Consider the following 288,358-nt stretch of genomic DNA (forward strand, 5'->3'; position numbering starts at 1 on the left):
CTATTATTAAAACCCTCCCTTTCACGTCGCCAATCATCAAATGCAATTAGCTGCCAAAAATCTAAGCCACGCTTGAATCAATTATTCACCATATAGACGTTATGATGGATATTTAAAAGCTCCCTTATCATGATTGACAGGTGAAGCGGCCAATTAATGAAGCAATTATGCCGAGATTTTCCACTTAGATTCTATCTGCAGCAATTTCACTATGATCTTTGTTTACTCGCTAATAGATATAACTCTTTCATATTGGCTCATGTTATCTATTTCTCTGTATCACGCTGGTTTCCTTCCTTGTGCAGAATTCCGTCGAAGTATCAAGTTTTAAGCAAATGGGAAAGAAATCTAAGAGATCCACTGCGGCAGCGGCCCCTGCAGTAACAGTCCAGCCCACCACTGACCCAGGACCCAGCAAAAAGGGCCTAATTTCAGACACTACATGTCTCGGCCTTGGAAATACAAGCTGGCAAAGCATTTATAATTTAATTGAGGCAGAAGAACCAGAGGAAGTGTCGGAAGAAGCTACTGCAGGCTCAACTAATAAATCAGACGCCTCCCTGAAAGATTTGGCCGACTCATTTTTGCATAGGATAGCAGCTCGGGAGAAAATTCTTCCTTATACTGATGTGGTCAGATGGGTGGTCGAACAAATTCCTGTTTCTAATAGGACGTTTTGCACAGTTGATGGAAGAGTTTTCGGTTCATTTCAGCCTGACGACTTGAGGAAAATGTATCATTTGCCCGAACCTGAAAAGAAATACAACAAAGCCTTTCTGGAGAAATTCGCAGAGGAGAATGAGACGGAATCAACCCCGATTAGACAATGGAGACAGAATCCTGCAAAGCACAAACATGAATCATCGGGTAAGTACTCTGTGGATTCCTTAGCATCTCCTTACTGTTACGTTGGGGCAATGATGTGTAGGATATGGGGAATGCATGATTCAGCAAAATTTACTATCGAAATGGTTCCTTTAATGGAAGCGGCTGTTAGTAGTTATGTCATGGATTGGGCGAATATATTGTTTGATAAATTAGCCTCTGCAATTCTTGATTTTAGATTCAATTCACACAAAACCACCAGGACTATTCCCCCCTTCTATTACAGTGTTTATGTTATGGTTATGCTTTGCTTTAATTCCGAATACCCGATACTTGGGTGGAGGTGGACGCCACAGGACCCTAAGCCAATCCACATCTATCATCAGATGTTATGGAAGGCACATTGTAAAGACCACTTTATCAAATCTGTAATGGTTTCATGTTGCCTATCTATTATGCCATTTTTGATAACCCTGCCCCAAGGATTTCCGAGGAGGGAGAAGTTGACTTGACTGCTGTGGGAAATTGGTTCGGGGAAGATAAATTCACATATGTAAGGGTGTTTGGTAGTGCCACAAGACCCCATGTCCTCCCATTATATGTACCTGATAAACTGTTGGCACGAGAATTAGCTTACCAAATAACAACCGCTGGAACGTCCAAAACTCTTAGGACTTCCAAAAAGCAGCTATGGCCCATATTCCCTTTGAGATGCGGTGTTTATACCATACTTGATTGGAAACATGCTGAGAAGGAGACAGGAAAAATAAATATGCTCAATCTTGCAACCATTCCTAATAGGCAATTCGATCCCCGGAAGGTTTCCTATAATGTGCTTGAACAAGCCAAACTTACTAAGTTTGACCATGAGAAAGATGAATTTGATGATCTATTTTCTTCAGCAGAATCATTGTCTCAGGTTAAAACATTGGCCAAGATGAAATATAATGATGAAGGACTGGTAGAATTCAATAGGCTCAGAGAACAGAGGTTGCAAACTCTGCCTCTGGACTTGTTGGCTACTACACCAACAACTAAGTCAAGCGAGCCTGAACAGAAGAGTATTGACGAGCCTCCTGCTACAGAGAAAATTCTCGAAAAGGGAAAAGAGTCAGAAAAAGGAAAAGAGAAGGAAACAGAGCGGGAGAAAGAAAAGAAGCAGGACAGTGAAGTTATTGATTTAGAGACTCAAATTGATCCCAAACTCCTCCAAGAGTGGCAACAATTTGACTCTATTATAAACAATCCCGAGATTTCACAAGGATTCGGCACACCCCAAGTGACAGTCAGTCAAGAAACGACCACGACTATGGTTCCAATTGAAGGCACCAGCGGCCTACCCAGTAGCAAAGATGCGGAAATAATTCCCAAAGATCCATCTGATCAGATTGTTTTACAGATAGAAGAAATACCACCATTAGATGTCTTTTACAATCCTAAACACAGGGCTGTGGTGAAAAGACAGAGGAAAAGGAGGAGACTTGATCAATCTTCCATTTTTCCAGATCAAACAGAGATGGCTAATGTGGTGTGGAAGGAGGAATTGAACCCTTCCGATGACCTTACGAAACTCTCCCAGTATGCTGGAGCATATTCGGCGGCCACCATGGATAAAGCCTCGGAAGTAAACAGCCTCCTTAAGGAAAAAGATCAAATGATTGGTTCATTGCAGTCGCAGATGTCTGAAGCACAGCGGAAAATAGAACAATTGGAACAACAACTATCAACACACCAGCAGACAAACAGCCAATTAAATGAGTAATTGCTCAAAGAGAAACAGAGGATAGATTCGAGTGCAGTGCAGAAACAGAAGGAATTGTCCGAAGCATTGGCCAGATTAAAGGCGATGAATGAACAAATGAGCAAGACTAAGGATGAGCAAATCGCTCAACTGTCACAAGAAGTAGAAAAGTTCAGGAGCCTTCCTCAAGTATCAGAGTTCAGAACAGAAGCTCTACAAATCAATAAGGCATTGATTACACAGCTAAAATTGCTATGTCATAACATTTCTCTGGCTGAACCTCTTTGTGAGATTATTGTTGAGTCTTGAAAATGTCATTCATTTCCATTACACTTTCACTATTATGTCCATTATATCACCTCCATTTCACCTCCATTTCACTACTATGTCACCACATTCATCCCACTTTCATTATCATTGGGCTACCTTTATGTTTTTCCAATATTTATTATTTCTAAGCCTTTTAAGTGAATTTGTGGTTAAACATTAGAAAATAATGTGCATATGCTTATACCTAACAAATGGGTTGAGTTTGTTAACATGTGTAGGTTGAAAGGAGACTTCTAGAAGACCCTTATGTGGCACTCTAAGGCCAAATTCGAATTTGGTTGGAAAGAATCATGGGATCATGAGGATATGTGTCACATCTCCTAATTGTATTGTAACTCTAAAAGACATGTGTCTTATCAGTTCCTATTTTGATTAGGACTCTAGAGGTAGAGGGAGAGATTCATGGATTATCATTAATGAGATGGCTCTCATCTTTTTGTATAAATAGGAGGTCTCTCTCCTTCATTAGTTAGTCTCTCTTTAGTCTTTTCTTAGTCCTTTTAGCTTGTTAGTCCCATGGCTTTTGAAAGCTATTGTACTTTGTACTTTTGAAGAAATTGAATAAAGCTTTGATGTTCTCAACATGGAAGGAGATGTGAAGTAGATGTCATGGAGCATATTAGGATGTAAGTAGATTAGATTTCATTTTGTAAATATTGCTTTGTAGAATGTAAGGTAGATTAGATTTTCATTCATGCAATTTTAATTTATGCAAGTGTGTTTAATTTTGCTTTGATTTCATAGGTAGTAGGGGGCCCCTGCCTTGTACAGTTTGAATTACTGCATTTTATTTTCTCCCGGGATTGTGTGTGTTGTATTTGCTTTAATATCTAATGGTAGTTGCAGTTGTCTTATTCATAGTGCTGCCCTTTTTATTCTGTTTTCTAGATTAGCTTTTAGTTTAGTTTTACAAGTTGTATGCTAACTAATTTATGGTCTCTTTATCATGAATTATTTATCTTTAAGAGAACCGAATACTAATGAATTGCAACTTGTTTTGAAGTAGTCTTGGCTTGTAGCACTAATTCTTTTTCCACTTGTTACACATAATCATGTATGTAGGAAGCAGTATGATGGAAAAGGCATAGTAGTGTTATAATTTGTCATTTAGAGTTTTTATCATTTCTTGGATTTGTCTTTAGCTACTTCCTAATCGTGTTTTACACAGTACTATGTGATAGAAGCAGGGAGTTAGGAAGAGATAACCATTATCATCAGTCCTTGAAGTGATTTTCTTATTTCTTTTATTTGCAGCAATATGAGTAGTGACTAATGCCATTAGAATGTGGTCATTTACTTTCAAGTCATTTCAAGTTCTTTGCTTTCAGTTTCATTTCAAGTTATTTCTTTCAAGCTCTTTCTTTGCAAGTTTAAAGTTTGATTACTTTCTAGACTTATTTCTAACTACTTCTTAATCGTGTTTAACATAGTACTATATGTTGAAGCAGGGAGTTAGGAAGAGTTGAACATTATAACTAGTCTTTAAAGTGGTTTTTCTTACTTGTCACCTTAGAGCTTGATTACTTTTTGGACTTATTTCTGACTACTTCTTAATCGTGCTTAACATAGTACTATATGTTGAAAGCAGAAGGTTAGGAAGAGTTGAACATTATAACTTTATAAAACAACGAAGTAAGAAAGAGGTTAACTAAGCACATATAGTGCACCACACTTCATCAGTTTACGATGCCCGGATTGATAATTTATGTAGAGCAATTTAAGACATTAAATTGACTAAACAATTACTACATCAATAGTTGATAAATCAGTTGAAGCTAGACAAGATTTAGAACAGGCCGATGAGACCTTAACCAGTTTTCTTGCTTGGAAAGACTCCCTTGAAGGACAGGCTTTGGATCTACCCAAAATTCTAGAATCACACAAAGACATCCTGTTCTTAGAATGGCAGACGCAACTAATGAAGGCAGAAAGAGAAACCTCAAGATGTCGGTTATCTACTAGCAATTTAATTGAATTTGTCAATGACACTCTTTATCTGTCTAACATGATTTCACAGTGTAATCTAGGTAAATTGACATCGACCAAAGCCTTGGAACAAACATGCAATCAGGAATTGGAAAAGAAAGGAAGACTAATCGCTGGCATCCAAAGTTTAACTTGGGATACCTTTTGGTTTTTCTTAATCAAGCCATACAGTCAGAGGGCCGCACTCAAATGTTTAACTGATGCCATCAGTTGCATGATCCCCGAGATCCAAGATGCCACATATTCAGCTCAACTGAATTCTCGCCTAAGTCGCCCTCCAGAGTTGCAACCGATGCTAGATATCTGCCAGCTCAAGCCGAAGGGAGATCATCCGAAACAATGAATCATGCTGCTGACTGAGAAAAAGCCGATTTTGAGGAGATATTCATAATATAGTTGTACCAATTAAATAGCACTTTTATTTCGTAATTAGTTAGTTTAATTAGTATTTATAGGCCCTTTCATGCATTTGGAAAGGGTCCTCAGTTTTTGTATAAACTCAAATTAGGAAGTCACACTATTGTGCTTCTGATCTATTTTTTATAAAGACTGGGCCAATATTCTGAATTTTGACGAAGAAAGCTTTGATGATATGTGCACTATTGCATTATGTGGAAGTGTTTCTAAGATGGAAAAAGGAATTTGAATGCGATTGATATCGAGAGTGATTCAAATAACATATGGTACTATTATCTATGCTCTTGTGTAATTTTTATGTGAATCAGCATTCGTTTAAATTTTGCTATCATTGAATATATGTATGTGTTTTAACTGCAATCCTTGTACTTTTCACTATTGAATGTCTAAGGATTGTTATTCTTTCAATCATATCTATGTCTATGATATATATGAGGAATAGTGTAATAATGTTTGCTTGATTGCTTTGTTTAACTATTTGGGCTTAGTAATTATCATGTGAATAAACATCTTTGCTTACCAACAAGAGTCATCTATATGCCTGTTTGTGAATGAAGACCATCCAAAGTTATGCTAAAAGTAGAAATTTCCCGAGATAGGATAGTTGTTTATAATTTTACTTTTAGATTAAATCATTCATCCATTATCATTAGATATCAGAGAATCAATCATTTATCCATCCTATTTACCAATCATTGGGAAACTGGTCCCATTATATCCAGTTGGAGCCACCACACCAAACGGAAAAGGAGCTGCCTTTAAGGTCCGGACCGGGTGGTTATCCCCGATGTTGATGCAGCGATTTTCGAGGCATCAACATTTACTTGTAATTGTTAAAATGATGGATGCAAGACCTAATTGACATTATAACAGTTCAAGGGAGAAGGTATTGATCCTTCTTTTCATGTATCAAAAGATTTTTTTTGTCGTTCATGTTCTGTCTGGTATCCTAGACCTGTATATTGCATTGATGCCAAGTGTTTGACAGAATTTCAGTTCCGTTTGGGGATGGTCAGACCTAATCCTGAAGTTGATTTTTGGTTTATTAGTCTTTTAATCATGTCTTTGATGGATTATGGAAGTTACAACAATTTTTGGGCAGTGGCCAAAATTCTAGGCTAGAAAAGTGCCTTAAATTTTGCAGACGCTGGCACATCTATGCTAGGAAAAGTCCCTGGATGCAGGCATGTGGTGTTGAAGGAAATGTAACTAGGTTTAGTCTTCATAAATGTACTTTTTCTATTTGTATTTATTCAAAAAAAGAAATATTATTTTTATAATATATGTCAATTCGTTTCTTGCTCATTGAAATAGGTCTAGCACAAGTTAAAGTGCTATAGGTGAGTCAAATAGTCATAAGAAAATATTGAAGACCTTAAGTGCATATTGCATCATGTATATGTTTGTATAGAATTCAAAGAAATCTCCTCCAAGCAAAGTCAAGTCTCCTCCAAAGAAAAGGAACCATCAAAGAGTCTTCTCCAAGCATGTGACACCACCAAAGAAGCCATCTGAAGTAAGACAACAAGTCGACCTACAAACAATCTTCTATTCGGCCTTATGGTCGGCCTAAAGGGAGGGAAAGTCTTCTATATATAGAGGTTGTCCACTCCACAATAACGCAATCCATCTCTTTGAAATCAACTAAGGTAGGAAGCCAAGAAAAGGGTGAAGAAGGACGAAGAAATGGTCTCCAAGTGTGGCGAAGAAGGAGGAATAAATACCGAAGCCTTGGAAGTTTGTTCTAGGGCCAAAAGACAGTCACATGTATGAAGAAGGAGAGGGTATCTCTACTATCATAACATCCCTCTATCACAGTCACACAAACTTCATTATTTTGGATAAGAACATAGGCCTAAAGGGCCTCCCACTCAAGGGAAGAAGCAAGGAAGAAGAGTGAAGGTAATATGGTTGTTTTAAAGCCTATTACAATCACACGTGAAAAGAGAAGGAGGTTGTCTTTGATGTTACAACCCTCACATTACAGTCATACAAGTTCATTGGTTGGTGAAGAGAAGGAATGGATCATCATAAGGAAAGGGTCTCATCAAAGGTACCTCTTATATAGCAAGTGCAACAAGGTTTACCAACAGTTGAAAGTAGAACAAAGTGCTGAAAGGAGGAGGACGAAGTGTTGCGGAACGAAGTGTCGGAAGAAGGAAGTGTTGGAGAACAAAGTTTCAAAAGCAAAAAGGACTTGACTTGTGCTTGGAGGATATTCTAGTCAATGGATCTAGGTTTTGGCGTTGATCAATAGGAATCTTCAATAAGATAAATTTACCAAAGGGTTTTCCTCTCAAGAGAAGAGAGGTTTTGGCCCTGGAAGGTTGCCAACATCTTGTGTTCTTGTTCTTATGTTTTTTGTAACAGTTTGATGAAATAACACACATGCATTAATAAGAAGAAGACAATTAAGCTAACAAGAAAAGTGAAAAGACTCCACAAATTGTTATCAAGTTAAGAAGAATCATACTAAACCTAATTTCCCTAGATTCTTCAACATGGTATCAAAGCTAAGGTGACACTTCAAGGAAAGGGCAACTCAAGAACACTCATCAAGGAGAAACATCTAAAAGGTTGAAGCATCAAGCCAAATCTACTCAAGGAAAAGAAGGCCTACCATCTATCATTCATCAAGGAAGACTACAAATAAAGAAGAAGAACCTTACACAAAGGCACCTACAAAGAAGACCAGATCAAAGAGGGACCTACATCATCTACAAGTTACCAAGCAAATCTCTTCATAAAGCATGTCCACTGGAGAAGGCAACTTGAAGAACATCAAGATCCTAGGAAGGCAAGCCATCAAGTCTTCAAGGAGAAAGAAAATCCACTACATCTAAAAATCTATCAAGTAAGTATATGTCCCCTTTTGAATATACATCAATGTCTTTTTGCAAGGAAAGCAACAAATTGGTAGGTACCAATAACTTTCTTGCATGGAAGAAGAGGATTGATTTACTTCTCAAGGAGAATGAACTCCTAGAACACATCAAAGGGAATATTATTATTCCTGCTAAGGAACAAACTCAAGCCTTGGCCAATTATAATAAGGATGAGACAAGAGCTCAAAGGATTATAACAGAATCCATCAAAGACTCTCTCATTCCTTATGTCTCCAAATTTGAGACATCAAAAGAAATTTATGATAAGCCAGTAGATTTATTCTCGGTATCCACAACCGGAGAGTGATATCTCTAAGGAATGAATTGTACAAGATGAAGATATCAAAGGAAGGAATAGCTCCCTACTTCATGAGGACCTCTGAGATGAGAGATCAACTTAAAGAGCTTTGGGAAGTCACGTCTGACAGAGAAATGACAACTATAGTACTCAATGCTCTTTAGAAAATCCTGTAGATTCACAAGCTAATGTAGTTTGCTAAAGCAAGAGACAAGAATCTACTTCTACTCTTTATAGGGGAAGCCCATAAACATCTATCAAACAATAATCAATAGAGGAAGAGAATCAAAGGCACATAACACAATAAATATATAGGGAAAGCCACAACTCAAAACCCCACTACTATATTGTATTAATCCAGAAAATCAAGACGAAATTACAATGCTTGTTCTCTCTATAACAATCCCAAAACTCATCAAATTCAATTTCCAACTCACAAGAAAGCTGAAGGCCAAAGCTTAGCCAATTCACAAGCTCTCCAAGTCTCTATTCCAATGTGTAATTCCTATGAATGATTGCTTGTATTTAAAGGGAAATAAAGTCTCTAAAAGTAGTGCAATCCATCAAGGATCAGTTCCTAAATACACTTTTAGTGCAACTTAGAAAAATCTAAAACAAATAGTGCATTGTCCCTACACTCTAGTCTCAACTGGGTCTTTCTCAGAATCGACATGCATGAGTTTCTGATGAGTAAATATTCATTTAACTAGAGTAGCACTGATGGAGTTCATTAGTGTCACCACTGACTGTTAACTCACAATTAGTTCTCTCAATCAGTTTGATAACTAATTTAACTGAACTCACTCATGAAACTGAGTCTTCTATTTTACAACTGACAATTAACTCACACTAGACTCCTACAAAGTAGGGAGAACATACACATGACTTCCAAAAGACTTCCAACTCGAATTTCCTAAGTTAAGTAAGTTTAATAAACTTAATTTAACTATTTTAAGTTTCTATGAGAATAGAATTCGAGTTTAATTCAAGGACAAATTAAACTGGAATTTCTTGTTGCCATTTCTCAACACTCCCTCTCAACAAGAAAGGGATTATCAACTACCTCGATCATGTCTCTATGAAACTAGAATTTACATCTTGACAATTCCTTTGTCAATATGTCAACATCTTGCTCCTTCATGGGAATGTAATATAACAACATGATTCGCCTCAATACACAATCCCTGAGATGATGATACCAGATATCAATATGCTTAGACTGCTCATGAAATACTAGATTTTTAGAGAGTTTGATACAACTCTTATTATCACAATAAATCATTGTTAGATCCATCTGCTGACCAAACAAACCAACCAGGATATTCCTCAACCAGATAGCCTCACATGCTGCCTGACTTGCAACCATGTACTCTGCCTCTCTCAAACTAAGTGCAACTGATATCTATTTCCTGTTGCACCAAGAAACTATCGTTGACCCAATACTAAAGATCCCTCCTGATGTGTTCTTCCTATCAGATGGACTCCCTACCTAATCTGCATCGGTGAAGCCTTGAAGCTTCACTCCCTCTATCCATCTGTACCATAACCCAAACTGAGTAGTGCCTCTGAGGTATCTCAATACATGCTTTGCTGCCTTCCAATACATCTTGGTAGGCCTAACCATCACTTGACTAAGTTGGTTAACTGCATAGCACATATCCGGTCGTGTGTTCACCAAGTACATGAGTGAACCCACAAGCTGCCTGTAAATAGTAGCTTCCACTACTTCCCCTGAAGTAGCATCCTCCTTCCTCCAGTTACCAACTAGAGGAGTCTCCATGGGTTTATTGCTCTCCATGTGGAAACTCCAGAGTTTCTCATTGGCATACTTGCCCTGAGATACAAACAACTCCCCATCTCCCTACCATACCTCCATGCAAAGAAAGTAATGCATGAGCCCCATGTCCTTCATCTCAAACTCTCTTGCAAGGTCCTCCTTGCAAGATTTGATGAGCTTCTCATCACCTGTTAGTATAAGATCATCTAAAAGTACAATGATCAACAACTTACCTTCCACCACTATGTGATACAAGTTTGCATCCGCTTCATTCTTCGTGTCGCCAACCCAGTGAAGTAGCTATCTATCCTGGTGTACCAAGAACAAGGTGCTTACTTAAGCCCATACAACGCTCTCTTGAGTTCGCACACATGTGACTCGTGGTCCAAGGTTTCAAAACCTTCATGTTGCTCTATGTACACCTTTTCCTTAATCATTCCATTGAGGAAGGCAGTCTTCACATCCATCTGATGATTCTTCCAACCCATCTATGTTGATAGTGCCAAAATAGATATGATTGATGAGTACCTTGCAACAGGAGCAAAGGTCTCATCATAGTCAATCCCCTCTACCTGTGAAAAGCCACGGGCCACAGATCTAGCCTTATGCTTCTCCACACTACCATCTGCAGCTTGCTTTATCTTGTAAAGCCAACGAGAGCTCACAACTGACTTGTCCTTAGGTCTCGGGATCACATCCCAAACATTGTTTCGAACTATGGAGTCATACTCATCCACCATCGCATTAACCCAAACTGGATGTTGCAATGCTTCCTGAAAGGAAGATGGCTCTGTCACAACACATGCACCCATAAGTGCGATGCATCCAGTGTATCTCTCTGGTGACCTCCTGTATTTGTGTTGAGAAGAGGGTGCTCCCACATTCTCCCATGCATCATCCAATGATATGTCAGCCTCTCTAGTGCACTTTCTTCCCTCTCTGGAAGATTCTGCCTGAGTTGATGTCTCCACTCTCTGAACCTCTGCATGTGGTTGCTCCAGAAGAAGAATAATCAATTTCACAATACACATGAAAATACTTTGGGGAAAACCTCAGCTAAAAACCCCACTATCTGTATTATCATACAAGGTGGAAATACATAGGAATTATACAAAGCCTTAGCTCTCACAACTAGCCAACTCTCAGTACAATCCTCACAGATGCTCATAGACAATCTTGGCCTCTCACAAGCCTTCCTCTTTGCCCTCCAAGCTCCTATTTCCTTGCAATGTTCCTCTGGGATGATCTCCTTCAACCAAGTGGAAAAACTCAATTTACCAAGTGGATGATCTCCTGATCTCACACACTGTCAGAACTGTGCAATCCTCAAGGAATTATTCCCTATTGCATGCATGATTTTTCTTTATAGGAAAACACATGCAACTGATAGTACACTGTCATTGAATTTAATCTCAACTGGGTCTTTCTCATAATAGACATGCATGAGTTTCTGATGAGGGAATCTTCAGGTAACTCGAGTACACTAGTTGAGTGCATGCATGCATCAACTGAATGTTAACTCTCTATTAGTTCCTCAAACAGTTTGGAACTAATTTAACTGGACTTAACTCAGTGAACTGAGTTAACTAATTACAACTCAAACATAAATCAATCTTATCTCCTAAATTTTAGGGATAATTCTTGCATGAGTTCAGAAAGACTTCTAACTTGAATTTCTCCAACTAATTAATTTGAAACAAATTAATTAATTGTTTCCAAGTAGCTGTTAAGACTAAATTCGATTTTAATTCACAATTTAATTCAAGGACAAATTAAATTGGAATATTCTTGTTGCCACATTTCAACACTCGCTCTCAACAAGAAAGGGATTATATGCCACCCCGATCCTGTCTCTATGGAACTCGAATTTACACTTTGACAATGCCTTTGTCAAAATGTTAGCATCTTGCTCCTTTGTCGAAATATACACTACAGAAACATGATCCTCCCCGATATATGAAAAGCCATGGGCAACAAATCTTGCCTTATGCTTCTCCACACTAACATTAACAGCTTTCTTTACCTTGTAAAGCCAACGGGAACTCACAATTGACTTGTTCTCCGGTCTTGGAACCACGTCGCAAACACTGTTACGAACTATGGAGTCATACTCCTCCACCATAGCATCAACCCAAATCGACTGCTCCACTACTTCCTCAAAGGAAGATGGTTCGGTCTCAACACATTCCCCAACAAGGGCCATGTATCCAGTGTACCTCTCTGGTGACCTCCTCTTTCTGCACTGAGAAGATGGTGCTCCCACATTCTCTCTCGCATCCTTCAACAATCTGTCAGCTTCTCTTGTGCGCTTCCGTCCATCTCTGGAAGACTCTGCTTGAGTGGATGTCTCAACTCCTGAAACCTCTGCATGCGGCTGATTCACATTATTCTGAAGCTACTCCTCCTTAGGAACCAACAGTTCCTCCACAACCTATAGTTGGAGCTCCCTCTCAAGGGAAACCCACATGGCCTTCTGCTCATCAAACTTGAGATCTTTGTGAACCACTGTCCTCCGACTGGTAGTCAAGTACACCCCATAGTTGTGAGGTGTATCAGTGTACCCCACAAGTATCCCCAACTCTGTTATCGGCTCAAGCTTCTTCTGTGCATCCTTTGTCACATGGCAATATACCAATGAGCCAAAGATCCTGAAGTGAGCCACATCTGGTCTCTTACCAGAGAAAGCTTCCTCTGGTGTCTTCATCCCAAGTATGTTATGCGGCCTTCTATTCTGCAAATAAACTGTTGTGTTGCATGCCTCAGCCCACAAGTGAAGTGGTAGGCCTTGGTTATGTAACATTTCCCGTGCTGCCCCTACAATAGTTCTATTCTTCCTCTTGGCCACCCCATTTTGCTGTGGGTTATGAGCTGCCGTTGACTCTCGTTTAATTCCTTCCGCTGCATAGAAGTCCTTAAACTCTTGAGAGACATATTCTCCACCGTTGTCACTTCTCAAGGCCTTGATCTTCTTCCCTGACTCTTTCTCGACCAAAGCTTTGAACTCACAAAACTTTGTGAAGGTTTGGTCCTTCTTCTGCATGAAATAAATCCAGCATTTACGAGAATAATCATCAATGAAAATCACATAATACCTTTTCTTCGCTATGGATGCCGTCGAGAATGGTCCACACACATCAATATGAACTCGCTCTAAGATAGCCTCTGCTTGACTGTCTCGATCATGAAAGGAAGACTTGGTGTACTTTCCCAAGGTAAAACCTTTGCATGTGTCAACTTGCTCAAGTTTACCTTTGGGAAGTCCTGTAGATATCTGCTGCATTATCTTCAAAGCCCCATGATGCAAATGACCCAACCGCCTGTGCCACAACTCGCCAATGTCTTGGCTTTGCACCAATTCTGCTTTCATACTCAATGCTACACAATCATCTACCTCTAGTTTATAGAGATTCTTCACCCGAATCCCTATCCTCTTGGTCTGACCCGTGGCTATGTGTCTTAGGAACTCCTTTCCTTTACTGGAGACAACATCGTAGCCTTTGTCCTCCAACATAACGACCGATACCAAGTTCTTCTTCAGTCCAAGCACATATTTCACATCTGTCAAGGTGATAGGAGCTCCATGCTCCCTCTGAAAAGCAACCATGCCCACTCATGAAACACTATACTTTTCATCGTCATCCATCTCTATGCGCATCTTGAGGTCTTTCTCCTCCAAGGTACTGAATAAACTTTTATCTCCGGTCATGTGGAATGAGGCTCCACTGTCAAGATACCAAACATAACCCATCATCAATGACACCATGCATGCGATGAGGGTAAAGTCCATTTTGAACTGAGAGGCTAATGCTTCACCTTCCGATCCTTTCGAGGATCCCTTCTTGGACTTATTTGATGGGAAATTAGTCACATAATGTCCCATCTTGTGACAATTAAAGCATCTTACTTTAGAGTTGTCACCCTTCTTCCCTCCATGAGAAGAATTCGATTTGGAATGAGAAGCCTTCCCCTTCCCTTTCCTTGCCTTACTTGCTAAGGCCAGATTTTCTTCATCATCATCCTTGGATGAAGAACCATCTCGTGTGCTCCTCCTGATCTCCTCATGCATGAGATCTGACCATAGTCGTTCCCAATCTGGAAGTTTCTCCCTTCCATTCACAGAGTCTTGAAAGTTATTCCAACTCTATGGAAGGCCAAGGAGATTGAGACTCACCATATCATCATCGGCAGTAGTTATTCCCACACTGCCAATCTCATCTCTGCATGTGGTGAGCTTGTTCAGATATGTGGAAATAGTATCACCCTTCTCCATCTTGATTCTTCGAAGCTTATCCTTAAGTGCCAATTTCCTCTGGTCGCTACTATTTTGGTAGAGGTCCTTCAATGTCTTCCACATTGAAAATGGAGTATCCTTCCCATGGAGACTCGAGACAATATGGTCTCGAACTCCCTCAAGGATGATCTGTCTCGCCTTCGCCACACACTTCTTCCACTCAGCCAACTCTTGTGCATTAGTTGAAGCTGGCTTTGGGATTTCTTGATCAATGAAATCCTTCAAGTCGTTGTCTTCTAATACAACCTCCATTCTATCTTTCCATGCTATGTAATTCTAGCTACCTTCCAAGGCATGCTCGAGTCTCAAGCCATAGAACGCCATTGGCCAACCTTGAAGTATGATACGAATTTGATTTGCACCTGCAACCCCGAACTTCAAACTTTGAATTCTCTTCTCAGTATACTGTTCACAGCTCTGATAAACTTGGCTCTGATACCATGTAGAAATTCTACAAATTCTATACAAATCTCGCTCTGAGACCTATGTAGAAAATCTGACTGCAGGTTAACCCGATAATGTAATATAACCAAAGCAAAATACTATAACCTACTTCTAATATCAATTTCTGGAAGCTTAAAGATCGAGTTTAACACATATAACCATAATAAGAATAATCAATCACACAATACACATGAAAATACTTTGGGGAAAGCCTCAGCTAAAAACCCCACTATCTGTATTATCATACAAGGTGGAAATACATAGGAATTATACGAAGCCTTAGCTCTCACAGCTAGCCAACTCTCAGTACAATCCTCACAGATGCTCACAGGCAATCTTGGCCTCTCACAATCCTTCCTCTCTACCCTCCAAGCTCCTATTTCATTGTGATGTTCCTCTGGGATGATCTCCTTCAAACAAGTGAAAAAACTCGAATTACCAAGTGGATGATCTCCTGATCTCACACACTATCAGAATTGCGCAATCCTAAAGGAATTATTCCCTGCTGCATGCATGAGTTTTCTGTATAGGAAAACACATGCAAATGATAGTACATTGTCCTTGACTTTAATCTCAACTGGGTCTTTCTCAGAATAGACATGCATGAGTTTTTGATGAGGGAATCTTCAGTTAACTGGAGTACACTAGTTGAGTGCATGCATGCATCAATTGACTGTTAACTCTCTATTAGTTCCTCAAACAATTTGGAACTAATTTAACTGGACTTAACTCGGTAAACTGAGTTAACTAATTATAACTCAATCTTATCTCCTAAATTTTAGGGATAACTCTTGCATGTCTTCAGAAAGAATTCTAACTTGAATTTCTCCAACTAATTAGTTTGAAAAAAATTAATTAATTGTTTCCAAGTAGCTGTTAAGACTAAATTCAATTTTAATTCACAATTTAATTCAAGAACAAATTAAATTGGAATATTCTTGTTGCCATATTTCAACAACACATGCGAAGAAGGAGAGGGTCTCTCTGCTGTCATAGTAACCCTCGATCACAGTCACACAAACTTCATTATTTTGGCTAAGAACATAGGCCTAAAGGGCCTCCCAGTCAAGCGAAGAGGCAAGGAAGAAGAGCGGAGGTAATAGGGGTGTTCTAAAGACTATTATAGTCACACATACGAAGAGAAGGAGGTTGTCTCTGCTATTACAACCCTCACATTATAGTCATACAAGTTCGTTGGTTGGTGAAAAGAAGGAAGGGATTATCATAAGGAAAGGGTCTCATCAAAGGTACCTCTTCTAAAGCAAGTGCAATAAGGTTTACCGACAGTTGAAAGTAGAATGAACTGTCAGAAGGAGGAGGATGAAGTGTTGGGGAACGAAGTGTCGGAAGAAGGAAGTGCTGGAGAACAATGTTGATCTAAAATGATCATATTTTAAAACTGAAGGAGAATTGATTATGCCATTAAAGAATAGAATGTTAACTGAAAGTGCTGAAATCGTGAGAACTGCTTGAGAAGAAGACTTTACGACAGATGATAAAACATAAGAAAGATTCATAACAGAAGTGAACAACAAAAACACAGCGATACCAGACAGAAATATTTATTACAGAGTTCGTCCCTAGTCTCCGGGTCTGCTTTCAAGATGGGCGACTACTTTATTAGGATTGAAACTAAGGAGGTCGATTACACAAAGAATTGACCAAACTAAATATGCACGCAGGCACTTCTGGTCACTGTCATAAGAAATCTCTTTGAGCTAGCTTTCCAACGCTTGTCATGGTTCCCAATTCCGACGCAGCCATCCAGTTGACAAGACCATGACAATGATAAAGGTATGGTCGCAGCCATCCATGAAGACTCAGGCATGGTCGCAGCCATCCATCAAAGAGTCATATATGTAATCATGAACCAATCCACGCAGCCTGAACATATGTAATCTTAGTTCAGGGTCTTGAAACCCAACCATTCATAGTACAAATTCTAGCATGCGAACAGATGTGCTGAGGTCAAGCATGATAGAAAGTCACTTGATTACCAATCAATGATGAAAACCGTTAACAAGCGCGAGAGAAACCACCAATAATGCCAATGGCTCTCAAGGTACTGTCTAGTACAATCCACTAAGTGTGAAAAATGAGCTGAAGTCGAACACTCGTGGAATCACCCAATCGAAGACCAATGATGAAAGTCTATCGTCAGGCATGAAGAACTTGCCATTGAGGCATGCAAGCTCCAAGGTACCGAAGGGGATCTCTAGATCAATCTCCTGGATAATGTGTTGGCATTGACAGGAGATGACCCGTCGCAGGAGGGCCATAATGCTTCCCCCATCAATGACGCGAGATAAGGAACAAGTGGTAGATGGCAAAACAGAGTATCAGAGGAGGAGGTAAGGGTGTGAACTGCAGAAGGATTATACTCTTGAACATATCGGCGACACGACTCTAGAATGTGGCAGCATTTTGATACCAAGGTATCAGAGGCTTGAAACGCGGATTAGATGGAATGAGGAAAAATGACAACCCAAAACCCCAGATGGCCAAATTACGATGTGTGGATGTCCCAACCTGGCAAGACGCAAAAGTGTCGATGTTCAAGAGTGACTAGCTGCCACAGGTAACCAATGATGACTTCCAAATTTTCCCCCACCATTGCTGGCGAGTACCCCAATTATTTTTTAAAACAAGCTTGAAGGGGATAGCATGTGCTTGTAATATAAGTTCGACCTTCGGACGAATCCAACCTAGTGATAGTTTAATGAGCCCTAGGGAGGAGAAGCTTGAGTCTCGTCATGGCGATGGGTCCAATGTCGTCAGGGTTTAACGAGTCCGACATAGGGAAAACTCGAAGTCTTTTTCATGTTTAGAGAGTTTGAAAAAGATACGAAAAAGAAAACTCTAGGGGGGATCCTTTTTCATAAATTTGTGTCCCTCAAGCCCGAAAAAGTATAAAATAATACCCGAGAGAACCACTTGACCATTATGATCAAGGAGTACTTTTCGTAATTAGTAGCCTCGATCTGAAAAAGTAGAAAAGCGATTGGTGAGATGACGTTTCGTAACCAATATCGAACTTGAAACGATAAAAGTCCGGCAATCTTTTCACGTTTATACGGTCAGAAAAGAGCTCAAAGTAGACCGCCTTTTATTCCGTTTAATGAGTTAAAAGGGAAAAACTTGGCAATCTTTTCATATTTTACGAGTTAGAAAAGAGCTTAAAAAGAGACTCGTCCTGGAGGAACAAGTGGTATAAAGGGTAGCAACAGGTTCTGACAATGGTGGAACTGCTCAAAACATATAATTGTCAAGAGGCTGGCTAATAAAACAACTCATCACTATGGTTCCTCAGGAAAGGAAAAACAACCAAGTGAAAGCATATGATCGGCCAAAGAGATGGTGGCGATGGAATGAAACAACCAAGGCTCATCTAGCAGAAATCAGTGGATAAAAACGGCAATCATGAGATGTAAATCGGGTATGGGTTCATTTTTACACAAGCTTGAACCATGGAGAACTTTGCTTGCATTTGGTTTCATGTTTACACAAGCTTGAAATGAAAAACTACGCTTGTTATAAGTTCGCATGCCCCTATCATAATGATACAAATCGAGGTACATGCCCCCCAAGCTTCATTGCATTCAATGAGGTGGATGGAATGAAGGTTCACTTTCGAGATCTTGGAAAGACTCAACTTGGATTTTACGAGATCTTAATCAAAGACTCGATTCAGAAAAGGGAGTTGTTTCATTTTTTAATGAGGTTGACACAGTAAAAGAACTATCCTCGTAACCCTTGTTTCATTTTTTAACGAGGTTGACACAAGATCAAACTATCCTTGGGACATCTGTTCATGGGTCATACGAAAACATGACTCCCAAGAGATCTCCACTGGATGGAAGAACCACACTCTGGGAGGAATACATGTCATGAGACACCAATGACAGATCAGGTTCCAATGCCCCTAGTACATGATGTACGAGACCATCTACATGATCATCAGCAGATGCGGAGACAGAACGAGTAGCCACATAATTGACGTGCGGCTGGGAAGGTATTGCTTACAAGCAAGAACCGATAGGGGATGGCGGCTGCATAAGAGGCACCGGGGGACTAAAGAACGATAATTGATCAATGGTCACCATTCTTCCATCATGTGGAAAACAGACCACACAGAAAAGTGAAGAGACAAGGACCCCCATGGCATAAACATAGTCACGGCCAAGGAGAAGACTGAAATCTAAAGCACCTTGGACAACCATTACGTCGATATAGACAATTTTTCCTCCCAAAGTAACAGGAAACTTCGGAAGGATCCCCAAAGGTCGGTTGGTTCCTCTGTCAAACGCCAAAATATTTTGCGTAACCAGCACAAGCTACGGGGAGCCCAAAGCTTGCCAAGTAGTGAAAGGCATGAGGCTAATCGATGCACCCTCATCCAAGATAGTGCCAAGTACTACCTTATCATAGGCATGTATGGTAATCTAGAAAGGCACATAGGATGGAAGGCGAAATGCAGTCAAATGAATCCAGTTGAAGGAAACGACTGAACTAGTTGGTGGGGTATCATATGATTGCCCTCATGCTCTATAGGAACCAAAGAAGGATGCTCCTGATCAGTGGGGATAGGAGGGTCATTCTCGGACTCAGGAGAATCTGACGAGATGAGAATAACATGAGCAGTACGATCATGATGCTCTTCCAAAACAGAGTGATCAACGGGAAGTAAGTCCAAGTCGACACTCTCTCCAACCAATGGTCAGTCTGGAATGGGCTTAGCACAGCCAGGTTCGGAAAGAGGAGGACAGACAAGAGAAGAATCTAAGTCAATCTCTTTGTCAACGGGGAGAGGGTCTAAAGAGAGCCTCTGATAACCAACAGGAAGTCAAGGTGAAGAAGCTGTAAGACTTTCCAAAATGGCGGAAGCTTTATCCATGAGTGGACAAAGGTGAAGGGGATGGTTGCCTTCACACAGTCTACAAGGGAATCGAATCTTCCCTTCCTTCTTACTGCTGCCAGTTGATAGGGTAGCATCGTCATGAGCTTCAGAGGACGATGAGGGATGAGCTGGATCATGAGACCATACTTCTAATATCCTTAGAATAGTAGGACAGTCACGAAGAAGATGGTCATCCTTGCACAATTTACAAGGAAACTTAACCTTCCGCAGAGGAGCGGAGGGTGGTACGACCTGAGATGTACTCAAAGCAATAGATGCACAGGTGGCCTTGCATTTATCAGACTTCTTCTTCTTCATCATCTTCTTCTTCTTCTTCTTAGTCTCCTGGTTACTAGATGTGAAACTTTCACCAGGCGAAGGAGGAGATGAAGGTGAGGAAACATGGGAAGAAGGTGCAGGCTCAACCTTGGAATCAATGTGTCATGCTTTAGATGAAGGAGACAGTGGAATAGGAGTCATGATGCTTGGGACCACTGAGGTTGAAAATAACCAAACAGGTGAACCGATGGTTAACCCAGGCAAAGACAATGTTGCCACATATGGAGCCCCAGCATTTCCAAATGGAGGAAACGGGCCAGGAGTTCCATCTGGGGGAGGACCTTGGCCCATAGACTTAAGGGATGTTGCCATCAGGAACGAGCCTGAAAAACACTCTTATCACAACCAAGAACTCAAACTGTTACCAGGAATATTTCGTGGGCAGTAAATTTTATGACGCAAGAACAAAACTTGACCTTTTCATGTTTCAAGAGTCGAGAAAAGGAAAAAAATGTGACTCTATCTCTTTCGAGGTTTAATGAGCCTAAAAGGACAAGTGCTCAGATGATCCTTTTCTTTTAAGGAGTTTGAAAAGGAACGAAAGTGACTACTCTGGAGAACTGGGCAAAAGGTTTACGAAACAACCCGTAAAACTGCATATACACCTTGGCGATCATATGAAAACCAAGGACTTTCCGCACGACAGTCAATCTTCCCGAATGTTGTGTTCGGTGCATTATGGTTTGCAAGGCGGAAGACACGACTTCCTAAGGATATAGGATGATAACCTAGTGGGGTCTCCCCATATACTCGACGGTACTGGGAGAGCAAGTCCGTACTAGCAGCTATTGAGTCACAGAAGGAGGAATCACCCAACCTTAAGTGAAAGCAATAGTGACTAGGTTTAACAATGCCGGAACACGTCTCTAGCCTAGACCTCTAAATAATGTGCGTTAAGTTCCAATGCGTTGTTAGGTTCATTCAGTTCATTTTAGAGTTGATCTTGAATTAGGTTTCAATTTCTAGGCCCTATCGTATGTATATTGAAAAACCTAGGATGCAACTAGAATGAGTAAGGCATCTTTCATTTCGATGAACACCTACTTAAAGGAGGGTAGAAAGTTCATTCCCAAGCAAATACAAGTGAATGCAAACACTAAGAAACACAATGCATCAATACACTAATCCCACAATGCATCGATACTACTAATGAAAGATTTAGAGTTCGCTTTTCAATCTCTCAAACATGAAAATTTGAAATGCACATATACTTTCACTTTCGTATATCAAATCAATGCAATCCTTAATTTTTTTTTTCTGTTTTGAATTTAAAGAGACAAACAAGCAAGTGTGATATGATCGACCCAAACAATTGTGATCTATGATTGGTAGTGAAGAAATCGAATCAACATAAAAAAATCGGTTCAATAATCGACACTAAAAATCAATTAGCAAGCAAACAAGTAGCAGAAAAGCCTCAAGCAAATCAATAAGATGGTTGTGGATGAACCTTGGATAGACAAGCAACCCAAGCAAACGATTTCTCGATGAAACCTCTAAAGAGCTAGGTCACACGGTCTAAAAAACACAAGAGTCACTCAAATGAAATCAGCGAGACAGTACCTTAACCAAAAGCAATCAAAACAAGCTAATGAGAGACAAGAAACAACAAGGGATAAACAAGATTGATGGATCCAGGAGGTAAAGTTGTAAAAACAACTCTACAGGAATCGTCGCGGGTGTTACACTGACAACTAGAGACTAGTCGCTAAAGTACACCTGTTTTCAGCGACGGTCTAATTTCAAGAGTCGTCGCAGGAATTAAACTAGAAACCCGAGACAAAAGCCAAATAATCGCGGGTACAAAGCCAAAACATTAGCGACTTCGTCGTGACTGTTAGGCTATCTTCAGCAATGATCTTACTTAAGCAAAAAACAAAGTAAAATCACCTAAATGACACCAAATTATTCTTCCAAACAGTAAGGGGACTCCCCAGATTGACCCAAGTACCCCAAAAACTGATGGTTTAACCCCAAAATTCAAGAGACACCAAATCAAAACCAAACAAAAGAAAACAAGAGAGAAACATACAAAGGACTTCCCAGTGGAGTCGCCAACTTGTGATGCAGGAAAGTGTTCCCTCCGCGAACAGAGGCAACCCCTCTAGTCCTAGAGTGGGTCTAGTCACAACAAATACAAATCAACAATTATTTTCCTTAAACAACCATCGTTGGAGGCCTACCTCAAACCGGTGGTTGATGGAGTTCCATTGCACTGCTCCAGCTTCCGTTTCCTTCTCTCTAACGAGCAATTAACCTGAAACAACACAAGGAAAACAACAAAGCACGTAACCGGGAAACAACAATGATCTATTTACTCACAAAGTCAAGAAGTCATGAGCTATCAAGTAAATTACATACAAGACATAGGAAAACACCATTGATTGTATTAATAATGAATCAAGAGCAAGCTTACAACCAAGTCTTGACGTCGCAAGCCTTCTCAGAGGGTCCAGCTAGTATGTTTCTCAAGCATTCACTCTTCAAGGATGAATCTCCCAACATACAATGTCTCTCTCTCACTCATAAGCTTTAACACAAAGTTAAGGGCACTCCACAACCTTCCACAAGCTATCAACAATCCCACACTTGTCACACCCACACCAGCTATCTATCAAACTCAAAAGCACTAGCAGCACTGCCCAACCAAAAGAACTACTAACTAGTTAAAAAAGCTAGCAGATCATAGCAATGGTGAGTGATTTTATAGGAGGAGGAGCCTCCATGAAATGAGGGAGAGGGAGCTTATCCTCAAGGAAGGTAGCACAAGGGGCGGAACCACCATCCCAGAGGCGGAAAGGCGACCCAAACTGACCCAACAACCAGCTCTACAAACATAAAAAATCCGACTGTTTGAACAAATTCGCCAAAACTGGATCGTCGCAGGTCATGAACTGGGTACTAGCGATGACGTCACAACGATATAGTGCATGACAGAGAACCGTCGCATATTTTAAGGGTTTACTAGCGACAATGCAAAAAGTTAGGAAAAAAGGGTCAGTCTTCAGCATTAGAAAGCATTTACTAATATCCTTACATTGGTAGGAAGACATGAACATGTTTATTTGACACATGACATAGCAGAGGGACTGAGATGAGGACAGTGACAAATTACTGTGTAACAGTTCCTCCTTCAAATTCTTCTCCATCTCCTACAACTTCAGTTCTGCTACGTACAAGCTTTTCTTTTTCTCTTCCTCCACTCTATTGTTGTTGTCCCCTACTTCCTTTTTCTTCCGCTGCCAAATCTACCTGCATGAAGATGCAATACACTTTTACTCTGCAACCTTTTTCTCCCTGTATTATGTCAGCAACTTCCTCTTTCTGTAATCTTGTAATGGATTGTTGCTTTCTGCTACTGTTGCTAGACTTGCTTCCATGTTAATGTTGACTCCTCTTCTATGGATAGTTGAGTTCCTGCATATATTGGCAAGTTAACTCATACTTTCTCAAATAGTACCCCAGTACTGCTTCCAATGTTCTTTCCTGAAGAAGATTTCTTTGGTGCCATGGTACAATTACTGCTGGAGAGAAATGCTTCACGAGTGTGGTACTACGGGATAGAAAGGACACTCATGGCAAGCAAACAGTAGCTCTTATAAATCTAACTTCATAGCATGATCAAGCAGCAATCAGGGAATCTAATGAGAGGAATTACACAATTTTGACCAAAACGGGTGATTGAATGACTGTGGGAACTGTGCATTTCTAGTCCCAGCAGTCACTATGAAAGATTGATGAGTGGAACTTCGCAATGGAAAGTTCAGTCTGGGGGAGAGCTTGGGAGAGACTGCGCATTGCGTAGTCTCAGTGACCAAGATACGAGGATGGCTCCTAGAACTGCGTAGTGCGCAGTTGGAGCTAGGCCAGGATAGGATTTGCGTAATTCCAAAAGCCAAGGCAGAGGCATTGAGCTCCCAAATTTAGCAGTGCATGCAGTGAAGTGTGAGATCTGTGCAAGGGGAGCCCATATTTTCCCAAGGGGAGTGTGCAATCAAGCATATATGAAGGATGTTGTGATGTTGAGTGCATATATGATTGAGTGATGATGCATGCAAGTAAAACAAGTGTGGGGATCAATCAAATAGAAGGAGAATGAAGCATGTGGAGAGAGTTGCCACAACGACGAACGTTAGTGAAAAACAAAGTAATGCATGGGACACTTAGGAAAGGCAATGAAAAACTTGAAACAACGCTTCTAGAAGCTAAAAAAAGTTAAAACGGCAAAAGTCACTCAAAAAAACAAGTAAAACAACACTCTCACAAGCTAAACAGGCAAAAAGCAACAGAAAAGGCAGTAAAAGACGATAAAAGCAAACTCACCTGGAAAAGTGACAACGATGCTTCGAAGGTTCCTTGATCTCCTTAGGCATGCTAGAGCTTGATGATCGAGTATACAAATGATATCTAGAGGCATCTATTACATCAAATAGAGAAAAATTGGAATTCTTGATGTGCATGCCTGAGATCAAGGACAAAAGCAATACCTAGTGGAAACTTCTAAAGATAGAATCATGTCACCATCGAAAAACTAATAACAGATCCCTACTTTCTATGGATGCTTTTTTCTTTTCCAAGAAAAGATGCCATGCATTTCCCGAAGAGATTATACAGCTCTAGGAAGGAATGTGCAACCCTATGGCTTATGCACTGAGCAACTTTTGATCTGGGTTGAGTAACTCTGGGCTACCTCTCATGCTCTATGCAGCTTCCCAAATGAAGGTTGGCTATCAATTGGCTCTGCGCAATTTTGGAGCTGAAAGCTCACTACTGACTTGGACTATGCAATTAATGAGAGCAAGTTTGGTTGCCCTCAAGGATTGTGAAGTTCACTAAGGCAAGCCCGGAATCGTGTTGAAACCAAGTCAAGAGATTGGCTTGTGGGCTAGACAACAAAGCAAGTAAGAAAACACAAACCAACATGCAAAAGATAAATCTCAATGAAAGGAAAATTACCCGGGTCAGTGCGAGATGAGTTGTTGTTCTTGAGGAGGGAGGCTCCAAAACAATGTATAGGAAAAATTATGGAGGGTGGTTGCAGCCACTACAACATTGGCGACACGTTGGTAGAACTCCAACTCTCTGTTTGGACCTTGTCTCATGTAAAGCAAGTATAACTCTTCCAAAAGTATTGTTCGATTATTTGATTCTCATGTCTTCTTCACTAGCTTGAGTTAAAGATGTAGTCCTTACCATTCTCTTCATCAGTAGCATACATACCAAGCCAAGTCAACTGAGTTGTTTTGATTGGGGATGAGGGGTATATCGATGCACAAGTAGTATAGACCGTCATAGTTTTAGTTTCATCTCTGGTGTTGCTCTGCTGCTAGCAGGCTTGGATAGTACCCTGATGGGGTCACTTCAGGAACACAAGCATTTCTCTGCTACTAGCAAGCCTGGAGAGTACCCTGATAGAGTTACTTGCTTCACCTCCCTACGCAAGAAGCCTTTCTATTCTTTCACCTTTATTTTATTTGTTCATTTTTCATTTTTCAAAGAATTGTGCATAGGGACTTATTTATTTCATGAGGTTGAAGAGGGATCTCGACTTATTGAGAGTAAAAGAGGTAGTCCCTTCAGATAAGGATGTTTTTATATACCTCTGACATACTTTTTAAGGTTTTCCCCCACCTTACTCTACTTGACTGAGTTGACAACGGTTAACCGAATATAGAAAACCTATTAGAGTAGGAAATACTAGTTAAAGGTGAAAGTGTTGTGATTTCACCAAGATTCACTCTGAAAGGGATGTATTTTCCATCAGCGTATCATCGACTGAAAAAATGTAAGAGATTCATAAGGATATTGAATAAAAAAATAACCAAATATTCATAGTTGTACAAGTCCTCTTGTATTTCACCCTGCTTGTCTCAAGAAGCCAAACACGGTTTCATGGGGAAACTAAGCCTACAGGTGCATAAAACAAACAAATAAGCAAATGAAAGAAGAAAAATAGAGTAAGCAAACAAAACAGAAAGCAAACACTACTCTTACTCCAAGGCTAAGTAGAACATGGGCAACTCATGTGAAGTGATATTTCCAATTCATCCACCAACGCATTGGTTGACCCATGTAAGTTATGGTGTGACTCATAAGAAAAGAAAACCAATAAACAAGAAATGAAAACCAAAACGTTCGAAGTTTGGATGCGTCTACATAAATGAAAAGATTGAAAGCACATGAAAGGCACCCTACAGATGTATCATGGTGTTGTGTCACACAGCGAGCAAACGACAAGGATGTACACTCTTTCGAATGCGAAAAAGAGAAAACATGAAAAAGGAAGAAATTTCTCGTTTAGCAACAGTGCTCGCTACGTACGACTCCTCCAATGCATGAGCAATAGGATCGTGTGATTCGGGTGGAGAATGCTAAATTAGATAAGTTTTCAATGTGAACAAGAGAGTGATGAGGATCTTGGGGTGATTCAACATGTTTATGATCAGAAGTGTAATTGACCTGACATAACCATCAGCTCAGGTTGAAGTGCCTTGGCAGCTTGAGGGGTTTCCACTTCATCATAAGATGGATCATCAAAGACGATGGCTTAGAAATATCAATAGTAGGTGGATCATAATTGTGATAAAATGAATGAGTGAAAATATCACGACAGCCACAATCAGAAAATTCAAGATGGACATCGGCATCCTCATGATCTGACGAATCATATAGAGGGGTTGATGAGAAACAAAAATTTTCACCCTTTGAATTTATGGAAATGAAAGATGATAGACCAAGTGGATTCGGGAAGAAATATTTTCCCTCTCTGTAATCAAATGACAAACTGGCAACCCACATGTTCTGTGAATGATTGGAAGTGGAAACTTCCGGGGATAAATTTTGACAAGAAAAATTAGAAATGGCAGAATCACGGAAGGTGTCAGGATAAAGCGGATGAGGTGCAGACAAAAGGAGGTCATCCTTCACCACAACTTCTTGTTCATATTCCCACACATACTCATCAAAAAAGATAGCGTAGGTTGGTTTCCCAACATCAATTCCATCCATAACTTGATCCTCGTGAACACCGCATGTGAAGTCCGGAACAAATGAACACAACACACCAAAATATTGAGGACCAAAGTAACCAGTGGACGAAGGTCGAGGGGATGAAACCATGTGACAACCATCAAGCTTGCAGTCCACTTCTGTGCAAAAATCAAGAGTAGGTGGGGTGGGAGGAGGTGACAATTCAACATGTAGGTTCGCAACTTCACCCACCTCGTCGTGCAGAGCCAGAGTTGTTTGATGAGAAGGGGACGAAGGCTCATTTGGGACAGCAACCTTGTTCGTCCCATATTTAGAAGCTATAACACCGAGGTATGCTGGGAAGGACTTGAAAGATTCTAACTCATGTATATTTTTCGAGATGTGAAGAAGATACTGAAATATTTTAGTCAGAAATTTCCAATCAACTTCATCTTCTGGAAGTTCAAAACAGAGATGATGAAAGCATTCATAAAAGTGCAACAGATTTGTCAGGTGATTTTCACAATTTTAAGATTTTTCGATCAAGTGCTTTACGGTCGTCAAAGAAAAAAAGCACTGCCTAACTCCCTGAACATATGTTTGAAAGAGTATATATAGGTTGGGGGCAATGTGAGACACCATTGCTTAACATGCCTTTCGAACATGTAAATGAACAATGCACAGGCAATGTTGTTCGAGGGGACTTCATTCTTGTCACAGAAATCCAAAAGGGAGATTCTGTGAGTTAACGGGGATGTTCCATTTTCACCATCATATTTAAAACGTGACAAGTCATCTATGACATCCTCCGACACTTCGAAATCATGAGTGTGAAAAGAAACATGCCAGGGTTGAGATTATAATGTAAGTCATGAATGTTGTGCAGAGATTCGAAACAGAATTTGAGGGCTCATCCTGTCATCTGGACCTCCTTCTAGCGATAAAAGCGTTGACGGTGTTGGACCTGCCAATATTCAGGGGGATCTCCCAAGTAAGAAGTCCCAACTAGACCTCACACCGTTTGGAGTAGGATTCCTGGCGGTGGGTGGTAATATAGTGCCTTGACTGTGGTAGAGTGCAGAGATAAGCATGATGACTTTAGCTCGAAGCAAGTGTGTGACCATGCAGGAAGTCAAGTCAGATGCATGGGGGTTCTAACACACAAAGGGGAAAATGAAGTGTGTCCCTTAGAAGCATGTAATAGTATGCAACCTGAAAGGAACACACAAGCGAAATGACATCACAAGATGTAATGCGGAATAGTCCACAAAATAAAGTGGCGGGTTAATCCAACAACTCAACTTCAACAAGATCCTTACAATTGCATACAAAATATTTCATAAGAAAATGTGTAATTTAAACATCATACATTGCTAAAGCAACCAAAATAGTCCAACTACAATAACAACATATGCATGAAAACGTGTTGGATTGGTTACATTATTATTAAATGAAAGTTCCAATTATACATACACCATCGACGACCACTAGCTTCAATAGTGTAACATTACAATCATGAACACCTACTACTCCAAAGAATTATACTCGCTCTACATTGTGGAGAAGCCAAGGCTTGTCACAATACTCCCAAGCCTTCTCTAATCCTAAGCCTAGCCAAAAGATTGGTTCCCAAAAGCCTATTTTATGAGTTATGAGGTTCTATTTATAATAAATATTGGGGTGACCCTTGACCTTCCCCTTTGTGACTCTTTGACTACCCTCATGGCTTTTCAGCTTCCTTACAAGTAACTCATTACATTACATAGTGATTGTTCACATTCCACTAGTGACACTTGGAATTTCACTTACAACATATTTACAAATAATATACATTTTCCACTTGTAACCATGTGAGAAAAAATAGGTTAGAGACAGCTTAACAAAACAAAACACTATGACTCCAAAGTTTGGGGAAAGACTAACTCGAAAACCTCCACTTAGCACTTCTCCATCATGTACTGATGCCAAGCTTGGTACTGGATGATGATGTCCCCAAACTTCTTGATGGTGTCTTTATGATAAAGGACTCTTGCCTCCATAGCTTCTGCATATATGGTCTTGGAACCTGTGTCCAACTGATCCTAAATCATATGCAACATGGTGTTGACCATGACAGGACCACCAATGTAGTTCCGCATGTTATGTGCGCTCAGCTCCAAGGCATCCCTGGTGGCCTCTTGCCTTAGCTGTAAAAATTTTGTAGAATTTTTCTACAAATCAGCTAGCTCTGATACCATGTAGAACTTTTCTACAGATCAACTAGCTCTGATAACATGTAGAAATTTCCCACCTGTAGATCACTTGGTAATGCAATGTAATAAAGCAAAACACTTGATCTACTTCTACAAACAATTTAGTGGAAGCTTAATCAACCATGAGAAACATCAAGCATGAACACATATAACTGATAAGAAGGTATCAATCACACATAACATAGAAGAATTTACCCAGGGAAACCACCTGCCTAAAACCCCATCTTTGTATTATCATACAAGTGGAAATATAGTCCAGATTACACAAAGCCTTAGCTCGGAAGCTATCCAGCTCTCAGTACAATCCCTTTGCTGCTCATAGACAGTCAAAGGCTTCTCACAAACCTTCTTTTTTTCCCTCCAAGCCTCCTATTTCCTTGTGCAGTTTCCTTGGGGTCCAGTGATGTCACATCTGTGAATTGGCCTCTTCACACACTCACTAACCTCTGAGCTAACTGCATAAACCTGAAAGAGATAAATCCTCATCATGGATGAGATTCCTTTATAGGATAAATATTCATCCAAATGATAGTACATTGTCCCTTTTGTGATCTCAACTGGGTCTGTGTCTGAACTGACATGCATGAGTTATCCATGAGTGAATACTCAGTTATTTGAAATACAACAGTTACATGCATGCAAGCATTAACTAACTGAACTCTCATTAATTTAACAACCTGTTAAATTAATATAACTAGACTTGACTAAGTTAAACTAAGTCAACTGATTACAACTCAATATTACAACTCACTCTTATCTCTTTAACTGATGGATGAATTCCTCAATTAATAGATAAATTGTTGCATTTCCTCACATAGACTTCAAGTTTGATTTTCCTTAACTAATTAACTCAAGATGAATTAATTAATTAATTTTCAAACTACTCTTAATATCAAATTCGAATTTTATTTCCTATTTCTAGTCCAGGGAAAGAATAAAATAGGAATCCACACTGAACTTCTAAAAATAGACCTTTTATTTTTAGCACTTCCATTTTTCATTCCTTGTTGCCCAATCCAGCACTAGTACCCAAACTGCTATTTTTATCACTTCTATTTTTAGCAATTTCTTGTTGCCACTTTTCAACACTCCCTCTCAACAAGAAAGGCTTCCTCTCGAACCCGATCATGTACCTCTTGAATGTTCTGAATGCAACATATCTACTAAGTGTGGTTTCTCCAGTAACTCTTGGAACAAAAAAACTCCCAACTGACCTCTCTGTTGGGCTAGAAACATACTCTGATGTTGAAGCTCTACCTGCCGCTGAAAAGTTCTCCCTCTCTGACCTCTGCGCTACTGCAACATCTCCATGTGTCTCGCACCTTTGCACACCTCTCTATGCTACCCTGCACTGTGCAACACACTTGTGCCTCTCGCATTGCTGCAGCCTGCATGCTCCGTGCTGTCCTAGGATTCCCTGCACTATCTCTCTCTCTACCACTCCATCCACATTTGTCTCTACCCAATCAGTCAGTTCCTACTACTCCACATCGGGGTTCCCGTAGCAAGGTCTCATCCAAGAGGTTGGGTACCTCAAGGATCCTGCCCTCCTCCTTGGGACGATCACTCTATATCACCCCACCTCATACCTAGAGGTATGGCTGCATGTGATCCCGCTACCCACCTGGCTTGAAGTTTCCCCCTACTGGAGGTCTTTGCACGAGTAGATGTCTCTACTCGATCTCCACTCAGCTTCCCTATTGTGGCTGCTCCACAACCTCCTGAAGCTGCTACACCAGTCGTGGCTCCTCCACAATCGTCAGAGACTTCTTTTGGCTCTGCATGTTGAGAGGTAATATACCCTCCCTCTCAACCACCAAGTCTCCATCAGTTTCCTTGCTGCTCAAGGCTTTGCATGCATCTTGAACCTCAAGAGCATACAGGTTCTTGATCTGTGAACCAATCTGCTTCACATGTCTAGTGATGATGTGTCTAAGGAAAACCTTTCCCTTACTAAAGACTACATCATAGCCTCTGTCTTCCAGCATCGTAGTCGACACCAAGTTTCTCTTCAATCCTGGTACATACTTGACATTGGTCAAGGTAAGGCGAGATCCATGCTCCCTCTGAAAAATAACCGTGCCTACACCTGAGACACTATATTTCTCATCATTACCCATTGCTATGAGTATCTGGATATCTTTCTCCTCCAAAGTACTGAACAAACTCTTGTCGTCGGTCATGTGGAAAGAAGCTCCACTGTCAAGAAACCAACCACTTCCCACCATGGATGAAACCATGCATGCGAAGAGTGTGAAATCCAACTCAAACTGTGAAGCAAGTGCCTCACCTTCAGATCCTTCCCCGAATCCCTTCTTAGATTTCCTCTGTGGACAATTTGCAGCATAATGGCCCACCTCATGACAACGAAAGCATCGCACTTTCTATTTGTCAACCTTCTTCCCATCATTGGAAGAACTGGATTCGGAAAGAGAAACCTTCTCCTTCCCTTTCTTCGTCTTACTCGCTAAGGCGCAGTTCTCCTCATCATGCATGGATGAAGAACTGTCTCTGGTGCTCCGTCTGATCTCCTCCTGCATCAAATCCGACCATAGTCGTTCCCAATATGGCAGTTTCTCCCTTCCATTCACCGAGTCCTGGTAGCTATGCCAGCTCTTAGGAAGGCCAAGGAGTGCTAGACTCACCATATCCTCATCCGATGTCATGACCCCTACACTTGCAAGCTCATCCCTACATGTGATGAGCTTGGTTAGATACATAGAGATCGTCTCATCCCTTTCACACTTGATCTTTTGAAGTTTGTCCTTCAATGCCAGCTTCCTCTGATCACTGTTATTCTGATATAAATCTTTCAATGTTTTCCACATTGCATGCAGAGTCTCCTTCCCATGGAGGCTCAAGACAATGTGATCTCGCACTCCCTCCAAGAGAATTCTCCTAGCTCTAGCCACACACTTCCTCCATTCCACCTACTCAGTCTTGCCAGTAGGCTTAGGAATTTCTTGATCAATGAAATCCTTAAGGCCATTATCTTCCAAAACTGCCTCCATGTGATCCTTCCAAGCTATATAGTTTGAGTTTCCAACAAGGGCATGCTCAAGCCTCAGACCATAGAACGCCATCGATGAAATAGATGTGATCAGAACTTGAGATCTATATCCCGAATAATAAACTTCGAATTTCTCCTGCTAGTATATTGTTCTTGCTTGATCACCTGTGCTCTGATACCATGTAGAAATTTTGTAGAATTTTTCTACAAATCAGCTAGCTCTGATACCATGTAGAAATTTCCCACCTGTAGATCACCTGGTAATGTAATGTACTAAAGCAAAACACTTGATCTACTTCTGCAAACAATTTAGTGGAAGCTTAATCAACCATGAGCAACATCAAGCATGAACACATATAACTAATAAGAAGGAATCAATCACACATAACATAGAAGAATTTACCCGGGGAAACCACCTGCCTAAAACCTCATCTTTGTATTATCATACAAGTGGAAATAAAGTCCGGATTACACAAAGCCTTAGCTCGGAAGCTTTCCATCTCTCAGTACAATCCCTCTGTTGCTCATAGACAATCAAAGGCTTCTCACAAACCTTCTCCTTTGCCCTCCAAGCCTCCTATTTCCTTGTGCAGTTTCCTTGGGGTCCAGTGATGTCACATGTGTGAATTGGCCTCTTCACACACTCACTAACCTCTGAGCTAACTGCACAAACCTGAAGGAGATAAATCATCATCATGGATGAGCTTCCTTTATAGGAAAAATATTCATCCAACTGATAGTACATTGTCCCTTCTCTGAGCTCAACTGGGTCTCTGTCTGAACTGACATGCATGAGTTATCCATGAGTGAATACTCAGTTATCTGAAATACAGCAGTTACATGCATGTAAGCATTAACTAACTGAACTCTCATTAATTTAACAACCTGTTAAATTAATATAACTGGACTTGACTAAGTTAAACTAAGTCAATTGATTACAACTTAATATTACAACTCACTCTTATCTCTTTAACTGATGGATAAATTCCTCAATTAACAGATAAATTGTTGCATGTCCTCACATAGACTTCAAGTTTTATTTTCCTTAACTAATTAACTCAAGTTGAATTAATTAATTAATTTTCAAACTACTATTAATATCAAATTCGAATTTTACTTCTTATTTCTAGTCCAGGGACTGACTAAAATAGGAATCCACACTGAACTTCTAAAAATAGACCTTTTATTTTTAGCACTTCCATTTTTCATTCCCTGTTGCCCAATCCAGCACTGGTACCCAAACTGCTATTTTTAGCAGTGCTATTTTTAGCACTTCTATTTTCAGCAATTTCTTATTGCCACTTTTCAACATTAGCTTCTCCATATACTCATCGATCTCTAGTCAGACTTGGTTCTTGTGTTTAGCTTCACTAAGGGAATCGATTGACGAAATCTTGTGCGTTCTCACCATGACATCCAAGCTCTTATACAACTGTGCATATGAAGCCTGTATGTTGTTAACGAACAGGGCGAGCTGCTCATAATTCTGGATCAACATTCAAATCCATGCTTTGTCTAGCTCTGCCTACTACCTCATCATCTTATGCAAGTAAAGCGGGGCTCCCTTGTACCTCATTGTCTACTCTTGCACATGGGTGATAACAACATGTATGTCCCTAAGAATTTGGACAAACCTTTTTCTCCTCTGCTGAAATCCATGTAGATTGACAACCGCCTTATGCATGGCGACAACTCCATCATAGATCTTCCGCATGGTTTCCTCAAAATTTGATACTTCAACAAGTATCACTTTCCTCGTCTTTTCCATTGCGGAACCTGCAGATTGTTCTACCTTCTACCTGGACGCTTGTAATTTCTTTGCCATATGTTCATTCTCTGCTAACAATAACTTGACATTCAAGTTCGTGACTCCTGCATAAGCTGTAGTGGCATCGACCATGGTGATTAGATGCTTTCTAACATATGACATTATCACCCTTTCGTTCATAAATGCAGGTGACGTGTGATCATTCAGGAAATGCTTTCTCTGCCCATGTACAATCTTCTGTTGCAATCAAATGATATATTATACACATCCATCATTGGATCATCATCAAGGAGTACAACCTCTCCTTGCTCGCTCAAGACTGGTTCTGACACTGGAGGTGGCAGAGACTAAGAGGTGGCCTCAGGTGCTCTTGGCATGAGGTCAGTGTCTTCATTCTATGGCTCCTGCTCTAACTCCATGTTTGTCTACTCAATCAACTGCTCAATCTACTGAGACATTTCTTGATCCTGCATCTATTCATTATCTACCTCAGCTGCTAGTTGTTCTGACTCCTCAACCTGTATGGGCATTGTTTTCTCTGTCATTACGCCTTGCCTTTATTTTTCCTCCTATTTATGCTTTTATTCTCTTTCTCTACTTCTCAACTCTTGTTCCTCCTTCAAATTCAGTTTTGCTACCTGGAAGCTCTACTTTTTCTCTTCCTCCGCTTTGTTGTCAATGTCCCCTACTTCCTTTTGCTTCCACTGCCAAAGCTGCCTACATCAATATTGAATACACTTTTACTCTGCAGCTTTGTTCTCCTTGTATTGTGTCAACAACTTCCCATTTCTATGATCTTGTACTAGATTGTTGCCTTCTGCTACTATTTTTGGACTTGCTACCAAGTTAGTGTTGACTCCTTTACTATATATAGTTCAATGTCTACATATATTGGCAAGTTGACTACACTTGCTCAACTGCTTCCCCAGTACTACTTCCAGTGTTCTTTCTTGAAGAATATCTCTTTGGTGCCATGGTACAATTATTGCTGGAGAGAATTGTTTCATGAGTGTGGTACCTGTGGGACAGAAAGGAGACTCATGGAAAGCAAACATTAGCTCTTACAAATCTAACTTCACAGCATAATCAAGCAGCAATCAGGGCATCTAATAAGAGGGATTATGCAATTTTGACCAACATGGGTGATTGAATGACTATAGAAAATGTGCACTACGCAGTCCTAATAGTTAGTGTGAAATCTTGATGACTAGAACTGTGCAATGCGCAATTCAGTCTGGGGCAGAGCTTGGGAGAGATTGCGCATTACGCAATCTCAGTGACCAAGCTGGGAGGCTAGATCCTAAAACTGCGTATTGTGCAGTTGGAACCAAGATAGGATAGGCTCTGTGCAATTCCAGAAGCCAAGGTAGAGACCTCGAGCTCCCAGATTGCATAGTGCATGTAGTGAAGTGTGAGATCCAGGCAAGGGGAGTTCATATCTGCCCAAGGGGAGTGTACAATCAAGCAAATCCAAAGGATGGTGTGATGGTGAGTGCATATTTTATCGATTGATGATACATGCTAGTAAACCAAGTGTAGGGATCAATCAAATAAAAGGAGAACAAAGCATGTGGAGAGAGTTGTCGTAACGACAACGTTAGTGCAAAACATGGTAATGCATGCGACACTTGGGCAAGAAAATGAAAAACTTGAAACAACACTTCTAAAAGATAAAACAAGTTAAAAAACAGCAGTATCTCAACAAAACAAGTGAAACAACACTCTCACAAGCTAAATAGGCGAAAAGTGACATAAAAGGCAGAAAAAGATGATAACAGCAAAAATCACCCGAAAAAGTGACAATGATGCTCTAAGGGTTCCTTGATCTCCTCAGGGATGCTAGATATTGATGATCGAGTATCAAAATGAACTATAGAGGCATATATTACATCAAATTGAGAAAAATTAGAATTCATGACACATATTCTTGAGATCAAGGACAAAAGCGACACCTGGTGGAAACTTCTAAAGATAGCATTGTGCCACCTTTGCAAAACTAATAATAGATAACTACTTCCTAGGGATGCTTTTTTCTTTTCCAGGAAAAGATGGCATGCATTTCCTGGAGAGATTGCGCAGTTCTAGGAAGGATTGTGCAACCCTTTGGCTTATACACTGAGCAACTTCTAAGCAGAAGGACTTCTGCACAATTTTTGGGCTAAGTGACTCTGGGCTGCCTCTCATGCTTTGCTCAATTTCCTAGATGAAGTTTGGTTGTCAATTGGTTCTGTGTAATTCTAGAGCTGAAAGCTCACTACTGGCTTGGACTGTGGAATTCCTTAGAGAAAGGTTGATTTCCCTCAAGGATTGCGTAGTTCACTAAGGCAAGCCTAGAACTAGGTTGAACCAAAGTCAAGGGATCGACTTGTGGCTTAGACAGTAAAGCAAGTAAGAAAACACAAGCCAACATGCAAAAGATAAAGCTTAATGAAAGCATAATTACCTAGGTTAGTGCAAGATGAGCTACTGTGCTTGAGGAGGGAGGATCCAAAATGAAGCAAAGGCAAAATTTTGGAGGGTGGTTGTAGCCGCTACAACATGGCGACACACTAGTAGAACTCCAGCTCTTTGTATGGACCTTGTCTCGTGTAAAGCAAGTCTAATTCTTCCAAAAGTATTGTTTGATTCTTTAATTGGTATGGCTTCTCCACTGACTTGAGTTAAAGATTAAGTCCCTACCATTCTCTTCTTCAGTAGGACACACACCAATCTAAGTCAACTGAGTTGTTTCGATTAGGGATGAGGGGTATATTGATGCACACGTAGTATAGACTGTCAGAGTTTTAGTTTCATCTATAGTGTTGTTACGCCGCTAGCAAGCCTAGACAGTACCCCGACAAAGTCACTTCAGGAACACAAGCATTGCTCCACTACTAGAGAGCCTGGATAGTATCCGGGCGAAGTTACTTGCTTCACCTCCCTACGTAGGAATCCTTTCTCTTCTTTCGCCTTTATTTTATTTTTTCATTTTTCACTTTTCAAAGAACTGTGCATAGGCACTTATTTATTTCATTAGGTGGAAGAGGGATCTCGACTTATTGAGATTAGAAGAGGTTGTCCCTTTAAAGAAGGATGTTTACATATGCCTCTGACATACTTGTTAAGTTTTTCCCCCTCACCTTACTCTACTTGACTGAGTTGACAAGGGTTAACCATTTAGAGTAGGTAGTACTAGTTAAAAGTGAAAGTGTTGTGATTCCACCAAGACTCACTCTGAAAGGAACGTATTTTCCATCAGGGTATCATCGACTAAAAGAATGCGAGATCTTAATAAGGAGAGGGAATAGACATATAATCAAATGTTGATAGTTGTACAAGTCATCTTGTATTTCACACTACTTGTCTCATGAAGCCAAACACGGTTTTGTGGGGAAACTAATCCTAAGGGTGCATAAAACAAACAAACAAGCAAAGGAAAGAAGAAAAATAGAGTAGGCAAACAAAACAAAAAGCAAATACTACTCTTACTCCTAGGCTAAGCAGAACATGGGCCAACTCACGTGAAGTGATGATTCGAAATTGAACAATGGATGATCAAGGATCTAGATAAAGCCTAAAAGTCAAAGTTATTGGATTCAAGTGGAAGCAACGTCATTTCTTAGAGCTTGCAAAAATGACTCCAGCACAACTTCTACGAGTGCATTTGGCCTCCGGATGAATGAGAAACTGCTTGTTGAAGTTTGTGGTGAATTAGTGCACGTCACATTTTTACTACTCGACACATGGCATTTACAGTTACAGGTACAACATCTTCAGTTTGAGTGCAGGGCTTCATTAAGGTATCATTTCTCATAGCACAAACATGGTTTATGAAATATATAACATGTGGTGTAAAGAAAACATATATTAGAATATGTTATGGTATTAAAGTTTAAGCCACATGCTGTATATTAAACATGTATAGTGCACATTGATTTATTAACCAAAAACCTATGTTATGGAATGGCGCAAATAGATATGGGTCATCAACCTAAGTTTAAACACAGCAATGGATAATGTTATCACTATGTAATAAACATAGTTTAAGGTATAACATGGTGCGGAGTTAACAATCTGAAACTGTTGGATTTGTGGTTACAAAACATGCTACAGTTTCAGTCTCGACAACACCGTCGCTCCAAGACACGAGATCCACCGCTCCACCGTGTTCACATGGCACAAGCCTATGGCTCTATTGACCACCTGTTGCATATGAGATTTGTTATGCGCCGATATGGTTATGAGATTTGTATGCATTGTGGATATGGTTAGCAACCATATAATGTATATATGGTATATGTAGTTAAAACAAACCTTTCGAATTTGTTAATTTTAGAGTGGATTTGTAACCATAGAACCATATTGTTATATGGTTATAACAATGCAATATGTAATTTAATTCATTTGCTATATTTGGGTTAGCCACAAACAGTATATATACATGTAATGTTATACCATGAAGGGGGAGAGAGATATAGGAGAAGAGGTGAGCTTGGTTCCTTGAGAGGTATTGTGACCTTCTATGCAGCAGAAGAGTTGTAAAGCAACTTTGAAGACTTGGAGGAAAAACTTTGTAGGCTTATTCCGGAGTTGTAAGAGGTATTTTTCTGAGCCGTCAGTTGCGTCAGAATTTTGAGGTCGAGTAGAACACAGCTGGACCAACCAGGGATCTTGTTGATGTAACTTTGATGTATTTTATTGGCTTTGAAGTTTTAATATAAAAGTCTCCTCATTGAAGACTAGGCCTGGAGATGTAGGCTTTGAGATAGCCGAACTTCGTTATCAATTTCTTGTGTCATTTTCTTTTGCACATGTTTGTTGTTCTATTATTTTGCTGCAACATTATTATTCAGTTCTCCATGCTTTATAGTTTATGTGATTAAGTGGTGTTCTAATAATTCATGCATTAACTTGTTTTTGAAACATAAGCAAATCACAATTTCAATTAAAGATCTTTTTGGGATCATTTGGTATTAGAGCGAGTTGTTGATAACTGTGATTTGAAGTGTGCATGATCACCAGGAGAAAATCAAAGCTTGGTGAAGGAGAACTTGTTGAAGGAGATCTAGAAGTTGGCTCGAGAAGAAGGACAACTCGAGGAGAAGAGATGGCTGAAGAAGGAAGCGGTGATCATCCGTTTGGATCTGATGCAGGCTTCATGGATGCTTTCATGACCTTGCGAGCCATGGTCGAAGAAATGTATCGAGAGTTTAAGACAGAAAAATCTAAAGATGAAGAAGGACAACCATCACAATCTGGAAAAGAAGATGAAAGCGATCAAAAATACCCTATCACTTCTCTCTTGACTCCATCTGAAACTTCGAAACCATTGTTGAAACTCGATGTTAAGTTCGAGTTACCCATGTACAATGGAGAAGTTGATGCCAAGAAGCTTGACAATTGGGTTAGGAAAATGGAGGTATATTGTAGCATGCAACAAATCACTGAAGATGAAGTCAAAATTAGACTAACATCGCTTTGTTTAGTAGGCACAACATTGATCTAGTGGCAGAGTAAGTTACAGAAAGGTACTCAGCATATCGGTAAGATTTTTCCATCATGGTTTGATTTTATTACTGCACTTAGAAAGCAATTTTATCCATTGGGATATAAGGAAAAAATTTAATAGAATGGCAAGGACTAAAAGTTAAGAAAGGTCATTCAGTGCAGGAATATACATATGAGTTTCGTAAGAAGGTGTTGATGTTAGATATTCCTTTGTATACTCAAGAAACTCTAATGAAATACATAGGAGGATTACCTGAGTATGTTCGCAATATTGTATTTATGTTCAGTCCTACTAACTTGGATGAAGTGGAAATATAAGCAACTTACATTGAAGTAGGTAAGTTGGGAGTTGGGGTATCATCAAAATCGACAGCTAGAATGGAGAGCAAGGGAAAATGGAAAGTGAAGAAAGTAAACTTTGGCAAGAAGGAGGTTGAAAATATCTCTTGTAAGCATTGCAAGAAAGAGGGCCATGACGAGGACCATTGTTGGCAATTGCATCCCAAAATGAAACCGAAGTGGATCAGAAAAGGGAAGCAAAAGGCTGCAACAACAGTGAAACCGATGGACCTAGGGTCAGATTCAAGCGACGAGACATAGATTGCAACATTGGTTATGACTGGTAAACCTAATGAAGGTAGTGATTCTAATTGTTCCAGACACAATTTATTTCATATAAGGGTTGTTATGAAACATGCAAAGATCGACACCTTGTTATATAATGGATCTCAAGCTAACCTAATTTTGAAAAAGTGGTTAAGAAACTGGGATTGAAAACCCTAAAGCATCGTAAACCGAATACTTTAATTTGGATGAGAAGAAATCATAAATTACGAGTAACTGAGCAATGCATGTTACCGTTTGCAATAACTTCTCAATTTAAGGATAAGGTGATGTGTGATGTGGTAAAACTAGATACATGTGGGATGGTCTTGGGTAGCCCGTATTTATATGATAGAAAATAAATCTTTTACAGGGAACAAAATCAATACCACTTGTTCAAAAAATGAATTGAATATGTTGTACACTCTCATCACACGAAAGAAAATGAATCTCTCTTTAAGTTGAACAGTTAAAACAAGCAACTTATGCCAGTAAAGATGTTATTTTACAATCTAAAGAACCTAAGCAAGGGATCATTAAAGTTAATCACAAACAGATAGCTCTGCTTAAGGAATCCAAAATTGTACATCAACAAGAGTTGCAACAAGTTGAGTTTTGTTCAGCTATGAAAGGAAAGCAGGGTATGGTTACAGCTATGTCAATACTTTCAATATTGTTAATGCGTTTATTACTTTTTAGTGGTGCCTAGATATTAGCAGCAAATATGAATGTAGATGTGGGTGAAAAAGGACTTGATATATTCTACAATTTGTGTGTTTTTCTGACAATTGTATGGATGAGTAAAGTGTACAGGTTCAGAAAAGGGTGGAAAGATACCGGCCAAGTGGGAAAATGGAACCCACATTTGTTTTATGGAACTTAAGCCTTTTGGTGGTCCAAAAGGTCTCAACGGGGAGGAAATGATCCGAAATTGATCAATGGATGATCAAGGATCTAGATAAAGCCTAAAATTCAAAGTTACTAGATTCAAGTGGAAGCAGCACCATTGCGTAGAGCTCATAGAAACGACTCCAATGCAACTTGAACGGGTGCATTTTGCCTCCGGATGAATGAGAAACTTCTTGTTGAAGTTTGTCGCGAATCAATGCACGTCGCATTTTTACTGCTCAACACATGGCATTTACAGTTATAGTTGCAACATCTTTAGTCTGGGTGCAGGTATTCATTAAGGTATCATCTCTCATAGCACAGACATGGTTTATGAAATATATAACATGTGGTGTAAAGAAAACATATATTAAAATATGTTATGGTATTAAAGTTTAAGCCACACACCATATATTAAACATGTATAGTGCGCATTTGATTTATTAACCAAAAACCTATGTTATGGAATGGCGCAAATAGATATGGGTCATCAACCTAAGTTTAAACACGACAATGGATAATGTTAACACTATGTAATAAACATAGTTTAAGGTATAACATGGTGCAGAGTTAACAATCTGAAACTCTCAGATTTTTGGTTACAAAACATGCTATAGTTTCGGTCTCGACAACACCGCCTTTCCAAGCCATGGGATCCACTGCCCCACTGTGTTCACATGCCACGGGTCTATGGCTCTATCGACCGCCTATTACATATGAGATTTTTTATGCGCCGATATGGTTATGAGATTTGTATGTGTTGTGGATATGTTTAGCAACCATATAATGTATATATGGTATATGTAATTAAAACAAACCTTTCGAATATGTTAATTTTAGAGTGGATTTGTAACCATAGAACCATATTGCTATATTGTTATAACAATGCGATATGTAATTTAATTCATTTTCTATATTTGGGTTAGCCACAAACACTATATATACATGTAACGTTATGCCATGAAGGGGGAGAGAGATATAGGAGAAGAGGTGAGCTTGGTTCCTTGAGAGGTATTGTGACCTTCTATGCAGAATAAGAGTTGTAGAGCAGCTTTGAAGACTTGGTGGTGAAATTTTGCAGGTTTATTCCGCGAGTTGTAAGAGGTCTTTTTCTAAGCCGTCAGTTGCATTAGAATTTTTAGGTTGAGCAAAACAAAACTGGGCTAGATAGGGATCTTGTTGATGTAACTTTGATGTATTTTATTAGCTTTGAAGTTTTAATATAAAATCCCTCCTCGTTGAAGACTGGGCCCGGAGATGTAGGCTTTGATATAGCCAAAATCCGTTATCAATTTCTTGTGTCATTTTCTTTCACACATGATTGTTGTTCTATTATCTTGTTGCAACATTATTATTCAGTTCTCCATGCTTTATAGTTTATGTGATTAATTTGTGTTCTAATGATTCATGCATTAACTTGTTTTTTGAAACATAAGCAAATCACGATTTCAATTAAAGATCTTTTTCGGGATCAAGTGATATTTCCAATGCAGCCACCGGCGCATTGGTTGACCCATGTAAGTGATGGCGTGACTCACAAGAAATATATCCAAGCAAACCAATAAACAAGAAAGATAAAGTGATTCAAACCAAAGCATTCAAAGTTTAAATGCATCTACAGAAAAGAAAAGATTAAAAGCACATGAAAGGTACCCTGCAGATGTATCATGGTGTTGTGTCACATTGTGTGCAGACAACAAGGATGTACACTTTTTCGAACATGACAAATGAGCAAACATGAAACAAGAAGAATTTTTTTATTTAGCAATAGTTATCACTACGTACGACTCCTCCAATGCATGAGCGATAGGATTGTGTTATTCCAGTGGTGGATGTGAAAATTGTAAATTAGATTGATTTTCAATGTGAACAAGAGAGTGATGAGGAGCCTGGGGTGATTCAACAAGTTTTTGATCAAAAGTGGAACTAACCTCAAGGCTACGAGAACCTGACATAACCATCAGGTTGGGCTGAACTGCCTCGACAACTTGAGGGGTTTCCACTTCATCAGGAAATGGATCATCAAAGACCAATGTCCTAGAAAGATCAATAGTATGCGGATCAGAATCATGATCAAATGAATTAGTGAAAAGACCACAACATCCACGATCATAAAATTCAATATGGACATCGACATCCTCATGATCTGACGAATCATATAGAGGGGTGGATGAGAAATGAGTATTTTCACCCTGTGAATTTCTGGAAATGAAAGATGATAGATCTAGTGGATTCAGGAAGAAATATTTGTCCTCTCCACAATCAAATGACAGACTAGCATCTCGCGTCTTTTGTGAATAATCGGAAGTGGAAACATCCAGGGATAAATTTTCACAAGAAAAAACAGAAATGGAAGAATCGAGGAAGATGTCAGTATAAAGCGAACGAGGTGCAGACAGAAGGAGGTCATCCTTCACCGCAACTTATTGTTCAAATTCCCACACATACTCATAAAAAATGATATTGCATGGTGGTTACCAAACATCATATCTATCCATTACTTGATCCTCGTGAACATCACATGTGAAGCCCGGAATGGATGAACACAACACACCAAAATCCGGAGGACCAAAGGAACTAGTGGATGGAGGTCGAGGGGATGAGGCCACATGAAAACCATCAGGCTTGCAGTCCACATCTATGCAGAAATCTAGAGCAGGTTCGCAACTTCTCCCACCTCATCTTGTGGAGCTAGAGTTGTTTGATGACAAGGGGATGGAGGGTCACTTGAGACAACAACCTTGTTCGTCCAAGATTTAGAAGCTATAAAACCAAGGTATGCTGGGAAGGGCTCAAAATATTTTAACTCGTGTGGATTTTTCAATATGTGAAGAAGATACTGAAATATTTCAGCCAGAAATTTCCAATCAACTTCATCTTCCGGAAATTCAAAATAGAGATGATGAAAGCATTCATAAAAGTGTGCAATAGATTATGTTAGGTGATTTTTGTAATTTTAAGATTTTGCGATTAAGTGCTTTATAGTCATAAAAGAAAAAAGCACGACCCAACTCTCTGAACATATGGTTGAAAGAGTGTATAGAGGTTGGGGGCAGTGTGAAACACCATTACTTAATGCGCCTTTCAAACGTGTAAGTGAACAACCCACAGGTAATGTCGTTTGAGGGGACTTCATTCCTGTCACAAAACTCAAAAAGGAGATTTTGTGAGTTAATGGGGATGTTTCATTTTCACCATCATATTTAAAACGTGACAAGTCATCTATGACATCCTTTGACACTTCGAAATCATGAACATGAGAAAAATATGTCGGGGTTGAGATTGTGATGTAAGTCATGAATGATGCGTAGAGACTCAAAGCAAACTTTGAAGGCTCAACTTGTCATCTAGCAATCCTTCTAGCGCCATAAATGTTGAAAGTGTTGGACACGCCAACATTTAAGGGGATCTCCCCAGTAAGAATTCCCAACTAGACCTCAGACCATTTGGAGTAGGAGTCCCAGGAGTGGGTGGTAATATAGTGCCTTGATCACGGTAGCACACAAAGATAAGTATGATGACTTTGGTCAGAAACAAGTGTGTGACCTTTCAATGAGTCAAGTGAGATGCATGGGGGTTCCAACACACGAAAGGGAAAAGGAAGTGTGTCCCTTAGAAGCCTGTAATAGTACGCAGCCTGAAAGGAACACATGAGCAAAATGACATCACAAGCTGCAATGTGAAATAGTCCACCAAACAAAGTGACAGGTTAATCCAACAACACCCCTTCAACAAAATTCATATAATTACATACAAAATAGTTCATAAGCAAATGCATAATTTAAACAACATACATTGCTAATGCAACTAGAATAGTCCAACTACAATAACAACATATGCATGAAAACATGTTGGCTCAGTTATATTATTATTAAGTGAAAGTTCCATCCATACATACACCATTGACATCCACTAGCCCCAATAGTGGAACATTACAGTCATGAACACCTGCTCCTCCAAAGAAGTATACTCGCTCTACATTGTGGAGAAGCCAAGGCTCATCACAATACTCCCAAGCCTTCTCTAAGCCTAAGCCTAGCCAAAATCTTGGCTCCCAAAAGCCTATTCTATGAGTTATGAGGTTCTATTTATAACAAAGGGTGGGGTGACCCTTGACATTCCCCTTTGTGACTCTTTGACTACCCTCATGAATCTTCAAATTCTTTACAAGTAACTCATTACATTACATAGTGACTAGTTACATTCCACTAGTGACACTTGGAATTTCACTTATGACACTTAGAATTTCACTTACAACATATTTACAAATAATATACATTTCCCGCATGTACCCATGTGAGACAAAATAGGTTAGAGACAGCCTAACAAGGAAAAACACTTTGACTCTTAAGTTTGGGGAAAGACCAACTAGGCAACCTCCACTTGATGCTTCTCGGTCACGTACTAATGTCAAGCTTGGCACTGCATGATGATGTCCCCAAACTGCTAGATGGTGTCTTTCTAATAGTAGACTGTTGCCTTGATAGATTTTGGGTATATGGTCTTGGAACCTGTGTCTAACTCAATCTGAAGCATATGCAGCATGGCGTTGACCATGACAAGACCACCAATGTACTTCTGCATGTTATGTGCACTCAGCTCCAAGTCATCCCTGGTGGCCTCTCGCCTTAGATGGTCCATGTACTCATCGATCTCTAGTCAGAGTTGGTTCTTGTGTTTAGCTTCGTTGGGGGAATCGATATGAAGTTTGTATGCTGCTAATGAATGGTGCGAGTTTCTCATAATTCTGGATCAACATCCGGATTCGTGCTTTGTCTAGCTCTGTCTGCAACTTCATCATCTTATGAAAGTAAATCGGGGCTTCCTTGTACCTCATTGTCCACTCTTGCACATGGGAGATAGCAATATGTATGTCCCTGAGAATTTTGACAACCCTTTTGATCCTTTGCTAAAAGCCATGTAGATGGACAACCACCTTATGCATGGTGACAAATCCATCATAGAGCTTCCGCATTGTGTCCTCAATATTTGATACTTCAGCAAGTATCGCTTTCCTCATCTCTGCCATTTCAGAACCTGTGGATTGTTCTACCTTCTGCCTAGCTACTTGCAAGTTCTTTGTCATCTATTCATTCTCTATTAGTAGGTGCTTGACGTTCGAGCTCGTGGCTCCTGCGTAAGCCATAGTGACATCGACCATGGCAACTGGATGCTTTCTAACATATGACACTATCACCCTTTCCTTCATAAATGAAAGTGATGCATGATCATCCTAGAAATGATTTCTCCGTGCATGTACAATCTCCTGCTGCAATTCATCAAATGATAGATTGTACATATCCATCATCGGATCATCATCAAGGAGTACAACCTCTCCTTGCTCACTCGGGACTGGTTCTGACATTGGAGGTGGCAAAGGCTGAGAGGTGGCCTCGGGTGCTCTCGACGTGAGGTAAGTGTCTTCATTCCATGGCTCCTACTTTAACTCCATGTATGTCTGCTCAATCAACTACTCAATGTGCTGAGCCATTTCCCGATTCTACATCTCTTCACTGTCTACCTTAGCTACTGGCTGTTCTGACTCCTCAACCATTATGGGTGTTGTTTGCTCTGTCATTGAACCTTGCCTATCTTCTTCCTCCTGTTTATGCTTTTCTTCTCTTTCTCTTCTTCTCAGTTCTTGTTCCTCCTTAAACTTCTTCTCTATCTCCTGTAACTTCAATTCTACTACCTACAAGCTCTAATTTTTCTCTTCCTCCACTTTGTTTTCAGTGTCCCCTACTTCCTTTTTCTTCTGCTTCCAAAGTTGCCTGCATGAAGATTGAATACACTTTTACTCTACAGCTTTGTTCTCCCTGTATTATGTCAACAACTTCCTCTTTCTGTGATCCTGTACTGGATTGTTGCCTTCTGCTACTGTTGTTGGACTTACTACCATGTTAGTGTCAACTCCCTTTCTATGGACAACTAATTGTATGCATATATTGGCAATTTAACTGACATTTGCTCAACTTCTTCCCCATTACTTCTTCCAGTTTTCTTTCTTGAAGTAGATCTCTTTGGTTCCATGGTACAATTACTGTTGGAGGGAAGTGCTTGATGAGAGTCGTACCTGTGGGACAGAAATGACACTCATGGCAAGAAAACATTAGCTCTTACAAATCTAACTTCACAGCATGATCAAGGAACAATCAGGGCATCTATTGAGAGGACTAACTGACTGTGGGAACTGCGCACTGTGTAGTCCCAATTGTTAGTGTGAAAGCTTGATGACTGAAACTACGCAATGCACAATTCAGTCTGGGGTAGAGCCTGGGAGAGACTGTGCATTTCACAGTCTAAGTGACCAAGCTAGGACGCTAGCTCCTTGAACTGCGTAGTTGGAGCCAAGCTAGGATAGGCTCTAAGCAATTCCAAAAGCCAAGGCAAAGGCCTTAAGCTTGCATGCAGTGAAGTGTGAGATGTGGGCAAGGGGAGCCAAAATCTACCCAAGGGGAGTGTGCAATCAAGAAGATCTGAAGGATGGTGTGATGTTGAGTGGAGATCTGATTGATTGATGATGCATGTAAGTAAAACAAGTGCAGGGATCAATCAAACAAAAGGAGAATGAAGCATGTGGGGAGAGTCGCTACAATGACAACCTTTAGTGAAAAATAGGGTAATGCCAGTGACACTTGGGAAATGCAATGCAAAACTTGAAACAACACTTCTACAAGCTAAAACAAGTTAAAATACTAGTAGTCAATCAAAAAAACAAGTGAAACAAAACTCTCACAAGCTAAACAGGAAAAAAGCGACAAAAAAGCAACAAAAGACGATAAAAGAAAAACTCACCCGTAAAAGTGAAAACGATGCTCCAAAGGTTCCTTGATCTCCTCAAGCACACTAGAACTTGGTAATCGAGTATACAAATGAGCTCTAGAGGCATCTATTACATCGAATTGAGAAAAAATGGAATTTACGACACGCATGCTTGAGATCAAGGACAAAAGCGACACCTGGTGGAAACTTCTAAAGATAACATTGTGCCACCTTCAAAAAATTGATAATAGATCCCTACTTCCTAGGGATGCTTTTATATTTTCGGTAAAAGTTGCCATGCATTTCCCGGAGAGATTGTGTAGTTTTGGGAAGGACTGTCTAACCCTCTGGATTATGCACTGAGCAGCTTCTGAGCATAAGTACTTCTGCACAATTTCTAGGTTAAGTGACTCTAGGCTGCCTCTCATGCTTTGGGAAATTTCCTAGTTGAAGGCTAGTTGTCAACTGGCTCTGCATAATTCTGAAGCTAAAAGCTCACTACTGGCTTGGACTGCGCAATTCCCAAGAGCAAGGCTAGTTGCCCTCAAGGATTGTGCAGTTCACTAAGGCAATCCCGGAACTAGTTTGAAACCAAGTTAAGAGATTAGCTTGTGGGTTAGAAAGTAAAGAAAGTAAGAAAACATAAGCCAGCTGGCAAAAGATAAAGCTCAATCAAAGCACAAGTACCTAGGTTAGTGTGAGATGAGTTGTTGTGCTTGAGGAGGGAGGCTCCAAAACGAAGTATAGGCAAATTTTTGGAGGGTCGCTGTAGCCGCTACAAAAAAGTGGTATTGTGTACATGTTGTGCATGCGATACGGGTGTACATGCGGTATTATGTGCATGTTATACATGTTGTGTTGTCTACATGCGGTATTATGTGCATGTCATACATGTTGTGTTGTGTACATGAATTATTATGTATGTGCATGGTATAGTCATGGTATCATGACATGTGTATTCGTTTTGTTGTACTTTGTGTACGTATATGTATTGTGTTTTACATGGGGTGTAGGTGTATGTATTGTATGGTGTTGTACATCGGGTGTAGGTGTATGTATTTTGTTGTGGTGTACACCGGATGTAGATGTATGTATGAGTTGTGCTGTACACTAGGTGTAGGCATATGTGTGGTACATCAGGTGTAGGTGCATGTATTGCATTGTGTTGTATGTCGTGTGTGGTTGTATCTGTGTGATGTACACTATGTGTATGTGTGCATGGTTGAGGAGAAGGCACTAGGTGTTTTTCGAGTGTGGCAACCGATCCGGAGTGCATACAAAATAAAGACAAAGGTAGAAGCTAAGGATTGATTAAATGATAAGTATCATTATTTTATTTCAGTTTTACTATGCATGTGAATTATGATTCTGGTTTATGATGTTCACAAGTGATTGATGATTTTCATTTATGATGGCTGTGTTTTGAGCTAACCTAATGTGATATATTTATACATGATGATCTGGTCAAAGATGCTAGTTTGACTTGTTGTGACAGGAAGTAAATAGGATTGAAAGTGTACCTTATTAACGAGCTACCAATGAGGTATGATTCGAAGTTATTTCAATTTATTTTAATCTAATGGAAGTTACGTGCTTGGTACATGAAGCATGAAAATGCCTGGTTGGGTGGTTGAAATTGACTACAAGCATTAGCAGCAACGACAAAGGGAATTAGAACATGTAGCAGTATGCTGGTAAAGCACTTAAGGAGCAGGGCCATTATGGTCACTGGTACTCAATAGTGTCCATTGATTGCCATGAGAATGTTATGACTGGTATGATGGTTTTGAGGCAGGTATATGCCTTGGTTGTTCAATCTTCCGATGAGAGGAAGCCTTGCTAAGGGATGGATTGCCCAGGATAGGGGATGTCATGGAAGTTGGAAGGTGAATGAATGCATGGAAGGGGTGACCAGATTGCCCGAGGGACTGTGTAGTAGATAAGGGAAGGTCGAGGATGGATTTGTTTTGGTCATTAGCATTGCCAAATGGAATAAGAGGCACATTGGTACTGCGCCCTGGAACAATGATTCGGTAATTGTTCACTGATAGGACAAGTGGCGCAGGATTGTAGTGCTGGACATTGGATGCAGCTTTGACTGTGACAGTGGATTTTGGACTTCTTGGGAAGGAGGTGAACCTTGGTATTACTTTGAGGGCAGAGGTGTGAGCTTCTAGATTCCCTCGTTACGAATGTAGGCATTCTATCATTTAATTTGCAGATTTAGCAAATGGGCATATGTGTATATGTGGTTATTGTAAATACCATAATGAGATATGTTATAAAGCTCCAATAAACGGTATGTTTGTCATGTTGTCATGATGTTTTTCTTTTGAGCAGGTCATTCATTGTAAATACTGAAACGAACTAAGTTATAAAGCTCCATGGGCAATATGTTTATTTTTTAGCAACTGAGGTCATGGTGTGGTTTAACATCGAGGATGATGTTCCCCAAGGGGGAGGGTTTTGTAACAACCCTCGTGAAAATTCCATGTAACAAAAGAAAACAAAGGCAATAATAAGACCACGGATAAGGGACACATATTCCAAGCTGAATGTTGGATAGGTCATCTTGGTGTGGGTGTTCATTTCGGTTTATTATGGTTAAGGAGATTAGAAAAGACAATGGAAAAGGCATTAAAAGGAAAAAAAAGGCAAATTTTGGCACATTTATTTACGAAAATAAAGGAAATTAGGAGAAAAAGAAGGTGAAAGGTCACTGGTAGCATGTGAGGAGGAAAATGAATGAAAATAATGGAAATTGAAGAAAATAGAGGCCTCATTGATAAAAAGGATTATGAGGATCAGTGGGCAGGCTTGGTCAGTTCAGTTTTGGAGCTCTCTCATTATTATTTCTCTCTCTCTCACTCTTGGACACTTAGAATTTTCTTGGAGCACTCTAGATTTGGAGCAAGGAAGGAAAAACAAGCAAAGGGAAAGGAGGGAAATCAAGGATCAAGCAAGGAAGAGCATGATCAAGCAGCTTTAGTGGGAATACTTGCAGGTAACATATTGCATGTGTGATTTGCTAGCTAGTTTTGACATGCATGGCTTTGCATGTTGGTGTATGGTTCTCTTACTACTAGTGGCATGGTTTTGTCGAGTTATGATTATGGTTTTCATCCTAGCCTTGCCTTTTTTGGATGCCATAGTGTGTTGGGATGTTTATCTCCGTTTTGAGCTTTAAAATTGCTGGATGGATTTCGGAATCCGAGGCAAAGGTGGTCTCAAAGTTCATTCCCAAAGGCCTAGGAATCCCTTTACTGATTATGGTGGGATACACTGTAAAGCCCAAGGGAGGAGTCTCGGTTTAGGGTCTAATGATTCGGTGTGGATTGTAGTAAAGGCTTAGAGGCTAGTGTCTCAGTTTAGGGCCTAATGATCTGGGATTGGATTGCAGTAAAGCTTGAGAGACAAAGAGATGGAAAATTCCTCAAGGATAGTGATGGATTTTGGATGGCATTCCAAGTTCGGTTTGGTTTTGTGATCGGGGCACCGGTTTTTGTGTGATTACGGTTTGGTGACGGTGGTAGTGGCTTAACCTCTGGATTCCCTTGGTTGTTTTTGGATTGGTTTATGCATGAGACCCCACATTCATGCTTGGAATATGGCACAGGGGTGACTGGCTGAAAGAAAGATTTGGTTTAGCCATGTCTATGGTCGGGTGGTATGTGGAAGTCCTGAACCTAGTCGAATTTTCCTATGATTAATGAAAGATAATTTCTCTTTCTTTTGTACTTATTTATATGTGGATTTAATGGTTTTTATATCTCTGTTATTTTCATGGTTCAATGCTGGTTATAAGCATGGTTAAATGATTGGCTCATCTCATGGTTATTTCATGTATTTACTATTGTGTTGTACAACAACCCCCCATTTCATAAAAATTTTCTTTAAAAATCATAATATGAAATGGGTCCCTTTTAAACATAGATGTGTGAATAAATTGGTATTAACCCATTATTAGAAAAAACCCTCTTCAAAAGGTCTGACTGAAATATGATATCCCTTTTAAACAATGATAAAATAGGTCTTTTAAACAAATCATAAAGCTTTTTATTATTACGATAAAGCGATCGCAAGATCGCATATCGCAATAATAAGAGGAACATAAATAAAGGCCCATTGAATTACTCCGATCCGAAAAGGGAAATTGATATCGGATATCGGGAAAAGGCAAAGCGCATCATATATAAGGCACCCTCTGTTCCTCCGATGCAATAAAAGGTATCGCTATCGGCAATCGGCTGTGGTAATCAATTCATTAACCATGACACCTTCAAATCTTCCGATGCGATAAGGCGTATCACTATCGGTGATCGGTGATTTCGCAATAGCATAAGTAAAGTGACCCAAGCTTTGTCCCAATTGCCATGCATTAAATCAAGGCACGTGTTTCTAAGCATATTAAAGATTGGCATGCATTATATCACCTTTGGTGATTGAACGATATTTTGGACTATTATTAAAACCCTCCCTTTCACGTCGCCAATCATCAAATGCAATTAGCTGCCAAAAATCTAAGCCACGCTTGAATCAATTATTCACCATATAGACGTTATGATGGATATTTAAAAGCTCCCTTATCATGATTGACAGGTGAAGAGGCCAATTAATGAAGCAGTTATGCCGAGATTTTCCACTTGGATTCTATCTGCGGCAATTTCACTATGATCTTTGTTTACTCGGTAATAGATATAACTCTTTCATATTGGATCATGTTATATATTTCTCTGTATCACGCTGGTTTCCTTCCTTGTGTAGAATTCCGTCGAAGTATCAAGTTTTAAGGAAATGGGAAAGAAATCTAAGAGATTCGCTGCGGCAGCGGCCCCTGTAGTAACAGTCCAGCCCACCACTAACCCAGGACCCAGAAAAAAGGGCCTAATTTCAGACACTACATGTCTCGGCCTTGGAAATACAAGCTGGCAAAGCATTTATAATTTAATTGAGACAGAAGAACCAGAGGAAGTGTCGGAAGAAGCTACAGTAGGCTCAACTAATAAATCAGACGCCTCCCTGAAAGATTTGGCCGACTCATTTTTGCATAGGATAGCAGCTCGGGAGAAAATTCTTCCTTATACTGATGTGGTCAGATGGGTGGTCGAACAAATTCCTGTTTCTAATAGGACGTTTTGCACAGTTGATGGAAGAGTTTTCGGTTCATTTCAGCCTGACGACTTGAGGAAAATGTATCATTTGCCCGAACCTGAAAAGAAATACAACAAAGCCTTTCTGGAGAAATTCGCAGAGGAGAATGAGACGGAATCAACCCCGATTAGACAATGGAGACAGAATCCCGCAAAGCACAAACATGAATCATCGGGTAAGTACTCCGTGGATTCCTTAGCATCTCCTTACTGTTACGTTGGGGCAATGATGTGTAGGATATGGGGAATGCATGATTCAGCAAAATTTACTATCGAAATGGTTCCTTTAATGGAAGCGGCTATTAGTAGTTATGTCATGGATTGGGCCAATATATTGTTTGATAAATTAGCCTCTGCAATTCTTGATTTTAGATTCAATTCACGCAAAACCACCAGGACTATTCCCCCCTTCTATTACAGTGCTTATGTTATGGATATGCTTTGCTTTAATTCCGAATACCCGATACTTGGGTGGAGGTGGACGCCACAGGACCCTAAGCCAATCCACATCTATCATCAGATGTTATGGAAGGCACATTGTAAAGACCACTTTATCAAATCTGTAATGGTTTCATGTTGCCTATCTATTATGCCATTTTTGATAACCCTGCCCCAAGGATTTCCGAGGAGGGAGAAGTTGACTTGACTACTGTGGGAAATTGGTTCGGGGAAGATAAATTCACATATGTAAGGGTGTTTGGTAGTGCCACAAGACCCCATGTCCTCCCATTATATGTACCTGATAAACTGTTGGCACGAGAATTAGCTTACCAAATAACAACCGCTGGAACGTCCAAAACTCTTAGGACTTCCAAAAAGCAGCTATGGCCCATATTCCCTTTGAGATGCGGTGTTTATACCATACTTGATTGGAAACATGCTGAGAAGGAGACAGGAAAAATAAATATGCTCAATCTTTCGACCATTCCTAATAGGCAATTCGAACCCCGAAAGGTTTCCTATAATGTGCTTGAACAAGCCAAACTTACTAAGTTTGACCATGAGAAAGATGAATTTGATTATCTATTTTCTTCAGCAGAATCATTGTCTCAGGTTAAAACATTGGCCAAAATGAAATATAATGATGAAGGACTGGTAGAATTCAATAGGCTCATAGAACAGAGGTTGCAAACTCTGTCTCTGGACTTGTTGGCTACTACACCAACAACTAAGTCAAGCGAGCCTGAACAGAAGAGTATTGACGAGCCTCCTGCTACAGAGAAAATTCCCGAAAAGGGAAAAGAGTCAGAAAAAGGAAAAGAGAAGGAAATAGAGCGGGAGAAAGAAAAGAAGCAGGACAGTGAAGTTATTGATTTAGAGACTCAAATTGATCCCAAACTCCTCCAAGACTGGAAACAATTTGAATCTATTATAAACAATCCCGAGATTTCACAAGGATTCGGCACACCCCAAGTGACAGTCAGTCAAGAAACGACCACGACTATGGTTCCAATTGAAGGAACCAGCGGCCTACCCAGTAGCAAAGATGCGGAAATAATTCCCAAAGATCCATCTGATCAGATTGTTTTACAGATAGAAGACATACCACCATTAGATGTCTTTTACAGTCCTAAACACAGGGTTGTGGTGAAAAGACAGAGGAAAAGGAGGAGACTTGATCAATCTTCCCTTTTTCCAGATCAAACAGAGATGGCTAATGTGGTGTGGAAGGAGGAATTGAACCCTTCCGATGACCTTACGAAACTCTCCCAGTATGCTGGAGCATATTCGGCAGCCACCATGGATAAAGCCTCGGAAGTAAGCAGTCTCCTTAAGGAAAAAGATCAAATGATTGGTTCATTGCAGTCGCAGATGTCTGAAGCACAACGGAAAATAGAACAATTGGAACAACAACTATCAACACAGCGGCAGACAAACAGCCAATTAAATGAGCAATTGCTCAAAGAGAAACAGAGGATAGATTCGAGTGCAGTGCAGAAACAGAAGGAATTGTCCGAAGCATTGGCCAGATTAAAGGCGATGAATGAACAAATGAGCAAGACTAAGGATGAGCAAATCGCTCAACTGTCACAAGAAGTAGAAAAGTTCAGGAGCCTTCCTCAAGTAGCAGAGTTCAGAACAGAAGCTCTACAAATCAATAAGGCATTGATTACACAGCTAAAACTGCTATGTCATAACATTTCTCTGGCTGAACCTCTTTGTGAGATTACTACATCAATAGTTGATAAATCAGTTGAAGCTAGACAAGATTTAGAACAGGCCGATGAGACCTTAACCAGTTTTCTTGCTTGGAAAGACTCCCTTGAAGGACAGGCTTCAGATCTACCCAAAATTCTAGAGTCACACAAAGACATCCTGTTCCTAGAATGGCAGACGCAACTAATGAAGGCAGAAAGAGAAACCTCAAGATGTCGGTTATCTACTAGCAATTTAATTGAATTTGTCAATGACACTCTTTATCTGTCTAACATGATTTCACAGTGTAATCTAGGTAAATTGACATCGACCAAAGCATTGGAACAAACATGTAATCAGGAATTGGAAAAGAAAGGAAGACTAATCGCTGGCATCCAAAGTTTAACTTGGGATACCTTTGGTTTTTCTTAATCAAGCCATACAGTCAGAGGGCCGCACTCAAATGTTTAACTGATGCCATCAGTTGCATGATCCCCGAGATCCAAGATGCCACATATTCAGCTCAACTGAATTCTCGCCTAAGTCGCCCTCCAGAGTTGCAACCGATGCTAGATATCTGCCAGCTCAAGCCGAAGGGAGATCATCCGAAACAATGAATCATGCTGCCGACTGAGAACAAGCCGATTTTGAGGAGATATTCATAATATAGTTGTACCAATTAAATAGCACTTTTATTTTGTAATTAGTTAGTTTAATTAGTATTTATAGGCCCTTTCATGCATTTGGAAAGGGTCCTCAGTTTTTGTATAAACTCAAATTAGGAAGTCACACTATTGTGCTTCTGATCTATTTTTTATAAAGACTGGGCCAGTATTCTGAATTTTGACGAAGAAAGCTTTGATGATATGTGCACTATTGCCTTTTGTGGAAGTGTTTCTAAGATGGAAAAAGGAATTTGAATGTGATTGATATCGGGAGTGATTCAAATAACATATGGTACTATTATCTATGCTCTTGTGTCATTTTTATGTGAATCAGCATTCGTTTAAATTTTGCTATCATTGAATATATGTATGTGTTTTAACAGCAATCCTTGTACTTTTCACTATTGAATGTCTAAGGATTGTTATTCTTTCAATCATATCTATGTCTATGATATATATGAGGAATAGTGTAATAATGTTTGCTTGATTGCTTTGTTCAACTATTTGGGCTTAGTAATTATCATGTGAATAAACATCTTTGCTTACCAACAAGAGTCATCTATATGCCTGTTTGTGAATGAAGACCATCCAAAGTTACGCTAAAAGTAGAAATTTCCCGGGATAGGATAGTTGTTTATAATTTTACTTTTAGATTAAATCATTCATCCATTATCATTAGATATCAGAGAATCAACCATTTATCCATCCTATTTACCAATCATTGGGAAACTGGTCCCATTATATCCAGTTGGAGCCACCACACCAAACGGAAAAGGAGCTGCCTTTAAGGTCCGGACCGGGTGGTTATCCCCGATGTTGATGCAGCGATTTTTGAGGCATCAACATTTACTTGTAATTGTTAAAATGATGGATGCAAGACCTAATTGACGTTATAACAGTTCAAGGGAGAAGGTATTGATCCTTCTTTTCATGTATCAAAAGATTTTTTTTGTCGTTCATGTTCTGTCTGGTATCCTAGACCTGTATATTGCATTGATGCCAAGTGTTTGACAGAATGTCAGTTCCGTTTGGGGATGGTCAGACCTAATCCTGAAGTTGATTTTTGGTTTATTAGTCTTTTAATCATGTCTTTGATGGATTATGGAAGTTACAACAATTTTTGGGCAATGGCCAAAATTCTAGGCTAGAAAAGTGCCTTAAATTTTGTAGACGCTGGCACATCTATGCTAGGAAAAGTCCCTGGATGCAGGCATGTGGTGTTGAAGGAAATGTAACTAGGTTTAGTCTTCATAAATGTACTTTTTCTATTTGTATTTATTCAAAAAAAGAAATATTATTTTTATAATATATGTCAATTCGTTTCTTGCTCATTGAAATAGGTCTAGCACAAGTTAAAGTGCTATAGGTGAGTCAAATAGTCATAAGAAAATATTGAAGACCTTAAGTGCATATTGCATCATGTATATGTTTGTATAGAATTCAAAGAAATATCCTCCAAGCAAAGTCAAGTCTCCTCCAAAGAAAAGGAACCATCAAAGAGTCTTCTCCAAGCATGTGACACCACCAAAGAAGCCATCTGAAGTAAGACAACAAGTCGACCTACAAACAGTCTTCTATTCGGCCTTATGGTTGGCCTAAAGGGAGGGAAAGTCTTCTATATATAGAGGTTGTCCACTCCACAATAACGCAATCCATCTCTTTGAAATCAACTAAGGTAGGAAGCCAAGAAAAGGGTGAAGAAGGACGAAGAAATGGTCTCCAAGTGTGGCGAAGAAGGAGGAATAAATACCGAAGCCTTGGAAGTTTGTTCTAGGGCCAAAAGACAGTCACATGTATGAAGAAGGAGAGGGTATCTCTACTATCATAACATCCCTCTATCACAGTCACACAAACTTCATTATTTTGGATAAGAACATAGGCCTAAAGGGCCTCCCACTCAAGGGAAGAAGCAAGGAAGAAGAGTGAAGGTAATATGGTTGTTTTAAAGCCTATTACAATCACACGTGCAAAGAGAAGGAGGTTGTCTTTGATGTTACAACCCTCACATTACAGTCATACAAGTTCGTTGGTTGGTGAAGAGAAGGAATGGATCATCATAAGGAAAGGGTCTCATCAAAGGTACCTCTTATATAGCAAGTGCAACAAGGTTTACCAACAGTTGAAAGTAGAACAAAGTGTGGAAGGAGGAGGACGAAGTGTTGCGGAACGAAGTGTCGGAAGAAGGAAGTGTTGGAGAACAAAGTGTCAAAAGGAAAAAGGACTTGACTTGTGCTTGGAGGATATTCTAGTCAATGGATCTAGGGTTTGGCGTTGATCAATAGGAATCTTCAATAAGATAAATTTACCAAAGGGTTTTCCTCTCAAGAGAAGAGAGGTTTTGGCCCTGGAAGGTTGCCAACATCTTGTGTTCTTGTTCTTATGTTTTTTGTAACAGTTTGATGAAATAACACACATGCATTAATAAGAAGAAGACAATTAAGCTAACAAGAAAAGTGAAAAGACTCCACAAATTGTTATCAAGTTAAGAAGAATCATACTAAACCTAATTTCCCTAGATTCTTCAACATGGTATCAAAGCTAAGGTGACACTTCAAGGAAAGGGCAACTCAAGAACACTCATCAAGGAGAAACATCTAAAAGGTTGAAGCATCAAGCCAAATCTACTCAAGGAAAAGAAGGCCTACCATCTATCATTCATCAAGGAAGACTACAAATAAAGAAGAAGAACCTTACACAAAGGCACCTACAAAGAAGACCAGATCAAAGAGGGACCTACATCATCTACAAGTTACCAAGCAAATCTCTTCATAAAGCAAGTCCACTGGAGAAGGCAACTTGAAGAACATCAAGATCCTAGGAAGGCAAGCCATCAAGTCTTCAAGGAGAAAGAAAATCCACTACATCTAAAAATCTATCAAGTAAGTATATGTCCCCTTTTGAATATACATCAATGTCTTTTTGCAAGGAAAGCAACAAATTGGTAGGTACCAATAACTTTCTTGCATGGAAGAAGAGGATTGATTTACTTCTCAAGGAGAATGAACTCCTAGAACACATCAAAGGGAATATTATTATTCCTGCTAAGGAACAAACTCAAGCCTTGGCCAATTATAATAAGGACGAGACAAGAGCTCAAAGGATTATAACAGAATCCATCAAAGACTCTCTCATTCCTTATGTCTCCAAATTTGAGACATCAAAAGAAATTTATGATAAGCCAGTAGATTTATTCTCGGTATCCACAACCGGAGAGTGATATCTCTAAGGAATGAATTGTACAAGATGAAGATATCAAAGGAAGGAATAGCTCCCTACTTCATGAGGACCTCTGAGATAGAGATCAACTTAAAGAGCTTGGGGAAGTCACGTCTGACAGAGAAATGACAACTATAGTACTCAATGCTCTTTAGAAAATCCTGTAGATTCACAAGCTAATGTAGTTTGCTAAAGCAAGAGACAAGAATCTACTTCTACTCTTTATAGGGGAAGCCCATAAACATCTATCAAACAATAATCAATAGAGGAAGAGAATCAAAGGCACATAACACAATAAATATATAGGGAAAGCCACAACTCAAAACCCCACTACTATATTGTATTAATCCAGAAAATCAAGACGAAATTACAATGCTTGTTCTCTCTATAACAATCCCAAAACTCATCAAATTCAATTTCCAACTCACAAGAAAGCTGAAGGCCAAAGCTTAGCCAATTCACAAGCTCTCCAAGTCTCTATTCCAATGTGTAATTCCTATGAATGATTGCTTGTATTTAAAGGGAAATAAAGTCTCTAAAAGTAGTGCAATCCCCCAAGGATCAGTTCCTAAATACACTTTTAGTGCAACTTAGAAAAATCTAAAACAAATAGTGCATTGTCCCTACACTCTAGTCTCAACTGGGTCTTTCTCAGAATCGACATGCATGAGTTTCTGATGAGTAAATATTCATTTAACTAGAGTAGCACTGATGGAGTTCATTAGTGTCACCACTGACTGTTAACTCACAATTAGTTCTCTCAATCAGTTTGATAACTAATTTAACTGAACTCACTCATGAAACTGAGTCTTCTATTTTACAACTGACAATTAACTCACACTGGACTCCTACAAAGTAGGGAGAACATACACATGACTTCCAAAAGACTTCCAACTCGAATTTCCTAAGTTAAGTAAGTTTAATAAACTTAATTTAACTATTTTAAGTTTCTATGAGAATAGAATTCGAGTTTAATTCAAGGACAAATTAAACTGGAATTTCTTGTTGCCATTTCTCAACACTCCCTCTCAACAAGAAAGGGATTATCAACTACCTCGATCATGTCTCTATGAAACTAGAATTTACATCTTGACAATTCCTTTGTCATATATCAACATCTTGCTCCTTCATGGGAATGTAATATAACAACATGATTCGCCTCAATACACAATCCCTGAGATGATGATACCAGATATCAATATGCTTAGATGCTCATGAAATACTGGATTTTTAGAGAGTTTGATACAACTCTTATTATCACAATAAATCATTGTTAGATCCATCTGCTGACCAAACAAACCAACCAGGATATTCCTCACCCAGATAGCCTCACATGCTGCCTGACTTGCAACCATGTACTCTGCCTCTCTCAAACTAAGTGCAACTGATGTCTATTTCCTGTTGTACCAAGAAACTATCGTTGACCAAATACTAAAGATCCCTCCTGATGTGTTCTTCCTATCAGATGGACTCCCTACCTAATCTGCATCGGTGAAGCCTTGAAGCCTCACTCCCTCTATCCTTCTGTACCATAACCCAAACTGAGTAGTGCCTCTGAGGTATCTCAATACATGCTTTGCTGCCTTCCAATACATCTTGGTAGGCCTAACCATCACTTGACTAAGATGGTTAACTGCATAGCACATATCCGGTCGTGTGTTCACCAAGTACATGAGTGAACCCACAAGCTGCCTGTAAATAGTAGCTTCCACTACTTCCCCTGAAGTAGCATCCTCATTCCTCCAGTTACCAACTAGAGGAGTCTCCATGGGTTTATTGCTCTCCATGTGGAAACTCCAGAGTTTCTCATGGCATACTTGCCCTGAGATACAAACAACTCCCCATCTCCCTACCATACCTCCATGCAAAGAAAGTAATGCATGAGCCCCATGTCCTTCACCTCAAACTCTCTTGCAAGGTCCTCCTTGCAGGATTTGATGAGATTCTCATCACATGTTAGTATAAGATCATCTAGAAGTACAATGATCAACAACTTACCTTCCACCACTATGTGATACAAGTTTGCATCCGCTTCATTCTTCGTGTCGCCAACCCAGTGAAGTAGCTATCTATCCTGGTGTACCAAGAACAAGGTGCTTACTTAAGCCCATACAACGCTCTCTTGAGTTGGCACACATGTGACTCGTGGTCCAAGGTTTCAAAACCTTCAGGCTGCTCTATGTACACCTTTTCCTTAATCATTCCATTGAGGAAGGCAGTCTTCACATCCATCTGATGATTCTTCCAACCCATCTGTGTTGATAGTGCCAAAATAGATATGATTGATGAGTACCTTGCAACAGGAGCAAAGGTCTCATCATAGTCAATCCCCTCTACCTGTGAAAAGCCACGGGCCACAGATCTAGCCTTATGCTTCTCCACACTACCATCTGCAGCTTGCTTTATCTTGTAAAGCCAACGAGAGCTCACAACTGACTTGTCCTTCGGTCTCGGGATCACATCCCAAACATTGTTTCGAACTATGGAGTCATACTCCTCCACCATCGCATTAACCCAAACTGGATGTTGCAATGCTTCCTGAAAGGAAGATGGCTCTGTCACAACACATGCACCCATAAGTGCGATGCATCCAGTGTATCTCTCTAGTGACCTCCTGTATTTGTGTTGAGAAGAGGGTGCTCCCACATTCTCCCATGCATCATCCAATGATATGTCAGCCTCTCTAGTGCACTTTCTTCCCTCTCTGGAAGATTCTGCCTGAGTTGATGTCTCCACTCTCTGAACCTCTGCATGTGGTTGCTCCAGAAGAAGAATAATCAATTTCACAATACACATGAAAATACTTTGGGGAAAGCCTCAGCTAAAAACCCCACTATCTGTATTATCATACAAGGTGGAAATACATAGGAATTATACAAAGCCTTAGCTCTCACAACTAGCCAACTCTCAGTACAATCCTCACAGATGCTCATAGACAATCTTGGCCTCTCACAAGCCTTCCTCTTTGCCCTCCAAGCTCCTATTTCCTTGCACTGTTCCTCTGGGATGATCTCCTTCAACCAAGTGGAAAAACTCAATTTACCAAGTGGATGATCTCCTGATCTCACACACTGTCAGAACTGTGCAATCCTCAAGGAATTATTCCCTATTGCATGCATGATTTTTCTTTATAGGAAAACACATGCAACTGATAGTACACTGTCATTGACTTTAATCTCAACTGGGTCTTTCTCATAATAGACATGCATGAGTTTCTGATGAGGGAATCTTCAGTTAACTGGAGTACACTAGTTGAGTGCATGCATGCATCAACTGACTGTTAACTCTCTATTAGTTCCTCAAACAGTTTGGAACTAATTTAATTGGACTTAACTCAGTGAACTGAGTTAACTAATTACAACTCAAACATAACTCAATCTTATCTCCTAAATTTTAGGGATAACTCTTGCATGAGTTCAGAAAGACTTCTAACTTGAATTTCTCCAACTAATTAATTTGAAACAAATTAATTAATTGTTTCCAAGTAGCTGTTAAGACTAAATTCGATTTTAATTCACAATTTAATTCAAGGACAAATTAAATTGGAATATTCTTGTTGCCACATTTCAACACTCGCTCTCAACAAGAAAGGGATTATATGCCACCCCGATCCTGTCTCTATGGAACTCGAATTTACACTTTGACAATGCCTTTGTCAAAATGTTAGCATCTTGCTCCTTTGTCGAAATATACACTACAGAAACATGATCCTCCCCGATCTATGAAAAGCCATGGGCAACAAATCTTGCCTTATGCTTCTCCACACTAACATTAACAGCTTTCTTTACCTTGTAAAGCCAACGTGAACTCACAATTGACTTGTTCTCCGGTCTTGGAACCACGTCGCAAACACTGTTACGAACTATGGAGTCATACTCCTCCACCATAGCATCAACCCAAATCGACTGCTCCACTACTTCCTCAAAGGAAGATGGTTCGGTCTCAACACATTCCCCAACAAGGGCCATGTATCCAGTGTACCTCTCAGGTGACCTCCTCTTTCTGCACTGAGAAGATGGTGCTCCCACATTCTCTCTCGCATCCTTCAACAATCTATCAGCTTCTCTTGTGCACTTCCGTCCATCTCTGGAAGACTCTGCTTGAGTGGATGTCTCAACTCCTGAAACCTCTGCATGCGGCTGATTCACATTATTCTGAAGCTACTCCTCCTTAGGAACCAACAGTTCCTCCACAACCTATAGTTGGAGCTCCCTCTCAAGGGAAACCCACATGGCCTTCTGCTCATCAAACTTGAGATCTTTGCGAACCACTGTCCTCCGACTGGTAGTCAAGTACACCCCATAGTTGTGAGGTGTATCAGTGTACCCCACAAGTATCCCCAACTCTGCTATCGGCTCAAGCTTCTTCTGTGCATCCTTTGTCACATGGCAATATACCAATGAGCCAAAGATCCTGAAGTGAGCCACATCTGGTCTCTTACCAGAGAAAGCTTCCTCTGGTGTCTTCATCCCAAGTATGTTATGCGGCCTTCTATTCTGCAAATAAACTGTTGTGTTGCATGCCTCAGCCCACAAGTGAAGTGGTAGGCCTTGGTTATGTAACATTTCCCGTGCTGCCCCTACAATAGTTCTATTCTTCCTCTTGGCCACCCCATTTTGCTGTGGGTTATGAGCTGTCGTTGACTCTCGTTTAATTCCTTCCCCTGCATAGAAGTCCTTAAACTCTTGAGAGACATATTCTCCACCGTTGTCACTTCTCAAGGCCTTGATCTTCTTCCCTGACTCTTTCTCGACCAAAGCTTTGAACTCACAAAACTTTGTGAAGGTTTGGTCCTTCTTTTGCATGAAATAAATCCAGCATTTACGAGAATAATCATCAATGAAAATCACATAATACCTTTTCTTCGCTATGGATGCCGTCGAGAATGGTCCACACACATCAATATGAACTCGCTCTAAGATAGCCTCTGCTTGACTGTCTCGATCATGAAAGGAAGACTTGGTGTACTTTCCCAAGGTAAAACCTTTGCATGTGTCAACTTGCTCAAGTTTACCTTTGGGAAGTCCTGTAGATATCTGCTGCATTATCTTCAAAGCCCCATGATGCAAATGGCCCAACCGCCTGTGCCACAACTCGCCAATGTCTTGGCTTTGCACCAATTCTGCTTTCATACTCAATGCTACACAATCATCTACCTCTAGTTTATAGAGATTCTTCACCTGAATCCCTATCCTCTTGGTCTGACCCGTGGCTATGTGTCTTAGGAACGCCTTTCCTTTACTGAAGACAACATCGTAGCCTTTGTCCTCCAACATCACGACCGATACCAAGTTCTTCTTCAGTCCAAGCACATATTTCACATCTGTCAAGGTGATAGGAGCTCCATGCTCCCTCTGAAAAGCAACCATGCCCACTCCTGAAACACTATACTTTTCATCGTCATCCATCTCTATGCGCATCTTGAGGTCTTTCTCCTCCAAGGTACTGAATAAACTTTTATCACCGGTCATGTGGAATGAGGCTCCACTGTCAAGATACCAAACATAACCCATCATCAATGACACCATGCATGCGATGAGGGTAAAGTCCATTTTGAACTGAGAGGCTAATGCCTCACCTTCCGATCCTTTCGAGGATCCCTTCTTGGACTTATTTGATGGGAAATTAGTCACATAATGTCCCATCTTGTGACAATTAAAGCATCTTACTTTAGAGTTGTCACCCTTCTTCCCTCCATGAGAAGAATTCGATTTGGAATGAGAAGCCTTCCCCTTCCCTTTCCTTGCCTTACTTGCTAAGGCCAGATTTTCTTCATCATCATCCTTGGATGAAGAACCATCTCGTGTGCTCCTCCTGATCTCCTCCTGCATGAGATCTGACCATAGTCGTTCCCAATCTGGAAGTTTCTCCCTTCCATTCACAGAGTCTTGATAGTTATTCCAACTGTGGAAGGCCAAGGAGTGAGATTCACCATATCATCATCGGCAGTAGTTATTCCCACACTGCCAAGCTCATCTCTGCAGGTGGTGAGCTTGTTCAGATATGTGGAAATAGTATCACCCTTCTCCATCTTGATTCTTCGAAGCTTATCCTTAAGCGCCAATTTCCTCTGGTCGCTACTATTTTGGTAGAGGTCCTTCAATGTCTTCCACATTGAAAATGGAGTATCCTTCCCATGGAGACTCGAGACAATATGGTCTCGAACTCCCTCAAGGATGATCTGTCTCGCCTTCGCCACACACTTCTTCCACTCAGCCAACTCTTGTGCATTAGTTGAAGCTGGCTTTGGGATTTCTTGATCAATGAAATCCTTCAAGTCGTTGTCTTCTAATACAACCTCCATTCTATCTTTCCATGCTATGTAATTCGAGCTACCTTCCAAGGCATACTCGAGTCTCAAGCCATAGAACGCCATTGGCCAACCTTGAAGTATGATATGAATTTGATTTGCACCTGCAACCCCGAACTTCAAACTTTGAATTCTCTTCTCAGTATACTGTTCACAGCTCTGATAAACTTGGCTCTGATACCATGTAGAAATTCTGCAAATTCTCTACAAATCTCGCTCTGAGACCTATGTAGAAAATCTGACTGTAGGTTAACCCGATAATGCAATATAACCAAAGCAAAATACTATAACCTACTTCTACTATCAATTTGTGGAAGCTTAAAGATCGAGTTGAACACATATAACCATAAGAAGAATAATCAATCACACAATACACATGAAAATACTTTGGGGAAAGCCTCAGCTAAAAACCCCACTATCTGTATTATCATACAAGGTGGAAATACATAGGAATTATACAAAGCCTTAGCTCTCACAGCTAGCCAACTCTCAGTACAATCCTCACAGATGCTCACAGGCAATCTTGGCCTCTCACAAGCCTTCCTCTCTACCCTCCAAGCTCCTATTTCCTTGCGATGTTCCTCTGGGATGATCTCCTTCAAACAAGTGGAAAAACTCGAATTACCAAGTGGATGATCTCCTGATCTCACACACTATCAGAATTGCGCAATCCTAAAGGAATTATTCCCTGCTGCATGCATGAGTTTTCTGTATAGGAAAACACATGCAAATGATAGTACATTGTCCTTGACTTTAATCTCAACTGGGTCTTTCTCAGAATAGACATGCATGAGTTTTTGATGAGGGAATCTTCAGTTAACTGGAGTACACTAGTTGAGTGCATGCATGCATCAATTGACTGTTAACTCTCTATTAGTTCCTCAAACAATTTGGAACTAATTTAACTGGACTTAACTCAGTAAACTGAGTTAACTAATTATAACTCAAATATAACTCAATCTTATCTCCTAAATTTTAGGGATAACTCTTGCATGTCTTCAGAAAGAATTCTAACTTGAATTTCTCCAACTAATTAGTTTGAAAAAAATTAATTAATTGTTTCCAAGTAGCTGTTAAGACTAAATTCAATTTTAATTCACAATTTAATTCAAGAACAAATTAAATTGGAATATTCTTGTTGCCATATTTCAACAACACATGCGAAGAAGGAGAGGGTCTCTCTGCTGTCATAGTAACCCTCGATCACAGTCACACAAACTTCATTATTTTGGCTAAGAACATAGGCCTAAAGGGCCTCCCAGTCAAGTGAAGAGGCAAGGAAGAAGAGCGGAGGTAATAGGGGTGTTCTAAAGACTATTATAGTCACACATACGAAAAGAGAAGAGGTTGTCTCTGCTATTACAACCCTCACATTATAGTCATACAAGTTCGTTGGTTGGTGAAAAGAAGGAAGGGATTATCATAAGGAAAGGGTCTCATCAAAGGTACCTCTTCTAAAGCAAGTGCAATAAGGTTTACCGACAGTTGAAAGTAGAATGAAGTGTTGAAGGAGGAGGATGAAGTGTTGGGGAACGAAGTGTCGGAAGAAGGAAGTGCTGGAGAACAATGTTGAACTAAAATGATCATATTTTAAAACTGAAGGAGAATTGATTATGCCATTAAAGAATAGAATGTTAACTGAAAGTGTTGAAATCGTGAGAACTGCTTGAGAAGAAGACTTTATGACAGATGATAAAACATAAGAAAGATTCATAACAGAAGTGAACAACAAAAACACAGCGATACCAGACAGAAATATTATTACAGAGTTTGTCCCTAGTCTCCGGGTCCGCTTTCAAGATGGGCGACTGCTTTATTAGGATTGAAACTAAGGAGGTCAATTACACAAAGAATTGACCAAACTAAATATGCACGCAGGCACTTCTGGTCACTGTCATAAGAAATCTCTTTGAACTAGCTTTCCAACGCTTGTCACGGTTCCCAATTCCGACTCCCGATGCTCCTGTTACACTGAAAACAAAAACAACCTCTAACCTCCAGAATCTGCATACAAAACTTCAAAACCACTCTATTCCACTTCAATGAGCAAAACTGCTTTTTTAAAACCTACCAGGTGCATTTGAACTCCCTCAACCGAGTTTAGGAATGAATTTTCTCTAATTTTGTTTCTTGGAGTTAAGGTCTTATCATGTTTGAACACCTGCATGGTGGTTGAATTAATATATCCAAAAACTTAATTAAGAAAACCCAAATTCTACCATATATTAAACAGAAACCGTGGCGGCTTATTGACCGGGTGGAGGAGGTGACTGCCCGCATGTGAACAGGGTGGTATAACCATTGTGATACACCTATTGGCTTATCCGCCCAGCAGTTACGGTCTATAGTCAGCCACATGCAATGTGAACGTGGCTTCCTCCCGACGGTTTCGACAATGGTCATGATTCCTGGTGCTAACTCCGACGGCTAATCCCATCCACTCACATGACATGGTTATGACTTTCCTACCCGTTGTGGTTAATGCTAACCCCGACGGCTATCAAAACTCCGCTGATGCTTTGCCTATTCACATGGCCGTTGCCATGGTCTCCTTACCCGTGCGGTTAGGCCCGTGGTTATGACTGTTATAAAGTTTTATAATGTTTATTGATGTTTATAAAGGCCGAGGGTTGTATAATCATAAGTTTTATGTATTTTTAATACATTTAGAGTTGTAATATGGTCCAATAGGTTAGAACATAGGTTTATGTATGTTTGAATGCATGGATTTAGGTGTAGGACTTAGGTTAATGTATTAGGGTTTTAGGTCTTTAGGTTAGGATTTGTCATTCATCATTTTGTATGACCATTTACATCAAACTGTCACAAAGTGACATTTGCGACATTCGTCTCATGATGATGACAACCAAACCTATACGACGATAAACCCAAGTCGACACCAAATACTGCAAGGCAGACAAAAAGCACATGTCGATGACCAAATCCTGGTAGAACTGATGACAACCTCATGTCGACAGCCAGGTACAAAACCACATCAAATGAACACCATGAAAAACCATACATCACCTGAACAACCTGAACCATAAACAACATTGTCTGACAATGACACTGAAACTGTGTAACTGATCTGACGAGATCCTCCTCGATCAAATGTACAGAAAGGAGAAAGGACTTGACTTGTGCTTGGAGGACATTCTAGTCAAGGGTCTAGGGTTTGGCATTGATTACTAAGAAGCTTCAATAAGAGAATTTTTCCGAAGGGTTTTCCTCTCAAGAGAAGAGAGGTTTTGGCCCTGGCAGAGAGACAACATCTTGTGTTCTTGTTCTTATGTTTTTGATAGCAGTTTGATGAATTACACACACATGCATTAATAAGAAGAAGAAGATTAAGCTAACAAGAAAAGTGAAAAGACTCCACAAATTGCTATAAAGTCAGGAAGAATCATACTAAACCTAATTGCCCTAGATTCTTCAACATGCGGGACTGTGGGAGAGTTAGGTGGTCCCTGAATGCTGGCATGCCCATAGCATGAGAGCATCTGAAGGTCAGAGGTCAAAAAACTTAGTGGGACCCCGGGGTAGGATGCCAGTGTGGTCGGGATTCCTCCTAGGAGTGTTGTTGCTGATGTGGAAGGTATGGTTGATGTGTTTCCGTCGATTCCATTTCCTTAAGGTCACCAAGGAGGTTGAATCATATCATAGTAGCCTCTCGTCACATGTTTACCCCGGTTGGTTGGTTACTTGGGTAGATGTGGGAGGAGGGTGGTTACAATGGCTCTCATCATGTTTTTGCTTGTAAATGAATGAATGATGTATCTATGACCTAATGGATGAAATTACAACTAATGTGTTGAGACATCAATGCTTCTTAGCGATTTTTAGATGAGTATGAGATCCCTATGCTTAGATATGTTATTTATACATGTAGATTACATATTCGTGATATGTTTGATGAAATTCCTATCATGGCTAGTAGGGGTCGAGTCAAGGTCTTATTCAAGTAATTGCATTTGTATTGTCATCTCTTGGTTATTTTGTTGTTATAAGAATTTCATTCAATTTTGGCAAGTGACCTGGGTTTTGGGCCTGAAAAAGTGGCTCAAATCCCGGGGATGCTGGCACAACACTGTGCAATTTAGTCCCTGGACACTAGCATGCCTTGTTATGAGAGCGTCCAGAGCCTCTTGGACGCTGTCATGCCCATATCATGGGAACGTCTGTGGGTCAAGCGATCTAAAATCTCAGTGAGACCCAGGTGCTGGTTGGCAGAAAGGTTGGGATGATTCCTGAAGTTCCTAATGCTGATGTTGCAGGTCTGTATGGTGTGTTTCCATCGATTACATTTCTTTAACATGACTTAGGAGGTCAAATCATATCATAGTGGCCTCTCGTTGCATGTTTACCCTGGTTGGCCTGTTACTTGGGTAGATGTGGGAGGAGGGTGTTACATAATAGATGGAAATTAGTTGTAAACAAAGAATTAAATTAATTTTATTATTATTATTATTTTAATCAAAACGAAGGTGAGTAATAATAAGGTCAAACTTAATTATTCTAAACAATAAAATTGAAAAATAGTAATAAGAAAATGAATAAAATAAAATAAAAAATAAATAAACAAACAAAATAAAAATAATAAGGTCAAATTTAACTATTCTAAACAATAAAACTAAAAATGGTAATAAGAAAATGGAAAAAAACAAAATAAATAAAATATAAATCAAAATAATGAATTAACTCAATTTTATTATTTAAATCCAAAAAATAAAATGATATGGTAAAAAAATAAAATAATAAAAATAAATAAGAAATAAAGGAATACCAACATGATTAAAATAAATAAATAAAACAAATAAATAATTAAGTAAATATTATAAAATCTTAGAATACAAGGTAGGGGTCCAACGAGTGTTAATACTTCAACCATCATCTCTATTGAGATTGAAAGACGTCTTTTCAATTTTCAAGGCCTCCCTTAAACTTACCATGATGAAAATGATCAATCCTTGCAATGACCCTCGCCTCTTCAATGCATATGTGATGTTTTGTCTTTTTTCGCATGTTCTGCCAATGTAGAGGAGTAAGACCTTAAATGTTTGATGTTAGTTGCGTGCTCAAGGATCCTCTCATTAATTGAGCGACTAGTTTCACAAATGTATGGAGTCCCACAAGAGCAAGGGATGACATAAACACCTTTCTCATCTTTAGGGTTCAAAGGGTCCTTCGCTGATCTTGGCCTAATAAGATTTAAAATAACGAGATTTTAATTTATTTGGCTGAGAGGCGCTCTCGACATATGTGTAACATAATGTAATGTAAACATTTTGACTTGGTCTAAACAAAATTAAAATAAAATAAAAATAAAAATAACACTATGTGAAAATATTTTTATTTAGTCAAAATAAAATAAAAATAATAAAAAAACAATGTTAAAAAAAAGATTTTCATAATAATAATTATAAAAAATCAAATAATAATAATATTATTGAATAGATCTATTAAAATGATGAAACCAAATTTTTGTAAGTAGAAATTAATATTTAATCAGGGATAGAATAACAATTGAATTTTTTAAGGGGAGTTTAAGAAACATTTAGCATAAAAAATTTAGGAATAAAGAACAAAACATTTGAATTTTTAAGAGGAGTTTAATGAACATTTAGCATAAAAAATTTAAGGAATGAAGAACAAAACATTTGAATTTTTTAAAGGGAGTTTAAGAAACATTTAGGATAAAATTTTAAAAAATAAAGAACAAAACAATAAAAAAAATAAATTTCTTGAAATACAAACCTTTTTTTAAAACTAGTGAATCTAGAATTAAGATAAATTTAAATTGATTTATTAAATTTTTGCCAGCGAAAAAAATATTTTATTTTATATATTTTTAAAATATAAGATAATTTTTGTTTTTTTAATTATCAATTAAATTATATATATATATTTTTCAATTTATCACTTAAACTATAACTATTTTAAATCGAAAACTTTTCAATATTGAGGTTTTAGCTCAAGCCACTATTTGGAATTTGACCGAATCTAAACAGGTGTCCCACCCACGTGCATGTCCTGGGCGTTTCTTTGCAGATCCGTGCATATACTAGTTTAACTTTTTCTGAGTCGTCAACATCCGCTCTACAGGTCTATAGTTAAGTTTGACCATTCATATAAAAGGCAATCATTGCTTCCCAAGCAGACTCGTTCACCATATTTTCTTATAAAAAAATTATACCGAAGCAATGGATTCTCCTCAGACGGGCACAATGCAAGCATTAATCTGCAGAAAATTAGGAGACCCTACTGCTCCCATCTCAGAAACCTCCCCCATATTTGTCTCGTCTTATCACCCTGTTCCTCAATTGAATTCACCCACCTCGGTTCGGATCAGAATCAAGGCCATTAGCATAAACTATGGAACTGCTTTGCAGGTCATGGGCAAGTACCAGGAGAAGCCTCCTCTTCCCTTTGTCCTGGGCTCTGATTTCTCCGGGATCGTGGAAGCTGTGGGGAAGGGAGTTACCAGGGTTAAAGTTGGGGACAGAGTCTGTGCAATTACTGGGCAGGATAGTTATGCAGAGAAAGTTGTTTTGGACGAGAAAGAACTGTAAGTGTGCAATCTCTGATCTCGGAAAAACATATATAGGAGAGGAAGCTGTTAGTTTTTATTCAAATCGCAGTTGATGGCCAGTCTTAATTCTGACTGATAGAAAACAATTTTCATCAATAGAACGCCTACCCTCCCATTTGACATGCTGTATATACTAAATGAATAGACACCTAAATGCATCAAAGATATATAACAAAAGAGTGTGTATATATCAAATGGGTACACCTTTTTTGTGGGGGACAAAATGACTTTTATATTATTCTGGCAAAAGCCATGCATTTTTACATGGACAACAACCACCATTCTTCTATACCAGAGTTATAATGTCTAAATATCAAGCTTTAAAGCTTCTGACTCCAACTAAAAGATTGTTAGGGTTCAAGAGAAATAAATATAACAATCAAAAAATACACATTTAAACCATGTAAATCATGATTATCTGGAAAACCTCAATTGGGGGAAAACCAACCAACAATAGATCTATTATCAACCTGAGCTTCCACCGCTCAACCATGGCTGCCTACAATGGAGAATACACAAGCCTTTTAAGGGCTTCAACTACATGTAATACCACGAGCTCAATACCATGAGTCACCAATACTAGGGGCCCAAAACCACAACTGTTAACCATAACTGTTGACATAACCTCAACTCCACCATAGGGTCAAGTTTATCTAACAATCCCCCTTAAACTTGACTTTGGGTTTTCCTTGGCCAAAACTAGCCAAATCTGCCAAGTGAGCCAGCCACCACTCACCCCCAGGCCCTACCCAGTCAATGTTAGGGTATTTGATAATCTCACATGCTGTCTTAGTTCAGCCTGCTTCATCATACCACCACATGCGTCCCCCTATCACCCAAGTGGACATTCAGAACTTACCAGTGATTCACCGGGGTCCCCATATCACCCAAGTGGACATTCAGACTTTACTAGTGATTTACTGGGGTACGCATGCCTTACCAAGGTTTACAATCGTATACCCATTTACATGAAAATTTCCACCTTCAACACAGATTTGGCAGACTCTTCACGCTCTGTTCGTGCAGCACTTCACGCAGAGATGGGGTTTGGCCTTCCTTCCTAGAATACACGGCACCTTCACGCAGCAAAGGGTACTCCTCAAATAGTCAACGCAGAGAAAAAGGAAAAACAATCTGCGTGCAGGCCCTGTTCATCCACGCTCCACATGAATGGTTGAGAGCGGACAGGTCATCTCGATCTTAATCCTCGTTTGCGAGGAGCCATAGGAAGCAGCAGCCCCGTATTGTATTTTTTATGTGTATGTAATGGCAATGCCAATTGGGGCAACTGCATCATCATGTTCAAATTCTCCGCACATTCAATAATAATTTAATTTCAATTCAGAGACCAAAAGTTTTTTTGCAGAGGGAAAAACCAACCAACAATAGATTTATTATTGTCTTTGGCTAAAACACAGCCACGCTGGCTAACAACCTGAGCTTTCACCGCTCAACCATGGCTGCTTACAATGGAGAAGCCTTTTAAGGGCTTCAACTACATGTAATACCATGACCTCAATACCATGAGTCACCAATACTAGGTGCCCAAAACCACAACTGTTAACCATAACTATTGACATAACCTCAACTCCACCATAAGATCAAATTTATCTAACAAAAATTGATAACCAGAGATTGGTACTCCTGTTTGCCCAGAGACATGGGCTGCTGCTAGGTAGCCTAACAAAGCTGACGGAGAATGAACTTTTCTAAGCCTTCGGGCTGATATGCTGCTTTTATAGACTTGACAGAAATTCTAATTCTGGCAAAAAGTCTTCCAGAGTTCATCAAAATCCACGGCATATATAAATTAATCAAAGTCAGAATTGGATTTACTGAGTCAGGGGCTGATTAGCTGAGGCTTGAAGCTCCATTGTGTCCTCTTCGATAGAGATGGGTTTGTCTGCGAAAACTTTTTTGAGCGGAGAGGCTTATGTATAGTATGATGTGTAATGTTGTCTCTATGTTGCTTGAAATTTTGGTTGATATTCTGCTTATGTCTGCCAAAATAAATATTTAAAAAAATCGGTTCATAAAAAAATCTGAAATGGCATAAAGAAATTAAGAAATTGAGAAATTAAATCTGACAAAGAAATTAAGAAATTGGATCGGCTCATGTTAGAACTCTATTTAAAATATATAGATCTCTATTTAAAATATATCTATGCGGGATATTTGCCTATATTTTGACTAAACTTACGATGTTCCCTTGAATCCGGATCAGTAACTTACTGACGGATAAACTCTTGTTTCTTCTGATTTGAGTTCAGAAGCTGTTTCCGAGCTTTCCGATCCTCATGGATCTTCCCACTGCCACCTCCATTAAATTGGCCCATTTCTTCCTTTCCTCTTTCGTCGTCTCCAAAATACTGCCTTGTTCCACCTGGACTTCTACCTTCTTGTCAATGGCCTCCTTTCTACTTTCCTCTTTCCTCACAGTCGAAGCAGGATATCACTAACTCCTGCGGGCAAGTGGTGAACCTCTTTTCTTATATAGGCCACTGACACGAAGGCAATCCTCCTGATTCTTGAATTTCTAGAATCAACCCATTCCTGGAGTGGTACTGTATCCCCTCTAGTTCACTCAACAAATTTCTAAAATTCCTCCTCTTCAACTGCAGAGACAGAAGGGCCTCTACCGGTCATACCAACCTGACTGATCTCCTGCAGAGTTGGTACTCCGCCCCTTCCACCTGTTCTCCCTTTCCTTCTTCCTATCACCTCGCCTGCACCAACGAAGTTTGGTTGACGATACAATCCACTCCCATTACAGAAAATTACATATATATTCTTTGCTTGTTAAATGATTCACATTTGCCAGCAGTTCTAAGGTGGCTACGCAGTCTAATTTCAATATGATTGTTTTTTTTTGGTGATGGAGGCTTCCGGTCAAGACAAGTAAGCAGCAATTTTCTCAGTAGGAGAATTGATTACAATGAAAAGAGCATGTCTCACATGGTACATCAGCTATCTTTCTGCCAAGCAGCCGTGAATGGGAGGTATCTATTCTGCCATAGTTGCCCAGGACTTGCATTGCTTATATGGGTGCACTGGACCATGAGGGGTGGGTATACCTTTGAAGTTATTTGAACCTTGGTAGGGGAATAACAACACCCTTTCTTTACCAGCCAACCAAGTCCCCACCAACAGCGAATATGATTTTGATTTTGAAAATAATATTCAGTTTTCCCACCGGAGTCCTTGGGATCCTCCTTTTCTTCCTTATCAAGTCTTTGTTATATTTCATTTGGTTCAATCAAAACCCAGTTAACCAGTTGCCCATTTTCTTGGTCTCTTCCAGGAACCAAACCTTCGTCGACTATTGCAGGTCCTCTGTTGCTAAGTTTGCTAGATGGTCTGCTACCTTGTTAGCTGTTCTCCTTACATTGACAAATTCTATTTGGTCAAAATTTCTGATCGCCTCTTTGGGCCATATTATCTGTTTCTTCGGCTCCAAAGAGGCCTCTGTCTTCCTGTTTCTTATCTGATCCATCGGAATTCAAAAAAATTTCGAGTCTCCATATTTGACTCACCCATTTGACATCCTGTATATACTAAATGAATACACGCCTAAGTGCATCAAAGATGTATGACAAAAAGGTGTTTGTATTTATCAAATGGGTACGCCTTTTTCGTGGGGACAAAAAGGCCTTTATATTATTGTGGCGAAAGCATGCATATTTACGTAGGGTACAAAACTTGAGGCGCTGGAGAACGACCACCATTCTTCTATACCAGATTTATAATTCCTAAAGTTCAAGCTTTGTAGCTTCCAACTTTCCTACTCCAACTAAAAGACTAATAACCAGAGAGAGCTACTCGTGTTTGCCCAGATATATAGGCCGCTGCTATGTAACATAACGGAGCTGACTGAGAATCAATTTTTCTAAGCCTTTTGGCTGATATACTTCTTCTATGGACTTGACAGACTTTCTAATTTTGACAAAAAAACCTTCCAGAATTCATCAAAACCCATGGCGCTCGCGCACATATATATATATATATATTAACTTAAACAAAATCAGAGTTGGATTTCCTTAGTCAGGTGCTGATTGGCTAAGGTTTGAAGCTCCATTAGATCATCCTCGACATAGATATCTTCCAACCTTTTGACTAAGCTTGATGATGTTGCCTTGAATCTGGAACACTTACTGACTGACAAACTCTTGTTCCTTCTGACTTGAGTTCAGAAGCTTTTGCTGAGCCTTCTGTTCCTCCTGGAGCTTCCAACTGTCAGCTCCATCACCTATTTCTTCATTTCCTCTTTTATATTCTCCAAATCGCTGCCTTGCTCCACCTGAACTTCTGCCAGCTCGTCAATGGCCTTCTTTCTACTTTCCTCACATTTGAATCAGGATATCACTAACTCCTGCCGGTGAGCGGTGAACCTCTTTCCTCATAGAGGCCACTGACATGAAGGCAATCCTCTTGATTTTTGAATTTCCAGAGTCAACCCATTCCTGGAGTAGTACTGTATCCCTCTAGCCCACTCTACAATTTTCTGACATTCCTCCCCTCCAACTGCAGAGACAGAAGGGCCTCTACCGGTTATACCAACCTGACTGATCTCCTGCAGAATTGGTACTCTGTCCGTCCCACTTCTTCTCCCTTTCCCTCTTCTTGTCACTGTTGCCTGCACGAACTAATTTTGCTCAGCGATAGAATCTACTTCTATGATAGAATAATTAGATATATGTTCTTTGCTGATTAAATGATTCCCAATTGCCAGAAGTTCTAAAGAGGTCGTGCAGTCTAACTTCAACATGACTGTCTTTCTGGTGATGGACTCTTACTGTTGACACAAGCAAGCAGCAATTTTCCCAGTAGGAGAATTTATTACAATGAAAAGAATATGTATCACATTATATGATTCCCAATTGCCAGCAGTTCTAAGGAGGTCGTGCAGTCTAACTTCAACAGGACTGTCTTTCTGGTGATGGACTCTTCCTGTTGACACAAGCAAGCAGCAATTTTCCCAGTAGGAGAATTTAGTCTAACTTCAACAGGACTGTCTTTCTGGCGATGGACTCTTCCTGTTGACACAAGCAAGCAACAATTTTCCCAGTAGGAGAATTTAGTCTAACTTCAACAGGACTGTCTTTCTGGTGATGGACTCTTCCTGTTGACACAAGCTAGCAGCAATTTTCCCAGTAGGAGAATTTATTACAATAAAAGGAGTATGTCTCACATTATACAGCAATTATCTCTCTGCTAAATGGCTGTGACCGAGAGTTATCTATTCTGCCAAAGTCACCCAGGAACATGGCCTCAACTGCAACTAACAGCCTGCGTAACCCTGCTTACGCAGGTGCACTGGGCCACGAGGGGTGGATATGCCTTTGAAGGGATTTTAACGTTGGTAGGGGGATAACAACGCCCTTCCTTTACCAACCAGCCAAGTCCCCATTGACGGTGAATATGATTTTAATTTTCAAAACAATATTTAATTTCGAACCATAGTTCTTTGGATCCTCCTTTTCTTCCTTTTTAGCTCTTTGTTATATTTCATTTGGTTCGATCAAAACCAAGTTAAAGGATTCCTCAATGTTACCTTTCCAATTGCCCATTTTCTCGGTCCCTTCCAGGAGCCAAACCTTCGTTGACTATTGCAAGTCCTCTGCTGCTAAGTTTGCTAGGAGGTCTGCTACCTGGTTAGTTGATCTCCTTACATTGATAAATTCTATTTGGTCAAAATTTCTGATTGCCTCTTTGGGCCTTATTATCTGTCTCTTCAGCTCCAAAGAGGCCTGTCTTCTTGTTTCTTATCTGATCTTGAAATATAAAAAGTTTTGGGTCTCCTGTTTGACTCACTCAATTGACATGCTATATATACCAAATGAATACATGCCTACATGCATCTAAGATGTATGACAAGGATGTGCGTATATATCAAATGGGTCCACCTTTTTCTTGGGAACAAAAAGGCTTTTATATTATTGTGGCAAAAGCCATGCATATTTACGTACAGTACAAAACTTGAGGCACTGGAGGACAGCCACCAGGCCCACCATTCTTCTATTATCTATACTAGATTTATAATTTCTAAAGATCAAGGTTTAAAGCTTCTGAGCCTCTGACTCAACTAAAAGACTAATAACCAGAGGTAGGTACTCCTGTTTGCCCAGAGATATGGGCTGCTGCTACATAACATAACACTGTAACAGAGCTGACTGAGAATGAATTTTTCTAAGCCTTTGGGCTTATATACTTCTTCTATAGACTTGACAGACTTTCTAATTCTGACAAAAAACCTTCCAGAATTTATCAAAAACTATGGCATATATATTAACTTAAATGAAATCACAGTTGGATACTTAGTCAGGGGCTGATTCGCTGAAGCTTGAAGCACCATTGGGTCCTCCTTGATATAGATTGTCTTGTCTACGAGAAGCTTTTCTAGATATCTGCTGGCCTTTTGACTAAGCTTGAGGATGTTACCTTGAATCTGGATTACTTAATGGCTGATGAACGCTTGTTCCTTCTGATTTGAGTTCAAAAGCTCTTTCTGAGCATTCTGATCCTCATGGATCTTCCAACTGCCACATCCATCAAATTGGCCCATTTATTCATTTCATCTTTTATCTTCTCCAAATCACTACCTTGCTCCACCTGAACTTCTGCCGCTCGTCAATGGCCTCCTTTCTACTTACCTCACATCTAAATCATGATATCACCAACTCCTGCTGGCAAGCGGAGAACCTATTTCCTCATAGAGGCCACTGACATGAAGGCAATCCTCCCGATTCTTGAATTTCCAGAATCAACCATTCCTGGAGTTGTACTTTATCCCCTCCAACTCACTCTTCAAAATTCTGAAATTCCTCCTCTCCAACTGCTGAGACAAAAGGGGCCCTTGTTAGATTTTGTGGGCACTAGACTCAGTGCACACACACACACCAGATCTGATAACAACTTCCAATTAACTTTACACAGCTGATGAACTGAAACACACTGATGTGTCTAACCAGAAACAAATTTAGCACAACAGAAGTTATAAAACCAGCAATTAGATCATGCACAGTAAACACAAAATTTCAGCCCAATCAATAGTTCTTCATTAAATTCTTTTCAAAACCCACTCCGATCTGATTTGGTGGATCAAGCCCTAGACATGTCCTCGATCTGTCTGATCTGAATCTCCTTTGCTTCTCCGTGCTCTTTCCTTGAACCCGCGCATCTGAGTATCTCACTTACAAAAACCTCGCAATACCCTCATGCAAATCTCTTGCCCCATAGAATCTCTCTCTCAATGTTTGTGCCCTTTATATCTTTGTGTTTGGTGTCTCCGGCAAGACACCTTAGACTCCTATATATAGAAAGGAGGTTTTGTCATTTGAATCATCCAAGAATTGTTCATTTATGTAATGTAAAGGAGGTTGCCCCCTCGAAGAGGCTGAATTCTAAGGCGTTGATCTATCTTTTCTATCTTTTCTTGAGCTGGTTTCATAACATTTGGTATCAGAGCTTTGGATTCTAGGGTTTCGCTGCTCCAAACAGGTCATCGTGGCATTTTCGCTATAACTTTTTTTCTGTGACGTTTCAGAAGTCGCAAAAAAAACCATTTGAGAAGAAATCGCGCTGAACCTTGGGTCCAAATTTCAGAGCTTTTCGCGCGATATTTGCGGAGATATGATCTGAGGAAGTTGGTCTTTTTGCAGACTCCTGAATTACATTCAAAACAGGTGACCTGGGGAAAATCGTCATAACTTTCTCTCTGGGGATCGGATTGAAATTTCGTAAGAAGGTACAGAAAGAGGACGGACTGTAGTTTCTTGTATGCATGTTTCAGATCCAAAGGTCGAAACAGTGACTCGTGGCACGTCGTACAAGTTCGCTCTACTGAACTAGTCTATAAGCAAGTCACTGTGGGAGATTTCACATAACTCTTCCTTGGAGAATCCAATTTGGGTCAGACTTGTGGCATTGGAAAGAGGACACAGAGGGCTACTACAGGTCACAAATTCAGAACTAGATGATCAGAAAGTACAGAGATACATCAGAGGCAATATCGAGCTCCTACAAAGTGAAAAAAGGTGTGTAGATTTTCTTAAATTTTTGCTTAAGCTTGGTTTGAAAATTTATTTTGAAGGAATTCAAAGGGCATAGTAGAACATTATTATCGGTAACTGATGCCCGAGGAAAGAAAATGCAAACACCTAGTAAGGAACCTGAAAGCTCTAGCATGACTCATGAAGAAGAGGAAGAAATGCTACATGATATATCAAAATTACAAGAACAAGTGCAACAAATGTCCTTGCACAAAAAGGAACAGAATCTAAGATGGATGGTTTAAAAGAAATGTGTAGAAGCTAAGATGGATGTTTAAAGAAGCGTAGAAGCTAAGATGATTGACGTGGAAACTAAGATGGATGATTTGAAGATAGATTTGAAGACAGACATGAACGAATTGAAGATAAATTGAATAAGTTGCTACAAGAAATGGTCCTAATGGTGAAAGGGTAGTAAAGGAAACTCATGATGAGAACAAAAGAAATGTTAATCATGATTCCATAGACGCTAATGTTGGATCGAAGACTCACCATATTCCAAAAATCGATATGAGGAAGTTTGATGGCAAGGATCCTGCCACATGGATATTACAGATGGAGCAATTCTTCGATCTCAATAATGTGCAAAACACACAAAAGGTACGTATGGAAACTTTATATTTGGAACCAAATCAGTTTGTATGGTATCAATGGCTTTGCTCTCGTAAACAATTTATCACTTGGGCAATTTTTACGGAAGAATTGATAGCACATTATGAGGATACAAAAAGCAACACTTTTTTTAGCCAATTGATAAGTCTCAAACAAAAGGGTTCAATAATGGAGCACATTGAGGAGTTCCAAAAATTGAACATAAGGGTAAAAGATATTCCAGAGGAGCATAGGATTGATGTGTTCATAGGGTCTTTAAAGGATAATATCCAACATGATGTTCGCCTTTGGGAACCTGATTCATTAGAGAAGGCATTCAGGTTAGCAAGAAAAATGGAAAGCAAAATTATGGCAACCAGGAAGCATACCACTCACAACTATAAAGACGGAAGTGTTGTTGCCCCTAGTCTTCCACAACCTATAAGGTTGACACCACAACAATTGGAAGAAAAAAGAGCAAAAGGGCTTTGTTACAGTTGTGATAGCAAATACACTAAAGGTCATAAGTGTGCTGAGAAGAAATTATTCTACATAGATTGTGAAGAGGAAGAAGAAAAGGAGCAAGAAAGGTCAAAAGAAGAGGATATACTCCAGGAACAAAGCCTAGATGAAGAACAAATAAATCCGACCATATCTTGTAATGCATTGGCGGGAATTACCACTCCTCAAACCATCAAGATAGAAGGACAAATCAAGAAGAAAAAGGTAATAGTGTTGATTGATTCAGGAAGCACCCACAATTTTATTCATTGTAAGGTAGCAAAAGAATTGAATTGCTTCCTATATCCAGCACCAGAGTGTCAAGTGATGATTGCAAATGGAGGAACAATAAATTGCTCTGGAAAGTGCCATAATATCAAGCTATCCATGGGAGAATATGTATTGACTAGCCCAATGCTTTCCATTCCAATGGGAGGTGCTGATGTTGTACTAGGAGTCCAATGGCTACAATCCTTGGGTACAATAGCTTTTAATTTTCAAGAACTTTTCATCAAATTTTCTACGGAAGGAAAGGAAGTTGAATTAAGGGGTATTGCAGGGAAACCAGGAAAGATAATCAGCTCTAATGGTATGACAAAGCTTCTAAAAAAGGAGCAAAGAGGTGTAATTGCACAATTATGTTCGCTAGATGTTTCCACATTGGAATCATCTATTTCTCCAGATCTCCAAAAAGTCTTGGACAATCATTCCAAGGTATTTGAGACTCCCAAAGGTCTCCCACCTATGCGTGATCATGATCATGCTATTCATCTGATTCCAGGAAGTGTTCCTCCAAACATCAGGCCGTACAGATATCCCTATGTCCAAAAGAGTGAAATTGAACGTATGGTTGCAGAAATGCTAGAGGCTGGTATAATTCAACCGAGTCAAAGTTCTTTCTCTGCTCCAGTAGTATTGGTGCACAAGAAGGATGGATCATGGCGCATGTGTCCGGATTATAGGGAGCTCAACAAGCTCACTATTAAAGATAAGTTCCCCATTCCTGTCATTGATGAATTACTGGATGAATTGCATGGATCAATTTACTTCACCAAGTTGGATCTTCGTTCAGGATATCATCAAATCAGAATGAAGATTGAAGACATTCCGAAAAAACATTTAGAACTCATGAGGGTCATTATGAATTTTTGGTCATGCCTTTTGGCCTTACCAATGCACCTTCAACATTTCAAGGTTTGATGAATTCAATTTTCAAACCATTCCTTAGAAAATTTGTGTTAGTATTTTTTGATGATATACTAATCTACAGCAAGTCTTGGAAGGATCATGTTGAACATGTTGACAGGGTGCTACAACTATTGGAGGAGAAACAATTATATGCAAAAAGATCCAAATGTTTCTTTGGAGTCCAGGAGGTGGAATATTTGGGTCATATTGTATCTCATGAAGGAGTTAAGGTAGACCCTAGCAAAATTAAAGCCATTAAGGAATGGAAAATCCCCACATCCATAAAGCATCTGCGAGGATTTCTTGGGTTGACAGGGTATTATCGCAAGTTTGTTAAGAATTATGGGAGAATAGCAGCACCTCTAACAACATTATTGAAGAAAGATGCATTTTCATGGACTCCGAAGCAACAAAGGCCTTTGAACATCTTAAAGAGGCAATGTGCCAAGCACCGGTCTTAGCTACACCGGACTTCACAAAAACCTTTATTGTGGAATGTGATGCTTCAGGAAATGGAATTGGTGCTGTTCTAATGCAAGATGAAAGACCCATTGCTTTTGAAAGTCGTCCAATCAAGGGAAAGTTTTTAAGCAAAGCTATTTATGAGAAGGAAATGTTGGCAATACTCCATGCACTTAAGAAATGGCGACCCTACCTAATGGGAAGACACTTCAAGGTAAAAACGGATCATGATAGCCTTAAATACTTTTTAGAACAAAGATTATCCTCTGAAGAGCAACAAAAGTGGGTCACAAAGATGTTGGGTTATGACTTTGAAATCATCTACAAAAAAGGGAAGCAAAATGTGGTGGCAGATGCACTCTCAAGAAAGGATGAGGATGTGGAAGCATTGTTGTGCGCCATTTCTATTATCCAACCAGATTGGATAAACGAAGCAAGGGAGGAATGGAAGAATGACGAAGAAGTGTGGGCACTTATTCGAAAGTTACAACAAGATTCCAGTACGTCTGATACATTTAGCTGGCAAAATGATTCGTTATGGTACAAAGATCGCTTATACCTCTGTAAGAATTCCCAGCTAAAACAAAAGATTCTTATGGAATTGCACACTTCTCCCTTAGGAGGGCACTCAGGATTTTTAAAAACTTACCACAGGGTTAAGAAGGAATTTTTTTGGGATGGCCTTAAATCAGATATTCAAAAGTTTGTGGCGGAATGTTTGGTTTGCCAACAAAATAAAGTTGAAACAATTAAGACACCGGGTCTATTACAACCTTTATCCATTCCAAGCCAACGTTGGGAGGAGGTTTCAATGGATTTTATCACAGGTTTACCCAAGTCTGAGGGAAAGAGTGTCATCATGGTGGTAGTTGACAGACTTACCAAGTATGCACACTTTTGTGCATTATCACATCCATTTAAAGCCAGTACAGTTTCTACTGCATTTATGGAAACAATTCAAAAGCTACATGGAAACCCAAAGATTATTGTAAGTGACAGAGATCCCATTTTCACTGGAAATTTTTGGACAAATTATTTTCTTGTCTTGGTACTCAGTTAGCTCATAGCTCATCTTATCATCCTCAATCTGATGGGCAAACTGAGATAGTAAACAAATGTTTGGAAGGATATCTTCGTTGCTTTGTATCTGATAAACAGACACAATGGGTCAAATGGTTGCCTCTGGCTGAATGGTGGTATAACACTTCCTTCCATACAGCAACAAAAATGACCCCATTTATGGCACTTTATGGGTATCAACCACCATCCATCACATCATATTTAAGAGAAAATTCTAAGGTTCAGGCAGTGGAACATCACATCGAACATCAACAACAAGTCCTCCAACTCTTAAAGGATAACCTCGTGTTGGCACAAAATAGAATGAAACAACAGGCAGATCAACATCGCAGTGAAAGAAGTTTTGATGTAGGTGATTGGGTATTCCTACGGCTACAACCATATAAGCAAATGTCCCTCAAGCAAGCTAAGAAGGATAATAAATTATCACCAAAGTATTATGGTCCGTACAAGGTGTTGCAAAAGATTGGTACTATGGCATACAAATTGGAGCTTCCTGCAGCTTCTCGATTGCACCCAGTTTTCCATGTTTCATGTTTAAGAAGGTTATAGGCGACAAGCTCCCAGTTCAAACAATATTGCCAGAACTTGACGAGGAAGGAAAAATTATATTGGAACCGGAAGCAGTCACAGAAACAAGAACTCGACAGCTACGAAATCGATCAATTTCAGAGTATCTTATCAAGTGGAAGAACTTATCCGCTGAAGATTCCACATGGGAGGATGAGAATTTTATGCAGAAGTATCCAGAACTACTCAAGCGTTGAGGACAACACTTTTTTGAAGGAGAGGGGCATGTTGGGTCCCTATAATACTAGTGATTACCCCATTACTATTGTAGTTATACCCCTTATTAATATTGTTGTGCCCCTATTCCCCATATTGTTATTACTGTGCCCCATAGAATCCCTCTATTGTTATTTTTGTGGCTTTATATTATTATTGTTAGGTCGGCTGGATTATATTGTGACTCCTTAGACTCCTATATATAGAAAGGAGGTTTTGTCATTTGAATCATCCAAGAATTGTTCATTTATGTAATGTAAAGGAGGTTGCCCCCTCGAAGAGGCTGAATTCTAAGGCGTTGAACTCTCTTTTCTATCTTTTCTTGAGCTGGTTTCATAGCAAGACATCACCTGAACAACCTGAACCATATAACACACTGGGAAGCTGACGATGACATTGAAACAAAAACATATAAAATGTGTAAGTGATCTGACGAGATCCTCCTCGACAAATGTGCTTAAAGGAGAAAGGGACTTGACTTGTGCTTGTTGCGGACATTCTAGAATCAAGGTCTTGGTTTGGCATGATTAATAAGAAGCTTCAAATAGAGAATTTTCGAAGGGTTTCCTCTCAAGAGAAGAGAGGTTTTGGCCCTGGCAGAGAGACAACATCTTGTGTTCTTGTTCTTATGTTTTGATAGCAGTTTGATGAAGTACACACACATGCATTAATAAGAAGAAAGATTAAGCTAACAAGAAAAGTGAAAAGACTCCACAAATTGGATTTCAGAGATCTGTGGTTTGAGGTTTTTGAATTTTTGACGGAGAACCCACAGTAATGGAATTTTTACACCAACGTTTCGAATCCCAAATGGGATCCATCATCAGGGCAAGAGAAAGATGATCGAATATGATAAAAAGAAGAGCCAGAAGGAAGAAATAAATACTAATGAGGGATCGATGTCCCGACAATATTTGAGGAACTGAAGATCTGAGGCTCTTCTTTTTATCCTTACTCTAACACTTTCTAGTGTAAGGATTTCACTCCAAGTATCCCCTCCGTACCGGGATAAGATATTGGATTTCAGAGATCTGTGGTTTGAGGTTTTTGAATTTTTGACCGGAGAACCCACAGTAATGGAATTTTTACACCAACGTTTCGAATCCCAAATGGGATCCATCATCAGGGCAAGAGAAAGATGATCGAATATGATAAAAAGAAGAGCCAGAAGGAAGAAATAAATACTAATGAGGGATCGATGTCCCGACAATATTTGAGGAACTGAAGATCTGAGGCTCTTCTTTTTATCCTTACTCTAACACTTTCTAGTGTAAGGATTTCACTCCAAGTATCCCCTCCGTACCGGGATAAGATATTGGATTTCAGAGATCTGTGGTTTGAGGTTTTTGAATTTTTGGATTTCACTCCACAAATTGTTATAAAGTCAGGAAGAATCATACTAAACCTAATTGCCCTAGATTCTTCAACATGCGGGCTTGTGGGAGAGTCAGGTGGTCCCTGAATGCTGGCATGCCCATAGCATGAGAGTATCCGGAGGTCAGAGGTCAAAAAACTCAGTGGGACCTAGGGGTAGGATGCCAGTGTGGTTGGGATTCCTCCTAGGAGTGTTGTTGCTGATGTGGAAGGTATGGTTGATGTGTTTCCGTCGATTCCATTTCCTTAAGGTGACCAAGGAGGTCGAATCATAACATAGTAGCCTCTCGTCACATGTTTACTCCGGTTGGTCGGTTACTTGGGTAGATGTGGGAGGAGGGTGGTTACAATGGCTCTCATCATGTTTTTGCTTGTAAGTGAATGAATAATGTATCTATGACCTAATGGATGAAATTACAACTAATGTGTTGAGACATCAATGCTTCTTAGCGATTCTTAGATGAGTATGAGACCCTATGCTTAGATATGTTATTTACACATGTAGATTACATATTCGTGATATGTTTGATGAAATGCTTGTCATGGCTAGTAGGGGTCGAGTCAAGGTCTTATTCAAGTAATTGCATTTGTATTATCATCTCTTGGTTATTTTGTTGTTCTAAGAATTTCATTCAATTTTGGCAAGTGACCTGGGCTTTGGGCCTGAAAAAGTGGCTCAAATCTCGGGGATGCTGGCACAACACTGTGCAATTTAGTCCCTGGACACTGGCATGCCTTGTTATGAGAGCATCCAGAGCCTCTTGGACGCTGTCATGCCCATATCATGGGAATGTCCGTGGGTCAAGCGATCTAAAATCTCAGTGAGACCCAGGGGCTGGTTGGCAGAAAGGTTGGGATGATTCATGAAGTTCCTAATGCTGATGTTGTAGGGCTGTATGGTATGTTTCTATTGGTTCCACTTCTTTAACATGACTTAGGAGGTCAAATCATATCATAGTGGCCTCTCGTTGCATGTTTACCCCGGTTGGCCAGTTATTTGGGTAGATGTGGGAGGAGGGTGTTACATAATAGATGGAAATTAGTTGTAAACAAAAAATTAAATTAATTTTATTATTATTATTATTTTAATCAAAATGAAGGTGAGTAATAATAAGGTCAGACTTAATTATTCTAAACAATAAAACTGAAAAATAGTAATAAGAAAATGAATAAAATAAAATAATAAATAATAAACAAACAAAATAAAAATAATAAGGCCAAATTTAACTATTCTAACAACAATAAAACTAAAAATGGTAATAAGAAAATGAAAAAACAAAATAAATAAAATATAAGTCAAAATAATGAATTAACTCAATTTTATTATTTAAATCAAAAAAATAAAATGATATGGTAAAAATAAAATAATAAAAATAAATAAGAAATAAAGGAATACCAACACGATTAAAATAAATAAATAAAACAAATAAATAATTAAGTAAATATTATAAAACTTAGAATACAAGGTAGGGATTCAACGAGTGTTAATACTTCAACCATCATCTCTATTGAGATTGATAGACGTCCTTTCAATTTTCAAGGCCTCCCTTAAACTTACCATGATGAAAATGATCAATCCTTGCAATGACTGTGGCCTCTTCAATGCAGATGTGATGTTTTGTCTTTTTTCGCATGTTCTGCCAATGCAGAGGAGCAAGACCTTAAATGTTTGATGTCAGTTGCGTGCTCAAGGATCCTCTGATTAATTGAGCGACCAATTTCACAAATGTACGGAGTCCCACAAGAGCAAGGGATGACATAAACACCTTTATCATCTTTAGGGTTCAAAGGGTCCTTCACTGATCTTAGGGAGCTTCAGATAGTGTTTTAGTGGCCTAATAAGATTTAAAATAATGAGATTTTAATTTATTGGGCTAAGAGGCGCTCTCGACATATGTGTAAGATAATGTAATGTAAACATCTAGACTTGGTCTAAACAAAATTAAAATAAAATAAAACTAAAAATAACACTATGTGAAAATATTTTTATTTAGTCAAAATAAAATAAAAATAATAAAAAAAACAATGTTAAAAAAAAGATTTTCATAATAATAATTAAAAAAATTCAAATAATAATAATATTATTGAATAGATCTATTAATGTGATGAAACCAAATTTTTATAAGTAGAAATTAATATTTAATGGGGGATAGAAGAACAATTGAATTTTTTAAGGGGAGTTTAAGAAACATTTAGCATAAAAAATTTAAGGAATAAAGAACAAAACATTTGAATTTTTTAACGGGAGTTTAATAAACATTTAGAATAAAAAATTTAAGACTTTAAGAAACATTTAGCATAAAAATTTTAAAAAAAAAGAACAAAACAGTAAAAAAAATAAAATTTCTTGAAATACAAACTCTTTTATTGAATTGAGACTTCTGTGATCCATATCAAATTTTTGAAGAATTCTTCGGCGAAAATCGCATGGAAAAATTTTTGTCTACGCGTTTCGAACCAACCAGTGTGGTTTATCGTCAGGACAAGTTGAATGAGCAGATCTGGCTATGCACTTTAAATAGATAGGGCAGAATATCCACATACTCAGATTACTCGATAAGGTAACAGCTAAAAAGACAACAGCTAGATTTGACCTCATAACCGCTAGTTTGACCAGGATAAGGGGTATTATATTAATTTATATCATTTATTTATTTTATTTACATAAAAGAAATTTCAGTTATTAATATAGAATAAATCATAAAATAAATTAATTACAAATCAATTAATTTTAAATATATTAATAAACCTAAATTAATGTAAAAATTGTTAGAAACGTATACTAGAATATATATATTTAGTAAATTATTAAATAATAATAAATAAATAATTCCAAATATATTAATTAACAAGAATAAGAATCAAATTAAATAAAACTATTAGTTAGTTATAACGGCTAGTTTGACCATGATAAGGGGTATTTATTTAATTTATTTACATATATTCCGTTATTAATATAGAATAAATTAATATAATAAGTAAAAACATAAAATAAATTAATTTCAAATATATTAATATATTAATAACGTGGAATTAATAATAATAATAATAATAATATAAATAAATACATAAATAATTTTAAATATATTAATTAATAAAATTAATGTTAAATAGTTGGATAAAAATATTGGTTAGTAAAAAAAAAAATAATTAAAGAACTCAAGGGTTGAAAATATAAAAATTAATTCAAGGTCTTTAAAAAAAAAAAAAAATAAAAATAAAAATAAAACTAAAAATTAGTATATTACAATAAATTAATTTTAAAATTTACCTTATGTAAATTAAGTATAAATTGATTAAAAAAATAAATAAAATAAAAATAAAAATAAAATAAAATACAAACGAATCTAGAATTAAGATAAATTTAAATTGATTATTAAAATAAATTTAAATTGATTTATTAAATTTTTGCAAGTCAAAAAAATATTTTATTTATTTTATATATTTTTAAAATATAAGATAAATTTTGTTTTTTAATTACCAATTAAATTATATATATTTTTTCGATTTATCAATTAAATTATAACTATTTTAAATCGAAAACTTTTCTATATTGAGGTTTTACCTCAAGCCACTATTTGGAATTTGACCGAATCTAAACCGGTGTCCCACCCACATGCATGTCCTGGGCGTTTCTTTGCAGATGCGTGCATATACTAGTTTAACTTTTTCTGAGTCATCAACATCCGCTCTACAGGTCTATAGTTAAGTTTGACCATTCATATAAAAGGCAATCATTGCTTCCGAAGCAGACTCGTTCACCATATTTTCTTATAAAAAATCTATACTGAAGCGATGGATTCTCCTCAGACGGGCACAATGCAAGCGTTAATCTGCAGAAAATTAGGAGACCCTACTGCTCCCATCTCAGAAACCTCCCCCATATTCGTCTCGTCTTATCACCCTGTTCCTCAATTGAATTCACCCACCTCGGTTCGGATCAGAGTCAAGGCCATTAGCATAAACTATGGAACTGTTTTGCAGGTTATGGGCAAGTACCAGGAGAAGCCTCCTCTTCCCTTTGTCCTGGGCTCTGATTTCTCCGGGGTCGTGGAAGCTGTGGGGAAGGGAGTTACCAGGGTTAAAGTTGGGGACAGAGTCTGTGCAATGACAGGGCAGGATAGTTATGCAGAGAAAGTTGTTTTGGACGAGAAAGAGCTGTAAGTGTGCAATCTCTGATCTCGGAAAAACATGTATAGGAGAGGAAGCTGTTAGTTTTTATTCAAATCGCAGTTGATGGCCAGTCTAAATTCTGACTGATAGAAAACAATTTTCATCAATAGAACAGTAAGTATGCCTACCATCCTATTTGACATGCTGTATATACTAAATGAATAGACACCTAAATGCATCAAAGATATATAACAAAAGAGTGTGTGTATATATCAAATGGGTACACCTTTTTTGTGGGGAACAAAATGACTTTTATATTATTCTGGCAAAAGCCATGCATATTTACATGGACAACAGCCACCATTCTTCTATACCAGAGTTATAATGTCTAAATATCAAGCTTTAAAGCTTCTGACTCCAACTAAAAGATTGTTAGGGTTCAAGAGAAATAAATATAACAATCAAAAAATACACATTTAAACTATGTACATTATGATTATTTGGAAAATCTTAATTGGAGAAAAACCAATCAACAATAGATCTATTATTGTCCTTGGCTAAAACACAGCCAAGCCGGCCAACAACCTGAGCTTCCACCGCTCAACCATGGCTGCCTACAATGGAGAATACACAAGCCTTTTAAGGGCTTCAACTAACTACATGCAATACCATGAGCTCAATACCATGAGTCACCAATACTAGGTGCCCAAAACCACAACTGTTAACCGTAACTGTTGACATAACCTCAACTCCACCATAGAGTCAAGTTTATCTAACAATCCCCCTTAAACTTGACTTTGGGTTATCGTTGGCCAAAACTAGCCGAATCTGCCAAGTGAGCTAGCCACCACTCACATCCAGGCCCTACCCAGTCAATGTTAGGGTATTTGATAATCTCACATGCTGTCTTAGTTCAGCGTGCTTCATCATACCACCACATGTGTCCCCATATCACCCAAGTGGACGTCATCATACCACCACATGCGTCCCCATATCACCCAAGTGGACATTATGACTTTACCAGTGATTTACTGGGATACGCATGCCTTACCAGGGTTTACATCCTTACCAGGGTTTACAGTCGTATACCCATGAAAATTTCCAACCAGCCAAGTCCCCATTGACGGTGAATATGATTTTAATTTTCAAAACAATATTTAATTTCGAACCATAGTTCTTTGGATCCTCCTTTTCTTCCTTTTTAGCTCTTTGTTATATTTCATTTGGTTCGATCAAAACCAAGTTAAAGGATTCCTCAATGTTACCTTTCCAATTGCCCATTTTCTTGGTCCCTTCCAGGAGCCAAACCTTCGTTGACTATTGCAAGTCCTCTGCTGCTAAGTTTGCTAGGAGGTCTGCTACCTGGTTAGTTGATCTCCTTACATTGATAAATTCTATTTGGTCAAAATTTCTGATTGCCTCTTTGGGCCTTATTATCTGTCTCTTCAGCTCCAAAGAGGCCTGTCTTCCTGTTTCTTATCTGATCTTGAAATATAAAAAGTTTTGGGTCTCCTGTTTGACTCACCCAATTGACATGCTATATATACCAAATGAATACATGCCTACATGCATCTAAGATGTATGACAAGGATGTGCGTATATATCAAATGGGTCCACCTTTTTCTTGGGAACAAAAAGGCCTTTATATTATTGTGGCAAAAGCCATGCATATTTACGTACAGTACAAAACTTGAGGCGCTGGAGGACAGCCACCAGGCCCACCATTCTTCTATTATCTATACTAGATTTATAATTTCTAAAGATCAAGGTTTAAAGCTTCTGAGCCTCTGACTCAACTAAAAGACTAATAACCAGAGGTAGGTACTCCTGTTTGCCCAGAGATATGGGCTGCTGCTACATAACATAACACTGTAACAGAGCTGACTGAGAATGAATTTTTCTAAGCCTTTGGGCTTATATACTTCTTCTATAGACTTGACAGACTTTCTAATTCTGACAAAAAACCTTCCAGAATTTATCAAAACCCATGGCATATATAAATTAACTTAAATGAAATCACAGTTGGATAATTAGTCAGGGGCTGATTGGCTGAAGCTTGAAGCACCATTGGGTCCTCCTTGATATAGATTGTCTTGTCTACGAGAAGCCTTTCTAGATATCTGCTGGCCTTTTGACTAAGCTTGAGGATATTACCTTGAATCTGGATTACTTAATGGCTGATGAACGCTTGTTCCTTCTGATTTGAGTTCAAAAGCTCTTTCTGAGCATTCTGATCCTCATGGATCTTCCAACTGCCACATCCATCAAATTGGCCCATTTATTCATTTCATCTTTTATCTTCTCCAAATCACTACCTTGCTCCACCTGAACTTCTGCAGCTCATCAATGGCCTCCTAACTACTTACTTCACATCTAAATCATGATATCACCAACTCCTGCTGGCAAGCGGAGAACCTATTTCCTCATAGAGGCCACTGACATGAAGGCAATCCTCCCGATTCTTGAATTTCCAGAATCAACCATTCCTGGAGTTGTACTTTATCCCCTCCAACTCACTCTTCAAAATTCTGAAATTCCTCCTCTCCAACTGCTGAGACAGAAGGGGCCCTTGTTAGATTTTGTGGGCACTAGACTCAGTGCACACACACACACCAGATCTGGTAACAACTTCCAATTAACTTTACACAGCTGATGAACTGAAACACACTGATGTGTCTAACCAGAAACAAATTTAGCACAACAGAAGTTATAAAACCAGCAATTAGATCATGCACAGTAAACGCAAAATTTCAGTCCAATCAACAGTTCTTCATTAAATTCATTTCAAAACCCACTCCGTCTCCCTTACTAGGATAATGGCCGTCGAGGAAATTACATATACAACAATTACCCTGGATCTGATTTGGCGGATCAAGCCCTAGACATTTCCTCGATCTGTCTGATCTGAATCTCCTTTGCTTCTCTGTGCTCTTTCCTTGAACCCGGCACATCTGAGTATCTCACTCACAAAAACCTCGCAATATCACTCATGCAAATCTCTTGCTTGAGAGAATCTCTCTCTCAATGTCTCGTGCCCCTGCACGTCTTTGTGTTTGGTGTCCTCCAGCAAGACACCTCTCTTGTTCTGTTTGCCACAATCCACAGGCCCTCTTGGCCCTGCTCAACCCTCTTGGCCCTCAACAGGCTCTCTCTGCCGTCTCGGCCCTCCACAGGCCAGCCCTCTCGGCCTCCACAGGATGCTCTCTTGTTGACCACCTTCCACAGGCTATCCCAATTCTCAACCCTCTCGGCCCTACTCGGCTTCATCAGGTCCTCTTGGCCCTATTTGGCTTCCTCAGGCTCTCTCGGCCTCCACAGACCCTCTCGGCCCTCTTGGCCCTCCTCAAGTCTGAGGCCTACTCAGCCTTCTCATCCACAAGATGCTCTCTTGCCAATCTGAGGTCTATTTGGCCTTCTCCACAAGATGCTCTCTTGCTGACCAGCATAGGCCCTCTTGGCCCTCCATAGGTCTAAGGCCTACGCTTCCTTCTCCTCCACAAGATGCTCTCTTGCTGACCACCATAGGCCCTCTCGGCCCTCCATAGGTCTAGGTCTAATCAGCTTTCTCCTCCACAAGATGCTCTCTTGCTGACCACACTCCACAACCCTCTCAGCCCTTGAGGAGTTTGAGGCCTACTCGGCCTTCTTCTCCACAAGATGCTCTCTTGCAAACCACAATAATGCATCAAGAATGAACCACTCACCCTTGTACTTATACTTTTCCAAAGGGTGCAATACCATGGGGCTATGGTTGCAAAGCCCCATGCCACCCAAAATGTCAACACCTCTACTGGTTATACAAAACTAACTGATCTCCTGCAGAGTTGATACTCTGCGCGCCCCCCCACCTGTTCTCCTTTCCCTCTTCCCGTCACCATTTCCTGCACAAACTAATTTTGCTTGACGATACAATCTACTTCCATGACAGAGGAATTACATATATGTTCTTTGCTCAGCAAATGATTCCCAATTGCCAGCAGTTCTAAGGTGGCCATGCAGTCTAATTTCAATATGATTGTTTTTTGGTGATGGAATCTTCTGGTCAAGACAAGCAAGCAGCAATTTTCCCAGTAAGAGAATTTATTACAATGAAAAGAGTATGTCTGACATTGCAAAGCAATTATCTTTCTGCTAAACAGCTGTGACTGGGAGGTATTTATTCTGCCAAAGTTGCCCAGGACTTGCACGTCGCCCCAACTAGAACAAACAGCCCTCCTTATGCAGGTGCACTGGGCTATGAGTAATGAATATGCTTTTGAAGGGATTTGAATGTTGGTAGGGGGAATAACAACACTCTTTCTTTACCGACCAGCCAAGCCCTCATGGACAGTGAATATGATTTTGATTTTCAAAATAATATTCAATTTTCCAACTGTAGTCCTTGGGATCCTCATTTTCTTTCTTATTAACTCTTTGTTATATTTCTTTTGGTTCAATCAAAACCAAGTTAAATGATTCCCAAATGCTACCATACCCATTGCCCATTTTTTGGGTCACTTCCAGGAGCCAAGCTTTTGTCGACTATTGCAAATGCTCTGCTGCTAAGTTTGCTAGGAGGTCTGCTACGTTATTAGCTTATCTTCTTGACAAATTTTACTTGGTCAAAATTTCTGATTGCCTATTTGGACCATATTATCTGTCTCTTCGGCTTAAAAGATGCATCTGTCTTCCTGTTCTTGTCTGATTTATTGGAATTTCAAGGATTATGAGTCTCCTATGTTTACTTTCTTAATGCCTCCCTGAATTCCTGCCTTTATCATCCTGCCACCTCTGCTTGGTTGTTTGAGCATTGTCCTAGATTCTGGATGAAGAGAGTATAAAGGAATTCTTATTGTCTCTAATCACCTCCCATCCCCTTCTTTGCCTGGATTCTGTTAAGACGTCCCACTAAAATTGTTTTTCATCCATCTCCCTTTGGGATGGAGTCCATTCTCTTGAGTCTTTGGTGACCTTGATGGTCCTTTATTGGCTTTCTTTAAAAGAAGTTACTCATTGTTTGTCCTAATAATTAAAGGGGTATACTATACAAACACTTATGATATATAGCAGTTGGTTGTGTATATGGCAGGAAAAAAGCAATATAATATGGCAAAGAAATAATCTTTAATGTTACGTAGAGATTTTTAAATTGTTTATGGGTTTGCAGGTTTGTAGTTCCTCCAGGATGTGATTTGATTGCTGCTGGTGGACTTCCAGTAGCTTTTGGTACTTCACATCTTGGGCTTGTTCACCGAGCAGGAATTTCTCGCGGTCAGGTTGGTCTAGCTAGCTATAGCAGCTTCTAAATTTTGGTTTATTACTCTTTTATCCTCAAAGGTTTGTTTATGGGTTGCTTGTAATGGTGTCAATTCTGCCATTTTGATGCATTTCAAATTAACTTGGTTGCGTGCCCACAATAGGAGTAAGGGGTCTTCTGTAATGAGGGTCCACAACCTTTGACAGGATTATGACTCTCTCTGCGACATACATTTTTAAAGTGAAATACATTATATAGAAGAAACCCTTTTTAATTCTAATAATCACTTGCCAAGTGGTTATCTCTCAATAGAGGAAGAAAGCAAAACTAGAGATTTTCGTCGGAGTTTGAACTAAAATGCTGAGCTTGAACTAAATTTCTTGTTTTTTTTAATGGATCATGCAGTTTTGTTGTTAGGGCCTCTGTTCTGAATGCAATTCACAAGCTGCTAGACAAAACTTGTCTCGTCTTGGTTACCTTGAAGCTTGAACCTGCATTAAGTTGTTGATTTTAATGTTCCATAGATCTCTTTTAAAGATGTTTTCAACTAGAAAGGAATTACTTAGAACTGTTGTCTACACAGGTTTTGCTTGTCCTTGGAGCAGCAGGTGGTGTAGGGTTGTCAGCTGTGCAGATAGGAAAGGTTTGCGGGGCAATTGTAATTGCTGTAGCAAGGTAAGAGGCTAACCTTCAATTATTACGTAAATTTGCTTCTTGATTTTGAAGAAGCTTCTTTTGTTGCTTTGTAATGCCAGTCTCCTTTTTAGTGGGCCGCTCTTAGGCTTTTCATTTAAAGTTTTGGTTTGTTCCAATATCATTTTAAGTCACTGGAAAATCTTCCTATTGAAAGTCTGTTTTTTATTTTTATTTTAAGAAAACTGTTACTTTTAAAATGCAATTAATGCATGTGTTACAAACAAAAGAGGAGCTTGGAGCACATGGTGTTGAGTTTTTCAAGTATGTGCAATTCAGGGGACCTGAAAAAGAACGTCTTCTCAAATCATTAGGAGCTGACCATGTGGTCGACTCTACAAGCAGCAATATAATACCTAATGTCAGGGAGTACTTGAAGTCAAGAAACCTCAAGGGAGTTGATATTCTCTATGATCCTGTAGGGGGAAAGCTCTTGAAAGACAGTTTGAAGCTTTTAAACTGGGGAGCTAAGATTTTGATCATAGGATTTGCAAGTGGAGAGATTCCTATCATCCCTGCAAATATTACCCTCGTAAAGGTAGAGCTGGCATTCTACACCTTGTCAAAATGTTAGACATATGACAGGACTTGTCTTGAAGTTTTCTATATAGTGTAACTGCAGTTTTTATTAATAGCTATTTTTTCTTGTTATGAAGTTGGTACATTCTGATTCTTTTACATTTATTAGTATTCAATTACACTCTCAGGACAATATCAAGAACATGTTTTGCATATTACTTGTGTTTTTAAGGAATAATCATGTGAATATTTAAACTCAAAAGTCGATCCTCATCAATATAGGTATTTCTACTATTTGAGATCTTTTGGAATCTGTGCTGACTCTGAATATTGCTTCAGAACTGGACGGTACATGGACTCTATTGGGGAAGCTACAAACTTCATCAACCAGACGTTTTGGTAGATTCCATGCAAGAGCTTCTATCATGGTTAGCAAAAGGCTTGATACATATTAACGTGTCTCATACATTCAGGCTGTCAGAGGTATTCTAATCAATCTTCTACTCATAATGCATGAGGTTTGGCAGTGCCTTTGAAAGAATTTCTTATCTATTACCCTCCCTTCTGTGCTCAATATTTGCTGCATAGTCTATTTACTTGTTAAGAGTTTCTCATTTCCTCTTCCAAAGGAGTCCTCTATTCTAGTATGGTTTTTCTACAGTTAGTTACATTGAAGTGAAATTTAGTAACAGTATTTCAAAGAAATATCTGTTGCACTCTTATATAAAATTTACTTGATCACACATACATCTTTGGGAATGTGTGTTAAAAATTGAAAATGCTATTTATTGATGGGTTAGGACTGTACTCAAAACTTCAAAGTGCCTAGAGGATAGGCCTTAAAGTCCACAGTTGGAAAATGTTGAAATTGACAGCTATGGGATGAATTTCCTTGAATAAAATTTCATTTCCGACCTTTCTAAAGTGACTTTCTAACAATAGAAAGTCATGTCTATCTTTGCAACCATGGCTTTCCAAAAATAGTAAATCACTTTCCATCAATTCGTAATCATATATATATGATGGAAAATCACTAAACTTGTCCTTAATCAATCTCAATTGTTTAATTTTTAACTTAATCATCAATATTATTATTATTATTACTATTATCCTCTTTATGATATTATTATATTATTATTAAAAATAAATTCAAGTCTCTCAATCATGTCATATGTAACCCCCCTCAATTAATGCATATGTTTCTCTCCCTCTCTCTCTCTCTTGATGGATTCATTCCTCTCTCTCTTTAATGCTCTTACGCACCTCTTACACTCTTTTACACAATTTAATGACTCGTCATAAAAAGATTCCTTTGACACCTCTTTAATGCATAAGTTACACTTCTCTCCTAAATGCGTAAGTTACACTCCTCTCCTTTATGGCATAAGTTACACTCCTATTTTGGCATATGTAACTCCTCCTCGAGACATAGAGCTACTCCCTCATGAATTGAACCTCCTTGCTCTTCTTATATATTTGTGCCTCTCATCCTCACTTGACACACTTACTTGTGCTTGTGAGAGGAGAATTTGAACTTGAGAAAGAGAGAGTTGGAGAGTCTAGAGGAAGATTGAGAGAGAGAGAGAAAGAGTCTTGAAGAGCAAGAGTAGATCTTGGAGAGCCAAAGTGATTCAGTGTTTGCATTAGTTACTGCTGTTAGAGATCTTCTTCAGATTTGGGTGAACTTCTTCATTCTCTCATTGTACTTGTACCTCTGCTAAATAATTGATTTCTAATAGAAGAAGAATCAAATTGGTTTTTCCCCTTGTGGGTTTTTCCCTGGTCATTGACCTAACTTTTCTGTGTCTCATTGAGTTCTTGGTTGTCTTCCATTGTGCATATGGTTTATATGGTTTATGTTCTATCTACAATTACTTAACTTATTTTGCAACATAAAGAAGTTATGGATTTAAGTGATTGTAACAGCATAGAGCATCAAAATTCAACATGGTATCGGAGCTTTGGTGAAGATCAGCTCAAGAAGACAAGCTCCATTTCTAGCTCTCTCTCTGTTGGAATATTTCTTGCTGTCAACTCCATTTCCAGCTCTCTTTTTGCTGGAATATCTTTTGTTGTCCGCTCCATTTGCAACTCCTTTTCTGCTGAAATATAGCTTGCTGTCCGCTCCATTTGCAGCTCTTTTTTTGCTGAAATATAGCTTACCGTCCGTTCCATTTGCAACTCATTTTCTGCTGAAATATAGCTTGCTGTCCGCTCCATTTGCAACTCTCTTTCTGCTAAAATATAGCTTTCCGTCTGCTTTATTTGCAACTCTCTTTTCGCTGAAATATCTCTTGCTGTTCCTTCTACTTATTGCTCATTTTCTACTGAAATTTCCCTCCCGTTTTGCTACTGAAATATCTCACGTACAGCTGAAATATTTCTTGCTGTCCGATGTATGGGAAGTGGTTCCAAGACCCCAAGGTAAATCTGTTGTATCTTTTAAATGGTTGTATAAAATTAAACATGGTGTTGATGGTAGTATTTAAAAATATAAAGGTAGATTTGTGGCTAGAGGTTTCTCTCAGAAAGAGGGAATAAATTATGATGAAATTTTTGCACTTGTTGCCCGTTACACCACCATCCGATCTATTATAGCTCTAGCTGTTAGCCAATGATGGGCTCTTCACCAAATGGATGTGAAGACTAATTTTTCGCATGGCTTCATTAAAGAAGAAGTATTTGTGGAGCAACCACAAGGCTTTGAAGTATAGCATCCAAAAACTCATGTGTGTAGGTTGAAGAAAGCCCTTTATGGTTTGAAGCAAGCTCCAAGAGCTTGGTATGCTCGCATAGATAACTTCTTGATGAAGCATGGTTTTACCAGAAGCAATGCAGATCCAAATCTTTACTTTAAGACAGTCCAATGTATGCCTTTGATTTTGGTCTTGTATGTTGATAAGTTATTTCTGACTGGTAGTGAACCTCTTATTCTCCAGTGTAAGAGGGAGTTAGCTTCTGAATTTGAAATGAAAGATCTTGGTTTGATGCACTACTTTCTAGGCTTGGAGGTAATGGCAGAAATCTAGTGAGATTTTCCTTTCTCAAGGAAAATATGCTGTCAAACTACTAGAAAGGTTTGGCATGACCGAGTGTAAGTTCATGAATACTCCAATGGAAATGAATTTCAAGTAGCTTTGTGGTAACGCTGCAGGACCTGATTTGGCTAATCCTTTTGATTACCGTCAACTGATTGGGGCACTGATGTTCTTAGTGAACACTAGACCAGATATATGCTTTGCAGTCAATACTCTGAGTCAATACATGATTAACCCTGCTCATGCACACTGGGTTTCTGCAAAGCATGTGTTGAGGTACTGCATGGGACCATCAATCTTGGATTGAGATATACTGCCGAAGATGTAAGGCTACATGGATACTCTGATGCTGATTGGGCTGGTAACTCTACTGACAGAAAGAGCACATCAGGGTGCTGCTTCAGCTTAGGATCTGCCATGATATCTTGGATGAGCAGAAAACAAAAGTCTGTTGCCCTTAGCACGGCTGAAGCAAAATACATTGCTGCTAGCATGGCTAGCTGTGAGGCAGTATGGCTAAGGAAGCTCTTTGGAGAGTTGTTTGAGCAAGTATTGGATACTACAATAATTTACTATGAAAATAAGAGTGGGATTCAACTTGCTGAAAATCCTATGTTCCATGACAAGTCCAAACACATTGAGATCAAATATCACTATATCTGGGATATGGTACAAAGAGGAGCAGTAAGACTTCATCATATATCGACTGATGACCAGATCGCTGACATTCTTACCAAGCCTTTGCCGAAAGGAAAGTTCTTGGTTTTTAGAGAGCAGCTTGGACTGACAGATGTGACCCTTCCTAGAGAGGGTGGTCATGGATGATAAGCCTTGGATGAGCGAGATCCTTGTAATGTGTTGACAAGTGGATCCCCCCAAGTAGTGATGAGCCTTGGATGAACGAGATCCTTGTCATGTGTTGACAAGTGGATCCCCCCAAGTAGTGATGAGCCTTGGATGAGCGAGATCCTTGTCATGTGTTGACAAGTGGATCCCCCCAAGTAGTGATGAGCCTTGGATGAGTGAGATCCTTGTCATGTGTTGACAAGTGGATCCCCCAAGTTGTGATGAGCCTTGGATGTGCGAGATCCTTGTCATGTGTTGACAAGTGGATCCCCCCAAGTGTGTATAGGGTGATGGATGTATCTCCCCTATGATGATTCTTCTTCATTAGATTGTAACATCATTGTTCCAAAGCAAAGATAGCAGAGATCCTTGTATCAGAAAGAAATTCCTCCCTAGCTGAGAGGGAGTGTTGAAAATTGACAACTATGGGATGAATTTCCTTGAATAAAATTTCATTTCCAACATTTTTAAAGTGACTTTCTAAAAATAGAAAGTCATGTCTATCTTTGCAACCATGACTTTCCAAAGATAATACTTTTCCATCATTCATAATCATATATATACGATGAAAATCACTTAACTTGTCCTTAATCAATCTCAATTGTTTAATTTTTAACTTAATCATCAATATTACTATTATTATTACTATTATCCTCTTATGATATTATTAATATTATTAATAAAAAGAAATTCATCAAGTCTCTCAATCATGAACTCAATCACATGTCATATGTAACCCCCCTCAATTAATGGCATATGTTACTCTCTCTTCTTTTTAGTTGATTCATTCCTCTCTCTCACTTTAATGCTCTTACGCACCTCTTACACCTCTCTTACACAATTTAATGACTCGTCATAAAAAGATTCCTCTTGCACCTCTTTAATGCATAAGTTACACTTCTCTCCTAAATGCGTAAGTTACACTCCTCTCCTTTATGGCATAAGTTACACTCCTATTTTGGCATATGTAACTCCTCCTCAAGACATAGGAGTTACTCCCTCATGAATTCGACCTCCTTGCTCTTCTTATATATTTGTGTTTGTCATCCTTACTTGACACACTTACTTGTGCTTGTGAGAGGAGAATTCGAACTTGAAAAAGAGAGAGTTGGAGAGTCTAGAGGAAGATTGAGAGAGAGCAAAAGTCTTGAAGAGCAAGAGCATGTCTTGGAGAGCCAAAGTGATTCAATGTTTGCATCAATTACTGTTGTTAGAGATCTTCTTCAGATTTGGGTGAATTTCTTCATTCTCTCATTGTACTTTGTATCTCTGCTAAACAATTGATTTCTAATTGAAGAAGAATCTGGTTGGGTTTTCCCCTTGTAGCTTTTGCCTTGGTCATGACCTAACTTCTCTGTGTCTCATTGAGTTCTTGGCTGTCTTCCACTGTGCATCTGGTTTATATGGTTTATGTTCTCTCTACAATTACTTAACTTATTTTGCAGCATAAAGAAGTTCTGGATTTAAGTGATTGTAATAACATAGAGCATCAAATTTTCAACAAGAAATATACACAAATATTTGGAACTGAAATTCCTATTTATTGTTGGGTTAGTATTTTGCTCAAATATACCTAGGCCTTAAGGTCCATAGCAATTGGTTAACAGAAAGATCCATATTGTGTGCTGAAATTCATTCCATATCCGGTTGGATATGCATTTTATATGCAATAGAACCTGATACAACAAAATCTAGCAGCCTCATATGATGTAAAGTCCCAACCATCGAGGGGTTAGCTGCCTCCAACTCATGAAGGCTACCCACTGTCACCACAATAACTCTTTCTCTCACTTTTGCTTCGCTCTTCTCCAACTCAATGGGGGCTTCCCTATGGATAGGATATCTAAGGCTATAGAGTGGAGGCATAGGGTGATATATTGAAGAATTAGCCTAACTAAAATGGGTGGTAGTAGTATAGTGGAAGAATGAATGGTGTGAGCCTGAAATATGAAGGAAAATCCGAAGACCAACCTAATCACACCTTGGGAAAATAGAATGAAGGAAGTATGGATCAAAGAGGGGTGTGGGCCTTTACACATAGGCGATTCTGCTCTAGTAGGTGACCAAGGTCCATCCACCCCCAGGGTTGGGCTAATAAACAGTGAAGGACATACCAACCCACAACAATGATGAATGTTGTGCCATTGTGTTGGCCATGAAAATGTAAGGCAATTAGAGATGCTATGCTAGCCACAAATCAACCTTAACTTTTGAAATTTGTAGTAGAAAATTACCCTGGAAGGCTATGGGTGCCATTCGTAAGAATTATTATGAAAGTGAGGTCATGTTAGATGCAAGGCTAACACAACCAAAATAACAATAAGAGGGATCAAATTCTCACATTACTCTATCCAAATGAAGCATAGTTCTTAACAAGGCATTCGTAACATGCTAGAAGTGTTTCTCACTACAAACAACAACATATGAAAATAAATTGCACACATGAAAGCCTCACATAAACAAGATATATTTCCTCCTCCAATCCTCCATCAAGGTCCAAGCATGTGATGTACAAGTGAAGTCCAAGGAGATCTCCTCTATCCCTAGAAGTTTAATCAACCATTACAATGATGAAAGAGCTCCTCTTTATAGAGGGAGTCTTTTCTATCATATAACAAACAAATATTATTTGCTAACTAACTCTATGACAAGTCAAATAAAGAACATAAATGTTGAAATTTGATGACTAAAAAGTTTCCTGCAATCCCAACCCAGTTTTAATTTGACCTTATCACTCCCATTCAGTTAAATGCCCTTTCCTATAAACATACATTCAACATATAGAATTCTGGAAATGAAATTTTCAGATTAAAACACATGGGACCGTCAACACATGCTGAAAATAAATATGGACAGAAACAGACCAGCAACACACATAAAAATACACACAAAATTTTGGTCAACTTAGACCCAAGCAAAACCCCTTCAATCTTCTCTGGGAAAAACTTGTTAGAGAGCTCTTCAAATTTATTTATCCTTCAAGTTTAGGAAAAATACATCTACAGAAAAACAAAAGAGCAAAATACAACTTATCTCTTCAGTGCAAAACTCCTTGAAAATTGTGCCCACTTTGCCTCGATTTCCATGCCCACTTGAAGTTGAAAATATGTATTGTACAGATATAGACTGTATAGATTGTACTGTACGGATTCCGTATGGAATGTACGGATTTCCATACCACTGTAAGGACTGTACAAAATTTTCAATTTTTTTTTTTCTTTCAAAAATTTCTCTCAATGAGCATGCAGGTCACAAGATTAAATTCTGTTTGTACTGTACCTTCTGTTGTCTTCTATGACTTGATTTCCGTGCCCAGTGTTGTCACTCACTACTTCATTAGTCACTAGTTGCTTCCAAAGCCAAACGACAGTGATGTTTGATGCCAAATCCTGAGACACAGAAGCTATCTGAGCTTGAGGGGACCCTCTCCATTGCCTAGTGCTCGAAAGAGCTTTCCAATAGTATATAGAAGTTTGAAGATGGACTTCCGGAGCAAAAGTTAGAGGCTATTGAACAATCCCTTTGGAAAGCTCAACAAACGAGAAAAAAATGGCTAAGTGTTGAAGAAAATCTCAATCGGGGCTCAGGATAGTTCATTGCAATCGCATATCGGCCATCGACGGGGTCAAGGTCTCACTCTTAAGGCTTATCGGCAGATGCAAAGGCCGATTGTGATTTATTGTTGCAATTGCCGGGGAGGGTTGATAAAGGCCTAACACAGGAAAGGCATGACAAAACAGGGTCGGACGAGCCCTTTTCTCTCTCCTCTAGGAGACCACGTGGCGGCCTTTGATTGGTCCGTTGAGCTGATATGGCAGCCGACGCCAGTGATGACGTGGCAGGTACAAAAGATGACGTGGCAGGCAGACATGTGGCACTCATTTTGGGCATTTTCAGGGGTCCTATGGCTATATTTCGCGTGCCATGTGGCACCACCCACATGGTGACATGTGGCAGTGATGACATCAATGTTGATTTGGGGTAGCATCAGATGTGCTCTAGCCACGAAATTTGGTGGAGAGGTTGGGGCACATGAGATCTCCAATACCCAGAAAGGGTTTGGGCAAATTCTAAACAATTCAGGAGATATTAAAATAATTAATATTTTTAATGGAGTCCCTAAGTCTAAACTTAGGGAAATTAAAATATTAATGTGAATTAATATGAAACTGTGTTAGAATGGTCCAAAAGACATGGATCAAACCAGATCTAATCTTAGTCGTTGATTAGGGACTTAATCTCGGCCGTTGATATGTCAACGAGAAAAGTATAAGAGGAGGCTCGAGGGTCACTTGCAGAGAAGACTAGAGTGATCAACCATTCTATTCTCTAGAGCGGGGTTTGCTAAGAGAGATAGAATCAGTGATCGGACTTGCAGCTGAGGGGAATTGAGTACAGAGAGATAGAGAGACAGAGATAGTGCCAGGAGAGCAACGCAAAGAGCCAGAGAGAGTGATGCAGTAGCAGGAAAGGCTCATGCAGGGCCACACAGAGGCAGCTGGGAGCTGCGCAGTGCTTCAGAGAGGCCAACGTAGCTGACGTAGAGGGCCAGAAGGCTGACGCAGGGCCTCCTGAGGCTGACGCAGACCCATTCAGGGTGACGCAGGGCCAACGCTGGGCAGAGAGAGGCTGACGCAGTCCAGAAAGGCAAACACTGGGGTTTCTGGGGCAGATTGGAGTTGAGGAGCTGCCGGAAGGTGTTTCTGGGGTTTCAGCCGGGATATTTGTCTCAAACTAAGAGGTATTACTGCCAAGGAAATTCTCTGTTGGGTAAGCCGGATTTGGCACCCAGATTGTACTCTGATATTGCTTAATAAGAAAACCCTTAGATAGCTGCACCGGTTTTCCCACATTGGGTTTTTCCGGGGACATTGGTCCAAAAATAACGGTGTCATTTGGTGTGATTTTTTCTGTTTCCTTTAGTTGTTGATTTGTAATATGTTGAGCATGCACTAGTGTTTATTTTCAATATTTACATTGTAAATAACTTGTTAAGTAACAGAACAAGTAGGTAGGAATAAATCAGATGATGTGCATGGAGGGTTTCTATTTGGTAAACATAAAAACTTCAACATGGTATCAGAGCGTGGTTGCAGATCACAGGAGAATTGAGGACATTAGTCGAGTGGAGCAATAGCAGCAGAAAATAGTTGTCTTGAGTGACATAAGTTGTTTCTAGCAGAGCAACAACAAGGGAAGGGTGACGCAGTGCCTGTGTCATCAAGGGTGAGCTAGGAAGAGGCAGCGCAGAGGCTAAGAGAGGAAAAGGGATCCTCATGCAGAGCCATGCAGAAGCTAGGAAGGCTAACAAAGTTGGCTGAGGAGGCCGGGTTGCTGGTGCCGGGATTGTGCAGAGCTTAGGAGCTCTCACCTTCAGATTGCTGGGGTTTAGAAGGTTGTGGGAACGTTACGGGTTGGAGCTGGTGAGGTACTGTAGTCAGAACAATACTTGACAGGGCAAGGCCAAGAGGAGGGAGTTGCTACCGAGGGTTTCTAGCCGAGAAACCCGGATCAGTGGTGCGGTTGCACAGACGATTAGAGTAGGGGGCATCTCGACATCGACAGAAGGATTTCCAAGAGGGAAATCGAGACTCAGGGTTGTAAAAATTTCTGTTTTCCCCACCCCGGTTTTCAGTTTCTCCTTATTTCTCCCATGTAGTTAAATGCCCATTCCCATAACCATACATTTAACAGACTGAAAAAAATAAATATTGCTGAAAACACAAATTCTGGAATTTTTTCAGAATGCTGGAAATTGCAGAATTAAAAATCAGCAATCAAAAACAGCCATTAAAACACATTAAAACACTGATATTTTTGGTCAACTTGACCCTGGAAAAACCCCCTACAACTCTTGGGGAAAACCAGTTTGAGAGCTTTTCTTTATTTCTGAAAATTGCCTTTTTATAGTGAGAATTATTCAGCAAAAAATCAGCAAGCAAATTTACAACTTATCTCCTTTCCCGTGCCTCACAGCAATCTGGAAATTACAGCAAACAAGACAGCAATAAATGCTGTACGACCTCCGTTTTGTGTGCAGAAAAAATCAGCAAACTGCTCCTCGATTTTTGTGCAAAAATATGCCTTTCACTATGTGCTGAATCAGCTGTACAAATCTGCTCAACTGCTGCCTTGGAATGTGTGCCAAGCTGCTGTCTCCTTCTCCTCCCTGCTCAGAAATCTCTCTTGCTCTCTTGCTCTCCTTCTCCCAATCTGCTCATGAAAGAATGAATGACTTTTCCTCCTTAAATAATAACTCCAAGTGACTTTTGGGTGATCCAAGTGACTTTTGGGTGATCTCTAAATCCAATGGCTGAAATAGATTTAGATCAATGGTTGAGATTAAATGCTCATTTAAATCTCACTTTCTATTTTTTAATTCACCCCACTTTAATAAAGACCCACTTAGTCATTTATTTCCAAAGTCACTTTTCCTTTCTAATTTTTCATTTACTTTAAAATTAGACTTAGTAACTTTATCACTTAAAGTCACTTTTAAATTAGATTTAACTTTATAAAATTATAAAGTCACTTTATGAGAAAAAATTAAATTCTTTTGGACACTTTTCCGTAGGCCAAAGATCAAAGCCTAAGGGAACCACCTGTCCTCCGGTACCAAATTTCAACACTCCCTCTTACCGAGGAAGGTGTTCCTCACCACACCCATCTTGTCTCCGAAGTAGACATGCTTGCCCCGTGGTAAGGCTTTGGTAAGAATATCTGCAACCTGCTCATCAGTGGAAATATACTCAAGCTTCACAACTCCCTTCTGAACATAGTCTCTGATGAAATGATATCTGATCCCGATATGCTTTGACCTGTCATGAAATACTGGATTCTCCGTGAGTTTAATGCAACTCTGATTATCACAGTAAATCACTGAAGGTCTCAACGGCTGACCAAATAAGCCAAACAACATCTTGCGAAGCCAGATAGCCTCACAACTAGCTAGACTGGCTGCCATATACTCTGCTTCCGCTGAACTCAGTGCTACTGACTGCTGCTTCCGGCTGAACATGACACTACTGCTGAACCCAACCCAAAACAACACCCTGAAGTGCTCTTCCTATCAGAAGCACAACCTGCCCAATCAGAATCAGTGTATCCTGCCAATCTCACTCCATCTCCCTGCCTGTAGTCCAGACCATAATCCACTGTCCCCTGCAAGTACCGCAAAATGTGTTTTGCAGCCACCCAGTGAACTTTCCTAGGCTCACACATAAACTGACTCATCGTGTTGACTGCAAAACAGATATCTGGTCTAGTGTTGACCAAATACATCAAGGAACCAATCAGCTGCCTGTACAATGTGGGATCCACCAACTCGGAATCCGAAGCATGAAGCTTCTTCCAGTTGGTGATCATCGGTGTCGACATGGGTCTACAATCCTCCATGTGGAATCTGCTAAGGATGTCCACAATATACTTCCCCTGCCCCAGGAAGAAATGCCCCTCCTCCTGCCACACCTCCAAACCCAAAAAGTAATGCATCAAGCCGATGTCCTTCATCTCAAACTCCGCCGCAAGATCTCTCTTGCAGTGCTCTATGAGTCTCTCTGCACCTGTAATGATCAAGTCATCCACATACAGCACCAGAATGAGAGGCTCCTCACCAATCACAATAAAGTAAAGGTTCGGATCTGCCTCACTCTTTGTGAAACCCATCCCCTGCAAGTATGCATCTATCCTGGAGTACCAAGCTCTGGGAGCTTGCTTCAGGCCATAAAGGGCCTTCTTCAATCTGCACACATGGGACTCCTTCCCATGCACCTCAAAGCCCTGTGGCTGCTCAATGTACACCTCCTCCTGTATGAAGCCATTGAGAAATGCGGTCTTCACATCCATCTGGTGGATCTTCCAACCCATCTCTGCTGCTATCGATATAATGGAGCGGATCGAAGTATATCGAGCCACGGGAGCGAAGGTCTCCTCATAATCAACTCCCTCTACCTGGGAGAACCCTCTAGCCACAAACCTCGCTTTGAATTTCTCAATGCTGCCATCTGCAGCATGCTTTACCTTGTAAAGCCATCTGGAAGTAACCACGGATTTGCCCTCAGGCCTCGGCACCACCTCCCAAACATCATTCTTCATGATAGAAGAATACTCCTCCTGCATGGCCTCTCTCCAGACCTGCTGGCTAGCTGCCTCCTCATAGCTAGAAGGCTCAGAGTCAAGGATGCTGGTAACCATCGCCATATAGCTACAAAACCTCTCAGGTGGTCTACTCTCTCTGACCGGCCTCTTCGGCTCAGCAACAGATGTGGCATCTCTCAAGGTGTCCTGAAGCCACTTGGGCTTCCTCTTCCCTGAGCGCACTTCTCCCATCGGAGAATGAAACTCCTCCTCCTCATCATCATCAGTAGCCTGAACTCCTGACTGTCTGTCTGCTGTCCTCCTGCCTGCACCTGAACCTGTAGAAGCTGAGGTACCGTGTGAACTGTCCATCAGTGGACTCCCTAGTGAACTGCTCTGCATGCTGCCCGGAGCACCACCCCTCTGGCTCGGCGAGCCACTGCTCACTGATGGACCTGACATCCTCATAGATGTACCTCCGGATCCTCCTGATCCCTGCCCATTGGATCCCTGCGACTGACTCAACTGCTGCTGAGGGTCTGGCTGATCCAGATACTCTAACTCCCGTGACCTCCTAAAGGCCCTGTCCTCCTCGAACTTCACATCCCGTCTGACAACAACTCTCCTCTGTGCAGGAATGTAAATCCGAAAGGCCTTTGAGGTCTCACTGTAGCCCACAAAGATACCCTTCTCTGCGGTGGGCTCTAGTTTGGTCCTCTTCTCCTTGGGTATATAGGAGTATGTAATGCATCCAAAGATATGAAGATGACCAATATCAGGCTTCTTCCCAGAGAAAGCCTCCTCCGGAGTCATGTGCCCCAAGGCACGATGCGGACTCCTGTTCTGCAAGTAAACAGCTGTGTTGCAGGCCTCTGCCCACAAGAACAATGGCAACCCCTGATCATGTAACATGGCTTTGGCAGCCCCTATGATGGATCTGTTCTTCCTCTCCGCAACCCATTCTGCTGGGGGTTGTAAGGAACAGTGAACTCCCTCCTAATGCCTGCCTCCGCACAATAGTCAACAAACTCTCCAAGGGTGTACTCTCCTCCATTGTCCGACCTCAAGGACTTGATCTTTCGACCTGTCTGAGTCTCCACAAGAGCTCTGAACTCCTGAAACCGCTTGAAGACCTCACTCTTGGTCTTCAAAAAATAAATCCAGGTCCTCCTGGAGTGATCATCAATGAATAAAACATAGTACTCATATCCACTCAAGGAAACATGAGACATCCGACCGCTCACATCGGAATGAATCAAATCAAGTATCCCCGTCGCTCTGCTGTCACTGCTGGGAAAAGGGGATTTGGCAAACTTGCCCATCGCACAACCTCTGCAAGTATCAAAGTGATCAGTACTGAAATCTGGCACACCTGTAGTGATCTCCCGCAATGTCCTCAAGGCTCCATGATACATATGTCCCATCCTGCGGTGCCAAATCTCACACAGCTCAGAACTGCTAGCTCTGCTGTCGGTACTACTGCTCAATGCCAAAAGGGGCTGAAATGCAAACTTGTACACCTTTGCATGGCGTACACCTATCACTCTAGCAGAATCAGCTGGAGTGCCCCTGGGATACATCAACACCTGTCCTCCCCTGAACAGTACCTCATATCCTCTGTCCTCCAAAGCTGAGACGGATATGAGGTTCTTCCTCATCCCTGGCACATAAAGAACCTCTGACACCTTCAAGGGAGGTTTGGACTCCCTCTGAAATGTCACTGTCCCCACCCCGACTGCTCTAACAACTCTGTCATCACCGAGTACTACCTCAATATCAGTGCCACTCTCTGAAAGCTCTGAGAAGTACTCACGGACTCCTGTCATGTGACGTGAAGCCCCACTGTCCACATACCAGATACCTGTAGATGCTCCGCTGATCGAGGGAAAAGCATGCTCCCTCTGAACCTGTGTGGCAGATGATCCTGCACTAGAGGACTCACACGTAGTGAACGCAAACTCTCGGTCAAAACGACCAGCAAAGTCCTCAATCTCTGCTGAAGCTGCCACGTCCTGGTTCTTCCCCTTCTTCTTCTTCTTCTCCGGACACACAACTGCATAGTGTCCCATCTTTTGACAATTCCAACACTTCACCTTGGAATAGTCCTTCTGTGTGTTCCCCTGTTTACCTTTACCTTTGCCTTTGCCCCCACCACTGCTTGTGGAAGCCTGCTTCTTCCCTTTGCCTTTCTTGCCTCCTGCCGCCAGTGCTACGTCCTCATCCTGCTCAACTGGCTTGGCTGCCCCAAGCTGTTTTTTCCTGATCTCTGTCTGAATACAATCATCCCAAAACCTCTCCCATGTGGGAAGGGTCTCACGTGCACAAACCCCATCAGCAAAGTTCAACCATGAACGAGGGAGGCCATTCACTGCAATACGCACCAACTCAGTGGATGGAATGGCCTCTCCAATGGCTGCCAACTCATCTCTCACATTGGTAATCTTTGTGAGATATCCAGCTGCACTATCATTCTCCATCTTAATGTTCTTCAGCTTCTCCTTCAGGACCATCTTCCGGTTCTGATTGGTACTCTGGTAGAGATTGGACAATGCTGTCCACATCTCATGGGCATTGCTCTTTCCTCTCACATGAGGAATGCAATGGACTTTGATTCCGTCTAGAATCAGCCTCTTACCCTTATTGTTCTTCTTTTTATAGTCAGCCAACTGAGTAACATCAGTGGGCACAACAACAGGGTTCTGTGCGGTATGCACCATGATATCCCAGACTTCTGTCTCCTCAAAGATACTCTGCATTCTCTCCTTCCAAACACTGTAATTTGTATGCCCATCCAACCTATCCTCCACCCTCAATCCCAATGACATCCTGTTGTCCTAAAACTGAAAAATAGCACTGCTGTAGTAAAGATAAAACTGCTGTTTATGAAAAAATCAGCTTGCTGGAATTTTCTGAGTGAAAAATCAGCAACTGTAATTTTTCCTTTTGCTGTCCCAAACTGCCCTTCAGCACTCAAGCTCTGATACCATGTAAAAATTTCTGTTTTCCCACCCGGTTTTCAGTTTCTCCTTATTTCTCCCATGTAGTTAAATGCCCATTCCCATAACCATACATTTAACAGACTGAAAAAAATAAATATTGCTGAAAACACAAATTCTGGAATTTTTTCAGAATGCTGGAAATTGCAAAATTAAAAATCAGCAATCAAAAACAGCCATTAAAACACATTAAAACACTGATATTTTTGGTCAACTTGACCCTGGAAAAACCCCCTACAACTCTTGGGGAAAACCAGTTTGAGAGCTCTTCTTTATTTCTGAAAATTGCCTTTTTATAGTGAGAATTATTCAGCAAAAAATCAGCAAGCAAATTTACAACTTATCTCCTTTCCCGTGCCTCACAGCAATCTGGAAATTACAGCAAACAGGACAGCAATAAATGCTGTACGACCTCCGTTTTGTGTGCAGAAAAAATCAGCAAACTGCTCCTCGATTTTTGTGCAAAAATCTGCCTTTCACTATGTGCTGAATTAGCTGTACAAATCTGCTCAACTGCTGCCTTGGAATGTGTGCCAAGCTGCTGTCTCCTTCTTCTCCCTGCTCAGAAATCTCTCTTGCTCTCCTTCTCCCAATCTGCTCATGAAAGAATGAATGACCTTTTCCTCCTTTAATATAACTCCAAGTGACTTTTGGGTGATCCAAGTGACTTTTGGGTGATCTCTAAATCCAATGGCTGAAATAGATTTAGATCAATGGTTGAGATTAAATGCTCATTTAAATCTCACTTTCTATTTTTTAATTCACCCCACTTTAATAAAGACCCACTTAGTCATTTATTTCCAAAGTCACTTTTCCTTTTAATTTTTCATTTACTTTAAAATTAGACTTAGTAACTTTATCACTTAAAGTCACTTTTAAATTAGATTTAACTTTATAAAATTATAAAGTCACTTTAGGAGAAAAAATTAAATTCTTTTGGACACTTTTCCCTAAGCCAAAGATCAAAGCCTAAGGGAACCACCTGTCCTCCGGTACCAAATTTCAACAAGGGTGAGTCAGATCGAGAACTTCCAGGAGGGAAGTAGCAGAGCATCATGGCACTACACGGAGTAAGAAACCAGGACAGGCTGGACGGAGCATCAAACTTTGCAGTCTAGAAGGCCAAAATCTTATCCGTACTTGATAGAAATTGTGTCAAGAATTTCCCCTTGAAGATTATAGATATCCCAGTCGACCCAAATGATAATGACAAGTACGAGGAGAAAATGGTGAGGGCTAAGAGCATCATCCTTGACGGGGTCAAGGACCATGTAGTACCACACATTGCGGAGAAGGAAATGACATATGAGATGTGGGAGGCCCTCAAGAAATTATACCAACATACTTCTGTGTAGAGAAGAAAAATCAGCTGAGGTCGTATCAGATGAAGAAGGGAGAACCGATTGACACCTTCCTTGGAGGACTGAATGAGATCCGAGATCAGTTGACTGCTATAGAAGCCATGCCGGATCAGGAATTGATGGTGAGGACAGCCTTGAATGCTGTCTCAGAAGACTGGGAGGTCTTTGTCCAGAGTATACTGAGCAGAGGGACACTTCCACCTTGGGATGAGATGTGGGCGACTCTTCACTAAGAAGAGATCAAACGGCAGTCAAAGGCGGGAAGCAACAGTAAGGGGATCAAAGTCAAGCAGGAGGAGGAAGATGTTGCCCTAGCATCTGCCGGAAAGTAGGAAAAGCGGAAGAGAAGGATCTCTCCAAGATCAAGTGCTTCCATTGTGGGGAGCTGGGTCATTATGCGACCTAGTGTCCAAGGAAGAAGAGTAAGGGAGAGTCTTCCGAGACTAAGGCAGCGCCAACAAGGGCAAAGAAGGAAGTGTTGACAGATGATGACTGTGCCATGAGTGCACACCCGCCACTTGAGAAGAAGTGGGGAGAAATCGAGCTATAGTCAGGCGGACTACTGGCGATGAGGGGCAGGATCCTCGAGGTACCCAGCCTCTTAGATTAGACCATGCTACGGGAGCCCCGAAGAGGAGTAGTAGGACTGGCGGATGTGGGTAGAGACGAATGTGGATGAAGCGGCAGAGAGAGCTGTACTGCGAAATTCCTAGGACAACGCGAGGCTAGTAGGCTGCAGCAGTGCAAGAGGCACGGGAGTGTTGCACCAGTGCAGGATGGGACAGAGAGGTGTGCAACGGTGCGAGATGTAGGGAGTTGTTGCAGCAACGCAGAGGTCGAAGAGTGAGCACTTGTCAGCAGCAGAGGGAGCTTCAGCATCAGGAGGGTCTCTAGCCCAACAAAGAGGTCAGAGTTGGGAGATCAGTTACTTACTTCTCAGTAACTGAGTTGCAGTGCAACAGTGGGTAGCATGATGCAGCATGATGAGAGGAGTTGCAGTGCGGATGCAGTGTTGGGAGAAAGAACCAGCAACAACACGGATGCGGAGGGAGTTATCGTACAAATGCAACAATGGCAGTGGCAGAACCATGGGCAGCAGTACAGGATACAACAGTGCATAGGATGGTGGGCAACAGGCCTAGCATCAGCACAGGGACCGATGCTGGATGATCAGAGTAATACTCAGTGAGGAGTATTGCTTGAGCACAATCCTCGCTAAGAGGGAGTGTTGATTTGGGGTAGCATCGGATGTGCCCTAGCCACGAAATTTGGTGGAGAGGTTGGGGCACATGAGATTTCCAATACCCAGAAAGGGTTTGGGCAGATTCTAAACAGTTAAGGAGATATTAAAATAATTAATATCTTTAATGGAGTCCCTAAGTCTAAACTTAGGGAAATTAAAATATTAATGTGAATTAATATGAAACTGTGCTAGAATGGTCCAAAAGACATGGATCAAGCCAGATCTAATCTTAGCCGTTGATTAGGGACTTAATCTCGGCCGTTGATATGTCAACGAGAAAAGTATAAGAGGAGGCTTGAGGGTCACTTGGAGAGAAGACCAGAGTGATCAATCATTCTATTCTCTAGAGCGGGGTTTTCTAAGAGAGATAGAATCAGTGATCGGGGTTGCAGCTGAGGGGCATTGAGTACAGAGAGACAGAGAGGCAGAGATAGTGTCGGGAGAGAAGTGCAGAGAGCCAGAGAGAGTGACGCAGTAGCAACCAGGGCTCACATAGGGCCACGCAGAGGCAGTCGGGAGCTGCGCAGTGCTTCAGAGAGGTTAGCGTAGCTGATGCAGAGGGCCAGAAGGCTAACGCAGGGCCTCCTGAAGCTGACGTAGACCCGTTCAGGGTGACGTAGGGCCAACGCTGGGTAGAGAGAGGCGGACGCAGTCCAGAAAGGCAGATGCTAGGGTTTCTGGGGCAGATTGGAGTTGAGGAGCTGCCGGAAGGTGTTTTTGAGGTTTCAGCCGGGATATTTATCTCAAACTGAGAGGTGTTATTGCCAAGGAAATTCTCTGTTGGGTAAGTCGGATTTGGCACCCAGATTGTACTCTGATATTGCTTAATAAGAAAACCCTCAAATAGCTGCACCGGTTTTCCCACGTTGGGTTTTTCCGGGGACATTGGTCTAAAAATAACGGTGTCATTTGGTGTGATTGTTTCTGTTTCCTTTAGTTGTTGATCTGTAATATGTTGAGCATGCACTAGTGTTTATTTTCAGTATTTACCTTGTAAATAGTTTGTTAAGTAACATAACAAGTAGGTAGGAATAAATCAGATAAAGTGCATGGAGGGTTTCGAACTAGTAGACTTAGAAACTTCAACAGTCAACAATGACGTCAGCAGGTTATCAACAATCGACAATCGCAAGTGTCAAGGGGATTTCTCTTGGACGCGATAAGAGTTTACAGTTTGATTTATAAGGGCCCCGCGTCTAGACTATCGACCTTCACCCAAGAATAAGGCCGCAATGCACTGCTGATTGTGATTTGCGGGATTTTCCTGCTGGTGCGATAAAAGATTAAAAGTTGGTTTTATAAAGACCCTGTTCGAACTATGGGCCCGCTCCGATGGAAAAGGGAAAAGTACAGTAAAGCATCGATATGTGGGAAAAAGGAAATACAAAGGAAAAGGTCGCCGAGACACATGACTGACGACCTTAGTGCCTAAGGGCTCAGCCCCCGGTCATATGAGGAAAGCCACAAAAAAGGGTATAGTAAAAGGGGCCAAGGGGAAAATCAAAATCGACCTGTTTCACTTGTTTTAGAGGAAAAAGCCCGCGACTGTGTGATTACACTGTTAAACAAAGAACATTGCTCAACCACCGTGCCGGGGCATTGGAGACATCGTACAGAGGTTTAAAGGCGAGATGGGTTGGCAGTTGGGTAGTTTAATGAAGGTATGGGGCACACTCAGGGAAGGACTCGGCCTGCAGCATGCCTCCACAAGTCGGTGCCATAAGCATTCAAAGTGGAAGAGACAGTCAGCCGGCCGAGCAGCATGGGCACACTCCGTGACACAGACAGGGCCTGTTCTAAGGCTCTCACAGGGACAACAAAGGACTCTTCCTCCATTCTTCCTCCCATCCCTCTTGACTTTCTATATTTCTTTGTTTTCAAGAAGGGATTTGATCCCTGTTGTAACAGGCATGTAGCAGAGCCTTACAGGGGGAACAACTAGTCTAGTATGGCAGCTGGAGCCCTAGCTCTTAGATATTTTTGTAAACTGTAACTCCATCAGCCCCCTCTTCTTATAAATAGGGGGATGAAACATAATACAGAGGTTCCAAAATTTCTGACCCGCGAGGGCTGAGTTCTGTGATACCAATTTGGCTCATAACTTTGTAAGTGAATGACTGTTATGTGAGATTGTATTACTTTACACAAGCATATCTTCAGACTATCACAAAAATGGTGGTGATTCCTCCTTCTTAGCATTACAATATGTTTTTCCTTCTGTTAATTCCATTATGTTCATATTCTTCTCTGTATGTGTGCTACAATAGCTGCTAGAAATTATTTCATGCTTCCTTACAGATCCATGTGTGTTGATTTATTAATTCATAATGCCTGTATGAAAGCCTGAAGTATATCTTTAAACTGCTCTATAAGAATCATAGCACCCATCCTCGCTTCAGTCCATTATTCATGCTTGTAACTAAAACAAGTGTAGAATTTCCCATTGCTTACGGCTCTATGTTTCAACATAGAATTCTGGATGTTTTGGGCTCTATATGGTGAGTTATGCTCTCTCCTAATCCTCTCTCATTTACTCAACAAAGCCTATTAAGCTGTAATCCCCTTTGAAGTAATCAACCTCCACTGTTCTATGTGATACTACTGGGAAGTGTGAGGAAATAATTGAAATGCAAAAATCATACCTTTGGAGGAATGAACCAACCCCCCTCATACCTTTTTTACATGACAATTGGAGTGCTGCGACCCCTCACATATAACCTTACAATGCACTCCTCTATTTAAGATGTCCTGGGCACTTGTCTACAATCAACCCATAAGCTGTCTCAAAGGGAACTTTCCTTGCCTCCTGTTGCACTTGTGCTGCAGCTGCAAGATTTAGCGACAACACCCATCTTTGCCCAGAAATCACTCCTTCAGCTTGTTGCAACAAATTTCTCCTTCAAAATTTTTCTCCAACTCTCAGCCTCCTTTCTCCAATTTGCTCATGAAGAATGAGTGCAGTCTTTCTTTTCTTTCCCCCTTTTGTTTCCCTAAATGACCTTTGGGCAACCCTAAGATCTAATGGCTTAGATTCATTTAGATCAAGGGATGAGAAGAAATGTGCATTTAATTCTCACTTTCTATTTTTTAACTTACCCATTAAATAAAGTACCCACATTGTACTTTATGTCTAAAGTCATTTTTCACTTTATAATTTGACATTGACTTTACCACTTATAAAGTCACTTTCACTTTATAAAGTCACACTTAGGAAAAGAATTATTTTGGACACTTTTCCCTAGGTAGAGACTAATCCATGGGAAACCACTTGTCCAAGGTACATTAAAAATCAATACTCCCTCTTACTGAGGAAAGTGTTTCTCACCACACCCATCTTGTCCCTGAAATGGACATGCTTGCCTCTTGGTAAGGACTTCATGAGAACATCGACTACGTGCTCATTTGTCAATATATACTCCAGCTTCACTGCCCCCTTCTGAAAATAGTCCCTGATGAAATGATATCTTATTTCAATGTGTTTTGCCCTGTCATGAAACACTGGATTCTCCGTGAGTTTAATGCAACTCTGATTATCACAGTGAATAATCATCGGTCTCAACTCCTGATCAAATAGGCCATACAACAACTTGCGAAGCCAAATGGCCTCACAACTAGCCTGGCTAGCAGCCATATACTCAGCCTCAGAAGAGCTCAAAGCAACTGACTTTTGATTTCGACTGAACCACGACACAATTGTTGAACCCAATCTGAAGCAACACCCTGAAGTGCTTTTCCTATCAGAAGCACACCCTGCCCAATCTGAATCTGTGTAACTTGCCAATCTCACTCCATCTCCCCGCCTATAGTCCAGACCATAATCAACAGTCCCCTGCACATAACGGAGAATGTGCTTTGCAACTACCCAGCGCACCCTGTTGGGCTCAACCATGAACTGGCTAAGTGTGTTCACTGCAAATCATATATCTGGCCTAGTGTTGACCACATACATCAAGGACCCAATAAGCTGCCTATACAATGTGGGATCCACCAAACTAGAATCTGAAGCATGAAGCTTCTTCTAGTTGGTGATCATAGGTGTAGACATGGGTCTACAGTCTGCCATGTGAAATCTGCTCAACACATCCACAACATACTACCCCTGCCCCAAAAAGATATGCCCCTCCTCCTACCACACCTCAAGCCCCAAAAAGTAATGCATCAACCCAATGTCCTTCATCTCGAACTCCATAGCAAGATCCTCCTTGCAACCACTAATCAGTCTCTCTGCCCCAGTAATGAACAAGTCATCAACATACAACACAAGAATGAGCAAATCATCCCCTACAACAATGTAGTATAGGTTGGATCTGCATCACTCTTTGTGAAACCCATCTGCTGCAAGTATCAATCCTCGAATACCAAGCTCTTAGAGCTTGCTTAAGTCTGTAGAGTGCTTGCCTCTACCGACATACATGGGTCTCCCGCCCAAGTGACTCAAAGTCCTGTGGCTGCTCAACATACACCTCCTCCTCTATAACTCCGTTCAGAAATGCAGTCTTCACATCCATCTGATGGATCTGCCAAACCATTTCTGCTGCAATAGAAAGAAGGGACAGGATAGAAGTGTACCGAGCCACGGGAGCGAAGGTCTCATCATAGTCAACTCCCTCTATCTATGAGAACCCTCTAGCCACAAACCTCGCCTTGAACTTCTCAATGCTGCCATCCGCAACATGCTTGATCTTGTAGAGCCACCTGGAAGTCATAATTGACTTGCCCTCAGGCCTAGGCACCACTTCCCAGACATTGTTCTTAATGATAGAGTCATACTCCTCCACCATAGCCTCTCTCCATACCTCCTAGTTGGCAGCCTCCTCATAGCTAGTAGGCTCAAAGTCAACAATGCTGGTAGCCTTAGCTACATAACTGCAAAACCGCTCAGGTGGCACACTCTCCTTGTTCACCCTCTTCGAAGGACCATCGGACTCCGCTTCCTTCAAGGTGTCTTGAAGCCACTTGGGCCTCCTCTTCCCTAAAGAAGCTTCCCCATAGGGAACCTCATCCTCTGCCCCCCAGTCTGGTGAACCTGAATGTCTGCCAACTGACCTCGGTGTACTTGTACCAGCACATGTCCTCGAAGAACCTGTATCGGCACCTGTGCCTGTGTCAGCTAAAGTGCCATGTAAACTCTATACCAGTGGGCTCCCTAAAGAACTGCTCGGTGAACTTGCCACTGGTGCCGCAAATGTTCCTGACACTAAAGTACCTCCTGTACCAGTCAATCTAGAACCCTTGAGGTCTTGCTTCCTGTTCCTGACCTCCCTACTGAGAAGAAGTTTAGACTTTCTCTCATCATACTCCTGTGATCTCCGATAGGCCCTCTCCTCCTCGAACTTCACATCCCTCCTAATCACCACTCTCCGTTTAGAAGGAATGAAGATCCGATAGGCCTTTGAAGTCTTGTTGTAACCCATAAAGATACCCTTCTCTGCCATGGGTTCCAGCTTCGTCCTTTGCTCCTTGGGGATATAAGAATATGTGAGACATCCAAAGATACGAAGATGTCGCACATGAGGCTTCTCTCCAGTGAAAGCCTCATCTGGAGTCATATTCCCCAATACTCTGTGAGGACTCCTGTTCTGAAGATAAACAACACTATTGCAGGCCTCATCCCACAAAAACAAAGGCAACCCCTAATCATGAATCATCGCTCTAGCAGCCTCAACAATAGCTCCATTCTTCCTTTCCAACCCCCCATTGTACTGGGGCTTGTAAGGAATCATGAACTCTCTCCTAATGCCCTCTTGTGCACAGAAGTCAGAAAACCCACCATCGGTGTACTCACCACCATTGTCTGACCTCAAGACCTGAATCTTCCTACTTGTCTGCTTTTTCACAAGAGCTTTGAACTCTTTAAAGTGATTGAAGACCTCACCCTTGGTCTTCAGGAAATATATCCAAGTCCTCCTAGAGTAGTCATCAATGAATATAACATAATACTCATAACCACCCAAAGACACATGAGACATACGACCACTAACATCAGTATGAATCAAGTCTAGTATACCTGTAGATCTGTTGTCGCTCACTGGGAATGGTAACTTGGTGTACTTGCCCAAAGCACACCCTTTGCAAACCTCATAATGCTCGACACTGAAATCAGGAACTCCAGTAGTGATCTCCCTCAGTACTCTCAAAGCTCCATGATGCATATGTGCCATCCTTCGGTGCCATAACTCGCACAAGTCTCTATTGCTAGTGGTACTAGTGTGAGTGCTACCAGATGTGCTACTCACCAATGCTCCTGTCGACTGAAAACTGAACTTGTATAGTTTCCCAGAGCGGACTCCAATCACTTTGGCCGAAGTGATGGAAGCTCCCCTGGGATGCATCAATACTCACCCTCCTGAGAAAGTGACGTCAAACCCCCTCCTCCATAACAGACGCTGAAATCAAGTTCTTCTTCATCCCCGGAACATACAAAACATCCATGACCTTCAAAGGAGGCAAAGACTCCCTCTCAAAGGTCACAGTCCCCACACCAATAGCTCTCACAGTGCGGTCATCTCCTAGTACAATCTCAATATCAAGTGCCCTCTCTGCAAGCTCTGAAAAGAAATCTCGTGCACCTGTCATATGGCGGTAAGCCCCGCTGTCTATGTACCACACACTAGATGATGTACTCCTACTAGATGTAGAAGTAATAAATGCAAAGTCCTTGTTAAACTGTGAAAATTGCTCCATCTCTGCTGAAGTTGCAGTACCCTTCTTCCCATTGTTCTTGCTCTCAGGACATGTAGCAGCATAGTGTCCCATCTTCTGACATGCCCAACATTTGACTTCGGACATATTCATATCTTTCTTCTTCTTCTTCTCCTTTCCCTTAGCCCCATCTGATGAGGCCCCTTTCTTGTCCTTCCCTTTGTTCTTCCCCTGGCTGTCAAGGCTACATCCTCCTCATCTGCTATCTTCACCCCACCACTGCCAGTCTTCTGTATCTCATGCCGCACACAATCATCCCAGAATTTGTCCCAATTGGGAAGATTCTCCTTAGAGGTAACAACATCTCCAAAGACCTCCCAAGACTTAGGAAGTCCCGCTACAACTATCCTGACTAACTCTGTGGGTGCAGCTGCCTCACCAATAGTAGTCAAATCATCACGTACCTGTTTGACCCTGCCAAGATAATGAACTACACATTCAGCCTTTGTCATCCTGATGTTCTTCAATTATTCTTTGAGTACCATCTTCCTGCTCTCATTGATACTCTGATAGAGAGTGGTTAGAGCTGTCCACATCTAATATGCATATGTGTTTCCTCTCACCTGAGGAACCACATGATCCTTCAGACTGTCCATCAAAATCCTTTTTGTCTTTGTATTATTTTTTGTGAATTCAGCGAGTTCATCTACAACAGTAGAAGGTACAACCACTTGCCACACTATGTCCCAAATTGCTACTTCCTCAAACACTGTCTGAAATTTGTCCTTCCAAACGACATAGTTGGATATCCCACCCAGTCTGTCCTCTATCCTTAAGAACATGGCCATGGCTGTTGTCCAAAATTTACAAAACCAAGAAAATGGAGGAATGAACTTTCCAGCACACCTTGCTGTCCCAAAAGTCTAGTCTGTGTGAAATTTCACCTTGCCGTCCCAAAATATCAATTTGCTGTCCAAAAATTCAGTTTGTTATCCAAACCATTGTTTGCTGTCCCAAACCATTGTCTGCTGTTGAAACTGCAATTTTCAGCTTGTCCCTCTGATACCATGTTGAAATTTGATGACTAAAGGGTTTCCTGCAATCCCAACCTGGTTTTAATTTGACCTTATCACTCCCATTCAGTTAAATGCCCTTACCCATAAACATACATTCAACATATAGAATTTTGGAAATGAAATTTTCAGATTAAAACACATTGGACTGTCAACACACACTGAAAATAAATATGGACATAAACAGACCAACAACATACATAAAAATACACAGATTTTTGGTCAACTTAAACCCAGGAAAAACCCCTTCAATCTTCTCCAAGGAAAACCTGTTAGAGAGCTCTTCAAATTTATTTATCTTTCAAGTTCAGGAAAAATACATTTGCATACAAAACAAAACAACAAAATACAACTTATCTATTCAGCCCAAAACTCCTTGAAAACCATGCCCACTTTGTATCGATTTCCATGCCCACTTGAAGCTGAAAATATTTATTGTACGAATACGGACTGTACTATACTGAAGTAGATCAATAGGTTATCCACAAACTGTCAACATGATCAAATAGTCATGTTTACAAAATAGGCCATCTCACCCTTAATACGTACCTAAAGGCAAGGAAATAGCTACCAATTCTAGTTTTTTGCAATCTTAACTAGCTACAACCTAGAGTGAGTACCATAAAAGAAATTGACCCTTGTATGCTTGGTGACACATTTGATGAGTTTCTTCCCTTTCTTGTACAAGTGATGAATCCATCCACAATCTTTATGCTTGACAATATCAACTATTTCCTTATGATTGCAAGATGACACTCTTGGAGATTGAAGTTGACCATTGCTGCAACCCCTAAAGGCTCACTAACAAACATATCAGACTCGAAAAAAACCAGATTTGCAGCCTACCCTAGGTGCAGATTTCCCATTTTAGGCCAATAACAACCTTCCAATCACTACAAGATCCTGGACATTTCACCTAACAACCTATTACAATTACAGATCTCCTTCACTCACTAAAACTAGAGCTTCAAACCCGTTCAAACTCTTCGACAGGTCAGGTCCTTCTCACAGGAAGCAACCCATTCCAGATCTGTAGGATTTCAATGAACATGCCTTTGTACCATGTTAAATTTCAGACCATGGTAAGCAGATTTTGTTTTCAGATAAATTAATGTAAACATAGGTAGCTTAAAAACTGAAAGCCTCAATCAGAACAACAACATCTGAATATGTTAATCGACAAACATAAATTGTTGAAGATTACAAACATCAAACACACAAATGTGGAACAATCAATATTGCATATGTTTTTTGCTTACGAAAAGAAGAAAAATTACACCCCTATAGCCCTATAGCTAAAGCTTGCCAACCAACACAGTCGTGTTGATTTGGGGTAGCATCGGATGTGCTCTAGCCATGAAAATTGGTGGAGAGGCTAAAGCACGTGAGATATCTAAGACCCAGAAATGGTTTGCGCAGATTCTACCCGGTTAAAGAGATACTAAAATAATTAATATTTTAATGGAGTTCCTAAGTCTAAACTTAAGAAAAATAAAATATTAATGGGTATTAATATAAAACTGCGTTATAAGGTTCTAAATGACATGGATCAAGCCAAATCTAATCTTAGCCGTTGATTAGAGATGTAATCTCGGCCGTTGAAGGATCAACATGAAAAGTATAAGATGAGGCTTGAGGGTCAGTTGGAGACACACCAAAGTGACCAATCATTCGATTTTCTAGAGCGGGGTTTGCTAAGTGAAATCGAATCAGTGATCAGTTTGTAGCGAGGGGCAGTGAGTACGAGGCAGAGACAGTGCCAGAAGACCAACGTAGAGGCAGACACAGATCTAGAGGGAGTCACACAGAGGCAGCAGAGACTGCGTAGATGCCAGAAGGGCCTGCGTCGTCCACGCAGAGGTTGCAAGAGTGACGCAGAGAGCCAGAGAGGCTGTGCAAAGCCTCAGAGGGCTGACGCGTAGGGTTTCAGGCTGACGCAGAGGCTAGGAGGGTTGATGCTGAGCTTCAAATTGTGCTGGAGAGGGATTTCGTGGAGTAGACTTTTCAAATATATGATTCTGAAGAAAGGTATTGTTGTCAGATTTTGTATCTCTGTCGGGTGAGCCAGTTTGGTACCCAGTGTACTCAGAAAAGCACTGCTTAATAATAAAACCATCAGAACTGTTGCATCGGTTTTCCCAAGTTGGTTTTTTCCGGGGACGATTGTCCAAAAATAACGGTGTCCCTTGTGTGTTTGTCTATTTCTTTCAGCTGTTGATCTGTAGATGGTTGAAACTATATTGTGTTTATTTTAGTGTTTATATGGTTAAATAACTTGTTAGTAATTAAACAAGTAGGCGAAATAAACCAGAGAATACAGATAAAATTTCTAACAAGTAATACTTAGAAATTTCAACAAGTGGTGCACCCTATCTCTTGTTGAGAATGGTGTGATCTTCACTCATGGCCAAGACCATCACGTATTGTGTCATTAATGCATTTTGTTAGGTATTAATTATGGATAATCCCATTATTTTTTGTAATATTGGGTTAAAGTTAAGGCTGACCTAGTAAAATTTGGTTTGTAGGCTCAGAAACCTACTTGGAGAGTGTGCCTTGCCTATGCAGGCTCATAAATCCTCTTTGGAGGATGTCCTACTTGAGTTGAGTTGTGCAATCACCTCATTCGCAAGATCATCTTGTGTGATCACATGATCATTATTTAGCCTATGGGCATCATCTGTTATACAAGCAATTATGCTTACAGGCACTATATTTTTAGCATTCTCTTGTTCTATCATTGTGTTTTTCTTTCTAGTGCATCTTTTGAACAGCTCTAGTGCACTTGTTTAGTGCTGTTTTCTCCCTTGCTTTAGCAATTTTTGGATTGGCTGGTTGGTTGCATTTAATCTCCTCATTCCCTAGTGATCTCAACATAGTATTGAAGTGGGTGTGAACCTTTTCTGTACATATTTCATTGCTAGGTAGGGTTTTCTTCATGGCTGTTCAGGCTGGTATACTTTGTGATCAGAGTTTGGGATACAAAAGATTCTCTATCTAGGAATTTTGGAGCTGTTTTTCATGGTTTTATTGTTGGCTTGAAAAAGGTTCTTTATTTGATGTTGTTTAGACTGTTTTGTGCATTAGGGTTTCTTTGCTGCTTTGCATTCCAGGTTTCAGATTACTCTTTTGCTGATATATTTGAATATTTCAAGTGATTTTTCACCCGCAGTTGTTGGATATTTTTGTCTACTAGCATAGTCGCATTGCCCTAAGGGCTGCACAACTAGTGTTTCTAGATTTGCTTTCTCTCTACAGGTGATACAAGGATTATTGTCTAAGGGAATTGCCCTCAGGGCTGCACAACTAGTGTTTCTACATTTGTTTTTTCTCTACAAGTGATCCATAGGTTATTGTCTAAAGGCATTTCCTTAAGTTCTGCAGATTTAGAATTTCTTGATTATTTCTTATGGATTCCTAGGATTTTAACCTTTCTTCATGGCTCACTTCAGTGATATGATTTGAAACTATTGGCTAGTCGCATCATAACTTATAGTGCGGAACTAGGTATCCTTTGGTAGTGATATTTTTCTTGGGTTGCTTTTTTTTTTTATAAGGCTTGTGTTACACTAATACAAAAAGAATACACAATAGTTTTTTGGAATAGTTGGTGCTATTTCCTTCTTTGGTCTAGACAAGAAATTTCTTGAAGACTTTACATAGCCTCATTTGTTGAACCTAATGACCTCAGATTGGCGCTTTGCCCTATTCAATAGGGCTACTTATATTTGGGTCAATCTGATACATAAGAACTCTATATAGTATATAGTATATACAATTGATTGTCATTGTCTCAAGTTTTGTTGACTTTTCTTCAAGAGATTGAAGAGCTTGCAAGAGTCAAGACCAACAATTTGTGATAGGGGTCTTCTGGATGATACTCCTGACATCATTTACAGTGAACATTTAGCTATGCACTGTTGTAATGTTTCTCAAAGGCAGTTCTTGGCTGCAAAACTGTGCTGAGAAACCAACTCAAGTGTTACACTAATACAAAAAGAATACACAATAGTTTTTTGGAATAGTTGGTGCTATTTCCTTCTTTGGTCTAGACAAGAAATTTCTTGAAGACTTTACATAGCCTCATTTGTTGAACCTAATGACCTCAGATTGGCGCTTTGCCCTATTCAATAGGGCTACTTATATTTGGGTCAATCTGATACATAAGAACTCTATATAGTATATACAATTGATTGTCATTGTCTCAAGTTTTGTTGACTTTTCTTCAAGAGATTGAAGAGCTTTCAAGGGTCAAGACCAACAATTTGTGATAGGGGTCTTCTGGATGATACTCCTGACATCATTTACAGTGAACATTTAGCTATGCACTGTTGTAATGTTTCTCAAAGGCAGTTCTTGGCTGCAAAACTGTGCTGAGAAACCAACTCAACCAACTTTAGGTTCAAGCTGGCCCTCGAACCAGAGGGGGCTCCCTCAAGTATTATGAGGCTTTTTGCTGTTCACTGTCACTGGACAACAACCTATGAAGCACAATGGCCAGATCTAGAGGCTATTGTGTAGGGTGGTTTCTTCAGGTTTCCAATCCCTGCTTAACAAATAAAGCCCTCTTGCAAAGGCCTTATCAAAGTGCCAACGTTCAATTATGACAGAATAACATAGCTTGAAAGATTTTGATGGAGGAATGGAGGAGAGATTAAACAATTAAATATCCTTCCTGGAGGTCTAGTTATCTAACTACGAACAGAAATGTGTAGAAGAATCTCTACAGTGAACAACAATACATTTAAGAATTTGTATAGAGGCAACAATTTATTAGTTTATTGATTTAGAGGGATCAATAGTGACACACTGTCACCATGATCTACTCAGTCAAGAAAATAACTCTGCGGTAGGCTGTCAGGGAGGTTGATACTCAACCTAGCCCTGCCCTGTGTCCTATACATATTACAACCTCAAACATATGCAGAAAGAGATATGAAATCACAAGAAAACACTCACAAATACACAAGTTCTGTCATAAACTAGAGCCATAAAACTTTGACTAAAAACTTTGTAATAGGAAACTTTGCAAAAATATGAGGGTTTCTTTGGGCTCAAAAGCCAACCCTTTTATATTACAAATTAAACAATATATAGGAGAAATCAATCCTAAAACTGTTACCTAACCTCTAGGAGTCAAATGCTTAAAAATAAACTAAATATAGAATAGTCACTGGCTGGTTACAGGAAATATGGAACTGTTTGCAATTCTTTTGCCTTGAAGTCTGGATCATGCCAATTCTCTGCCTTGGATATGTCCAACTTCTGCCTAATTGCTGATATTGTGCCACTTTTCTTTAACTGTTCGAGAATTGCCTGAAGATATTGGATTTAATCCTTCTGATTGATGATGCTCTGCCACGTATGTAACTGATACTCAACTAAGCCTGAGAATACTGAAAAAGATCGATCTATTTCCTTGCTAATTATCTTTGAACCCTACAAGTTTTACTTTTGACTTTCATCTCGTCACTAACCACTTTAAAATCTTATAATTGCAAAGTTCCCTGCCTTCAAATTTTGGATCTGGAAAAAATGACATGTGTTGGTTTATCCACTAATCATGGAATCTCGGATGTTCTGATTAGTAAAACCTAGAGGCTTACCAATGGAGTAAACTATGAAACGAATTTCTGCTAAGCCTCTCTCCATCAATTATATTCCAGCCATAAAATGAATGCAAGCTTCTGCATATTGTCATCAATTTTATTATAGTCCAAATATTGATGAGTGGATGATGTGAATTCCCATTTACAATGAGACAATGATCCACTGATAATTTGCCAAAACTGCTATGGTTGATATTTCTATCCCTGTCTGCCATGTGAGATTACCAATTGCTTCCTTGAATATGTTGCTCCCAATTTGCATTTTCATCTTGCCTTAAATTTGATTGCATGTAGTAAAGTCCTCAAAAACACTTTTTTTCCAGTTTGACTATGCGATATGTTCTCTAACTCTGTGATTGCCAGAAGAAAAACAATGTAACCCAAATCTGTAGCCCAAAAAGACAGTATCCCAGTTAAGTCAGAATTTGTGGTCAATGTGCAATCTTCAGTTTAGAATTTCAATGAATATAGCATAGCAGTAGGTGATTATTACCTTGCACAAACAAAAAGATCACTAACATGATCTGCAACAATTTTTGGACATGTCCTTCTACACAGAATTCTCTGACAGAGATGCCTCTTTTTTTTTTAATGTTTTCCTTGTATCCTGGAGTTGGTGTGGTTTGGATGTGCTCTCGGGCACTTGGAGATCTCAAGGACTATTGCCCATCTGCTGCAATATCCGCACTTGTAATCTTTCACAAGAATCAACCTTCACTTGTTTGTCAAATAACCCTGTCTGCGCACGTGGGCATTTGCCTTGATACCTCAGTGAATGCGAACTTTCAAGGCTTGAATAGGGTTTTTGTGTATAGCTGGTGGTTGATTATCAATGGCAAAATTTCCACCACTTTGAGAATTGGGCACTCTCCTTAAATCTTTCCAAACATTCTTCTGAGTGCATTTTCAATTTGAAACTTTCCAACCACAGTTCATGCTTCAGGAAACTCCAGCAATGACTTGAAATCTTTTGACAATTTCAACTTCTGCTGTGTCTCATCTATGAAGGATTTAACAATTTCACTCTGCCCTTTCACTAAGTTGATATCGATACCCAAGAATCTTACAACGAAACATAAACTCACTATCATTATCACTCTGTCATATCAGTTTGTTGCCTGGCAGTAAGAAATGGCAGCTTCAATCTCTCCCAAAGATTCATGGAATGCTGCTTGTAAGTGCAATAATTGAAAATTAGGCTTCAATGCTATTGCCTTTGAAACTTGGAATTGCATTTATGTACCATTTTATTCATCTTTTTTCAATGAGAATCTGAAAGAGATATATACTACGGCATTTTTTTTTGTAGATGATTGTCTCCAGGACTGTTGTAATGACTTTTCCAAACCCATAACATGAATACCATTTCTGGTAGGTGAAGTTGGTCCATTCTTGCAAATCTTTATGTTGTTCCTTTCCAATTTATTTAGGGACTGCACAATACCTCATAATGCTAGGTCTCAATACCCTATCCAACTCTCATCAATTATGCATGTTCATGATATTTCCAGATAGCTTACATCTGCAGCATCGACTTTATTGGCAGTGATATTTAGATTGCCACTGTTAACTTTGAGAACAGAGTCAAATTCTTTTGCAAACAATACCTCAAAGCTTCCTAAATGGTGTTTTCCTTTAATATACAAGCTTTTGAAATAAAATTCTGCATGTAAAACTAATTTTCCTTGAATTGAATCACACTGAGAGCATCCTCGAATTCCTCTTATAACCCAATTTTAAATAATTCTGCGATTTGGTTGAAATTGGAAGGCATTGTACCTTACAACCCAACTTCCTGGACCTGAAAATTCACAAACAGTGATAAAGTCTAGCACTTGCCCAAAAATCTTGAACATCTCTCCTCCATATATTCAATCTCGATCACCCACAATTTTCTTGTAGCTTTATCTGTGCCATTGATGTCATCCTTCCTCTCACACCAGGAGATACAAAGCATGAAGAGGCAATCTTTGCTTGACACTAGCTTTGGGAAATACTCTAGAAGACGAACTGGAGACTGGGTAATTTGAATCCCAATCCAACCTCCTTTTTCAAAATCATAAGCTGCAAGCTTATCGGACTCGAAATCAACATAGAATGTCCCATTACGAACTACACTTGTGCAGACAACCCCATGAGCAGCAAGCAATCTTGCTATTTCCCTTCACTTGTTGGTAATTGGGTCATAGATCTCTGATCAACACTAAATTTATGAGTGGCCCCAATGCAACCACTGTCACTTCTCAAGGGAATAATTCACTTTCTCACTGAGAAAATATGATACTAATTGTGCTTTGGGCAGGACACCATCCTTTCATTCCAAACATCATTAGCTAAGTCAGAAGATACCTTCCATCCCTTCTGGCATTTGGGTTTGAAACCATGACCCTTCCTTCGCTGTCTTTACCCAATAATCGTAAGAACAGGCAGATACCTCAAAGCATAGCAACGATGGTAAAGAGATGATGGGAGAAGAGTGAATGGGAAAATGAGTTGCAGGTGGGGCAGGGTGAGGTGATGTTGCCATTTATATGAACATCAAAGATGGCGTGTTGACCATCCTGGCATTGATCATGTAAAAAAAAATTCCAACTCAAAAGTACGATCCATTAGAAACCTGTCAAAGATAACCCACCATTTTGGCTTTGATGATTTCAAGCAAACAATGTGATGGGTGGGAAGTCCACCCAAACTTTTGAGCTAGTCAAAATCTGCAAAATCCAAAAAGTAACAGGAGGACGAGTTACACAAAAACTTAATTTGTTGTTATCAATTAAATTATAATTTTTTCAATTTATCAATTAAATTATAACTCTCTTTTTAAACTTTTTATAATAAGTGGAGTCAACGGTTTTAAAAAGAAGAATAATATCTTCTCTGCAGAGCTATAATTAGGTTTGACCATTAATATAAAAGACAATCATTGCTTCTTGTTGTTGCCACCTTACAAACATGAAATAAAAGATGCTCTCAATAATCAACACATAAATGAAAAACATTTAAACCAGTGCCTTTAAGATTGCTTCAAAATAATAAACACTTTGCTCGAAAAGGAAATACTTCAAAGTGAAACACCAAGTAATCCTGCAAATCAAATGAGTGTTAGAAAGATGATATCAATATGCAAGATATAAAATCTTAAAGAAATGCTTTTAAGTCAAAATATGATCATTCATGATTCTAAAAGCATGTTAAAGTAGCAATGTAAAATAACTTGCAATAAACTAAAGCTTTACTTGCAATACAAAAGATATGGTACTTGCCCAAAAGAAAATACTTCAACAATATATTCAATGGATGCTCATCATAACAAGTACATGATAAATTGCAAGTAAAATACTTTGAAAGTAAAGCGTGTTAAGATGGGATGCACTTAACTAAAGTTAGATGCAATTATCTTGATTTATTTTAAGCTAAATGCCTATTCTAAGTGAGAGATCTTCCTTTTGAACTCTTGCCAAAAGGTAAAATTTGGGGACTGTAAGGAAGAGGGGTTGAGGACATGTAGGTGTCGTTAACGATACCCTTCCCCTTAACCTTACGAGCCAGTGTGTGCTTTCTTTCTTACAAGGGGACAAGCCACCTCCATAAGTGCAGGGTCACACACCTTTACCTTACTTCGTACCAGTTGGAAGAATTCTCTAAGAAAATCTTTGCCCTATGATGTCTATCAACCAAGCTTATGCTAAGAGGTTAATTAAGTTAGAAATGCAAACTATGCTAAAATGCTTAAATGAAATGCAAGTATATTTATTAGTGTTTTGCAAAAAAGGAATTGCCTCAAGTAAATGGAAATATGCTCACAATGAGGTAACTTGAATAATTACTCTCAAAATTGTACAAGACATAAGAACATAAGTTTCATAAGCACATAATATTGTAAGTTGCTCAAAGTAATCACTTTAAACAAATGATATATCAATGGTCAACAAACTAAAACAATGAAATGAGATGAAGCTAAGAGTATAATATTGCTTGTAAAGTGAGCAAATGACTTTAATATAAATGAGGAAAATAACCAATGAGCCTATAGTGAGGCAAACATAAAGCAATTTTGTCAATTTAACTAAATCAAAACTTTGCCACATAAATTGAGATACTTGCATATAAGAAATGAGTTGCTCCAAAGTACAAATCCCAAGTTGTACTTCAAAGCAAAATTTAAATGCAAAGCATAAAATGGAAACTTGTAGCAAAACTCAACTTAGAAAATTAAACATGATGGTGAGATTGTGCTAATTCTTAAAGCATGCAAATGAGAGTGAGAATGAAACAATGCAAAATCAATCCACCCACATTTCCTCCTTTTAAATAAGGAGAAAGGATGCCATGGGTAAAACCCAAGCTCCCACAAGAAAAACTAAGCCTTTTATTAACTTGTTACAGAGATGAGAAACCTTCCAAAAGGTCTCAAGTGAAGCTTGAAGAGGAATCTTTACAACATATGAGGCTTTTTAAGCACTAGATTTCCTTCTTGAAAGTTGAAATAGTATAATAAAAATGCTTTCAAATTTGAAAATGTTAGAGGTCTTTTGGTATCCCAAAGATTAGCTTCCAATGATGGATGAACTCTTGCACAAGAAAAACATTCAAATTTTAAAGAAAAACATATACGTTCATGTGCACTTGTATGAATCTAAACCATTTATATACAAATATGCAAAAATTCTCATTTATATAGCATGTAAGGTTGCATATAACCAAAATAGAACAGAGTGCATCCATCTCTGAACCAAAAATACATTAACAAACAAGCTTTCAAAGCATATATGGTGCTTTATTTTGAAGGAATATTTTGCAAAGGTAGAGGATCCGACCTGTCCATTTTTTATATCCACTCCATGCTCCTTCAATCTGATTTTGAATGACCTACCTGTCTCTCCAATGTAACATTTTCCACAAGAGCAAACCGCGTTGTAAACCCCTTTTGAGCTGGAGGTGGTCAATCCTATCTTTGATAGATCTCATCTTTTGTCCAATGGTTTTGTTTCCACAAAATCTAGCAGGCCTTGGAGAGGGAAACCATACAAGACGAGCTAGACAAAGTGCTAACAATGGGGTAGAGGCCCAATGTCACCTCAGCGAAAACCCCTTGCTCTTTATGGAATTTCACCAATGGGAGGAGTCACGATAGGAAGGAGATCACTTAGAATAGGTATGCTAGGTATAGGGCACGAAGTGATCAAGCTAGAGCTCATTCGAAAGAGAGGCTCAATAAAGGTACATGGTTTAAAAGAAGCAAATTGCTATCTAAGAAAAACCCTAGAAAAGACGGCACAAGACCTAGGGTTTTGAGGTTTTTCGATGGGGATATGTATTCACAAGGTCAAGGCCTGAAAGAAAAGGCTTCTTGAGATATAATTCAACAATTACTAAGCTCATACCATGTTCAAGAAAGTCCTCAAGTTGAGTGAGAAGAAACTAGGGTTTCCTTATTGGAGTAACACCTAGGGCAAGAGATTTTATTGGCGAAATCTAAGTGGATTCCCACCAAACTCGAAGGTCAAGTAGCCAAGACCCTAGGCTTGATGTTTAGGCTCTCAGGTTTCCACAACACCTCCTCCCTAAAATTTCACTACAAGCCCTAGATTTTCGTCGTAGCCTTAAAAGGACCGATTTTAAGGGGAGAAAATTATGGAGAAAAGTTAGGATTGAAAACCAATGACTTGGACGAGTGCCTTGTCCTTTAGGCATATGGAGTCAAGGATGAGGGAAATAAGCTAGATCCTTTCTAAGGAGGCTAAAAAAATTGATGCCCTAGGTATCAAGTTTTAGCATTTTCCCACTTCAAAAGAAAATGGATTTTGATGGAGAGATTAGAGATTTCCCCCACTAGGAACATTCATTACATGTTGTAAAATGAATAACATAAGCAATACTCAACTAGATAGCCTTTTCAAAATTAATTTTCAACAATTAGGGCACAAAATAACATAACCTAGAAGCAACAATTCCATTCATTAGACAATTTTATGATAGAAAATCTTCAGCAATATGCACTTACAAGACAACATGTAATATATCCATCCTTTATCAAAAGAAGTAGGTCCAAAGACTAAAACGTAACTTCCACATATCGAAATGCACCCAATAGATCTCCAATAGCAAAAAAGGAACAAGTGCGGATTTATCTCAAGAAGACTAATCTCAAGTGTGATGATGATGAGAGACTAAATGAGGTCTGTCATATTTACACATGTCCAATCAAGTCTAATATTAGCCTAAAACCCCTCTTAGTTGTCAAATGGAGGGCAAAAACTAATGGTGATTACAAGCCAACCACATAGCCAATGTGAAATCATAAAAATTAATCCACAAAAGGGTCGAAATGTTGATGTCATCACTGTGTGGGCCTCTTGGAGGCATGCGTTGAGCTCTCTTGGTGCCAAATTGAGTCAAGAGGGATCCAAAAATCATCCTCTAGGGGTTGGCCCCTAGATTTCCATGCAAATCATTATGTGGACCCCAGTTTTGTGTTTGGGGCACAAACTGGGTCTCATGGGTCTCCTGGTTCTAGAATACCCTGAATCTGCTCCATCGTTGAGGGCTCGAAGAATGGTGCTATTCCTCCCATGTTTCAAAGGGCGAGAAAAACCTCATTTGGGCCTCAGATCAACTGCTAAACCATGTGTACATTGCTAAGCCGGTTGGTCCAAGTGCATCATATCGTGAATAATATGGGGAAAAGTGCAGACTACTATGGTGCTGTAGGTAACCATGGCATGGAATGATGATGCTCTGCAAGTAATAGGAGTTCCATGGCTCTCAACGCTTCTCCTAGAGGGTGTCCAATGCTCCTCTATTGGACTTTGGCTCCAGTTAAGTTGCCCAACCCATGATGAAACCACTTGCCAATCACACATAATGTCCAATGTTGCATCTTCACCATCAGGTACACTAATTCGTTACTGCATCTAAGTGAACCAAACTTGTTAAGCAAAGGCATATTGAGACTTCATATGGGGCTTCCCTTCCAAATTTGGGGTTTTGATCTCATAATAGTGTTGCCTCCCTAGGTAGGAGTGGCTAATAAGCGATCCTATTAAGTGTTCCCAGCCCCTAAAGGGAAAGACATGTCCCTGGTACATCCTTCAATTAATAGGTGGCATGTGAGAGATAATAAATGAATGGGGGGAAAGGGGTCTCAAGGCCAAATTCCATGGGTACAAGGATAACAATGATGAGGGAAGTCCACATATTGGGTATACAAATGTGAGGAGGGAGCATTCATGGTTACATGAGTTACCCTAGCCTTTGTTTTTCCACTCTTCTTTATTTTCCTTTGGTTTTGTCTTGATTTTTCTTTGTATTACTGCTTGAAGCTTCAGGAAATGAGAGCATGCTGTGAATGATGTAAAGCATTTATTACCCCCTTGAGGTGGGGAAGTTCATTGCCCACCAATGGTTGGGACATGCATGGGTTCCTTTGATGATGCGAGGGACACTCATGGGCCCTAGGAACCAGGTTGATGGCCATAATGAGAAGGGGTAGAGCTCATGTTTGGCTTTTGCCCACGTGCTATTATTAAATATCTCAACCATCTTTTGCATTTTATATTTTCTTTTTCGTTTGTTTCCTGCTTGTGGCCATGATATGCTTTTAACTTTCTTTAGCTACATCAACATTCGGGGCAACGTTTCAAGGCCCGAACCATATATGTGGACCAAGGGAGGGGGAGTGCCAATACCTTGTGTACCTAGTGGTCATGTGGACCTAGAGCAAGAAAATAATGAATTAGGGCTTGTAATGTGCAGAGCGGAGTGAAAAATGTGGAACGAGAAAATGAGACCATGCTACCAAAATCGGGGTTTCCCAAGTAGTTCCCTTCCTAAAGGCATAGGCCGATAGGGGAGATCCCATGGGACTAGGATTGAGGATTAATCCCCCCATTTAAGGTGAAGGAACAAAACCATAGTCAAAATCCTGCCTTCTTCTAAGTCACCCAATAATCCATGCCCAAAATGCTCAAATGAAAATTAAGCATAATCACTCGATTGCACAATGAAAAACATACCTCTTGGGTCGGATTTCCCACCTTCTAACATATGCTCTCGATAGATGCGTGAGGGAACATACAATTGATATAGGGAGCGGAGATAAAGTGGCACATAACATCAGCTATAAGGTGGCTCTCAGGGGTTGCTGATTGGAAGAAGATGAATAGGAGAAAAGCTTCTCCTAGGGGTACCCACTTTTGGTTGGCAACTTCTGGCTCCAACTGGGACATGAGCTCACTGTAGAGAGCATGATCCATGTACTCGAATGGGGAGGTCATGAGAACTCCAACAATCTCGTGGAATGTAGACCTGTGTCTTCCACACCACAAAACTACTATTGGAAGCATGTGCAATAGGCATACTGGTATCGTCCATGTGTTTCATCAAATAATAAATCCATACATAAAAGTAAATCTATCCTAAGATGCAAGTCTAATCTAAATGCATTCTAACATGGCATAACATGGTGATATTAGCTATGCAAAATGATATGCAATGCATCCTACATTACCATGCAATGCTAGCATAGTATGCACGAGCTAACTGTAGTATATAACCAATGTAACCAACATATTATTAGATCCATATCATTCCCCCTATCCTTACAATCAATCATGAGATAAATCCAAGAGCAAGTGTAACCGTGATCATATGTGTTATCTATAATAACCCTAAATAAAAAAATTTAGTTTGATTTGGTCATTATAGATAGGGTTTTATTGTTTAGGTTCATGTGACACCTGTTATAGGGTCCATTCATGTTTAATAGGGTCATCATAACAAAAAGGGTCACCACTCCATCCATTTTTGAAGTCATCATTTCATATTTTTGAGGTTTGACACTTTTATAGATTTCGTAGCAAACGCAGTTACGCAAACCCAAAATTTGCTACAAAAGTCCTTGACACTTCCGTAGCAAAATGGTCCTCTCCGACACTTGTCTCGCTATGAGAGTTTGTTGGTGTATAACGTTTTGTTGAAAATGATTATTCGTGATGCCGAGGTACTGAGTTGTTATGCCTCTTGATCCCCATGTGCTCCACTCTTTTTAAATCACTTCTACCTCTCCCTTTCCCTTTATACCATCTGCTCTCATCAAAAAGTGCACAAGTGTTGTCATAAATCAGGGTTTGTGTTGTCAAAAAAAGCTCAGTCCAACATGGTATTAGAAGTCATAAGGAGGCGTTAAAATCATGGAAACTTGAAAAAATCAAAATTTTGCAACTTTTGTAGCAACTGCCCATAGTGAAGCTGAGTTTTTGCTACCAAACTGTTGTAGCATTCCATAGCAGTTAAGGACGTGTAGGAATTTACAGGGTAAGTTCCTCAGAAAGAACACCAAAAGGACACCGCTCACAACCAGATCACAGATCAATACACCAGTATTTTTGACGTGGTTAAAACCCTCAAAGAGGGAAACAGTCCACGGCCTGCGCCAACGTGGCTACTACAGGCAATTTATTAATCAAAGAATGAAAATTTACATAAGCTTCTCTCATGCACGGATTACCCGAACAATGACCCTCCATGCGCTTTAAATAGAACTCATGGACCAATCGGGTGTCAAGCCACGGATCAAGTGTCAGTAATACCAAGGAGAGAATGAACCGTCGGATCACTACATATCGTGACCGTCGGATTGTAAGTTACAAAATGTACAACGGTAAAGAAACACACTTTACCTAACTCTAAATTAGACCAAGTAGTACTTAACTATTTCCTATGTGTCGGAATATCCTAACATCCCCCCTTAAGAACAACTTGGGATAGGATTGAAGGATTTACAAATATGACACAATAGGAGAAGGAAGGAGGCACTAGAGCCTATCCCCCCTTAGTGACAACTTCCTGAACTTCAAGCATATATCGAAGTTTAGTGAACTTCGCCTCTGTAAGAGCCTTTGTGAAGATGTCTGCAACCTGATCATCTGTTGAACAATATTGCACTTCAAGAACATGGTCATGAATGAGCTTTCTGATGAAGTGCATGTGTAGTTCAATGTGTTTGCTGCGCTGATGCTGGACTGGATCTTTGCATAGCTGAATGGCACTTTGATTATCACACCAAAGTGTGGTTGGATGCTGCTGCTCAAAGCCAAACTCTGATAGGATCTGACGAAGCCACAAGGCTTCCTACGATACTCTGCTTCTGCTGACGAAAGAGAAATGGCAGCCTGTTTCTTACAAGCCCATGTAATAGGTCCTGAACCAAGAGTGAAGACATAACCAACAGTAGACTTCTGATCATCAGGGTCACCAGCCCAATCAGAATCAGTGAAACCAACTAATAGAGGAGCTGCTTTGGCACTGTAATGAATCCCAAACTGTACTGTACCTCGAACATAACGAAGTATTCTTTTAGCTGCTTTCCAATGACTTTCACGGGGGTTTTGCATAAAACGAGCAACAAGGCCAACAACAAAGGAAAGGTCAGGACGAGTATGGGTTAAATACAAGAGTTTTCCTACAAGTTGATGGTATAAAGTAGCATCAACTTCAGGAGAAGTACAAGAGACTGAAAGTTTGACTCCAGACTGAAAGGGAGAAGGGGCTGGCTTACAGTCTTCCATGTGAAAATGACGAAGAATATCACAAGCATACTTGGACTGGGAAAGGAAAATACCCTCCTTGGATTGCAAGACTTGAAGATCGAGAAAATAGTGTAAGTGTCCTAAGTCTGTCATTTCAAATTTCTTTTTAAGGCTGGACTTCACATGGTTTATAAGGTTGGGATCACTACCAGTAAGAATAAGATCATCAACATAAAGAACAAGCCAGAATAACACCTAGAAAAGCCAGATTCTAAAAGAAAGCTATCCATTTTGGCATACCAAGCCCGAGGAGCTTGCTTGAGACCATAAAGGGATTTCTTAAGTCGACAAACAAGGCTGGAGTCTGTTTGTATGAAGCCAATGGGTTGTTCCATATAGATTTCTTCCTGCAAGTCCCCATGCAAGAAGGCAGATTTAACATCCATCTGATGGACTTCCCATTTTAAAGAGGCAGCAAGGGAAAGAACAAGGCGGATAGAGTTCATTTTGGCAACAGGGGAGAAGGTTTCAGTGTAGTCAATGCCTTCAACCTGTGAAAAGCCCTTAGCAACAAGACGAGCTTTATGTTTATCAACTTTCCCATCTGGTCCATACTTGGTTCTGTAAACCCATTTACATCTAACAAGTTTGCGTCCCTTTGGTAGAGGAACAAGATCCCATGTATCATTTGCCAACAATGAATGATATTCTTCATTCATAGCTGCTTCCCAATGTGGATGGCCTGAAGCTTCTGCAAAAGTGTCAGGATCATGATTTACTAGAGCTTGAGCCAGTAAAGAAGAGGCTCTTTCAAACTGAGAACGTGTACGTCGCTAATCTGTAGGATCACCGGCAAGATCACCTGCTGCATCCCGAGTAGCACGAACCCATCTTGGAAGTTGAGGATCCTGAGAAGGTGGGGGAGGATTATCATCCTCACTTTCATCATCTGAAGAAAAAATGTTTTCAAAAGTAGAAGAGATAGGAAGAGGTGGCACATCCGCCGGACTAGGCTCGCATGCCGATTTATTTTCATCAAATTTTACATCTCTTCTAATGATAACATTTTTGGACTTAAATGGAATAAGTCTATAACCTTTTACATCTTCAGAATATCCAACAAAAGTACATTTCTCACTCTTAAGTTCTAAAGCTTTATGCTTTTCATCTGGAATATGGGCCCATGCTTCACTTCCAAAAACACGAAAGTGACTTACATCTGGTTTAATGGAACTCCAAGCTTCTTCTGGAGTGATATTCTATAGAACCTTAGTAGGAGTGCGATTGATTATATAGTTTGCATAATTAATTGCTTCGGCCCAAAAACTAAGACTTGAGTCCTTTAGATTGTAGCATACAATTAGCCATTTCCTTTAAGGTGCGATTTTTCCTTTCAGCTACACCATTTTGTTGTGGAGTGTATGGAACAGTATGTTGCATTTGAATTCCATTTTCGGTGCAAAAGTTGATGAATGTGTTTTTAACATATTCTCCACCATTATCAGTTCTTAGCTTAAGAATTTGATGTCCAGATTGTTTTTCAACAAAGGCTTTGAAGGCAAAAATGTGTTAAATACTTCGCTCTTGAGTTTTAAGAAGTATACCCAAGTGCGTCTGGAGAAATCATCAATGAAAGTTAAGAAATACTTGCAGCCAGAGAATGAAGCAACAGGAAGTGGACCACATAAATCACTGTGCACAAGCTGTAAAGGGGCTGAGGCGTGCCAAGAGGCACGTTTGTCAAAACTGTCCCGATGATGTTTTCCGAGTACACATTCGGAACAAACACCATCTCTGCAAGATACCATAGGAAGACCTGTCACCATATTTTCTTTACATAGATGCTGAAGGGAGCGATAGTTTAAGTGACCAAATCGCTCATGCCAAAGTTTGCTCACTTCATCATTATGAGCAACAAATACTGAGGGAAGATTTGATGACCCAAAGTTGTGAAACTTATACAACCTTGTGGAATCATCAGCAACACCAGTAGCTAGAATCTGTTTAGGATCTCTTAGATCCTTGATTACAACATCATGAGGTGAAAATTCAACAATTTTACCTTCACCTGAATGAGTTATCTGATATACAGATAGAAGGTTGCAGGATAAGGTTGGAACACATAATACATCATTAAACTGACCATTGTCTAGATGAACAGTTCCAGTCCCGACAACATTAAGAGATCTATCATCACCAACATATATATTTTTGGTGTTACAATCATTTAAAGAAGAAAACATGGCTTGCTTTTTGGCCATGTGATAAGAGGCTCCAGAATCAATGAGCCACTCATGAGAAGGAGAAGAAGAAGATACATTTAATGCATAACCAGACTGAGATGATTGACAACCACATGCAGAAAGTGCCATTCCGGAAGTTGAAGTTGAAGTATGCTCCACATGGATGTTATGTTTCTTCATTGCGGCTTCCAAGGCTTCCATCTTCTTAAAGCATTTAGATTCTAAGTGGCCATCTCGATTACAAAAGTTACAATGTCTATCAGTCTTCTTCCATTTGTTTTTATTGGTCTTATCATTTTGCTGAAATGATCTTTCATTTTGAGGCTGAGTTGGTTTAGGACCATTCTTTTGAGGATATGACTTCTTAGGATTCTTTGAATTTGGTTGCTGCTGGGCGGCTAACGCTTTCGTGGAAGAGTTTCCAAGATTAAGAAGACCAAGGTGTAAGAGTTTTTCTTGTTCTCTTATTAAAGAATCACAAAAGAGTCAAAGGAAGGGGCCTTGTAGTCTTTTCCTTGACAAATGAAAGCTTCTCTTGTAGAATGGAAGGTGGAAACAAATACAGAGTAGGCTGGTCCCAACTTAGTAAGGATGGAATAAAAAAGGTTACTATCTTCTTTCTTAACCTTAACACCTTCCAAAAGATATCTAAGGGTCTTGAATTTGGACAAGAAATCTTCAATGTAAGAAAAATTATTAGGATCCAATGTAAGCAACTCATTTTCAAGTTGATGGGCTCTAATTTCATTTTTAATCCCAAAAACTTTAGTGAGTTTTTCCAATGCTTCATGAGGAGTCTCAAGTTCTGCAATATGGAATCTAAGATCAGGAGAAATAGACATCCCTATCAAACCACGTGCTTGATCTTGTCTATTTTCCCATTTTGTAGCTTTGTCTTCATCTTTTGGTTTCTTCTCTTGGTCTGTGGCTATTCTGTAGAGACCTTTACTTCTAAGTAAATCTTCCATGTAGGCTATCCATTGGAAGTAGTTAGTGCTGTCAAGAATGACTTGGCATGGACTTTCCATTTTTAAAAAAACTGAAGCTGAAGATGCTGAAAGTAAGTGTTCCAATGGATAGATCTCGAAAAATTAGGCTGTTTTAAAAAAACGGCTCTGAAAAAGGTTTCCGGATGAAGAAGTTATGGCTTTTTGAAAAAAATTTGTTGAAGTTGCCGGCAAAGTGCGCGAATGTGCGGAAATGAAAAAATCCGCCCCCACAAAATGGAGACTTGAACCCAAGACCTCTACTCTCTTAAAATAGCTTTGAACCAATTGATCTATACAAAAAATTTGAGAGAGAGAGAGAGAGAGAGAGAGAGAGAGGGGGGGCTTTGGTTTGCGTGCTTGCCTTGAGAAAGCTCTTTTTCCCTACAAAACACAAAACACAAAACCCAACACGAATATGCAAAGAAAAACGAACCTTGCGGCTCGAAGTTAGCTTTAGCCAAAAAACTAGATATAGTAAAAATGAACCTTGCGGCTCAAAGTTAGCTTTAGCCGAAAAACTAAATATTTTTCTCAATGTTTCTGATTTTCCGAGATCACACTAAGGTGTAGGGAAAAGAGCATACGCATGAGAAAAATCCTTCCTTTCTGTTTCTGATTTGCCCAGATCGCACAGAGTCGCAGGGCAAAGAGCATACGCAGAAATGAAAGGTATAGATCCGGTTAAAAAAAGGCTAAATAAACCGAAACCGAAATAAGCAGAGAGAAAAAAAACAGTAAACTGCAAAAACACTGTATACCTCCCGATCTGAAAAATGACGCAGCTAGGGCTACCGGAAACCTTTTCGCGTGAAACGAAAGGGGTTCCTCACTGGAACAGATGCTCCGAACGCAACAGAGCAGTCCTCTCGGCCCGAAAGCAGTCAGAAACAGCAGATCTAGGAAACGACAGCCGCATGCAGTTCTACCGGCTTCAGATTTGGATCACCAACGGACGCGGCCCTCAAATAGCTCTGATACCATGTAGGAATTTACAGGGTAAGTTCCTCAGAAAGAACACCAAAAGGACACCGCTCACAACCAGATCACAGATCAATACACCAGTATTTTTGACGTGGTTAAAACCCTCAAAGAGGGAAACAGTCCACGGCCTGCGCCAACGTGGCTACTACAGGCAATTTATTAATCAAAGAATGAAAATTTACATAAGCTTCTCTCATGCACGGATTACCCGAACAATGACCCTCCATGCGCTTTAATTAGAACTCATGGACCAATCGGGTGTCAAGCCACGGATCAAGTGTCGGTAATACCGAGGAGAGAATGAACCGTCGGATCACTACATAACGTGACCGTCGGATTGTAAGTTACAAAATGTACAACGGTAAAGAAACACACTTTACCTAACTCTATACCTAACTCTAAACTAGACCAAGTTGTACTTAACTATTTCCTATGTGTCGGAATATCCTAACAGGATGGTCTAGAGTTCAAAAAAGGATGTCTTGAAGGCTTATGTTTATGTTTAGCTCATGAACATCAACAAATACATCAAAACCAACAGATGGAGGAAAAAGGTAGCCTAGGAGTGTTTTTCAAAGTTGCTACCAAAGTTTTTGCTACGAAACTACTGTAGCTTTCCATGGAGGTTAAGGCTGGTCTAAAACACAACAAAGGGGAACTAAAGGCATGTATCTAGCTTACAAACATCAAGGAAGACCTCAGAACTTGTAGAGAGTTAGCAAAGAGGTGTTTTTTGAATTTGCTACAATTTTTTTGCTACGAAATTTCTGGAAATCACTGTTTTAATAGTCAACTTCAAGCTCACTTTCTGACCAAATGGTAAGGAATTTTGGAAATCTGAAGGAGGTATTTGTTCAGGACAGGCTCATCTACAAAAAACTCTCTCATTTTTTACACAGCTATTAGGGTTTGGATAATACGCACTTATTCTTTGAGGCCTATTTTATAGAAGTTTTCCTAGATAAAAATTTTGAAATTCGACTTGGTGGAGGTCCAGGTCAGCAAGTCAACCAAGTCAACATCCACATGGCATGAGTTTAATGAAAACACATTACTAAACACTTCAGAATTAGCAAAGGCATCAAAATGACAGCATAGGGGTGGTTTTTGAATTTGCTACAAAAATCTACTACTGAAATTGAAATAACTCTGTTTTCTATGCATTTTGACAGTTTTGGTCTTAACAGTTTGACAACAATGCCATCAAAGGGATTACTACACATCAGAGAGTATTTAATAATGTCCACTTCATCATGCAAAACTCCTATTTTTCAGAATGCCAAGTCAGCACATAGCCACATCAGCATAACAATCAGCTCATCAAAGAGGACAATCAACAAAAAGAAATCAGATCATCATCAACAAGTCGAAGGTGTAATGGCACTCCAGCGAATTCAACGAGTAGTTGGGCTCAATTATCCTCATCAACAGAAAGTGGTTAAAGTCTTAAAAGCTAGTAGAGTCCTATTTGAATTCAAACTGTATTAAAATAGAAATATCCCTGCAAAGGCTCAATGTTTTGTTAGTCAAATAGAATTAGGTCTCATAGATAGTGGATCGAATCTGGCCCAGGTGGTAGGTTGATGTAAAGAGATATTTTCTCTATAAATAGATATCTTTTTGGCTTTGGGTAGGAGGTGGATCAAGAATGTGAGAAAGACCACATTTTGTATGTTTGCAACATACTCTGTTTTTTCTACTTGAGATTTAGTTTTGGCTTTATGTTTTCTTACCATGTTTTTATATTGTTAACAATGTTCATAGCATATTGATTACTTGGAATTCATGTTAGAGTTGCTCCAACTTCCTTCATGTGCTCTGTTTTACTGTAAAAGTTTAATCCACTCCATTTCAAAGCCAAAAATGCCTCAGCTTCCTTTAAACAATGTTGCTTGTAATTGAATTTTCTCTTAACTGACTCCATGCTCAATGGTGGTTGTCCTCACATTCTTTCACCATGCAAAATCACATGAAAATCCAGAGTTAGCCATCTGAAATTGAGTTTTATTTAGAATATTATCTAGTTTTCCTTGAGAGAGCCTTCTCATGCTAGAAGGGCTAACTTCTAGCTACACGTAGTTTGAAATAGTTATGCTGGGTTGAAGGTTGACATAGCCCAACTCTATTAGCTCAGTGATAACATTTTGGTGTGTTTGCCATGAGCCGAAAAGCTCCATTTCCCGGATTTTCTTTGAGTATCTTCATTTTGATTCCTGAGGGTAACAAGAAATTAGAGTTTTTTGAAGGTTGTGATATTACCCTGGCGACTCCAATCTCAAAAGATCCAGAAGATCAAAGCTTCATGGTGACTCCACTGCTTGAAGATCAGTAGCTTGAAGAAGTTCCAAGATGAGTTCTACTGCAAGAAGAAATGCCAGGTATGCTCCTATGGATCGGTCTCACATCTATGGTTTTCCAAATCCTATGCCTTGTGTTGATTGGTCAACCCATCTTCCCATGTTCAAAGATGAAAAGAAAGATGATGCTGGTCTGCATTTGGTTAAATTCCATATACATGTATGTAGACTGAGGGTTGAGTTTCCTGAGGATTGTCTCATGAAGATGTTTATGGCTACCCTAGAAGATAAAGCTAGAGTATGGTATGAAGGGTTGCCATCAAGAAGCTTATGTTCTCTTAAAGATTTCCATAGAATATTTTTTGGACATTATGGGAAGTCTCATCCTTCATCACCACTATTTCAAGACTGTTGTAATTTTTGGAAAGGTTTCATTCAATATCTCAAAAGTATTAATGATGATGTAGAATGTATGGATGATGATGAGATATTAGAGGAACTTTATGAATTTTCTTCACAAGCTAGTTGTCATGATGATCAAGAAGTTTTCCAACAAGCAGATGTCTCTTCTTTAGTTGAAGATGAAATGGATCAACAATTTGACAGTCAAGTCATAGTACATGAAATCCATGAGAATTTACAGCTTTGTCAATCTAAGAAACTCCTCAAGATCAGGTTGTTGAAAATACATGCATGAAAATTTTGAATAGTGAGGTAACATGTGATGAAAGTTGTCTACCTAGACAAGAACTTTTTTCCATTGAAGATCATAATGATGTTGTCCCGGTTAAAGTGCATGAAAGTTCACTTTTAGGTAAACCTGAGCTACATGAAGAGCTGAATATACAGGTTTTACCTATTCTATTTGGGGATCATCAAAATGACATGGATGATATGCATAAAGTTGTTTGTATAGGAGCTGTTAGTGTTCAGACTCAAGATGACATTCCTCAAGCAAAACTACCAAAGGTTATATTTGATTTGTTTGTGTTAGCCCCGCTATACAGTGCTGACTTTCTAATGTCAGAGAAAAGCGTTTGGTGGTGTCCAAAGGGGCTCACATTTGGTCATTTTTCCCTTTCTTCCTCCACCTCGCCCGCTTTTAAACCCTTCCCATTTCCTGAATAAGCCTTCCGAAACCCGACAAAGTCCCTTTTAGCCCCAGCTCCAAGCGCAAAACCCTAAAGCATCCACAAAACCTTACCCATACGCCCTCACGCGCTCATAAACCCCTCATCGCATCCCCGCCGATCCAACGACTCCCGTCGCACCCGATAAAGGCGACCCGCTCTACCACTCTCCGCCGTCAGATCATCTCCGCCAAGATCTGACGGTCTTCGCATTCATCGCGTCGACAATCTGATTGAGCGATAGTGCACGATGAGAGCGATTTTTCTCTCTCATCCACTGCTACGTGTCGATCATTGAATGGAATCGCTCGGTCTCGGGCTTTTACCACTTAACACCCGAAAGCGGTGCGATGAAATCCGTTACCGCCCGACCAAACCACCCTCGCTCGTTAAATGCCCGTGCAACTCCGTTTCCCGATGACCGTCTGATCTGTCCGCTGAAGATCCAACGGCCCTAACACACCCCGCTCCCATCTCGACCGATAGCCTCCACCGAGCCATCTCTGCCGTTCATTTCCCTGATCCGACGGTCACCTTTCTCTCTCATCCCAACTGTCCGTGTACCCATGCACCCGACATCCTTGACCATTCTGTTTGCCCGAAGAAGGAGATGACCAACTATGCCAGTATCAGTCACAATCAGACCCCCAACAACCATATTTAACAGAAAGCATGGCCAAGGGAGAAAAGGACACAACACGACTCTGTAACTAAATTTATCAGTCATGGACTCCACTGGTACGAGCACTCCAACCGCCTAAAGGACAACACAGCACCTGAACAGATCGAATTCACCCACTAAAGCAAGCAACCTCGTTCAGAGACTCCATCAGGCGGTTAAATGCAGTTGGTGGTCAATTATGACCCCTCCATACCTAAACTGCCAAGTGCCATAGTATTGTAAACTTATAAATATCCAGAAGTAAGAGGTAATCAAGGTTGGCATTTGATGTAAGGTTCAACTTCTGGAGACTGTAGACATTTTGTCACTTGCAGCGTCTCATCTTCATTTTCAGCTAATACAAGCTTCTTTTGCTGTTAACTGCTCACTGTCCACTTTCTTCTTGTTCTAAGCTTGTGCCTGATATGCTGTGTTCTTGAGCTCTTGGTGTTTAACACTAGATAACTGTCATCTTATCTCTGTGTTAAAGTATTGATTGCATCACTGAATAGGTTAATCAGGTTTCTTTCTATCTAATGCAGGAGAGCTGTCATCCTGTCTTTGCATTAATAGATTAGATTTACAGGTTTCTTTACTAGTTGCAGCCGGCCATCACATGGTCTTGTGCATCTGCTGGTGTGGTTAGTATTCCTCATATTCACCTTATATCTAAACTGTGAGCATTGGTGGTCTAAAGCCTTGTAGTCTGAGGGTGTTCATGCATGTCTGGAGTGAAACAGAGTGAAAGTGGTTATCTGGCTTGAACCAAACCATCATTCCTTCCATTAAACCTGCAACAATAGTTGAATTTATATGTTACCAAGCATCTCCGAGCTACAATCTAGGAGAGTTTCTTGGAATCCTAACATAATTGGCGCCGCTGCCGGGGAGAAGAGATTGAAGCTCAACTTCCTTGGGAGAACGATACAGATCCAGCTTTGATGATAGACAAAGTCTGGACACATTTCCGGTTGTAATCATCTATCTGACGACTCTACTGAAGGCCAAACCTCTTGCCGACTCCACATTATAGTTCTGGCTCAGTTTGTGAGACACACTCGGAGAAATCCTTAGAAATCACCAGCTGACCCAGTGCCTAGCCCCGAGAAGATTATCAAGCAAAGCAAGATATCACAAAAAGGAGCATCAAGATCAGGTAAGCCTAAACAATCTTATGTATCTCTGCAAGAAAGGCTTGTAACTGAGCATGCACAGGTTGAAAATATAGAGCCTAGCATTATCAGTGAAGAAATATTCCCAGAGATTCATAAAGCTCCTTGTTCAATAAGTTCCCCTTTGGATCTCAGTCCAAAGAAAGCCTCCCTTCCAGTCCATCATATTCCTTTAGCCCTGTCAGTCATTTCTCAACTCCCTACCTTTCAAACTGCCAGTATCCTTCCCTCTACCCTAGTCATGGCAGGCCCACAAGCACCCACCAAAATGGAAAGAATCATAGCTGCTAGGTATGGACCCCTGGTCCTGCCTATTCCTTTGAATGCCATGCCTGCAGGAGAATATCAGAAATACATGCCTAAGTTCATTGGGACAGAGGGAGTAACAACTGAAGAACACCTTGAGTCTTTTTATAGCTATGCTGATAACCTAGATATCAGTGAAGATGATGTGTGGATGAGAGTATTTGTCCAAAGCCTAGATGGAGAAGCTAGAAAATGGTTCAGAGAATTAACCCCTAGGTCTATAGCAGACATTGAGGCCTTAGATGATGTGTTCCTAAAGCATTGGGGGGATAAGAAAGATCTGCTCTACTATCATACTGAGTTTGGGAACTTACAGAGGGAAAATGGTGAGTTGCTGTCTGATTTCAATAAGAGATTTAACCGCATGTACAACAAGATACCAGCTGAAGTGAAACCCACCCCTACCTTTGCTAAGCTCACCTATGCCAATGCCTTCGATTCTTATTTTTGTTTACTATTGAGGGAGAGAAGATGTGCTTCTTTGGTTGATATGCAAGATGCAGCCTTGGAAGTAGAATCAAACATCATGGCTGCAGAAAAGCTCAAAGGTAATGCTGATAGAAGAAGACAGAGGGGTGAGCCCTCATCATCTTCAAATCCTAAGATCGATAAAATGGCCAAGATGATTGAGTCATTAGCCTCTGAAGTTTCCAAATTAAAGGTTGAGCAACATTCTGGGAAAGCAAGGGTTCCTAATACCTTTGCTCTTCCAAATCCAAATCCATATAGAAGAGCAAATGAGCGGTGGCAGATTTTGCAAAGAAACAAAGATGCTAATGAAGACCAAAGGGTGAAGACTGTTGAACATTGGAAAAGGTATGTAATTACCACTTATTTCTCTATCTTTTCCTTTAAATCATAACTTCTTTACATTCTAAGATAGTCATATGATAAAGGATTATGATAGAATTAAGGGGCATTGTGATTGATGTAAAATGATTAATTATTGTCTTTTTCTATGCAGAAAGTGAAGAAAATCAAAAATCGCCACTCCAGAGGAAAAGACAAGGCAAAACCAATTGTGTCCCTTTGACAGGAAATCGCATCTAGACGAGGAAATCGAGATTGGAGCGCATGGACTAGGAAAAGGAAGGAGAAACGCGGTATTAGCGCAAGAGGACGAAAAGATAACTGAAGATCAAATATATGGCGAATCCCTCAGGATCCTTTGATCCTGAGGGATCGCTACCTCAAGGCTTATCTGTATTTTTGGTATTTCCGCCTGGCCATTATAAAAAGGGACAACGATGCTAGCCCAAGGGGCAGATTATTGTTGATTTATAGAATTTGTTGTTGCAATCTGAACTTTGATTATCGACTCTCTTTAAAGAGCGATAGCTGTAACTGTGTTTTTATGATTAATACATAAACTTCGTTGTTGTTCCGTTATATGATCTTGGAGTAACCGCAACAATGCGTCCCTGGTGGCTAAGGGCCCGGTCCTAGTGGATCACTTGCTTTCTGTATCATTATTTTCCGATTACAGTCGTGTGTGGTTTGATTTCCTTTACTTGCTTTATTCAGTAATCTTCCATTCCTAAACATTTCATTAACTCGCTCTGTTATGTCGAATTAGTAATTGAATAGTAAGATTATTATTTGCAACTGAAAATGTTATGCTGTTCATTCTGAAACAATATCGCATCGTCTAATACGGACATTGCTGTTCATTTACAGATTGACATTGCTATTCATTTACAAATTGACATTGTTGTTCATTTACAGATTGATATTGTTGTTCATTTAGCTACAGTTTACCCACAAATGTGATTGTTGTTCATTCGATTACTGTTCCATTACAACTGCAATTGTCGTTCCTTTATAACTGTGGTTAATACTCTTTATGTTAGAATAAGATTACTGATTCCATAGTCGTTGTGTGTTTACATTTGATTAGGTTTGCTGTTCAATATTTTGTAGACTTACTTAGGTTCGCCATTCCTGCCTTAGATTGCTGTTCAATTAATTTATTAGTTAAAGATTGTTGTTCAATTCCTTTCAGTTAAGATTGCTGCTTAATTCATTCCTGTAGATTAAGCTTTGCTGTTCGATCTTTTCAATAGATTAGTTGCTGTTCCTTTTCTGTTAATTGAATTGTCATTTCAAGTATTTGCTTTGGTGTGAACAGAAAGATCTACAACTGTAGCGAACATTGACTACCGCTGTCTAGTTCCCAGATTGGAGATCTTGTCTTTGATTGATTTTTCATCTGCATCAGTTTACAAAGGAAAGAGTTATCATTACTACATCCTTGACTGATGATTACTGTAGTTTCTTAAGTGAATGATTTAGTTACAAAGCATTTAAGTTTCTTGCCATTACAATTAGAGTTTGTTTCCAGCATTTATTTACTTTTGTAAAGCACTATACTGCTAGCATTACTCTTGAACAAGTGACCGCCTCAGACTGAGTACACTCTTGAGATAAAAAATCGTACCTGGATTGATAATTAATGTAGGGTAAATAGAGGTTAAAAAGACCCTTTTTACTGCTCAACATTTTGGCGCCGTTGTCGGGGAGAGTGTAGCCATTTGTTTCTTTTGAAAAGAGAGTAGTGTAAGTACCTGCTAGGAGAGAGTTGGGTTTTAAAAACGGAAGGTAAGAACCTGTAGGAGAGAGTTGGGTTTTAAAAACGGAAGGTAAGAACCTGCGTATGGAGCATGTAATAGCCCTGCTCCCCTGCCTGCTTTCCTGCAGATTTGTTGTTATTTTGGTAGAAATAAGTATTTGATTTGTGTGCATGACTAAGCAGAAAAAGCCTGAAAAGAATCTTAAACCACTACCCAAGCCTGATAAAGCTAAGGGGCCGGTGACCCTTGGCCGATCGACCTTTATAGACGAAATCCTTAAAAAAGCAGAATCTCAGCCTTTAGTAGGACCTAGAAAAGTTGCTTCTAGACAACCTACTAGTTCCCTTTGGGCCACAGAATCACCATCTGTAGCCTTTACTGAGGTGCACAGTCAAACAGAGGAGTAAGATTTTCAAGAAATTGAGAATTCTAGCCCAAAATTGTTACAAGAAGGGAACCTTAGTAATCTCTGCAAAGGAAGAGGAGAAACAGGGGAAACTGAAGAACCAAGATCTCCTCTTGGAATAGTTCAGCCATTAAGCAGCCCAGATAAGGGAAGTGCTGTCAAAATTATCCAAAACAAAGCTGAAGAACCTGAATCCCCCCAGACACTAGTTCAACAAGGAACTCTCATCATCCCAGATAAAGGAAGTGTTGTTAAGGCCATTCCTGCTCCTTCTAGCCAGCCTAGGAATACCCTCCTAGAAATCCCAGAAGGATATTGGCACATATTTGACCAAATGGCCTAGAATCAACAAACCCCCCAAACCTCCACACTACAATATCCCATTGTAGATACTGCAGTTAATGCACCTATGAAGGCCATTCCTCTCCAGCATATCCCTACATTCCATGGCCTAACATCGGAAGATCTAGACACATTTTTGTTTGAATTCGATGTGCTATGCAGGGGATACGACTATACCACCGATCCCCAAAAGCTGAAATTATTTCCCTCTACATTAAAAGGGGCTGCTTTACTATGGTTTATGGGGTTAGGTGGAGGTGTTATAAACGATTGGGATTAGATGAAAGGTGCTTTCCTGAAGAAATATCAGGATTATTGTAGGTCTAGAGAGTTAAAAGATGAAATATTTCAGATGGTAGCTAGACCTAATGAGACACTAGAAGAATATGTTGAACGTTTTCAGTATAATCTTCAAAGATCTCCTTATGCATCATTACCCTTACCTGACAATGTATTAAAAACAACATTAATTAAAGGCATGAAGGAACAATGGGTTGAAACATTAAATATTATGGGAAAAGGAGACATTTATCAAGAAAATTTTGCTGACATTATTGATTTATGTATCAGGAGTTCGCGAGGCAGCACAAGGCTAAAACCAGCGGAACATGACAGGTTCACAAGGGACAACAAGATCTCTGGAGAAGGAGTAACCCGCGCAAAAATCGGAAATTTACTGGAGAATTTCAAAACTGATATATTGGGGACTCTAACAATGCAACTCGATATTATGCAAGCGAAATAGAAACAAGCAGAAGCAGAGCAAAATCTGGCAATATTCTGCCCCAGATGCAGAAAGAAACACAGCCACAAAGAGTGCCCACTAGATGCAGTTCAAGTCTGCGCTATTTGTACAAAAGACCACTCTACGGAAAATTGCCCCTCACTTCCTGGTTTGAAAGCAGTATACAAAGAAGCGGAAGAAGAATTAGAACTGGTGTACCTACTTAATCAGTGCCGTCAATGGCAGCCGCGACAATCATGTATGTTCCCCGATTCGTCTTTTTCTTTCCAGCCTTCGCAATATCATGCTCAACAATATAATACAATGTGGCAAAATCAACCTCCCTTTTCAACTAGTCACAACAACCATTTCCTTCATCATCACTATAGCCGAATCAAACAAGCCAACCTAATTGGCCAAATTTTCCCTATGCTCCACCATATTGGAAAAACAATGCACATCGAACACAATGGTCCCCTCCCAAGTCGCAGAGTCAAGCCTGGCAGACAAATTGGCAAAGACCGATGAATCAACCAGCAGGAACCATTCCACTCCCTCAACCTACTCTGCCAGCACTACAACAAAATCCCCAATACAACTTAAGACCGCAACTCCCAGCCCAACCCAACCGGAACCCAAACAACAAGCCAGTTCAATCCGTTCAAATAATCGAAACACTAGAACTAGAAACTGATCTAAGGGAGTGCAACGACCTTCAATTAAGGTCTGGGCGCATTATAGAAACCGAGGGAGATAAAAATGTTCAAGTTGAAAATCAGTTACCCGCAGAACAACCATTACAAGAAGAAGATGTGGTTAGACAACAGACTCATGACGAAGCAACCACATCTTCTCCCCCATTCCCAGAACGATTAATCATACCACACCCTATAGAACATCCTGACTTTGATATTTTGGGAGAACTAAAGAATTTGTATATAAAGATCCCACTCCTCCAAGCTATCCAAGATATCCCAATATATGCAAAAACCATCAAAGAGCTATGTATAAAAAAACCAAGGAGGAGAATAACAAATAACCCAACAGTCCAAGTAGTTGGCACCCTATCTGATCTGTTATCAGGAAGAGAAGCACCTGTCAAATATGAAGACCCAGGGAATCCAATAGTGACAGTGCAAATCAATGGACAAACCTTTTCAAATGCCCTAGTTGATTTAGGGGCTGTAATTAATATTTTAACAACCACTACTTGTCAAAAATTGGGCATTACATCAGTAGAACCAACCTCCACCTTATTAGAACTGGCTGACCGATCAGTAGTCAGGCCAGAAGGTACACTACACTGTTGAAATTTGGTACCGGAGGACAGGTGGTTCCCTTAGGCTTTGATCTTTGGCCTAGGGAAAAGTGTCCAAAAGAATTTAATTTTTCTCCTAAAGTGACTTTATAATTTTATAAAGTTAAATCTAATTTAAAAGTGACTTTAAGTGATAAAGTTATTAAGTCTAATTTTAAAGTGACTTTTATAAAGTCAATGAAAAATTAGAAAGGAAAAGTGACTTTGGAAATAAATGACTAAGTGGGTCTTTATTAAAGTGGGGTGAATTAAAAAATAGAAAGTGAGATTTAAATGAGCATTTAATCTCAGCCATTGATTTAAATCTATTTCAGCCATTGGATTTAGAGATCACCCAAAAGTCACTTGGATCACCCAAAACTCACTTGGAGTTATATTAAAGGAGGAAAAGGAGGAAAATGTCATTCATTATTTCATGAGCAGATTGGGAGAAGGAGAGCAAGAGAGCAAGAGAGATTTCTGAGCAGGGAGGAGAAGGAGACAGCAGCTTGGCACACATTCCAAGGCAGCAGTTGAGCAGATTTGTACAACTGATTCAGCACATAGTGAAAGGCAGATTTTTGCACAAAAATCGAGGAGCAGTTTGCTGATTTTTCTGCACACAAAACGGAGGCCGTACAGCATTTATTGTTGTCCTGTTTGCTGTAATTTCCAGATTGTTGTGAGGCACGGGAAAGGAGATAAGTTGTAAATTTGTTTGCTGATTTTTTGCTGAATAATTCTCACTATAAAAAGACAATTTTCAGAAATAAAGAAGAGCTCTCAAACTGGTTTTCCCCAAGAGTTGTAGGGGGTTTTTCCAGGGTCAAGTTGATAAAAAATATCAGTGTTTTAATGGTTGTTTTTTATTGCTGATTTTTAATTCTGCAATTTCCAGCATTCTGAAAAATTTCCAGAATTTGTGTTTTCAGCAATATTTTTTTTTTTTATCTTTCAGTCTGTTAAATGTATGGTTATGGGAATGGGCATTTAACTACATGGGAGAAATAAGGAGAAACTAAAAACCGAGGTGGGAAAACAGAAATTTTTACATGGTATCAGAGCTTGAGTGTTGAAGGGCAGTTTGGGACAGCAAAAGGAAAAATTTCAGTTGTTGATTTTTCACTCAGAAAATTCCAGCAAGCTGATTTTTCATAAACAACAGTTTTATCTTTACTACAGCAGTGCTATTTTTCAGTTTTAGGACAGCAGGATGTCATTGGGATTGAGGGTGGAGGATAGGCTGGATGGGCATACAAATTACAGTGTTTGGAAGGAGAGAATGCAGAGTATCTTTGAGGAGGCAGAAGTCTGGGATATCATGGTGCATACCGCACAGAACCCTGTTGTTGTGCCCACTGATGTTACTCAGTTGACTGAGTATAAAAGGAAGAACAATAAGGGTAAGAGGCTGATTCTAGACGGAATCAAAGACCATTGCATTTCTCATGTGAGAGGAAAGAGCAATGCCCATGAGATGTGGACAACATTGTCCAATCTCTACCAGAGTACCAATGAGAACCGGAAGATGGTCCTGAAGGAGAAGCTGAAGAACATTAAGATGGGTAATGATAGTGCAGTTGGATATCTCACAAAGATTACCAATGTGAGAGATGAGTTGGCAGCGATTGGAGAGGCCATTCCATCCACTGAGTTGGTGCGTATTGCAGTGAATGGCCTCCCCCGTTCATGGTTGAACTTTGCTGATGGGGTTTGTGCACGTGAGACCCTTCCCACATGGGAGAGGTTTTGGGATGATTGCATTCAGACAGAGATCAGGAAATGACAGCTTGGGGTAGCCAAGCCAGTTGAGCAGGATGAGGACGTAGCACTGGTGGTAGGAGGCAAGAAAGGCAAAGGGAAGAAGCAGGCTTCCACAAGCAGTGGTGGGGGCAAAGGCAAAGGCAAAGGTAAACAGGGGAACACACAGAAGGACTATTCCAAGGTGAAGTGTTGGAATTGTCAAAAGATGGGACACTATGCAGTTGTGTGTCCGGAGAAGAAGAAGAAGAAGGGGAAGAACCAGGACGTGGCAGCTTCAACAGAGATTGAGGACTTTGCTGGTCGTTTTGACCGAGAGTTTGCGTACTATGTTTTATTCATTGATGATCACTCCAGGAGGACCTGGATTTATTTTTTGAAGACCAAGAGTGAGGTCTTCAAGCGGTTTCAGGAGTTCAAAGCTCTTGTGGAGACTCAGACAGGTCGAAAGATCAAGTCCCGGAGGTCGGACAATGGAGGAGAGTACACCCTTGGAGAGTTTGTTGATTATTGTGCGGAGGCAGGCATTAGGAGGGAGTTCACTGTTCCTTACAACCCCCAGCAGAACGGGGTTGCGGAGAGGAAGAACAGATCCATCATAGGGGCTGCCAAAGCCATGATACATGATCAGGGGTTGCCATTGTTCTTGTGGGCAGAGGCCTGCAACACAGTTGTTTACTTGCAGAACAGGAGTCCGCATCGTGCCTTGGGGCACATGACTCCGGAGGAGGCTTTCTCTGGGAAGAAGCCTGATCTTGGTCATCTTCATATCTTTGGATGCATTGCATACTCCTATATACCCAAGGAGAAGAGGACCAAACTAGAGCCCACCGCAGAGAAGGGTATCTTTGTGGGCTACAGTGAGACCTCAAAGGCCTTTCGGATTTACATTCCTGCACAGAGGAGAGTTGTTGTCAGACGGGATGTGAAGTTCGAGGAGGACAGGGCCTTTAGGAGGTCACGGGAGTTAGAGTATCTGGATCAGTTAGACCCTCAGCAGCAGTTGAGTCAGTCGCAGGGATCCAGTGGGCAGGGATCAGAAGGATCAGGAGGTACATCTATGAGGATGTCAGGTCCATCAGTGAGCAGTGGCTCGCCGAGCCAGAGGGGTGGTGCTCCAGGCAGCATGCAGAGCAGTTCACAGAGCAGTTCACTAGGGAGTCCACTGATGGACAGTTCACACGGTACCTCAGCTTCTACAGGTTCAAGTGTAGGCAGGAGGACAGCAGACAGATAGTCAGGAGTTCAGGCTACTGATGATGATGAGGAGGAGGAGTTTCATTCTCCGGTGGGAGAAGTGCGCTCAGGGAAGAGGAAGCCCAAGTGGCTTCAGGACACCTTGAGAGATGCCACATCTGTTGCTGAGCCGAAGAGGCCGGTCAGAGAGAGTAGACCACCTGAGAGGTTTTGTGGTTATATGGCGATGGTTACCAGCATCCTTGACTCTGAGCCTTCTAGCTATGAGGAGGCAGCTAGCTAGCAGGTCTGGAGAGAGGCCATGCAGGAGGAGTATTCTTCTATCATGAAGAATGATGTTTGGGAGGTGGTGCCGAGGCCTGAGGGCAAATCCGTGGTTACTTCCAGATGGCTTTACAAGGTAAAGCATGCTGCAGATGGCAGCATTGAGAAATTCAAAGCGAGGTTTGTGGCTAAAGGGTTCTCCCAGGTAGAGGGAGTTGATTATGAGGAGACCTTCGCTCCCGTGGCTCGATATACTTCGATCCGCTCCATTATATCGATAGCAGCAGAGATGGGTTGAAAGATCCACCAGATGGATGTGAAGACCGCATTTCTCAATGGCTTCATACAGGAGGAGGTGTACATTGAGCAGCCACATGGCTTTGAGGTGCATGGGAAGGAGTCCCATGTGTGCAGATTGAAGAAGACCCTTTATGGCCTGAAGCAAGCTCCCAGAGCTTGGTACTCCAGGATAGATGCATACTTGCAGGGGATGGGTTTCACAAAGAGTGAGGCAGATCCGAACCTTTACTTTATTGTGATTGGTGAGGAGCCTCTCATTCTGGTGCTGTATGTGGATGACTTGATCATTACAGGTGCAGAGAGACTCATAGAGCACTGCAAGAGAGATCTTGCGGCGGAGTTTGAGATGAAGGACATCGGCTTGATGCATTACTTTTTGGGTTTGGAGGTGTGGCAGGAGGAGGGGCATTTCTTCCTGGGGCAGGGGAAGTATATTGTGGACATCCTTAGCAGATTCCACATGGAGGATTGTAGACCCATGTCGACACCGATGATCACCAACTGGAAGAAGCTTCATGCTTCGGATTCCGAGTTGGTGGATCCCACATTGTACAGGCAGCGGATTGGTTCCTTGATGTATTTGGTCAACACTAGACCAGATATCTGTTTTGCAGTCAACACGATGAGTCAGTTTATGTGTGAGCCTAGGAATGTTCACTGGGTGGCTGCAAAACACATTTTGCGGTACTTGCAGGGGACAGTGGATTATGGTCTGGACTACAGGCAGGGAGATGGAGTGAGATTGGCAGGATACACTGATTCTGATTGGGCAGGTTGTGCTTCTGATAGGAAGAGCACTTCAGGGTGTTGTTTTGGGTTGGGTTCTGCAGTAGTGTCATGGTTCAGCCAGAAGCAGCAGTCAGTAGCACTGAGTTCAGCGGAAGCAGAGTATATGGCAGCCAGTCTAGCTAGTTGTGAGGCCATCTGGCTTCGCAAGATGTTGTTTGGCTTATTTGGTCAGCCGTTGAGACCTTCAGTGATTTACTGTGATAATCAGAGTTGCATTAAACTCACGGAGAATCCAGTATTTCATGACAGGTCAAAGCATATCGGGATCAGATATCATTTCATCAGAGACGATGTTCAGAAGGGAGTTGTGAAACTTGAGTATATTTCCACTGATGAGCAGGTTGCAGATATTCTTACCAAAGCCTTACCACTGGGCAAGCATGTCTACTTCAGAGACAAGATGGGTGTGGTGAGGAACACCTTCCTCGGTAAGAGGGAGTGTTGAAATTTGGTACCGGAGGACAGGTGGTTCCCTTAGGCTTTGATCTTTGACCTAGGGAAAAGTGTCCAAAAGAATTTAATTTTTCTCCTAAAGTGACTTTATAATTTTATAAAGCTAAATCTAATTTAAAAGTGACTTTAAGTGATAAAGTTATTAAGTCTAATTTTAAAGTGACTTTTATAAAGTCAATGAAAAATTAGAAAGGAAAAGTGACTTTGGAAATAAATGACTAAGTGGGTCTTTATTAAAGTGGGGTGAATTAAAAAATAGAAAGTGAGATTTAAATGAGCATTTAATCTCAGCCATTGATCTAAATCTATTTCAGCCATTGGATTTAGAGATCACCCAAAAGTCACTTGGATCACTCAAAACTCACTTGGAGTTATATTAAAGGAGGAAAAGGAGGAAAAGGTCATTCATTCTTTCATGAGCAGATTGGGAGAAGGAGAGCAAGAGAGCAAGAGAGATTTCTGAGCAGGGAGGAGAAGGAGACAGCAGCTTGGCACACATTCCAAGGCAGCAGTTGAGCAGATTTGTACAACTGATTCAGCACATAGTGAAAGGCAGATTTTTGCACAAAAATCGAGGAGCAGTTTGCTGATTTTTCTGCACACAAAACGGAGGCCGTACAACATTTATTGCTGTCCTGTTTGCTGTAATTTCCAGATTGTTGTGAGGCACGGGAAATGAGATAAGTTGTAAATTTGTTTGCTGATTTGTTTGCTAAATAATTCTCACTGTAAAAAGGCAATTTTCAGAAATAAAGAAGAGCTCTCAAACTGGTTTTCTACCAACACTGGAACGCTCAATGCAGTTCCCAGAACTCTTCCAAGTCTGGCATGAAGCTCAGGTCTTCTACTAGAGGAAGTGCTCCTGATGTTTTGAAGAGGGAAACCTTCAACCATGAAAGGGAGGTCTCACCCCGCATAAAAGGGAGAACCTCAACCTGAAAAGGGAGGTCTCAACCTGTGATGGTTTAAGGATTACCACCAACTCTAGAATGCTTAATGCAATTCCTGGAACTCTTCCAAAACTGGCAAGAAGATGAAGTCTTCTGCTAGAGGAAGTGTCCCTGATTCTTTGAAGAGGCATCACCAACTGAAGGCATGCTCAGGGGCATCTTTGTCTCTGGCTACAACTCTGAATCTGGTGTGGCAGGTTGTGGCTTAGGCTCGCTTGATGTGGCTTTGAAGCTTGTAGATGACCATCATTTCCCCCTTGTCAGATACAAGGTGAGATGATGGAGAAAACTCAACTGCAAGACTGTTCAATACTCTAAAACAAGTTCTGACATATGACTAGAATGTCTTCTTGGCTGTTGATGCGCATTGCAAAGAAGCGATCCATCCAAGATGAATCTTTGTTCTTGCAGGAGGTTTGTTTCTGAAGCATCTGTTTGAAGAATGACTGGTTTTATGACAGTGCTTACATGGATGAAGATCAAAACAGTGATCTTTAATATGGCCAACTCGGTCACAGTGTTGGCATTTCACAACTTCTTGTTGTTGCTATGGAAGAGGAGCAGAATCTGGAACAGCTGAAGATGAACTGCCATGAAGAAATCCAACACTCTAAAACTGAATGGGCTTTGAGTAATCTGGAATATGAAAGGACACGTCCTTGTCATATCCAAGACCAGTTCTGTGCTTGTTGTGGACAAGCTCTTCCCAAGGTCTGATGATGGGCTTGGGAAGTGCAAACTGAACTTCTACATCTGCATGTAACTCTGCTGCTTTATTGGGCACTGGATCTGAATCAACTGTAACATTATTGTCTTGTTGCTTATGGGAGTTTGTTTCAATCTTCTGAACAGAAACAGGTTCAGAATGATGACTCCATTGTTGTAATTCTTCTTGCTGTAGTTGAGATTCAAGCTGCAAAAACTCAATATTCTCATGTGCATTTTGGAGACAAATTTTAATATTGGAAAGAGAGGTTTTGTTGATCTTAAACATCTCATCAACAGTGGAATGTATTAAATTATTCAGTAGTTTCAATACATCATCTATTCGATCCATTTCAAACCAATATAATCAGAGAAGTGATGTTATCTTCAGCTACAAATTGACCTATAAAATGATAAATAGCTGCAACTATTAGATGAGTAGCAGGATACCAATATCACCAAGTCACTGTAGCAAACAACCCAGTACTAATTTCAATGCAGCAAATGATGCTTCAATGCACTTGGGAAGAGATCCTAATGCACTACAGGGTCTCAACGAATTTATTGGAAATGAAAACCAAGAACAAATGAGACCTCGAAAATGAGGCCATCGAGTGCCACACCAATGTAGAACGGTCAATCGACAATATCTGGAGGCCCGAACTCGGCTATACTGGGATGAAAGAGTGCCAATAATATGTGCATGTGCCCACTTACAACCTTATTCCTTCCCTACGTTCGCCTTGTTTTCTTTTCATTTTTGCATCAACAGTGCGTGATCCATTTCAATTTTTTCATGCGGATCGGAGCTGATGTTGATGAGTTAGTGTCTCGCTGATCTGTGCTGCAAGGATCGCTAGGGGCCCAACATTTACCAATAATTTGGATTAATCGGAGTCGAAGTCTTAGATCTCGGAATCATGACTGCCTTCATGACGGGAACGCGACTGAGGGATATGATTCGAGCCATTCGTACATGTAAAACTGCTGCTGAGGAGCGTGCTGTTGTTAGAAAGAAGTGTGCAGCTATACGTACTGCAATTAGTGAAGATGATCAGGATTATAGGCATCGCAATCTAGCCAAGCTCATGTTCATTCACATGCTTGGTTATCCAACGCATTTTGGGCAAATGGAATGCCTGAAGTCTATTGCATCTGCTGGCTTTCCTGAGAAACGCATAGGATATCTTGGCCTCATGTTGCTTCTTGATGAAAGACAGGAAGTGCTTATGCTGGTTACAAATTCTCTCAAACAGGACTTGAATCACATGAATCAATACATAGTCGGGCTTGCACTTTGTGCACTGGGAAACATATGCTCAGCTGAAATGGCTCGTGACCTTGCCCCTGAAGTTGAGAAACTTCTTCACAATAGCAATCCGAACATCCACAAGAAGGCAACTTTATGCTCTGTGCGGATTATATGGAAAGTGCCAGATCTTGCAGAGAATTTTATGAAACCTACTAGTTCTTTACTCAATGAAAAACATCATGGAGTTCTAATTGCAGGAATCCAGCTGTGTACGGAACTTTGCAAAGCAAGTGTTGAGGCCCTTGATCATATAAGAAAGGTCAAGAGTGTGTTTTGCATATCTATGTAAATTTCAAAAGGAGCTAGAGCTACAGATTATATCCATTATACAAAGGATTTAGTCTGTGTTCTGAAGAATATGGTCACTAGTGGGTACTCACCGGAGTTTGAATGTTGGTGAATATGAGGGAGACGGTTCATCCATAGTGCCCAACCCCATTCCCATGCCTTTTTTTGCTCCACTCCCTGAAGTGGTGTGGAATTGGAACCGAGGCAGAGATCTCACTGTGCTGTCTTTGCAAGGGATTATCACCTGTGGGTCCCGTGTACTGTTAGTCGCTGCCAAATGGATGACAGCTCAGGTTGATAGGGAGTTGGTGATTATTATATGGGATGAATCAATCTGATAAACAAGAATTTCACTGGAATTGCTGCACTGGAGTCGAAGACTACGTGTGTTTCGTACCATCAATCTATCGGCAGCCTGAGCGCTTAACCCAAAGAATCAGTAGAGTTGGTGGACAGAAAAATGCTAAATTAAGACGTGCAGATTTCAAAATACAAAGAAACCCTGAAAACTGTTAAGTGTGGCATTACTACAGAAGGACAGTTTTGACGGGCTGGAAAATGGCAGACCAACAGATATGTAAAATTAGGCTCACAGTAATTATGCAGGTCAGGAATACGCCTGCAACTCTGATACCATGTTAAACACACACATGGCAGAGACAAAATAGGAAAGATAAACATGAGATTGCATTTCTTATTCTCAATGACACATATTTATAATACATAGGAGTGACCCTTGGTTTCCTATTCCAAGTGGTCCTTTGGACTTCTTTTCGCTGTTTAGCTTCCATGCCAACCCTTAGAGGATTAGGTGTCCAACAGTTTCTTTCATTTATAAGTTCAGGTTATGGATCCAGTTTTTATTCGGAGTTGCCAATAGATGGTCCACTCAAGAACAGACAAGGAGCCTTGGCGTTGGATCAACTCGTTGACTGGTTATACTAGCAGTTTCATATTGCTTGAATTAAGTAGGTGGATTTTCAGATGTTAGAGTAGGGTTATTGGTACATAAATAAACTTGTTGGGCAAGCATTTCCTTCAACTTTAGGCTACATTTTGCAGTTATCAGTTTTAGTTTGTACAACAGCTTGATATTACATTGTAGCAGTAGTGTTTGGTTTCCAGTTGGTTTGCAGTGTGCTTTTCAGTTTTCAAAATGGGATCAGTCCAATGGTCAAGCAACTGATCAGTTGGTTCTTTGCTGCACCACAGGGGCGCAACATCCCCATTGGAGCCATTATTATCTATAATAACCCTAAATAAAAAAGTTTAGTTTGATTTGGTCATTATAGATAGGGTTTTATTGTTTAGGTTCATGTGACACCTGTTATAGGGTCCATTCATGTTTAATAGGGTCCATTCATGTTTAATAGGGTCATCATAACAAAAAGGGTCACCACTCCATCCATTTTTGAAGTCATCATTTCATATTTTTGAGGTCTGACACTTTTACAGACTTTTGTAGCAAACGCAGTTACGCAAACCCAAAATTTGCTACGAAAGTCCTTGAAACTTCCGTAGCAAAACAGTCCTCTTCAACACTTGTCTCGCTACGAGAGTTTGTTGGTGTATAACAGTTTTTTTGAAAATGATTATTCGTGATGCCGAAGGTACTGAGTTGTTATGCCTCTTGATCCTCGTGTCCTCCACTTTTTTTAAATCACTTTTACCTCTCCCTTTCCCTTTATACCATCTACTCTCATCAAAAAGTGCACAAGTGTTGTCATAGATCAAGGTTTGCGTTGTCAAAACAAGCTCAGTCCAGCGTGGTATTAGAAGTCATAAGGAGGCATTAAAATCATGGAAACTTGGAAAAATAAAAAATTTTCAACTTTCATAGCAACTGCCCATAGTGAAGCTGAGTTTTTGCTACAACACTGCTATAGCATTCCATAAGGGTTAAGGATGGTCTAGAGGCAAAGGATGTTCTGAAGGCTTATGTTTAGTTCATAAACATCAACAAAGACCTCAAAACCAACAGATGGAGGAAAAAGGTAGCCTAGGAGTGTTTTTCAAAGTTGCTACCAAAGTTTTTGCTACGAAACTACTGTAGCTTTCCATGGAGGTTAAGGCTGGTCTAAAACACAGCAAAGCGGGTTCTAAAGGCATGTATCTAGCTTATAAACATCAAGGAAGACCTCAGAACTTGCAAAACTTGCAGAGAGTTAGCAGAGAGGTGGTTTTTGAATTTGCTACAAAATTTTTGCTACGAAATTTAGAGAAATGACTGTTTTAATAGTCAACTTCAAGCTCACTTTCAGACCAGATGGTAAGGAATTTTGGAAATCTGAGGGAGGTTTTTGTTCAGCACAGGCTCATCTACAAAAACCTCTCTCAGTTTTTACACAACTATTAGGGTTTGGATAATACGTACTTATCTTTGAGACCTATTTACAGAAGTTTTCCTATTCAGAAATTTTGAAATTCGACTTGGTGGAGGTCCAGGTCAGCAAGTCAACTAAGTCAACATCCGCGTGGCATGAGTTTAATGAAAAAAACATTACTAAACACTTCAGAATTAACAAAAGCATCAAAATGACAGCATAGGGGTGGTTTTTGAATTTGCTACAAAAGTTTGCTACTGAATTTGAAAGAACTCTGTTTTCTCTGTGTTTTGACAGTTTTTGTCTTAATAGTTTGACAACAATGCCATCAAGGGATTAATACACATCAGAGAGTATTTAATAATGTCCACTTCATCATGCAAAAATCCTATTTTTTAGAATGCCAAGTCAGCACATAGCCACATCAGCGTAACAGCCAGCTCATCAAAGAGGACAGTCAACAAAAAGAAATCAGATCATCATCAACAAGTCGAAGGTGTAATGACACTCCAGCAAATTCAGCAAGCAGTTGGGCTCGATTATCCTCATGAACAGAAAGTGGTTAAAGTCTTAAAAGCTAGTATAGTCTTATTTGAATTCAAACTGTATTAAAATAGAATTATCCCTACAAAGGTTCAATGTTTTGTTAGTCAAATAGAATTAGGTCTCTTAGATAGTGGCTCAAATCTGGCCCAAGTGGCAGGTTGATGTACAGAGATATTTTCTCAATAAATAGATAGATTTTTGGTTTTGGGTAGGAGGTGGATCGAGAATGTGAGAAAGACCACATTTTGTATGTTTTTCAAGTTAACAAGAAGTACAGTTGCAGCATACTTTGTTTTTTCTACCTTTGGATTTATGTTTTCTTATCATGTTTTTATATTGTTATCAATGTTCATAGCATATTGATTACTTGGAATTCATGTCAGAGTTGCTCCAACTTCCTTCATGTGCTCTGTTTTACTGTAAAAGTTTAATTCACTCCATTTCAAAGCCAAAAATGCCTTAGCTTCCTTTAAACAGTGTTGTTTGTAATTGAATTTTCTCTTAACTAACTCCATGCCCAATGGTGGTTGTCCTCACACTCTTTCACCTGCAAAATCACATGAAAATCCAGAGTTAGCCATTTGAATTTGAGTTTTATTTAGAATATTATCTAGTTTTCCTTGAGAGAGCCCTCTCATGCTAGAAGGGCTAACTTCTAGCTACAAGTGGTTGAAATAGTTATGCTGGGTTGAAGGTTGACACAACACAACTCTATTAGCTCAGTGATAACAATATGAAGGGTAAGGATGTGAGGTGGGAAAATAAAAAATACCATACATCATGGATGGGAGTTATGGATGAAGGGAACAAATCCAACTTGCACCATCTAATCCTTTCTTGTAAATAGAGAATATAGGATCCAATGCTCAAGCGCATGAACTCGCTTTCAAGAGGTACCTTGGGCATATCATTCTCATCATTGTTCTTAGAAACATCCTGGGAGTGATATCATGAGGAAGATGAGGGAATGATAAGGTCATGACTCATCATCAATGTCGTATATTGGATCATTCTCAAAACGATGACCGATATCCCATTTTCCCTCTTCTATATGTAGGGAATTTAGAAATGTCAAAATCATGCGGATCCTAAGGAGCCATTTCCTCGAGTTTCGCATAACATCCAAAAGGGGAGTTGCCAGGGTGAATTCAAAATGCCTTGAGAGATGTTTGCTTCACCCTACAAGCATTGAATTTGAGGTTCAATGAAGAACAAGGGCTTCGTTCTTCCAATGGAGTTGCCAAATAATTATCTATATTGTCGTTAGAGAAGAAGGTAAAATATTTCATAAAGGTATACTCGCTTCCTCCCTGGCAACGACACCAAAAATGTTACCACATAATCTAGCAGGTCTTGGAGAGGGAAACCCTACAAGACAAGACCTAGAAAAAGTGCTAACTGCTAACAATGGGGTGGATGTTAGAAAATCAGAAAGGCAGAAAGGTTTTCTTTTATATAGATAATTACTTGTGACTTTATGTTTTCATATGTTTTTCATTTATCTTTAGTTCATCAAGCAACTATCAAAACAATAGCACAAAGATCATAGACACCAGATATAGGCGGGCAGCAAGGGAAAAAACCCTATCTAGGGGAAAACCCAGTAAACAACTCTTCCTTAATAACGTCCTTGAGATAATCCAAGACTCTTGACCTAGACACAAACTTCCTCCACACCAAGTCAACCCTTTCTTCCTTCTTGCAGATGATAACCCTTCAACAACAATTTTGACCTAGCAGCAACAATTTGCAGTAGCAATTTCGACCCAACAACTGGCGACAACAGTAGCAACAACTTCGACTTGACAAAAGAGACTTCGATCTCCTAGATGAATCCTCACGAGAGAGAGATAGATAGCCCAAAATTTTGATCTTGATCTTTTCTTCCTCCAACTTCGCACTCCTTTTAGCCTTATTTTCCTACTTTGCACTTTTCCAGCTCTTTCTTCTGGATATCGAACTTGAGTGAGTGAGTGTGTGTGCTCCAAATGAATTCGAACTGCTCCAATATATAGGCTTCTGGTGAGGTCGAATTACCCAGTTTGAGGCCAACTTGGTGTGGAGGTGACAAATAGCTTATTTGACTCAATATTAATTCTTTTTACATGATTCAAACGCTGAAGAAGAGTTGCATTAAATGTACAATGACTCTAATGACTCAATATAAATCCTAGAAGTCCTCAATGGGGACTTTGACCTAAAACATGATGACCCAAGCATGAAACCCATGCTTTAATAAGTCATAATAATAATAATAAAATTCTTTTTCATAAGTACATTTCATTGTGACTCAAATACAATTATGAAGACCGAACCTAGTTACATTCTTCAACACTCCCTCTTAACTAGGGAGGTATTCATAATAACAAGTACAAGGAAGATCTCAAACATATGAACTATGAAGAGTTTAGGCACCACAATGCCATGGACTAGATTCCTGACCAGGGCAATCTATCCAAGGTCCTCCAACAGTTTAGGCACTCACGGTGCCACAGACTAGATTCCTGACCAGTGCAATCTATCTGGGTGGGACTAAGATGGACTAAATCTTTTAGCCTCTCTAGGTACTATTAGGCTTACTTGCTAACCATCAACCCAGGGATCCAGGTGCATATCCGAGGTTAGAGCTCTATGACCACGCCACCCTCCCTACTTTGGGATCTAGACATCAACACATAGTGCCGACCTGATGTCCTCCCAGGCAATGTGTCTCACACACAAAGCCTCAACAAATCTCTTCCAAACTTTTATCATCATCAACAAGATCAACAATATCTACTAAACCAAGCATGTTTCTAAGATATTCAAATTTCTTATTAGGAAGAGACTTTGTTAGTATATCAACTACCTAATCGTCGATCGAGTCATTGATCGAGACATACTGTAGCTTCATGATCCCATCCTGCACCAAGTTCCTAATGTAGTGGAACTTATTGTTGATATGCTTCGTCCTAGCATGAAACACGAGATCTTCAGACATCTTGATGCAACTTTGATTATCACAGTTTATCACAGTAGGACCCAGAGGCTTCTCAAACAAATCTGTTAGAAGCTTCCTCAACCATACAACCTCCTTTCCTACTTCACATGCAACAACATATTCTACAACCAGATCCTGCTTTCCTTCTTTCAGCAGTACCTCAAAGTGCATTCTCCAATTTGTTCTTTCAAGGTATGACCATAATATGCCCTCCCTCTCAACTTGGGAAGATTTCTTCTATCTAGGCTCCCTCTTAACTTAGGGAGATCAACTTCTGTCTATAACATTAGAGAATCTTTCATGGCTTCCAACCTTCTTATCAAAGTCATCATGACCCTCATCATTCATATAACTTTCTTCGTCATGCTTATCAACTTTACTTACAAACATCTTCATTATCTTGAAGATTATGTACCTGCACAACTAAGATAGCAAGTACTACCAAATCCATAGAAGCATGAAGTTAACCATATCAGAATCATATAATAATGGAAGCATTAAAATTTAAAGTTTAGACAGATACCTAACCTTAGTTAGGTTCATAATCAACACGAGGCACATACTTCAACTTCTTGCCCGAATTTTGTTACAAACCCTAAATCACATCAGTAGCTTAGACAAGATATCAATCTCATTATATCTAGGGCCGCAATATCTTTTTCAATGATATGACAAATTCTTATATAACAAACCCTAGAAACAATTCAAACAAGTATAATTCAACAATGCATCTAACAACTTTCTGAATTCATATGTTAGATTTCTACTAGGATTTAGTGCAAGATCCTAGATTTCATACATGAGCCATTAAGCTTCAACAATCAAAACCAATCACAACTCAATTTCAGATTTCAACAATCTTTCATAAATCTCAAATTATCACACTATCATCATATATTAGAGAATTGAACTTCTACTAAGGTTTAGTTACAAAACCCTAGAATTCACAAACACTATCATCCTAGAGTATCAAACTTCGACTAGGGCTTAGTTCCAAACCCTAGGACTTATGACCATCAACAATTAGGTCAACACATATATCTAGGATTCCATCATCATGCACAAGCATATCATAACAACATATGTTAGTCAAACCCAATGACACAAACACATTCAAACATCTAACATATTTGATTAGATGGACAAACATATGCCTAGGGTTTCATTCCTAGGACATTATCTAAAATAAGGGTCTTGCTCATAAACCCTACCAAACCTTAAATATCTAGGGTTTCAATAGCAAACCCTAATTTATCAATACTTCAAAGGTTTGGGATTTCAGACATCACCATTCAACCCTAACAAGTTAGGGTTTTCATAACCATACCAAAACCCCAAACATGACATCATCAAAGCATCAAACATTTTCTTTAGACTTCATCAATAACCCTAAGTAGGCTAGGGTTTCACACATTATCATTGACATACCCTTAAGTATGGGTTTTACAAAGAACCTTTTTAGGGTTCCACAAGAATAATCAAATACATGAGGAGTGTAGATTTATCTAATGATGAATCACCCAATCAAGAACCTTTATGATTCAAGAGAAGCTAGACACAATAATGTTAGTAATGTAGAATAGTTTATGAAGAATGGATATCCTTTTATCATGAAGAGAGCAAAATTTATAGTCTAAGGCATACCTTTTGTTTCTTAACAAACCTTGTAATTCCAATGCTTTGTTTTGTGAGGCCTTCTTTCATAATCCTCAAGTATTCAACAAGCCTTTCCTAAACAAGGAAAATATGAAAAGAAATGTGATTAGTATATATACAAACAAACTTAGATAAGTAAGGGAAACCAAAAATGAAAAGTTTATACAAGGAGTAAGATACTTATCTTTGGAAGTTGGTGAGGGCTCCCTCCAAACTCGAGGGGTACCTATAACCTTATATTTGATTCTTCGGCTTTATTCTTCTTTGGAGATCCTTCTTCAACAACATTAGCTTGGTCCTTGTTCCTTTTCTTATTCTTTGGATTGTCAGGATAGTCACTTTTATAGTGACTATTTTATGACATTAGTAGCATTCTATTTTGGACATGTCTACCTTCCTTCTTGGCCCTTTTGACTTCTTGAAGTTTCCTTTCGTGTGATGAGCGGAGTAGGCATTTTAAACTTTCTCTTCTAAATTGTTGGTTACTAATGAGATTCTCATCTCTTCTTGGCTGCAAACATTCCATAATTCTTCGAATGAAAGAGTTTCTTTCCAACTGTTGATTCCTGAAGCAAAAACACTCCAAGTAGGTGGAAATCCTAATAATGCAGTAATCACTAGCTTTTTTTTCGGTACAATCTCATCTATGGCTTGAAGGTCATCTGTAATTCTAGCTATCCTTACAAAGAAGGAAGCCACAGTGTCATCTTTTGTCATTTTTGTAGTCCTTAGTTCATTCTTAAGACTTGCTACTTGACCAATGTTCTTGATAGTGAACAATTTTGATAAGGCTTCATACATTTCTTGAGCAGAGTCTGTGTTGGAAATTCATGGGACAAGATTGTCCTTTATACCTTCTAATATTTTTGACTCTCTAAAACTTCACTTTATCTGCATCACTAGATCCTTCGTTAGGCTTCTTCACTTTTCCTCTGAACAAATCCAAGACTTTGTTCTTTTCAAGAATGAGGTCAATTTTTTTCTTCCATGACCTGTAATTTGATGTTCCTTCTAATTTGTTCTCTCCCTTTATTGTGTTAGACATTGTCCTTGAAGGTAGTAAGCTTCTTTCCTTATAAGATCTCCTTATATGATCCCTTGCTCAACTTTTTGAGGTTTCTTAAACTCCTTTTAGTAGATCCTCAAACTGCCTTTTTACTTCTTCACCTTACTTTGAGGCCATGTTAGAAAATCAGAAAGGCAGAAAGATTTTATTTTATATAGATAATTACTTGTGACTTTATGTTTTTCTTATGTTTCTCTTTTATCTTTGGTTCATCAAGCAACTATAAAAACAATAGCACAATGATCATAGACACCAGATATAGGTGGACAGCCGGGGAAAAACCCTTATATAGGGGAAAACCCAGTGAACAACTCTTCCTTAATAATTTCTTTGAGATAATCCAAGACTCTTGACCTAGACACAAACTTCATCTACACCAAGTCAACCCTTTCTTCCTTCTTGCAAATGATAACCCTTCAACGACAATTTCGTCCTAGCAGCAACAATTTCGAATTAACAACTGGTAGCCAACAACAACAACAACTTTGACTTGACAAAAGAAACATCGATCTCCTAGAGGAATCCTCATGAGAGAGAGATAGATAGCGCAAAATTTTGATCTTGATCTTTTCTTCCTTCTTCTCCAACTTCACACTCCTTTTAACCTTCTTTTCCTACTTCACACTTTTCTAGCTCTTTCTTATGGATATCGAACTTGACTGAGTGAGTATGCGTTGAAGCGAACAAAGTTCCAACTAGAGATTAATTACTCCAAAAGACTTGGAATATTAAGATATCCATGAGGATATAAATATTATATTAAATATGTGAATAAGAATAAGAATGAGAACGAGAGGCTTGCTTATATATCAGGCAAGTGTCTCTTCATGAAGAGTCATGTCTTAATTAGACATGCCTGTTCAACCTAATTACTACTAAACTAATAATTATTTATGCTTATTATCATTTATATTATTTTACATTATTTATATATATTTTATTCGTTACATGGCCTCCTTCCTCAAAGAGCTTTGTCCTCAAAGCTTGTCGATGAAAAAGGCTTGATCTCTTTTTCGGCTTTGAACGTCTTTTTCTCTCGGAATAGTCATCCTCGTCGATACAAGTTGATATGATCTTCTTAGTGACAAACAAAATTGTTGCACTGAGAAGGGATCAGACCATCCGAGATTAATCTTCTGTATAGTATTTTGATCACTGGAATTTTGTAACGACTTGTTAGCATAAGACTTGAGTGAGATTACATCACTATTATCTGGAACATCAGTTTGTTGTTTCTAGTTTGAATGATACCAATACATAGCATGGTTGATTCGTTTGTTCTCATGATTCGGATGCCGATATGGAACTTTTTTGGTTTGCTTTCTCCTTACTGGGCATGTGCCAATTTTTATATTTTCTTCTGGCAAAGATGCTGTTGAGATGGTTATGGAACATTCACTTGGGATGTTCATTGTCTGAACTGCAGCATCTAAGTGTGTCGTTTCTTTAACTGACTTGTCTTCTTGAATTGTCATATTCACTGGATCGGTATTTGTTGTTTTGTCATCAACTTGAATTCCTACATTTGATACTTCTTTCTCGATAAATTGTTGTACCTTGTTTTTTAATGACTTCTTATCCTTCTTAAGTTTCTTAATTTGCGTCAATAATTTTTCACTATGGTTTTTAAGTTGAGAAACTTCTTCATTTTTGTCAATAGTGATTTTGTCAATTTCATTTTGCATATTTTGTAATAATTTTTTACCTTCTTGAGAAATTGCTTTTGAAATATCTGAGATATCTTCTGGCGTTACTGAATTTGGTTTCAGTGTAAAATCTTGGAGCATCATTTTTTTTTCTTGTAAGAAAATGTTTAAAACTTTTTCTTAGTATTTAGAATAAAGGAACCTAGAGTTTTCATCCATGGTGATCGCAAAACAATGTCACTATCGTTAAAACATAAGGTTTTCACGGTGAATTGTGAGGTAAAAGTATAATTTCCAATATTTAGGTGTAGATTGCTTATATCGTATTGTTTGCCAAAAATATTTGTTTCAACTATATTTGATTCAGGAATCACCAATTGATTAGTACATTTAGGACTAACATAATTACTTCTTTCAGTAGGACGATAGAGATTATGATGTCTCTTCCCGCGAGTGATCCTTTGATTTTAAATAGTGTGTAAACACATGTACTATGGGTTTCAGGAAACCTTTCTTTACTAGTCTCCATTTTTTCTTGATGTTTTTATGTAAACAATATGTCAACTGGAGCTATTTTTATTATAAAATATCACTTATTTCTTCTATATATATTTTTCAAATATTCTCCTTTAATGTGGATTGTTAAAACTTGAATACCCTTTTATTAAAAAAATACTCCTTTATATTGTTACCCTCTATATATATGTATGTATTTCTTTATACTAAGTCCCCTTTTCAAAATAACTTTATTATCTTATAATAATAATAGTTTAACTTTTTTTTTTAATAATAAATTGGTCCCTTTTTTTTATATACTTAATTGCTTCCTTGATAAATTTTTAATGCCACCCCACTTAATAAATATAAAGGTCATGTCTTTTCATATGACACGATCATGTTGTTAAAATACCATGGGTTGTTTTTATAACCTCCGTTAAAATGTTCTCCATGTAAAAATTAAAACGTATTCCTTTTGTTTTTTGTTTTTTGTTTTGTTTTTTTGTTTTTTTTTTTTTAACTTTTTAAAATACCATGGGCAATTACCATGGGTTGTTTTTAAAACCACGGGCGTCTCCACGTAAAAAGTTTTGAGATATTGTAACCGTTTTGTTTTTTCTTTTACTTTTTTTTTTCTTCTTCTTTTTTTAATTTATTTACATATATATATTTTTTTGCTTAATTTTTTTTTTAATGGCTAAAGGCCTAGAAAAACGGAGAAAAGGAGAAACTCCCAAATTTTGAGCAAAATGCTTCAATTGTACGGCAACAAGGTTGACAAATTTCGATAGCCAAGGACCTGGATCAGAGAACGAGCTCTCTGTGCACCAGTTAAGCAACCTAGAGGACCGAACTGCGCTGATACCAAATGAAGCAAACAAAGTTCCTTCTACAGATTAATTACTCCAAAAGACTTGGAATATCAAGATATCCATGAGGATATAAATATTATATTAAATATGTGAATAAGAATAAGAATGAGAATGATTTACAAATGAGAACGAGAGGCTTGCTTATATATCAGGCAAGTGTCTCTTCATGAAGAGTCATGTCTCAATTAGACATGCCTCTTCAACCTAATTACTACTTAACTAATAATTATTTATGCTTATTATCATTTATATTATTTTACTAGGCACTTATTTAGCAAATCACATAAAACAATTCATTAAATTCAAATGGGATGGACGGAAATATCAGTTGTTCGGCTTTCAGGCACCACCAACACAAGTCATCTCTGCTCAACAAATGAAGAAGCTCATTCGCAAGGGGGCACCAACATTTGTTGCGCAATGTCAGTACCTGGAATTATTATCAACAGAAGGGACTCATCAAACATCAGAGATTTCATCCTTGATCCAGAGATATGAGAAGGTTTTCCAAGATCTACCAATGAAGTTACCCCCAGAAAGGAAAATAGAACACATTATTGAAGTCAAAACTGATTCAACTCCAGTTAATGTCAAGCCATACCGTTATCCCCATCACCACAAGACAGAAATAGAGCGCTTAATTCAAGACCTACTGAAGCATGGAATCATTACGAAGAGTAGAAGTCCATACGCTGCACCCGTAGTATTGGTCAGGAAGGACGGATTCGTCCGATTATGTATATATTACAGAGGCTTAAATAAAATCACTATTAAGAATAAGTTTCCGATTCTGTTCATTGATGAAATGTTAGATGAGTTACATGGTGCAGAATATTTTTCCAAGTTAGATCTAAGATTAGGTTACTACCAAATACGAGTAAGGTTAGAAGATAACATCGAAAAGTCAGTTAATAAGCAGGATCAGATGGCCAACGAGATTTCCTTCATAAAGAGCATGATGAACCGGCACCCCAGAGAGATCGATCCACCTTCAGCTACACAAAGCCCCAAGACTCTAGAAGGGGAAACTTCCCTAGGGCAGGGCTTCATGGGACGTGAGAAGCAACAAATACCCCAAATTCACTTTGAAGGAAGCCAATATTATACGCATTCCCCTGGAAGGAACCATCTTAAAATCAAAAATGAATTACCAAGGTATGATGGAAAAAACTTTAAAGGCGCCGTAGTATGGGTAAATAAGATGGATGCAATTTTTTTAGCAAACCCTCCGCTCGATGAACAGGAAAAAGTCATCACTGCATCTACTTACTTAGAAGCAGAAGCATACGATTGGTTTTTGTGGTGGTCATCTAAATGCACAGGTTGCTCATTCAATTGGCAAAACCTTAAAAGCTCTCTGTTAAAAAGGTTTCATGATGAAGAGGAGGATGATGTCTATGAGAGATTTGTTCACCTGAAGCAAAAAGGATCAGTGAGTGAATACACCCACGAGTGGGAAGTATTAGCAGTAAGGCAGAGAGGGTTTTCAGATGAGGAGCTGCTAAAAATGTACCGTTGTGGCTTTAAAGATTATATCCACGAAGAATTAAAATTGCATAAACCTAAAACTATTGAGGAGGCTAGACATGCAGCGATAATTATTGAGCGAAAATATAAACTGCACAAAACACCATATGTTACTAACGACAGGACGAACAACCAATTCAAAGGAAAGGCGAGTAAAACCGCGTCAGAGAATACTAGTAAGTACGTTCCACCACCCTTACGAAGTGAAGGAAAACAACAAATTAATGTCGAAAGAAAAAAAGATGGCAAATGCTGGAAGTGCGGAGACAAGTATCATCCAGGACACAAATGCGCAACACAAAAATTGTACAATTGTGAAGCTAAGCAAGAAGAGGAATCCTCAGAAGATAGCTCTGATACCAAATGAAGCGAACAAAGTTCCTTCTACAGATTAATTACTCCAAAAGACTTGGAATATCAAGATATCCATGAGGATATAAATATTATATTAAATATGTGAATACGAATAAGAATGAGAATGATTTACAAATGAGAACGAGAGGCTTGCTTATATATCAGGCAAGTGTCTCTTCATGAAGAGTCATGTCTCGATTAGACATGCCTCTTCAACCTAATTACTGCTTAACTAATAATTATTTATGCTTATTATCATTTATATTATTTTACAATATTTATATATATTTTATTCGTTACATGTGTGCTCTAAATGAATTCGAACAACTTCAATATATAGGCTTCCGGTGAGGTCAAATTACCTAGTTTGAGGCCGGATTGATCTCCTTGAGGCCGACTTGGTGTGGAGGTGACAAATAGCTTATTTGATTCAATATTAATTCTTTTTACGTGATTCAAAAGCTAAAGAAGGGTCTCATTAAATGTACAATGACTCTAATGACTCATTATAAATCGTAGAAGTCCTCAATGGGGACTTCGACCTAAAACATGATGACCCAAGCATGAAAGTTTGAAACCCATGCTTTAATAAGTCATAATAATAATAATACAATTCTTTTTCATTACATTTCATTGTGACTCAAATACAATTATGAAGACCAAATCTAGTTACATTCTTGAACAATAGAGGCCCAATGTCACCTCAGCCAAAAACCCCTGCTCTTTATGGACTTTCACCAATGGGAGGAGTCCCGATAGGAAGGAGATCACTTACAATAGCTTATTTGATTCAATATTAATTCTTTTTACATGATTCAAATGCCCAAGAAGGGTCTCATTAAATGTACAATGACTCTAATGACTCAGTATAAATTGTAGAAGTCCTCAATGGGGACTTCGACCTAAAACATGATGATACAAGCGTGAAACCCATGCTTTAATAAGTCATAATAATAATAATAAAATTCTTTTTCATAAGTATATTTCATTGTGACTCAAATACAATTATGAAGACCGAACCTAGTTACATTCTTCAACAGTAGAGGCCCAATGTCACCTTAGCCAAAACCCCCTGCTCTTTATGGACTTTCACCGATGGGAGGAGTCCCAGTAGGAAGGAGATCACTTAGAATAGATATGTTAGGTATAGGGCACAAAGTGATCAAGCTAGAGCTCATTCGAAAGAGAGGCTCAATAAAGGTACAAGGCTTCAAAGAAGCAAATCACTCTCTAAGAAAAGCCCTAGAAAAGAAGGCACAAGACCTAGGGTTTTGAGGTATTTCGATGGTGATAGGTATTCACTAGGTCAAGGCCTGGAAGAAAACACTTCTTGAGTTATACTTCAACAAATATTAAGCTCATACCACGTTCAAGAAAGTCCTCAGGTCGAGGGAGAAGAAACTAGGGTTTCCTTCTTGGAGAAACACCTAGGGCAAGAGATTTATGGAAGAAATCTAAGTGGATGCCCACCAAACTTGGAGGTCAAGTACCCAAGACCCTAGGCTTGATGTTTAGGCTCTCATATTTCCACAACACCTTGTTGATTTTCCACAATACTAGAGAATCTAGGTTTGGGTCTTACAATCTTTGACACAACCAACTCGAATGCCACAACAACACTACTTTGCACAACAGAATAAACACAATAGTAAATCAACTAGTGCATAGTAGGAAACTTTTTAAATTTTTCATCCCAACTTCGTCATATTAATCAATCTTTAATACAAATATCTAGGGTTCCCGTACTAGGGATCATGGCCCTCATACAATCACTGGTACAAGAATACAACTAGGGTTTGGTGTTAGTCCTTTGACAACCAATCTACCCCAAACAAAGTACAATTGACCTACTTGCTGATGTAGATGGCTCCTCATCTCCTTTCGGTCCACGTACCCTGAACACAATTGTTGGTCCTTCAACTCCCAATCTGTAGCTCCACGATTCTGCCTCTATCAATCATCACAAGTCCTTTAGGTCACTGAACACGGCTCCAAACAGTATTGCCCTCTAGCTGTTCCTTAGTCCATCAAGTCATCAACACATAGGGTCTTCGATTAGTTGTTCACAACTATTTTTGTGAACATCTCTTTGGGTGCCCATTTTTTCCTTCCTCCACTGCTATAATGAAGACAAGTCTAGGGCTTGGAGGTTGCCCACTCTCCACTGTAGAAGTCCTTCTCAAACAGTGAACTAGGGCTTGATTTCACTAGCCCTCTTTGGCTGTCACTTTTTCACTTCAAGGGATCAACCACTAGGCCAATGTCACTGCCACTTCTAGCAAGCTTGAAGTCCTTCTCAAGTCTACACTTAGGGCTTCTCTTGACACCTACTATCAACTCTCCAAACTGCTCCTTAAGATGCCAAACAACAACGTCCAACCTGGAGTCCAATCTTGCACCCTTCCTCCTTGAATATGTCCTCTTCTTGCTCTCCAAAACACCTCAGATCTGAACAAGATTTTCCTGAGGTCCTCTGCCCTCACTAGGGTATTCTGTAGCAACTCTAAACCTCTTCAAAACCCTCACTGACAACCCTTATCTTCTACGTAGTTACCTCAGAGAATGCGACCTGTTCTTGGCAGCCTCCTAGGCTACTCGACCTCCGCAAACAAGGCTTTTTCCACCTGCAAACATAGAAAATTCTCAGAATTTTTACATAGAGAATCTAATTCTATCTATGCCCAGAATATGCCCTAAATAAACTTGGCCTTATCTCCTCTCCTTCGCTGACTGCACCTACCTAAATGTAATTGAAACAGTCACAAAAACAAAACCCCAACTTGTCCTATTCTCTCCTTCGCTTAGGCTTCTAGGGCTGTGGCTATCTCAGGATACTCGAATTCCTTGCTTGTCTTCACATGAGAAAAGGATGCCTTGGTGGAGGGTTCGAATGAGGTCTCCAATAGTTCTATCTATATGACTCCCATGGGTGCAACAAATAACGCTTTAGGGCACCTTTTCAAGCCAATTGACTTGAACTTGTTGTTACAAGCACACACACATAAAATTTATTTCTTTCATTCAAACCCTTCTTCCATGGTTGCCTTAGGATCCCTAGGCTCCTTTTAGGGTTCTCCACTTGCCACCATGTCAAGCCTTCAAAATAGAACTTAGTTTTGTGCCCATCACTTTGGGTACAAAACCCATCTCTTGGGCACTTAGCCCACAAATGACTTTTGTGGTGCCAAATTCCTCCACAATCCTGTACCCTAGGGTTTGGAGTACCTCCCAAGCTACCAATATCAACACACCGCCTCCCTAAAATTTCGCTGCAAGCCCTAGATTTTTGTCGTAGCCTCAGAAGGACCAATATTAAAGAGATAAAATTATAGAGAAAAGTTAGTATTGATCACCAATGACTTGGACTAGTGCCTTAGGCATATGGAGTCAAGGATGAGATAGATAAGCTAGATCCTTTCTATGGAGGCTAAAAAAATTGATGCCCTAGGTATCAACTTTTAGCGTTTACCCAATTCAAAAGAAAATGGAGTTTGATGGAGAGATTAGATATTTCCTCCACTAGGAACATTCATTGCATGTTGTACAATGAGTAACGTATGCAATACTCAACTAGATAGCCTTTGAAAAGTAATTTTCAACAGTTAGGGCACAAAATAACATAACCTAGAAGCAACAGTTCCATACATTAGACAATTTTAAGATATAAAATCTTAAACAATACGCACTTACAAGACAAAATGTAGTATATACATCTTTTACCCAAAAAAGTAGCTCCAAAGACAATAAAAAATAACTTCCAAATATCGAAATGCATCCAATAGATCTCCAATAGCCAAAAAGGAACATGTACAAATTTATCTCAAGAAGACTAATCTCAAGTGTGATGATGAGCTCTCTCATATTTATACATGTCCAATCAAGTCTAATATTAGCCTAAATCCCCTCTTAGTTGTCAAATGGAGGGAACAACTAATTGTGATTACAAGCCAACCACATAGCCAATGTGAAATCATAAAAATTAACCCACAAGAGGGCCAAAATGTTGGCGCCATCATTGCACGAGCCTCTTGGAGGCATGCGTTGAGCTCTCTTGGTGCCAAATTGAGTCAAGAGGGCTCCAAAATTCATCCTCTAGGGGTTGACCCTACATTTCCATACAAATCATCATGTGGACCCCAATTTTGTGTTTGGGGCACAAAATGGGTCTCATTGGTCTCCTGGTGATAGAATAGCTTGAATCTGCTCCATTGTTGAGGGCTCAGAGAATGGTGCTAGCCCTCCCATGTTTCAAAGGGTGAGACAAACCTCATTTGGGCCTCGGATCAACTACCAAACCATGTGTACACTGTTAAGCTGGTTGGGGCATGCTAGTCCAAGTGCATCATCTCGTGAATAATATGGGGCAAAGTGCAGACTGTTGTGGTATTGTAGCTGCTCATAGTGTGGAATGATGATTTTCTGTAAGTAATAGGATTTCCATGGTTCTCAACGCTTCACCTAGATGGTTCCATATCCTCCTCTAGTGGACTTAGGCCCCAGTTAAGTTGCCCAACCCATGATGAAACCACCTGCCAATCAATGTTTTAAGACTCCGACTCCGACTCCGACTCGGCCGAGGATCGACTCCGACTCCGACTCCGAAACAGTAATGACTCGGCCGGCTCGATTTCAATGACTTGGTCGTTGTAAAAAATACATTAAATATTTATTTTTTTTATTAAAAAACATAATTTTAAATATTTTAAACATAATTTTAAAGATTTTCATTCATGTTTCCAGAATCCAAACACACAACATTATAATATAGATGGAAGACAACATATGATCAAAGTAGGCTCATGAACCAATCCACTATATCGAAATGGTACCCAATGGCAATACATAGTCAACTGTCATACATGATCAAAGACTCAAAACAAAATACAAATAACCAAGGAGGCTAGAAATGGCCTCTACAACAAAAGTAAACTGTGATGGTGACCAGACTCCAATACTAGTACTACAATACTACTGCAGCACTGCTAGCAGCTACACTACTACTGGCTAGTAGCTACTGCCAGAGGAGCCAAGATCATCTCGACCAATCTCTGGATCATCATCATCAGAGTCAGACAAGGGGCCCCATGGCTCCTTCTCATCATCATCGTCTCCAACTGCAACTGTAGAAGTGGTACCAGTACCACTAGCAGGCTGTGCAGCAGATGCAAGCTGAGATAGAGTAGATATGCGGCTGCGCTTCTGTCGTGGCTGAGCAGAGGAAGCACCTACAACTGGAGTCCTTGCTGGCTGTGAGACTGAGGCTGGTGGATTGGGATTTGCATTCAACTGAACAGGCTGAAGTTGAACAACATGTTCAAGTTCAACTAATGTCTCCAAATCTATATCTACATCAAGATCCTCATCAGGATCAAACTCTGGTGGACGACTCTCCACTACCCAATCTGATGTTGGATCAATGTCTTCCAACACAATGGGATCTGAATCAGGTCTTTTGTTCAGCAATTGGTTTCATCTGAGCCGAAGGTTGTATTGGACATAAACTAGATCATTCAACTGTTTTTGATCCAAACGGTTTCTCTTCTTTGTGTGAATCCTCTCAAAGACAGACCAATTGCGCTCACACCCAGATGCACTGCAAGTTTGACTCAAAATACGAATTGCAAACCTTTGCAATTCAGGGCACTGGCCACCAAAGGCCTCCCACCGTTGTGCTGCAAAAAACATAGGAGTGTAAGGAATTATGAGTTAGATGAAGGCTGAAGCTCAACAAAATTACAAATTATATCTAACTTTCAAATTATAAATGATTTAACAAACTTTAATAAAAAAAGTAAAACCATTAAGAAATTGAAAATTGAAATTTTTGTTTACCTGGCTCATCTGCTTCTCTTGCAATCTTTGCTAGGTTCTTCCCAAAGGTACCTGATGCATTGCTGAAGGATGTGACCTGTCGATGTATCTCCAGCTGATCAGACTCCAATGGGATCATGCGTTCAATGCAATCAACCAGTCCATCTCTGACCTCCCCCCTCAAAGCTCCTGACTCCTTAGCTTTATAATGATACCGTGGGTTCAAAAAATACCCAGCTGCATGTATAGGGCGATGGAGTTGATTGTTCCATCTTTCATCAATGATTGCCCAAATGGGCCCATACTTTGCCACTCTATCCTTGTATGCTGTCTTTATTTGCTCCTTTGCTTGATCCATAGCCTCATAAATGAAGCCCATAGCCAACCTTTCCCCATCCACCAACCGCAACACCTTAACTAGTGGCTTAGCAAGCTTCACAATCTCTGCTGCCTTTCTCCAAAAAGTTTCTTCATGGACTTTCCTTTTCAATTCTTTGCCTTCTGGTTTGTTAGACCAATTGCTTTGATTCCATTCATCACTGGAAAACATCTTTTGCAAGTTGCTATGTTGGGAAAGCATAGATTGCAATGTCAAAAAATGTGTAGCAAATCTAGTGATGGCAGGCCTAATAATATCCTTGCCTCCAGTGTGTTTCCTCATGAGACTCAAAACCAGTGTATGATTGTAGATAAATTTTGTTATGCTTTTGGCATGATCTACAGTGTTTTTGACCCAATCTAATTTTCCAATATCCTCAAGCATGAGGTCTATGCAATGTGCAGCGCATGAGGTCCAAAAGATGGTCTTGTGTTTTTCCTCTAACAGTTTACCAGCAAGAACATAGTTAGAGGCATTATCTGTGATGATTTGAACAACATTAGCCACCCCCACCTCCTGAACAACCTGATCCAATAGCTGAAACAACAAGTGGCCATCTTTTACCTTATCAGATGCATCAACTGATTTTAAAAACATGGTTCCCTGTGGGCAGAAGACAAGAAAGTTTATGATGGTACGGTTTCTTTGATCAGTCCATCCATCTGACATGATGGTACACCCTGTTCTTGCTCATGAGTCCCTGAACTCTTGCAAATACTCATTAATGGATTGAATTTCTTTCTGCAAACGAAACCCCCTTAGCTCATGCATAGTAGGGCCTTTGAAGCCTTTTCCAGCAGCATGTATGGCATCAAACATAGGCTCATAATATGGTGAACGAGCAGCGTTAAAGGGGATATCAGCATCATACCACCATCTAGCTATGTACTCACAAGCAGTCTCCCTCAATTCTTTCTTCCAATGGTCATCTAAAGTGGGCTGAATTTGACCTTTACTAACTTCAGGACCATGTGCATCTGATGGAGAGGAGGGAGTGAAATAACTTTTGATAGTCACATCACCATTTCTCAAATTCATTCTACCCTTTCCCTTATCTTGAACAGAACCAAAAGAGGGAGGAACATATCGGAAAGGGTTGGATGCCTAAGTTTGAGAGATAGAGGAAGAACCCTCAAAATCATAGTGGGGGTTGGTAGCCATCATTTTTTGTATCTCCCTCTTCCTCCCAATTTCAGCCTGTATCTCTTTTTGCCTAGCCTTATCTTCTTTAAATTTCTCAAAGCTTGCCAAAAAATTCTTTCTAATCTCCCCAATTTCTGGTGAGGTACATGGGGTAATTTGGCCTCTAATCCCTGCCAAGTGTTGTTTCAGCCTATTAATGCCCCCAGGACCTTCCTTAATTTTCCTATGGCAAAATTTGCAATGCATTTGACTATCAACCATTTCAACATATGCCCAAGCAGGATCTCTTGCTCTAGGTGCCATTTTTTGACTAGGAAAACAATCTGAAAATGAAAAAAAAAAAAAAAAAACATTGATTCAATGTTCATTTATTTGACAAAAAACACTCTCCAAGCTTTCTTGATATGCACCTAAAATTTACTAAACAAAAACAGATTTATAGAGGTTGAAAAAAATACCTCCAGGCACAAACTGCCTCCTCAAGCTTGCTCCAAGAATCAGCTCCTCAATGCTGTTCCAAATGGCTGCCCAAGAAGCTCCTCACTCCAGCTACAATGCTCCTCCAAGACTCCTCACTGCTGCTCCAAAACAAGCTCAAGAACTGCTCACTAATTCTCAAAGAAGACTCTCACTCAAATGCATAAGACTGCTGTGAGTGAATGAGAGCATTTGGGTGTGTTAAATAGGGTTTGGGAGGGGGAAATGGACCCCAAAAAACATTTAGCATATTATTATAACAGTTTGGAATCCATAACAATCATTAAACAATTCAAAAATCCCAAAAAAATGAATATTTTAATGCGGTTTACGTGTGCCTGGCCGTTCCCTTGTGACTCGGCCGAGTCATATCGGAACCGGCCGGGTTGGCCGAGTCACCCATGACTCGGCCAACCGGACCGTTTCCAAGGCCGGGTCACTCCCTCCAGCTGCAACTCGGATCAACTCGGCCGTTTCGGTTTCGAAACGGCCGGTTTTTAAAACACTGCTGCCAATCACACATAATGTCCAGTGCTGCATCTTCACCATCAGGTACAATAATTCATTAGTGCATCTAAGTGAACCAAGCTTGTTAATCAAGGGCATATTGAGACTTCATATGGGGCTTGCCTTCCAAATTTGGGGTTTTGATCTTGTAATAGTGTTACCTCCCTAAGTAGGAGTGACTAATAATCGATCCTATTAGGTGTTCCCAACCCCTAAGGGGAAAGACGTGTCTTTGGTACATCCTTCAATTAATAGGTGGCATGTGAATGATGATAATGGATGGGGGGAGGGTCCTCAGGGCCAAATTCCATGGGTACAAGGATAACAATGATGAGGGAAGTCCACATATTGGGTATACAAATGTGAGGAGGGAGCATTCGTGGTTACATGAATTACCCCAGCCTTTGTTTTTCCACCCCTTATTTGCCTCTTGTTTTTTCTTGCTTTTTCTTTGTATTACTGCTCGAAGCTGCAGGAAATGAGAGCATGCTGTGAATGATGTAAAACATTTATTACCCCCTTAAGGTGGGGCAATTCATTGCCCACCAGCGGTTGGGACATGCTTGGGTTCCTTTGATGATGTGAGGGGCACTCATGGGCCCTAGGAACCAGGGTGATGGCCATAATGATAAGGGGTAGAGCTCATGTTTGGCTTTTGCCCTTGTGCTATTATTAAATATCTTGACCATCTTTTGCATTTTATGATTTTATTTTTCTTTTGTTTCTTGCTTGCGGCCATGATATGCTTTTAACTTTCTTTAACTGCATCAACCTCTCGAGCAATGTTTCCAGAGTCGACCCAGATATGTGGACCAGGGGATGGGGAGTGCTAGTGCCTTGTGGACCCAGTGGTCATGTGAACCCGAAGTAGGAAAATGATGAAATAGGGCTTGTAATGTGCAGAGGGGAGTGAAAAATGTGGAACGGGAAAACGAGACCACGCTACCAAAATCGGGGTTTCCCAAGTAGTGTCATTCCTAAATTCATAGGCCAATAGGGGAGATCCCACAGGACTATGATTGAGGATTAACCCCCCCATTTAAGGTGAGAGAACAAAACCATGGTCAAAGCCTTTCCTTCTTCCAAGTCACTTAATAATCCATGGCCTAAGTTGCACGAAGCATCGAAACGTTTCAAAGTTTCTGAAATGGGTACGTTTAGAAATGTCATCTCCCAAAAATGGAAATGTCGACCGAAACGTTAACCTAAATGTCATATCTATATATATATATATATATATATATATAAGCGAATAACACATTATCTTGCAAGAAAAAAAGGAATACGACCCATAGATGACAATTTAGAAGGAAAACCAAGTCTTCATTAACTCTCATAGATGATTACACGATGGTCAAGTTTTGGTTGAGTTTCAGCCGAGTTTTGGAGTTTCGGGTACGGGTACGAACTGAAATGTTGGGTTCCTAGAAGTTTCGTGTAACATAGTCCATGCCCAAAATTCCCAAATGAAGAACAAGGATAAGTACCCAATTGCACAATGAAAAACATATTTTTTTGGGACAGATTGCCCACCTTCTAACATATGCTCTAAATAGATGGGCGAGGGAACATACAACTGATGTAGGGAGCGGAGATAAAGTGGCACATCACATTAGCTATAAGGTGGCTCTTAGGGGCTGCTGGCTCAATGTTGCACAAAGCGGGGACGAAACGGGGACGTTTTTTGGAAGTGGGGACGCAGAAGCATCATTTCCCAAAAATCTAGGAAGGGAAGCGTCTGCGGAAGTGCCATTTTCCAAAAATCTAGGAAGCAAAGTGTCTACTATATATATATATGTATATTTATATTTTTTGCATTTATATTCAAAATAGACATCCCAAATACCAAATTAGTTGTAGAAGACATGAAAACATGCATATTTTTGCATAAATCAAGATAGATATGGCATCCATGATTCCATTGTAGTTACTAGTATGTACATCAATGATTAATTATTCGAGCATCAACCATCTATATTCTAGCAATTACAAACATACATCAAATTTTTAAGCATATTATAAAACATAAAACATTTAAGCATATTATAAAACATAAAACATGGAGCACATTATGATTTATCTGGCAAGTGAGCAACTGTCAACATTTGTCATGTTTAAAATTCAAATAATAATGTTTACAAAATAGGTCACTTGGTCATCGCCAAGACAAAAAGGTTCAAATTCACAAGCCTACAAGTCTAATGATTAATCTATGAAAAAAGTAGTAAATTGTGAATATATCTTCTAATATCTCCTCCTTCCACCACGAAGAGAATGTGGCGGCGGGCCTCCACGTGGTGGCAATGAAGAAGATGGTGCCTGTGGAAGTTGTGGCACTGAAACTGATGAAAACGAATCCCCTACTGTTGGTGTTGAACCATGGAACCTAGGAACCAAGGGACCAGATGGGGGTGGCATCTCAACTCGATCATCATCATCCTGGAATCGCTCAAAAAATTCATACAAAAAAAACCACTAGTTAACAAAAAAAATTAAAAACATGAATTAGAGAAATGCTTTATAAGCAAAATTCATACCACAATGGACATACCTGGATAAGAGCATCCTCTAATTGCTCTAATTGCAACACTCCATCCTCCAAATTGGGCTCCTCTGGATTCCTGTCCCAAATCTTAAGGTCTTTATTAGTCTTTGCATCATCACAGTAATGGGACAACAATCGCAAGTTGTAATGAACATAAACCAAGCTCTCTGCCCGGTCTAAACTCAACTTGTTCCTTTTAACACTGTGGATGAAAGAATAAGAGCCCCAACACCTCTTTGCATAAGACGTGTTTACCACTTGTGATAGCACCCGCAATGCCAAATTTTGTAGAAGTGGAGTAGCCCCTCCATGCATGTTCCGCCACTCAAGAGAAGAAAAAGTCTCTCGATCTCTAATTGCATGCATGCTCCCAAATGGACTAGTGTTAAGCGTATAGTTGCTCAATTGTAGCTGTACCATGGCAGCCTCCTCCTCATCACGGACTAATTTACTCAATGCAATCATATATTTTTTGTGAACTTCTTGATCTTGGTGTGGTTTTCTCATGCTTCCCCCCCAAGTGCTGGTGTTGAAAGCCATGATGGATGATAATATTTAGGTGTCAAAACATATGCTAATGCATGCAATGGAACATTTAGCATTTCCCATCGGTTTTCCACCTCTGCACGAATATAATTGTACAAGGTGATATCTCTAGGCTCAACAATGTCTTTAATCTACCCCAACATGCTATCCATTTGCTCATACACCTCCCCAATTATTGGTCAATCTCAATTTCCAAACTTGATCATGTAATAAATTGGTTTGGTGAATTGCAAAACATATTTACCCTGTGACCAAAAGTTCATGTCAAGAATAGTGTCCTTCGCTGCATTAGCACCATCTCTATTAGTGTTAATTCCATCCCATGTCTCAGCACACACCATATTAGTTAAAGCTTGTCTCACCTTCACTAGCCACCTAAAGGTGAGGTAATAACTGGCAAATCTTGTCTTTGCAAGTTTAAGCAACTGCAACTTGGAGTAAGTGCCATAGAAGTAGTTTACCCTTGTATGCCCTGTGATGAATTTAATGAGTTGCTTCCCTCTCCTGCAAAGCTCATTAATCCACCCACATTCTTTATGCTTCACAATATCATGCATCAAAAGGTTCAATGTGTGAACCAGGGACCCAAACCAAAAGATGTGTGGACGAGTACGCTCAATAATTTTTCCTGCTGCCTTACAATTTGTTGCATTATCTGTGATCACTTGAACTACATTATTCGGACCAACATCTTTGATTGATTGCAATAGGAGATCTGCAATGTTTTGGGAAGATGCACACATGGAGGAGGAGTCATGACATGTAATAAATACTGCACCACTAGCAGAAACACCAAGAACATTTATCAAATGTTGGTTTCTAATATTTGTCCACCCATCTGATACAATGGATACCCCACAATCTACCCGCTAATTTGTAAAACGTGTCAAAGCTCTTTGAAGTTTGAACCTTTTCTTTTTCTATTTCTAATAACAATGTTCTAGCTTTTTCATAGTTGGGGGACTTATATCCTTTTGGGGCCATCATTGATGGCCTTTACCATTTCATGCCAATAAGGAGAGTGAAGCACATTGAATGGTACACCCCAAGCACAAAGAAATCGGACTATCTTTCCATCCACATCATCCCTCCCAGCAACATTAAGGAAATCCCCTATTGTTCTTTTACCTCCAGAGCTTCCAGAAGTACCATGATGAGATGGGCTACCAAATCTAGAGGTTGCACCTGATTCATAATGAGTTTTTTGTTTCTTTCTTTTTTGTTGTGCAACTCCTCTATTTGGATGTATTTTCTTCTTTGTTACGCTGAAATGTTTGGGCAAATTTGTATCCCCACAACACCCTTTTTTTCATCACTGTCCATCACCCCACAAAGATGCCTTCTCACACAAGTATATGAACCACTAAATGGTTTTCCTCCACGACAACCATGAGGGCACAAAAATTTGTAGCTTCCACCACCCTTTCCCCCTTCAAGTTTGGTAACATAGTTCCACAAGGGTGTTAATGCAGCTTTACCCTCTAGTGTTTCAGTGTCCCCTTCAGGTTCAACTTCATCCCCTTCCTCTTCAAACCCTTCCTCGTCATCCTACATTGGGTCACTCATATTGGGACTACTATCCTCTTGTGCTTCTTCCCTTCTATTCCTACTCCCCCTTGCCATCATTAAAACCAAAAGTGGAATGATACATAGAAGCCAAAAGAACACCATCTTGGAATATGGATATAGGTGGTGGACAACCTGCAATTAAATGAGCTAGTAGAAAGAATGGGAAAGAGTATGAGAGGGAGGAGAAAAATACAAAAAAAATGTCAAAAAAAAAGGGAGTTTGGGGTTTACACTTACCTCTTTATCTCTTGTAGATGGAAGTCCTCCAAGCTCCTACTCCAAGATCCTCCTCCTTCTCTTAGCTCCTCTCCTTCACTCCTCTAAGCTCTCCTCTCTTCTCCAAGCTCTCACAAACTCAATGTGAGAAAATGAGAGATGAATGGGGAATTAAATCCCTTCATTCCTCACCCTAACCCAAGGTGGACCCACCCCAACCTTTAAAAAATAACAAAAAAAATGACGATTTTTTATGCGCGCAGCGGAACGGCGGAAGCTGTACGGAATAACTCGTGATTCGTATGCTTCGTACGGCCGAAGCACCGTACTAAGTGCGTTTCAGAAAAACCAAAATGCGTTTCGGTCACACGCTTCCGAAAATTCCAGGAAGCATGTTTATCAATCCGAAACGCGTTTCGGTTTTTCCGAATTGCGCTTCGTATGACGCTTCCCCCACGCATTCGTATGGATCGTGGATCGGGGTTTTGATCTAGGGGGGGGAGGACGTTTCCTGCAACACTGTGCTGGCTACTGGCCGGAAGAAGATGAATAGGAAAAAAAAAGTTCTCCTAGGGGTGCCCACTTTTGGTGGGCAACAAGTTTCAAGAGGATACAATGTCTTTTCTTCTTAGGACTTTGGCAATTCTATTAGTGACACTACGGATGTAAGGTATGTATGCTTTCCCTTTGCAAGGTTGCGAGTTGCGAGAGGAGGGTGGTCTTCTTCTTTGGGCTTTCTTGATGGTTCTGTTAATGTCCTTGTTCTTGTAGCCCATGCACTAGAAGATTTTGGTCAAGTGTTCTATCTCTTGTTTCAAATGTTCTTTGTCAGATATTCTAAAGGCTCTAGTTGTAAGAGTATTCAGGATCCCCATCTTTTGTGCTGGATTGTGGTGAGAATCAGCATGCAGATTGCTGTCTGTGTGTGTCTTCTTTTTGTATGCTTGGTACCCCAAGGTTCCATCTTCATTTTTGGTAAGAAGCACATCCAAGAATGGAACTCTTTTATTATTTTCAGTTTGCATGGTAAACTTTCTGTCTTCTGAGATTCCATTGAGGTGATTCAAGAACTTGTTTAGCTCATAACCCAATAGGGTTAGGTGTGCTTGTCTTTGGCAGAATCGTAGTATTATACAGATTTTTAATTATTATGTTTCTCACATAGGTTCTTTGTGTTTTTAGGATAATATATTTAATCATAATAAATCTTATTATATTTGATTATACATTAATGTCATTAACGACATAAACACATATTATATATGCTTTAATACATTAAAATTTATTAGAATTAAATATAATTATACTAAGATAAATAAATATTATAATAATGTAATAATAATAGTAATAATTATAGGTAATAATATTGTAATGAATATAATATAATTATTACTCTTTATTTATTTATTTATTATTTATCCTTATTAACTTAAAAATTTCCTATTAGATAAACCTTGGGACTTTATTATTCTATCCTTGATATTCTAGGTTTTCTCTTAGGTTTTTTGCTCTTCTTTGTCCCTTAACTAATTTGTTTTTGGTGTGCTGCCACAGTGCTCACTGCTCAGCATGTGTGCTTATTTTTACTCTTTAGCAGCTCTTCACTTGGCAGATGATCTTGAAGATGAATCTTGATTTAGATTCAAACATTAATTACAATAAGACGGACACTATGGATTATCATCCCGTTCTACATTCTAACAAAGGCTCCCTTCCTGAGATAATTGCCCATTGAGGAAAATACATATAACAGGAACTTGGAACTGCTCTAGCTGATCTAGCCCTCCGCAGATCTTGCTGGCTGATTTGGATCTCCCTTTGTTGCCCCTTGCACCTTCCTTGAACCTGGGACACTTGAGTGGAAGTCCTTCTCAAGTCTCTCTATGATCTCACTCTCACTATGTCTCGTGCTCAAGATGTGTTGTGTGTCTTTGACTCTTCTCCCTTAGCCTAGTCTTCCCTTTATGAGTTTAAATTATTGATCGAATCCACAACGCTAATATCAAAAGTGATTGATGGTTGAGATTTGATCTCAACATCACTTGAGAAGTTGAGATCAAAGGTTGAGATTCATCTAATTCACTAATGCAAATAACATTTGCATTTCATTAGATTAACTCACTATATCTTATAAAAAGAAATTACTTTAATCACTAAAGCAATTGCGAAGGTTGAGGGTCTATTAGGTGACTTTCACATGTTTAGACACTTAGGCCTGTGTAGAAGTACCTGCCTGAGCTACAAACATCAACACTTCTCCATTCAATCCCCTTATTCTCATGTGATCTTAATAGGATATTTTAAAGAACAAGAGACAGAGAAGATACAATGTTTCTAGTCACATGCATAAAGCACCTAAGGTGACTAGGTCAAACCCTAACCCTAATCTACTCGGCCAATGCATGCTCCTGCATGGATAGGAGCACCAGAGACAGTTATCCCCAATTGGGTGATAACTGTGGAATGCATGCACAATTGTCCTTGGGATCTGTGCTTTTGACTCCTCATGCAAGTGCCCTAGCAGTCCTAGGTTATCTACACTGTACTCTAACATCAGATAATGCATGCAGAAACAATTTCTGAAATAGCCAAATCAACTGAAGTGGATCAACAGTCTAAAACAAGAACAGGTCCAGCATGCATGTGCCCTCACCCCCTCTCTCCTACTTAGTTCTAGCTCTGCTCCCAAGAACACTAGTTCTGAGCCATCATACTGATCTGCAGCACTCTTGTATTGACTGCACAGGAATCAATGTAGCCTCTGTACAACTGCTGCACCATACAGGAGAACCAGCTACCGAGCTACAAGGTTGCCACTATCAGTAGAGTCTAGGTTGGCAGAATGGTTGCCACTATCAGTAGAGTCCAGAATTCCAGGTGGACTGTAGCTGGAAATGTGAACTGAGGTCTTTAGTGGGCTTAATGGTTAAGAGCATGTGTTTCTTTCTAAGAGGGCACAGGTTCAAAACCAGAGGGAGGAAGAGTATGTACACACCTCCGTAGACTTTAGCAGTCAAATCACTGCAAGGAGGTGGGTCTCTTGTCCCACAAACAAGGGGGTCTCATAAAGCAATTTGGTGTTTGGCTTGACTGTGACCTTAAAAATAGATTATTACTATCAATTGCTGATCAGGCCAGTGGTTCCTATCATGAGTTTTACTTTGAAGGGGTTGGCCTTATTCACACAATGGTCAATAAATCATGTGTATGATAGACATAATTTACCTTCATGTTTGTTCCATAAATTTTAATCGGCGAAACGGCGAGTTCATTGTACATTTACTCTTGACAACTTAACTTGGATGGTCTTTGAATTTGGTAGCTGAGAAACAGATAGTCCAGAAGATTGGAAAACTACATGAATAGGATATCATCATTCTTTTCAGTGGTAGTAACTCGTAACAAGAAGCATTTTATTCAGACACATTTTTAGAGAAATATTAGATAGTATTGATTTTTTTCCAAAGAAAGAATTAAAAGAGAGATGGTATACCTTTACATGTATATGGCAGGCAAACCTTGCATTTGCGGCAATTATGCAAAGAAACGTTATTGGAAAGGTCATGATCACCTTTGAAGATAATACATTCGTTGATGAAAAAGCAGCCAGATCAAAACTTTGATTTCCAGATTCCAAATCCAGTAGTAAGGAAGGAAGAATACGGGGGTTTCAATTGTCGAGTCTACTGCTAGTGGAATAAGACACAGAAATCACCTGGGTTTTAGATGTACACTTGTTCTGCATTTGAATACAATGGAGATATTGATTATTTAAGATTTCTTAGGCTGAAAATTTAGCTGTTTTCATATTATTTCAGGTTGAAAATTCAAATGAGTGCATGTAAATTCTTGAACAGGAGTCATAAAGGAATAAATGTGATTTGTTTTAGTTGACAGCTTAAAATTTTCAATGGAGTGGGCACTCTTTGGATAGTTTTTTCAATTCTCAATTTCCAAGACATGTACTTTCTAGCTTGTCTTTTCCTTGTGGCGACATTCTTCACATGTTTTTTCAATTTTGATGGTGGGCACTCTTGGATAGTCTTTTCAATTTTGATGGTGGACACTTTTTAGATTGTTTTTCCCATTTTGATGGTGGGCACTCTTTGGATAGTTTTTCCAATTTTGGATGGTGGACACTTTTTAGATTGTTTTTTCAATTTTGATGGTGGGCACTCTTTAGATAGTTTTTTTGATTTTATAGTGCGCACAAATTTCTTTCAGCTTTTTTTATTTTTATTTTTTTAATTGTTAGGTGGTGGGCACTCTTTGGATAGTTTTTTAATTTTGATGGTGGACACTCTTTATATAGTTTTTTCAATTTCGATTGATCTTGGGCACTCTTTAGATAGTATTTTTGATTTTATAGTGGGCACAATTTTTCTTTCAACTCTTTTTATTTTTATTTTTTTTAATTGTTAGGAATTTTTCTTTCAACTCTTTTTATTTTTATTTTTTTAATTGTTAGGATATACATTTTTATATCTTTGTCATTGCCTTGCATTTTCTAACTTGAACATTTGATGTATTATTGTTTCATTTAAATTGTTGTCTTGTTATGTATGGATTGTATCGTTTCATTTAAATTGGTGCCTTGTTATGTATTAATTGTTAGTGCTTGTGACAGGGCTAATATGATTCACTATTATTTGTGGGTTGTAAGTGCAGGTTTAAGAGTGAGTGTTTATGTATCTCTTATAATTATGTTGCACAAGTTTTAAGAATGTGGGATAAAGAAATGTGGATATGGTTGTTTAGAATAATTTAATGTTCTTGTTAAATTTATAGGGATTTGTTTTATGTGCACAATGAATATTTATATTATTTTTTTATCAAATGTATAGAAAATTCAAAAATAAAGAAAAATTAAAATTATAAAAAAATCAATTTAATTATGATATATATTATTAATTGGAAAGCAATAAAGTCAAATTTATTTTATTGGCAAATGCTTCACGTTCAATGATGAAAACTTTAGGTAGGTACCGTAAAGGGGGCAGAACAAAGGGAACATTAGTTCTAGTGTAAATATATTGCAAGTGAAAGATCAACACTATCCAATTTTGAGGCAAAGCCTTAGTGTACCACTTTAGGTAGGTACCGTGAAGAGGGCAGAACAAAGGGAACATTAGTTCTAGTGTAAATATATTGCAAGCGAAAGATCAACACTATCCAATTTTGAGGCAAAGCCTTAGTGCTGGTACACTGTTTGATACCTTAAGTTGTTCAAAGTGGGAAAATTTGCCCTCAAGCTTGACAATGTTGTTAGTGGTGTTTAAGAAAGATACAAAAACTCATTTGCAAGGTCTTTAAGATCAACGGAACAAATAACCCTCTTCCCACATATTGCTCATGGAAGAGAGTATCCTTTGGTTGATTGGGGTAAACAATTTTTCAAATTAATAAGTAGATATTGATTTTTCAATTTGTTGATAAGTATAAGTGGTGAATCATGTACTTGATGTATTGAAAGGGTCATTCACTTCAATTGATGTTAAGTTGTTAATGGAGGGTAGAGTATCAAAAATCCCTAAGAAAGTGCAAAAGCTAGCAAGTGCAATTTCCTATAATGCTTGAAGTAGAAAGCCTCATCATGCATGCATTATGAGCAAATGTGGGGATTAAGAAAAGTTTATTAGGGTTTAAAGGGTTGTGCATTTGATAATTTTATCTTTCAATCATATGCAAAGTTGGTCATACCATTTTGAAGGTTATTCCAAGTAAGTTCAAATTTCTTATTCTACGAAATTGAATTGTAGTTAAGGAAATTTAAAAAATGAAGAAGAAAAATAATCGATGTTGTGGCATCATGTTGTCTCTCAGTAAAGCTCCATGCCAAAATAGAAATCTAAAATCATTTCAAAACATTAAACATCATAAAAAGAAAGAGAACATATTTTCTTTGCTTGGTGAATTTTCTCTCTTTTTGACTAGCCTTGCTAGCACCTTTGCATTAGATAAGTATTCAATAGGATACCAACCTATTAGAAGCAGAGAGGCAACTTGATGGCACCTGATAAATTCAAAATTTTGACTTTTCTTTTTGGTTTTTTTACATCGAAACATAGGGAATTTTAATTATAAAAAGAGTAAACAATCATAATAAATCCATCTGAGGTCTTCCAAAATTATACACATGGAATAGATCTAAACCACAATACATATCTTAATTATATTTGTTGGCAAAACTTTTGTAGTAGCTACTATTATTGTAGATTCTATAAAAACTTCCTAAGATATATATATATATATATATATATATATATAAAATTTAAAAAGATAAATGATTATGTAGAAAAAGTTGCAGTGGGTGGCTTCTTCTAGTCCTTGATTAGGTGATCTTGGTTCATGTTCACTTATCTCCACAACTTCAAAAAAAATGTTGAATTGTCTCCTCTTTGTTTTCTCCTTGTTCAGAGTTCACTTATGCCATTTAATTCGAAATCCTTGAGTTAGCCTTCTTACTTAATTGAGCTATTAGGTCTCTCAACATGGTACATTTCGCTTTGAGATTGAAAACCTGTTGCTTTAATTGGGCAACATTGTCGTAATAAAGGAAATCCAAGTAATTACTTGTTCGTTGTCATGTACTTGGACTATGATAGAGCAAATAGACAACCTATTTCCTTGTATTGTTTCTTCATGAGATCATAAAATGCTCTTAGTTTTTGCTTCTCTCGATTGTCCATAGTTCCAAATGTATGAAATTAAGATAAATGAAAATATTTATAGGGAGATAAGGCTGAAAACTACAACGCTGGACTTACTTGGCAAAATGTAGAGAATTAGGGGTCAAATATTCACTTAGAATCACAATGTTCTATAAAGGAAACACCTAACCCCAAAAAGAGCCAAGATCACACGTAAAAACATACAAATAGAACCTACATGAAATCAAAACTGCAAACAACAAATAAAGTGAGAGTAAATGAATTCATGAACTAGGAAACAAAGCCTTGGTTTGAAGGAGATGGTTGGTTCCAGTGTTTGGCCACAAGAGGAGGATGAAATGACAAACTTGCTTGTGCTTCCCACTAAGATTCTCCATGATCCCATCTCCACTTGGATATGAAACCAAGACATTTAATACCAAAACTCCACACTAGGATGACCAAGCTTGGTAAAAAGAGCTGCCTTGTGATCGACATGTGTAACATTATGTGAATGATACTTGTCATTTGCTATGTGAATTTCCTAAGGTGTCGTTGGATTAGATAATGCTGCATTAACCTTTAGAACCCCAACTTTTAATCTTGTAACTTCATTTGACAAGTGTCAACATCATAATTGTACTTTATTAGAGCTTGGATTTATTTATATTTTATTTTGCAGCCCTGATACCTCCTTTGAAATCTTGTTCAAAATTGATGTTATTTTGTGATTGGTAGGAAGTTTAGTACATTGTGATCTCCTATCAAAATGATAAAGGAATATGTCATTTTGATGATAGTCTTAGGCCTTACAACAATGCATGATCTGGTAATGAGATCTAAGACAATTATTAAGGTATTACAGACTCATGTGCATGGATATGCCTATGTTACTTTGTGCAATGGATCGATAAGATTGTGAAATACATGGACACTGAAGCAGTAAAAGAATCATAATAGACAACACACATAAACACAACAAGTTTAATAAGGAGTTCACCCAACACTCTTGGGCTACATCTCCTGGTTCAACATTCAGTGGTGACCTCTCTATTATGTTTTCAAAACAGAGTTTTACAACGTGAGCTCAATTTGAGCCTCACACAACAGATACAAAACAATAAGGCTTTACTTGGATCTCCCAATCCTCTTCTAAGTACACAGACTCTCCTCACTGGCTCTGTCTCTGTTGCTCTGTCTCAGCACTGCCTGCCTGTTTTCTGTCAATCTGTGGCTTTAAAGCCAATCTGCGTTGTCTGTTCGTTTCCTCTTCTCGAGCTCTCTGGCTTCTCGACCTCTGTCCGCTCAGATCCCTCTCTGAGCGTTAGCAATCATTGCTAAACGCTTTCAGGGATGGTGGCCACCTGTACTGTAACGGAATAGGTCATCGGGCCTTTGAAATCCTTCGAAATCCAAAAAATAGTCATTTTCTGTTTACACAGAAAAACGATGCAAAACACAGGAAAATCCACCAAATCACTGTTCATCGAATTTGAAATATGATAAATTTGCCTTATAACTCCTATCAGGTCTGCCTTTGTAGTGATATTGCATCTCCACCGTTGATCTGGGAGATCCAGATCCAACGACTGTGGTTCATTTCGGGCGGCTCTTTCGTATGGACGTTAACCGCCCGATGAGGGTGGTTTTCTCTCTCGTTAGCTTAGACACGTGGCAGCTGGTGTGTGGGATCGGGCGGAGCCCGGCCCAAACCATTTACCGCCTTTGGCCTCCCGAAATCCGCTTGTTTCCTTTGTATTAAAAAATACATTAAACATTGAAATCCCGCTCATATCGGATTTGAAATAGTATTCAATAACATTAATAAACCTTTTCGGGTTTGTAATATCGCATCGGGCGCATTTCCTTCGTAATCCATTCATTTGGCGGAAATGCGAAATACATAGGAAATTGACGTTTCTCGAATTTCAAAATATATCAAACATCGTTTATAATCGTTATTGGGTCTGACCATCGTGTCGCATATATGTGTATGTATATAGCTCCTCTCCTCTGTGATTTGCCGACGTGATATTGCGATGCAACGTGGGCTGTCGATTTGTGCGCTTGATCGACGGTCCTCGTTGACCTCGCTGATCACTGTCGCGTATTCCTTGTGGGCTTCGCCGATAGCCTCCCTTTGCCACTGCCGATTGTGATTCGCTGATTGGATCTAGACCGTTGATCGGCCAGATCCGACGGCTCCGATTCAAAGTTGCTTTGACCGCCGATAAGCCTGCTTTTGATCATCTCTTCGTGTTTTTGGCTGCCGATAGTGTTTTCCGCCTGTTCTAAGGGTTTTTCCTCATGCGATAGTTTTGATATTTTAAACGATTTCGAAGACTTAGAGGGTATTTGGATCCATTTTGGATCACGCCTTCCCACTGAAAAAGCTTTTGGACCACCAAAAGTAGGTTTTTAAGCATCAATCAAGTGAGGATAAAATTTCCTCACTTGCCCCATCTCTATCCATCTTGCACTGCTTGGTTTTGAACCTTTGAGTCTAATTCTGAGGTATTCAACATCCCCTCTACGTGTAGTTCTCACCTTCCTATCCAGAACTGTATCTTCCTGTAACTCATTGAGATATTCAGGCAACAGATCATCAATAGAAGGCAATTGACTTTGCTCTTCAGGATCTTCAATCAATGAAAGTTCAAATAGTCTCAAGTTCTCTGCATTAACCACTGAATAAATGTGCATGTAAGCTGGCAAATCAAGGCGAAAAGCATTCTCACCAATTTTCTCAAGTATATTGAAAGGCCCATATCTTATTGGCTTCAGCTTTTTACCTTCACCTTGCATTCTGTCTTTGCTGATGTACAACCAGACTTGATTACTAACTTGGATGCTATGCTCAATTTGACGCTTATCATGCCTTGCCTTGTACTTGGCTTGGCTCTTTTCCAGCTGTTCCTGCATTGCCTGGTGAATTTCTTGGATTTGTTCAATGAACTTAGTTGCTTTGTCCACATCACTGTGTCCATCAATTGCTATGTCTTTACTAAAGACAAAATCCAAGGGAGACCTTGGTGTAAAACGAAAACAAGTTTCAAAAGGAGATCTCTGTGTAGAAGAATGTTTAGCACGGTTGTAAGCATGTTGCACATAACATAAATGTTCATCCCAGAGCTTGGGATGCTTGCTACAATAGCCCTTGAGCAACTAGATCACTGCCCTGTTGACCACCTCTATTTGGCCATCTGTTTGTGGATGAAAGGCTATGCTCTTCTTCAGTCTCGTGTCCCTCAATTCCCACAGACTTGACCAAAACTTCCCAACAAATCGAGAATCTCGATCAGATATTATGGAAGTGGGTAACCCAAAATGCACCTAGACATGCTGAAAGAATAAATTTGCTGTTTGTTCAGCTGTAATCTGCTTGTTACAGGGTATTAAAGTACACCTTTTGCTGAACCTATCCACAATAGCATACAAATAATCATGGCCTTTTCTAGATTTTGGCAGTCCCCCAACAAAGTCCATGGAAACACTTTCCCAAGGATGAGAAGGAACTGGAAGTGGAGTGTACAAGCCTAGTTTTCTATTGCTAGGCTTGCTTTTAGCACACATGGTACACCCTTTAATATATCTAGAAACTGTTTCATGCATTCTTGGCCAATAACAAAATCTTTGCAGCTGTGCAACTGTTTTACTTACACCAAAATGACCTGATATTAGAGAAGTGTGTGCTTCTTGGATTATGTTAACTCTTTCAGTTTGAAGAATGCATAACTTTCCCAAATGATACAAGAGTTGGTCCTTAACATGATAATCCAATTCTTCTACTTGTTTGCCATGACTTAAAGTTGCATATACATCTTTAAAATCTACATCTTGAGTATATTGTTCAATGTAGCTTTCATGCAATACTGAATTATGCTCAAGTATAGTAGATGCATTTATGATTGGCCTTGACAACATATCTGCAACTTTATTGTGTAAGCCTTTCTTATACCTGATGACTAGGTGAAACTATTGTAGAAAACCCATCCACCTATAGTGTCTTGATTGCTGCAATTTAGTTTGTGAGTGTAAATATTGAAGTGGTTGAAGATCAATATGTATAACTGTTTCTTTGCCCAATAGGTAATGTTTCCACTTTTTCACACTCTGCACTAATGCATACACTTCTTTATCATATGTGGGATAATTAACTAATGCAGAATTAAATGTCTCAGAATGATAACATATGGGTTTACCATGTTGAATCAACACTGCTCCCATGGCATAGTCACTGACATCTGTTTCAATCTCAAATTGTCTTTGAAGATGTGGCAATGCTAGTACTAGTGCTATACTAATATTTTCTTTCAAGGTGTCGAAAGCTTTCTGTTGTTTGCCTCCCCACTGAAACACCTTGTTCAATCCTGTTAAAGCATGTAAGGGAGCTGCAATCAAGGAAAAGTTAGCAATAAACTTTCTCCAATATTGTGCTGCTCCTAGGAAGCTTCTAACTTCTGTAGCAGATTTGGGTTTAGGCCAGTTCACAATGACTTCAACCTTAGAGGGATTTATCTTCAATTCACCACCCCTACAATATGACCCAAATAATTCAAAGATGTTTTACCAAATTCACATTTTGATAATTTAACATAGAGATTTTCTTTTTTCAAAACATCTAGAGTCTGCTTTACATGCTTCAAATGTTCTTCCCATGTTTTACTGAAAACAAGAATGTCATCTAAATATACAATTACAAAATCATCAATAAAAGGTCAGAGTACATCATTCCTAACGCTCATGAAAGTGGCAGGAGCATTAGTTAAGCCAAAAGGCATAACCAACCATTCATACATCCCTTGCTTTGTTTTTGAAAGCAGTCTTCCATGCATCTTGTTATGCAACTCTGACCTGATGGTAGCCACTACGTAAGTCCCACTTGGAAAAGTAAACAACTTCTTTCAACTGATCTAATAGATCATCTACGCGGAAGAGGATAACGATTCTTGATCGTTATTTTATTCAGTGCTCGGTAATCAATGCACATCCTCCACGAGCCATCTTTCTTTCTCACCAACATGATTGGAGATCTGCATGGTGATGTGCTTGGTCTTATGCGCCCTTTGTCGAGCAGCTCCTGTACCTGCTTCTTGATCTCTGCATTCTCTAAAGCGAATACCCTGTACATTCCGATGTTAGGCAATGGAGCATCTTGCTGAAAATGAATATCATGTATAATTTTCCTTTTGAGTGGCAGACCTTTAGGTTCTTGAAATAGGATATCATATTCTGAAACAACTTTTTCTAAATTAGTTTTCTGTTTAGCATCACAGCCTTCAAATACATTGGTTTTATCAGGGGTCTTTTCCTTTACAACCATTAGTAAAAATTGCTTGCATGAATTTACAATTCTTTTCATCTGCCCTGAGTTAATGAGAGTGTAGTTATTTTTGAGCTATGAGCTCTTACAATATATTCTATTCCATCTTTTGTGAGTTGATACTTATTTTCAGCTCTATAGAAAATGGCTTTTCTATCATACAAGTAAGGATTTCCTAAAACAATACCACATATGTTCAAGGGAACTATATCTAACTCAACCTCATCTACAAATGCTGACCCAAAATCAAACTTAAGTTTACATTGTCTAGTCACTTGTAGCTTTGCTTTATCACATACCCAACCTAATGGGTATGGCTTCTTGTGAGGTGTGGTTAGTAGTCCCAACTTATTTACAATTGCTTCAAAAATCAAGTTTACTTGTGAACCACTATCAAATAAAGTATCAACCTTTTGATGCTTGGAAATAACTCTAATATGAAAAAGCTCATGTCTTTCCCTCTCATTTTCTTCATTATCATTGGATTGTGTAGAATTACTAGTAGATGCTTCAGAATTTTTACCTTTTATACCTGTAGCTATGACTGTTGTTTCATCACCTAAGTTTGACCCTAAATCTTTCTGAATAGCAGCAATAGTCTTCTTCTTCTTGCCGTCGAACTTCTTGGGTTTCAGCTCCGGATGCAAAGACCAACAATGTTCATCATCATGTCCATCCTTCTTGCAGTGAGTGCATGAAGGTTTGTCTTTCTGTACAGCGTTTGCCTTCCTCTCTTTCCATTTCTGCTTCCTATTTTCCTCGTTCTTGCTTGCAGTGGGTTTTGATGATCCCCCAATTTCACATTCTTGCCTCTAGCCTCTCTACCCTGAATGGATACCTCATCTATGCTAGTAGGGTTTAACATGAGAATGGTGTGCCTCAAATAGCTATGTAGGCCACCTATATACTTCAGCAAAGTTTCAGGTGAGTCTAGAGAAATGCCTAGAATTAAAGCTCTTTTTCTAATTGCCTGGGTATAGCTTTGTACACTTTGCCCTTTTAATTGGTGAAGAGTTTTCCAACTCATCATAGCTTGCTGTATATAAGCTAGTGGAAAGAATTGTTTTTTAATGGCAGAAACAAATTCACTCCAAGTAGAAAGAATTTTACCATGCTTCTTCAGATTAGCTTGTGTCCTGCCTTCCCACCACACTAGGGCAGTTCCTCCAAGGCGAAGACTGGCCAGCTAAATCTTTCTCCTTTCTGAATCGATGTTCTGCACCCTGCAATATACATCAATCTGTCTAATCCAGTTATCTAGCTTTTTTGCATTTAATTCTCCATCATATATTGGCAAATCAAATTTTACATCTAATTTAATCAAAGGGCTAGAAGGAGGTGTTGTTAGAGGAGGCTCTTTTCCTTTCCCTTTGCCTTCAGAATGGCCATCTAGAAGAGGTTCCTCTGTTCCTTTGTCTTGTTTGGAGGTTGAAGAATCTTCACTTCGACCTTTCTTAAATTCTCGATACATCTCTTCTACCATGGCTCTCATGGTCATGAAACTGTCCATGAACTGAGAGTCTGATTCCAAGGGAATTTCTTCTGCCATTTTCCTCCTAGGATAGACTCTTCCTATTTCTGGGTTAGTCTCAACCAGTTCTCCTTCTCCTAATTTGAGCTTTGACCTAGTTATCATTCACCAATCTAGCACAAGCTTGTCTAACCTTAGCAACCTAAAGCTCTGATACCACTTGATCTGATAATGAGATCTAAGACAATTATTAAGGCATTACAAACTCATGTGCATGAATATGCCTATGTTACTTTGTGCAATGGATCGATAAGATTACGGAATATATAGAAAATGAAGCAGTAAAAGAAACATAATAGACAACACACATAAACACAACAAGTTTAATAAGGAGTTCACCCAACACTTCTGGGCTACATCTCCTGGTCCAAACTTCAGTGGTGACCTCTCTATTATGTTTTCAAAACAAAGTTTTACAACGTGAGCTCGATTTGAGCCTCACACAACATATACAAAACAATAGGGCTTTACTTGGATCCCCCAAGTCTCTTCTGAGTACACAGACTCTCCTCACTTACTCTCTGCCTCTGTTGCTCTGTCTCAGCATTGCCTGCCTGTTTTCTGTCAATTTGCAGCTTTAAATCCAATTTGCACTGTCTGTTCGTTTCCTCTTCTCGGGGTCTCTGGCTTCCCGACCTCTGTTCGCTCAGATCCCCCTCTGAGTGTTAGCAATCATTTCTAAACGCTTTCAGGGATGGTGGCCACCTGTACTGTAACAGAATAGGCCATTGGGCCTTTGAAATCCTTCAAAATCCCAAAAACGGTCATTTTCTGTTTACACAGAAAAATGCTATAAAACACACGGAAATCTACCAAATCACTGTTCATCAGATTTGAAATATTATAAATTTGCCTTATTACTCCTATCGGGCCCGCCTTTATAGCGATATCGCATCTCCACCGTTGATATGAGAGATCCAGATCCAACGGCTGTGGTTCATTTCGGGTGACTCTTTCGTACGAAGGTTAATTGCTCGATGAGGGTGGTTTTCTCTCTCCTTAGCCTGGACACGTGGCAGTCGGTGTGTGGGATCGGGCGGAGCCCGACCCAAACCATTTACTGCCTTTGGCCTCTCGAAATCCCGCTTGTTTCCTTTGTATAAAAAAATACATTAAACATTGAAATCCCGCTCATATCAGATCTGAAATAGTATTCAACAACATTAATAAACCCTTTCGGGTTTGTAATATGGCATCGGGCGCATTTCCTTCGTAATCCATTCATTTGGCAGAAATGCGAAATACATAGGAAATTGACGTTTCTCGGATTTCAAAATAAATCAAACATTGTTTATAATCGTTATCGGGTTTGGCCATTACGTCGCATATATGTATATGTATATAGCCCCGCTCCTCTGTGATTTGCCGATGCGATATTGCGATGCAACGTGGGCCGTCGATCTGCGCGCTTGATCGACGGTCCTCATTGACCCCGCTGATCGCTGTCGCGTATTCCTTGTGGTCTCCGCCGATATCCTCCCTTTGCCACCGCCGATTGCGATTCACTGATCGGATCTGGACCGTTGATCAGCTAGATCCGACGACTCCAATTCAAAGTTTCTTTGACTGCCGATAAGCTTGCTTTTGATCATTTCTTAGTGCTTTTGGCTACCGATAGTGTTTTCCGCTTGTTCTAAGGGGTTTTCCTCATGCAATAGTTTTGATCTTTTAAACGATTTCGAAGACTTATAGGGTATTTGGATCCATTTTGTATCAATGCATATGCTTCTGTTTGGTTGGTTGTTAGTGGAATTTGAGACCCCAAGCATATGAAAATTCCTTCCTTTCCTTGGGATCTGTTGTAGCAGATACAACTATCCTCCAAAATTTTGCCTTAGCTTTGTTTTAGAGTCTCCCTACCAACTATCCTTAGCAGCATGTCTTGCACTGCCCATGTACTTATGCTTCAATTGAGTTTCTTTGTCTTATCAGCTTGTGTTCGCTAACTTGTTTTCCTTTCACTCGCAAGCTGACTTCCCGTGACTTGGTTTTCAACTGGTTCTTGTGCTGACTTGGAGAATTGCGCAAAATTGGAGGGTAACCAGCCTTGCTCTCCAAAATTGCACAGAGTATCATGGTAGTCAATTTCTCTCCAGAATTGCGCCTAGCATGCATGCTACCTTCCCCTTGAAAATTGCGCAGAGCAACCCATCACTGGGCTTGCTCTCAAAATTTGCGCAGTTCTGGTTGGAAACCTTGGCTTCAGTCCAGAAATTGTGCAGAGCTTGAGGGGCAGCCAGAGCCACTCAACCCAAAAACTGTGCAGAAGTCACTCCAGGGCTTGGTGTCTATTGCATGGGCTCACAAGTTGACCGGTTCCCTCCAGGACTAAGAAATCTTGCTTTGCATGCATGGGCAACTTTTTCTCAAAAAAGCGAAAAGCAAAAAGCATCCATAGATTTTAGGGATCTAATTTTAGAAGTTGGGGGTTACATGCAAACGCTGTTTTAGAAACTTCCCGCCAAGTGGCGCTTTTTCCTAGATTTGTGGCATGCGCGTCAGAAGCCTTGATCTTGTCAAAACTATTTATTCAACGCTTCAGAGCTCATTCTTCACTTCGATTTTGGAGCTTTGACATTCCCAACACATCTAGGAACCTTCAGCACACTTATTGCAGCTTTTTCTGGGTAAGTCTGCTTTTCATGCCTTTTGCTCATTTTCTGCCGCTTTTTTTATTTCGGTTTGTGTGAGTGCTATTTGCTTGGTTTTGCTGAACATTTGCTGTTGTTTTAATGCATGTTAGCTTGTAGAAGCACTATTTCAAGTTTTCCATTGCATTTCCTTACTGTCGCATGCATAACACTATTTTTGCACTCACGGTCGCAGTTGCGGCGACTAGCTTCACACACTTAGTTGTTTTTCCATTTTACTGAATCCTGCACTCACTTATTACATGCATGTTCATTCACTCAAGTCTACACCCAACTTCACACATGCATTTAGTCCTTACTGTTTTCAGTCGCTCGTCGATGGGCCTGAGCTGCCTTGGCCCGAACCTTGCCTTGCCCGGCTTGCACTGCGCATTTCTAGGATGGAAAGCCTTGCCTTGCTCCCAGAAATTGCATAGAGCCTGCCTCACACTGTCCCCTCAGGATGTGCTCTGCGTAATTATGAGAGGTAGTGCCTCAGTTGGCCCCCAGGACTGCGGAGTGCAATTTCCTGGGTAACTGTCATGCTAACTGAAACTGCGCATTACGCAGTTCCTACCCTCAGCAGGACAAGCTGGACTATGCTCTGTGTAGTTTCAACAGTCAGTCAGCTCACTGGAAACCTGGACTATGCTCTACGTAGTCAGTCTCCCAGCCTCCCAGTGAAAATTGCACAAGTTTCCCAGTCAGGTACCCAGGTGTGTTGCATGTCAATTCTCAAGTTGCTTTTGGTTTTCAACTGACATTTTTCTTGCCATGAGTGTTGCCCTTTCTCTAGGTATCACAAGTGTTCATCAGTCTCTTAGCAGTGCAGGTATAATGGCTTCCAAGAGAGAAGGGTCAAAAGACACTATTGAGAGCACAACTGGAGATGTGGTCGAGCAAGTGTCAATGAGCTTGCCCATCTATGAAGACACTAAGTTGTTCACAAACAAGAAGATCAAGATCAAATGACAAGACATCAATGACATCTTTTCAAGCACCTTCGAGGAGAATCTGAAGGACCGCAAAGTCTATGTCAACATACACAAGTCTGGCTTGTACTAGGTTGCATGTAGGTATCCCACATTTCCATGCGTGGACATGATCCACTGGATTGTCTTGCATACTGATCCAGAGACAATTGTGTTGAGCAGTGTCAGTGGAACATAAATTGCTACCTTCAAGGCAAAGAACTTTTAGGAGATGTATCACTTGCCACAGCCGGTGATCACAATGGATGCAACCTTCACTAATCTCAGCAGCAGTGCAAACTCAAGAGACATCTTGAAGAGCTGGGTAAGAGAGCTGTTTAAGTTCAAGACAACACCCAACCAGGTATACAAGACAAAGATATTGCAGAAGGCTTATCAATTTTTGGTCATCTTCGCATGTCACTTATACGACCAAGAGAGTACAAAAAACTTCTTGCAGATTTGGGTGGTGTGTTGGATCAACTGACGAACGAAGGAAGACCTTTCAATTGGTTCGACATATTGGCTCTCTAGCTATAGGGGCAAGTAACAGATGCCCAACATCTGTCCAAGGGTCAACAAGCAAAGCTCTTCATGTATGCCTACATTCTTGATGCAATCTATGCCTGTCAACAATTCCCTGGCTTCGGTTGGGCATGAACACCTTCAGAAATCTCTGTGCACACCTATTACAGGTTGTTCTCCGAGTGCAGTTTCCGTGGAGTTATACTACAACTATCAGACCACTTCGTCACCTCGGTGTACATGATGATCTTTGAGTAGGATCTACCTTGCATGTCACATGCATCGATGGAGGCATTAGTTAACATAGCATATTGGTATGCCTCACCCCTTGGCACTTTCATCCGGATGTACAACGTGGAGAAGGCTTCACATGTGTTATCAAAGTTTGCCATGGACAAGCTGGTCATGCAAGAGGTTGCATACCACATCTCGACAGGGTTGTCAGCGAGACTGCACAAGAAGAAGAAGGCACCTTGGCCTACTCTTCCTTTGTGGATCAGGTTGTATGAGATCCAAAACCTCAAGCATGCTAAGGCTGAGAGGGAGGAATTGAAGAGGTTCACCTTCGACACCAGAATTTTCAATCCATATGACCTGCATTGCTTAGTGGAAGACCACTATGCGAGAGTATATCATCCTTGGATCCACGGGGCATGTCATTGGCTTGAGGAAGACCTATGGAGATACTGCTATAACTCCTCAAGGCTCAATGAACCAGTCAGAGTGGCTGTAGAGTGGTTAAAAACGCACAAGGCAACAACATCTCAGAGGTGGTTAGTAGCACACAAGGCAACAACATCTCAGAGAGCAGCAACATCAACAGCAACAGAGGGCAGCAGACCTACGCTTGACAAAGGCAAGAGGAAGGTTGCTGACAATGCAAAGGCGAAGAAAAACTACAAGTTCAAGGAAGATCCACTTGTATTAAGAGTAGCTTTGGCAGTTGAGGCAAAGAAGCGACAATGCAACAGAAGGATTGTGTAAAGAGAGAGGGAGAAGCAAAAGCTGGATGAGGAAAAAAATAAGTTGCAGGAGTTGAAGCAACAACTAAGGGAAGAACAAGAGCTATGCAGAAGAGATAAGGAAGCGCATCAGGAACAGTAAAAATAGGAGGCATAACATGCACACATTGATGAAATTGTGCCAATACAGGTTATTGATTCACCAAAACAACTGACATATATCAAATAGGGTGAGAAGTCACAGGAGCAGGACTTTGCTCAAGAGATTGAACAGATGGACACAGAAGTGGTGCAACTAGAGAAAGATCAGGATACAAACCTCATGCCCAAAGACCAACATGTCACTCCACCGACTTCACCAGATCTGGGAGCAGAGCAAGTCCCAAGTGATCAAGGAGACACCGAAATCCTTGAGGACAATTTGGAAACATATGTGCAAAAAATATCTTTCGACGAGTCACAACACAACGTTTTGATGCGAGTGCCCACTTCGGATGCCCATGTATCTCCTGCGCATTTTCAGGAACGAGTGATTGTGACCGATGTGCTCAAATATCTCGCTGCATTGGCCGATGCTACAAAGGCATTTGCCGAAGCAACCAACTCAAGTGTGAGATTCTTGATAGCTGAGAATGATGCACGATTAAGGAGTTACAAGCAGCCAAGCATAGAGAAGAGAAAGCCGCGACATCCACCAGAGCAGAGTTGAAGAAATCGATACTTGATGAAGTATCGTCTCTCGAGACAATCATGCAGAAGCTGTACTTTAGGTTCGTCACTGTGCATAAGTCATTTGTCCATCTTAACAGTTGGCACCAATGCTATGTGAGGAGAGCACACATCTTGACAGACATACACGCTGCCGTCGATCACATGCAGATATGGAAAATGAGGTACAAGGGAGCCTCATTGTACTTGCCAAAGATGATGAAGCCAAATGCAGTGGAGTTGAAGGCATGCATCCGACGTCAGATTTAGAACTATGAGGAACTCCCATAGCTCATCACTAGCTTACAGGGTTCACATGCACGAGCATTTAGGAGCATGGATGTCATTGTGCATAGGCATGCGATCCCATCCATTGGCACACTCACCGAGGCGAAAGAAAAGAACCAAGTCCGACTGGAGTTGGACATGTACTTCGAGCAGTTGATGCGCATAACCACCAACATAGATTTGCAGATGAGCACAGACACTATGCACCAATATGTTGCTGGTCCAACTGCACTCAAGACCATGATGCACATATTATCTAACGAGTTGGACAGAGGTGCCAATCATTGTACCTGGATGCAACAAAGACAAGAGTTCGTTTTCAGAAGGATGTCACCACGGAGTACACGGACACCATAACCGACTACCAATCTTGGCATCAATTTGCCACCATCGATCACTAAGAGGATGTCGACAAGTTAGTCTTCCCACAACTGTCTGAGTCTTAGTGATGTCTTGTATGGATTACTCAAGCCCATTTTTTGTCTCACATGGGTACATGTGTAGATTGCATTATAATCATGTTGTAAAGTGAAATACCAAGTGTCAATAGTAGAATGTAAACAATCATGTGTAAGTTGAAGAGTCATGAGGGTAGGCTAAGAGTCACAAAGGGGAATGTCAAGGGTCACCCCACCCTTTTCTATATATAGAACCTCTTAACTCATTGCAAAAGATTTTGGGAGCCAAGCTTTTGATAGGTATAACTTAGAGAAATCTTGGAGTGTATTGTAATGAGCCTTGGTTTCTCCACAGTGCAGAGTGAGTACATCTCTTTGGAGGAGCAGTCAACAGTGATTGTAACGTTCCGCTATCGAGGCTAGTGGCTGTCATGGTTTTATGTATGAAATGATCTTTCACTCTTTTAATATAACAAAGCCAACACGTTTCATGCATATGTTGTTATTATAGTTCGACTACCTTGGTTACTCTAACGATGTATGTAGTTTTAATTTACGCATGTATGTATGGACTATTTTGTATGTGTTTGTATGAATCTTATCGAAGCGTGTTGTTGGTATAACTCATCACTTTGGATCATTGTCTATCCTGCTTTCCATTTTGTGATGTCTTTCAGATCGTGTGTTCCCTTTCAAGCTGCGTGCTATCACAAGCTTCTAAGGGGAACACTTTTCCCCCTTCCATGTGTTAGAGCCTTTCATGCACCTTCCTTGACTTGTTGCAAGGTGACACCCTTGTTTCCAACAAGGAGATCTTACTTACCTCTGCGCGCAACCATAGTCAAGGTGATACCGTACTACCCACTGCCGGGACTCCTACTCCAAACTGTCTGAGGTCTAGTTGGGACTTCTTACCGGGGAGATCCCTTGACATGTTGGTGGGTCTTGTTATCACTCCAATATTTCTCTAGAGTTGTTAAGAAAGAAATGATTAGAGGTAACCACAAACCAACTTTGGAGATTAGGATCTAGCCTTCCTAATTCTCAGAGAGGACTCTCTCTTCATGATTTAACTTTGTTTAGTTAATTAATTTTAGGCTAGTTATGATTGTACTTGGTTTTTGATTTGGATTTGGTGGTGGGATAACTTACATAGATGGACAAAGGGGTGTCTTTTACCATTGGGCTATGGGGTCAAATGTCAAGCAAACAGGGCTGGATCAAGTTTTAAAAATATTGTCTACAGGGCAAGATAGTTAAATTACTTCAGATATCTAGGCTGGATGGTGAAGTGGTTTTCAATCGGATCCAAGGAGAAATTAAGGGTTCCTTAGGCTAGATTATGAAGAAAGTGAAAGAGGTCAACCGGTATGGAGAGCAATTAAGGATTTTCAGATCCAGATATCAGAAGAAAACATAAAAATGATCAACTGTTCAAAACAGAGTGTATTTAAACAAATTTTGAGATAAATTTCCAGTTAATTCATTCAACTTTAGATAACATTTAAGTTTGTGAAACACATAAGAAAATAACAAATTTTACAGAGAAAATATTTCACTGTAATAGCTCAACACATGCATCCTGTAATGCAATCTCTTTATTACTTGCTCCAGTATGATAACTTGAAAGATTGGTACAATAACTCTTAGGTTTATGAAAAAAATAATTCTACAAATGTATAGAAATCTACCCTCAATACTTCGAATTATGAAGTATTTATACAAAAATAATTTACAAAATATCCCAAACTGTCTTGGGAATTAATCTAGGAGAAAGAAATATCTTCATGCAAGAAGATAGAGATAAATATTGAACTGCTGTTTGCTGTCCCTGTTTATTAGGTTGTGCTGTCTTTAAGCTTTGATATTTTTCCTTTTAATCTCTGCTTTGTTGTTTGGTCTTCATGCTGGATGTTCTTTTCACTCTGACCTTTCAACTGATACACTTTCATCTGGCTGGCCTGTCATTATCCTTTTACTGTGCTTTTTAATCTTACTATACATTTTTACATTTTGATTGTGTGTTTCTACAGTAAGTCATTCAATTTCTCCCATGTTTCTGCATCTGGTAATTGGATATTTATCATTTTCCTATAAATCTCATCTGCCTCCATGTACTTGGTAAAAGTGGGCTTATTCACAAAAAGGTGTTTTACCTCATGCTAGAGGTAAAACAAGTTCTCAAAAGTTTGGTATAGGACCTTTCCAGTTGGGATCCCCTTCATAGATGAAGTATTTACTTGATCTCTGGCCACTTCTCTTATCTTTTTGTTGTAGTCCTCTTGTGGCATCAATTTGTCATTTATTACCAAGGGATTGGGCAGACCCTTTTGCCTTAAAACTTCAAAGTTAACCATGAATCTGTCTATGAATAGTTGCATGGTTTGGCACTTATCTTCAAGGTTTAGCATTAAATTCCTCTTGGTGAGTACCCTTTTTACTTCCAGTGTTGTACCTGTCTTGTCACGTATATCTAATTCCTGCAATTCATACTTATTTTTGGAGTTAAGGAAGTGAATGATCCTTGCAGCTTCCTCTGGCATGTCTCCCAGTTTTGTCTTCACTCTCTGTATGGCTTCTGTAGCCTCTTTTACTAAGTTAATCTGTTAAAAAATTACTTGGATGGATGGCCAAATATTATTGACAGAGTCAATGATATTGGCCCACAATTGTTCCTTGGCTTCACCAAGGGATTCCTTCAAAGTCAATTCCTTCTCCAAGCTTTTTATTCTTTCATTCATTCTGGTTGATTTTTGTATTTCCTCTTTATGCATAATATGGGTAAGCTTGTAGTCAATCTCTAGACTGGTTACCTTTTCCTTGAGCTTGTTCATTTCTGTGGTCTGAATGGACTTGTCTTCCATTGCTTTGACCAACTTACTTGCCTCATCACTTGGCTGAGTTGCTGCTGTAGACGCTGTGGAAGTTGGGAGGGATGTAGCCATTGGAGCTGTAGTAGCTAAGGATGCTACCAAAGTGGAAGGTACTGCAGTAGTAATTGTTGGGATAACAGTGGCCGGGGCAGTCTCAAGACTAGCTTGTTTTAAATGTATCAAGCTATCTAAATCCTTTTCCATTTCCTTCAATTGATCATTCAATTGTAAAACCAGGTCCATCATCTCTTCTTGATGTGTTTGGCTCTCTAGGACCTATTTTGCTTGTGGGTGCTTTGAATGAGGAGGTTTTAATTGTTTTTTGAGAGTTGCAATGTCCTCCTTCTTCTTCTTGATCAATTTCTCAGCAGCTTTGATGTCATTGGGATCATGTCCGAGCTCAATTACCAAGTCCTCCAATGACTTGATCCTGTTGTCCTTGGCCTGTGAGGAGGCCTTTTCCAATTTATATTGGGCTGTAATGTTATCCAAGGAGCTTTGCAGCTTATGTGCAACCATGGCCTTTCTTGTCAAAGTGGAGTAGATCATCTCTCCTACCTGCTTGTGGAATTCAATTTGGTCAATGGGATGAACATCCCTGGCCAACACCTCGAAGTCAGTTTTTCTGTAGTCAACTGATGTTTTTGGCTGCTGAACAGTAGGCTGCATGAATGACACTTGCATTTTTCTTGCTTTGATGTCAAAAGCTGACATCAACCTGCTCTGATTTGCTGGTGTGTGCTTGAAGTATTGGGCATATGTTTCAGCCTTCAACTTCTCATTTCTAAACTTGATCTCCTTGTACCTGTCCTTGATATCCTTTTCCTTATTTGCTGGCCTGGTGAAAGAAGAAACCTCAACACTGAGTTGTCTCTCAATCAGTTGAGTGTTAGATGTTGATGGCTGCTGTGTTTCTCCTGAAGCAGCTGTGCCTTTGCTTCTTTCCACCATTGTATCAATGACGGTGATTTCCACTGATTTAATGGTTTCTTCCTGTTCAGTTATAGGATTCAGCTTGGGCCTTTTCCTAAGCTCAAACTGCTCATCTGTGGTTTCCATAGTAGAACTAGAACCCTCCTCCTTGTTTCTCTTTGGGTTTCTCTCATTTGTTGGGGTCTATAAAACATGAGGAATATTCATTAGTTCCCCTAGTTCTGGAACCTGCAGGAAAGAACTTTCATCACTTTGTTTCTCTACATCAATCACTGTATTTTCTACATCGACTACAGTGCTATCCATTTCAATTAGAGTGTTTTCTAACCATTCTGATTGGTTGGCAAACCTCTCAATGTCTGGTCTAGGATGGTGGATGAATGGTCCCAATTTGACCTTGATTTTGAACTTATTTATGACATGAGGGTCATACTGCCACATATAGATGTTCCCGAATTTCATTTGTTGCAGAATCTTATCTGCCTCTACTCCAACTTCTCTGTTATTACAAATGAAGGGGCCCAATTGATTTTTCATTTTAAATTGGGTTTTCTTCCTAACTGCTAGGAAGTTGACTTAATCAGAATTGATGATCTGACTGAAATATTCCAGTGCAAATATCCTCATAGGGAGGTATTTGGGCAGCTGTTAGGCCCCTATACTACTAGTGTAACCCCTTATTTTATTAGTACAACCCACTTATTATATTGATTTACCCATGTAGTGCCCATATTGTTATTATTGTGCCCCATAGAATCCCACTATTGTTATTATTGTACCCTTACATTATTATTGTTCTGTCGGCTCTGATTACGTTATGACCCCTTAGACTCCTATATACAGAAGGGAGGTCTTTTCATTTGTATCATCCAATAATTTTTCATTTGTGTAATGTAAAGGAGGTTGCCCCCTCAAAGAGGCTAAATTCTAAGGTGTTGATCTCTCTTTTCTATCTTTTTGTGAGCTTGTTTCATAACATTTGGTATCAGAGCTTTGGATTCTAGGGTTTCGCTGCTCCAAATAGGTCATCGTGGCATTTTCGCTATAACATTTTTTTCTGTGACGTTTCAGAAGCTAAAAAAAAACCCATTTGAGAAGAAATTGTGTTGAACCTCAGGTTTGAATTTCAGAGCTTTTCGCGCTATATTTACAGAGATATGATCTGAGGAAGTTGGTCTTTTTGCAGACTCCTAAATTACATTCCAAACAGGTTACCTGGGGAAAATCGTCATAACTTTCTCTCTGAGCATCGGATTGAAATTTCGTAAGGTACAACAAGAGGACGAATTGTAGTTTCTTGTCTATCTTTTTCAGATCCAAAGGTTGAAACAGTGACACGTGGCACTTCATACAAGTTCGCTCTTCTGGAAAGGTCTATAATCAGGTCATCTTGGGAGATTGTGCATAACTCTTTCTTGGAGAATCCAATTTGGATCAGACTAGTGGCATTGGAAAGAGGACATAGAGGGCTACTATATATCGTAATTTTAGAACTTAAAGATCCGAAAGTACAGAGTTACAGTCGTTTCAAGATCGAGCTCCTAAAATCAAGAAAAAACAAGATGAGGAAGTTTGATGGCAAGGATCCGGTAAATTGGATACTTCAGATGGAGCAATATTTTGATCTCTATGGTGTACCACTGTTACAAAAGGTATCTATTGCATCTTCATATTTAGAACCGGATCAAATTTTATCGTATGAAGGGCTTTGTTCTCATAAACAACTTGTTACGTGGTCAATTTTCACGGAGGAAATGATAGCACATTATGAGGATACAAAGAGCAACACGTTCTTTAGAGCAACACCACAACAATTGGAAAGAGTAAAAGGGTTTTGTGACATAGTGGAAAGAAAAATTATGGAAACCAGGAAGCGTACCCCTCACAACTATAAAGATGGAAGTGTTGTTTCTCCTAGCCTTCCACAACCTACAAGGGTTACACCACAACAATTGGAAGAAAAAAGAGAAAAAGGGATTTGTTACAATTGTGATAGCAAATGCACTAAAGGTCATAAATGTGCTGAGAAGAAATTATTTTACATAGAATATGAAGAGGAGGAAGAAAATGATCAAGAAACATCAAAAGAAGAAGATATATGCCAGGACCCCACCCCAGAGAAAGAAGAAATGAATCCGACCATATCTTGTAAAGGATTGGAAGAAATTACCACTCCTCAAACTATAGAGATAGAAGGACATATCAAGAAGAAAAAGGTTCAAGCAGTGAAAGATCACATCGAGCATCAAAAACAAGTTCTCCAACTTTTAAAGGATAAGGCCACTTCCGTGCAAAGTCAAATGAAACAACATGTAGATCAACATCGTAGTGAAAAATGTTTTGATGTAGGTGATTGGGTATTTTTACTGCTACATCTCAAGCAAGCTATTTATGAGAAGGAAATGTTGGCAATACTACATGCACTTAAAAAATGGTGACCTTACCGAATGGGAAGACTCTTCAAGGATGAGGATGTGGAAGCATTGCTTTGTGCTATTTCTATTATCCAACCAGATTGGATAAACGAAGCAAGGGATGAATGGAAGAAGGATGAAGAAGTATGGCCACTTATTCAAAAGTTGCAAAAGATCCCAATTCAAACAATATTTCCAGAAATTGAAGAGGAAGGAAAAATCATATTGGAACCTGGAGCAGTCATAGAAACAAGAACTCGACAGCTACGAAATCGATCAATTTCAGAGTATCTCATCAAGTGGAAGAACTTACCCGCTGAAGATTCCACATGCGAGGACAAGAATTTTATACAGAAGCATCAAGAACTACTCAAGCGTTGAGGACAACGCTTTTTGAAGGAGAGGGGCATGTTAGGCCCCTATACTACTAGTGTAACCCCTTATTTTATTAGTACAACCCACTTATTATATTGATGTACCCATGTAGTGCCCATATTGTTACTATTGTGCCCCATAGAAGCCCACTATTGTTATTATTGTGCCCTTACATTATTATTGTTATGTCGGCTTTGATTATGTTATGACCCCTTAGACTCTTATATACAGAAGGGAGGTATTTTCATTTGTATCATCCAAGAATTGTTCATTTGTGTAATGTAAAGGAGTTTGCTCCCTCGAAGAGGCTAAATTCTAAGGCGTTGATCTCTCTTTTCTATCTTTTTGTGAGCTGGTTTCATAACAGCAGCTTGTAAGGGCAAGTTGGCATCCATAAATTCTAATCTCTGTGTGGTTCTGGTATAGATACCAGTCTCCCACCTTGCTGTTCTTGGCCAACTATAACACCCTTTTGATCTCTTGACTGATCCTGGGCTGAGGGCTACTGGATAGCATATTCATGGCTGGATGGACAAATGAATCAATGAAGTCCTTATATGTGAACGTAGTGGATTACGTTTGGATCAAGGGTGTCCAATAGATAACTAACCTTTGATTTCCCTTGGTATCCAACTTCTAGATGCTGACAGGGAATTTATCTAATTGATAATACAAAAACATATGAAATAATACAGAAGAGTACTTGAAGACTCTTTCAGTAGGTAATCTGGTGAATTGTTCATGCATCTTATCTGCAATGAACTGAGTATAGTTGTAAATAATAGCAGGAGGCTTGCCTGGGCTAAATATGGAAAGAAAGGCCAGGACAACCTCATCCACATGCTCATATGTGGTATATCCTAAGATGCAAGAGAGCATGGTAATAATCTGTCTGCCTCTCTCTGAAAAAATGGTGGCAACATAAGGGGGACTATCTGTGGGAGTATGGCAGTCCTCTATGATGAAAGTTTTGAAAATTTGGGCTATTTTGGCCAGGTCTAACTTGACATATAGGTCCAACAAGTCTCCAATAGACAGTGGGGTCTCATTAGGGCTTGGTTGGACTTGCAACATTTGGTTGATAGATTCTGCAGTGATGGTAAATAACACTTGCTGGTTAGGGGTGACAATATCGCTTTGGCTAGGAATGTAGTAAGCATGACAAAAATGGATGATGTTTGGGAAAGGGTGTACTTCTGGAAACAAATATTTGGGTAAATTAGATTCCCAAAGGTGGATGTCATTGTTCTGGTTTAGGAATTTGTCCTTACTCCAGCAATGGAGCTTTAGAAGGTAAGCAGGGTAAGCAATATCCTTTATTTGAAAATCTCTGTCCGCTAATGCTAGGTGGTCGATGTCCAGGTGAGGGGTTTGCAGAGGTCTCACGTCCATGGAGGTTTGGGAAGCCATAATTGGGTTTAGAGATATGAATTAGGCTTGTAGTGGTTTAAGGAGTGAGTTTTATAAGCCTTGGTAGAGTGGGATGGTAGTTACAGTCTATAAAAGAAGGGTTTGGGGTATACAAGTAAATTTCTCTTCAATTTAGGCAAGATTATTAATTAATTTCAATTAATTAAGCTTTCAATTAGACTGTACATTTTCAAATTGAAGGGCCGTTATGGTTTTCCCAAGAATACCTAGAAATCGATGGTTTGGCTTGCAAACTGAGTTCAATGGTGAACACATAGGGTACGGTAGCTTGAACTGTCAACTGGTTGCTTGAATTAGGTGTCCAAAGCTTCTTCAGGTGATAGACGGTGGTCAATTTGGTCATAGAGGTTCAGGGTGTCGCAAAATGGCTTGAGCAACAGTTACAGTGAAAAACGAGCGAAAAGAGTGAATTGGGGCTTTTCCGGCTTTTTAATGGGTAACGGTCACATTTTGGCGCAGAAAATATAAATGAACAGTGGGCAGTTTTTGGCTTGGGCGGGGAGGTGGTTTTCTGGGCCATCGCACTGCTTTTGGAGGGCAGGCGGTATTTTTCGCGAGCACGCAATCTCACCTGGTGCCACCACGTAGCAGAAAAGCGCCCAAGCAAAACCGCGAATCTCGCGTGCTCTCGGGCTGCTATCGGTTGGACGGTGAACCCGCGTGATATGGATGCGCACCGTCGGATCTGGGGGTAGGAGATCAGATGGTTGTCACGTGGTTAAGCTGCACGGAGGGAATCAAGAAAGGGATTTGCAAGGCCCAAGGCTTAATTACAGCAAATTGTAATTAATTAGTGTATAAGGTTGGGATTAAATATAAGCAGTGGGTAATTAAAATGGGACCAGGGGTTATGTAGTGGGGGTTTTTTAACTGCACCAAGGGTTGGTGGGTTAAAAAGGCATGTCGGGGAAATATGAAGCGGGGAAATTAATTAGATATTGTGGGGGGATAAAACTTAGGATAAGGGGTTTTTTATGGGTTTTTGAAGGGAAATTGGGAAATTAATAAGGGGGGAAGGTAATATTTGCAATGGGGAATGGGTTTCACACTAGAGAAAAGGGATTTTGGGTAGAGGGATGATTTTTGAAGGGTAACTTACTAGAGAAATGTGTGAAACCAAGGGGTAAGGGTCAAAATGAGGGGAAAAGGGGATTTATAAGTGATAAAGGGAAAATTGGGAAATTAGCAAATAAGCATGTGGGAGTATAGAGAAATGAGGGGAAATTAGTTAAACCAGCTTGTGAATATTTTTTCTTTCTCATAAATGCTCCTGCACATGAAACATAGGATTAAGTATGATAAATGTGCTTTTGACTCAAGAACATTGTGCATTTGCAACCTTTCTTCTACCTACCCTTTATTTATCCAAACATTTTTTCTTCATTTTATTGGGTGCATTTGAGCTTGCTGACCCTTTATTTCCTTTTCTTTTGACAAACAAATTATCTAATTCTAACCTTATAACTTCTCCTGGCTCAGATTAAACTGATGAGCTCTTTTTTATTCTCTACCTAACTACTGATCTGGCAAGGTTAAACAATTTGGCTAGATCTTTATTCTCTATCTATCAACTTGAAATTTAAAGCATGAATGAGTCAAGATTAAGCTATTTGACCATCATGAATTGTGGCATTTCTAACAAGCTACACACAACTTTATTTTGCATAGTAAAGTAAAAAGTAGTGACATTTGAATTTGCACACTTTCATGATCTGTTTTATTATTTGTTTGGGGTTCATATTGTTCACTTTTTTGATATTTTTCTCTTTCTTTTTGTCCTTTGGTTATTCTTTTAGGACATACCCTCTTTACTTTTTTTTTTTAATTTTTTAATATGGAAAACATTTTGCAGAAAGCAAAAGTATGTACAATATTACAAGACTAACCATAGCCAATTCAAAATTATGAATTCTATTATTATAGGACCCTAACAGGTCCAACACCGTCAACAGGATCATAGAGTATCCCCTTGCACCTACCATCCTCAAGTTGTCTTATGTTAGTTGAAATCAACACATATCAAATTTAGTTCACGCACATTAATTATTCAATTGAACAGTCCAAAAGACTTTGGAAGTTGAATCCAATGGTCATGAACATTATATTTATATGTCTATCATCTTAATATCTTTTATTTTGGCTTCCACAGTCTAACATTGGTATTAGAGCTTGGCCAATCTCCAAAGCTAATAAACTCTGCACTTGTCATCTTTTCTATTCCATGTCACTCAACACTCTGGAATTTCTCTGCATACCTTGCCTGACGCTCTATATTCATTTTTCCTCCCAGTGATTATGTCTACTACACAAACCGTTGATATATCTCACCATAACTCGCCCTAATTCCACTTGTGCTCCATCGGCTTGACCATACCGGCGAAAACCAAGAGGAATGGCAATAATGATCCCAACGTCTAAATCTACTTCTCTTTTTGAACCTCCATCTAGTAATCCAAATCCTCAATGTAATTCTTTAGCCACAGTTTAGCTAGATTGATCACCATGTTGGAAATAATGAGAGGGTGGGTGAACCAATATTTCTTTCAATTATTATTTTATGCTAGTTAATATTTTTATCACAAAATAAACCAGAACACTTGATAGAGCAAAAATGATTTTTTTGATCAAAATATTGAGGGCTCTAATCGTCTTGTACAACAAATTAGGTTCCAACCTATACAACAGAATATTTGACTTTTTCAAGGCTCCATCCTTGAATAGAACTAAGCTCCTACAAAATGAGGACTCCAATCCTCTCAACAACTTCCAAGCTCCAACTGGGTTAAAAACAAGGACTCCAATCCTTTCAACAACTTCAAGCTTCAACTTTGTCAACAATGACGATTCCAATCCTCACAACAACTCCAAGCTCCAACTTGGTCAAACCAGAACTTTACAAGAGATACTTAAAAAATTCTCTAAAATGTCTTCAATAATGCTCCAAGATTTCCTTCCATAATGCTTCAACAAGGTTGCTTCAAACAATGGATTCAATTGGCTTCAAAAACAATTCAACAAATGCTACTCCAAAGATGTCTTCAATAAGCTTCAACAATGCTTCAACAAGGCTGCTCCGAAGGATGTCTTCAACAAGCTTCAATAATGCTTCAACAAGGGTCTTAATTCTACTTCCAACAATGCAAAAAAATTCTTCAAAAACTACTCCAATGATGGCTTCAAGATTTTCACAACAGGTCCTCTACAAGCTACTCCAACAAGACTTCAAATTCTACAATTTTTTTTTGCTTATAAGTCTGCACATGAATCTTAAAAAAAAAATATTCAACAAGGTACTAAAAAGGGAGCTACAACAATGGGCTTAAGTCTACTTCTATTCTGCTCTTACTCCAACCTAATTTTTCTCAAGAAGTGTCAATAGTTCTGTTCTTTAAAATGATCACAGGTCTGAACTTTTTGACTCCAATAGGATTGTTCTTTAAAAGAATCACAAGACCGAAAATTCAGCTTCAATAGGGCTGCTTCTTCTAAGGGATCACATGACCGAACCTTTAACACAAACAAGTCTGCTCTTAAAGCCAAGTTTTGTAGAGGACTAAGGTCTGTGCTAGCCAAAAAGGGATGAAATTGCAGAGGTTTGTTACAAACCTTCCACAGGGCCAAAACTCCTTTATCTCAGGTCTATTCTATATCTTTTCACAGGGCTGAAACTTTAGTTCTAAAGTATAGAAGGGTTTGCTGCATAAGGGTCAAAGATATATGCTCCAAGATAGTTCAATACTAGGTCCAAGAGAGAGTCGAAATATGCTCCCAAATGAATCCAAAAACCATAGAAGATATCACCTAAAACCAATGAGAAACCCCATGTTTTAGTTCCCTTGATCAACTCCTTAGTTCATGAGTTGTGAACTCTTTACCTCATATCCAAATTACTTCTGTTCTTGGCCGAGTTTGATGGACAAAATGGAGGAGCATATCTTCTATTTATACTTGTTCGACCCTGTTTTGAATAGACCTGTCTCTTGGAGAGGGCTTACTTGTGTTCATGTAGAATGACTTTAAACATAATTCTCTAACTTGTAAATTCAATATTTCTTCAACGAGGAGGTGTTAGGAGGCGAGTAAATACTCATTGGGAAGGGCTTGAAGTCCTCTACAAGCCTATGCGATTTTCTTATTGAGATGGCACATCCTTTGACATCAATAACAATAAATATTCCAACAATCTCCCCCTTTGTTATTGATGACAACATTCTCCTTATATGTTAATCCCGTTGACATCAACAACAATCCCTTATCATCATGTTGCTCCCCCTATAATATTCACCCCTTTGACATCGATAGCGAAGGGATGCTCTAATGGGATGGAAGAGAGATGAAACACATCTTTTGACGAAGATGTTCAAATGCTTCTCGAGGTAGAAGTTTTGTGAAGATATCTACAATTTGTTCCTTGGTGTTGACATGCTCCATTTTCATATTTTGCTCTGCAACCTGTTCTCGGAGGAAGTGATACTTAATTGGGATAATTTTTGACCTTTTTTTTTGAGGAAAAAGTTGTAATTTTATTTATAAAAGAAAAAGTTACATTTTGTATATGCCCAAAGGCATTCTGTCATGCCAAACCAAAAAATTGGTGCCGATACTACCAACTATAAAAAATAAAAGCGATAAAGATTACAAGCTGGGGCTAAATGAAAAAGTCACTTAGCTACCCTTTTCTTCCTTTTTTCTTTTTAACTTTCCGTCAACCTTCTTGATTTGGAGTAGCGGTTACAATTGCTAATTGATTCTCTTATGCGTTCATTGGGGTGTCCTTGTCTGAGTCCGAGCTCTTAGATACATGTGATCATTTAAAACCTCCCACTTCCTTTTCAAGGCAGGTCTTCTCATTGTGCTGCATTGGAAGTGAAATTTCTGTTGCTTCAAGAGCTCTTGCGGTTGGTACCATTGTTCTGCCTTGTTGACCTCCTCTGTCTACTGATATGTTTTGTGGATTTTGTTTTGTTGCATCAATGGGAGTACCTGTTTCCTCTTTTTCTTCTTCGTTTGATAGAGACTGCTCTAGAAACTGCCATCCCTTAGGATTTTTGATTTGTTTCTTTTTCCTTTCTGGATTTCTCTTTGCATGAGGACATGTATGTTGTAAGTGTCGTGTTTGGAGACAAATACAATATCTAAAAGACGTATTTTCAAAATCTAAGAACTGGGTCCAACGCAAAAGATTATGAAACAAATGAATGCGATTAGGTAAACCTTTACCAAGGTCTACCTCCACAAAAATTCTAGCAAAAGTAAAAATTCCTTTTGCAGTTCTGTCCAGGTCTATCTTGATGTACTTCTCTAATGTATTCTCGATTCCTTCTAATACTTAATGATGCCAAAAATGAAGAGGAATATTATGCAATCTGAACCACATTGGAATTTTCGAAACCACCATTGTATTGGAATTGAAGCCCAGGAACCATGGGGTCATGAAAAGACTTGCACTGCCCCAAAACCATGGGCCCTCCTTTAAGGTGAGGTCCATGCCCTGCAGGGTCTCAAAATTTACAATGAAAAATCCTCTGGAACATAAGTGAATATCGGAATTTGGTGTCCAAGTAGAAAAGATCCATTGGAATAGATCCACTGGTTGGCCAGAAACCATTAAATCTACATTTAACTGCATTGGATTGGAAAATTTTGAAAATTTCTTTACCTCTGAAAGGTCGATTTCCCTTTATGGAGCATGATTCATCTATTCCATAATGTAGGGGCTTGGGACATTTAGAATTTGACTAGATTTATTTTGTGTCTCATCTTTTCTTTTGACGAATTCCATAAATGAGACTAATCCCTTGGAAATTCTTGGTCTATGAAAACCTATTCGGAACTTCATATTTAAGATGATAGATGACTCCCTTTCAACGCCATATTATTGCAGTAAGAGAGAATCTTACAAACCTTTCACTGCATAGATCATGCATTGCGACTTTTGCCGGATTCCCAACTTTTATTGAACCTTCTCCTTTAGATCTTGTACCAAATCCTCTGCACTATCCCTTATGGAGAATGATTTCCCATCTGGGGTTTTTACAGAAGAATGGAAAGGTACCCCCATTTCTAGATCTATTTGATAGCTCCCACAACCGTTTGTTTTTTTGGATATAAACCATAATTTTTTGGGATATAACCATTTGCTTTTTGGGATATATGTTGGATGAAACTTATTTGATGTACTTGAGCCATGAAATTGGTTCTCCCAAGCATGTTCAGGTTCCAAAAGGCTTTTTGGAAGTCTGCGTGGGATGTGGAGAAGGTGAGCCGAAGTTAGACCTCTCCAAGATTGATGTTGTAATAGTATGTGGTGGTATTGACTCCATTCCTGCAGACACAGGTGAAAGAATCATACATCCCCGTGAAGCCACAGATGCCTTTGCTTTTCTCACAATTTATGTAGGCAGGCTCAAGATAGTCATTTGGATAAGAGGTTTTTTGGGAGCAACCCAATGTTGGAAGAGAAATTTTATTAATTTTTCTTCTATTTCAGTTCATTTTCATTCATTAGCAGTTGTGCAAAAGGTCTTCCAGTGGGGAGGAAAACGAAGAGAGGCATTTGATGCTTTAAAACAAAAGATCAGTACAGCTCCAGTTCTTGCTTTTCTACACTTGAGATAGTCATTTAAGTTTCAGGTTGCTGTATGTGACTATGCCATGAACGTAGTCTTTTTGCAATCTGGTAAGCCCATTTTCTTTCATTCAGAATTTTTCAATGATAAAGTGTTTAAGTTGTAGCAACAAAGGCACTTCCATTGGATGGGTTTTCTTCTACTATTCCACTTGGGCAAAAGGTATAAGAAAGGTATAAGCGACAAGTTTTTTGATTTACTTTCTAGGCCTATAGTTTGTATAACTAATTTTCTCAAGCATCATTTTGTTTTACATGAAAGTTATGTTCAGAAAAATACATAGTTTCAAGATGTATATTCAAGCTTGAGTCAAAGGAATCAAGTGGAGGAATTTGTCTACCATTTGCATCATAATGTATTGTATCATCTTGATAAGAAAGATGTTGCTACTAATAGTAACATGGAAAAGTCCAAAGAGTTCATTGAACGACTCCAAATGGTACATCAAACAGTGCAAGAACAACTTGAAAAGGTTAAAGTCAAGTACACAGAAAGGCATGACAAGAATCATGGAGATCACAAGTTCCAATTCAGTGATCAATGTATTGAGATTGGAAACGTGAGGGAAATATACCCTCACCTGATGGTCAATTGAAAGTTATCTTTTAGGGTCCAAAAGACTTCCAGTGGGGAGTGATCAGGTGCTCAAAATTAGGCTAAAAAATTAAAGTGTTAGAATCTTGATAAACTTAGCTTTATATCGAAGAGCTCATCATTCTGATTCCAACGGTGTGAACGACACTCAAATCTAAGCTCATATGCAGAAGTTAGAGCAAGTCAAAGTTTAGGTTTGACTTGGACACATGGCAGGATTGGATGATGTGGCAAGGTCCTTCAACGAATGAGGAGGCACTAAGTGGAAAGCTGCCATTGGCCGTCGTATGTCACAAATCAAAATTGCAGGCGGGTCGAAGTTAAAAATTGGCCCCAGAACAACCACGGTGTGATGTGATAAGGCAGGCCGGAAGGCTTTCAAGAATGGTCGGAGGCATGGTGCGATGGATCGCAATCATACATCGGAGAAGGGAAGGCATTATGGAAAATCGGCCCCAGCATACCCAGAGTTGCGATGCTATGGATCATATATTGCAATTGCACACCGTAGGAAAACAAAGTCTCGCATTATGATTACCCACCGATTCTTCGTCGAACTGCGATTTGCGATAAGTTCCCAGATATGAGATGTTTATCAGTTCTAGTTTATAGTGCTGTTGGGTCCGCCACATCATAATCACACAATTGTGTGCCCTTAAGCCTATCGGTCATTGCCGATTGCAATTTGCAATGAACAGTCGACTTACAAAATATGGCCTGCCGCGCGACCAAATTTTCACCCAGTTAGTGTGTTTTTGGGGCTAATTTGTAGGATCATGCTAGAAATGGGGTAATTTGTGGAGCGAATAATGGAAAACAAGGAGAAGTCATAAATTCTTCAAATTTTCACCAAAATGTATGCAAAAAGAGGCTAGATAACCATTTTTGGACATTCTGGACTGATTGGAGTAGGTTTCAGAAGCATTTGGGCATTGTAAACACAAATTTTTACGCTTTTGAGCATAATAGAGAGGCCCAAGGCATTTGAAGCTGGACCAAGGAGACTTAGCCTAGAAAGGGTGAAATCCTTTATCATGTGCTTGTAATGTGTTTTTGATGATGTTCTGTACATGTTTATGCTTCTGTTCAGTTTCTGGTTTATGTTAAATTGCTCATAAAATTAACATAAAAGCTATTTATTTCACTTGCAAAAATTTATGAATCCTTAAGCACAATGAAAGCATTTTGTTTATAATCCAAGGAAGATCTTAGCACTTCAAACAAATATTCTAAATCAGATCAATATTGGAAGAGGGTGTTACAAGGAATGTTAGTTGCGAAAAATAACATATACGTAAGTTTGCTTTCAAATTCAGGAACACATATGCACATTGGTCATAACTATTATCTTGCATTCAAAAAAGTTAGATCCATGCTAACAGGGTAATAATAAGCAAACTCTTTGCTCAAACCATAATTTACAACCAACTGTTTAAACACTTAGCAATATTCGACCTCCTTACTATAACACCTAGAACCTGATAGAATTAGTTAGCATGCATCACATTTTTAAAATTCATATTCATAAAAGGAGAATACATCACAAAATCACTATAACCCACACCTGAGATCCCAATCCTCCATTTTCAATACTGGGATGCGCACTAAGACCGTGCCTTAAAAACGACCTGTTCTAGTAACAATGGCATAGAGACCATAAATTTACCCGAATCCGGGTCTTTGGTTACTTTCGTTTTCCCTTTCCTTGGAGGGATTTACTCCGGGAGCCTAGTGATCGGCTTGCCCTCCTCAACATCTAATTCCCCCATACCATCGTGGATTTCTTCTGCCTCCAAGTCAACTATTTTCTCCGGCTGCATTGCCTTTTCCTTCTTCTCATTCTACCAAACCTCCGGGTTCTTCCTCGGTGACTGCCTCACTGGTACAAGTTTCTTTTGTTTCTCCTTAGCAACCAATTGTAGCTTCCATGCTCGCTATTTCAGGGCCCCCTGCGTCGAAGACGATGACTTCAGAACTAAAAGCCTCTATGGGATTTGTTGCAGTTATTTTCTCAAAAATAAGTTCATGGGTCGCTGCAGATATGTTTGTGAATGACGGACATGGAAAGAGATCTTCCGATTATGTGTGCTTCATAAACTTAAAACAATAGGGCTCATAGACCATTCTCAGAATTCAAAGTGTTTCTCTACAGGCCAACATGCCATATTTATAGGGGTTTTCAAATTCAAATCTAACTGTTCCCTCCATTTTTTGATCATAAATGTATCTTTGGCGACATATCTCCAAATATTTTTCCATAAATGTCTCCTACCTGCTCCTCCTAATGGGATTTGTCAGGCCAGGCAGTAACTCCATTTGGTAGAAAAGATGATTCATTTTTCATTCAATCAGGTAGGTCTATTATATACATGAGGGAGAGACTGTTCAGTTCATCTCCCGATGACTATTCACATTTCTTATTTATTTATTTACATAAAATTCACCCAATCATGAAGATTAGGTGTCAACATTACCCCCCTTAATCTAAAGGAATGTTGGTGAGTCCAAGCATCATTCTGAATCATTCAAGCTTTTCCTTTCCAAGTGCTTTGGTGAAGATGTCTGCAATTTTCTCATTTGTGGAACAATGACGGAGATGAATTGTTTTGGCCTCAACATGATGTCGAAGCAGATGATATTTAGTATTGATGTGCTTTGTTTGATCATGGAACTTTGGGTTCTTGGCCAACTTTATTGCAGAGGTATTGTCAATCATGAGTGGGGTTGATTGTACTTGTTTTACCTACAAATCTTCAAGAATTTTCCTAAGCCACACAATTTCTTTGTTGCTTCAGTTGCTGCCACGTATTCTGCTTCTGTTGTGGAATCTGCTGGAACTGATTGTTTGCGTGATCTCCAGGAGACAACTCCTGATCCAAGACTCATAGTATATCCTGAAGTAGATACCCCAGTTTCTTTGTCTCCATCGAAGTCTGAATCAGAGTATCCAATCAAGCTGAAGTCGTCCACCTGTGTGTACTTGATTCCAAGGTCTTGAGTTCCCTTCAAGTACCTTAGAACTCTTTTTGCAGCAGACCAATGTCCCTCACAAGGCTTTTGCATAAACCTGGAGAGGATTCCAACAGAAAATGAAATGTCTGGTTTGGTAGTAGTGAGGTAGATGAGACTTCCTACAAGCTGTCTATACTTTGTTGCATCCTCAAATTATTTTCCTTCAATAGATGTGAGCTTTAAGTTTTGTTCCATTGGAGTAGTGAGAGGATTGCACTCTGTCATGCCAAACCTGTTCAAAAAATCTCCAATGTATTTCTTTTGAGAAAGAAATATGGACTTTGGATGTTGGGTTACTTCAATGCCAAGATAGTAATGAACATAGCCCAAATCAGTCATTTCAAAACTTTTCCCCAATTCCTTCTTTATGGATGCAATGTAGCTTTCATTATTCCCTGTCATTAAAATATCATCTACATATACCACAAGATATACAACTGTTTTTCCAACTTTCTTGACAAATAAAGTTGCATCATCAAGATTAAAATGATTGAAATTGAGTTTCAGAAGATGCTCAGTTAGTTTTTCATACCAGGCTCGTGGTGCTTGTTTGAGGCCATACAAGGACTTCACAAGTTTGCATACTTTATGTTCATGTCCTTTCACAACAAATCCTTCAGGCTGGGACATAAAAACATTTTCTTTTAGATTTCCATTCAAGAAGGCAGTTTTTACATCCATTTGATGGACTTTCCAATGGTTCTGAGCTGCTAGTGCAAAGAGTGTCCGGATGGTGGCCCATTTTGCTGTGGGGGAGAAAGTTTCCTCATAATCGACCCCTTCCTTCTGTGCAAAACCTTTTGCCACAAGCCTAGCTTTGTGCTTGTCAAGTGAGCCATCAACTTTGTACTTGTTCTTGTAGACCCACTTGCAGCCAATTGGTTTGGTTCCAAATGGAGGATCAACCAGCTTCCAAGTGCCGTTCTTTATGAGGACATCATACTCCTTTTGCATCGCTTCTTTTCATTCATCATGAGAAGCAGCTTCTTTAAAGGAAGTTGGTTCAAAATATGTAGACAAGTTCAATTCACAATCATAAGAAACATCCATATCAACAGGTGAATTAGAGTCATCTACATCACCTCCATTTTGCCGGTTTGAATTTCTGGTTCCTGTTTTTCCAATTTCATCAGGATGAACACTTTCAAGTGTCTTTGTCAGCCACTTTGGGGGACCTTTCTGAGATGGTCCAGGCTGTTCTGTTGATTGAGTTGGGACTGAATCAAGATTGAGTCTCCCAATTCTATCAATTACATCACTTAAAGCATCATCCGTTGTTGGAGTTTCATTCGGGGGAGAGTGTTCTTCAGAAGAAGATTCCACATGTTGATCTAGAATAGGAATCCCCCCTTCAAGATGTGGAATCTGATTATCAAATTCTTGAAATGATTTCGTTTTTGCGAATCTATCCAAGCGATCAAGTTTCCGCTCAACAACATTGTCAGATTTGGATGATTCAAGAAAAGTTACATCTCTAGATACAACAAACTTTTTATTTACTTCATCATAGAGGCGGTATGATTTGGCGGTGTTTGAATACCCCAGGAAGATACACTTACGAATTCTAGCACCAATTTTGTTTCTATGTACCTTTGGTATCAAAGCATAACAGGTGGAACCAAAGACCCTGAGATGTTTTACCGAAGGAACATGTCCATACCTCAATTCATAAGGAGTCTTGTTTCTTATAGCATTAGATGGACATCTATTTTTTATAAATGCAGCACATAGAACAACATCAACCCAAAACATTATCTTTACATTTTTGAAGAAAAGCATGGATCGTACCATATTCAAGATTTATTCATTCTTTCAGCTACACCATTTTGTTGGGGATTATAAGGCCTAGTTGTTTGATGTTTGATCCCTTGTTGGCGAAGATAGTTTTCAAATTCATTTGATGTATATTCTTTTCCATTATCAGTGCGAATAGACCCAATATGAGATTGTGCATCATTTTCAATCCATTTATGAAAATTCTTGAATGTTTGGAAAGCATCAGATTTGTTCTTCAATAAATAAACCCAACACATTCTAGTGTAGTCGTGAATAAATGTCATGATATATTTATTTCCATTTGCAGAAGGAACAGGCATTGGACCACATAAATCTGAATGAATAAGTTCAAGCTTCCTATGTGCTCTTGAATGTGAATCATGGAAAGACTGTTTGCTATGCTTTCCTAGAATGCAAGCATCACATTGCTTAAGTTTTCTAGGAATTGTAGGCAAACCAACAACACCATTTTTCTTCAATAAGTGGAGACTGTCATAGTTTAAATGTCCAAATCTAGCATGCCATAATAAACTTGATGGAAGTGTACCTTCTTCATGATGGGAAATATATGAGAAATGTTGTGCATGAGCAGAGGTTCCTTGTAGTTTGAGAAGTCTTTCTTCTTCTATTCCCCTCATGACAAGTGAGTGGTCAGATGCTTTTCTCACCTCAAGCTTGCCATCAAACATATGAATGGAGTGACCTTGCTGGCGGATGTGGACCAAGGACAACAAGTTTCTTTTGAGCTGTGGGAGATATAGAACATGATCCAAAAGAAAGTCTGGAAGACCAGGAAGTTTAAGCCTGATTGTGCCAAGCCCTCATGGCTTGATTTTTGATTGATCTACAAAGTATACTGCTCCATCAACATTGTCAGTGAAATCTTCAAAAAAATATTTTCTATGAGTCATGTGACAGGTTGCTCCTGAATCAAGAAACCAATCATTTTTCCAAGAAATAAGTGAAGCATTAAACAAATCTTCATTTACTCCAATGTTACATTGTGCCTCAATATAGTGAGCGGATTCAGGTGCTTTACCTTTGTCTGTATCATCAGTTTTACCTTTATGTTGGTTTCTTTTCTGCTCAATTTTGTCCCATGGTAGCTTGCATGTAGAGGCATCATGTGATCCATTTCGTTTGCATCGAATACAGTGTAAATCTGCCTTTTCTCCTTGAGAATGTCTGCCCCCCTGCCTCTGAAATATCTTCCTCTTCCTCTTCGTCCACCTCTTCCTCTTGTAGAATCTTGAGTAGGATGCTTTTCTTTATGAGCAAGGCACACAGTCTCTTCAGAAGACTCAGGGGTTGTCTTCTTTCCAAAAGCTTTCTCGGAGTAAGTAGTATAAAGTGCCTTGAGAAAAGCAATAAGAGGAATATCCAATTCAACCTTAGTAGATTTGATATCATGCATTATAGACTTTATTTCAGATGCAAGAGCAAGAGGATCATTATTTTGCAGTTCAAGAGTGAAGAGTTTAATCATGAGTTGAACAACTTCAAGTGCATAATTTGAGTCATAGATTTCTTTCATCTTTTGTAAAGCTTCAAAGGCAGTTGAATATGACGAAATATGGCGACTCACCTCTTCATTTACAGATGCTGCGATTAATGCATAAGCTTTGCTGTTCTTGTTTTCCCAAATGACGAGTTCTTTCTCTGAGGTAGGCTGTATTGGGTCATTGTCTCCTTCTCCGATACACACTCCTTTCCACAACTCATTGTAGATGAGGGTGTGCTTTACCATCCGGGACCATTCAGGATAGTTCTCCTTGCCAGTGAGAACTATTCCTACCATAGATATGATTGAATGCATTGTAAAATCCAAGATCTGTAAAAATACTTTTGCTGGCAAAAATGTGCTTTTGTGGAGAAAAAAAAATTTTCTGCTGCTAAAATAAAATTGATTCTGATATCAAAATGTATTATGGCTTCAAACAATATATTAAACACAGTCAAACGCAAGAGCGTTAACTATGTTAGTCACTTTGAAAACAGCTTTATGAAAACAATACTATGGTAGCCAAGCTTCAGATTCAAAATAATCCTGAAGAAAAATTTGATGTGTTCTCTTCAAAGGAATCATTTTTTTTTTCTCGCACAATAGCATTTGCCACCGAACGGTGCATGTAGTTGACTGAAGGAAGGCGAGGGGTTAAACTACCAGCACATTTTGGACTCGCTTTCCATCTAAAATTCGGGGGCTTCGAGGAAGAATTTGAAACAAAATAATAAAATGTAAAGACGCGGTGATTCTGCTCGGCTCCTGGAACTCTGATTAAAAAATAAGAGATGCTCGCAAGGAACCGAAGAAGCCCTGAGAAGATCTGGCGATTAAATAATTGACAAAAAATACACACGCGCACATACTGTCATAACTTAAATATCAATACTATTCAAGAGTACTCGTCTGGGCGACGCCACCACTTAGAACGAGGTCTCGGTTCTGTGTGTGACCACCTGAATGACCTCAACGTAGTCATAAAAACACTGATAGACAATTTGATTACAGTAGAATCATCAAAATATAAATAGAGTAAGTAATATTTATTATCCAGTATTCCTTACGCATAGTAGCCATCGTGCCATTCAGTTGGTGAGGAAGAAGGGCCGCTACCAAATTCGCAATTAACATTGGTTAATTATCACCATTAATCTCTGCGCTGTGATAGTCCTGAGCCTCGAAACCGCTCAACAAAGAATCGATCAATGTTATGCGAAAGTGTTAAATTTCGAAGAAGAAATAAATCATGCAAACGTTCGAAGGTGGCCTGTACTGATGGATAGAAGGGTAGCAATGGTATACAACATTTCAATGGAATGAAAAGAGTAGCGTTCACGTTTGATACATAGCGTTTACGTTAATGTCAAAACATCGTTCAATAATGGTGCGACTGATGGACAGGAGGGGGTAGCGCGTTATGGACAGAGCAGTGCTGGAAGGGAATATGGCAGAGGCAGCGCATTATGGACAGAGCAGAGAGCGTAGGTAACTCAGGACTGTACCATTTCAGGACAGGACAGAAGAGTTACAGGAGCATAAGAGCTAAAACAAGGAGCTGGCTCTGATACCATGTCAGGCCAAGTAGTAACTCCATTTGGCAGAAAAGATGATTCATTTTTCATTCAATCAGGTAGGTCTATTATATACATGAGGGAGAGACTATTCAATTCATCTCCCGATGACTATTCACATTTCTTATTTATTTATTTACATAAAATTCACCCAATCATGAAGATTAGGTGTCAACATGATTTTTTCTATCCAATCATGAACAGTGACTTCAACGAATACTTTTGGACCTGGCTGCACAACACCATCCTTCATGGCACAACCCTTAGTGTGCATCTCTTCCTGGCACACTCCTTGCTTCCATCTCACAATCTCCTTACTATGCTTTTCTCCTCTTCGGGCAACGTAGATTATAGTCCCACTATCCCTTGCAACTGCCTAGAGAGATAAGACTGTTCTGCTACCATGTAGTCATTGCGCAGGGGTAGGATCCCCTGTACACAATTTCAATCTACTTCCATTCACTTTCCCAGGGAATGGATCCCCATTTATCTTCGCAAGATGAACTGCACCACCATCTGTGATCTCCTTAACAACATATGGTCCTAACCAGTGCATTTGAAATTTCCCCAGAAACTTTGTGAATTTTCTGTCATATAGCAGCACTAAATCATCCACCTTGAAAGTGCACAACTTAATATGCCCATCATGCCATGCTTTCCCACGTTCCTTTTTCACTTGCTGGTGAAATCCAACAAGGAAAGGGTCCTCTTCCCACTCCATCAGTTGCACGAGCCGTTCCTCCAAGGTCTTGCGATCCACCATCTCTATCAAAGTTGCAATATGTACACTTGACATAGTGTACTCCATAAGCATCACCGCTTCAATCCCATAGACCAACCTAAATGGTGTTTGGCCTGTCAACTTCTTGCAGGTCGTCTTATATGCCCATAGTACCGCTAGTACGCACATATCCCAGTCATTCCCTTGCGCGTTGCAGACCTTTGTCAACGCATTCTCCAAGATTTTGTTAAATGCTTCCACCATTCCATTCGCCTGTGGGTGATAGGGCGTACTCTTTTGATGATACACCTGAAATTATTCACGCTGACCGTTTCATTCAAGAAATGTTTACCCCTATCACTCGTCAACACCTTAGGGCATCCAAACCATGTTAAGACACGTTCAAACAAAAACTTCATAGCGGTCGCAGCTATACAATCCTTCACTGGCTGCGCTTCCGCCCATCTGGTTAAATATTCTGTTCCAGTTATAATATACCGTGCGCCCATCTTCTTTCCTAGTGGTTGTATTAGTCCTATGAAATCAATAACCCATTTGTAATGAAACCTGAGGATTTAAAGGCAATTCATCTCTTCGCGAAGGCTTTCCCGTCCTTTGGAAAGCATCGCATGCCTTGCAGTACGCCTTAGAATCCTTATGTAATTCCGGCCACCACAACCCAATGCACAAAATATTTTACGCATTTGCCTTTCCTGCGTAGTGTCCTCTTGCCACTCCTGCATGTGCTTCAACAAGGATACTAGCGCGCTCAAACTCTGGAACATACCTTCGCAGTATTTCATCTATTCCCATCTTATACAAGTGACCTGAAATCACTGAAAAATCTGTAGAGCAGACTACTAATTCCTTCTTTTGTTGAGTGGAATACCCTTCCGGAGCTGTACCCATGGTTAAAAAATGAATGATATCAAAAAAATGGTTATTCGCAACGTGTACATCAAAGAGTTGTGCATTTGGCATCCTTCCTCCAAAATATTTGGTTCTTCGCCCGTTTCAATCCTTGACAGATGGTCTGGTCCTGCATTTAGCCTTCCAGGCTTCAAAATCACTTCAAAGTCATATTCTTGAAACAACAATAACCATCGACAGATTTTCTACCCCAACACAGGCTTATTGACGAGGTACTTCAACATGAAGTGATCTGTATACATTTTAAAATGTGTGCCCAACAAGTAATGTTGAAACTTTTGCAATGCGTAGACCATCGCCAGCCCTTCGCACTCCATAGTGGAATAATTCTTCTCAGCCTTTGATAAATTTATGCTCGCGAAGGCTATCGGATGATCAATTTCTCCTTCTCCTTCCTGTGTTAATACTGCACCTAGCGCAATGCAAGAGGCATCTACATGCACATGGAATTCTTTCTTCTAGTCTGGAAACACCAAAATAGACACAATTATGATCTTTTCCTTTTAAGCACATCTAGACTACATTGACAGTCTTCATCCCAACAAAACATCGCATCTTTCTTCAATAATTTTTCCATTCGCTGAGCATACGCCTTGTTAAAATTTCTATAATACCTAGTGTGCCCCAATGTCACACGCAACTGTTTTATATTCCTTGGATCTTCCAAATTTACAATCACAGTGATCTTCGCAAGGTCCACAATCAATCCTTGCTTACATACTACATGGCCAAGCAAAAATTCCAAATGGCACACAAAATATGCACTTCTTCAAATTCAACGCAATCTGATACCTTCGGCATTTATCCAACATAAGGCGCAGACTCGCAACATGGCGCTTCACCAACCCAAACACAGTCCAATAATCAGAATAAACCTCCAAAAATTTATGAATAAATTCCTTAAATGCCGTGATTACTACCCAGGAGAAGATTGTAGGGACGTTCTTCAATCCAAATGGCATTACTGTATACTGAAAGCAACCCCACTCCGTCATGAAGGTTGTCTTTATTTGATATTCTGGTGTGATCTTTATTTGATGGTATCCTGAGAACCCATCAGTAAATGAATAAGCCTCCCGTCCATGAACATTCTCTAATACTTCATCTGTAAATGGTGTTGGAAATGGATCATGTACGCATGCATCATTTAACTTTCTCAGATCTACGCATATCCTGATTTCGCCTTTCTGTTTCTTCTCTTGGACAACCATTGGGCTTACCCAATTGGATTCCTCTACTAGTTCAATAATACCGACATCCAACATCTTATCAATCTCTTGGCGTACCTTTTCTTTATACTTCATATTTAACCGATAAGGTCTCTGCTTAATGGGATTCACACCTGGTTTCAACGTAATCTTCATAACACCTAGATATACAACGATCCCCTTCAGATCCACAAACTTTGTGGGGAATAGGTGTTGGTATTCGCGCAATAGTTCAACCAACTTATCGACTATATCTTCGTCCCAATAGTCTCCAATCTTCGCGAACTTAGGCTCTCCTTTAGATCCAATATTTACTTGTCTAGTTTTCAAAGGTTCTGATATATCCAGGTTTTGAGCTTTCGGTCCTTCGACTTTGTGTTGTCCCTCTATCTCTAGAATGTTAATATTCCATGGGTCTTCTTCCTCTTCAACATTCACATTGTAACATTCCATTGCATGGCGCAACTATGTACCCCAATTCGGATGAGCCCATTCTACCGGTTCCTTAGGCATGCTGAATATAGCTGCTTTTATCTCGTGGAGTGCTTCATCAATGCATTCAAACCCATCCTCAAAGCTGAAATCCAATAAGAAACTCTCTCTTAAGATATCCCCATCAACTGTCCCATGACGAAGATCCATTTCCAAATATCATTCCATCGAGATTGTATCTAAGAAATGACAAAAAATGTGCACCCATTCTATTTGTGGCTCCGTTCCCCAGGCCTTAGTCCATCGTGCCAGATGATTGCGCAGATCATCCTCCCCAATGTACTTTTCTGTCAGGTATTAGTATACCCAAAACTTAATCTGATCATTCTTCTGTATTCCTTCCATCTAGTGAAGCTTTCCTTGTGTGTACCCCACCAATGGGTAGGTGTAGCGTGTAGTTCCAACTCGAGGGCTTGGAAGAAATGTTCTTCCGGTACTTCCCTTTCAAATTCATCTAAAAACAGATCCACATCAGTCAAACCATCATAATGTGGAAGTTTCCTTACCTCAGTTGAGACACACCACAGTGATTTGGTCATCATATTGCAACGGAGCGTAGATACTTCATGCAACCGATTCTGCTAGTGTTCAAGCTCTTCATCTGAGTCTGAGGTGCAAGAGCTATCCCTGTCCCACACAATTCGTCCATCGGTCATAGGATTGATCTAATCTTCATCTCATGCTGTGATCTTGTATATCTAATACAAATCATCATCATCTTCCACGAAGTCACAAATAGGTTCAGTATAACGTGCTCCCTCAACAGGGTCTAGTGGTACTTGTTAAACACACACATGGCAGCAACAGAATATTAAAGATAAATAGGAGAGTACACTTATTATTAACAAATGATATACATTTATAGTACATGGTGTGACCCTTAGATTCATATTCCACGTGGTCTCTTGGAATCCTTTTGGCTGTTTAGCTTCCACACCAACCCTTAGAGGATTAGGTGTCCAACGTTCTCCCCATTAATCCGAAGGGTTATGTATGAGTCCAAGAAGAGAGCTGTAATACAAAACGTGCAAAAATGCATGGTAGCACTAGGCTAAATATGCTCTCTGAAATGTTGGTATAAAGGGCGGTGGTTTAAGGATGACCACCAACACTGGAACGCTTAGTGCAGTTCCCAAAACTCTTCCAAGTTTGGCATGAAGCTCAAGTCTTCTGCTAGAGGGAGTGCTCCTGATGCTATGAAGAGGGAAACCTTCAACTATGAAAGGGAGGTCTCACCCCGCATAAAAGGGAGAACCTCAACCTGTGATGGTTTAAGGATTACCACCAACTCTGGAATGCTTAATGCAATTCCTGGAACTCTTCCAAAACTGGCAAGAAGATGAAGTATTCTGCTAGAGGAAGTGTCCCCAATTCTTTGAAGAGGCATCACCAACTGAAGGCATGCTTAGGGGCATCTTTGTCTCTAGCTACAACTCTGAATCTGGTATGGCAGGTTGTGGCTCAGGCTCGCTTGATGTGGCTTTGAAGCTTGTAGATGACCATCATTTCCCCCCTTGTCAGATACAAGGTGAGATGATGGAGAAAACTCAACTGCAAGATTGTTCAATACTCTAGAACAAGTTCTGACATGTGACTAGAATATCTTCTTGGTTGTTGATGCCCATTGCCAAGAAGCGATCCATCCAAGATGAATATTTGTTCTTGCAGGAGGTTTGTTTTTGAAGCATCTGTTTGAAGAATGACTGGTTTTATGACAATGCTTACATGGATGAAGATCAAAACGGTGATCTTTTAGATGGCCAACTCGGTCACAATGTTGGCATTTCACAATTTGTTGTTGTTGCTGTGGAAGAGGAGCAAAATATGGAACAACTAAAGGTGAATTGTCATGAAATCCAACACTCTGAAATTCGATGGGCTTGGAATAGTCTGGAATATGAAAGGAAACATCCTTTATCATATCCAAGACCTGTTCTGTGCTTGTTGTGGACAAGCTCTTCCCAAGGTTGGATGATGGACTTTGGAAGTGCAAACTGAACTTCTACATCTGCATGTACAACCGCTGCTTCATTGGGTACTAAATCTGAATGAGCTTCAACAATATTGACTTGCTGCTGATGGGTGGTTGTCTCAATGTTCTGAACAAAAACAGGTTCAGAATGATGTCTATTTTGATGTAGCTCTTCTTGCTGTAGCTATGATTCAAGCTGCAAAAAATCAATTTTGTCTTGTACATTTTGCAAGCAAGTTTGAATGTTAAAAAGAGTTTCCTTACTAACTTTTACCATCCCATCAACAGTGGAAAAGATTAGACTATTCAATAACTATAATGCATCATCAATTTGCTCCATTTAATGACAATGTTGCACAGATATCTCACACAATGCCAAATAACCACAACTTTAAAGAATATAAATAGCCCCCAATGCTTATGAACATTGAACTCTGTCATTCCCAAAAATCCTCCAACATATTCACTTTCAAAGCAGAAATGATGGCTATCAAAACTTCAACAACTATAGCACCATGTCATGGATAGGACTTGAATGCTCATATATATATATATATAAATGATTTGACTAGGGTACGAACTAATACTCTCTGAACTTGCCACTTTCTTCAAAGAAAACAATCTGCCCTCAATACTCATATATCACACAGAATTTATGGAGAGCTAACAACACATATGCCGCAGATACTATTGACTGACTTTCATATAAATTAATTGTATGGACCGAATCTCAACTTCATGTATGAATAGTTTGAATCATGTATATATGAATGGACCCTCAAAATGATTTAAGGCATATATAAATGGTTTTATCTTCAAAGCACATGTATAAATGGTTCAACATAAGAATTGATCGTCCCTCAAAGCAGAGACACCAATATACCAATAGAAGAAATCAACTCTTCAACGCAAATGTATCACTACTCAAGCATACAATACAATACATTCAACATAATATACTAAATATTGCATATGCTCCAACGTAATACATTCAACACACCATTCAACACACAAATACCATCATACTTCAATGGAGGCCAGGAGTTACGCATGGACTCAACGCTCCATTTAGGAATTGTAACCCAGATACAAGAATCGAAGGGCCTGCACACACAATCAATTCAGAAGACTCAAATATCAGAGCAGTCACTACTGGTGACACTCCTTATACTTTAGGAAAGATGTTTGAGGAGTTGAACCTTTCACCTGAACTACTCAAAGGTCTATACTCGGAGATGGGATTTGAGAAGTTGAGCAAGATCCAAGCAATAATTCTTCCAATGATTCTTATTCCACCTTACCAAAATCTGATTGCTCAGGCTCATAATGGGTCTGGAAAGATTATTTGTCTTTCTAGAGCTCGGAAAAGAGTGGCCTGAAATCACAAAGCGTAGATTTGGAAGAGATTGTATCTATTCCTAACCTGTTCATATGGAACCTGATGACGAAATTAGCAGGCTCAGACAAGAGATTGCTTCAGATTATCCAGAGTCCCCGCACGTTGATTTTATGCAAAGATAGAATGGCGCAGATGATCGAAGTAATGGTGGTGAAGAAATTGGGGATTAGGAACTCAGACCTTCTAATAATGAAAACAATCAGTTTCTTCGCGACCTTTTCGCAATAATGGACTCATTTTGTGGCTGTGACTGTTGTTCTCTCTATATTTATTATTCAGAAGATGAATCTCCACCGCAGCTCACGTAGCCAGAGAATGTTGGACTTGAACGCGATGAACCAGGTGCCGAACCCGTGGCACGTATCATTCTCAGATGCTCGAGATTCTGTGGTCTTGAGCATAGGCCCTTATTGGGAAATGGTACTGGGAAGGAGGGACTCCACAAGCGCTAGTGTAGACACCGCAAATACAGATATTCCTTCTCCAACATTTGATGTGAATCGACTTGTTTCCACATTTCAAAATCAAGGGCTTTCTCCTCGAGACATGGTTGCACTTTCAGGCATTCACACCATCGGACAGGCACGCTGCGTAGTTTTCAGAAACATAATCTACAACGAAAATACGACCATAGATGGACGATATGCGAGTGTGATGCAGGGGAGGTGTCCCACCTCTGGAGGAGATAACAACTTGTCGCCTCTGGATTTTGGTAGTGCCACAGGAGAAAATATCCTCGGATGCGCACCAATGTTTAACGACCTCGAGCTCTACTCAGAGAAGAGAGCGTTAAAGGAACAGGAGCAGTGCCTAGACCCAATGAGCACTGACAAGCTGACCAGAATGGCATTTTTTTTTTGAGCAAATTATTACAGAGAAACAACTGAGCAGATTCAGAATGGCAGGACAGAAATGGCCACAAATAATGCTGAGTGAAGGAGCGTTTCTCTACGCAACAATGAAATAGGAGAATATTTGGACCAGAAGGTCAGAACTGATTGGCAGTGTGGCAGAGAAATTGTAAGAAAGAGAGAGCGCCAGGCATGCATGGATTTCAAAGATGATGTTGTGTTGACAGACAGGTAACGCAAGGGCAAAGAGACCGTTAGCGTATCAACAAAACTTCAACGTTTCAATAGAGCATATGACAAACCTGGTAACGTAGGCTGATATAAAACATTTGAATTTGCAGACCTAGGACGCCAATTTTTACTATTTCAGGATTATGGGTAGAGGTGCAGGACTGACATGCACATAAAGGCCATAGAAAAACAAGCTCACATAAACAAGTGCCTCATACTTGAGCAGGGTAGGAGATCCCCCTCTCTAATACCATGTTAAACATACAGATGGAAGCAACAAAATATTAAAGATAAACAGGAGAGTACACTTATTATTAACAAATGATATACATTTATAGTACATGGTTTGACCCTTGGATTCATATTCCAAGTGGTCTCTTGGACTCCTTTTGGCTGTTTAGCTTCCACACCAACCCTTAGAGGATTAGGTGTCCAATATTACTACCACCCTGAGTGACTTCCTTTCAAACGTCATTTTCCGCTTCTTCAAGTTGATTACGTGTCCATATCAAAAGCCTAGTCAATTCTTAGTAGCACATGGTACGAGTTATTATCAACCACTATTTTAATGACCCCAAAGTTAGCCAGTGCGCTTGCGCCCTCAATATCTACTGTTACACCATATAGGCACCCCATTAGAATAATATTCTGTTGATTGGACATGCATAACTAAATAGGAGATGACTGTAGCAAAAGTCTCCCCCATCCTTTCCGACATCTGCTTAGGTAGGACATTTGCATTAGGTCCCAGATCCAAGATTACTTGGTCCATTTCATATTCTCCTATTTGTGGGGTCAGCCTCATCTCGCGCCTCGTTTGCTTCTTATGTTTACTAATTTTTCTCATGGTGCGCTATTTAGCATGGGTCTTTTATTTATTTTCACACTTGTTGATTAAATCCTATAGCCTTTCTACTGCTTTCTTATCGCACAATAACTTCATATAGGTCTTTAGAAATGTAGCTTATACCGAAGGATCTACCTCTTGTGTCATACTATTTTCTAGCATTTTCTCCTGGCTTCCTAAGGTGGAGGCCTCAACAAAGTTCTTCTTTGCTTCCATGAAGGTCTCTTTAGCGTGATTAAGATCAAAGTCTATTTCTTTCTCGACAGCCTTGCACACCCACCCGTCAGTCTCAAGCTGCTTTCCCTTATCTTCACCAGTGGCCATACCACTTCGTGTTACTATATTTATGCTATGATCTTCTTCGCAGGGCTCTACCCTCATTATTTGGATCTTCTGTTTAGGATGCTGGGGTTCCATCTTGTTTTCTTGCATCTTTCTCATAAGGATTAGACATTCCTCTATCACATGGTTGAATTGCCTGCAATACTAACATGACAAATGCGTGGGGTTTGGGAAAGCTTGCGTGAAGTGTCCTGCTTTGCCACAGTTATAGAAAATTATCTGCTGATGTCCTTGACTAGCTCCGCCCCATCTTCCTCGTCCTCGGCCTTGGAATCCTCTGCGAGCTACTCCTATGCCCTAATCCTAAGGCCGATTTTCTGCTTGCATTCAGAAGGTAGGGGTTCTATCCATCATTAGCTCATAACTCCTACAATGGCACTCGCCATGACCTATAGATTTATAGAAATTGAAAAACAACTGCTGATGGGTATGTACAAACTTCTATATTAAATGGAAATTATCAATCACTTTCTGTCCTGTAACCTGACATATAGCACACCATGGCGTAGCTCCCATGCTCAACCCAATGTTATTCTTAGGTTTTAGGGAAAAAGCCATCCCCTGATAAGATAGTTCTTATAAACTGGGCAATGGTCCTTATCGTGCCCATGGCCTTTGCATTTCAAGCACTAGACTTCAGCACTTACCTTTGGTTAGGTTTCCTTTCCTTTCTTCAGGCTCTACAAATCCAAGTGTAGGATTTCTAGTTGTGAGTGAATCTATTTCACTCCAAGATTGGTATCTTGTATGGGAGAGGTTTCCAGCCTCATCGCGATTTCTAAGGCTTCTGCTTGCATTGCTATCATTTGTTGTGACATCGGTAATCTTAAGTGTGACAAGAGTGATGCGATATACCAGTCTCAATGCTGGGAATCTATAATCACCACATTGGATTTCCTAATCAGGAATTTCAACCTTTGATCGAAATCACAGGGTGTCTCATCTATCTTTTGTCAAATTTCTTTAAACTCACTCACCGACTGCGCCTCTGACTTAGGCTTTCCAAACTCCTTGTTCAAAGCTTGCTGGGTTTCTGCCAACGTTGCGGTGGGGTTGTTAGTGGAGTACTTGATGTACCATGTCAATGCTCGATCATGTAAGGTTGTGACTAGCTACAATTTATTGATGTTATCATCCGTAATCTACTATGCCATCCATACAACTTCTGTAACAAACCAGAACTGTTCGGGATCTTCGCTCCCTATCACTTTAAAAAATGACATATTCATCGCATTTGCCATGTTGAATGGTGGAATTGGAGGTGGAGGTGGAGGTGAAGGTGTTAGTGTATGAGGTGGTGGTGGAGGTGAAGGTGTCAGTGTATGAGGTGGCGGTGGAGGTGGAGGTGGAGGTGGAGGTGGAGGTGGAGGTGGAGGTGAAGGTGTTAGTGTATGAGGTGGTGGTGGAGGTGAAGGTGTCAGTGTATGAGGTGGAGGTGGAGGTGGAGGTGGAGTGGACGGATGAGGTATCCTCGAGATACCCTACTTAATTAACTGAATTTCACTTCGCGGTGTAGTCAGCACCATCCCTTCGTCATCACTTGACGGGGGTTCAATGAGTGGACTGTACTATGAGCTCGATCCTTCATTTCTTCTATAGAATATCCCACTTTGTGTAGCCCCAAACATCAAGGAAACTACATAACCCTCTTTTCTCATAACAACATTTTAATCCAAGTCTTTAATGATTTGAAATACTTACCTTGCAGTCCTTTAAAGAGCCTACGTTCTTCTTTGCTATAGATGATATTTCTTTCGATTGCGAACTCAGTCACAAAACTTTCATGTGTGTGATCAATGTAATGATTCAGAGCCCACGTGATATTGCTTCCTGATGCTTCCATACGTTGCACGAGTTTCAGAGTCCACATGTTGGGCATGGAATCCTCCCCAAGGCATGTTTTGGGGCTTAAAGCCCAAGTTTTGACTGAATCTTTTTGTAAAAGCTTCGCGAATTGCAGGCGCAGGGCGCGAAAGTATAATAGAGTCACAGGGTTGTCTACCCTAGTTTTCGTAATGTAATGTCGGCTGGATAGACCTACCCATGGTACGCGGACCATGGAATTGTATAAATAGAGCGAGACTCTAAGTGTAAAAGAAAACGAATAGAGGAATAAAAGAGAAGCATGAGAAGTCTAAGTGATTGAGTTAGAGTGTAAAGTGTGTCTGTGGGTTGTAGAGTAGGAGAACGCTCTGCAACTGAGTGCGCAAAGGCCTAGAAGTCTGCAACTGAGTGCGCGGACCCCTGCAGCTGTGTGCGCAGGGCAGGTCGAGCCTGTAACCGTTGGGAGAATCAATAAAGAGAAGTTTTGCTATAATTATGTGTATGTTTTCCTAGTTTAATGCATGATTGGATATAATTTGCAAGTATACTATTTATTTATTGTGCGATCATGTATTAATGCTTTGTATTGCTAATTATAACTTCAGACATTCAATTAGGCGAAGGTAATTAATTAACATTGGAATATAAGTAATATCTTGGGAAATAGCGCAAAGGGCAGCACAACCCCTGGTTAGGGCTGCGTGAAGGCAGTGTATCAGGCCACGAGGAACGGGAAGTGCATGAAGCGACTTGCGCGCAGGAACAGACAGAGAACCAATCATACTTCTTAGACATCTCAAGGGTGCGGAAACCTGGTTCTAGCACCCTCCCATACTACTTCGGGTGAGACCTCAGTCCACGCTCCGCGGATTGTTGCCGAAAGGGCTAGTAGTACAGGGATTTGTTTGGCTAATTAACTCGAACCTAGGTCAGGCCCCAACAAAGCAAGAAATGGTTTTGTTGCCGGGACTGAGATCTGCATAGAGATATCTAATGTCGTATCATTGGAATCCGACAAAGAAATGAATTTAAGATTGTTTGGACAGAAAGATTCACGAGTTCGCAACGCAGGAAAACAAGAATCTGCGACTATCAAAGGAAGAGTGGTTAGATTGCTACTTGTATACAGAGATCCATAAAATTTTCTTTGCATCCATCCCCACTGAGTTGTATGAGTGGATCGCGAAGCTAGCAGATATCCAAGGAAGGTGTAAACTCAACAAACCTATTGTGTGGACTCTAGAATTTGTGCGCAGACTGGAAGCATCGGAAGATAAGATCACGCGCGCTGTCGATCACTGGCTCGATCGAATCATAGGAGGATTCATCACTGAATTTGTGGTAGATACTTCAGTCATCTATAGCGAGGAAAAACGACACTTCCTCAAAGGACCGCGAGGTAAGTATGTTAAATCTTTGAACACTTGGATTAAAATGCTACTATGTGAAAAGCGGGTCATGCAAATAAATTGATGTTTGGGGCTATGCGAAGTGGGAAAATTGTTACACAGCATTTTGTCACCGACCCTTCATTCCCTGATCTCAGGTAGAGTCGGTCCCTGAATGGAATCTGTTCTATGTCATACATCAAAATATGTGTCCACATCTTCCACATCACTTGAAAAGATCAACCATGATCATTAATCATGAAGTTGGCCCTTTTTTCCTTCAAGATCGTCACAAGACACCAGTATTCTGTCTGTGACAATGGACCAAGATGAACCAGAACCTCGCGACATCGTCAGAAGAGTACATATGTTCGCTGCAACTATCGGATTTTAGAGATCGTCGCAAGTCATCAGTATCCTGCTTGCGATGATAGCTCTGAATATACTGTTGCCTCACGATGTTGTCTCTGAGTCTTAGTGTTTGACTTGCGACGAACCAGATATGGCGAATTAGTTCAAACATAATGTTTTTGGGTGGTTCTGGAACTGGTTGTTGGGTCAAGGAAGTTCACCTTTCCTTCTTTGAGATGGTGGTTCCAATTTTGAGTAACCTCCCATGAAGATAAGCTCCCTCTCCCTCATTTGTGGAGGCTCCTCCTCTTATAAAAGCATCCTCCATTGCTATGATCAACTAGTTTTTTTGGTAGTGAGCAAATTAGCTAGTTCTTGGTGTTGGATTGATAGTTTACAGTGTGAATTGCTGATAGTCTAGCAATTGGTTGTGGATTGCCTTAGCCTTATACTAGTGCTTTTGGGTGAGAGAGAGAGTTTTCAGCCCTTTTGGGAGACCTTTTGAGAGTGAATGCTTGTGGAGACATACTTTGATGTATGACACAGAATGGATGCCATTCAGGGACCGACTCTACCCGGGATCAGGCAATGCGGGTTCGGTGACAAAATACTGTGTAACAAAAATCTACAGAAATGAAGGTAGCACAGAAATAGAGACTATCCCCTTGATTTCACCTCTGCAAGGGGGCGAAGAAGAGGTCGCGAAGATCTCACCAAGAAGTGTGATCAACCTGATAAGACAGAGAATTCCACGGATACCACCCCCACCGACACCACCACTAGGTTCACCGTCTTCGCCCATACCACCTCCGCCACCACCACGAAGCAGTATGGAAAGCGCGATAAAGCTGCCAGTGTTCAAGGGAGTAGGGAATGAAGATTCAGACCAGTTTTGGTTCATAATAAAAGCTATATGGGAAGCATAGGGTTTCATGGATGACAATATAAAGAAGGCAACATTGGTCAGCGCTCTGCAGGATCGCGCGCTAACCTGGTACATTAAGCATTCCAATGACAATCCGAATGCAGGGATCGTAGATATCCATGTTGCGCTAAACAAAGAATTTATCAGGCCAAAGTCATAGGCGCAGTCGATCATTGGATTTAAGGAAATCAAAATGCTGCCAGGCGAAACCCTGTGGGAATTGGATCAAAGACTAAAGTGCACAATTCGCGAAGCGAACATGACGTTAATAGATGGGCAACACTGTGAATGGTTTGTGGCATCGTTAACACCGCATCTATGAAACACATTGTTGCAACAAAGTCTAACCACTTAGGCTGAGGCTTTGGAGGCCGCGATGAGATTGCACGAGACTCCGATACAAGATCCTAACCTAGGAGTTTAGTAGATTCACGCGCAGTTGAAAAACTTGTGCCTAGAGATGCAAAGTTTGAAACAAGATAGGACAACCTACCCAGAGATGCGTGGTGAGGTATGGTGCGTAAAATGCAAGGGCTAGGGGAATGACAAGGATCATTACCGGGTGTTCCCAAATTACCTTGCGGGAGGAGGGCCAATGCCACTAAGACCGGAGACACAAGCAGCATCAAACGTGGCGCCTGAACTATGGTGCACGATTTTTCAGATAGGAGGAAAGCATGCTACAGATAATTGCCATCTATTATAGAAGTATACGCAGAATTCACAGTAGTTGTTTTGTAATTTTTGTAGGTCCGTAGGACATGATGAGCGCACCTATCAAAGTTATGAGTTGATGATGGATCAGACTCCTACCTACAGGGTTCAGGCCGAAACATGATCCCTTGACCAGAATGCAGGGACAACGTGAACCAGATTTCAGGGGCATGGACGAGGCCTAGGTGGAGGGGGTCTAAGAAGTGGTCACGGACAACTCATATCTTATAATTGTGGAAGGCTAGGGCATTATGCCCGTAATTGTACAAATCCAACACGACCATCATACTTGTATTGTAGTTTGTTTGACCATGAGATGGAGGATTGTCCCACACTGATAGCAAGGTTGCGTGATAAAGGAGCACTCCAACCTCCCCCGACTCAGAACCTGCAAATGATGAGGTCTGAGCCGTGCGAGGAAGACCCTAATGTAAATATCATGCTCCGGAGTGGTATTACGACAGGGGATGACGAAGGCAAGCAACCTGAAGAAAGCACCTGGGTTCTCAAGGCTCCAGTGAAGGAACCAAAATTTGATTTGGAGCGCGCCAAGGAGACTTCATGGAAGCTAAGAGGAGCTTTGCTGATGCCTCCGCTTTAGGAAGTAAAGACAGACTAAAGCTGGAAGTGGACCCATCGATGCTCACTACGTTCTTGGAGACATGCATGAAGATGCTGCGCGATAGCAACGCTGTAAAGGGGCTGCAAGAAATCATAACTTGATGTGCTGGGACCGCATCAGGAGAACCGCACGTAGTCCAGAAGCTCAGGAGGCACACGACGCGAATAGGAAGGGAAATGAGATTGACCGCACAGATTGGGGAATATGAGATGGACCAAGTGATTCTGGATCTAGGATCAGACATGAACGTCCTGCCAAGGCAGACATGGGAGCGCATGGGAAGGACTACATTGCAATGGTCTCCTATCCAACTATGGATGGTGAACTAGCAAAAGATCCTACCTATGGGGAGATTGTAGGGAATCACAGTAGATATCGAAGGAGAAAGCGCGCTAGCAGATTTCGAAGTGATAGAGATTGTTGATGATATCAATCCATACCTTGCGCTATTGGGAATAGATTGGGCCACTGAAATGAATGGCATGATAAATCTAAAGAAGCACAAGATGATATTTGAGAAAAAGTCACTGCGTGTAGTGGTACCTTTAGACCTTGCAGAAGGATCTCACTACACGGAGCCAGTGCGTGACTACAACAGTGACGACGATCTGGACTCCATCTACAAGATAATCGTGCGGGAGCAGGACTGGGTAAATCCAACTGCGGATGGCTGAATCTCATGGGAGTGCGAAAGCTCTTTCACCTCAGATTCTGACGAGGAGATAGAATGATGGCAGAAATTGTTACATGAGGTAACCATGCTCAACTGTAACATGATGATGAGATCGCTGTGATGCATAGCGACAAAGGCAAGAGATTTGCCTATGTATGACGGGTTAAGTGAGGTAGATGAGTTCCTGAACAAATTTGAACGATAAGTGCCAGAACAGTAGCGTTTCAATGCTTTGAAGTGGGTACTGCGTGCTACGCCCGCAAGATGGTGGGGTACACACCAACAAAGTTTTGAGGACTGGCACGAATGCAAAAGGATGATGTGCATGTGGTTTGGGAAGCCTCCGATGTGATTAAAAAACAAAGCTGCCGAATGAACCGACTCGCGCACCCACCTATCCAGGTGGATACAGGCCTATGGCGCAAAACTTGTACGAATGCACACCGTCCTCATGGTAGGAGACATGATCAATAAGCAGGTGCGGGGAAGGCAATGGCACGAACAACCCCCGGTTGGGACCACGAAGTATGGAAAGACCAAGTGCATAGAAGAATATCCACGCAGAAGCTTTTAACAAAGTACGCGAAGTGTTGAACAAGGTCCACAATGTGAAGTAGACTGACTAGGACCTGCACGTACCAGCGGTTCTCTGGGCTTATAGGACCACGTGCAAAAACCTGACCACATAGGCACTGCCAAGGCTGGAGTATGAAGCAACCACAGTAAGCCATATAGTACTTGTAGAGCTTGGACCGCGCATGATAGCACCGACATATACAATGGTTCGCAGAACCTTGGAAGTAGGAATCCAACAGGGAAATTTTAGACTCCAAGAACTTGAGGAAGAAAGGGTAAGATTAAGAAAGAAAAGCGCTCTGGTGGATGACAAAGTCAAGAAGCTAGAGGAAAAGATAGAGGAGGATTTTCTTGGCAAAAAGATCAGGGTGATAAGGCAGGATGTGTACGATCGCGATGAAAGGTTTAAGGCCTATCGCCACGAATTGAAGAGTCTGATTCCTTTGCTTGGACCACACATTGCTAAGTGTATTGACCAGGGTAACGCATTGCAGATGGTAAAGTGCTCGATGCCGACAGTAACAATAAAAGGAGGGTATTCTCGAGGAAACATGATGAATGACAGGATGAAACTTTACACGGGTGGTGCGACCACATGACTAGCTAAAGGAATAATAGTCTTAGTGCCCCAGGTAGTTGCGCGAGACTATAAATTATTCTTCCAGGAGCTGCACGATGTTGGAGCTACGCATAGAAGCAAGGAGTCACAAGGTCTGGGACCGCGTATGGGGGGCTTCACTGCCGCGCGGGTTGGCTAGAAAGTGACCGTTGAAGTCACTATTCATGATGGGATGCTTGAATTAAGACCAAATAGAGTGGGCGACAGGCATTAAAGATGCGATTTATGGGCAAGATTTGGGAAAATCTGCCGCCAAGGGAGAAATTATGAATCGGATTTGGGGAATATTCGAATTAAAATTCAAAAAGCACTATAAATTATGAAGGGCTGCTCAACAAACAACACTTGGTCATTCACGAATTGAGCTATTGAGTAGAGCCTTGATTGTTGTGTACTGAGCGTTGATTGAGTCTCTGAGTTCGCGAGTGCTATATTTTTGGATAGACATGATGGCAACAGCTGAGGACGTTATGGAGATAACATAATTGACTGCCGAAGAGGCCACGTAGGCCTTGACTGTGGGGGATGCTCCAGAAGGTGCCAGGATTGAGGTAGAAATCTCGAAATCACTGCGCACGCCAAGACCCAATAAGGACAAGCAGGCAATGGTTCGCATATGTGTGTCCCTACGGAACCTGTTGCGCACTAAGCTGTCAATGGAGGAAAAGGGGAAAGCCGTCACCATAGAGATCGATGAAGAAGAAGAAGACCTAGAGGACCTAATTATCAAAGAGGATGAGGATGAAGGCATGGAGGAGGAAACTCAGCCTACACACCCCCCAACGAAGCTGCCTGCCTATGTCCCCCCATGGAAAGGAAAGGCTAGAGTGCCCAAGGACCTTGACGAGACCAAGAGCTCGCTCTAGACCCCGCTCCTCCTAGACAATATTATTTTTGAGGGCACACACCTGGGCCGAGTGCCGAGCTTAAAATTCGAAGATTGGGACCTCGCTGACCATGAGAAGTTCCCTCACCTTGCGACCTCGCACCTCATGAAGCCCAAGCAGAACACCGCGATGGGGGTTATAGAATTAGTGTCATGAAAGTGGTTGCGTAGAGTGGAAAGGGCTAGGATATTGAACTTGCTCTGGGTGCCGCATTTCCATCGCGCCCCAATAACCATTTTTGTCATCAAGCAACTGCTCTGCCTGGTGCATGATGGGTGTTTGTGGCTAGAGAAGCCCATCCCCATCACAAAAGACTTGATTCAATGAATTTCCTGGCTTCCATGCAAAGGAGAGGACCCTGCGAACATCTCAGAAGGGAAAAGCAGTGACTTGGCCATCGTGGAGGCCATGAAGAAAGAAAACAAGCTGGCGAAGAAGAAAAGGGGCTACGCCATATCCATCCTCAGTGACAAAGCAATGAAAGTGGAAACACAAATACTGACCGGTAAGGTTATGCGCAATTGTCGCGCATATGAGGTACCCGCGCCGGTGGTAGCACTAGCTGATTAGTGCACGGAGGGGTCCAGTTTAACTGGTCTGAGTTCCTCTGCAAGGAGTTTTTAGAGAATTCACCGCGAAGCTCAGGAACAGGGAAAAACGTTCCACTATGCATGGCTTCTGCTGTTCATAGTGCTCATGGTAGGGGAATTACCAGAGGATAGTCAATTCCACACAATTGACAGAGATCTGCCGGAGGCCGTGAAGTACGCTTCGTTCTGGGCCACAAAGGATGCCACTAGGATCCACTACAGTAAAATATTTTGGGTGTTCATGGAGATGAACCTTAGAATGGGGATCAACCGCAAGCCGCGGTTGTCGCCCACTGTTTACAACAGTATTTATAGTTTTGCAGACTTTAAAGTGGACATCCATAGCATTTACATTAAAGCGCACAAGGACCCGACCAAACAATGGAGGAAACTACCCTTTGTAGCCATAGATGATGTCATCTTTGACGTCCTGGAGACATGGTCGCTGGAGTGGTGCGCTCTAGACATCGCAGAGATAGAGAAGACGACATCACAAAGGAAGAAAGACAAGGCCAAGCTGTGCATCGCATATTTGGTAGAAAATAGAAGGAAGGAGGCAGCAGTAGCAAAAGTGCTGGCGGCGCAGGATGCTGCGCAGATAGAAACTGAGTAGGAAAAGTCCGTAGCAACAGCAACAATAGCATAGGAGGCAGTCGCGAAGGCAAGCGAGGGCCAAATTCCACCTTCGCATGGACATGAAGCAAAGGAAGAAGAGGGAGGCGCGAAACCACAAACCGTGTCCACATAGTTGAAGTGCCAAAACCCAGCCGAGCGGATAGGGCTGCGCGAGAAGGTCAATGCGTTGAAGTTGTCTATTGACCCGATCACCCTAACCAAGGGTGATTTGCACGACATCGGTGAGACAATGTGTGATGTCACCTCTGAGCCCATCCAAAATTTCATGTAGGAGAACCAGATTGTGTTGGGGGCCCTCAGAGCGCAATTGCAGGGATTACAGGTCCGCCCTCTGTTGAAAATAGCAACAAGAAATGCTAAATATAGCAGTGATAAAAATATCCTTACTATAAATAGAATTTTGGGATACATTCCAATTTTTATTTAGTCCCTGAACTAAAATTTAGAATTAAAATTCGAATTTGATCTTAGCAGCCTTTGGTGTCTCTGCTCTGGCTATTTAAACAGGCTAAGCTGGATCTGCTCTTCAACTTGTCCTGACGATGAACCACACTGGTTGGTTCGAAACGCGTCGACAAATGATTTCTCATGTGATTTTCGCCGAAAAATCTATCATAAACTTGTTTGTAAAATAATTAATTAATTCATCTTGAGTTAATTAGTTGGAGAAAATCAAACATGAAGCCTATGTGAAGACATGCAACAATTATCCCTTTGAATGAGAAGTTACCCCTTAATTAAGGAGATCAGGATGAGTTGTACTTTGAGTTGTAATTAGTTAGCTTAGTTAACTGAGTTAAGTCCAGTTAGATTAGTTCCAACAGTTTGTGGAACTGATTGTGAGTTCAGTTAGTTAATGCATGCATGCATTTAACTAGTGTACTTCAGATAACTGAATATTCTCTCATAAATAACTCATGCATGTCAATTCAGTCAGAGACCCAATTGAGATCAGAGGATGGGACAATGTATTATCAGTTGCAAGAATATTCCCTTGAGGATATCTCTTGCATGCAGAATGAATTCATTCCTTGAGGATTGCACAATTATTTCTGAGTTTGGTGAGTTGTGTGAGAGGAAAATTCAAACAGGTGGCAACCAGAGGACCCAGGAGAAACTGCGAAAGGAAATAGGAGGCTTGGAGGACTAAAGGAAGGCATATATTGTGTCTATTCAGTCTATGAGCAATATTGAGGGATTGTACTAAGAGCTGGATAGCTTGTGAGCTAAAGCTTTGTGTAATCTGGAGATATTTCCACTTGTATGATAATACATATAACGAGGTTTTTAACGGAGGCTTTCCCCAAAGTATTCTTCTGTGTTCATGTGTGATTGATTTCTCATTCTTTATTATATGTTCTCTATTTTATCTTTCTCAAAATCGATTAAGCTTCCGCAAGTTTGTTTGTAGAAGTAGATCAAGTATTTTGCTTTAGTATATTGCATTATCAGGTGATCTACATTGAGAAATTCTACATGGTATCAGAGCAAAGGTGATCAAAATGGAGAACAGTATATAAAGAAGGGATAAGTTCGAAGTTTGAAGTTCTTGATTATAGAAATCGAATTCTTATCACATCTCAAATTTCACCAATGGCGTTCAACGGTTTGAGACTTGAGTATGCCCCAGATGGCAAATCAAATTATATAGCTTGGAAGGATCGCATGGAAGTGGTATTAGAGGACAATGGGTTGAAGGACTTCATTGATCAAGAAGTCCCCAAGCCAGTAGCTGCTAATGCCCAAGAATTGGTAGAATGGAAGAAATGTGTGGCTAGAGCAAGGAGGGTTCTTTTGGAGGGAGTTCGAGACCACATTGTCTCGAGTCTCCATGGGAAGGAGACACCGTTTTCAATGTGGAAAACATTGAAGGATCTATATCAGAACATCAATGATAAGAGGAAGCTGGCGTTGAAAGAAAAGCTTCAAAAAATCAAGTGCGAAAGGGGCGACATGATCTCTACATATCTGAACAAGCTCATCACCTGCAGGGATGAGCTTGGAAGTGTAGGAATCATGACATCCGATGATGACATGGTGAGTCTTGCTCTCCTCGGTCTTCCTAAGAGATGGCATAGCTACCAAGACTTAGTAAACGGAAGAGAGAAACTGCCAGATTGAGAATGGCTGTGGTCGGATCTGATGCAGGAGGAGATAAGGAGAAGCACCAGAGATGGTTCTTCATCAAAGCATGATGATGAAGAAAATCTAGCCTTAGCGAGTAAGGCAAGGAAAGGGAATGGGAAGGCTTCCCATTCCAAATCGATTTCTTCCCATGGTGGGAAGAAGATTGACAAATCGAAAGTGCGATGCTTTCATTGTCATGAGGTGGGCCATTATTCTACGAATTGTTCACAAAATAAATCCAAGAAGGGATCCTCGATAGGATCAGATGGTGAGGCATTGGACTCACAGTTCGAATTGGCTTTCACCCTCATTGCATGCATGGTTTCATCGATGGTGGGTTGTGTTTGGTACCTAGATAGTGGAGACTCATTCCACATGACCGACGACAAGAGTCTAGTCAACACCTTGGAGGAGGACCTCTAGATGCGCATAGAGATGAGTGATGATGGAAAGTACTGTGTTTCAGGTGAAGGTATGATTGTGTTTCAGAGGGAGCATGGAGCTCCTCTCACCCTGACTGATGTAAAGTATGTGCCTCGACTGAAGAAGAACCTGGTGTCCGTCACTATGTTGGAAGACAAAGGCTATGATGCAGTCTTTAGTAAAGGAAAGACATTCCTGTGGCACATCGACACTGGACATACCAAGAGGATTGGGATTCGAGTAAAGAATCTCTAAAAGTTGGAGGTAGATGACTGTGCTACATTGAGTTCCAAAAAAGAGTTGGTGCAAAGCCAAGATATTGGTGATCTATGGCATAGAAGATTGGGACACTTGCACCATGGGGCCTTGAAGATCATGCAATAGATTTCTATCGGACTTCCCAAGGGTGAACTGGAGCAAGTGGATACATGCAAAGGTTGTACCTTGGGTAAGTATGAAAAATATTCCTTTCAGGATCGAGACAGTCGAGCTGGAGCAATCCTAGAGCGAGTTCATATAGATGTGTGTGGACCATTCTCGATAGCCTCCACCGCTAAACAAAGGTACTATGTTATTTTTATTGATGATTTTTCTCGTAGATGTTGGATCTACTTCATGCAGAAGAAGGATCAAACCTTCTCAAGGTTTTGTGAGTTCAAAGCCTTGGTTGAGAAAGAATCTGGAAAGAAAATAAGGGCCTTGTGAAGCGACAATGGTGGAGAGTATGTCTCTCAACAGTTTAAGGACTTCTGTGCAGTAGAAGGAATTAAACAGGAGTTGACAGCACCCCATAACCCACAGTAGAATGGGGTGGCCGAAAGGAAGAACAGAACGATTGTGGGAGCAGCTCGGGTGATGCTACATGACCAAGGCCTACCACATCATTTGTGGGCTGAGGAATGCAATACAGTATTATACTTGCAAAATAGAAGCCCACATCGTATACAGGGGATGAAGACATGAGTGGAGGCCTTCTCTAGGAAGAGACCAGATGTGAGTCACTTCAAGATCTTTAGATCATCGGTTTATTGCTATGTGACCAAAGATGCCCGGAAGAAGCTAGAGCCAACAACTGAGTTGGGGATACTTGTGGGGTACACTGATACACCCCACAATTATCAGGTGTTCTTGCCTACCAGTCAGAGGACAGTGGTACACAGAGATCTAAAGTTCGATGAGTAGAAGGCCATGCGAGTTTCCCTTGAGAGGGAGCTCAAGTTGCATGTAGAGGAGGAACTTTTGGTTCCTAAGGAGGAGGAGCCTCAGACTGATGCGGAGCAGTTGCATGTAGAGGATCCAGGAGTGGAGACATCCACTCATGCAGAGTCTTCCAGAGATGGGCGGAAATGCTCAAGGGAAGTTGACAGATTGATGATGGATGCGAGAGAGAATGTGGGACAACCATATTCTCAGCGCAGACAGAGGAGTTCACCTGAGTGGTACACTAGTTACATGGCCCTTGTTGGGGAGTGTGTAGAGATCGAACCATCTTCCTTTGAGGAAGAAATGCAGCAGCCAGTCTGGGTTGATGCTATGGTAGAGAGTGCGACTCCATAGTTTGGAATAGTGTTTGGGATATTGTCCCAAGACCAGAGGACAAGTCAGTGGTGAGTTCCTGATGGCTTTACAAGGTAAAGTAAGCAGCTGATGGTAGTGTGGAGAAACATAAGGCAAGGTTTGTTGCTTGTGGTTTCTCACAGGTCGAGGGGATCGACTATGATGAGACTTTTGCTCTTGTAGCAAGGTACTCATCTATCAGATCGATGTTGACACTATCAGAACAGATGGGTTGGAAGATCCATCAGATGGATGTGAAGACTGTGTTCTTCAATGGCAAGATTGAGGAAGAGGTGTACATAGAGCAGCCAGAAGGATTTGAGACCTTCAATCATGAGTCGCATGTGTGTCGACTTAAGAGAGATTTGTACAGGCTGAAGCAAGCACCTTGTGCTTGGTACACCAGGATCGACAACTATTTCACCGGGTTGGGCTTCACAAAGAGTGAAGCGGATGCGAACCTTTACCACATCATGGTAGAAGGTAAGCCATTGATCATTGTTCTTTATGTTGATGATCTGATATTGATAGGTGATGATCAGTTGATCAAATCTTGCAAGGAGTACCTTGCAAGAGAGTTCGAGATGAAAGACATGGGTCTCATGCACTACTTTCTAGGCATGGAAGTGTGGTAGAAGGATGGGGAAGTGTTTGTGTCTCAAGGCAAGTATGCCAATTAGATACTCAGGAGATTCCACATGGAGAAGTGCAACCCCATGCAAAATCCTCTAGTAGGTAATTGGAGGAAGGAGGATGCTACTTCAGGTGAGGTAGTAGCTGCTACTGTTTATCGGTAGCTTGTGGGTTCATTGATGTATTTAGTGAAAAAACGACCAGATTTGTGCTTTGCGGTGAACCAGTTGAGTCAAGCTATGGTTCAACCTACCAAGATGTTTTGTAAGGCAGCGAAGCATGTGCTGAGATACCTCAGAGGCACATCTCAGTATGGATTATGGTACAGATAGACAAAGGGAGTGAAGCTTCAGGGCTTCACAGATGCAGATTGGGCAGGGAGTCCATCAGATCGGAAGAGCACTTCAGGAGGAATTTTCAACCTTGGTTCAACTGTAGTTTCTTGGTACAACAGGAAACAGAGGTCAGTTGCACTTAGCTCAGTAGAGGCTGAATACATGGCTACCAGTCAGGCAACATGTGAGGCCATTTGGATGCGGAAAATTCTAGTTGGATTGTTTGATTAGAGGATGGATCCAATTGTGATCTATTGCGATAATAAGAGTTGTATCAAACTCTCTGAGAATCTAGTATTTCATGACAGGTCCAAGCACATCGATATCTGGTATCATCATCTTCGAGACTGTGTGGTGAAGAGGATCATGTTGTTGCTGTATGTTTTGACTGAGGAGCAAGATGTAGATACTTTGACTAAGGCATTGTCAAAATGCAAATTCGAGTTTCACAAAGATAGGATTGGGCTGACAGATAATCCCTTTCTTGTTAAGAGGGAGTGTTGAAAATAATAACAAGAAATGCTAAATATAGAAGTGCTAAAAATAACATTGCTATAAATAGCATGTCGAGATACATTCCAATTTTTAGTTAGTCCCTAAACTTTGAGAATTAAAATTCGAATTTGATCTTAACAACTGATTGTAAAATAATTAATTAATTCATCTTGAGTTAATTAGTTGGAGAAAATCAAACATGAAGTCTATGTGAAGACATGCAACAATTATACCTTTGATTGAGGAATTTATCCCTTAATTTAGGAGATCAGGATGAGTTGTACTTTGAGTTGTAATTAGTTAGCTCAGTTAACTGAATTAAGTCCAGTTAGATTAGTTCCAACAATTTGTGGAACTGATTGTGAGTTCAGTTAGTTAATGCATGCATGCATGTAACTAGTGTACTTCAGATAACTGAATATTCTCTCATAAATAACTCATGCATGTCAGTTTAGTCAGAGACCCAGTTGAGATCAGAGGATGGGACAATGTACTATCAGTTGTAGGAATATTCCCTTGAGGATATCTCTTGCATGCAGAAGGAATTCATTCCTTGAGGATTGCACAGTTATTTTTGAGTTTAGTGAGTTGTGTGAGAGGAAAATTCACACAGGTGGTAGCCAGAGGACCCAGGAGAAACTGTGCAAGGAAATAGGAGGCTTGGAGGACTGAAGGAAGGCATATGTTGTGTCTATTCAGTCTATGAGTAGCATTGAGGGATTGTACTGAGAGCTGGATAGCTTGTGAGCTAAAGCTTTGTGTAATCCAGAGATATTTCCACTTGTATGATAATATAGATAGCAGTTTTTTTAGCTGAGGCTTTCCCTAGAGTATTGTTCTATGTTCATGTGTGATTTATTTCTCATTCTCTGTTATATGTGTTCTTTCTGATCTTGCTCAAAATCGATTAAGCTTCCGCATGCTTGTTTGTAGAAGTAGATCAAGTATTTTTCTTTAGTATATTGCATTATCAGGTGATCTACAGTGAGAAATTCTACACCCTCCTTAGGATGGTACCCTGTCGACCAACCTCGCAGTCGGAACAATGACAACAGAACAAATTTTTCACGCACAGATGATGAATACCATAGTGCTACCGGAAGGGGCACTAGTGACAACAAATGAGGTTGATAGGCCTACGGTTAGTGCGCTGAAGGGTCTCAGTATCAATATGGATGCACTCCCGTTGGAGACCTTATATGTTTTGTAGGATGGGATAACTGTAGAGCTGCAAGCTAGGGAGAACCACGCACTACAAGTCCTCAGTAAGAAAAAAATCAATATGGAACAATTGAGCTTGCAGCGCGACAAAGTGGTGTCACAGAATCGATAGTTGGTACAGGTCATAGATGAAGCTTGTCAAAGTGTCTCGGAGCTGGCCATCCCAACAAACACTCTAGCAGAGGCGCGTGTCCACAGATCAACAGCAGGGATGTGTGAGGCATGGAAGGAAAAGATAAAGGTTCAGTTGGAGCTGAACCTTCAGATTGCTGAGTTGCGGTTAAAGGCATAGCCGTCCACCCCTTCGGAAGTTAGAGAACAGTGCGCTAGTGCTATCATAGCAGGACTAGATGAAATTGGCAGTGCAGTCTGAGACTACACCAGCATGTTGGAAGAATCATTTGAGGTCCTCACAAATCTACAGGAGGACCCCAGCATCCAGCTCCTAGAGACAAAAGCACGAGAAATTCAACAGCAGTATGATAGCGTCAAAGGAACTGCGCAGACAGTGGCCCTCACTCAAAGGCTCGCGCGGATGCAATAGGCTAAAGCGCTGCAAGAGCAGGTGGACATGGCACGACACAAGGAAGCAGTCCTGAAGGCATGTGTTCAACCTTGGATTGACGAGGCCTTCACCATCACAGCAGAAAATGAAGGCAAGCTCGCACACATGTAGGGGATGCACGCACCGATGAAGAGAAGCACTTTCGACACAGAGGTCTCGAAACAATGTATGCAACAGATCCAGCAAGCAGTGGCTCAGCGTGCTGCTGACCTTGCCAAAGTTCAAGAACAGTTGGAGGGACTCCATGCAAAGATCTCCGCGGCGACATGATGACTTGAGGTTGAGTCACAATGTTTGTGTTGGGGGCCTGTTGGGCATGGAATCCCCCCAAGGCATGTTTTGGGGCTTAAAGCCCAAGTTTTGAACGAATATTTTTGTAAAATCTCCGCGAATTGCAGGTGCATGGTGCGAAAGTATAATAAAGTCACAAGGTTGTCCACCCTAGTTTTTGTAATATAATGTCGGCTGGACAGACCTACCCATTGTCTGCGGACCATGGAATTATATAAATAGACCGAGGCTCTACGTGTAAAAGAAAACGAATAGAGGAATAGAAGAGAAGCATGAGAAGTCTAAGTGATTGAGTCAGAGTGTAAAGTGTGTCTGTGGGTCGTAGAGTAGGAGAAGGCTCTGCAACTGAGTGCGCAAAGGCCTAGAAGTCCGCAGCTGAGTGTGCAGGGCAGGTCGAGTCTGTAATTATTGGGAGAATCAATAAAGAGAATTTTTGCTATAATTCTGTGTATGTTTTACTGGTTTAATGCATGATTGGATATAATTTGCAAGTATACTATTTATTTACTGCACGATCATGTAAGAATGCTTTGTATTGCTAATTATAACTTAATACATTCAAGTAGGCGAAGGTAATTAATTAACACTGAAAGATAAGTAATATCTCCGAAAATAGCGCAAAGTGCAGCATAACCCTTGGTTAGGGTTGCGCGAAGGCAGTGTATCAGGCCGTGAGGGATGGGAAGTGCGCGAAGCGACCTGCGTGCAGGAACATACAGAGAACCAGTCATACTTCTTAGACATCTCAAGGGTGTGGAAACCTGGTTCTAGCACCCTCCCATACTACTTCGGGTGAGACCTCAGTCCGCGCTCCGTGGACTGTTGCCGAAAGGGCCAGTAGTACAAGGATTTGTTTGGCTAATTAACTCCGAACCTGGGTCAGGCCCTAACAAGCCAACACCACACTACAGGGCCGTCAAGCCTTCACGTCCCTTGACTATCTACCAATTTAGACAACCATTCGTGTAGTTCGTCGGGGAAGAAATAGAAGAATGCTTCGGTCTTGTCTGTGTATAAATATCTTTGCAACCACTGCTCATTGGATAATTTAGGGCTCTTATTCTCTTGAGCCACAAATGCATGCACTTTTCGATCAATCCAGTTCTCAATCTCTTTCTTTGTAGGAAACCATTTATCACACATCTCTTAGATACATCTCGGTTCCAACAACTGAACCATTTGTTGGCTTAAGGGGGCCTAAACTAGGTTCAGAGGTATTCATGCCAACCAAAAAAACCCTAAATTCTAGCCCTTTCGGTAACAACCTGCATAGCGCAGGCTGCAGTCTCACCTGGAGCAGTATTAGGGGATGCTAGAGCTAGGTTTTTGCATCTAGAGACCGTGTGATGTGTATTCTGAAGCCCTTGTAGCTCAGGTCTACCTTCGCACATATCTATACCTTCCTAAGGTTCACTACTGCAACTCTATCCAAATGAATGCCAGACCTTCTCGAAGGTCTATGATCAGCATTTTCAGACCTAAAAGAAGAACTTCAAAACTTTCGCTTAGGAAATAATAACCCTCGATCTGCCTTTCATAGATCTACTCGATTCGAACAATTATCAAAACAAATTTAGTTACTACCTTGGCGAAAATAGTTCATTACTCATTTCATGCATAGATATTAGAGATTTGACAGATTCGTGCAAAGAATACTCTTTACTTCATGGAAAACCAATCCTTAAGCAACAATGCATAAACTTAAACATAATTAAGAACGAGGCACTGATGTAAGAGATTCGGTCCAAAGGGTCTTTATTAGATTCAACATTCAATTTACAGACACTTCTGCCCTGCGCACCTAGCTGCAGGGGCCCATGCACTCAGGTACGAACTTGCCAAGGTCTCTGCGCACTCAACTGCAGGAGCCTTCCCCTTTCGCCTAACTACAGGAAAACAGAGCTTTCTTGCCTTAACACTTTTCCCTTACACTTTTTCTTCACCAAATGTTTCTCTCTATACTCGCTATGACTCAAATATTTATAACTTTTCTATTACAATACCATGGACATCGACCTATGGGTGAGTCTCAAAACCATCTTATCACTTACCCATACAAGGGACTAAAGCCCCTTTGACTCCTTTTTGGCTTGAGGTGGGCCTGACCCAGGTTTAGCGTTAATTAGCTAAAAAAATCCCTACACTACAGGTCCTTTTGGCATCAGCCCGCGGAGTACAGATCGAAGTCTCACCCAAAGCAGTATGGGGGGATGTTGGAACCAAGTTTCCCCACCCTGAGATGGTTGTGATGTCGTTTGATCTCTTCTATCCCTGCCTTCACATAGGTGATCTTGCTCTAGGGCTTGTAAGACAAACCCTCTATTCCGGATTTCAATACCTTCACGAAAGTATACGATTAGCCTTCGCATAGCCCTAACCTGGGTCTCAGGTACTTTTGCACTTCTTTGGTAGTGTGTCATGCAGATTCCTCAATTACCCTAAGTGATTTGCTTATTTTGTCGAATACTTAAGTTTATCACTGTGTAATCAGATATTCGTAATTGCGTTTAATTATTCAATGTAACTGTATTCATTCGCGCAACATAGAAGCATAATAAAGGAAATTCATGCACAAAATATCCAAACCCATCAACAGAACAAATACACAAAAATTGTAGAATAACTCCTTTTATTAATATCTTCCAAGTGTTACAGACTCTGTTCACCCTGCGCACACAGCTGTAGGGGTCTGCGCACTCAGCTGTAGACTTCTACCCTAGGCCTCTACACACTCAGCTGTAGATCCTCTACCTACGCTACAACCCAAGACTTAGACTTCTTGCTCTAAAGCTATGACTCTCTTACTTATTTGATATTTTTAACTACTTAGAGCTTAGCTCTTTTTATACAATCCCATGGTCCGCAGACCATGGGTAGATCTCTTACAACTAACTTTACTTTACAAAACTAAGGGCAGACTACCCTTTGTGACACATAATACCTTCGCACTCTGTGACCACAAAATGCGGAGTCTTTACAATAATATTACAAAAACTTGACTTAATCATGGGATTTTACCCCCAAAACTGCCCTTGGGGGATCCCGCTCCCAACAAGCCCCCAACACAAAAATCGTGACTCATCCTCAAGTCACTCTGTAGGAACATAGATCTTTGCACGAAGCCCATCGAGTTCCGCCTTGATGACCGCAACTTCAACTTGGACTGAGCTACTACCTGCTTCGCATATTTGGCTGTCTTCTCAGTTACTGCCCCTGTGTTATCAGCTTGAAGCTGTTGTTGTGTTGCTTGCAGAGTCACAAACTTACCTTTAATGTTTCTTGTGACTTCATAAGCTTCCTCCAGCTAGGGCTTTAGTACGCCTTCAACACTACTTCCTTGTGCAGCGCTGCGTCCACTTGTTCCTTTAGCTACTTGGCTTCCTGCAGCTTGGCTAACTTTTGTGTCAACACGATGGTTTGCGTTGTGCCCTTAACTTTGTCATAGCACTATTGGAGTTTGCGTGCTTCTGTCTCGAGCCTCTGGATGTTTGGGTCCTCCTGCAAGCCAGTTAGGACCTAAAATGATTGTTCAAACAACTAGGTGCAGTCTGCTACTGCACTCTCCACTGCCGCGTCTTCTTCTGTGACAATGGCCACCCGATGTTCCTTTACCTCTGTTGGTGTTGAACGCTGAGCCCTCAACTAGAGCTCTGTAATATGCAAGTTCAACTCCAACTTAACCTGCGCCATCTCCGTCCGAGTGTCACACACCTCTGTGTCCAATTTACGGGTGCGGACCTCGATTGGCTCCTCCTTCGGAATGGCCAATTTTGTGACCATTCTCCAAGCCTCCTCTACGACCTGTATGATCTCTTTTCTCTGGCTGGTCACCTCGGCCTTGGGGGTGATGGCAACATCCCTCTGTAAGGCCATCTGCTCATTTTTTATTTTTTGCTCACTGATCACTTGGAGGGTGTGGTGCTTGCATGCCCTTAGCTCTGCAATTACTCCATCCTTGCAAGGAGTGGAGTGCTTCGTGTGGGAGTGCTTCCAGGTTCAATCCCACTCCCTTGAAGGCACTGACAGTGGGCCTATCAGCCTCATTTTCTGTTGTCAGTGCTCCATTCAGCAACAATAGTGCATTGGAAGCCTTCATGCGCAGCATATCGGAAGCCTTTGATGTGTCGATAGCCAAGCTAGTAGACACTGTACCAACTTGTGATGCACAGGTCTGCAACTCCTGCAGTATCATCTAAATGGCCCTAGGATGATCTGCTGCTGCTTTTTGAATTGCTGTAGGGCCTCTGCGGTGACATCGCTAACTGTGTCACCGATGTCGTATAAATCACCCTCCCTCAGTGTGATAGGGTTTAGTGAGGTCTTGGTCGCTTTTGATTCCTTTCTGGACCCTCACTTTTCCAGCTCTCTCAGGCGCTTAATGCGGCTAGAAATCTCCTGAGGGTCCATGCCGTGCTACTCTGTGTCCTCTTCTTTAGTTTTAGGTGAAGGAGACCACGTGCCTTGTCAGAGCCCCGCTCTGTGCCACCTGTGTGTTTTCCTACCTCCTTCCATGTCTGTTCTGCCTTAGCCTTCTCAGCGGCCTCCTTCTTCATCTTTTCGACCAATTGTGCCATCTTGAGCTTGGCCTCGTCCTTCTTCTTTTGTGCAGCGGACTTGCTTCCACCCACTGCCAAGTCTGTGGTGGTGCGCCACTTCGCTGACCATTTATCCAACACCACATAAATGGCATCATTTGTGGCTAGGTACGACAAGTCGTACTACTTTTGTGCATGGTCCTTTCGTGCCTTGATTGATATCTGATGTAAATTAGCTTTGAATTTGGCATAGCTCTGCAGGTTAGCATATACCATGGGTGACAATCGTGGCTTGCGATTGATAGCCATCCTAATATTCATTTCCATCAAGATCCAGAAGATCTTGCTATCCCGAACGCACACTACATCCTTGGTCACCCATAATGAAGCATACTTCGCTGCTTCAGGAAGGTCCGACGCGACTGAGGGGAATTGGATCTCTTTTGGTAGCTCCCACACTACAAGCACAATTAATAGCAAAAGCCACACGTAGTGGAACGTATTGCTTTGCTCTTGCGTTTTGTGGCAGTTTGCCAAGAACTCACCATGAAGCTAGTTCGACCAGTTAAACTGGAATCCTTCCACGCATTGTTGTGCGAGTGCAATGATAGGCGCCAGAACCTCATAAGCATGGTACTTCTGCATCACCTTCCCTACAAGGATCTGCGTTGCGACCTTCACAGCGGGTTCGTAGATGTTGGAGATTGCGTACCCGCGCGACTTCACCAATTTGAACTTTTATTTCATTGCTTCTGTGAACGCCAACTCGACACCCTTACCACCAAAGATCATGGATGGATTTTTGCCTTTATACGACAAGCGTGTTATGCGGTGAATCAACATATCGGTGATGGGTATCGGCTCCTCCAGCCACAGACACCCATCATGCACCAAGCATAGCAACTGCTTGATGACTAAAACTATCACGGGGGTGTGGTTATAGTGCGGCACCCAGAGCAGGTTGAGTAATCTTGCCTTCTCTACTCCTCTGAGCCACTTCTGCAGCTCCAGTGCAGTCATCCCCGTCTTTGTGTCTATGATGCGGTGCATCAACTGTTCGGTCGCCAGGTGCGGGAACTTCTCATGGTATGCCAAGTCCCAGTCTTCGAGCTTCAAAATCAGCACCTGTGCCAATCACGGACTGTCAAAAGGGATGTCCTCTGGTAGTAATCGGGTTTGCAGGGGAGTCTTGCTCTCATCAATGTCTTTTGGGACCTTGGACTTAGGCTTGCGTGGAGGGACATACTCCAGCAACCGTGTAAGAGGGTCCACACCCTGGGCTTCAACCTCCTCTATTTCCACTCCCACATCCTCATCGTCCATGGGGATGTCTTCGATATCCTCCTCTTCTGCCTCTAGGTTTATAGCCTTGCCTTTCTCTTGGGCAGTGGGCTTTGTTGGGTTTTGTCTTGGCAACGTGCGCACCGGGATGGCAGGCTGCTTGCCCTTCTTATCTTTCATGGTCTCCTTGGTTGGGGTTGGCTTCGATCTCGACGTTCTTGGAGATTTAGGGACCTCCGCCAGTACTTCGGCTACTTCTGGGGCAACTTCTTTGGCTTGTTTCTCCATTTCTTGTGTTGGCTCTTCTACCACTTGTTGTGTATTGATAACTTTTAGGGGTGTTGACATAACAATTTCTATCAGTACTCGCGACGTCTTAGGCAAGTTCGCAAATGTAAGAGTCTGTTTGAGAGCTTTGAAAAACTTTGGGTCCATAGGTGTCTGATAGCTCAACAACTGAATATTTAAAATCCCAAGTGTTTCTTGCTAGAGAACCACTTGTAATTTATAGGTCCATTGGAATTCAAATCTGACCGTTCCCCCCGAAATCAGTTCATTAATGCCGGATTGGCAGCCGATTTTCAAGGATCTAAGCCATAAATTTCGTCTTAAATGATGGTCAACCATTCCATTTGGCCTCACTTGTGCCGTCTTTTCATGAACAATGACTTTAACAGTCACTTTCCAGCCGACCTTCACGATTTCTCCCTGTGTAGCGCAACTCCCTCCGTGCTGCTGCGAACCTAGTGAGATGTCCTTGCTTTGCACCATCTTCCAATCACGCAGCTCCCCAACTCAGGCAGTGTAATTTATAGTCCCGCACCTCCTTTCAGCTGCCTAGAGCACTAAGACTATGCTACTTTCATTTAGTCACATGGCCAGACCACTGGTGTATGGCTTCGAGTGGTTATCATTCACCTTTCCTGGGAAGGGTTCTCCATTTAAATTGACTAGCTGTACCGCTCCTTCGTTCGTAATCTCCTTAATAACATAAGGCCCTAACCAGTGCATCCTGAATTTTTTGGGAAATTTATCAAACTCACTATCATACAACAAAACCAAATTATTTACCTTAAATGTGCGTAGCTTGATGTGTCGATCATGCCATGCCTTTTCATGCTGCTTTTGGACCTGCTAGTGAAATCCAGCCAGAAATATTTCTTCTTCATGCTCATGCAACTGCTCGAGCCTCTCTTCCAGGGTTCTGTGATCTGTCATACCTATGAGTGCTACTATGCACAGACTCGACACGATGTATTCCGTAGGCATTACAACTTCCACACCATAGACAAGCCTAAAAGGGGTTTGTCCCATCAACTTTTTGCATGTTCGATAAGCTCACAGTACTGCAGGTATGCATAGGTCCCAATCACTTCACTGAGCATTGAAAAACTTGGTCAACGCGTTTTCAACACTTTTTTGAATGCCTCCACTGTCCTGTTAGCCCATGGGTGATAAGGTGTGCTCTTCTGGTGATATACCTGAAATTCCTTTGTTAGTGTGCTAATCGTCTCATTCAGAAAGTGCGTACCACAATCACTCATCAAGATCCTTGGACATCCAAATCGCGCCAATACATGCTCAAATAGGAACTTTGCGGCCATCATGCCCGTTTTATCCTTCACCAGCTGCGCTTCTGCCCAACGAGTCAAATACTCTGTCACACTGATAATGTAGCTTGCTCCTATCTTCCCTTGTGGCTGGATGGATCCTAAAAAATATATTGCCCACTTTTCGAAGGGTTGCAACGTCAATTTTGGATTCAAAGGAATTTCATCCCTCCGCGATGGCCTGCCTGTTCTTTGACATACATCACATGCCTTGCAATATGCTTTTGAATCCTGATGAAGGGTTGGCCACCACAACCCCGCACGTAGAATCTTCTGTGCGATTGCTCTCCCTGCATAATGTCCTCCCACGATGCTCCCATGAGCATCTGCGAGGATGCTGCTTCGTTTGAACTCGGGTACATACCATCGCAATATCTCATCAGTCCCCATCTTGTATAGATTCCCATCATTGACAGAGAAATCTACCGTGCGCACCACTAATTCCTTCTTTTGCTTGACAAAGTATTCTTCCAGTGTAGTTCTTATTGTTAGGAAGTGTATTATATCCTCAAAATGACCATCCGCGACACACACTGCAAATAGCTACGTGTCAGGCAATCCTTCTTCAAAGTTAGTAGGTTCCTCCCCTGTTTCAATGCACGACAGATGGTATAGTACTGCGTTCAATCGTCCAGGCTTCACAACAACTTCAAAATCGTACTCTTGGAATAATAAGAGCCATCTACAGATTCCCCCCCCCCCCCCCCCCCCCCCCCCCCCAACACAGGCTTATTGACTAGGTACTTCAGTGCGGAGTGATCCATATACATCTTTAAATGGCCTCCTAGCAAGTAGTGCCAGTGCTTTTGGAGCACATACACCATAGTTAGCCCCTCGCGTTTAGTGGTAGAATAGTTCTTCTTTGCTTTAGATAATTTGTGGCTTGTGAAAACACTAGGATGGTCCAAGCCTTCCCTGCCATCCTGTGTTAGTACTGCCCATGTACATGAAACTCTTTCTTCTAGTCCGGGAAGACTAGAATCGATGCGGTAACCATATTTTCTTTCAATATATCCAAGATTTTCTTACAGTCATCGTTCCAGCAGAACGTGACATCCTTATTCAACATTTTTTCCGTTGGCGCGGTGATCTAGGCATAGCTTTTGATAAACTTTATATAATATCCCGTATGTCCCAAAGTAGCACGCAACTGTTTCACACTCCTCGGTGCTTCCAAGTTCAGTATCACCGCGATCTTCACGGGGTCTACCATCAGTCCTTGTCTTCAAAGCACATGCCCCAATTGGTTCCCAAAAGGAACGGAAAACATACACTTGTTGAGATTGAGCGCGATCTGGTATCTTCAACAAGTATCCAACATCAAGTGCAAGCTTGCTACGTGGAACTCAACCAACCCAAATATAGTCCAGTCATCAAAATATACCTCCAGGAACTTATGAATAAATTCCTTGAATGCTGCAACGACCATGAGCGAAATGATTATAGGCATACTATTCAATCCAAATGGCATTATAGTGTATTGAAAACAACCCCACTCAGTCACGAAGGTTGTATTGCTCCTATCCTCCGACGTGATTTTGATTTGGTGGTACCTAGAGAACCCATCAGTGAAGGAATATTCTTCCTGGCCACCTACGTTGTCCAATACTTCATCTGTGAATGGAGTCAGTAAAGGATCATGCACACAGGCATCATTCAATTTTCTGAGATCCACGCATATCCTTATCTCATCCTTTTGCTTCTTCTCTTGCACCACCATTGGGCTTACCCAATCAGATTCTTCCATAGGCTCAATGATGCCTACTGCTAGCATCTTGTCTAGCTCTAAGCGGAACTTCTCCTTGTATTTCGGATTGAGGCGGTAAGGTCTCTGCTTAACTGGCTTCACGTCAGCCTTTAACGTGATCTTCATCACTCCTAGGTCTCCGATTATTCCTTTTAGATCCGTAAACTTGGTAGGGAATAAGTCCTGGTATTTATGGAGCAATTCAGTGACCTTATCCACCGTTGCATCATCCCAGTAGTCTCTAATCTTCACGAATTTGGGTTCTGCTTCCGTACCAATGTTCACTTGTTTTGTTTTCACCGGCGTGGTTATATCAGGGTTCTCAATCTGCGGTCCTTGAACCTCGCGGTGGCCTTCTGTTTCTAGAATGTTAATCTTCCACAGACCCTCATCCTCTGTATCAACAGTTCTATTATAACATTCAAGTGTGTGACTTAGCTGAGTAGCCCATTTAGGCTGAATCAAGTCTAAAGGATCCTATGGTATCCTAAAGATGGCTGCTTTCACCTCTTGTAGCGCTTCATCAATACTATCAAACCCGTCCTCAAAACTAAATGTCATCATGAATCCTTCGCGCAGGATATCCCATTCACCTGTCCCATGGCAGAGCTCTATTTCTATATACCAATTCATTGGGATAACATCCAGGGTATGACAGAATAGGTGCACCCACTCAGGTTGGGGCTTTTCTCCATAAGCCTATGTCCATTTGGCCAGATGTGTGTGCAGATCATTTTTCCCATCGTACTTGTCTGTCAGTCGCATCTTAGGCTTCCCAAATTGTGTTTTCATCATCCTCCTACATTCACGCCAATCATCAAAGCTTCCCTTGTGCGTACCCCACCATCTTGCGGGCATAGCGCGCAGTGCCCAGTCTAAGGCCTCGAAGCACTTCTTTTCTGGTACCTCCCTTTCAAATGCATCCAAAAAGATATCTACCTCATTTAGACCATCATAAATAGGTAGATTTCTTACCTCTGATGACACACAACGCAGAGACAAGGTCATCATGTTGAAATTCAGTGTAGTTACTTCATGTAACCAATTTTGCTAGTGTCTATTTCTTCGTCGGAGTCTGAAGTGTAGGAACTCTCACGATCCCATGTAATCCATCCATCCATGGTGGGATTCACCCAATCTTGATCTCGTGTTGTTATCTTATAGATACAGTCTAGGTTGTCATCACTCTCATAATCACGGACATGTTTAGTATAGCGCGATCCTTCAGCAGAATTGAGGGGTATTATTATGCGCAACGATTTCTTCTTGAAGATCATCTTTCGCTTCTTCTGATTGATTACCCCATTCATATCAGTAGCCCAGTCAATTACCAGGAGCATAGGGTAGGGATTTATGTCATCCACTATCTCTATTACTTCAAAATTCGCCAGCACGCTCATTCCCTCAATATCCACGGTTACCCCCTGCAGCTGCCCCATGGGGATGATTTTCTCCTGGTTCACCATCCTTAGCTAAATTAGAGACCATTGCAGTGCATGTCTCCCCATTTGATCCCAAGTCTGCTTTGGTAGGACATTTGCATTTGACCCTAGGTCCAAAATGACCTGATCCATTTCATACTCTCCTATTTGTGCGGTCAGTCTCATCTCCCATCCCGTCCTTGTTTTATTCTTTCCGATATTTTGTACTACACGTGCTCACCTGGTGTGGTTCCAACACATCTATTTATGAGTTCTTGTAACCATTTCACAGCCTTACTGTCGCATAGTAACTTCATACAGGTCTCCAGGAAAGTTGTGAGCATAGAGGTGTCCATCTCTGGCTCAGGCTTATCCTTGCTTCCTAAGGTGGAGGCCTCAACGAAGCTCTTCTTAGCTTCCATGAAGGTTTCACGAGCGTGCTCCAAATCGAACTCAACCTCTTTCATCAGGGCTTTGCGAACCCATGTATTGTCTTCTGGTTGTTTCCCCTTGTCGTCTCCCATCGTGATTCCACTTCTGAGTACTATATTTACGTTTGGATCTTCCTTGTGCAACTCAAATCTCATCATCTACAGGTTCTGAGTCGGTGGGGGTGGTAGTGCCCCTTTGTCATGTATCCTAGATATCAGTGTAGGAAAATCTTCTGTTTCATGATCAAATAGCATGCAATACTTGCACGATGGACGTGTTGGATTAGTGCAATCACGAGCATAGTGTCCTTGTCCTCTGCAATTATAGCAAATCAATTGTCCTCAACCTTTACCAGGTCCTCCTCCACCTCGACCTTGTTTGCGCCCTTGAAATCCTGTCCACGCCATCCCTGCATTCTGGTAAAGGGGCTGTGTTTCAGCTTGAACCCTGTAGGTAGGAGTTCTATCCATCATCAATTCATAGCTCCTGCAAGTACGCTCATTAGGTCCTACCAACCTACAAAAGTTGTAGAATTGCTATTGTAGTGCTTGTACATACTTATGTATCAAGTGATAGTTATCCGTGGCATGTTTTCTAGCTATCTGACAGATAACACACCATACTATAGGCCCCATGCTACGTATTTCTTGAGCTTCCGACCTTAAAGGCATCGGTCCTCCTCCTACAATGTAATTTTCAAAGATCGGGCAATGGTCTTTGTCATGACCCTGACTCTTGCATTTCAAGCACCATACCTCCTTGCGTACCTTTAGTCGAACATCCTTTCCTGCTTCAGACTTTGCATCTCAAGGCACAAATTCTTTAGCTGCACATGGATCTGCTGAACTCCTAGATTAGGATCTTGCATCAAAGTCTCATGTAGTCTCATGGCAATCTCCAAGGCCTCTGCCTGAGTTGTTATCTTCTGCTGTGACAACACACTCCTTAAGTGTGGTAGTAGTGAAGCCACAAACCACTCGCGATGTTTTCCATTTGTCAAATTCATGTTGGCTTCACGGATTGTACATTTCAGCCTCTGATCTAGTTCCCAAGGTGTCTTGCCTAGTTTCATCGTGATCTCTTTGAATCCCACAATCGACTGCGCCTCAAATTTAGGACTGCTAAATTCCTTATTTAGTGTTGCCTAGATGTCTGCTACTCCAACATTCAAAGTATCGTTAGAGTACTTAATATACCAGGTTAGCGTGTGATCTTGCAAAGCACTAACCAATGTCATCTTCTTTATGTGATCATCTGTAACACCTTGAGCTTCCCATACAACCCTCACAATGAACTAGAATTGGTCCGGGTCCTCATTTCCCAAGCCTTTGAACAAAGGAAACTTCACTGTGTTTGCCATACTGAACCGCGGTGGAGGTGGAGGTGGTACGAGTGAAGTTGGAGGTGATGGTGGTGAAGTCAGAGGTGGTGTGAGTGGAGGTGCTATTCGCAGGAATCCTTGTCTTATTAACTGAATATAACTTCATGGAGAAACCTTCGCTATTCCTTCTTCATCTCCTCATGGAGGTGAAATCAAGGGGCTATACTCCAGAACATTTTTTCCTTCGTCCTTGTAAGTTTTTTCACTTTGCATAGTACCAAACATCAAAGTATCTATATAACCCGTTTTTCACACAACAACATTTTAATCCAAATATTCAAAGATTTTACGTACTTACGTTGCGACCCTTTGAAAAAGCGTCACTCCACCTCGCTATAGCTGGTTGAGGTGTCGACCACGAATTCAGTCACAAATCCTCCTATGGCGTGATCGAGCCAATGATCTACAACACGAGTGATCTTATCCTTTGATTCTTCCAACCTTCGTACTAGTTTTGTGGTTCTCACAATAGGACCGTCATGTTTCCACCTTCCTTGGTTATCTACTAGCTTCACGATCCACTCATATAGCTCAATAGGGCAAGAGCAGAAAAAGATCTCGTGGATTTCTGTATATAGGTACCAGTCCAACCACTGTTCCTTTATTAGGCACAGGTTTCTGTTCTCCTGTGCCTTGAATTCGTGGATATTTTTATCCAACTAGTCTCCAATCTCCTTCTTAGTTGGATTCTAGTGATACTACATCACACATCTCTTATGAAGATTCCGGTCCTGGCAACGGAACCATTTGTTGGCTTGAGGGGGGCTTGACCCAGGTTCAACGTTAATTAGCCAAACAAATCCCTACACTATTGGCCCTTTCGACATTAGCCCGCGGAGTGCGGACCGAAGTCTCACCTGAAGCAGTATGGGGGGATGTTGGAACCAAGTTTCCACACCCTGAGATGGTTGTGATGTCGTCTGATCTCTTCTATCCTTGCCTTCGCGTAGGTGATCTCGCTCTAGGGCTTGTAGGACAAACCCTCTATTCTGGATTTCAATACCTTCGCGAAAGTTTACGATCAACCTTCGCGCATCCCTAACCTGAGGCTCAGGTACTTTCGCACAGCTTTGGGAGTGCGTTGTGCAGATTCCTCAATTACCCTAAGTGATTTGCTTATTTTGTCAAATACTTAAGTTTATCACCGCGTAATCAGATATTCGTAATTGCATTTAATTATTCAATGTAATTGTATTCATTCACGCAACATAGAAGCATAACAAAGGAAATTCATGCACAAAATATCCAAACCCATTAACCGAACAAATACATAGAAATTGTAGAATAAATCCTTTTATTAATATCTTCCAAGTGTTATAGACTTTGTTCACCCTATGCACACAGCTGCAGGGGTCCGCGCACTCAGCTACGGACTTCTACCCTAGGCCTCTGCGCACTCAGCTGCAGAGCCTCTACCTATGCTACAACCCAAGACTTAGACTTCTTGCTCTAAAGCTATGACTCTCTTACTTCAATGTTTTTAACTACTTAGAGCTTAGCTCTTTTTATACAACCCCATGGTTTGTTGACCATGGGTAGATCTCTTACAGCCAAATTTACTTTACAAAACTAAGGGTAGACTACCCTTTGTGACACATAATATATTCGCGCTCCGTTAACACAAAATGCGGAGTCTTTACAATAATATTAGAAAAACTTGACTTAATAATGGGCTTTTAGCCCCAAAATGGCCCTTAGGGGATCCCGCTCCCAACACTCCTACTTAGTTGAGTGCTCCACTTCCAAATTTCATGGAGACTTTACATTCTTCACAAAATTCTACTAAAAAATTGATTAAACTAATGCAAGATTGAACCCAGGGACCCTATCCCAACAGGCCCCTAACACAAATATGGTGACTTGCCCTCGAGTCACTTAGCTGGATTCTCGAATTTGTGGTGGAGCTCACTAAACTGCTGCTTCAATGCATTCAGATCTGTGGTACTTTGTATTGGAACCTTCTTCACCTCTTCAACCGACTTTTCTGTAGTTGCTCCCTCTACTAGAAGCTGCATGGTCCTATGAGTTTGCTCTAGAGCTTTCAACTTCTCCTGAATGGTCTGAGAAATCTGGTTGACCTCTTCTATCGAAGGTTGAAGTCAAGCCTTTAACAATGATTGTTTTTGCTACAATTCCTGTACTTGTGCATATATCAGCTTCCCTTCCTGTGGCACGCGAAGCGCTGGATTGGCGCCAATGTGCATGTAGTCGCCTTGATCTCTTCATATTTCTACTCGCGCTCTCTAATTTCTGTATTGAACTTCTGTAGGTTTGGGTCCTCTTTCAAAGTGTGCCATAATTCCATGGAGTGGTTAAAATGAAAATCACATCCTTTAAATTTAGTCTCCAGTGTATTCATATGCTCCTTAATGGTTGCATCGCGCTGCTCCCTGACCTCTAACAGAGTAGTTGGCTGTAGCTTCAGCTGTAATTCTACTTTCTTCATCTAGAAGTCAAACATGACTCTATAGTAGCCATTTTTCTGACCTTCACTATAGCTGTGAAATCTTTCGAAATATGTAACTCTAGGACTGAATTTCACACCTGCGTTATTGGTGTTACCAGTCTCTGACTTCGTGCTTCTAGATCTTCCTTTTCTTTCAGAGCCTGAGCCTTCTCAGCAAATAACTACTCGTTGTTTACCTTAACCTCATTGATAACTTCTAGTGCACGCTGCTCTTTGATTATAAGCTCGTCCAAGACCCCCTGATGTAGCGCATGGAGGGTCTGAAGTGGCACTGCGGCTAAGTTTAGCCCTATGTCTTTGATCGTGCCCAGTAGAGTGCAATCTTCCTCTATTTTGATGCGGACTGATCCTTCTGGTAAGGCGATGAATCTGAGGTCCATAGTACTTTCTGTCTACAATACACTCTCGTTCGCTTATGCCAGGCTCGCTTGCACCATGCTCGGTTGCCCCACACTCGCTTGAATCCTGCCTATTTGGATCTGCAACTCGTGCAGATCCTTTTGGACACTGCCTAGCATCTGCATGTATTGCTACTCAAATTGCTACCACAACTTCATTGTGGTGTCTCTGACTTTGTCCCCAATTCCGTCGAGGTCCCCTTTTGTGAGGACCATTGGGTCAATGCGCGCTTGTTTATCTGATTTGTGCTTCTTCCTTGGCCCGACAGTTGTCTTCTTACTCTGCTTCTTTAATGTGAAGGGAGTACTCTACTCCTCCCCTCCGTCTCCACCTTGCTACGACAGTACCTGTTCCTCTGTATGCTGGGAAGCCGATGCTTTGACTTCCTCTCTATCGATGCGCTCTGTGTCAGCACACTCTTTCTCAGCAGCTACCTTAGCAGTAGTTTCTTTCTTTCTTTGCGCGACCAATACCTTCACCACTGCCTGTGCTGCTTCTTTTCGTTTCTGTGCAATGGTGGTCTATGCAACAGAGATTTCTCTGCCCTGACTAGTACCTGCACCAACTTCTGTGGGTTTTTGCCACTCCGAAGGTTAACTCCCCATGTTTTCCTCCATGTCAATCTCTGATACTAGGTAAGGCATCTTGTGCCAAATCTGCTTCGGGTCTCGCCTCGCTTAGATAGCAACATTATGTAAGTTGGCCTTAAACTTTGCGAAGGCCCTAAACTACTCAAACAAGGTTGGAGATAACCTTGGATGCTGACTTATTACTGTGCGGACATCCATTTCGACCAATATCTAGAAAATCTTGGATTCCTTGATCCTCTATGGATCCTTTGTCACCCACAATAAAGCGAACTTCGCTCCCTCTGGTAAATATTCTTCTTGCGGAGGAAACTGACTATCCTCTTGCAGGTGCCATGCTAATAGTAAAATTAGAAATAGGAGCCAGGCATAGTGAAATGCCTTACTTTCCTTCGATGCTTTGCGACAATTTTCTAGGAATTCTTTACATAAATACTGTGCCCAATTGTACAGTACTCCCTTTTCGCACTTGGAAGCCAACGACACTACTAGCACCGGAACTTTGTCTGCATGACATTTCCTCATAGTCTTCCCTGGTAGAAATTAGGCAGAAAAATACACCATTTGGTCTTGAATGCAGCGGATAGAATATCTGCGTGACTTCTTGATCAATCCAAATTCAATTTTCATCTTATCCACCAACTCCTTTTCTTTACTCTTTCCTCCGAGTTCCATGACTGTGTCCGCCCCTTTACAAGGATGCTTCGTAATCCTATGGATCAGCTTATTGGTTATAGGGATGGGTTCACCGAGCCATAAGCACCCATCATGCACCAGCGTGAGTAGCTGGAGCACACACACAACATTGATAATGGAGTGGTGGAAGTGTGGTATGCAAAGCATGTGTAATAAACCGACCTGCTCGACATCTCTGGCACATTTTATGGGTTATAGCTGTGTGTACCTAGTTTCTTCATAGTAGATCTTCATCATGTATTTACTAGTAGCTAAGTGAGGGAACTTCTCATGGTTAGCGATATCCCAATCCTCCATCTTCAACACCGGGATGAACGCTAAGACCGGGCCTTCAAAAATGTCTTGCTCTAGTAACAATGGCGTAGAGACCATAAATTTACTCGAATCTAGGTCTTTGGTTACTTTTGTTTTCCCTTTCCACAGAGGGATATACTCCGAGAGCCTAGTGATAGGCTCGCCCTCCTCAGCATCTAATTCCTCCATGCCATCGTGGAGTTATTTTGCCTCCAAGTCCACTATTTTCTCCGACTGCTTTTACTTATCCTTATTCTCCTTCTACTGAACCTCCGCGTTCTTCCTCGGTGATTGCCTCACCGTATAGGTTTCTTCTATTTCTCCTTAGCAACTGATTTCTTTGGCCTAGGTGACCTCAACACCGTAGGCATGGAGGGCATAGCTTCCATGCTCACTATTTCCGAGGTCGCTGCATTGCAGACGACGACTACAGAACTAACAGCCTTTGCGGGATTTGTTGCAGTCATTTGCTCAAAAATAAGTTCATGGGTCACTGCAGATACATTTGCGAACGACGGACGTGAAAAGAGATCTTCCCAGTCCGCGTGCTTCATAAAATTAAAACAACAGGGCTCATAAACAATTCTCAAAATGCGAAGTGTTTCTCTACAGGCCAACATGCCATATTTATAGGGGTTTTCAAATTCAAGTCCGACCGTCCCTCCATTTTCTGATCATAAATGCATCTTTTGCAGGATATCTCCAAAGATTTTTTCCATAAATGTCGCCTACCCGCTCCTCCTAATGGGATTTTTTCTATCCAATCATGAACAGTGACTTCAACGACTACTTTTGGACCTCACTGTGTAGAACCATCCTTCATGGCGCAATTCTTCCTGACGCACTCCATTCTTCCGTCGCACAACCTCCTTACTATGTTTTTCTCCTCTTCAGGCAATGTAGATTATAGTCCCATGCGCCCTTGCAACTTCTTGGAGCGCTAACACTGTTCTACTACCATGTAGTCACTACGTGGGGGTAGGATCCCCTGTATACAACTTCAACCTACTTCCATTCACTTTCCTAGGGAATGGCTCACCATTTATCTTCATGGGTTGAACTACGCCACCATCCGTGATCTCCTTAAAAACATATGGCCCTAACAAGTGCATTTGAAATTTCCCCAAAAACTTTGTGAATTTGCTGTCATATAGTAGCACTAAATCATCCACCTTGAAAGTGTGCAACTTAATATGCCTATCATGTCATGCTTTCTCGTGTTCCTTTTAAACTTGTTGGTGAAATCAATCAAGGAAGTGGTCCTCTTCCAACTCCATTAGTTGCGCGAGCCGTTCCTCCAAGGTCTCGCGTTACATCATCTCTTTCAAATCTTCAATACGTAGAATTGTCATAATGTAATCCATAGGCATCATCGCTTCAATCCCATAGATCAACCTAAATAGTGTTTGACCTGTCAACTTCTTGCAAGTCGTCCTATATGCCCATAGTACCGCTGGTACGCTCATATCCCAGTGATTCCTCTGCGCGTTGCAGACCTTTGTCAACGCATTCTCTAAGATTTTGTTAAATTCTTCCACCGTTCCATTCACCTGTGGGTGATAGGGTGTACTCTTTTAATGATACACCTGAAATTCTTCAAGCATCACGCTGATTGTTTCATTCAAGAAATGTGTACCCCTATCACTCATCAACACCTTAGGGCATCCAAACCGTCTTAAGACATATTCAAACAAAAAATTTACAGCGGTGGAAACTATGCAATCCTTCACTGGCTGCGCTTCCACCCACATTAGGGGAATTTTGAGGTCTAAAATGGGCCTCCTAAGGAAATTATAAAATAAGAGTGGAAATAATAAAATAAGGTTAAATTACATCATCAAATTATAAAGGGAAAGAAGAAAAACCTACTTTTTCAACTCGTATTTTCAACTTATCTCCCTATGGGTTTACTCAAATTTCAAGTGGAACACTCGTTGGATGGATAATTTGATTCCTCATCCAATGAGTACCCATGTTGCATACTTTCAATGGACCCTGCTACAAGAAAAAGAACTTGTTACTTTTATTCCATGATACATCGATGGAAAATTCATACTGTTCGAAGTGAACCTTGGTGAAAACACAACATTTGCGCGCTAACTAGTGTCACCTACTCTAGTCGGTTGTTTTTGGGTTACCCTTCGGCAGCACAGTCAAGTAGAGGAAGGTGAGGGGGAAAACATTAAAATGCACGTCAGAGGTATACATAAACTGCTTCTCTGAAGAACAACCTCTTCTTCTCTCAATAAGTCAGGATCCCTCTTTCGCCTCTGAAATGAATAAGTGTTATGCACAGTTATGAAAATGAGAAGTGAAATTTTTCAAAAATTGAAAATGAATAAGGTGAAAGAAGATAAAGGCTTCCTGCACAGATGGGATACTGTCCAGGCCTACTGGCAACGAAGCAAAACCAGAGATGAAACTAAGACTTTGACGACTATACTGCTTGTGTGCCTATATACCCCTCAACCCCAATTGAAACAACTATGTTGCCTTGGCTTGGAATGTGTGTCAATCGACCAAGATCTTGGCAGATGCTACATCTTACAATCAAGCAAGTGTGAAATCAAGACAACCTGATAACTAAAAAGTACTTCTAGAGGTGTTAAACTTTCTTTTCATGAACAAGTTCCATTAAGAGAGATGGAGCGGAGGTAGGACACTACACAAGAAAGGCAACTGCGCAAAATGTTTTGTGTGTTGGGTTGTGGTGGCTGACATTACATAAGGATCCTAAGGCGTACTACAAGATGTGTGATGCTTGCCAAAGCACGGTAAAATATTTGTGAAGAGACGAATTGCCTTTAAATCCTCAGGTTTCATTGCAGATACTTGATAAATGGGTTATTGATTTCATAGGCCCAATACAACCACCATGAAAGAAGATTGGCGCGTGGTATATTATAACTGCAACAAAATATTTAACCAAACATTAGAGAACTTTTGAGGTCTAAAATGGGCCTGCTAAGAAAAATGTACAACCAAAATAAAATTTATAAGAACCAATAGGATTCAAGATGATGATGTCAACCATGGGGGATGATTCACCATTTTTGGGATAAAAAGTAAAAAGATAAAAAAATAATAAAACTACTTTTTCAACTTGTATTTTAAACTTATCTCTCTGAGGTTTTACTCAAATTTTGAGTGAGAGAACTTGTTGTATGAAAAATTTAATTCCCCATCCAAGGAGTACCCATGTTGCATACTTTCGATGGTCCTTGATACATGAAAAATGAGAGATACATGAAAAAACGTGATTGCAATCGCATTTTTCATGTATTTCTCATTTCATACATAGGCGGAATGACATATAACCAGGTAGTGATAGCTGTACAAGGCCTCTTGTACTTTACCCAGCTTGTTTCAAGAGTCATGCATGGTTTCATGCGAAACTAACATATGAACAATCAAGAAAACGAACAACAAGGCCAAGCAGAAGCAAAATTAAATGCGAAAGCAAAGTGATTAAGAAAAAAACAAGCAAACAAACAAATATTCAAAGCAATAAAGCAAACAAGCACGCAAGCAAGCAAACTGAAAACAAACACTACTCATACTCCTAAGCTAACGGTGCATGGGCCTGATCACGTGAAGTGATATTTCCAATGTAGCCACTAACGCATTGGTTGACCCATGTTGGCAAAGGCTTGGTTCACAAGCAACCCAGTTGTGAAAACCAACAAATGTGAAAGATAAAACAGTGAAAATAGACACACTGCGAGCTTACAAGCATCCACAAAACAAAAATGAGTAAAAGTGCATGATATGCACTCTGTGGACTTGCCATGGTGCTGTGATACACTACGTGCAGATGTTGAGTGTATGCATTCCCTTGACTGTGACATGCAAGAAAACGTGAGAAAGGTAGACCACTTATGTTGCACAAGTGTGCTTGCTATGTAAGATTCCTCTAATGCATGAGCGATGGGATCGTGTAGTTCGAGTGGAGGAAGTGAAATCTGAGTGTTGGATTGTTCTTCAGTGCATACAGATGAGTGATGAGGAGCCTCAGGTGTTTGAACAATTTCCTGATCAGAAGTGAGACCAACCTCAAGACAACGAGGGCCTGACATAACCATCAGCTCGGGCTAAAGTGCCTCGACAGTTTGGGGGGTTTTGACTTTGTCGATAGATAGATCATTGTAGACCAGTGGCTTAGATAGATTAACAACGAGTGAATCAACATCATGATCAGATGATGAGGTAAAGAGATCATGACAACTAAGATTAGAAAATTCAGGATGTTTGTCGGCATCCTCATGATTTTATGAATCACACAGAGGGGTAGATGAGAAGAAAGGATGTTCACCCTCTATGTTTCCAGAAAAAGCAGATGAAAGATCAAGTGGATTTTCAATGAATGATTGGTCCTCTCTGTTGTTAGGTGATGGACTGATATCCGGTGTGTCCTGCGAATCATCAACAATGGGTGCATCTGTGGATGGAGATGAACATGAGAAATCAGGGATGGTAGGATCATCAAGGATTTTAGGAAAAAACGGAGGAGGTACGGACAGACAGGGATGGTCCCCTCTTGCTGGTGGACGTTCAAGCTCACTGTCATGCTCTTCTTGAATGCCAACGCATGTTGGTTATGAAACACAACCTCCGTCGATAGATCAATCCTTTTTCAAAACAAGTGTAGAGTCTGGAATGGAAGAACACAAGACAATGTCATCCAAAGGATGATTAGAATATGAAGACAAAGGTTGATGTACAAAATACATGTGACGAGGTATGGGACTCACAACCAAGTCTGCGCAAAAATCGAAAGGAGTGATGTCGAGAGGTCGTGACGGTTCAAAAAATGTGTGTTCATGCTCTCGTACATCACTCTGCGATGGTGGAGATGTTTGATGAGAGGATGATGGACAGTCACTTGTGAAAGTGACTGTGTCCATCTATGATTGCGCAGATCCATCATCGAAGTATGCTGAGCGGGGCTTGAGCTTGAACTTCTTCTTGGGATTGGACTAATTTGTTAAGACAGTACTTGAATCTATCCCAGAGATAAGGAAATTTCATCTGGCTTTTTGGAGCTTGAAACTGCAAATCATGGAAGCACTGCCAAAAATCCATAAGTGATTCATGCGGAGCCTTTCATTATTGTAACAATTTTTGGTTAAGATGCTCTAGATCAAAATGATAGAAATTATCTTCAATGAGATCACATAAGTTCTCAAGTGAGTGCATGCTATCATCCAGTAGGCTGCATAACCATCGATGTGGAGATTCGCGAAGTGTGTATGCAAGCAGCAGGCTGGCCTGTTTGTTAGAACATCCTTCGTCCTCGTGAAGAAAGGCAAGGAAGTCATGCAAGAACTCAGGCCATGCCACTTTTCCTTCACCATCATACGTGTATGTGGAAAAGAGATAAAAGGACTCCCTCTTGATGGTAACAAATTCGGCATGCAAAAAGATCTTGCAGGGAGGAGAGTGCAAGACTCCATGATGGATATGTAAAGGTTCAAAACAGGTGATGAGGGCTCATCTTGTCATCTGGCCCTCCTTCTAGTGCGATAAATGTTGATGGTAATAGACCTGCCAACATGTCAGGGGATCTCCCTGGTAAGAAGTCCCAATTAGACCTCAGACTGTTTGGTGTAGGAGTCCCAGCAGTGGGTCGTACGGTAATGCCTTGACCACGATTTTGCATAGAGGTAAGTAAGATGTCCCTATTGGTAGCAAGGGTGTGACAGCTGCAGTAAGTCAAGGAAGGTGCATGAGAGGTTCTAACACACAGAGAGTGAGGTGAGTGCGCCCCTTGGAAACCTGTAATAGTATGCGGCTTGGAAGGGAACACACGAGCAAAGATGCATCACAAGCTGGAAAGCAAGTTATTGAGCAATCTAAAGTGATGGTTAAACGAACGACACATTTAAGAAAGATTCATACATACTTATACAGAATAGTCCATACATGCATGCGTAAGCAAACAAATACATATATCATTTAGAGTAAACTAGATAACATAGAATACAATACAACATATGCATGGAACGTGCTGGCTATGTTATATTAAGAAGTGTAAGTTCCAGTCATACAATACATCCATGTCCAACCACTAGTTCCGATAGTAGAACGTTACAACCACAACCACCTACTCCTCCAAAGAGATATACTAGCTCTGCACAGTGGAGAAGCCAAGGCACATTACAATATTATCCAAGATTTCTCAAAGATATTCCTATCGAAGCTTGGCTGACCAAAAGCCTCTACAATGAGTTATGAGGGACTATTTATAGCAAAGGGTGGGGTGACCCTCGACATTCCCCTTTGTGAAAATTCATCTACCCTCATGACCCTTCATCTCCTCTATGACTATTACATCCAACTATCGAAACTTGAACTTACATTTGAAAAGACGTTACATTACAATGCGCGTGTACCCATGTGAGACAAAATGGCTTGAGCAAGCCATGCAATACATCACTAACAATCAGACCGTTGTGGTGAGACCAACTCTTTGAAATCCTTGTGATGGTCAATGGTGGAGAACTGATGCCAAGTTTGGTCATCTATGATGGTGTTTGTGCTCTCAATGGTGACATCTTGCTGAAGCAAATTCTTGCCTCCATTGCATCTAGGTACATTAATATGGCTCCTCCATCCCACTCGTTTGATAGCATGCGCATGGTTGTCCTATGTGCGACCAGACCAACAACATGTTGATGCATAGTGTCTGCTCTGATCTTCAAGCATGTGTTGGTGGCCGTGGGCATCAACTTGCCAAAATACATGTTCAACTCCAGTTGGACTTTCTTATTGTCTTTGCCTCGGTGAGTGTGCAAAATGGTGGGATCGCACACGTGTGCACAAAGACATGCATGCTGCTGAATTCCATTGCATGCGATCAATAACACTGCTCAACTTGTCTGCTCCATGCCAGCTACTGGTGATGGATCCACAAATTGTATGGGCGTAGTTTTTTCCATCTGTGCATGTTGCACCCTTTGTTATACATGTTCCTGCTACAACTCATTCTCTTGTTTGTGCAGCTCCTGTTTTTCCTTGAGTTGCTACTTCAACACATGCAACTCCAGGTGGATGTTGCTGGCCACTCACCTATCCCACTTGGACCCCCACAACTATCTCTTTCAGTGTTCCAGTTTCCTTATTTGTAGCACAATTTACTATTTTTAGCAGTTTTTTCGGGTCCTGAACTTCCGAAGCCGTTTTGAGGCCCTAAACGACGTTTTTTGGGAAAACTAGGAGCAACATGGGTCCATGGATTAATGTTTTTCTTACCAAAGTTGTAGTCCTCGGATAGATATTTCTAATGAGCTATTGTGCGCGTCAAACAGAGATTGTATGCCAAAGTTACGACCTTGGGAAGTTGATGTACCAACTTACCCAAAACGGGGCCCACAATTTGGTGTTTCATCTCCTAGGGTTAGGTTTTTGGATGTTTAGGGTTTTCCATTGTTTCTCAACAATAAATAGGCCTTTGAGCTTCATTGTAACATAGTTCAGAGGCATGTAGCTGCCACATCTCCTCTCAGAGATAAGATACCATCGCCCTAGCTAGTTTATTTCTATTTTTGTTTGTAAGCATATTTTAGTATTTTACAATGAAATGAAGTATTATTTCCGCTGCATATTTGTGTTTATGGTTATTTCTGTACTTTGTTACGTTGTTTTATAAATCTAGATTAGTGGTATCAGAGCGGTCTACTTTTTCTCTGTTTTTCTTTGCATGTCCCCAACGAGGTCGAGATATAAGGAGTTAGGGCTTGAACTGGTCGAACCTTTGCAAGAACAGCGTCGCAAATCCTGACGACCTCCCATGGTGGATGAAAAGAAAGATGAGGGGGTAGGAGATCCTATCAAAATGTTGCTCGAAGAAGCCCTCGAGCGACAAAGGAATGCGATGATGGACAGTTTTTCCCAGATCCTTCAGTGGCTACCCAAAGGCGATGCATCAGCTTCCAACAACTACTTTAGAAATGCCACACCCTTTAAGGTACAAGTTAATTTTGAAATCCCGATATTCAAGGGTTAGATAGATGCAGATGCCATAGATAAATGGTTAAATCTACTAGAAGGGTATTTTTCTGTTCATGATTTTTCTAGCTGGGAAAAGATTATTTTCCCTCTTCTCAAAGCATCCCCCCACGTCAAGGACTGGTGGGAAACCTACTGTGAGCAGAAGGATGATAGTAAAAACTCACTATTTTCAGCCGCTTCCACTTGGAATTCATTCCGGAATGCTATCAAGGAGCAGTATTACCCTATCAAAAGCTATGAGGACAAATACATAAAGTGGACCACATTGCGGCAGGGAAGGAACCAAGATGTGTTGGTGTTAACAAACATTTTTCATACCTTTCGCACACAGTTGGGTATCAAGGATTTTGCGCTACATTTGGTACTCAAATACCATGACTTCCTACACAAGTACATCCACGACGAGATGGAGTTCCTAGATATCTCCTCGCTCGGCAAGGCATACTGATATGCTGTCAAGATTGAGCAGAAGTTTAGACAGAAGAAGTGAGACTTGGGATCTGCGAATCCGAAGACCAAAGGACAAAGCCAAGGCGGGGTGACCCAAGACAACCCGTCGAAGCTGTAAGAAAATAACAACACCATGAAGTCGAAGAAGGACACAGGAAAGTAGTGTGAATTCCATAAGAGCCCCACTCATAACACAAGTGAGTGTCGGACCAAGCAATCGCTTGTGGCCGAGTTGAAGGCTTTAGAATCAGATGCATGTTCGGACCTTGAGTTAGAACCTGACAAGTGGAATGAAAAAGGGAAGTAGATCATTGATGTGGGGCCTAGAGCCACTATTGCCACTGCCAAGATCCAGTCCAGAAGAATGAAATCGAAGATCCAGAGGAGGGGGAGTGTCTTTTCCACTCACAGATGTGGGTGAAGGGTTCGCCGCTGCAATTCATTGTCGATAGTGGCAACCAAAAGAACCTCATTTCAACAGAGGTCGTGAAGCAGTTGGGCCTACTGAATACACTACACCCGCAACCGTACACTATCGGCTGGCTTCACCAAGGATGAGATCTCCGAGTCCGCTAGCAATGCCGCCTTCCCTACAACATCAAGCCCTTCACAGATGAGGTATTGTGTTATGCTTCACCTCTAGATGTTTGTGATGTACTATTAGGCCAAACATACTTATGGAGGTGACATGATGTGTATGAGTCAAGGCCTTGCGTTGTTATTATTACTTTGGGTAATTCATTATACAGGATACCAGAGGTAGCCCCACCTACCACCACCTCTTTGATCACTGCTAAGAAATGCAACAATCTCATCTCCTAGACTAGGAAATTAATTTTCTGTCTGGTTCACTCCCAAAGTAAGGGGAAGATCGTCGCCACATCCATGACCCCCGCGAAGGGTTCCTCCATGCAGCAGCAACAACAGAGGGATATGGTCATCTTCTCCTCACCCACAGGGGTACCATTGCACTGTCAGGTCAAGCATTTGGCCGATCTGACTTCCAGAGCACCTCTACCCAATGGGCCAATCTATCGCCACTCCATTCTGGAAAATTCCAAGTACAAGCAGTGACATGATCAACATCAGGTGCCACACAAGTTTCAGGTGGGCGACAAAGTCTGGTTGCATCTACAGAAAGAACACCTTACAAGATCCCATCGGAAGCTCAGACCACTCCGATATGGTCCTTACACCAGTACCAAGGCTGTGGGAAACAATGATTTGGAGCACAACATTCCCCCATTCCTTTACTTGCACTGAGTGTTCAATGTGGACCGCCCTCGACCATGCTTCCCACCATTACTGGACACATCAGAGGTTGCAGAACAGCTCACCAGGGACCATGTTCAACAGAAGTTTCCTCATCTCACGGAGGAACTCAACGCAATGGGGACCATTGCTTCCTAAGGGGTGAGGAATGATCCAGGTAGATGTTGGTGTCCACCTACCTATCCCACTTGGACCCCCACAACTGTCTCTTTCAGTTTTTCAGTTTCCTTATTTGTAGCACAATTTACTATTTTTAGCAGTGTTTTGGGTCTTGAACTTCTAGAGCCGTTTTGAGGCCCTAAATGACGTTTTTTGGGAAAACTAGGAGCAACATGGTTCTGTGGACCGATGTTTCTCTTCCCAAGGTTGTAGTCCTTGGATAGAGCTTTCTAACGAGCTATTGTGCGCATCAAACGAAGATCGTATGCGAAAGTTACGACCCCGGGAAGTTGATGTACCAATTTACCCAAAATGGGGCCCACAGTTTGGTGTTTCATCTCCTAGGGTTAGGTTTTTGGATGTTTAGGGTTTTCTATTGTTTCTCAAGAATAAATAGGCCTTCAAGCCTCATTGTAACACAGTTCAAAGGATGTAGCTGCCACACCCTTCTGAGATATAAGCTACCATCGCCCTAGCTGGTATATTTCCATTTCTGTTTGTAAGCATATTTGAGTATTTTACATTAATGAAATGAAGTATTATTTCCACTGCATCTCTGTGTTTATGGTTATTTCTATACTTTTGTTGTGCTCCTATATAAATCCGGATCAAATTCCTCCTCTGTTCTGTTCTCTGCCTCTGCGCAATCTTCATGTCGCGCCGTCACCTCATAGCCTCAAACTCCAAAGATGCTTTCGTCATGAGTGGATCTGTTTTGAACTTGCAGCTTTTCTCTGCCTCTATGTTGTCAACAACCTTCCTCTTGCATTTGTCGCATGTAGGTGTGCCACCTTCTGCTGCTATTGATGGTCCTGCTCGTTGTTATGCCATTACCATTGATCTTGATATCCTTGTCCAAGAAAAACTTGATGTCTTCGTGGGTAAGAAAGTTCATAAACACTTGGCTGGCTGCATCCCTAATTGCGCTCTTAACAATGTCTTTGACTCTGCTCTCTTGAAGTCCATTGTACTTTTGCTTTTGAGAGATAGACATAAACCTGTGATGATCTAGGTGGATATTGGTGGCTACCTGCCAAGTCCACTTGGACCCCCACCATTGTTTCTTTCAGCTTTTCAGTTTCCTTAATTGTAGCGTAGTTTACTCTTTTTAGTAGTTTTTCGTGTCCTGAACTTCCAAAGCCATTTTGAGGCCCTAAACGACGTTTTTTGGGAAATCTGGGAGAAACATGGGTCCATGGACAAATGTTGATCTTCCCAAAGTTGTAGTTCTTGGATAGATCTTTCTAACGAGATACTGTGCGTGTCAAACAAAGATTGTATGCCAAAGTTACAACCCCGGGAAGTTGATGTACCAATTTACCCAAACGAGGCCCACAGTTTGGCATTTCATCTTCTAGGGTTAGGTTTTTGGATGTTTAGGGTTTTCCATTGTTTCTCAACAATAAATAGTCCTTCGAGCCTCATTGTAACATTGTTCAGAGGCATGTAGCCGTGACATCTCTTCTCAGAGATAAGCTACCATCGCCCTAGCTAGTTTATTTCCATTTCTGTTTATAAGCATATTTCAGTATTTTACATTAATTGTATGAAGTATTATTTCCACTGCATCTTTGTGTATATGGTTATGTCTGTATTTTGTTGCGTTCCTATTTAAATCCAGATCAGTGGTATCAGAGCGATCTGCTTTTTTTATCTGTTTCTCTTTGCATGTCCCCAACGAGGTCGAGATATAAGGAGTTAGGGCTTGAACTGGTTGAACCTTTGCAAGACCAGCCTCACAAATCCTGATGGCCTCCCATGGTGGATGAAAAGAAGGACGAGGGGGTAGGAGATCCTATCAAAATCTTGCTCGAAGAAGCCCTCGAGCGACAAAGGAACGCAATGATGGACAACTTTTCCTAGATCCTTCAGTGGCTACCCAGGGGCGATGCATTGACTTCCAACAGCTACTCTGGAAATGCCACACCGTCTAAGGTACAAGTTAATTTTGAAATCCCCATATTCGAGGGTCAGATAGATGCAGATGCCGTCGATAAATGGTTAAATCTGCTAGAGGGTTATTTTTTTGTTCATGATTTTTCCAGTCGGGAAAAGATTATTTTCACTCTTCTCAAAGCAACCCCCCATGTCAAGGATAGGTGGGAAACCTACTGCGAGCATAAGGATGAAAGTACAGGCTCACTATTTTCAGCCACACCCACTTGGAATTCATTCCAAGATGCCATCAAGGAGCAGTATTACCCTGTCAGAAGCTATGAGGATCAATACATAAAGTGGACCACGCTGCGACAGGGAAGGGACCAAGACGTGCCAGAGTTCACCAATATTTTCCATACCCTTCGCACAAATTTGGGTATCAAGGATTCAGAGTAGCTTTTGGTACTCAAATACCACGGCTGCCCGCACAAGTACATCCAAGAAGAAATAGAATTCCTGAACATCTCCTCACTCGACACTGCATACCAATATGCCGTCAAGGTCGAGCAAAAGTTTAAATAGAAGAAGTAAGACTTTGGATCTGTGAATCTGAAGCAAGGGAAAGGTGCCCCCAAACCACAGAACAAAGGACAAAGCCAAGGTGGGGCGGCCCAAGACAACTCGTCAAAGCTGCAAGCAAAGAATAGCGCCACGAAGCCGAAAAAGGACACGAGAAAGTGGTGTGAGTTCCATAAGAGCTCCACTCACAACACAAGTGAGTGTCGAGCCAAGCAGTCACTGGTGGCTGAGCTAAAGGTTTCAGAATCGGATGCAGGTTCTGACTCTGAGTCAAAACCCGACAAGGAGAATGACAAAGGGAAGCAGATTATCGATGCGGAGCCCAACGCCACTGTTGCCACCACAAAGATCTAGAAGGAGGAACCCGAAGATCTAGAGGAGGAGCGTCTCTTCCACTCCCAGATGTGGGTAAAGGGCTCCCCACTACAGTTCATTGTCGACAACGGGAGCCAAAAGAACCTCATTTTGGCAGAGGTCATGAAGTGGCTGGGCTTACTATTTCCGGGAAAACTAGTGTCGCTATTTGATCTGCTAGTCCCACTAAGACGGTTAGCTATCTTAGAAACAAACAATTCAAAGCAACTTGTGTTTTCCTTTATGGATGATAGATAAGAGAGAAGCAGAGAGCACCAACCTCAGTCTTTCGCTTGGCTCCTTACTTGTTTCCTCTCTCTTTTGATAGAGCTTTCACCATTCTTTTCTCACTTGTCCCGCTTCAAAGAACACCTGTATAGGCAAAGCAGCGAAATACCATCAAAGCATAGAGATCTATGATACCATAAACAACATAGAATTAGATGTACATTAACCATACAATTGCATTCACAAATACAAGATTTATAAGTGCATAAGTATATGGAGGAAAACTAAAATAACTTTATTGATAGTAGAAGTAGAAGAGAGGATTACAACCCAGCTGTCTGATCCAGCATCATCCTTCCAGCATGAAAGCCCTCTTCACCTCATGAAAAGCAAGATCACCCAACAATACAATGTCTCAAAGAGAAACCAACAACACTTCCTTACAAATTACAAAATTCCAGCCCTTGGATCTCTGGGATGAGGGATCCATTTATAGATATTTGAAGACAAGTGAGTCAGCTTCTGGGGTTTTGATTAGTGTCATTTCACTAATAGTTCTTGGTTCCACTTGGAGATTTCATGATCTCTTACTCATCCCTGGGCGAATTCAGAGAGTCAAGTGTCGTATGAGCAGTTTCTAGAAGATTCTCTGAGTTTCCACCTAGCAAATTGCGTTTACCATTTGTCTACTCTCAGTCATTGCACCCTACAGAAGGGCTTTTCAGTATGCGTTGCACCCCTTGTGTGCAACAGGTGAGATGCATCACACCCTCATCATGGCGCAGTCTGTATGGTCCAGTTTTGACCAGTTCTGAGTATTTTTTCAGGGAGAACTTTTGGGAAATGATGTAATCAGTTGATCTTGATCCTTTAGGGTTTGAAACAACACTTTTAGGTGTTTGAGAGCCCTTGGTTTATCGACATATGTGATCAGGGTTGGAGTGCCCAAATAAGTCTATAATAGTTTCCCCCTAAAGCATGAGGTCGTAAATCTTCTAATGTCGGGTGAAATGCTTTATCATGAGGATCCGAGGTTTTTCGAACTGGAAGGTGACCTGTATAAAATACAATACAATACATTATCTTCATATTATTTTCATGATCTAGCTGAGGCAGGCATTCCCATGCTCAGCTTTATAAATTCATTTTCATGTACATAGGATAGACAACCGTCTGTGTGGCAGACTGATGATTCTT

The 288,358-nt window shown here is 40.4% G+C and overlaps 1 protein-coding gene and 1 pseudogene across 2 annotated transcripts; both read left to right on the forward strand.

Moving 5' to 3' along the window:
* Positions 1–71,602: 71,602 nt before the first annotated feature.
* Positions 71,603–191,727, forward strand: LOC149198005 (uncharacterized). Of its 2 annotated transcripts, none has more exons than XM_089406053.1 (6): positions 71,603–72,011; positions 95,325–95,433; positions 95,998–96,089; positions 96,387–96,645; positions 96,966–97,109; positions 191,351–191,727. In XM_089406053.1, the coding sequence occupies exons 1-6, from the start codon at positions 71,647–71,649 to the stop codon at positions 191,459–191,461; spliced, it is 1,080 nt and encodes a 359-aa protein (XP_089262179.1). In that variant the 5' UTR covers positions 71,603–71,646; the 3' UTR covers positions 191,462–191,727. The 2 variants fall into 2 exon arrangements, with proteins under 2 accessions (XP_089262179.1, XP_089262178.1); XM_089406052.1 differs by lacking the exon at positions 71,603–72,011 and adding an exon at positions 89,805–90,225.
* Positions 191,728–237,991: 46,264 nt separating this feature from the next.
* On the forward strand, positions 237,992–238,519 carry LOC149198006 (peroxidase 4 pseudogene; annotated as a pseudogene).
* Positions 238,520–288,358: the final 49,839 nt, after the last annotated feature.

The sequence above is a fragment of the Pinus tabuliformis genome, chromosome 2_2 (genome assembly GCF_031772625.1).
Source record: "Pinus tabuliformis cultivar Carrire ecotype Pingquan chromosome 2_2, CPIR1, whole genome shotgun sequence".
NCBI lineage: Eukaryota > Viridiplantae > Streptophyta > Pinopsida > Pinales > Pinaceae > Pinus > Pinus tabuliformis.

What these genes read in the sequence shown, in the direction of transcription:
- LOC149198005 (XM_089406053.1), top strand. Translation starts at nt 71,647, where the DNA reads ATGGATTCTCCTCAGACGGGCACAATGCAAGCATTAATCTGCAGAAAA. An exon ending in CAGGAATTTCTCGCGGTCAG is followed by an intron (nt 95,434 to 95,997) that starts GTTGGTCTAGCT and finishes TTGTCTACACAG; the next exon opens with GTTTTGCTTGTCCTTGGAGC. An exon ending in ATACATTCAGGCTGTCAGAG is followed by an intron (nt 97,110 to 191,350) that starts GTATTCTAATCA and finishes TGTATATGGCAG; the next exon opens with GCAAACCTTGCATTTGCGGC.